Source organism: Ranitomeya variabilis, chromosome 1 (assembly GCF_051348905.1).
Source record: "Ranitomeya variabilis isolate aRanVar5 chromosome 1, aRanVar5.hap1, whole genome shotgun sequence".
In the NCBI taxonomy this organism is placed as follows: Eukaryota; Metazoa; Chordata; class Amphibia; order Anura; family Dendrobatidae; genus Ranitomeya; species Ranitomeya variabilis.
The window spans coordinates 1,024,618,805-1,024,907,162 of record NC_135232.1 but is presented as its reverse complement, the minus strand read 5'-3'; the positions used below and the strand labels follow the sequence as shown (position 1 = coordinate 1,024,907,162).

Genomic DNA, 288,358 nt, shown 5'->3' with positions numbered 1-288,358 from the left:
TCATGAATTTCTTTTGGGGGAGGCGTTTATACCGTTCCAGGTTTGGTAAAATTGATAAAGCAGTTTTATTCTTCGGGTCAGTACGGTTACAGCGATATGTCATTTATATCATTTTTTTATGTTTTGGCGCTTTTATACGATAAAAGCTATTTTATAGAAAAAATAATTATTTTGGCATCGCTTTATTCTGAGGACTATAACTTTTTTATTTTTTTGCTTATGATGCTGTTTGGTGGCTCGCTTTTTGCGGGACAAGATGACGTTTTCAGCGATACCATGGTTATTTAAATCCGTCTTTTTGATCGCGTGTTATTCCACTTTTTGTTCGGCGGCATGATAATAAAGCGTTGTTTTTTTGCCTCGTTTTTTTTTTTTTCCCCTTACGGTGTTCACCGAAGGGGTTAACTAGTGGGACAGTTTTATAGGTTGGGTCGTTACGGACGCGGCGATACTAAATATGTGTACTTTTATTGTTTGTTTTTTTTTTATTTAGATAAAGAAATGTATTTATGGGAATAATTTTTTTTTATTATTTATTTAGGAATTTTTTTTTTTTATTTTTTTTTTTTTTTTACACATGTAGAATTTTTTTTTTTTTACTTTGTCCCAGGGGGGGACATCACAGATCGCTGATCTGACAGTTTGCACAGCACTCTGTCAGATCAGCGATCTGACTTACAGCGCTGCAGGCTTACCAGCGCCTGCTCTGGACCCGGAAGTAATCCCTGCAGGACCCGGATGCAGCCCCGCGGCCATTTTGGACTCGGGGCCTGCAGGGATAGGAGGTAAGAGACGCTCGGAGCAACGCGATCACATCGCGTTGCTCCGAGGTTCTCAGGGAAGCACGCAGGGAGCCCCCTCCCTGCGCGATGCTTCCCTGTACCGCTGGAAAACTGCGATTATGTTTGATCGCAGTGTGCCGGGGGTTAATGTGCCGGGGGCGGTCCGTGACCGCTCCTGGCACATAGTGCCGGATGTCAGCTGCGATAGTCAGCTGACACCCGGCCGCGATCGGCCGCGCTCCCCCCGTGAGCGCGGCCGATCGCTATGACGTACTATCCCGTCGAGGGTCAGATAGGCCCAGGTCACCTCGACGGGATAGTACGTCTAAGGTCAGAGAGGGGTTAAAGCTAGTCAAAAGTAAGAGAAAAATGTTTTTTTTTTTAAATAAATATATAACAGTTTAAATCACCTCCCGAAACAAAATACACATACCGTTTATAAGCCAGGTATGTATTGTCCCCTCATCCCTATTCTCGTATGCATGGCTCCCCATCCCTGTCCTTGTATACATGGCTCCCCATCCCTGTCCTTGTATGCATGGCTCCCCGTCCTTGTATACATGGCTCCCCGTCCTTGTATACATGGCTCCCCGTCCTTGTCCTAGTATGCTTGTTTCCTATTAGTGATGAGCGAGTGTGCTCGTTACTCTAGATTACCAAGCATGGTCTGGTGGTCACCGAGTATTTATGGCATGCTAGGAGATTATGTCTGAGTCGCCGTAGCTGCATGATTTGCGGCTGCTAGACAGCCTGAATACATGTGGGATTCCCTAATAAACAGGCAATCCCCACATGTATTCAGGCTGTCAAGCAGCCACAAATCATGCAGCTGCAGGCTACTCAAACATAATCTCCGAGCATGCCATAAATACTCAGAGACCACCCGAACATACTCGGAAAACCCGAGTAACGGGCACACTCGCTCATCACTAGTTCCTATAAAAAAAAGGCAAAAAACACATCCTACTTACCTTCTCTGCACGCCCTCGCTGCATCTCGTTCCATGCCAGCAGCTTTTCCGGCCGAGGGATCACGTCAGTAGCGTAGCTACTGGGGGGGCAGAGGGTGCGGGCGCCTCAGGCCCTGCGCTCTGAGGGGGCCCACCCGGAGCTACACTATGTAACTGTATCGGCCAGCACATTGTGCCGATACTGTTACATTCTGCAGAAGAGCAGAGAGAATCTCTCTGCACTGCCGCCCGGCTGCTATGGGGCCCCTGAGGAGGCGGTGGGAGGCCCTGTGCCAGCAGTGGGACCCCCGCTCGTCATTACAGGGTTAGCTGTGTCGGCTGGATACCGATCCAGCTGACTGCAGTGATGAGAGAGGAAGCGTTATGCTCCCTCTCCCATCATCTCCGTCAGCGTATGACGTCACCGACACTGAAAGGGGGTCGCAATGATGTCATTACTTGGCGCCCGCTGTACAGAGATGTGCGGGCGCTCGGAGCAGCGTGGGAACAACAAGGAGGAAGAGGTGAGTATTGGATTTATTTTTTCTATCACGGTGCATTATACTGTACTGGCTGCCTAATGGGGATGCATTATACTGTACTGGCTGCCTAATGAGCTGCATTATACTATACAGGCTGCCTAATGGGGGTGCATTACACTATACTGGCTGCCTAATGGGGGTGCATTACACTATACTGGCTGCCTAATGGGGGTGCATTATACTGTACTGACTGCCTAATGGGGTGCATTATACTGTACTGGCTGCCTAATGGGGTGCATTATACTATACAGGCTGCCTATGGGGAGTGCATTATACTATACAGGCTGCCTATGGGGAGTGCATTATACTATACAGGCCTATGAGGAGTGCATTATACTATACAGGCCTATGGGGAGTGCATTATACTATACAGGCCTATGGGGAGTGCATTATACCATACAGGCCTATGGGGAGTGCATTATACCATACAGGCCTATGGGGAATGCATTATACTATACAGGCCTATGGGGAATGCATTATACTATATGGAGGCTTATGGGGAGTGTATTATACTATACAGGCCTGTGGGGAATGCATTATACAATACAGACCTATGGGAAATGCATTATACTATACAGGCTTATATATGCATTATACTATATTGAGGGCTATCTGGCTCATTATACTATATGGAGGCTATCTAGGGGCCCATCATACAGTGTGGGGATTACAGTGAAGGGGCCATCAAGCAGTTTGGGGGCTACTAAGGGGGTCAGTATAATGTGTAGGGGTACATTACAGTGAGGAGGTATCATGTTATATATAAGAGAGCATCATACTGTGTATAAGGGAGCTGTACAGGGGGGAGACTTGGGACATTATTAAATGTAAAGTGGGCACTTATTGTTATAGGGGAACTCAGGTTATTGTGACTTTCAAAGGGGCACACAGGGCATTATTACTTTCTAGGTGGAAAAATGTGGGCAGTTTTCTAGCGCACTTGTACCTGGCATTACTGTATTCTAATTCTACAGAGGTGCTTTAGAATTTAGAGGGCACAGAGAACCACACAGAAGGTGCAGTCATAGGGACACATACGGCAGCAGCATTGGGGTACCAGAAGGATGAGGAGTTTGTGCAGGTTGGGAATAGATGGTGATGGGGCTGGAATGTGAGAAGTGAAATGTGTCTTTGTTGTAATCTCTGCAGACGAGTCCTGGGTGGAAGAAGGTGTCATGTCGGTCTGGGCCAGATGGAAAAGGCCGGAAAAGTGAACAACTCCATTAAAAAGAACGTCAGCGGTAAGTCACCATCTGTAACTGTGCAGTAATCTCTTATATGTTCTGTAGGACTGGTATTTACCACTGACCATATTATGGTAATATCAATCTTGGTCTGTATATAGAGATTATTTTCAGCAACAGCGTGGTCATCTGCTGAGGTTCTCCACTATTAGGGCGTGTCACCGAGTTGTAGTCAAGGTTACCTTGTTAAGGGCCCACTCAGAAGCTTCGCACCCCCTGAACCAAAAACCTAGCTACGCCTCTGGATTACGTGTCCCCACTCATTATGGTAATGAATATTCACTCCACGCCTATGGGAGTGGAGAGAGGTGAATATTCATTGTCTTAAGTAAGTAGGATGTGTGCTGGAAGCCGGCGGCTGTGGCTGACACTGTGTGCGATATAAGAGAAATTAATATTCACTGCCAGCGTAGTGAATATTCATTTCATTTTAGCAGTGGGCACAGGCTTTAGCCGCAGCTGCTGTCTCCTTCCTCTGTGACCCGCTGCTCCCCCTCCCTTGCCATTTTTCTGGTACAATGACTCGTGTATAGGACGAGGGGGGGGCGTTTTCAGCACAAAAAAAGTGCTGGAAAACTTGACTTATACACGAATGTATACGGTATTTGGTATCGCCGAGTTCAGAATCGCCTGATCTATCAATACATAAAAAGATTTAATCCGATCAGTAAATGGCATAACATGAAAAAAAATCAAACCCCAGAATTACGTTTTCTTGGTCGCCGCAACATTGCATTAAAATGCAATAACAGGCAATCAAAATATCATATCCACACCAAAATGGTATCAATAAAAGAATCAGCTCGGCATGCAAAAAGTATGTTCTCACCCAGCCCCAGATCCCGAAAAATGGAAATGCTACAGGTCTCGGAAAATCACGCAATTTTATATTATTTTTTTAACAAACTTTGGATTTCCCCCCCCCCCCCCCACTTAAATAAAAAAGAACCTATACTTGTTTGTTATCTATGAACTTGTAATGTCCTGGAGAAGCATAATGGCATCTCAGTTTTAGCATTTGGTGAACATGGTAAAAAAAAAAAAACAATTGTGGACTTTTTTTGCAATTCCACTGCACTTTGAATTTTTTTTCCCTCTTTCTAGTACATTAAATGGTAACATCAATACTCTTGCAAAAAACAAGCCCTCACATGGCCATATTCAACAAAAAATAAAAAAGTTATGGCTCTGGGAAGAAGAGCAAAAAACAAAAACAGAAACAGAAAATGGCCTGGGGTGAATGGGTTAAAGTAGTTGTCTGACCACAAAATCCAAGTTTTTATTTAAGCTAACCTACTGTATGCTGTATTGCAATATCACCACTGTAAAGTTTAATATTTGTACCTTTCGTTCCTCCTGAATTTCTCATCATAGGCTCCATCCAGTTTGGTTACATGCTGCTCTTCCAGATTAAGTACTGTGGGTTTTTTTCTACCCTCGCAGCCAGTGCTAGACCCATCCTGCCTAAGTTTCCAGCACTGGGAGTGTCACATTTCAGCATTGGAAGTGACAGAGCTAGTGATGGGAAGTCCGGCTCCTTTAGGTGATATGGATCCCTTGGTTCCGCTAACCAAAAAGTCAGCTCCTTTGGATCCTAAATGGATCCCTATTAAATATGCATTCACTATAGGTGAGCACACATTTAAGATTAAATTAATGCAGCCGAAACCTCGCCCACTTGCATCCAGCCAATACAATTGATGGAAGGGTGGGGCATTGTTCTGGTGGGTGTGGTTTTGACCGCCTAACAACATCATTTTATGCCCAGTGACAGCTATTCATAGATTTTAGTGGTTATACCTAGGGCGCTGGTTCCCATTACTCCCAGCAGCGAGCCGCCTCTCTGAATCAGATCAGTCACAAACGTCCTATTACTAGATGGAGCAGTGATCCTGTGGCCTCGTGTAGAAGTGCAGCACCAATCACCTCCACATGGTGATGTACAGTTAGGTCCATATATATTTGGACAGAGACAACATTTTTCTAGTTTTGGTTATAGACAATACCACAATGAATTTTAAACAAAACAATTCAGATGCAGTTGAAGTTCAGACTGTCAGCTTTCATTTGAGGGTATCCACATTAAAATCGGATGAAGGGTTTAAGAGTTTCAGCTCCTTAACATGTGCCACCCTGTTTTTAAAAGGACCAAAAGTAATTGGACAGATTCAATAATTTTAAATAAAATGTTCATTTTTAGTACTTGGTTGAAAACCCTTGGCTGGCAATGACTGCCTGAAGTCTTGAACTCATGGACATCACCAGACGCTGTGTTTCCTCCTTTTTGATGCTCTGCCAGGCCTTCACTGCGGTGGTTTTCAGTTGCTGTTTGTTTGTGGGCCTTTCTGTCTGAAGTTTAGTCTTTAACAAGTGAAATGCATGCTCAATTTGGTTGAGATCAGGTGACTGACTTGGCCATTCAAGAATATTCCACTTCTTTGATTTAATTAACTCCTGGGTTGCTTTGGCTTCATGTTTTGGGTCTTTGTCCAAATGTAGGATGAAACGACGACCAATCAGTTTGGCTGCATTTGTCTGGATCTGAGCACACAGTGTGGCTCTGAATACCTCAGAATTCATTCGGCTGCTTCTGTCCTGTGTCACATCATCAATAAACACTAGTGACCCAGTGCCACTGGCAGCCATGCATGCCCAAGCCATCACACTGCCTCCGCCGTGTTTTGCAGATGATGTGGTATGCTTTGGATCATGAGCTGTACCACGCCTTCGCCATACATTTCTCTTTCCATCATTCTGGTAGAGGTTGATCATGGTTTCATCTGTCCAAAGAATGTTCTTCCAGAACTGTGCTGGCTTTTTTAGATGTTTTATAGCAAAGTCCAGTCTAGCCTTTTTATTCTTGATGCTTATGAGTGGCTTGCACCGTGCAGTGAACACTCTGTATTTACTTTCATGCAGTCTTCTCTTTATGGTAGATTTGGATATTGATACGCCTACCTCCTGGAGAGTGTTGGTCACTTGGTTGGCTGTTGTGAAGGGGTTTCTCTTCACCATGGAGATTATTCTGTTATCATCCACCACTGTTGTCTTCCGTGGGCGCCCAGGTCTTTTTGCATTGATGAGTTCACCAGGGCTTTCTTTCTTTCTCAGGATGTACCAAACTGTAGATTTTGCCACTCCTAATATTGTAGCAATTTCTCGGCTTGTTTTTTTTCTGTTTTCGCAGCTTAAGGATGGCTTGTTTCACCTGCATGGAGAGCTCCTTTGACCGCATGTTTACTTCACAGCAAAACCTTCCAAATGCAAGCACCCCATCTCAAATCAACTCCAGGCCTTTTATCTGCTTAATTGAGAATGACATAACAAAGGGATTGCCCACACCTGTTCATGAAATAGCCTTGGAGTCAATTGTCCAATTACTTTTGGTCCCTTTAAAAACAGGGTCGCACATGTTAAGGAGCTGAAACTCCTAAACCCTTCATCCAATTTTATTGTGGATACCCTCAAATGAAAGCTGAAAGTCTGAACTTCAACTGCATCTGAATTGTTTTGTTTAAAATTCATTGTGGTAATGTCTATAACCAAAATTAGAAAAATGTTGTCTCTGTCCAAATATATATGGACCTAACTGTAACTGTCACATGTCCCCCACATTACCCCCAATAAACATATGAATATTGCGAAGTGAAAACTATATAGTCCAGTGTGTGTAAGAGTATATATGTGTGTGTGTGTATATATATATCTACGGTATATATGCATTTTTAGCTCCCATAAGCACAACACACGAGGTCTACGCTATGCTGGGGCTACACAACATTTTGATTACAGCCAAGGTGAAGCTGCCAAACATCGTGGCGTGATGCAGGGACATTGCGACCCCTGCTGTACTGTGACAAGTTCTGAATTTTTGTAACCTGCTGGTCGCGATACCATGGGGTATCATTGTGATTCTATTCACTTGCTTTCTGATGCTATGTAATGTAGCAGCAGCTTACAGTGATTTTGTGCCGCACAACCTGTACCATGGCCAAAATCCCTATGTGAACCCAGCATTAGCAGTAATATATAATATAGTGTAATGTAGAGATTTATAAAAAGATTTACAGGACTATTGCCCAGCTTCCATGTCAGGACTCCATGGTGATCAGACAAGGGTCATGCAAAATTATGCCGTTGGACAAGAAATTGGTGAGCCCTTGTAAATGCCACATTTATCCAGGATGCTCGCGTTTGAATGCCAGGCGAAGAAAGTTGCTGTCCAGCTGCAGATCGTGCTTGATTGATCAGCTCAAGTATTTATATTACAAACTTAATATATATGAAGACATGTAAAGTAAGAAAAACAAGTATTTGATACACTGCCGATTTCGTACGTTTTCCTATCTACAAAGAATGGAGAGGTCTGTAATTTTTATCGTAGGTACACTTCACGTGTGAGACAGAATCTAAAAAAACCAAAAAAAAACAATCACATTGTATGATTTTACGTAATTAAATAAATGAAATGAAATATTTTATAGAAAAACAAAACTTAACTATTGTGTGCAATTACAGAGTTTAGATGTTTCCTATAGTTCTTAATCATGTTTGCACACACTGCAGCAGGGATTTTGACCCACTCCTCCATAAAGATCTCCAGATCTTTCAGATTTCGGAGCTGTCGCTGGGCAACATTGAGTTTCAGCTCCCTCTAAAGATTTTCTATTGGGTTCAAGTCTGGAGACTGGCTTGGCCACTTCAGGACCTTTAAATGCTTCTTATGCAGACACTCCTTAGTTGTCCTGGCTGTGTGTTTCGGGTCATTGTCATGCTGGAAGACTCAGCCATGACCCATCTTCAATGTGCTTACTGAGGGAAGAAGGTTCATGGCCAAAATATCGCGATACATGACTCCATCCATCCTCCCTTCAATACGGCGCAGTCGTCCTGTCCCCTTTGGAGAAAAGCACCTCCAAAATATGATGTTTCCCTCTCCATGCTTCATGGTTGGGACAGTGTTCTTGGGGATGTACTCATCCTTTTTCCTCCAAACACAGCAAGTGGAGTTGATACCAAAAAGTTCTATTTTGGTCTCATCTGATCACATGACCTTCTCCCATTCATCCTCTGGTTATCCAGATGGCCATTGGCAAACTTCAAACGGGTCTGGACATGTGCTGTCGTGAGCAGGGGACCTTGTGTGCCCTGCAGGATTTTAATCAATTACAGCGTAATGTGTTACTTATGGTAATGTTTGTTACTGTGGTCCCAGCTCTTTTCATGTCATTGACCAGGTCCTCCCCTGTAGTTCTGAGGTGATTCCTGATCTTTCTCAGAATTATCCTTACTACACGAGGCAAGATTTTACATGAAGCCCCAGACTGAGGAAAATTGACAGTCATCTTGTGTTTCTTCCATTTTCTAATAATTGTGCCAATAGTTGTTGCCTTCTCACCAAGCTGTTTTCCTATTGTACTGTAGCTCATCCCAGCCTTGTGCAGGTCTACAATTTTGTTCTTGGTGTCCTTAGCTCTTTGGTCTTGGCCATGGTGGAGAGGTTGGAGTGTGATTAATTGAGGACAGGTGTCTTTTATACAGTTACCAAATTCTACAGTTACCAAATTCAAACAAGTGCAATTAATACAGGTAATGAGTGTTGAGTAGGAGGACTTCTTAAAGAAAAACTAACAGGTGTTTGGTAGCTGGATTTTTTACTGGTTGGTAGGTGATCAAATACTTATTTCATGCAATGAAATGCAAATTAATTATGTAAAAATCATAGAATTATATTTTCTGGTTTTTATTTTTAGATCCTGATTCTCACAGTTGAAGTGTACTACAATAAAAATCACAGACCTCTCCATTCTTTGTAGGTGAGAATACTTGACAGTGTATCAAATACGGTACTTATTTTCCCCACTGTATGCAGTTATTGTTTGACATGTGAAAAATATAAAATGAATAGAGATTGATATACATATAATTTACTTTAATAGCATTCTACATGTGTGTGCATAAATACTTTATATACAGTTGTGTGAAAAAGTGTTTGCTCCCTTCCTTATATCCTATTCTTTTGCATGGTTGTCCCATTTGAATGCTTCACATCACCAAATAAATTTAAATATTAGACAAAGAAAGCACAAGTAAACACAAAATACAGTTTTTAAATTAAGGTTTTTATTATAAAGAGAAAAAAAAATCCAAACCTACAGGGCCCTCTGTGAAAAAAGTGATTGACTACCCCCCACCTTGAAGCATAAATTATCTGTGGTTTATCACATCTTTGGGAAGCCGGGTTAAAATTCCCTAGGCAAACATAGGCCTGATTACTGCCACACCTGTTCTTAATCAAGAAATCACTTAAACAGAACCTGCTTGACAAAGTAAAGAACCTCAAAAGCAAGATATCATACCACAACCCAAATTAATTCTGGAACAAATGAAAGAGAAAGAAATTGAGAGCTATCAGTCTGGAATAGGTTATAAAGCCATTTCTCAAGCTTTGGGACTCCAGCAGACCACAGTGAGAGCCATTATCCACAAATGGTGAAAACATGGAACATTGGTGAACCATCACAGGAGTGGCCAGCCGATCAAAACTACCCCAAGAGCACAGTGACGACTCAGTCAAGAGGTTACAAAAGACCCCACAATAACATCCTTAGAGCTGCCGGCTTCACTTGCCTCAGTTAAGGTCAGTGTTCGTGACTCTACCATAAGAAAAAGACTAGGCAAAAATGGCCTGCATGGCAGAGTTCCAAGATGAAAACCAATGCTGAGCAATAAGAACATAAAAGTTCATCTCAGTTTTGCCAGAAAACATCTTGATGATCCCCAAGACTTTTGGAAGAATAATCTGGGGACTGACGAGTGTTTTGTATGTCCCATTACATCTGATGTAGAAGTAACGCAGCATTTCAAAAAAGGAACATCATACCAACAGTAAAATATGGTTGTGGTAGTGTGATTGTCTGGGGCTGTTTTGCTACTTCAGGACCTGAGTATTTTTCCTTTGCAATTTGTCTGTCCGATACTTCAGGACCTGAAAGACTCCGATTTTATGTTTTTCCCTGAGTACATCTTAGTAAATGTATGACCACAGAAAACATGAAAATTGAATGTGCAAGGAAACAAAAAGCCTGTAAAAGCCAAATAATGTAAAGTATGTTGATGAAACCCAATAGCAAAAATTATTTTTAGCCCTAAATGCATGCATTTAAATAAAAAAAAAGATTAACCAGAAAGTGGACAAACCCTTTAAATGATTGCAACGTTAATGAAATGCATCAGGTTTCTAGCAATTTTCTGGCCAATTATAGCATCAAAAATACTAAAAAGTTTAACTAATTCCCCTATGGAAGTTCATAGCATCAGTGAGAATTTAGCCTAACGCCTTATTCACACGTCAGTATTTGGTCAATATTTGTCATCAGTGTTTACAGTATTGGCCAAAATCAGGAGTGGAACTTACAGAGGAAAACTATTATTGAAAGATTGACACCTGTTCTGTGTTTTGGAGAAACACCTGGTTTTGGCATACAAATACTGATCAAAATGACTGATGTGTGAATGAAGCCTAAATATTATCTATAGGGAGAGAAGGACATTTTAACTCCAGTCTCCTGCACGCCTGAGGACTAAATACTGCTTTACAGTAGTCTGTATTCTGCACTACATTTATTTGGAAGGAAAAACAAACAAATTCTTTTTATGAAGTGGGATAAGGAGCAGCGTGGGGGTCAGTAGTGGCACTCCCATGTGCTTTTTGTATGGTTAGGATTGATCCTAATATCTGGTTGTTTTCTTCAGTTTACATCATAGCTGAGAAGCAACTGAGGAGACTGGCGTATTGTGTGAGGCTTCTCCATCTTTCTTCAAGAAGGAGGTCCGTGATTAAACTGAGGGCAACGTTACTGGCTCTTATTTTACATAGTTGTGTGTTCGGACATTCCTAGTAATCATTCTAATTTAATCTCTTCTCTTCCTAGTGTAAGGAGATTGAGATGTTGCCCACACTCCCCCTTGGAGATATGTGATGTATTATGGTGTTTGGAATGATTAATATTTTACACTGATATAGATAGGTTGTGCTCTGCCCATCGTGTGTAGTTGACAGGGATAGTTAGAGTTAATAGCTGGGACTAGCCCAGAGGGGAGGAGTTAAGTGAGGGCACAACAGAAAGCTTCCTGTCAGAACATCAAGTAGGGACAAGCCTGCAGTAGCAGCTAGTGATGGGCAGTCCGGCTCTTTTTGGTGATCCGGCTCTCATGGCTCCGCTCACCAAAAAGAGCCGGCTCTTTCGGCTCACGAATCGGCTCTTTTTGGATCCCTATTGACTATGTGTTCAGGCGTCTTAAACTCCGCCCACTTCTTAACAGCCAATTAAATTGAAGAGTGGGCGGGGTTTGCTCAGGTGGGCGGAGTTACGCCTCCCAAAGTCCGAGATTTTACGCCCAGTGAGAGCCATTCAGGAATTTTAGTGGCTCTCACTGGTGTGCCGGCTCCCATCGTTCACAGCAGGGAGCCGGCTCTTTGTGTCGGCTCGTTCGTGAACGACACATCACTAGTAGCAGCAGACATCACATCTGGCTGAGTAGCAGAGCTTTTGTAGAAAAAGGGAGATGACAAAGGCAGGTATTAAGTTTCTATGGGAGAAGTGACAACGAAAAGGAGGTGATTAGTGTCCGGAATCGGTCCAGAGCATTAGGGAGAAAAGGAAGAAGTGTCGTGGCACGGGGCAGGAAGCATAGTGGGATGGTATGAGGATGTCTGTCAGTTGGGTAATGGGACGGAAGAAGGATAAGCGAGACAAAGAGGAAATGCCCATGAGGTAGTCCAGAGGCGTCTAAACGGAAAGCTAAGTAGCGGCAAAATTGGCACAAAAAAACTTCTCTAAGAGGAAAAGGACATGGAACCGAGGGTGGATGTATAGGACTCTTGCTTGCAGGACTGTAGTGCCGTTATTGGGGACAAGGAGGCCCCAGGAATAGTGTATGGGGCTGTGTTGAGGCAGAAGAGCTAAGTGAAGTAGAAAGCAAGAGTGACTTCAGAAAAGGGAGAAGAAAGTGCGTGATGATGTTCCATATCATAACAGAAACATTCCTGAAGATGAATACCTACTACCTATTGTACATAGCTCCTCAAAAGATATTGTTCAGTAAAAATATGTTTATTTATGTACTATGGTCTCCCTCACTGAACTCTGTAACTTGGTCCTGAATACAATGGCATTGTGGTCTGCAAGGGCATATCGCCTCCACAACTAAAGTCCACACACCCAGCCAGAACCCCAATTTTCATGTGTTGTGCTGGGAAATGAAGCATGAGTATCACCCATGGCTATCGTCCCGCGCCACAGTACACTAGAACCTGATACTGACCAACCCCAATGCCCAGAGAAGATATGTCATACGGAAAGAAGAACAGTGAGAAAAGGAAAAGTGGAGAAAGACACTAAAACAACTGTGCGTCTACCAGGATGAAGAGGAAGATGAGAAGGAAGAGCCTGGGATCTAAGGGGCACGTTTTCTCCTTATGGAGAGTAACATGCCATGTCTGGCACACTAGTATGAGGAGACTTAAATGCCTTGCATGCTCCTTTTGGGAATTAAATATGCAAATTGTCTCTTCAGAGGAATGGTGTATCCAAATTTCTCATAAAATCAGTTCTTTTACCTCAAACACCACAGGTGACACTTCTGAGATGAAACTCCCCCTCACAGGTCACAGGAGCTGTATTGTGCATCCATCAGAATGTCCCTGCAGACAGCGACATGTAAGGCCTCTTTCACACTTCCGTCTTTTTCCTCCCGTCGAAATCTGTCGAGTTTTAAAACAAGATCCTGCAAATTTTTCTGCAGCATCCTGTTTTTTCCCATAGACTTGTATTAGCGATGGTTTGTGACGGATGGCCATCCGTTTCATCCGTCGTGCACTGGATCCGTCGGTAAATAGCGGTCCGTTGTGCGGAGAAAACGTTCAGAGGAATGTTTTTTCTGCACGTCGGAAAATTGCTCAGCGACGGGTCCTGCGCTGTCCGTCGTTGGCTATAATGGAAGCCTATGGATGCAGGATCCGTCACTGACCGTCAAACACTGTAATCCAGCAACGTATCCCGTTTTTTCATTCTCAGCATGCCCGGAACCATTTTCCAAGTCACGGTAAAAAAATCAACTCTCTCTCTCTCTCTACTCTCTCTCTCTCCAGAATTTTGTACCTTAAAAACCAGTCTGGAACTCGTTCGACGCATCCGTCAAAACACTGGATACGTTACACACGTTTTTCCCTATTTTCACAACATCCGTCGATACATCACTTCACTGCATTAGGACATACCCCAAACAACGGAAGTGTGAGGCTATGTGCACACGTATTTGTGAGGGCTGCGGATTTTTCCGCAGCGGATTTGATAAACCCACAGGGCAAAAACACTGCGTTTTTCCTTGCGATTTACAGCGGATTTACTGCGGTTTTTGTGTGGATTCCACTGCGGTTTTACACCTGCGGTTTTCTATTATGGAGCAGGTGTAAAACCGCTGCGGAATCCGCACAAAGAATTGACATGCTGCGGAATGTAAACCGCTGCGTTTCCGCGTGTTTTTTTCTGCAGCATGGGCACAGCGTTTTCTGTTTCCCATAGGTTTACATTGTACTGTAAGCTCATGGGAAACTGATGCGGACCCGCAGCTGCGGATCCGGAGCAAAATCCGCAACGTGTGCACATAGCCTGAAAGAAGCCTTAGGCTAGGTTCACACTGCGTTAACAGCAGCCCGTTCAACACATACGGTAACGGGCTGCTGTTAACGCAAGTGCCGATGTGTCACATCGCTAGCGCAGATAGAGCTAGCAGATGCTCTATCTGCACTAGCAGTGACGGACCCGGAAACGCTGCAGCCCGCGTTCCAGGGTCCATCACTCAATGACGGCACATGGCTGGCGCACGCCCATTATGGGCGTGCGCTAGCGATGCGTCCGACAGAGAACTTAATGGCGGCATTAACGGACTACGTTACACCACGTTATGCTAACGGACTGCCAAAACGAAATGTGAACCTGGCCTTAGATGGAGCTCATAAGAATATATAACTGCATCACTAACAGCTCCAATATACAGAACACATCTCTAGAGCACAGCGCCCCCCGACATCTCACTGTGCAGCACAGCCACAGCAATAAGAACGTGAAAAAAAAATCACTCATAGATTTCATTACAGTAACACCATTGGTTCCAAGTCCTTAGGAAGAGAAAAGGTAGTTTCACAGTAAAAAAAAAAAAAATCTGAAAAATCAATTGTGCCAGGCAGTATTACTGTAGTACACTGATCAGTAATTTCTGGACTTGGTATTAAAATGACTTGTGCCAGGCAGTGTTACCATAGTATACCGATCAGTAAGTAATGAGCTTGCATGTGAAATTACTTGTGCCTGGCAGTGTTATACTTTATAAATATATAGTAATTACTGATTAGAGTACTATGATAACACTGTCTGGCAAAATCAGTTGTGCCAGGCAGTGTTCTCGTAGTATCCTGATCAGTAATTTCTGGTATTGGGTATTAAAATGACTTGTGACAGGTAGTATTACCAGAGAACAATGATCAGGAATTACTGAGCTTGTGTGCAAGAATTGCGTGTGCCAAGCAGTGTTACTATAGTATATCGGTCAGTAATTATAACAGTGTTATCATAATACATGGATCTATAATTTCTCATCTTGGGCATAAAAATGACTTGTGCCAGGAAATGTTACTGTACTACACCAATTAGTAATTACTATATGTATATCTAGTATAACACTGCCTGGTACAGATCATTTTTACACCCAAGCTCAGTACTGGGTGGTGTACTATGGTAACACTGCCTAGCACTATTAATTTTGACACACAAGCTTAGTAATACGCAGTAACTGTACTACGGTAACACTGGCACAAGTCATTTTTACACCCAGGCTCAGTAATTACTGAGTCTGGTGTACTATGATAACACTACCAGTCACAAATGATTTTTACACGCACCCATAGACTTGTATGGGTGCACGTGATCCAATTTGCACAGCATGCTGTGTTTTATTTTCTCATGACAATTTCGCATGAGAAGAAAAACGCAGATCTGCGCTGCCCCATATTATAACATTTCTCCAAGTGCTATCTGATGTTTTATCGGATAGTCTGATGAAATACGCTCGTGTGAGTGAGCTCTTAGAATTTTTACTGAGTACCAGGACATTGATCTAAAGCTTGCAGTCCTCATTTTATACCAAATCAAAAGCATTTTTTATTATATTCCTTATTTTATGCCAAATCAAAAGCATTTTTTATTACATTTTAGTTTTTGTTGTTGCTCAGTTATTCCAACTGGAAATGTATCAACTAATTGGCTAGTGGAAATGATCATTCTTCTTGTCATTAGCGGTATGTCTAAATAGTCTAAAGCTATCATTTAAAGGGGGTTTAAAAGAAGAACAACAGTCAAAGCTCAAGTATTTAAAAAAAAAAAAAAACTATCATGACTCTGGACAGGATGGTGCCGCCTCCATCCTGGTCAGGTCAGGGTTAATTTTAGTCCGCCTCTCTTTGGTTCTGGGGCGGCTATTTAATGTTGGCAGTTCCTGGATTGTGTGTCGGTGATAATTCCGTATAGTCGGCTTGTGGTTGCTGACCCAGGTTCTCGTCCGTAAACGCTGTGCCTCTGTGCTAGTGTGCCTTGCTGTGTATGACTCGGTTTTGTTCTCTGACTTCCGTCTTTGTGGAGCGGCCCCCAAACGCAGGGCAGCGGGGTACTCGGTACCGGGTCCCTCTGTCTCGGTTCTAGGGGTGTCACGGTGGCCCGACCCGGTCTGTGGCCCTGCTAAGTGGCGCCCAATTAAAGGTGTAGGTGAGAGTTTGTCAAGTGTTCGTGACGCCACCTGTGGTGTTCGGTCAGGGTGACCGACGCTGCTAGGGGTCCGCTGGGGTGATGGAATGGCAGCTAGATGGTGTAACTTACCACAGGTGAAGTATGTCCCCAGGGCTTCCCTTGATGAGTAGATAGTGATGGTGTAGGTCGCAGTAAATGACGAGGACACAGGGTTGCAGTCTCTTTACCTTTTTACTGAAGGCTTCGGCATCCACAATCCAGAGCACTGCTAACAGGGCTGGCTGAGACCGGCCGGTCCGAAGGCACATCCAGAGTTCCCTTTGCAGGTGGAAATCAGTAGCCTTCCTACTAGCGCCTGTGTGTTGTAGTACCTCCCTGCTGAGCACCACGGGATAGTCCTCACAACTGTCGTGTATATTTCTGTTCTCTCTCTCCGTCCCCCAGATGGTTTGGATAGGACGCACCCGTATGACGGGGTAGGCCTGGAGTTATTTTATAGGGACCCTAGAGAGGCCCCTCTCCCACAATTGCCTCCGTTGTCTTCTTTAGGTGTAAAGGTGAGACAGCCAACCTAGAGTTAACTGCCCTGCCTTAGTTCAAAGTAATGCGTAGAGCCTATTACTTCCTCGGCGTTCCGGCCACCGGATATGCTCCTCAGAAGGATGTTGCCGATCTTGGGGCACGACTCCTCCTGGTTCTATCCCCTTTGTGCTGTGATCTCGTTTCTCACTTCTCCACAATCCACTTCGCTTCGTGTCCTTTCTTAGGATGCCGCCGCAATGAGGTGCAGGCGCGGCTCCATAACGATCTGTCTCATGCTAGGCTACTGTCAGGATCCCACCCCTGACAGAGACCTCCCTGAGTCTTCCCAAGCAACGCTCTCCTCTCACTAGATGTTACCTGGGCAAAACCCAGTCAGCTTCTCTCTAACTTCCTATCCAACCCCCAGTTTTACCAGAGTGTGAGGAGTGGCCTAATACATAGAACCTTTTGCTCCCCCTGGTGGCCAGAGTGTGAAGTGTAGTGTGTGACTGTGATACCTGGTCAGATGAACTCCTTTAGTGCCATCAGACGTACCATCACTCCCCCTTGTGGAAGAGCGCCAATACTGCAACGACCAGGACTCTGGGGCGCTGCACTTGCATTCTGCTTTGTACTGCTCTGTCTCTCCTGGTAATCGGACCCCTTGGCTTGTCCCCGTTTACTCTTTGTCTTATCACTAAGGTACTTCACTCCCTCCTGGCTTTGACCCTCGGCTCTATTTGACTACGTTTTCTGTCTGTGCCCTGCACGCTGTGTTCAGTGTCATTCCCTACACTCACGTGCTGAGGCTCTGCCCCCTGGTCACGTGACTGCTCTGTGCCAAGTCCTGTGCTCACTGCATTAGAGTAAGGTCCTTGAGTTCGTGACTTATTACTGCACACACTACATTTATTCGTGCCCCCCTGATAGCGCCCCCTAGGCAGCACCAGTGACACCTTAGTGACAAAAACAAGTCAGAGCAGCTGGTGGATACACTTTTCAGTACATGTGACTGTATTGGTGACACTTGGGAAATACCCTTTAAAATTGTGATCACATTACACTAAGATCAGCTGTCTCTTATGGCATTGTCCGCTATTCCAGACCTTTCTTTAGAATATTACTCATTTCCTATGCTGAGGTTCAAATTATAGAGGGAATGAGTGTGAGAACAGAAATAACTGCAGAGCTTTCACTTCTGATCTGACTGTCTATACTTGCTGCTGCTCTACAGGTTTGTTATGTGTAACGTGATCCCACATGTTGTCTGTCATCTGCATCTGTGTTATTGGCTTGGCTTTTTTTTCACATTTTTCTTCTGCATTTTACAGATGCACAATACTGGGCAAAAGTTTTAGGCAGGGGCAGGAAGAATGCTTTAAAAAAAAAAATAGAGGCGTTAATAGTTTATTTTTTGCAATTAACAAAATGCAAAGGGAATGAGCAAAAGAGAAATCTAAAGCAAAACAATTTTTATAGGAACTCGGCAGGAAGGTTGTTTCAGCCCATCGTTGAATAAACTGCCTTTTGTTACAGCCAAATATTACACACTTCGACTCATCAGTGAAGAGCACAATTTTTCTACACCTCAGTTTCTATGTTTTTGAGCATAGTTGCCCATTTGACCCTGTTTCCATGTCCACGGTATGACTTTTTAGTTGAAATTCTTCTCTACCATGAAGATCACTTCTAGCAGATTTACTGTAACTACCTTTTCTATGGTTGCTGAAGTCTTGTCATGCTGTAGGAACTGTGACATAGAAAGTTTTTCCATAACCTCACCTTTGTAACACAGTTTGGCTGTTCCTCGTCCAGTTTTAAACCTTTTGCACAGCTGTTTTTGCTTCAGTTGATGACTGAACTTTTAACCTACACATGATTTTATGATATGGTTACTCATACAACTGACTATAATCTTATAAAAATCCCTGACTTAGCTTTCAAAAGAGAATCAATTCTTCTAGGTACAACTGCACAAAGACTGGTGACACCAAATATTATTTTTATTCATATATCTCTTTTGTTCATTCACTTTGCAGTTCATTAATTGATAAAATTAAACTATTTACGTTTCTAATTCTGAAAGCAGTATTTTATTTGGACTCCCATGGTGGCACCACGAGAGAGGGGATCCGCCCATTAGGAACAGGAAACCTACAGATACAAAAGGGCGGCACCTCTCCCACACATCAGTTGTTTTACATCCTCATCCAATCAAAGGGAATTATTGGCAGTTGAATTAGCTGTTAAAAAATTTCTCATATATCTGCAGGGCCAGCACGTCAGAATCCTATCGGACAACCGAGTGGCAGTCACTTATATAAACCGTCAAGGGGGAACACGTTCCGACACCTTAATGCAGATCACGGGACGCTTGTTTCAATTGGCAGAGACAAATTTTCGATCTTTGACGGCTCTTCACATCAAAGGGAAAGAAAATGTAACAGCAGATTTCCTCAGCCGCAATGCACTAAAACAAGGAGAATGGTCTCTCAACAAGGACGTTTTCAATCATATCGTCCGCAGATGGGGTCAGCCAGTGGTGGATCTGTTTGCCACCAGACACAACAAAAAGGTGGAAAGTTTCTGCTCACTGAATCCCAGAGAGAATCCCCTGGCGGTGGACGCATTTCTAATAAAGTGGGATTTCCCGCTGGCCTATGCTTTCCCACCGTTGAACCTGCTACCTCTAGTAGTGAGGAAAATCAGGGAAGACCGAGCAAAGGTCATTCTTATCACCCCTTTCTGGCCCAGAAGAACCTGGTTTTCCTGGCTCAGGACAATGTCGGTGTCAGTTCCCTGGGTATTACCGGAGATTCCGGACTTGCTTTCTCAAGGACCGATCTGCCATCCACAAGTGGCAGCACTCCATTTAACGGCTTGGAGTTTGAACGGTCATTATTAGAAGGTAGAGGCTTCTCTCCAAAGTTGGTAGATACACTTCTAAAGAGTAGGAAGCAGGTAACAACGAGAATTTACTCCAGAACCTGGAGGAAGTTCTTATCCGATTCAGATTTTAATATCCAAGAAGGGGTGCCGATACATCAAATCTTAGAGTTTCTACAGAAAGGGCTAGAATTAAATCTCTCTACCAGTACGTTAAGAGTGCAGGTTTCAGCCCTGGGTGCCCTGTTTTCCTGCAATATTGCTAACAACTATTGGGTATCAAGATTTATTAAGGCAGTCCATAGATCTAGACCATTACATAAAGACAGGACGGTTCCGTGGGATCTAAATTTAGTTCTTTCATCTCTAACAAAACCCCCCTTTGAACCCCTACAGGAAGCCTCAATTAAAATGTTGTCTCTCAAGACAGCTTTCCTGGTGGCTATAACATCAGCTCGCAGAATAGGGGACATCCAAGAACTTTCCAGACTGCCCCCATACACGGAAATCTTATCAGACAGAGTAATCCTTAAGGTATCTTCACACATAACGATTTCGTTAACGATATCGTTGCAACGTCACTCTTTTGGTGACGTAGCAACGATCCCGCTTAACGATCTCGTTATGTGTGACAGCGACCAACGATCAGGCCCCTGCTGGGAGAACGTTGGTCGTAGGGAATGATCAGGACCTTTTTTTGGTCGCTGATCACCCGCTGTCATCGCTGGATCGGCGTGTGTGACGCCGATCCAGCGATGTGTTCACTTGTAACCAGGGTAAATATTGGGTTACTAAGCGCAGGGCCGCGCTTAGTAACCCGATATTTACCCTGTTTACCATTGTAAAAGTTAAAAAAAAAAACAGTACATACTCACATTCTGATGTCTGTCACGTCCCCCGGCGTCCACAGGGTTACGCGCTGCTGCTCAGAGCTTCCTGCACTGACTGTGTCAGCGCCGGCCGTAAAGCAGAGCACAGCGGTGACGTCACCGCTGTGCTCTGCTTTACTGCCGGCGCTGACACATTCAGTGCAGGAAGCTCTGAGCAGCAGCACGTAACCCTGTGGACGCCGGGGGACGTGACAGACATCAGAATGTGAGTATGTACTGTTTTTTTTTTTTTACTTTTACAATGGTAACCAGGGTAAATATCGGGTTACTAAGCGCGGCCCTGCGCTTAGTAACCCGATGTTTACCCTGGTTACCCGGGTGCTGCAGGGGGACTTCGGCATCGTTGAAGACAGTTTCAACGATGCCGAAGTCGTTCCCCTGATCATTGGTCGCTGGAGAGAGCTGTCTGTGTGACAGCTCCCCAGCGACCACACAGCGACTTACCAACGATCACGGCCAGGTTGTATCGCTGGTCGTGATCATTGGTAAGTCGTTTAGTGTAACGGTACCTTAACTCTCTCGCTTACACAGCAGGTGGGGTCCGGCTCCGCAGAATCTGAAGGCACATTCTACCCGGGCTATGTCATCATCTTGGGCTGAAAGGTCTGGAGCGTCAGTGGATCAAATATGTAAGGCGGCCACATGGTCATCCCTGTTATGACCCCAATGGCAGGGGGTCTCAGAGACAATAGCGAAGTCTGCAAACATAAAACCCAGCTCATAGGGCAGTGGTAACTGGGCTGACCATATACCTGAACCTAGCACACAAATAACAGCAGCCGGGGAACGTACCTACGTTGATTCTAGACGTCTCGCACCAGCCGGAGAACTAACTAACCCTAACAGGGAAAAGAAAGACCTTTCTTGCCTCCAGAGGAAATACCCCAAAAAGTTGGATACAAGCCCCCAACAAATAATAACGGTGAGGTAAGAAGAAAAGACAAACGCAAGAAATGAACTAGGTTTTAGCAAAGAGAGGCCCGCTAACTAATAGCAGAATATAGGAAGATGACATATGGTCAGCAAAAACCCTCACAAAAACTCCACGCGGAATATTCAAGAACCCCCGAACCGTCTAACGGCACGGGGGGAGAACATCCGCCTCCTAGAGCTTCCAGCAATATAAGGAATCACATTTAGTACAAGCTGGACAAAAATAAGAGCACAGAAAATAACCAAAAACAAGAAAGCAAGACTTAGCTTAATTTTGCAAAGAACCAGGACCAGCAGATAGGAGCAAACAGAAGGATCTGATTACAACGATGCCAGGCACCAGACTGAAAATCCAGGAAGTTCAAATAGCGACACCCCTGGACTAACGAGGCCAGGTGGGTACCAAGCAAGGAAGGAATATCAAAGTGTCATATCACTAGTGACCACAAGAGGGAGCCAAAAAGTCTAATTCACAACAGTACCCCCCCTTAAGGAGGGGTCACCGAACCCTCACCAAGACCACCAGGGCGATCAGGATGAGCAGCGTGAAAGGCACGAACCAAATCGGCCGCATGCACATCAGAGGCGACCACCCAGGAATTATCCTCCTGACCATAGCCCTTCCACTTGACCAGATACTGAAGCCTCCGCCTGGAGAGACGAGAATCCAAGATCTTTTCCACCACGTACTCCAACTCGCCCCCAACCAACACCGGAGCAGGAGGCTCAACAGAAGGAACCACAGGCACAACATACCGCCGCAACAAAGACCTATGGAACACGTTGTGAATGGCAAACGACACAGGAAGTTCCAAGCGAAAGGACACTGGATTAAGAATTTCCAAAATCTTATAAGGACCGATGAAGCGAGGCTTAAATTTAGGAGAGGAGACCTTCATAGGAACAAAGCGAGAAGACAGCCACACCAAATCCCCAACGCGAAGTCGGGGACCCACACCGCGGCGGCGGTTGGCAAAACGCTGAGCCTTCTCCTGTGACAACTTCAAGTTGTCCACCACATGATCCCAAATCCGCTGCAACCTATCCACCACAGAATCCACCCCAGGACAGTCAGACGGCTCCACATGTCCCGAGGAAAAACGAGGATGGAAACCAGAGTTGCAGAGAAATGGCGAAACCAAGGTAGCGGAACTAGCCCGATTATTAAGGGCAAACTCAGCCAACGGCAAGAAGGTCACCCAATCATCCTGATCTGCAGAAACAAAACATCTCAAATAAGCCTCTAGAGTCTGATTTGTTCGCTCAGTTTGGCCATTAGTCTGAGGATGAAAGGCAGATGAAAACGACAAATCAATGCCCATCTTAGCACAAAAGGATCGCCAGAACCTGGAAACAAACTGGAATCCTCTGTCAGACACGATATTCTCAGGAATGCCGTGCAAACGAACCACATTCTGAAAGAATAACGGAACCAGATCAGAAGAGGAAGGCAGCTTAGGCAAGGGCACCAAATGGACCATCTTGGAAAAGCGATCACATACCACCCAGATGACAGACATGCCCCGAGACACTGGAAGATCCGAAATGAAATCCATGGAAATGTGTGTCCAAGGCCTCTTCGGGACAGGCAAGGGCAAAAGCAACCCGCTGGCACGAGAACAGCAAGGCTTAGCCCGAGCACAAGTCCCACAGGACTGCACAAATGACCGCACATCCCGTGACAAGGAAGGCCACCAAAAGGACCTAGCCACCAAATCTCTGGTGCCAAAAATACCCGGATGCCCTGACAACACCGAGGAGTGAACCTCGGAAATGACTCTACTGGTCCATTTATCAGGAACAAACAGTCTGTCAGGTGGACAAGAGTCAGGTCTATCAGCCTGAAATCTCTGCAACACACGTCGCAAATCCAGAGAAATGGCCGACAAGATTACACCCTCTTTAAGAATACCAACTGGCTGTGAGGCTCCAGGAGAGTCAGGCACAAAGCTCCTAGAAAGAGCATCAGCCTTAACATTCTTTGAACCAGGCAGGTACGAGACCACGAAGTCAAAACGGGAGAAAAATAATGACCAACGGGCCTGTCTAGGATTCAGGCGTTTAGCAGACTCGAGATACATCAGATTTTTGTGATCAGTCAAAACCACCACACGATGCTTAGCACCCTCGAGCCAATGACGCCACTCCTCAAATGCCCACTTCATGGCCAACAACTCCCGATTGCCAACATCATAATTCCGCTCAGCAGGCGAAAATTTCCTAGAAAAAAAAGCACATGGTCTCATTACTGAGCAACCAGGGCTTCTCTGCGACAAAACGGCCCCTGCACCGATCTCAGAAGCATCCACTTCAACCTGAAAGGGAAGCGAGACATCAGGCTGACACAAAACAGGCGCCGAAGTAAACCGGCGCTTCAGCTCCTGAAAAGCCTCCACGGCTGCAGGAGCCCAGTTAGCAACATCAGAACCTTTCTTGGTCATATCCGTCAAAGGTTTAACAACGCTAGAAAAATTAGCGATAAAACGACGGTAGAAGTTAGCAAAACCCAAGAACTTCTGAAGACTCTTAACCGACGTGGGCTGAGTCCAATCATGAATAGCTCGGACCTTGACTGGGTCCATCTCCACAGCAGAAGGGGAGAAGATAAAACCCAAAAAGGGAACCTTCTGCACACCAAAGAGACACTTTGAGCCCTTAATAAACAAAGCATTCTCACGCAAAACCTGAAACACCATCCTGACCTGCCTTACATGGGAGTCCCAATCATCAGAAAAAAACAGAATATCATCCAGATAAACAATCATAAATTTATCCAGATCCTTCCGGACGAAGTCATGCATAAAGGACTGAAACACTGAAGGAGCATTAGAGAGCCCAAAAGGCATCACCAAGTACTCAAAATGACCTCGGGCGTATTAAATGCAGTTTTCCATTCATCTCCCTGCTTAATGCGCACAAGGTTGTACGCACCACGAAGGTCTAACTTGGTGAACCACTTGGCACCCTTAATCCGGGCAAACAAGTCCGACAACAGAGGCAAAGGATACTGAAATTTAACAGTGATTTTATTCAGAAGTCGATAGTCTATACAAGGTCTCAAAGATCCGTCCTTCTTGGCCACAAAGAAAAATCCCGCACCAAGAGGGGAAGAGGATGGACGAATATGTCCCTTCTCCAGAGACTCCTTAATATACGAACGCATTGCGGTATGCTCAGGTACAGACAGATTAAATAATCTTCCCTTAGGAAACTTACTACCTGGAATCAAATCTATAGCGCAGTCACAGTCCCTATGAGGAGGAAGAGTGTTGTGAATTTACTTTTTGCTCCCTCTAGTGGTTACTAGTTTTTTGACTCTGGTTTTTCTGTCATTCCTTTTATCCGCACCTGGGTCGTTAGTTAAGGGTGTTGCTATTTAAGCTCCCTGGACCTTCAGTTCTATGCCTGGCAACGTAGTTATCAGAGCTAGTCTGCTGTGCTCTTGTCTACTGATCCTGGTTCCAGTTATATCAGCTAAGTCCGCTTTTTGCTTTTTGCTATTTTGTTTTGGTTTTGTATTTTTGTCCAGCTTGTTCCAAATATATATCCTGACCTTTGCTGGAAGCTCTAGGGGGCTGGTGTTCTCCCCCCGGACCGTTAGACGGTTCGGGGGTTCTTGAATTTCCAGTGTGGATTTTGATAGGGTTTTTGTTGACCATATAAGTTACCTTTCTTTATTCTGCTATCAGTTAGCGGGCCTCTCTGTGCTAAACCTGGTTCATTTCTGTGTTTGTCATTTCCTCTTACCTCACCGTTATTATTTGTGGGGGGCTTCTATCCAGCTTTGGGGTCCCCTTCTCTGGAGGCAAGAAAGGTCTTTTGTTTTCCTCTACTAGGGGTAGCTAGATTCTCCGGCTGGAGCGTGTCATCTAGAATCAACGTAGGAATGATCCCCGGCTACTTCTAGTGTTGGCGTTAGGAGTAGATATATGGTCAACCCAGCTACCACTGCCCTATGAGCTGGATTTTTGTATTCTGCAGACTTCCACGTTCCTCTGAGACCCTCGCCATTGGGGTCATAACAGTTTGCCAGGCCTGTATTAAATGTTTAATGCATTGCAGAAGAGGGATTATAAGAAAGAAGATTCTGAGTTTTTTTTTTTTTTTTTTCTTCTTCCCCTTTACCTCAGAGTGGCTATGCTTGCTGCAGACATGAATGTCCAGACCTTGATTACAAGTGTGGACCAGCTGGCTACTCGTGTGCAGGGCATACAAGACTATGTTATCAGTAATCCTAGGTCAGAACCTAAAATACCGATTCCTGAACTGTTTTCCGGAGACAGGTTTAAGTTTAGGAATTTTGTGAATAATTGTAAATTGTTTTTGTCCCTGAGACCCTGTTCATCTGGAGACTCTGCTCAGCAAGTAAAAATTGTTATTTCGTTCTTACGGGGCGACCCTCAGGATTGGGCTTTTTCGCTGGCGCCAGGAGATCCGGCATTGGCTGATATTAATGCGTTTTTTCTGGCGCTCGGTTTACTTTATGAGGAACCCAATCTTGAGATTCAGGCAGAAAAGGCCTTGCTGGCTATGTCTCAGGGGCAGGACGAGGCTGAGGTGTATTGCCAAAAATTTCGGAAATGGTCCGTGCTGACACATTGGAACGAGTGTGCACTGGCCGCTAATTTTAGAAATGGCCTTTCTGAAGCCATTAAGAATGTTATGGTGGGTTTTCCCATTCCCACAGGTCTGAATGATACTATGGCACTGGCTATTCAAATTGACCGGCGGTTGCGGGAGCGCAAAACCGCAAATTCCCTCATGGTGTTGTCTGAACAGACACCTAATTCGGTGCAATGTGATAGAAAAATCGCAAATTCCCTCATGGTGTTGTCTGAACAGACACCTGATTTAATGCAATGTGATAGAATCCTGACTAGAAATGAGCGGAAAATTCATGGACGCCGGAATGGCTTGTGCTACTACTGTGGTGATTCTACACATATTATCTCAGCATGCTCTAAACGTATAGCTAAGGTTGTTAGTCCTGTCACCGTTGGTAATTTGCAACCTAAATTTATTCTGTCTGTAACTTTGATTTGCTCACTGTCGTCTTTTCCTGTCATGGCGTTTGTAGATTCAGGTGCTGCCCTGAGTCTTATGGATCTGTCATTTGCTAAGCACTGTGGTTTTACTCTTGAACCATTAGAAAATCCTATTCCTCTTAGGGGTATTGATGCTACGCCATTGGCAGCAAATAAACCGCAGTATTGGACACAGGTTACCATGTGCATGACTCCTGAACACCGCGAGGTGATACGTTTCCTGGTTTTACATAAAATGCATGATTTGGTTGTTTTAGGGCTGCCATGGTTACAGACCCATAATCCAGTCCTGGACTGGAAGGCTATGTCAGTCTCAAGTTGGGGCTGTCGTGGTATTCATGGGGATTCCCTGCCTGTGTCTATTGCTTCTTCTACGCCTTCGGAAGTTCCGGAGTATTTGTCTGATTATCAGGATGTCTTCAGTGAGTCTGAGTCCAGTGCACTGCCTCCTCATAGGGACTGTGACTGTGCTATAGATTTGATCCCAGGCAGTAAGTTTCCTAAGGGAAGACTGTTTAATCTGTCGGTACCTGAACATACCGCTATGCGTTCATATATCAAGGAGTCTCTAGAGAAAGGACATATTCGTCCGTCTTCTTCCCCTCTTGGTGCGGGATTCTTTTTTGTGGCAAAAAAGGACGGATCTTTGAGACCTTGTATTGATTATCGGCTTTTAAATAAGATCACTGTCAAATTTCAGTATCCTTTTCCGCTGTTGTCTGACTTGTTTGCCCGGATTAAAGGTGCCAAGTGGTTCACCAAGATAGATCTTCGTGGTGCGTACAACCTTGTGCGCATTAAGCAAGGTGATGAATGGAAAACCGCATTCAATACGCCCGAAGGTCATTTTGAGTACTTGGTGATGCCTTTTGGGCTCTCCAATGCGCCTTCAGTTTTTCAGTCCTTTATGCATGACATTTTCCGGAAGTATCTGGATAAATTTTTGATTGTTTATCTGGATGATATTTTGGTTTTTTCTGATGATTGGGATTCGCATGTGGAGCAGGTCAGGTTGGTCTTTAAAATTTTGCGTGAAAATTCTTTGTTTGTCAAGGGCTCAAAGTGTCTCTTTGGTGTACAGAAGGTTCCCTTTTTGGGGTTCATTTTTTCCCCTTCTGCTGTGGAGATGGACCCAGTCAAGGTCCGAGCTATTCTTGATTGGACTCAGCCCTCGTCAGTTAAGAGTCTACAGAAGTTCTTGGGTTTCGCTAACTTCTACCGTCGTTTTATCGCTAATTTTTCTAGCATTGTGAAACCTTTGACGGATATGACCAAGAAGGGCTCCGATGTAGCTAACTGGGCTCCTGCTGCCGTGGAGGCTTTCCAGGAGTTGAAACGCCGGTTTACTTCGGCGCCTGTTTTGTGCCAGCCCGATGTCTCACTTCCCTTTCAGGTTGAGGTGGATGCTTCAGAGATTGGAGCAGGGGCCGTTTTGTCGCAGAGAGGCCCTGGTTGCTCTGTTATGAAACCTTGTGCCTTTTTCTCTAGGAAGTTTTCGCCTGCCGAGCGAAATTATGATGTGGGCAATCGGGAGTTGTTGGCCATGAAATGGGCATTTGAGGAGTGGCGTCATTGGCTCGAGGGTGCTAAGCATCGTGTGGTGGTCTTGACTGATCACAAAAATCTGATGTATCTCGAGTCTGCTAAACGCCTTAATCCGAGACAGGCCCGCTGGTCATTGTTTTTCTCCCGCTTTGATTTTGTTGTCTCGTATTTACCAGGTTCAAAGAATGTGAAGGCCGATGCTCTTTCTAGGAGCTTTGTGCCTGATGCTCCTGGAGTCGCTGATCCTGTTGGTATTCTTAAAGATGGAGTTATCTTGTCAGCTATTTCTCCGGATCTGCGACGTGTGTTGCAGAGATTTCAGGCTGATAGGCCTGAGTCTTGTCCACCTGACAGACTGTTTGTCCCGGATAAGTGGACCAGCAGAGTCATTTCCGAGGTTCATTCCTCGGTGTTGGCAGGTCACCCGGGAATTTTTGGCACCAGAGATCTGGTGGCCAGGTCCTTTTGGTGGCCTTCCTTGTCAAGGGATGTGCGGTCATTTGTGCAGTCCTGTGGGACTTGTGCTCGAGCTAAGCCTTGCTGTTCTCGTGCCAGCGGTTTGCTCTTGCCCTTGCCTGTCCCGAAGAGACCTTGGACACATATCTCCATGGATTTCATTTCTGATCTTCCGCTATCCCAGGGCATGTCCGTTATCTGGGTGATATGTGATCGCTTCTCAAAGATGGTCCATTTGGTTCCTTGCCTAAACTGCCTTCCTCTTCCGATCTGGTTCCTGTGTTTTTCCAGAACGTGGTTCGTTTGCACGGCATCCCTGAGAATATTGTGTCAGACAGAGGATCCCAGTTCGTTTCCAGATTCTGGCGATCCTTTTGTAGTAGGATGGGCATTGATTTGTCGTTTTCGTCTGCTTTCCATCCTCAGACTAATGGACAGACGGAGCGAACCAATCAGACTTTGGAGGCTTATTTGAGGTGTTTTGTCTCTGCTGATCAGGACGATTGGGTGACATTCTTGCCGTTGGCTGAGTTTGCCCTTAATAATCGGGCTAGTTCCGCCACCTTGGTTTCGCCTTTTTTCTGCAACTCTGGTTTCCATCCTCGCTTTTCTTCGGGTCATGTGGAGCCTTCTGACTGTCCTGGGGTGGATTCTGTGGTGGATAGGTTGCAGCGGATCTGGAATCATGTGGTGGACAACTTGAAGTTGTCACAGGAGAGGGCTCAGCGCTTTGCCAACCGCCGCCGCGGTGTGGGTCCCCGACTACGCGTTGGGGATTTGGTATGGCTTTCTTCCCGCTTTGTTCCTATGAAGGTCTCCTCTCCCAAATTTAAACCTCGTTTTATTGGGCCTTACAAGATATTGGAAATCCTTAATCCTGTATCTTTTCGTCTGGATCTTCCTGTGTCGTTTGCTATTCACAATGTATTTCATAGGTCCTTGTTGCGGCGGTACATTGTGCCTATAGTTCCTTCTGCTGAGCCTCCTGCTCCGGTGTTGGTTGAGGGCGAGTTGGAGTACGTGGTGGAGAAGATCTTGGATTCTCGCCTCTCCAGGCGGAGGCTTCAGTACCTGGTCAAGTGGAAGGGCTATGGTCAGGAGGATAATTCCTGGGTGGTCGCCTCTGATGTTCATGCGGCCGATTTAGTTCGTGCCTTTCATGCCGCTCATCCTGATCGCCCTGGTGGTCGTGGTGAGGGTTCGGTGACCCCTCACTAAGGGGGGGGTACTGTTGTGAATTTACTTTTTGCTCCCTCTAGTGGTTACTAGTTTTTTGACTCTGGTTTTTCTGTCATTCCTTTTATCCGCACCTGGGTCGTTAGTTAAGGGTGTTGCTATTTAAGCTCCCTGGACCTTCAGTTCTATGCCTGGCAACGTAGTTATCAGAGCTAGTCTGCTGTGCTCTTGTCTACTGATCCTGGTTCCAGTTATATCAGCTAAGTCCGCTTTTTGCTTTTTGCTATTTTGTTTTGGTTTTGTATTTTTGTCCAGCTTGTTCCAAATATATATCCTGACCTTTGCTGGAAGCTCTAGGGGGCTGGTGTTCTCCCCCCGGACCGTTAGACGGTTCGGGGGTTCTTGAATTTCCAGTGTGGATTTTGATAGGGTTTTTGTTGACCATATAAGTTACCTTTCTTTATTCTGCTATCAGTTAGCGGGCCTCTCTGTGCTAAACCTGGTTCATTTCTGTGTTTGTCATTTCCTCTTACCTCACCGTTATTATTTGTGGGGGGCTTCTATCCAGCTTTGGGGTCCCCTTCTCTGGAGGCAAGAAAGGTCTTTTGTTTTCCTCTACTAGGGGTAGCTAGATTCTCCGGCTGGAGCGTGTCATCTAGAATCAACGTAGGAATGATCCCCGGCTACTTCTAGTGTTGGCGTTAGGAGTAGATATATGGTCAACCCAGCTACCACTGCCCTATGAGCTGGATTTTTGTATTCTGCAGACTTCCACGTTCCTCTGAGACCCTCGCCATTGGGGTCATAACAGAAGAGCACTGGACCTGGACTCGCTGAATACATCCTGATAATCAGACAAATACTCAGGAACATCCGAAGGAGTAGAGGAAGCAATAGACACCGGCGGGGAATCGCAATGAATTCCCTGACAGCCCCAACTTGACACAGACACAGCCTTCCAATCCAAAACTGGATTGTGAGTTTGTAACCATGGCAGACCCAAAACGACCAAATCATGCATTTTATGCAAAACAAGAAAACGAATCACCTCTCGATGATCAGGAGACATGCACATGGTCACCTGTGTCCAAAACTGCGGCTTATTCTCCGCCAATGGCGTAGCATCAATACCTCTCAGAGGAATAGGATTAACCAAAGGCTCCAGAACAAAACCACAGCCCTTGGCAAACGACAGATCCATAAGACTCAGGGCAGCACCTGAATCCACAAACGCCATAACAGGATAGGAAGACAATGAGCAAATTAAAGTCACAGACAAAATAAATTTAGGTTGCAAATTACCAATGGCGACCGGACTAACCACCTTTGTTAAGCGTTTAGAGCATGCTGATATAACATGTGTAGAATCACCACAGTAGAAACACAACCCATTCTGACGTCTATGATTTTTCCGTTCAATTCTAGTCTGAACTCTATCACATTGCATTAACTCAGGTGTCAGAGGATTAGCGACTTTGCGCTCCCGTAAACGCCGGTCAATTTGAATAGCCAACGCCATGGAATCATTCAGACTTGTAGGAACGGAGAAACCCACCATCACATTCTTAATGGCTTCAGAAAGGCCATTTCTGAAATTTGCGGCCAGAGCACACTCATTCCACTGAGTAAGCACGGACCATTTCCGAAATTTTTGGCAATAAACTTCAGCTTCATCCTGGCCCTGAGAGATAGCCAGCAAAGCTTTTTCTGCCTGAATTTCAAGATTGGGCTCCTCGTATAGCAACCCAAGCGCCAGAAAAAACGCATCAACATCTGCCAAAGCCGGATCGCCTGACGCTAACGAGAAGGCCCAATCCTGAGGGTCGCCCCGTAAGAAAGAGATAACAATTTTTACTTGCTGAGCTGAGTCTCCAGATGAACGAGGTCTCAGAGATAGAAACAATTTACAATTATTCCTGAAATTTCTAAATTTAAATCGGTCTCCAGAAAACAATTCCGGAATAGGTATTTTAGGTTCTGACATAGGACTGCTAGTAACAAAATCTTGAATACTCTGTACACGAGCAGCAAGCTGATCCACACTAGTAATCTAGGTCTGGACATTCATGTCTGCAGCAAGGCTCCAGCCACTCTGAGATAAAGGGGAGGAAAGAAAGAAAAAAAAAAAAAACCAACTCAGAATTTCCTTTCTTATAATCCCACTTCTGCAATGCATTAAATATTCACTTATGGCCTGGCATACTGGTATGACCCCAATGGCAGGGGGTCTCAGAGACAATAGCGAAGTCTGCAAACATAAAACCCAGCTCATAGGGCAGTGGTAACTGGGCTGACCATATACCTGAACCTAGCACACAAATAACAGCAGCCGGGGAACGTACCTACGTTGATTCTAGACGTCTCGCGCCAGCCGGAGAACTAACTAACCCTAACAGGGAAAAGAAAGACCTTTCTTGCCTCCAGAGGAAATACCCCAAAAAGTTGGATACAAGCCCCCAACAAATAATAACGGTGAGGTAAGAAGAAAAGACAAACGCAAGAAATGAACTAGGTTTTAGCAAAGAGAGGCCCGCTAACTAATAGCAGAATATAGGAAGATGACTTATATGGTCAGCAAAAACTCCACGCGGAATATTCAAGAACCCCCGAACCGTCTAACGGCACGGGGGGAGAACATCCGCCCCCTAGAGCTTCCAGCAATATAAGGAATCACATTTAGTACAAGCTGGACAAAAATAAGAGCACAGAAAATAATCAAAAACAAGAAAGCAAGACTTAGCTTAATTTTGCAAAGAACCAGGACCAGCAGATAGGAGCAAACAGAAGGATCTGATTACAACGATGCCAGGCACCAGACTGAAAATCCAGGAAGTTCAAATAGCGACACCCCTGGACTAACGAGGCCAGGTGGGTACCAAGCAAGGAAGGAATATCAAAGTGTCATATCACTAGTGACCACAAGAGGGAGCCAAAAAGTCTAATTCACAACACATCCCCTTCCACCTTTTTTAAACATTATCGGTTGGACTTGGGGTTCTCTTCTGATCTCACTGTCGGACTAAGGGTGCTACAGGCTATAGTCCCTCCCTAAGATGGTTTACGTCTCTGTAAATCTCTCGTGGTGCCGTCATGGGAGTCCGAATAAAGCATTAAGCTACTTACTGGTAGCGGCGTTTTTTGGAGGCCCCCTTAGTCCCCTCCCTATTCACGTGGGGGTTGCACTTCCTTAAAATGTAAAAAAAAAAAAAAAAGATTTTCTCACATATGATATTTGGATTGTATTTTGATTGTATATATTATTTATGTATGCTTGTCATTAACCACAGTAGTCCTATCAGGCTCTGTAAAACAACTGATGTGTGGGAGAGGTGCCGCCCTTTTGTTTCTGTAGGTTTCCTGTTCCTAATGGGCGGATCCCCTCTCTCATGGTGCTGTCATGGGCCTCCAAAAAACGCCGCTACCAGTAAGTAGCTTAATGCTTTTTTCACACATGCCTAAAACTTCTGCCTAAAACTGTAAATTCCAAACTGTGGAATTTAAATCTGATTTCTTAATATAAGTTAATTTCTCTTACGAGACAAAATACAACCAAAATGTGAAATGCTGTTGGAATTGCTGTCCATTCAAAGCTTGAAGAAAGATATTAGAGGAAACAATTCGAAACGGGAGCAGCTTTTCACATCATTAGCCTCCGGGTGTCAGTATTGAATATATGTTTTACACACATGGGCCAAAATTGTTGGTATCCTAGTATTTCTCTTTTTAAATTTACTGAATGTCAACTATTGAAAATCAGACATTGAATTTGAATTGTTGTTCGAAGGAAATCTGTCAGCAGGATTGTGCACAGTAGCCTACAGACAAAAAATGATACCTGGGTTGATGAAATCTGTCTTGCGGTTGTTGTTTAATCTTTATTTTCAGTAAGTGATGTGCTTGTGCTCCGGGGAGGCTCGTGGGGGGTCTTAATGTGGTGCTCTGATTATCTGATTAGGTATTCATCAGTATGACGAATAACAGGTCACTGATCCCTCACTGACTGGCCCCCAAGTTTACATAATGAATATTATATATAGGAAAAAAAAAATCACCTGCAGGAGGCGGTGCCTGCGCTGTGGCATGATCACATCTATAATGTCCATTTAATTATTTTATTTGGTGACATAAATATCTTCAGAAAAAAAATCTCTCTCAAAATGGCGCTAGCCATGCCTGTGCAGCAGCATTTATTGACGATCCGATAAATGCTATTGCGCAGGCGCCAACGGGGACATTTTGCTAGAGGAAAAAATTGTCTCCAAGATGGTGGCGCCTGCACAGTGCCGTTTTGAGACACACACATTATATATATACAGTACAGACCAAAGGTTTGGACACACCTTCTCATTTAAAGATTTCTCTGTATTTTCATGACTATGAAACTTGTACATTCACGCTGAAGGCATCAAAACTATGAATGAACACATGTGGAATTATATACTTAGCAAAAAAGTGTGAAACAACGGAAATTGTGTCTTATATTCGAGGTTCTTCAAAGTAGCCACCTTTTGCTTTGATGACTGCTTTGCACACTCTTAGCATTCTCTTAATGAGCTTCAACAGATAGTCACCAGGAATGGCCTTCCAACAATCTTGAAGGAGTTCCCAGAGATGCTTAGCACTTGTTGGCCCTTTTGCCTTCACTCTGCGGTCCAGTTCACCACAAACCATCTCAATTGGGTTCAGGTCTAGTGACTGTGGAGGACAGGTCATCTGGCGTAGCACCCCATCACTCTCCTTCTTGGTCAAATAGCCCTTACACAGCCTGGAGGTGTGTTTGAGGTCATTGTCCTGTTGAAAAATAAATGATGGTCCAACTAAACACAAACCGGATGGAATAGCATGCCGCTGCAAGATGCTGTGGCAGCCATGCTGGTTCAGTATGCCTTCCATTTTGAATAAATCCCCAACAGTGTCACCAGCAAAGCACCCCCACACCATCACACCTCCTCCTCCATGCTTCACGGTGGGAACCAGGCATGTAGAGTCCATCCGTTCACCTTTTCTTTGTTGCACAAAGACACGGTCGTTGGAACCAAAGATCTCAAATTTGGACTCGTCAGACCAAAGCACAGATTTCCACTGGTCTAATGTCCATTCTTTGTGTTCTTTAGCCCAAACAAGTCTCTTCTGCTTGTTGCCTGTCCTAAGCAGTGGTTTCCTAGCAGCTATTTTACCATGAAGGCCTGCTGCACAACGTCTCCTCTTAACAGTTGTTGTAGAGATGCGTCTGCTGCTAGAACTCTGTGTGGCATTGACCTGGTCTCTAATCTGAGCTGCTGTTAACCTGCGATTTCTGAGGCTGGTGACTCGGATAAACTTATCCTCAGAAGCAGAGGTGACTCTTGGTCTGTCTTCTTTTCCTGGGGCGGTCCTCATGTGAGCCAGTTTCTTTGTAGAGCTTGATGGTTTTTGCCACTGCACTTGGGGACACTTTCAAAGTTTTCCCAATATTTCGGACTGACTGACTTTTATTCTTTAAAGGGCACCTGTCACCCCGTTTTTTTCCGTATGAGATAAAAATACTGTTAAATAGAGCCTGAGCTGTGCATTACAACAGTGTATTTTGTGGACCCCGATTCCCCACCTATGCTGCCGAAATACGTTACCAAAGTAGTCGTTTTCGCCTGTCAATCAGGCTGGTCTTGTCGGATGGGCGTGGTGTCTTCCCCCAGATCTTGCTTAGTTTTCCGTTGGTGGCGTAGTGGTTTGCGCATGCCCAAGGTCCCGAATCCACTGCACAGGGGAGTGAAAACAGCGCGATGTGCGTTATTTCCCTGTTGATCGGTGGGGGCGGCCATATTCCTTTGGCCGCGCGTGCGCAGATGGAGCGCTCTGCTGCCCGCGGCTTCAGGAAAATGGCCACGGGATGCCGCGCGTGCGCAGATGGAGATCGCGGCGGCCATTTTCCTGAAGCCGAGATGCGAATTCTGCTTCAGGAAAATGGCCGCTGCGATCTCCATCTGCGCACGCGCGGCATCCCGCGGCCATTTTCCTGAAGCCACGGGCACCAGAGCGCTGCTTCTGCGCACGCGCAGCCAAAGGAAGATGGCCGCCCCCACGATCAACAGGGAAATAACGCACATCGCGCTGTTTTGTATATTTGTCTGTGTTTTCACATGGCCGATTCATGTACATGTGCTGCTGTGATTTTTTTATATATATATATATATATATATATATATATATATATATATATATATATATATACACACTCACCGGCCACTTTATTAGGTACACCATGCTAGTAACGGGTTGGACCCCCTTTTGCCTTCAGAACTGCCTAAATTCTTCGTGGCATAGATTCAACAAGGTGCTGGAAGCATTCCTCAGAGATTTTGGTCCATATTGACATGATGGCATCACACAGTTGCCGCAAATTTGTTGGCTGCACATCCCAAAGATGCTCCATACAAGGCATTATGGATCCATGCTTTCATGTTGTTTACGCCAAATTCTGACCCTACCATCCGAATGTCGCAGCAGAAATCGAGACTCATCAGACCAAGCAACGTTTTTCCAATCTTCTACTGTCCAATTTCGATGAGCTTGTACAAATTGTAGCCTCAGTTTCCTGTTCTTAGCTGAAAGGAGTGGTACCCGGTGTGGTCTTCTGCTGCTGTAGCCCATCTGCCTCAAAGTTCGACGCACTGTGCGTTCGGAGATGCTCTTAGGCCTACCTTGGTTGTAACGGGTGGCGATTTGAGTCACTGTTGCCTTTCTATCAGCTCGAACCAGTCTGCCCATTCTCCTCTGACCTCTGGCATCAACAAGGCATTTCCGCCCACAGAACTGCCGCTCACTGGATTTTTTTTCTTTTTCGGACCATTCTCTGTAAACCCTAGAGATGGTTGTGCGTGAAAATCCCAGTAGATCAGCAGTTTCTGAAATACTCAGACCAGCCCTTCTGGCACCAACAACCATGCCACGTTCAAAGGCACTCAAATCACCTTTCTTCCCCACACTGATGCTCGGTTTGAACTGCAGGAGATTGTCTTGACCATGTCTACATGCCTAAATGCACTGAGTTGCTGCCATGTGATTGGCTGATTAGAAATTAAGTGTTAACAAGAAGTTGGACAGGTGTACCTAATAAAGTGGCCGGTGAGTGTATATATATATATTCATTATGTAAACTAGAAACTAGGGGGCAGGTCAGTGAGGGATCAGTGACCTGTCAGAAGCCATACTGGTGAATATGTAATCAGAGCACCACATGAAGACCCCCCCACATGTCGCCCCAGAGCACAGGCATATCATTAACTCAAAACTGAAAATAAAGATAAGACAACAACCACAAGACAGATTTCCTCAACCCAGGTATCATTTTATTCAGTATAACGGCGCCAACCTGACACTGTGTGTAGGTTACTGTGCACAATCCTGCTGACAGATTCCCTTTCAACAGAAAAAAAAATAATAAAAATGGTCTGGACAAACATTATGGTACCCTAGAAAAGAGTGAAAATAATTTGACCATAGAGACTTGTTAAACCCTTCACTACCTTGCAATTTTTTTGTTTTTGTGCTTTCGTTTTTTTTGCTCCCTTTCTTCCCAGAGCCATACATTTTAAATTTTTCTGTCAAAATGGCAGTATGAGGGTTTGTTTTTTATGGAACAAATTGTACTTTTGAATAACTATGATTTATTTTACCATGTATAAAGCGGGAAAACATTCCAAATGCAATGAATTTGGGAAAAAAGTGCAATTCCACAATTTTTTTTTATTTACCATGTTCATTAAATGCTACAACTGTCCTGACAATATGATTTCCCAGGTCAGTACGAGTATGTAGATATCAAACATGTATAGGTACTTTTTTAAGTGGTGAAAACAAAATCCAAAGTTTGCAAGCAAAAAAAAAAAATTAGCTTATGTCATCATTTTCCATAACCCCTAGGGTCTCCATTTTTCGCGATCTTGGGCTGATAAGGGCTTATCTTTTGCACGTCGGGCTGACTTTTGTATTGATACAATTTTGGGGTAGATACAATGTATTGATAGCCTGAATTTGTATTTTAGTGTAATGTTATGGCGGCCAATAAAAACAGAATTCTGGGGTTTCTATTTTTTTTTTCTTGTTACGGTGTTTACCGATCTGATTAATTTACTTTAATATTTTGCTAGATCGGACATTTATGAGCGCAGTGATCCCACATATGTGTAATTTTTTATTGTTTTATTGTGAATGGGGCAAAAGGGGGGTGATTTGAACATTTGTGTTTGTTGAAATATTTTTTAAAACTTAAAAAAAAAACTTTTTACTTTTCAATAGTCCACTTAGGGAGAAGGGCTTCAGGAGTGGGATTAAAATACCTGTGGGCAGGTGCAAAAGTCTCAGTGAGAGTTGCAGAAGCCATTTGTGTGCAGTGACTGCCTCAAAATGTTGTGCAACAAAATATTGGTTGTCTGGTCCAAATTGATAAGTCTGCAGTCACTCTGTGTGACTACAGCCTTATAAATCCCCCGGGGATTCGCCGATTTCTGAACCAGGACCGGAGGGTATGTATGCGTTATACATACCCCTGGCCAGAGCCCGTCCAGTTGTTGCAATCTCACTCCATACACTTGTATGGAGACCGTACCCCGACTAGAGACGCAGTCGTCCAGTGGGTGAGGCCGACTAGAGGGTGTGGACGGAACCCACTGGATGGGTTCTGGTTGTGAGTATGTACAACGCAAATATACCTGTCCTGGCTCAGAAATGGCGAATCCCCGCAGGGCACAGTGCGTGTGTTGTGGGGGGAATTCATAAGTTTAATCCTTTGTATGCAATGATGCCCCCCTCCTGGGCCCTGTATATAATAATATCCAGTTCTCCCAAGACCTCCTTCTCTCCTCCACACCAGTAGCGTAGCTACCGGGGGGGCAGAGGGGGCCATCGCCCCGGGCCCCGCGCTCTGAGGGGGCCCACCGGGAGCTACGCTACTGTAAGCTCTGCTGCTATGGGGCTCCTGAGCAGGTGGCGGGGGCCCGGTGCCAGCAGTGGGCCCCCCGCCCTTCATCGCATGGTGAGCTGTATCGGCATCTAGCCAATACAGCTCACCACAGTCATGAGGAACGGAGTGCTGCGCTGCGCTCTTCCCATCATCCCCCACACCGTCTGACAGCGGGCACGATGACGTCACCGCCCAGCGCCCGCTGTCAGATGAGCGTGAGCTGGAAGCACCGCTGGAGCAAGGAGTTAGAGAGGTGAGTATTTACTGTGTTTTTATGTGGGCTGCCTTATTCTACAGTATCTGCCTATAGGAGGGAGTGCTGCCTTATTCTACAGGATCTGCCTATAGGGGAGGGAGTGCTGCCTTATTCTACAGGATCTGCCTACAGGGGGGGAGTGCTACCTTATATGCAGGATCTGCCTATAGGGGGGAGTGCTGCCTTATATACAGGATCTGCCTATAAGGGGGGAGTGCTGCCTTGTATACAGGATCTGCCTATAGGGGAGGGAGTGCTGCCTTATATACAGGATCTGCCTATAGGGGAGGGAGTGCTGCCTTATATACTGGATCTGCCTATAGGGGAGGGAGTGCTGCCTTATATACAGGATCTGCCTGTAGGGGGGAGTGCTGCTTTATTATACAGGATCTGCCTATAGGGGAGGGAGTGCTGCCTTATATACAGTATCTGCCTATAGGGGGGAGTGCTGCTTTATTATACAGGATCTGCCTATAGGGGAGGGAGTGCTGCCTTATTCTACAGGATCTGCCTATGGGGGGAGTGCTGCCTTATTCTACAGGATCTGCCTATAGGGGGGAGTGCTGCCTTATTCTACAGGATCTGCCTATTGGGGAGGGAGTGCTGCCTTATTCTACAGGATCTGCCTATAGGGGGAGTGCTGCCTTATTCTACAGGATCTGCCTATAGGGGAGGGAGTGCTGCCTTATATACAGGATCTTCCTATAGGGGGGGGAGTGCTGCCTTATTCTACAGGATCTGCCTATAGGGGAGGGAGTACTGCCTTATATACAGGATCTGCCTATAGGGGGAGTGCTGCCTTATATACAGGATCTGCCTATAGGGGGGAGTGCTGCCTTATATACAGGATCTGCCTATGGGGCGGGGGAGTGCTGCCTTATATACAGTATCTGCCTATAGGGGGGAGTGCTGCCTTATATACAGGATCTGCCTATGGGGCGGGGGAGTGCTGCCTTATATACAGTATCTGCCTATAGGGGGGAGTGCTGCCTTATATACAGGATCTGCCTATAGGGGGGGAGTGCTGCCTTATTCTACAGGATCTGCCTATAGGGGAGAGAGTGCTGCCTTATATATAGGATCTGCCTATAGGGGGAGTGCTGCCTTATATATAGGATCTGCCTATAGGGGGAGTGCTGCCTTATTCTACAGGATCTGCCTATGGGGGGAGTGCTGCCTTATTCTACAAGATCTGCCTGTGGGGGGTGCTGCCTTATACTACAGGGTCTGCCTATGGGGGGTGCTGCTTTAAACTACAGGGTCTGCCTATAGGGGTGCTGCCTTGTGCTATATTGAGGACTATCTGGCACATTATACTATATGGAGGTTATCTATGGGGCCATCATACAGTGTGGGGATTACAGTGTTGGAGCCATCAAACAGTTTGAATGCTACTAAGGGGTCAGTATGCTGTGTGGGTGGTACTATACAGTTAGGGGGCATTATACTGTGTATAGGGGACCTGTACAGGGGGGGGGGGGGAGACTCGGGACATTATTAAATGTAAAGTGGGCATTTATTGTAATAGGGGAACTCAGGTTACTGTGACTATGAAAGAGGCACGCAGAGGGCATTATTACTTTCTAGGGGGCAAAATGTGGGCTCTGTTTTCTAGGGCACTTGCACCCGGCAATACTATATTATAGAGGGGTGCTTTATAATTTAGAGGGTACAGAGAACCACAGAGGTGCAGTAATAGGGTCACATACAGCAGCAGAGGCTCAGTATCGGGGTATCAGGTACAGTAATGGGGTCACATATGACAGCAGCGGCTCAGTATTGGGGTATCAGGTGCAGTAATAGGGACACATACGGCAGCAGCGGCTCAGTATCGTTGTATCAGGGGCAGTAATAGGGTCACATACGGCAGCAGCGGCTCAGTGTTGTCGGGGTATCATGGGCAGTAATAGGGTCACATACGGCAGCAGCGGCTCAGTATTGGGGTATCAGGTGCAGTAATAGGGACACATACGCCAGCAGCGGCTCAGTGTTGGGGTATCAGGTGTAGTAATAGGGACACATATGGCAGCAGCGGCTCAGTATTGGGGTATCAGCAGTATGAGGGGTTTGTGCAGGTTGGGAATAGATGGTGATGGCTGGAATGTGAGAAGTGAAACGTGTGTCTTTGTTGTTTTCTCTGCAGACGAGTTGTAGCTGGAAGAAGTTGTGTCAGTCTGGGCCAGACGGAAAAGACAGGAAAAGTGGCGATTCCATCATAAAGAACGTCAGCGGTAAGTCATTATCTGTAACTGTGCTGTGATCTCTTATATGTTCTGTAGGGCTGGTATCTACCACTGACCATATGGCGGTAATATCCATATTGGTCGTTATATAGAGATTATCTTCAGTAACAGCGCGGTCACCTGCTGAGGTTCTCCTCCACTATTAGGGGGCGTCATCGAGTTGTAATCAAGGTTACCTGGTTAGGGGCCCACTCAGAAGCTTCGCCCCCCCTGTACCAAAACCCTAGCTACGCCTCTGCTCCACACTTATTCGTTCTTCACCCAGTCGCCTCCAAGACTTATCCTGAATATCCCTCATCCTCTGGAATTCTGTGCCCCAATACATCCGATTAGCCAGCACATTTGGATTTTTCAGATGGAACCTGAAAACACTTCTCATCAATGAACGCTTACAGCCTGAAATAAGCACGCTGCCACATCAACACCACCGGATCCACTGAAACCCATCAACCTACTGTCTCCTTTTCCTCCTCTTCCTGTAGAATGTAAAGCCACAAGGGTAGGGTCATCTCCCCTCTGTATCAGTCTGTCATTGTTAGTTTGCTTACTGTAAGTGATATTTGTATTTTGTATGTAACTCCTCATGTACAGCACCATGGAATAAATGGTGCTGTGTAAATAATATAATAATATTCCCGTCCTGGGCCCACGTATGTAATAATGCCCCTGTTCTGGGCTCCATATCTAATAATGTCCCCATCCTGAGCCCCGTATGTAATAATGTCCCTGTTCTGAGCCTCGTACAGTTAGGTCCATATATATTTGGACAGAGACAACATTTTTCTAATTTTGGTTACAGACATTACCACAATGAATTTTAAACAAAACAATTCAGATGCAGTTGAAGTTCAGACTTTCAGTTTTTATTTGAGGGTATCCACATTAAAATTGGATGAAGGGTTTAGGAGTTTCAGCTCCTTAACATGTGCCACCCTGTTTTTAAAGGGACCAAAAGTAATTGGACAGATTCAATAATTTTAACTAAAATGTTCATTTTTAGTACTTGGTTGAAAACCCTTTGTTGGCAATGACTGCCTGAAGTCTTGAACTCATGTACATCACCAGACGCTGTGTTTCCTCCTTTTTGATGCTATTCCAGGTCTTCACTGCGGTGGTTTTCAGTTGCAATTTGTTTGTGGGCCTTTCTGTCTGAAGTTTAGTCTTTAACAAGTGAAATGCATGCTCAATTGGGTTGAGATCAGGTGACTGACTTGGCCATTCAAGAATAGTCCACTTCTTTGCTTTAATAAACCCCTGGGTTGCTTTGGCTTTATGTTTTGTCATTGTCCATCTGAAGTATGAAACGACTAATCAGTTTTGCTGCATTTGGCTGGATCTGAGCACACAGTATGGCTCTGAATACCTCAGAATTCATTTGGCTGCTTCTGTCCTGTGTCACATCATCAACAAACACTAGTGACCCAGTGCCACTGGCAGCCATGCATGCCCAAGCCATCACACTGCCTCTGCCATGTTTTACAGATGATGTGGTATGCTTTGGATCATTAGCTGTACCACTCCTTCGCCATACTTTTCTCTTTCCATCATTCTGGTAGAGGTTGATCTTGGTTTCATCTGTCCAAAGAATGTTCTTCCAGAACTGTGCTGGCTTTTTTAGATGTTTTTTAGCAAAGTCCAGTTTAGCCTTTTTATTCTTGATGCTTATGAGTGGCTTGCACCATGCAATTTACTGTATTTACTTTCATGCAGTCTTCTCTCTATGGTAGATTTGGATATTGATACGCCTACCTCCTGGAGAGTGTTGTTCACTTGGTTGGCTGTTGTGAAGGGGTTTCTCTTCACCATGGAGATTATTCTGCGATCATCCACCACTGTTGTCTTCTGTGGGCGCCCATGTCTTTTTGCATTGATGAGTTCACCAGTGCTTTCTTTCTTTATCAGGATGTACCAAACTGTAGATTTTGCCACTCCTAATATTGTAGCAATTTCTCAGATGGGTTTTTTCTGTTTTCGCAGCTTAAGGATGGCTTGTTTCACCTGCATGGAGAGCTCCTTTGACCGCATGTTTACTTCACAGCAAAACCTTCCAAATGCAAGCAACACAACTCAAATCAACTCCAGGCCTTTTATCTGCTTAATTGAGAATGACATAACGAAGGGATTGCCCACACCTGTCCATGAAATAGCCTTGGAGTCAATTGTCCAATTACTTTTGGTCCCTTTAAAAGCAGGGTGGCACATGTTAAGGAGCTGAAACTCCTAAACCCTTCATCCAATTTTAATGTGGATACCCTCAAATGAAAGCTGAAAGTGTGAACTTCAACTGCATCTGAATTGTTTTGTTTAAAATTCATTGTGGTAATTTCTATAACCAAAATTAGAAAAATGTTGTCTCTGTCCAAATATATATGGACCTAACTGTATGTAATAATGTCCCCGTCCTGGGCACTGTATGTAATGTCCGCGTCCTTGGCCCCGTATGTAGTAACATACCATCTTGGCACCATATGCAATAACGCCTTCTTCCTGGGCCCCGTATGTAATAATGTCCCTATCCTTGACACTGTATGTTATAATATCTCCTATCCTGGACACTATACACTGTATGTCATAATGTCCCCGTCCTAGTGTTTTCCTCAAGCACATTTAAACACAAAAAAAACAAACAATTCCTCTCACTGTTCCTCACTTCCAATCAGCATCTTCTTTCTTCTTCATAATCGCTGCAGGGGTTGACCAGCAATTTCTCATTTTTACAACACCATTTTTTTTTAGGGACCACATCACATTTGAAGTCATTTTGAGGGGTCTATATGATAGAAAATAACCAAGTGTGACACCATTCTAAAAACTGCACCCCTCAAGGTGCTCAAAACCACATTCAAGAAGTTAATTAACCCTTACGTGCTTCACAGGAACTGAAACAATGTGGAAGGAAAAAATGAACATTTAACTTTTTTTTGCAAACGTTTTAATTCAGAACCATTTTTTTTTATTTTCACAAGTGTAAAAACAGAAATTTAACCATAAATTTTGTTGTGCAATTTCTCCTGAATACGCCGATACCCCATATGTGGGGGTAAACCACTGTTTGGGCTCACCGCAGAGCTTGGAAGTGAAGGAGCGCCGTTTGACTTTTTCAATGCAGAATTGGCTGGAATTGAGATTGGATGCCATGTCACGTTTAGAGAGCCCCTGATGTGCCTAAACAGTGGAAACCCCCAACAAGTGACACCATTTTGGAAACTAGACCCCTTAAGGAACTTATCTAGATGTGTGGTGAGCACTTTGAACTCCCAAATGCTTCACAGAAGTTTATAACGTAGAGCCGTGAAAATAAAAAATCGTATTTGTTTACACAAAAATGATCTTTTCGAACACAAATTTGTATTTTCACAAGGGTAACATGAGAAATTAGACCACAAAAGTTGTTGTCCAATTTGTCCTGAGTACGTCGATACCCCATATGTGGGGATAAACCACTGTTTGGGCGCACCGCAGAGCTTGGAAGATAAGGAGTGTCGTTTTACTTTTTCAATGTAGAATTGGCTGGAATTGAGATCGGACATCATGTCGCGTTTGGAGAGCCCCTGATGTGCCTAAACAGTGGAAACCCCCCACAAGTGACACCATTTTGGAAACTAGACCCCTTAAGGAACTTATCTAGATGTGTGGTGAGCACTTTGAACCCCCAAGTGCTTCACAGAAGTTTATAACGTAGAGCCATGAAAAAAAAAAATCACATTTTTTCTACAAAAATGATCTTTTTGTCCCCAAATTTTTATTTTCACAAGGGTAACAGGAGAAATTAGACCACAAAAGTTGTTGGGCAATTTCTCCTGAGTACGTCGATACCCCATATGTGGGGGTAAACCACTGTTTGGGCGCACCGCAGAGCTTGGAAGAGAAGGAGTGCTGTTTTACTTTTTCAATGTAGAATTGGCTGGAATTGACATCGGACGCCATGTCGCGTTTGGAGAGCCCCTGATGTGCCTAAACAGTGGAAACCCCCCACAAGTGACACCATTTTGGAAACTAGACCCCTTAAGGAACTTATCTAGATGTGTGGTGAGCACTTTAAACCCCCAGGTGTTTCACAGAAGTTTATAACGTAGAGCTGTGAAAATAAAAAATCGCATTTTTTCTACAAAAATTATCTTTTTGCCCCCAAATTTTTATTTTCACAAGGGTAACAGGAGAAATTAGACCACAAAAGTTGTTGGGCAATTTCTCCTGAGTACGTCGATACCCCATATGTGGGGGTAAACCACTGTTTGGGCGCACCGCAGAGCTTGGAAGAGAAGGAGTGCCGTTTTACTTTTTCAATGTAAAATTGGCTGGAATTGAGATCGGACGCCATGTCGCGTTTGGAGAGCCCCTAATGTGCCTAAACAGTGGAAACCCCCCATAAGTGACACCAATTTGGAAACTAGACCCCTTAAGGAACTTATCTAGATGTGTGGTGAGCACTTTAAACCCTCAGGTGTTTCACAGAAGTTTATAACGTAGAGCTGTGAAAATAAAAAATAGCATTTTTTTCTACAAAAATTATCTTTTTGCCCCCAAATTTTTATTTTCACAAGGGTAACAGGAGAAATTAGACCACAAAAGTTGTTGTCCAATTTCTCCTGAGTATGTCGATACCCCATATGTGGGGGTAAACCACTGTTTGGGCGCATCACAGAGCTTGGAAGAGAAGGAGTGCCGTTTTACTTTTTCAATGTAGAATTGGCTGGAATTGAGATCGGACGCCATGTCGCATTTGGAGAGCCCCTGATGTGCCTAAACAGTAGAAATTCCCCACAAGTGACCCCATTTTGGAAACTAGAACCCCCAAGGAACTTATCTAGGTATGTGGTGAGAACTTTGAATGCCCTAGTGCTTCACAGAAGTTTATAATGCAGAGTCGTGAAAATAAAAAATATTTTTTTTTCCACAAAAAATATTTTTTAGCCCCCAATTTTTTATTTTCACAAGGGTAACAAGAGAAATTGGACCCCAAAAGTTGTTGTCCAATTTGTCCTGAGTATGCTGGTACCCCATATGTTGGGGTAAACCACTGTTTGGGCGCACGGCAGAGCTTGGAAGGGAAGGAGCGCCGTTTTGGAATTCAGACTTTGATAGAATGGTCTGCGGGCGTTATGTTGCGTTTGCATAGACCCTGATGTACCTAAACAGTAGAAACCCCCCACAAGTGACCCCATTTTGGAAACTAGACCCCCCAAGGAACTTATCTAGATGTGTGGTGAGAACTTTGAATGCCCAAGAGCTTCACAGAAGTTTATAATGCAGAGTCGTGAAAATAAAAAATATTTTTTTTTCCACAAAAGGTTTTTTAGCCCCCAAGTTTTTATTTTCACAAGGGTAACAGGAGAAATTGAACAACAAAAGTTGTTGTCCAATTTATCCCGAGTACGCTGATGCCCCATATGTGGGGGTAAACCACTGTTTGGGCGCACGGCAGAGCTCAGAAGGGAGGGAGCACCATTTGACTTTTTGAGCGCAAAATTGGCTGTCGTTTTTGGAGACCCCCTGATGTACCTAAACAGTGGAAACACCCCAATTCTAACTCCAACCCTAACCCCAACACACCCCTAACCCTAATCCCAACCCGATCCATAATCCTAATCACAACCCTAAAGATAATCACAACCCTAACCCCAAAACAACCCTAATCTCAACCCTAACCATAACCCTAATCAAAACCCTAAATCCAACACACCCCTAATCCTAATCTCAACCCTAACCTCAAGCCTAACCCTAATCCCAATACACCCCTAATCCCAACCCTAACCTTAACCCTAATCCTAACCCTAATCCCAAACGTAACCCTAATGCCAACCCTAATCCAAACCCTAATCCCAACTCTAACCCTAACTTTAGCCTCAACCCTAGCCCTAACTTTAGCCCCAACCCTAGCCCTAACTTTAGCCCCAACCCTAACTTTAGCCCCAACCCTAGCCCTAACCCTAACTTTAGCCCTAACCCTAAATTTAGCCCCAACCCTAACCCTAAATTTAACCCTAACCCTAGCCCTAACTTTAGCCCCAACCCTAACCCTAGCCCTAAGGCTACTTTCACACTTGCGTCGTGTGGCATCCGTCGCAATCCGTCGTTTTGGACAAAAAACAGATCCTGCAAATGTGCCCGCAGGATGCCTTTTTTGCCCATAGACTTGTATTGCCGACGGATGGCCACATGTCGCGTCCGTCGTGCAGTGGATCCGTTGTGTTTTGGCGGACCGTCTTCACAAAAAAAAAGTTCAATGTAACCTTTTTTTTGTACGTCGCGTCCGCCATTTCCGCTCATGCGTGGCCGTAACTCTGCCCCCTCCTCCCCAGGACATAGACTGGGCAGCGGATGCATTGAAAAACTGCATCTGCTGCCCACTTTGTGCACAATTTTCACAACGTGCGTCGGTACGTCGGGCCGACGCATTGCAACGGCCCCGTACCGACGCAAGTGTGAAAGAAGCCTAACCCTAGCCCTAACCCTAACCCTAAATTTAGCCCCAACCCTAACCCTAAATTAACCCTAACCCTAATTTTAGCCCCAACTCCTCTCTCCTGCCGGCCTGCAGATGGCAGCAGAGAGCTGGCGCACTGCGCATGCACCCGCCATTTTCTTTCCATAGGAAGAAGCCGGCGGGCAGGAGGGGATGCAGGAGGACCCAGGGACACCAGTAAGTATAGCAGGGTCCCCGAATCCCTCTATTTCTCTGTCCTCTGATGTGCGATCACATCAGAGGACAGAGAATTACCGATCGCTTTTTCTTTTTTTTGCGACCGCCGGTAAACAGTTAATTACCGGCGATCGCAAAACAGGGGTCGGTAAGAACCACAAAGATCCTCGGGGTACCGGCCGGCGGGCACACTGCGCATGCGCCCGCCACTTTTTTGCCGGAAGAAGATGGCGGCGCCCATCGGGAGCCACAAGGAGCACCGGGGGAGACAGGTGAGTATCGGGGGGCTATCGGGGACCCCATTTCTCTGTCCTCTGATGTGCGATCACATCGGAGGACAGAGAAATTAAAAGGGAGATCGCGTTTTTGGTTTTTTTTGCGATCGCCGGTAAACGGTTAATTACCGACGATCGCAACTCGGGGGTCAGTAAAAAAACCCCGAATCATGTTCTCTGGGGTCTCGGCTACCCCCGGCAACCGAGACCCCAGAGAAAATCCGACTCTGGGGGCACTATTCACTTTTTCCACAACGCCGTTAATTAACGGCGCTGTGGTTTAAGTACCCTTAGCGGCCTCCGTTAAAAGGCGTATCGGCGGTCGTAAGGTTTAATATTAACATTTATTGGGGATTTTTGTATGTGGGATCAGCCTGAAAAAGACGTCATGTATTCATAACCTTGTGCTGTGAGCCTCAATGAGGACTGACATGTGTGATCTGCACACAGTGCTGCACATTATGTGGCCACTGGGTTAGTATCAGCATGTGTTGAGTATGTGCACACGTTGCAGATTTCCTGCAGATCTGCAGCTGTTTTTTCCACACAGAAACGCTGCAGATCTGCAAGTGATTTACAGCACAATGTAAATCAATGGCAAAAAAAATGCTGTGCTAATGGTGCAGAAAAATCTGCACGGAAAGCGCCGCAGATTCAAAAAAGGACCATGTCAATTCTTTGTGCAAGTCTGCTGCGTTTCTGCACCCATTCCATAATAGAAATCTGCAGGAGTAAAAAAAGGAAGAAATCCGCACAACAATCTGCAACGTGTGCACATACCAAAAAAAATGCAGCAGATTCTGACCTGCGTTTTCTGCCAAGAAATGCAGAATCTGCAAAGAAAATTCCACAGTCAAATCTGCAACGTGTGCACATAGCCTAAATGAATTTCCTAACCCAATCCTGTGAGTAATATGTTAAACCACATTATAGTTGACATACATATGTCGCTATTGCTAGAAAAAAAGAGCCAACTAAATATAAATGGGGTTAGCACTCCCCTATAATCTGACTTTTAACTGTATATGACAGATGCTGGATAGGAAACATTTTCACATTTCTGTTTATTTGCAGATGTGAATTCCTTGGAGAAAAGTGAAAGTAAAAGAAATGAACCATAATACTGCTGCGAAGGAAACGGATAAAACGAAAGCGAAAGAATTATATACATATCTGAAGGCTGAAGTATAAAACCCACACATTAGTACAGTACTACCAGCTAATTTATGACTCAAACCCCATGTAATAGCGGTGGTGCTATGTGCTATGGGACGACATTACAGGAACCCTTAGTTATGATGCCGGAATGTACACTGAATAGCCACGTTATTACAGATACCTACTGTATTTATTAGCACATTGGACCTTCGCTGGCCCTCAGAAAATTCATTGTGGTACAGATTCTATGTGCTCAAATCATTCTGCAGGATTATTGTCCCATGCAGACAGGGTGGCCTCTTGCAGATAATGCAGATTAGATGGAGGTATTTAATATTGTATTAGGGAATAGCACACCAAGAATTGGCACAAAACGGAATGTTTTTGATTGCTTTTAATTTTCTATTCTAATATCCAAAAAAGTCAATAACCGCAAAGTTAAATGTAGCAACGTTTTGGGTAATGTACCCTTCGTCTGGCAATGAATAGGATGAAAAAATGCAGAATATCCACTTGTACCAAGTGGTACAACATGCATTTGATATAGCAGAATGCGGTGTGACATTCCTCTATGTGTGCTATTTTGTTATCCAATATTAATTTTCTGACAAAGTAAGTAGCAATGTGGCCTGTTCCATTGGAATAAGCACCCATTTTATTCAAATTGGCATTTGATCAACCCACCTTTTGTATAGATGAAGGTACTGATCTCTAAAAACCTTGTCCTTGGGATGTTCTATAGCAAGAGTCTCAAATACACAGGCTGCATGCGGCCAATGAGGCTGTTATCTGCAGCCTGTGGGGCCATGAAGTTCTGAGTAACCTTGGGCCAGCAGGCCGAAGGAGGATAGTGCCAATGCCCCTAAATAGCATCACAGCCAGAGCACAGTGTGTCACAGCGCCGTGTGTCAGAGCACAGGCGTCTCTTTCCCACACTGGAGAAGGACATTCGCCATGGTGGTTACTTGAGAGAAGGTACTCTCTAGTTAAACCTATTGGTACCCTGTTGGGTGTCGGTAGTTGCATAACAAACCAAGGCCAAGTAACAGCATCGGGTAAGCCAGCTATGGAGGCCTGCAAGGCCCTGGAATAATCAGGGTCTAACAGGCAAGATGTCAGTGTGAAACTGACAGATCTAATACCCTGCAGTGCAGAAGTATCTGCTACCATGCAAGGAAAAGTTAAAGTTCACAAGAAAGAACTATGGTAAGTAAAAGGAAAAAAAAGAATTGAAAAATAAATTCAAAATAAAGTTTGAAAAATAATTGAAAAATGTTTTGTCTCTAACAATAATGTAAAAGAGAAAAAAGTACACTTTTGGAATTGCTGAAGCGACCCGAGCTATAAAACTATACCATAACCAGTAATAAAAATTAAAAAAACTCACCAAAAATGTGTTATGATACTGACACACAAAAAGAATAAAAAGTAATCAAAAGCCATATAGGAAAAAAATGTAAGCATTGAAATCGTCATCTCATCACATAAGGAACATGAACTGTCAACTTTTTTGCATGGACGGCCCATTTACCCTATAGGGTTAGGGTCTGGGGACAAAGAACGTCAGGGAAGAAAAGAAAAGCTCACTGTCATATTCCTAGACGCTATCCATGACTATAGGACCCTAGGGGCATAGTGTGTTGTCCTGATGAAAGTGTTCTTCTTGCATAGGGTAAACTGCTGCTTTGAGGGGATAAACTAGGCTGGAGTACAATGCTTAGGTACACTATACTGTCCTAACATCCATCCACATGTATCAGAGCATCCAGGGTAGGATTCATTGATTCATGTTGCTTGCACCAATTTCTGTTCCTGCCATCAGTAACGTACAGGTGAAATTTACACTCATCTGACCATGCAATATTTTCTTCATTATTTAGTGATCCAATTATTTTGCTCTTTTGCCCACTGAAGTCTTATTTTTCTGTTTCCCTTAGACTAAGTTCATGCAAGTGTATAAGAAATCATCGGATTTTGATCCAGAAAAAACATCATCTGTATTATCTATTTTTATACATCAACAATTTTTAATATTTATAAGACAACATACAGTTTCCTGTGTTAATAAGTTTATTGTATCAATACAAATTGTATGCATGATGGATGTTTTGTGTAGAATATGACTTTATTTTTCTTTGCACACACAAACTTGAATACAGTGTCTTGAAAATGTATTCATACCCTGTGAACTTTTCCATATTTTTTTTCATGTTGCCCCCAAAATTGTATTTTATTGGGATTTTATGTGATATATCAACGATAAGTAGCAAGTATTTCCGAAGTGTAAAGGAAATGATACATGGTTTTCTAAATCTTTTTAAAAAATATAAAAATTGTGACGTACATTTTGTAAGAGTCATGTAGGCCTGGTAGTCGGGGGCAGGTATATCTCGCCCAGGTATTTGTCCTATGTGAATTAGGCCGCTCAGTATCTTCAGGATACCGAGGGGTTAATAACTGCAGGAATAAAGGCTGACCAGCTGGAGGTTTCAGGTGTCAGCCTGGGGCACACAGAACGCCTGTCTGTGTGAGACAATGTGAGTAAGAGCTGTGCTCATGATCTGTGTTATGTTTGCTGGGTGGGAGTAGCCCCCCCAGTTGTTAGATAGGAACGTATCTGTATAGTTAGCACCGGACAGGCAAGGATTTCTTTTTATGATTTGTTTTCTGTATTTGCTTTCACTTTAATAAATCTGACCCGAGGTCAGTCTACTTGGAAACCTGCTGTCGCCTCAGAGTTTAATGCACAAACCACGTGACCTTTGACCCCAGCAAAGGCGATCCCGGAGTGTTTTGTTACATTGTGGTGGAGAACGCGGGCATTCCGTGGCACAGGCGACAGTATGGAAGACGTGGTGAAAGCCCTAGTACAGTCCACTGCCATACAGCAGCAGGCCACTGCCACACAGCAGGAAGCTAACCGCTTGATGGCCGCACAGCTGAAGGAGTTGGTAGACGTGACGACTGCAGACCGCCAGCTTCTCCAACAGGTGGCGCAGCGCTTGGTGAGCATGCCTGAGGCTAACCCGGAAGCAGAGTCCAGGAGAATCCATGTGAGTCGGTACTGGCAAAAGCTGACTGCAGAAGATGACGTCGAGGCGTACCTGACAACGTTTGAGCGGACAGCGTTGAGAGAGAAGTGGCCGAAGGAACGATGGGCCGATCTAATTGCTCCGTTTCTCTCCGGTGAGGCCCAAAAAGCTTACCATGACTTAGACCCGGAAGTCGCTCAGGACTTTGAGAGGCTGAAAGCTGAGGTCCTGGCCCGGCTGGGTGTGACGACGGCTGTCCGTGCACAGAGGGTACATCAGTGGACCTATCAGCCTGATAAACCGCCGCGATCGCAGATGTTTGACCTGATCTACTTGATAAAGAAATGGCTGCAACCCGAGGTACTGACAACTCCAGAGATAATCCAGCGGATCGTTCTGGACAAGTACCTGAGAGTATTACCACCGGCGCTGAAAAAGTGGGTGAGCCAAGGAAATCCCGCGACAGCGGATCAACTTGTGGAATTGGTGGAGCGTTATTCCGTGGCGGAAGGACTTCCTGACGATACCTCCACCACCCGGTCTGTGCCTCCTCCTCGTGGAACCGGTAAGACTGTTCCAGGGACTGCGGGTGAAGGAAAATTACCTAAAACTGTGGGGGAGGTACCCGGGACTGCTCGCGCTCCGAGACCGAGAGTGTCGGACTATGGTCTCAATAGGGGGCCTGTTAGGTGTTTCCGCTGCCATGAGAAGGGCCATGTTTCTGCGAACTGTCCTGTTACCGCTGAACCCATGCAATGCGATGTTACAGACTCTAAAAAACGCATGTCTTTGGTTACACGGCTAGTGAGTGTGAATGCGGGTCAAAATTATGCAGCGAAACATCTGTGTGAATTATCTGTTGATGGGAAAAGTGTTGTGGCGTTACTAGACTCTGGAAGTGTGGTGACTCTGGTGAAAGCTAGTCTGGTGGCACTTCCGTCTGGTTCGTCTGACAAATTCTCTGTAACGTGTGTGCATGGTGACACCTGCTCGTACCTAACAGCGGTCATACTGATTTCCACTCCCTATGGGTCTGTGCAACACAAAGTGGGACTCGTTCCCGCACTGTTACATGATATAATCCTGGGCAGGGATTTTCCTCATTTCTGGCAGTTGTGGGAGAATCAGTTGCTCCTTCACGGTAGCTGTAACCGTGAATCTTCCCCCATGCCATCTGGAGGTCCCGAGTTCCTAGACGAGACCCCACAGGAAGATGTTGCTGGGGAGGTTATTGAATCTAACCTTCAGTTCCCCTTCTCAGTTATGGCGGGGGAAACTGAGGAAACTGAGGAAACTCAGCGAGAGGCGGAGGCAGACAGTCATCCAGCACCCTGCCTACCCGATTTGGGAGTTCAGTTGGATGACTTCCACAGCGAACAAATGAAAGATCCTACCCTGACTCAGGCTAGGAAAAATGTAAAAGTGATAGATAGCGTACCCGTGGAACCTGACACTAGGCTAGCGTACCCGTACATGGTTCTTGAGAATGATTTACTCTACCAGGTAGAGAAAAAAGGGGAAGACACTGTGCAACAGTTAGTGGTACCCAAACCTTATCGGCGGAAGGTACTGGACCTGGCCCACGGACATATAATGGGGGGACACCTGGGGGTACAAAAAACCATAGAAAGGATATTGCATTGTTTTGTGTGGCCCGGAATACACAATGATGTGCGTAACTATTGTGAGTCCTGTCCAGAGTGCCAAATCTCGGCACCTAAACCTCGGTTCCGTAGCCCTTTGGTACCCCTCCCTGTTATTGGGGTCCCGTTTGAGAGAATTGGGATGGATTTGGTTGGGCCCCTTCCCCGGTCCGCACGTGGGCATCAACATATCCTCGTCATCATGGACTATGCCACTCGTTATCCCGAAGCCATCCCTTTGCGTAACACTGCTACCAAAACGATCGCCAAAGAGTTGGTACACGTGTTTAGTCGGGTGGGAATTCCAAAACAGATACTCACCGACCAGGGGACTCCCTTTATGTCAAGGGTGATGAAGGAGCTCTGCAGGCTCTTACAAATAGACCAGTTGCGTACGTCTGTCTATCACCCTCAAACAGATGGCCTGGTTGAGCGGTTCAATAAAACCTTAAAACAGATGCTCCGGAAGGCGATAGACAAAGATGGGAAGAACTGGGATTGCTTGTTACCCTATTTGCTGTTTGCCATTAGGGAAGTTCCCCAGTCTTCCACAGGATTCTCGCCTTTCGAGCTATTATATGCCCGTCGTCCCCGTGGACTGTTGGACGTCGCAAAAGAAACCTGGGAAGGTCAAGTCACTCCCTTTAAAACGGTAATAGACCATGTAACGCAAATGCAGGACCGGATTGCTGCTGTCATGCCCCTTGTTAGGGAACATATGTTACAGGCCCAGGGAGCCCAGAGGCAAAGTTATGATAGAGGCGCCAAGGTCCGTACGTTTGCACCCAGGGATAGGGTGTTGGTCCTAATCCCTACGGTGGATAGTAAATTTCTGGCAAAATGGCAGGGCCCCTTTGAGGTCATGGAACGAGTTGGAGAAGTGAACTATAAAGTGCACCAGCCTGGTAAGAGAAAACCAGAGCAGATTTATCATGTGAATCTGATAAAACCCTGGAAAGACCGCGCTGCCCTAACAGCGGATCTGCCCCGTCCGGTTTGCTCACCTACCATACCGGAGGTGCAGATTGCCGAGACTCTGTCTGAACGACAAAAATCTGAGGTTAAGCAGTTTTTGTTACAGAACCAACAGTTTTTCTCGGAAAAACCTGGCCAGACTAGGCTAGTGAAACATGAGATTGTCACAGAGCCTGGTATCACAGTTCATGTGAAGCCATACCGGATTCCGGAAGCACGCCGTGAAGCCGTCTCCCGGGAGGTGAAGGCCATGTTGGACTTAGGAGTCATTGAAGAGTCGCACAACGCCTGGTCCAGTCCAATTGTGTTGATACCTAAGCCGGATGGCTCTATACGGTTTTGCAATGACTTTCGGAAACTGAATGCGGTTTCTAAATTTGATGCCTACCCTATGCCCCGGGTCGATGAGTTGATCGATCGGCTGGGTAAAGCCCGATATATTACGCCCCTGGATCTAACAAAGGGGTACTGGCAGATCCCTCTGGCCGAGGCGGCCAGAGAGAAGACGGCATTTGCTACACCGGAAGGGCTGTTCCAGTATATCTACATGCCGTTTGGACTTCACGGAGCACCAGCAACGTTCCAGAGATTGATGGATCGAGTCTTGAGGCCCCACAGGCAGTACGCCTCTGCCTACCTAGACGACATCATAATTTACAGCGTGGACTGGGAAACTCACCTCCGGAAGGTACAGGCGGTGATTGATGACCTGAGAGATGCAGGCTTAACGGCGAATCCCAAGAAATGTCACATCGGCCTTGAAGAAGCCCGATACTTGGGCTATGTGATTGGCAGAGGAGTGGTTAAACCCCAGATCGACAAAATACAGGCAATTCAGGGCTGGCCGCAACCAGTGAACAAGAAACAAGTTCAAGCTTTCCTGGGCATTGCCGGCTATTATCGCCGGTTCATACCCAACTTTGCGGCCATGGCTACCCCCTTGACGGATCTTACCAAAGGGAGGGATTCCGTCATGGTAAAATGGACCTCAGCGGCTGAAGAGGCCTTCCACAGCCTGAAACGGGCTTTGTGCTCTCAGCCCGTACTAGTGACTCCTGATTTCAGCAGCGAGTTTGTGGTGCAAACGGATGCTTCTGATACTGGTGTTGGAGCTGTACTTTCCCAGGTCAGGGACGGAGTCGAACACCCGGTCCTCTACCTCAGTCGGAAACTGAATGTGCATGAGCAGAGGTATGCCGTGGTTGAAAAAGAGTGCCTAGCCATCAAATGGGCTCTCGACTCCCTCAAATATTACCTGGCAGGTAGGAAGTTTAGGCTGGTCACGGACCATGCCCCTCTCAAATGGATGCACCTCCACAAGGACCATAATAGTCGGGTAACCCGGTGGTTCCTTGCCCTGCAGGCTTACTCGTTCACGGTGGAGCACCGCCCCGGGGTACAGATGGGGAATGCTGATGCCCTGTCCCGAGTGCACTGTTTCAGGAGTGTCTTTGCTCGACCGGAGTGGTCTGAGCAGGGGGGGAGGATATGTAAGAGTCATGTAGGCCTGGTAGTCGGGGGCAGGTATATCTCGCCCAGGTATTTGTCCTATGTGAATTAGGCCGCTCAGTATCTTCAGGATACCGAGGGGTTAATGACTGCAGGAATAAAGGCTGACCAGCTGGAGGTTTCAGGTGTCAGCCTGGGGCACACAGAACGCCTGTCTGTGTGAGACAATGTGAGTAAGAGCTGTGCTCATGATCTGTGTTATGTTTGCTGGGTGGGAGTAGCCCCCCCAGTTGTTAGATAGGAACGTATCTGTATAGTTAGCGCCGGACAGGCAAGGATTTCTTTTTATGATTTGTTTTCTGTATTTGCTTTCACTTTAATAAATCTGACCCGAGGTAAGTCTACTTGGAAACCTGCTGTCGCCTCAGAGTTTAATGCACAAACCACGTGACCTTTGACCCCAGCAAAGGCGATCCCGGAGTGTTTTGTTACAATTTGTATAAATGATTTGATTAAATAGTCATCTAAAAAGCTCTACTGAATAATATTGGTCTAAGTCATGTTAGAAATTCTCACAGACAGAACTTGGATCAAAAATAGGGTAGTGTAAAAGTAGCCTTAGACAGAAATGGTATTATTTTAAAAGAAATCTCTAAGTTGGCATGAATTAACCCCCTCTAGAATACGTGATCATTAGGACTCTATAAATGTAGAATGGAAATGTAGTATTATTTTCTCTATTTTAGTTAGATCACATCATACATCTTTCCTAAATGCCATTATTGCATGGGTTAACCTAAGCTGACTGTATGCCAGCTTGTATTTTTGTACAATGTAGATAAAAACACATAGATACTGATTCATTAATGCATTTGCACGTTTTTTGCTTAGTGTTTATTGTTTAGTGTGCGGTGATTGTTACAGCCAATGAACCTCCCTGAAGACTGGAATTGAGCAGTAGCAAGGTGAATAAAACTGTATTTTCGCCCTTTAGTCGCTGCTCCAGTAAGCTCCTAAACGGCACCTATAGCCTGTAGATTACCACTACATCAGCAGATAAATAGTGTTTATATGAGTGACAGGTTTTCTGTAAGGATCCAAGTCAATGTTCTACCAGGTTCTATTCCATAGTGATCACTTATGCTTTTGGACCTTCTACATTATGTGACTCCACAATAGAGTTTTATACTATGCATAGTTACTATCCAGGTTTCTAGAAAATTAGATCAAAACCCCAGACCCTAAAATTTGGAAGCTACAGTGGGTACAGAAAGTATTCAGACCCCTTTAAATTTTTCACTCTTTGTTTCATTGCAGCCATTTGTTAAATTCAAAAAAGTTCATTTTTTTTTTCTCATTACTGTACACTCTGCACCCCATCTTGACAAAAAAAGCAAATGTAGACATTTTTGCAAATTTATTAAAAAAGAAAAACTGAAATATCACATGGTCATAAGTATTCAGACCCTTTGCTCAGTATTGAGTAGAAGCACCCTTTTTGAGCTAGTAAAGCCATGAATCTTCTTGTGAATGATGCAAAAAGTTTTTCACACCTGGATTTGGGGATCCTCTGCCATTATTCCTAGCAGATCCTCTCCAGTTCCGTCAGGTTGGATGGTGAACGTTGGTGGACAGCCATTTTCAGGTCACTCCTGAGATGCCCAATTGGGTTTAGGTCAGGGCTCTGGCTGGGCCAGTCAAGAATGGTGACAGAGTTGTTCTGAAGCCACTCCTTTGTTATTTTAGCGGTGTGCTTAGGGTCATTGTCTTGTTGGAAGGTGAATGTTCGGCCAAGTCTGAGGTCCAGAGCACTCAGGAAGAGGTTTTCATCCAGGATTTCTTTGTACTTGGCCACATTCATGTTTCCTTCAATGGCAACCAGTCATCCTGTCCCTGCAGCTGAAAAGCACCCCATAGCATGATGCTGCCACCACCATGTTTAACTGTTGGGATTGTATTGGGCAGGTGATGAGCAGTCCCTGGTTTTCTCCACACATACCGCTTAGAATTATCATCAAAAAGGTCTATATTCATCTCATCAGACCAGAGAATCTTATTTCTCATAGTCTGGGAGTCCTTCATGTGTTTTTTTAGCAAACTCTATGTGGGCTTTTATATGTCTTGCAGTGAGGAGAGGCTGCCATAAAAGCCCAACTGGTGGAGGGCTGCAGTGATAGTTAACTTTGTGAAACTTTCTCCCCTCTCGCTACTGCATCTCTGGAGCTCAGCCACAGTGATATTGGGGTTCTTCCTTACCTCTCTCATCAAGGCTCTTCTACCATGATTGCTCAGTTTGGCTGGACGGCCAGGTCTAGGAAGACTTATGGTGGTCCCAAACTTCTTCCATTTAAGGATTATGGAGGCCACTGTGATCTTAGGAACTTTGAGTACTGCAGAAATTCTTTTGTAACCCTGGCCAGATCTGTGCCTTGCCACAATTCTGTCTCTGAGCTCCTTGGACAGTTCCTTTGACCTCATGATTCTCATTTGGTCTGACATGCACTGTGAGGTCTTATATAGACAGGTGTGTGCCTTTCCAATCAAGTCTTATCAGTTTAATTAACCACAGCTGGACTCCCATAAAGGAGTGCAACCATCTCAAGGAGGATCACAAGGAAATGGACAGCATGTGACTTAAATATGTGTGAGTGTCTGAGCAAAGGGTCTGAATACTTATGACCATGTGATATTTCAGTTTTCTTTTTTAATAAATATGCAAAATTTTCTACATTTCTGGGGGTTTTTTTCAGTTAAGATGGGGTGCAGCGTGTACATTAATGAGAAAAAATGAACTTTTTCTATGACCTTAACAATCCCAGGATCGAAGCTCTAAAACCCCAAAGGCGCACATGAGCAGTGTCTCCATTCATTGTCCATGGAACTGCCAAGAGATGCGAAGCTCTTTACTCGGCAATCCCATGAACAGTAAGTGAAGTGAAGGTGGAGCATGTCCACTTCTGCTCCATTCAAGACACGGTTTCACAGCTCCATGTGTTCCAGAGTCCTGATCTCAGGATCGCTGTCGTTCTGACTGGTGATGAGCGAATGTGCTCTCATAACATCTTAAATCGAGCATGGTCACGTGTCATCCGAACATCTGGGAGTGCTCGTGTATTATGTTTAAGTCCCTGAAGCTGCATAATTTGCAGTTGTTAGACAGCCTGAACACGTGGGGATTGCGTAACAAACAGGCAATCCCTACGTGTCAAGGCTGTCTAAGGGTATGCACAGACAATCAGGAACTGGCAGCACTTTGCTTTGGACACAATGTATGTTCACTGCGTCCAAAGCGCTGCCTTCTATTGAATGCAGGTGAATTTGTAGGTGTTCAATGAACTGTGCGGATTCACCTTGTTCAATAAATTTCTATTGGTGAAATTTCTCTTATGGAGACTAGAAATTGACATGCTGCAGTCTGGAGAGGCGCGGTGCATGTCAGTCTCCGTGAGTGATCCGCAGACACACATACATGCATAGTGGGCTTGGAATTTCTTGAAATCCCATCCACTATGCGGTAACAGCTGGACGCTGCGGGTTGAACGATGCACAAGTTCGCAACATCCAACCCGCAGCACTTACTGATCGTGGGCACATACCATAACAGCCACAAATCATGCAGCCAGAGTCTCGAACATAATACACGAGCACTCCCAGATGCTCGGATAACACCTGAGTGTGCACGAATAAGACGTTATCCATGCATGTTCGCTCATCACTAGTTCTGACCAATAAGACTTCCAGCGATCCCAAGATCAGGACTATGGAGTCCCGAAAACAGGACTCTGCAGCACCGTCCTGAATGGAGGGGAGGTCTGCATGCAACAGGATATATTCTATCCATATGATAGGGGATAACTTATTTTTTTGGTAATAACTCTTTAATGGGAACCTGTCAGGTCCCCCATGCCTTCCAATCCAGCGGCATATACTTATTTATGAGTAAATGCCCTGCCGAACCAGCCCTATATAACATTTTTTTTGTAAAAATTAGGTTTTAAAAAAAAGCATTTATATTGTCAAAGTTTCCTATGCTAATTAGGGCATAAATCAGCTACAGTTGTGCCCAAAAGTATTGACACCCCTGCAATTCTGTCAGATAATACTCAGTTTCTTCCTGAAAATGATTGCAATCACAAATTCTTTGGTATTATTATCTTCATTTAATTTGTCTTAAATGAAAAAACACAAAAGAGAATGAAGCAAAAAGCAAAACATTGATCATTTCACACAAAACTCCAAAAATGGGCCAGACAAAAGTATTGGTACCCTCAGCCTAATACTTGGTTGCACAACCTTTAGCCAAAATAACTGCGACCAACCGCTTACGGTAACCATCAATGAGTTTCTTACAATGCTCTGCTGGAATTTTAGACCATTCTTCTTTGGCAAACTGCTCCAGGTCCCTGATATTTGAAGGGTGCCTTCTCCAAACTGACATTTTTAGATCTCTCCACAGGTGTTCTATGGGATTCAGGTCTGGACTCATTGCTGGCCACCTTAGAAGTCTCCAGTGCTTTCTCTCAAACCATTTTCTAGTGCTTTTTGAAGTGTGTTTTGGGTCATTGTCCTGCTGGAAGACCCATGACCTCTGAGGGAGACCCAGCTTTCTCACACTGGGCCCTACATTATGCTGCAAAATTTGTTGGTAGTCTTCAGACTTCATAATGCCATGCACACGGTCCAGTAGTCCAGTGCCAGGGGCAGCAAAGCAACCCCAAAACATCAGGGAACCTCCGCCATGTTTGACTGTAGGGACCGTGTTCTTTTCTTTGAATACCTCTTTTTTTCTCCTGTAAACTCTATGTTGATGCCTTTGCCCAAAAAGCTCTACTTTTGTGTCATCTGACCAGAGAACATTCTTCCAAAACGTTTTAGGCTTTTTCAGGTAAGTTTTGGCAAACTCCAGCCTGGCTTTTTTATGTCTCGGGGTAAGAAGTGGGTTCTTCATGGGTCTCCTACCATACAGTCCCTTTTCATTCAGATGCCGACAGATAGTACGGGTTGATACTGTTGTACCCTCGGACTGCAGGGCAGATTGAACTTGTTTGGATGTTAGTCGAGGTTCTTTATCCAACATCCGCACAATCTTGCGTTGAAATCTCTTGTCAATTTTTCTTTTCCGTCCACATCTAGGGAGGTTAGCCACAGTGCCATGGGCTTTAAACTTCTTGATGACACTGCGCACGGTAGACACAGGAACATTCAGGTCTTTGGAGATGGACTTGTAGCCTTGAGATTGCTCATGCTTCCTCACAATTTGGTTTCTCAAGTCCTCAGTTCTTTGGTCTTCTTTCTTTTCTCCATGCTCAATGTGGTACACACAAGGACACAGGACAGAGGTTAAGTCAACTTTAATCCATGTCAACTGGCTGCAAGTGTGATTTAGTTATTGCCAACAACTGTTAGGTGCCACAGGTAAGTTACAGGTGCTGTTAATTACACAAATTAGAGAAGCATCTCATTCAATGCTTCATTATACTGAGCTTTGTTCTCTCAGTCACTGCCTATGCAGAGCGGCCACACACATTCAATGCTTCATTATACTGAGCTTTATCTCAGTCACTGCCTATGCAGAGCGACCACACACATTCAATGCTTCATTATACTGAGCTTTGTTATCTCAGTCACTGCCTATGCAGAGCGACCACACACATTCAATGCTTCATTATACTGAGCTTTCTTATCTGTCACTGCCTATGCAGAGCGGCCACACACATTCAGTGCTTCATTATACTGAGCTTTGTTCTCTCAGTCACTGCCTATGCAGAGCGACCACACACATTCAGTGCTTCATACTGAGCTTTGTTCTCTCAGTCACTGCCTATGCAGAGTGGTCACACACATTCAATGCTTCATTATACTGAGCTTTGTTCTCTCAGTCACTGCCTATGCAGAGTGGTCACACACATTCAATGCTTCATTATACTGAGCTTTGTTCTCTGTCACTGCCTATGCAGAGCGACCACACACATTCAATGCTTCATTATACTGAGCTTTGTTATCTCAGTCACTGCCTATGCAGAGCGGCCACACACATTGAGAACATTATACTGAGCTTTGTTATCTCAGTCACTGCCTATGCAGAGCGGCCACACACATTCAGTACTTCATTACACTGACTTATTATTCTAAGGTTTTGAGTAAATTAAGTATTTTAATAAGTACCGATTGTGCGCATGCGCTTGACATCTAATTCTTCAGCTTTGTTATCTTGGTCGCTACTAATACAAAATGCAGTCGGCGATAAAGTGACCTTGACTGTAGAGCTGTGCATAGGCGTCCACTGAGATAACTGAGACTCAGTCATCTTAACAAAAAGATTCCCAGGACCCAGATGCAGCGGCCATGACTAGTTTGTGGCAGCCACACCAATGTCCTGTGTACCTCTTACTAGCTGCTGGGACTGATGGGCAGGTAAGAGGAGGTTTGCAGGGCTCTGGTCTAGTAGCCACAGACGAGGCTGCTAAATAAGGGTCCTGCAAATGTATCTTGCTCAAATCTAGATCTTTGTATAACGAATCATGTCAGTGAGGCCAGATTACTGTCTGGGGGGGGAGTGGGCGCAGGGTGCCCATTCAGGACCAGCTTAACCATTACCGGGTAGGTGACGCAAAGAACTTGCCTCGTCTCTGGCACGGACAACCCAAGCAACATCACTCTGGTTGACTATATATCTACCCTTCAATAAAAAACATTCTCAGCCATGATTTATAGCAAAGCAACAGACTGGTAGCGCAGACCTCCACAGCTGTACACTAGTGAGGTGCCCACTGCCCCACTCCTCACCAAAGTGGGACTGGTAGATGTGCAGCAGCAGTGACATTAGTGAATACCCGATGCGTTAGAATCAGGCCACCATCTAGTTAGTGATATGGAGCTGCCACTGCCTCTGTACATGGCTGCACCACACACCGCTGACTCCTCCTCCGAACAACCCTCACTGGCTGCTGTGTCACTGAGGAGAAGTTAGATGGCCAATAGGAGATCATAATTCTGTGTGGTGGAATGAGAGGTAGCCAATCACAGCCCATTATGTTACCAAGGGGCCAGACTTGGCAGACTATAAACTATAGCAGATAATGGTGTCTGAATAGAGCTTCTCACAGCTTCACAAAAGGTTCATTATTCTTATTTATATGTAAATAGTGTACAATTCACACCGCAGGCCCTACACAATATATACCACACGTCATACACCACACCTCATACACAATATATACCACACCTCATACACAATATACACCACACGTCATACACCGTACCTCACACAATATACACCACACCTCATACACCGTACCTCACACAATATACACCACACCTCATACACCGTACCTCACACAATATACACCGCACGTCATACACCACACCTCATACACAATATATACCACACCTCATACGCAATATACACCACACCTCATACACCGTACCTCACACAATATACACACCTCATACACCGTACCTCACACAATATACACCGCACGTCATACACAATATACACCACACGTCATACACCGTACCTCACACAATATACACCGTACCTCATACAATATACACCGTACCTCATACACAATACACCACACGTCATACACCGTACCTCATACACAATACACCGCACATCATACACAATACACCACACGTCATACAATATTCACTGCATGTCACACAATATAAACCTCACATCAAACACATGTCACACAATATTCACCATGTCATACAATATACACCACACATCATACAGCACATGTCATACAATATACACCGCACATCATACACAGCACATCACTGTACAAACACCACAACTCATGTCTTATAATATACACCACACCTCACTTCATACACCACACATCACACACAACATGTCATACAATATACACAGCACATCATACACCACACCACACATCATGCAATATAAACCACACGTCACACAATATAAACCGCATGTCATACAATATACACGTCACATCATGCAATTTACATGGTACTGCACATAATACACCACACTTCATAGAAAATACATCTCGTGTCAAACAAGATACATGGCACGTCATTGAATATACATCACACACTTCACACAATATACATGACATATGATACAACATTTGCCACACATCATAAACAGCATAACACCCAACATACAGTACACACCGTACATCATGCAACACACCACACAACATACAAAATATACCACAAAACATTATAGAACATACATTGCATAATATGCACTACATAATACAATATATAGCACAACACAGTATACAGCACACTGCTCGATATATATGACATGATCTACACAACACAACAATAGACAACACTACACTATACCTCACTACAGCAAACCACTACAGTACACAACACCCCATTCATTATAGTACACTACACAAAGACCAGGGGGCACGCATTACAAGTTGAAGAAAAGTGATTGCGGCAGCTAAATAGGAAAGGGTTCTTTACAGTTAGAGCAGACAGACGGTGGAATGTCCTACCACAAGAGGTAGTAATGGCAGACACTATAAGGCCTGTTTCACACGTCAGTGGCTCCGGTACGTGTGGTGACAGTTTTCTCACGTACCGGAGACACTGACTCACGTAGACACATTAAAATCAATGTGTCTCTGCACATGTCAGCATGTTTTCACGGACCGTGTGTCCATGTGCAAAACACGGAAACATGTCAGTGTTCGTGGGAGCGCACGGATCACACGGACCCATTCAATGGGTGCGTGTCAACACGTACTGCACACGGATGCCGTCCATGTGCCAACTGAGGACCACACGGACCGTGCAGGAGACAGCGCTACAGTAAACGCTGCCCCCCCTGCGTGTGGTGCTGAAGCCGCCATTCATTCCTTCTCCCCAGCAGCGTTCGCTGGAGAGAAGGAATGAAAAATCATGTTTTTTTTAATTTTTAAAATAATGATGTGCCACGTGAGCACACGGATAACTCCGGTACCGGAATTATCTGGACGTGTGAGACTGGCCTAACAGCTTTTAAAAATGGGTGGGTGCTTTTCTCAGCACAAATTGCATTGCAGGTTATAGATAATTATACAATTGGAGGCTCCCTTTACCTCCCGGCTGCACAGATTACACTAATGATATGCAGCACATGATGCATCCCACACTATCCATTGCAGAGAATAGTTCACAACACACTTGCATCGTAACACATCACAGCTCACTATAATAATAATAATATTTTTTTTCTATAGCGCCAACATATTCCACAGCACATTACATTTTAGAGGGGCCTTGTACAGACCATAAAAGACATTGCAGCATAACAATAATCACATAAATCAACATATACCAAGAGGAGCGAGGGCCCTGCTGGCAAGCTTACAATCTATGAGGAAATAGATTGCCACACTCTATATATAGAACACTATACAAATCTGCAAAGTACTAGTGTCCTGAGAGTGTCAGAGGGGACACAGAGCCAAACCTATCTCATATAACGCCTACAGCCATAGAAGCCTCCACACCCACTAAACTCTCCTTATTGTACAAGAGAGTTATGCTGCCTCCTGCAGACAAATGCAAGTACTGCTACCACTCCCCACTAAGCTTAGTGTTTGTTTTTATTTTATTGCTGGAGTGGTGCCACTAATGTACGAGTTAAACTGAAAGCCTTTTTTAAAATAAAAATTAGAAACTCTGTTTAAAGCACCATTCCAGCGTCTCTTTTTTTATTTTACAGCTGTAGTGGTGGCACTAATGTACGTTTCCTTCCCCTAGTGTTATACTCACTAGCCGCCGTCTTCATCATGCTCTGGTCGACTTCTGCAGTTTGTGACCTGACGGATCACTCCAGTGTTTGGAGATGTGGAAATCACAATTCAAAGCCTATGAGAGTCAGAACAAGGCTCTCTGAGAGCATTGCAAGCGTGTGACCCGTTACCTCTGACTTCCAGTCAGTCAGAAGCTGCGGTCACAAGATGGCCAATTAGGACTGGAGCGGTGCTGGAAATAGCAGAAGACAGCGGCTGGTGAGAATGAGGCTGGGGTCACACGTATAAAAAAAATTGGTCATATTTTCATCCAGATAAGTGGGACGATTTTCTCTCATTTGTCTTCCATGTGCTGTCAGTGTCTAATCCGTTTTTTACTCAGCAGCTATTAATCATTTACAGGACCATTTACAGTTTCCTATGTTACACAGCATTGCATTGTATCCTTAAACATAATAGGCTATACTGTGGCTCCGTATTGCATCCGATTTTTTTCTTACATCCATCAAATTTTTTTTCTCATGTCGAATATAGCTGACAAAAACCTGCAGATCTGCACCCCCTCATTGAATAATGTTGGTCCAAGTGAATTCACTATTTTATCGTATTAAATAAATAATCTTTATTTTTATATAGCGCTAACATATTCCACAGCGCTTTACAGTTTGCACACATTATCATCACTGTCCCCGATGGGGCTCACAATCTAAAATCCCTATCAGTATGTCTTCGGAATGTGTGAGGAAACCTGAGTACCCGGAGGAAACCCACGCAAATGTAAGGCTACGTTCACATTAGCGGCGGGCGCCGTAGCGGCGCCGCATGCGTCATGCGCCCCTATATTTAACATGGGGGCGCATGGACATGCGTCGCACTTGCGTTTTGCGCCGCATGCGTCGCTGCGGCGCCCGCTTCCGGGCGCAGAGGACGCAGCAAGTTGCATTTTTGCTGCGTCCAAAATCAATTAAAAAAAGGACGCATGCGGCGCAAAACGCAGCGTTGTGCATGTGTTTTGCTGCGTTTTTGTTTGCGTTGTGCGCTGCGGCGCCGACGCTGCGGCGCACAACGCAAATGTGAACGTAGCCTAAGGAGGTTGCTTTCCCTGCTCCTTACCTGGAACCACTTAGTCAGACAGCTGGGTTGTTGGGGGGAGGACTTTCTGCCCTGTACAGAGGAGACCATGTGACTGCTGGGGGCAGAGAGGAAGAGAGAGGAGTGTGGTCAGAAAAGAGCGGGAGAGCAGAGCGCAGGAGACAGAGGGGACAGTGCGCCAGAGAGAAAGAGCGGGCTGCAGCGCCGCGCTCCCCGAAAGAGAGTGCTCCCCGTGAGGGCACTGAGGCTGAGATACCAGCCGTAGTGGAGGCTGGATGTGAGAGTGTGGACTTGGAAGCCTCTGTAATCAGAGAAGACGTATCCCCTAACAGTGACCTGAGCGCGCAGCCCCGGTGACCGCACTGACAAGCCAGGACCCCTGAGTGTGACAAAGTAAACTGCTCAGTGTGTGTGTAGCATTGCTGCTGCAGAGAGAGACTGCCAGCCTAATATACAGAGACTGGCAGCACAGTGGCTGTGTTACTTCCAGCTGCACTGGGAGGAAAGACTGCAAGGACTTAACCCCGGAGTCTCCAGTTCCCAGGAGACAGAGGAGAGACTTAAGGATCTTCAAGCGCTGCTGGTGACTGTACCCATGTTGGAATAAGGACCCTCCAGTCAGGACCGCCCTGGACTGATAAGTTACAAGAACATTCGTTAACCGTTTCGATTACGCTTAACTGTTTACTGTTTGCTTTATCTCTATTAACCCCCTGTTTACTCCCGGCGAGGAGAATCTTACTCCTGATAATAAATTCCCCTCAACAGTTGGTCTGTCTGTTCCGTGGTGACACACTCAGTACCTGCATCCTATTACACAAACACGGGGAGAACATACAATCTCCTTGCAGATTTTGACCTTGGTGGGATTTGAACTTACATTAGCACTGAAATTAAAAAGAAAATGCTGGAGTGGTGCTTCAAACAAATGTACACATTTTTATTGAAAAAGTTTTTCAGTTTAAAATGTTTTTTATGCCCATAGGATTGTGCTAGGTGAAAATATTAAAAATCAGCTATTCTCATCCTCTGCAGGTCCAAAAATCTGTTTCTGCCACTAGTTCCAGGCTTTTATGACAGGCTGCAGCGGTAAGTCACAAGTACAGCTTCATCCAATCATTGTGCTCAGCAGTCATGCTGATGTAGGCCGGTTTCACACGTCAGTGGCTCCGGTACGTGAGGTGACAGTTTCCTCCCGTACCGGAGACACTGACACACGTAGACCCATAAAAATCAATGCATCTGTTCAGATGTCATTGATTTTGTGCGGACCGTGTGCGGACCGTGTCTCCGTGTGCCAAACACGGAGACATGTCAGTGTTCGTGGGAGCGCACGTTTTACACGGACCCAATAGAGTCAATGGGTCCGCGTAAAACACGCACCTCACACGGACATTCTCCGTCTGGGGTCCGTGTGGCGTGCCGGAGACAGCGCTACAGTAAGCGCTGTCCCCCCCACATGGTGCTGAAGCCGCCATTCATATCTTCCCTGTAGCACCGTTTGCTACAGAGAAAATATGAATGATAGTGTTTAAAATAAAGATCCATGTGTCCGCCGCCCCCCCACCCCCTGTGCGCCCCCCCCGCTGGTCAGAAAATACTTATCCGGGTCCCCCGTCGGCAGTCGCTCCTTCCTGGTCTGGCCGCGCCTCCTACTGTATGCGGCCGATTACACTCATGAATATGTGGCTCCACCTCCAATAGGGGCGGAGCCGCCTATTCATGAGTGTAAATGAGCGGCCCCACGTGACCGCATACAGTAAGCCGCGGCCAGACCAGGAAGGAGCGACTGCCGACGGGGCATCCGGGTGAGTATTTTCTGACCAGCGGGGGGGCGCACAGGGGGTGGGGGGGCGGCGGACACATGGATCTTTATTTTAAACACTATTCTTCATATTATCCCTGCAGCAAACGTTGCTGCAGGGATGATATGAATCGCAGCTTCAGCACCATGCAGAGTGGGTACCACACGCTCCGTGTGGTACCCACTCGCCATACGGGCGGCACACGTGTGCCGCAGGTATGGCCTCCGTGAGTTCCCAGGCACACGGACACGGATAACTCCGGTACCGATTTATTCCGGTACCGGAATTATCTGGACGTGTGGGTCAGCCCGTAGACTGCATGAACCGTTGAGCCATTGATTGGCTTCCAGTAAACACATGAAAACAATTTTTCTGTTAACCTCCTTTTTTTAAAAAAAAAAGGGTCTAATATTTAAAAAACATATTTAGCATTACCACATTTGTAAAAATCTAACCTAGTAAAGTATTATATTTTATATTCCACATGTAATAAAAAAAATAGAATTGCTGTGTTTTGATCACTTTGCTTCCAGAAGGTTGGATGACATGGCTTGAAATATCTCCATCATGTTTCCAATACAGGAGTCATCATGAACTTACTCCTTAAAGGGTTTGTCCATAGCTAGATATAATATATCTAACAAGTAATTATATTGCCAAATTGAACAAGGAACATCACTAGCTTGTCCCCTTCATCAGCTCAAACTGTTCAGATGCAACAATGCCTGTACATGTTGGCATTATACACTGTGTGCCGAATTATTAGGCAAGTGAATATTTTGACCATATGCAGATTTCCCAACTCCAAAGTGTATAAACTTGAATGCTTTTTGGATGAAGTGCTTCTCACAAAATTAGAATATCATCAAAAAGTTAATTTCAGTTCTTTAGTACAAATTGTGAAACTCATATTATATAGAGTTATTACAGAGTGATCTATTTCAAGTTTATTTTTTTGTTTATTCCTCTTTATGTTGATGATTATGGCTTACAGCCAGTGAAAACCCAAAAATCATTATCTCAGTAAATTAGAATACTTTATTACACCAGCTTGAAAAATGATTTTAAAATTTGAAATGTTGGGCTACTGAAATGTATGTTAAGTAAATACACTCAATACTTGGTTGGGCTCCTTTTGCATCAATTACTGCATCAATTACTGCATCTGTTGTGAAATTGGATTTTGGGCTCCCCCGGTGGCCACTGGTGGAATTGAACTTGTGTGCATCATCCCCTCTGTTCACCTGTTCCCATCAGGATGTGGGAGTCGCTATTTAACCTTGCTCCTCTGTCACTTCCATGCCGGTCAACATTGTAATCAGAAGCCTTTCTGTGCATGTTCCTGCTACCAGACAACTTCCAGCTAAGTCGGACTTTTGTCCTTGTTTGTTTTTTGCATTTTGTTCCAGTTCACAGCTGCAGTTTTGTTTCTGTGTCTGGAAAGCTCTTGTGATCTGAAATTGCCACTCTGATGTTATGAGTTAATACTAGAGTCTTAAAGTAATTTCAGGATGGTGTATTGATAGGGTTTTCAGCTGACCATGAAAGTACCCTTTCTGTCTTACTGCTATCTAGTAAGCGGACCTCGATTTTGCTAAACCTATTTTCATACTACGTTTGTCATTTTCATCTTAAATCACCGCCAATATATGTGGGGGCCTCTGTCTGCCTTTCGGGGAAATTTCTCTAGAGGTGAGCCAGGACTATATTCTCCTCTGCCAGGATTAGTTAGTCCTCCGGCCGGCGCTGGGCGTCTAGGGATAAAACGCAGGCTACGCTACCCGGCTACTGTTAGTTGTGCGGCAGGTTTAGTTCATGGTCAGTTTAAGTTTCCATCCTTCCAAGAGCTAGTTCCTATGTATGCTGGGCTATGTTCTCTTGCCATTGAGAACCATAACAGTTTGACCGGCCCACAAAGGGTTAAATTAATTGGCAGATAAAGGAGAGAAAAAAGAAGTCTGCTGAAAATTTTTTTTATTTTTTTTTCTCCTTCAGTTCTGAGTGTGCTTTCAATTGAATCACTTGCAAGTCTGCCTATATTGCAGCCTTCCTCTCTCTCTCTCCTTCTAATCCTGGAATGGCTCTGTGTTCACCTGTTTAAAATGGATATTCAGAGTTTAGCTGCAGGTTTGAATAATCTCACCACGAAAGTTCAAAATTTACAAGATTTTGTTGTTCATGTTCCTATATCTGAACCTAGAATTCCTTTGCCTGAATTTTTCTCGGGGAATAGATCTTGCTTTCAAAATTTCAAAAATAATTGCAAGTTGTTTTTGTCCCTGAAATCTCGCTCTGCTGGAGATCCTGCTCAGCAGGTCAGGATTGTGATTTCCTTGCTCCGGGGCGACCCTCAAGATTGGGCTTTTGCATTGGCTCCAGGGGATCCTGCGTTGCTCAATGTGGATGCGTTTTTTCTGGCCTTGGGGTTGCTTTATGAGGAACCTCATTTAGAGCTTCAGGCGGAAAAAGCCTTGATGTCCCTATCTCAGGGGCAAGATGAAGTTGAAATATACTGCCAAAAATTCCGTAAATGGTCTGTGCTTACTCAGTGGAATGAGTGCGCCCTGGCGGCGAATTTCAGAGAGGGTCTCTCTGATGCCGTTAAGGATGTTATGGTGGGGTTCCCTGTGCCTGCGGGTCTGAATGAGTCCATGACAATGGCTATCCAGATCGATAGACGTCTGCGGGAGCGCAAACCTGTGCACCATTTGGCGGTGTCTACTGAGAAGACGCCAGAGAATATGCAATGTGATGGAATTCTGTCCAGAAGCGAACGGCAGAATTTTAGACGAAAAAATGGGTTGTGCTTTTATTGTGGTGATTCAACTCATGTTATATCAGCATGCTCTAAGCGTACTAAGAAGCTTGATAAGTCAGTTTCAATTGGCACTTTACAGTCTAAGTTTATTCTATCTGTGACCCTGATTTGTTCTTTATCATCTATTACCGCGGATGCCTATGTCGACTCTGGCGCCGCTTTGAGTCTTATGGATTGGTCCTTTGCCAAACGCTGTGGGTATGATTTAGAGCCTCTTGAAACTCCTATACCTCTGAAGGGGATTGACTCCACCCCATTGGCTAGTAATAAACCACAATACTGGACACAAGTAACTATGCGAATTAATCCGGATCATCAGGAGATTATTCGCTTTCTTGTGCTGTATAATCTACATGATGTGTTGGTGCTTGGATTGCCATGGCTGCAATCTCATAACCCAGTCCTCGACTGGAACGCTATGTCTGTGTTAAGCTGGGGATGTAAGGGGATGCATGGGGACGTACCTTTGGTTTCCATTTCGTCATCTATTCCCTCTGAGATTCCTGAATTCTTGTCTGACTATCGTGACGTTTTTGAAGAACCTAAGCTTGGTTCATTACCTCCGCACCGGGAGTGCGATTGTGCCATAGATTTGATTCCGGGTAGTAAATACCCTAAGGGTCGTTTATTTAATCTGTCTGTGCCTGAACATGCTGCTATGCGAGAATATATAAAGGAGTCCTTGGAAAAGGGACATATTCGTCCTTCGTCATCTCCCTTAGGAGCCGGTTTTTTCTTTGTGTCTAAGAAAGATGGCTCTTTGAGGCCGTGTATTGATTATCGGCTTTTGAATAAAATCACGGTTAAATATCAATATCCGTTGCCACTGCTGACTGATTTGTTTGCTCGCATAAAGGGGGCCAAGTGGTTCTCTAAGATAGATCTCCGTGGGGCGTATAATTTGGTGCGAATTAAGCAGGGGGATGAGTGGAAAACCGCATTTAATACGCCCGAGGGCCACTTTGAGTATTTGGTGATGCCTTTTGGCCTTTCAAATGCCCCTTCAGTCTTTCAGTCCTTTATGCATGACATTTTCCGTGATTATTTGGATAAATTTATGATCGTGTATCTGGATAATATTCTGATTTTTTCGGATGACTGGGACTCTCATGTCCAGCAGGTCAGGAGGGTTTTTCAGGTTTTGCGGTCTAATTCCTTGTGTGTGAAGGGTTCTAAGTGCGTTTTTGGGGTTCAAAAGATTTCCTTCTTGGGATACATTTTTTCCCCCTCTTCCATCAAGATGGATCCTGTCAAGGTTCGGGCTATTTGTGATTGGACGCAACCCTCTTCTCTTAAGAGTCTTCAGAAATTTTTGGGCTTTGCTAACTTTTATCGTCGATTTATTGCTGGTTTTTCTGATGTTGTTAAACCATTGACTGATTTGACTAAGAAGGGTGCTGATGTTGCTGATTGGTCCCCTGCTGCTGTGGAGGCCTTTCGGGAGCTTAAGCGCCGCTTTTCTTCCGCCCCTGTGTTGCGTCAGCCTGATGTTGCTCTTCCTTTTCAGGTTGAGGTCGACGCTTCTGAAATCGGAGCTGGGGCGGTTTTGTCGCAAAGAAGTTCCGACTGCTCCGTGATGAAACCTTGTGCTTTTTTTTCTCGTAAATTTTCGCCCGCCGAGCGGAATTATGATATTGGGAATCGGGAGCTTTTGGCCATGAAGTGGGCTTTTGAGGAGTGGCGTCATTGGCTTGAGGGGGCTAGACATCAGGTGGTGGTATTGACCGACCACAAAAATTTAATTTATCTTGAGTCCGCCAGACGCCTGAATCCTAGACAGGCGCGCTGGTCGTTGTTTTTCTCTCGGTTTAATTTTGTGGTGTCATACCTACCGGGTTCTAAGAATGTTAAGGCGGATGCCCTTTCTAGGAGTTTTGAGCCTGACTCCCCTGGTAATTCTGAACCTACAGGTATCCTTAAGGATGGAGTGATATTGTCTGCCGTTTCTCCAGACCTGCGGCGGGCCTTGCAGGATTTTCAGGCGGATAGACCTGATCGTTGCCCACCTGGTAGACTGTTTGTTCCTGATGATTGGACCAGTAAAGTCATTTCTGAGGTTCATTCTTCTGCGTTGGCAGGTCATCCTGGAATCTTTGGTACCAGGGATTTGGTGGCAAGGTCCTTCTGGTGGCCTTCCCTGTCACGAGATGTACGAGGCTTTGTGCAGTCTTGTGACGTTTGTGCTCGGGCCAAGCCTTGTTGTTCTCGGGCTAGTGGATTGTTGTTGCCCTTGCCTATCCCGAAGAGGCCTTGGACGCACATCTCGATGGATTTTATTTCGGATCTTCCTGTTTCTCAGAAGATGTCTGTCATCTGGGTGGTGTGTGACCGTTTCTCTAAGATGGTCCATTTGGTTCCCCTGCCTAAGTTGCCTTCTTCTTCCGAGTTGGTTCCTCTGTTTTTTCAAAATGTGGTTCGTTTGCATGGTATTCCGGAGAATATCGTTTCTGACAGAGGATCCCAATTCGTGTCTAGATTTTGGCGGGCATTCTGTGCTAGGATGGGCATAGATTTGTCTTTCTCGTCTGCTTTCCATCCTCAGACTAATGGCCAGACCGAGCGGACAAATCAGACTTTGGAGACATATTTGAGGTGTTTTGTGTCTGCAGATCAGGATGATTGGGTTGCTTTTTTGCCTTTAGCGGAGTTTGCCCTCAATAATCGGGCCAGCTCTGCCACCTTGGTGTCTCCTTTTTTCTGTAATTCGGGGTTTCATCCTCGATTTTCCTCCGGTCAGGTGGAATCTTCGGATTGTCCTGGAGTGGATGCTGTGGTGGAGAGGTTGCATCAGATTTGGGGGCAGGTGGTGGACAATTTGAAGTTGTCCCAGGAGAAGACTCAGCTTTTTGCCAACCGCCGGCGTCGGGTTGGTCCTCGGCTTTGTGTCGGGGACTTGGTGTGGTTGTCTTCTCGTTTTGTCCCTATGAGGGTTTCTTCTCCTAAGTTTAAGCCTCGGTTCATCGGCCCGTACAAGATATTGGAGATTCTTAACCCTGTGTCCTTCCGTTTGGACCTCCCTGCATCTTTTTCTATTCATAATGTTTTTCATCGGTCATTGTTGCGCAGGTATGAGGTACTGGTTGTGCCTTCCGTTGAGCCTCCTGCTCCGGTGTTGGTTGAGGGCGAGTTGGAGTACGTTGTGGAAAAAATCTTGGACTCCCGTGTTTCCAGACGGAAACTCCAGTATCTGGTCAAATGGAAGGGATACGGTCAGGAGGATAATTCTTGGGTGACTGCCTCTGATGTTCATGCCTCCGATCTGGTCCGTGCCTTTCATAGGGCTCATCCTGATCGCCCTGGTGGTTCTGGTGAGGGTTCGGTGCCCCCTCCTTGAGGGGGGGGTACTGTTGTGAAATTGGATTTTGGGCTCCCCCGGTGGCCACTGGTGGAATTGAACTTGTGTGCATCATCCCCTCTGTTCACCTGTTCCCATCAGGATGTGGGATGTCGCTATTTAACCTTGCTCCTCTGTCACTTCCATGCCGGTCAACATTGTAATCAGAAGCCTTTCTGTGCATGTTCCTGCTACCAGACAACTTCCAGCTAAGTCGGACTTTTGTCCTTGTTTGTTTTTTGCATTTTGTTCCAGTTCACAGCTGCAGTTTCGTTTCTGTGTCTGGAAAGCTCTTGTGATCTGAAATTGCCACTCTGATGTTATGAGTTAATACTAGAGTCTTAAAGTAATTTCAGGATGGTGTATTGATAGGGTTTTCAGCTGACCATGAAAGTACCCTTTCTGTCTTCCTGCTATCTAGTAAGCGGACCTCGATTTTGCTAAACCTATTTTCATACTACGTTTGTCATTTTCATCTTAAATCACCGCCAATATATGTGGGGGCCTCTGTCTGCCTTTCGGGGAAATTTCTCTAGAGGTGAGCCAGGACTATATTCTCCTCTGCCAGGATTAGTTAGTCCTCCGGCCGGCGCTGGGCGTCTAGGGATAAAACGCAGGCTACGCTACCCGGCTACTGTTAGTTGTGCGGCAGGTTTAGTTCATGGTCAGTTTAAGTTTCCATCCTTCCAAGAGCTAGTTCCTATGTATGCTGGGCTATGTTCTCTTGCCATTGAGAACCATAACATGCATCAATATGGTGTGGCATGGAAGTAATCAGCCTGTGGCGCTGCTGAGCTGTTATGGAAGCCCAGGTTGCTTTGATAGCAGCTTTCAGCTCACCTGCATTGTTGGGTCTGGTGTCTCTCATCTTCTTATTAACAATACCCCATAGATTCTCTATAGGGTTAAGGTCAGGCGAGTTTGCTGGCCAATCAAGTGCAGTGATACTGTGGTTATTAAACCAGGTATTGGTACTTTGGCAGTGTGGACAGGTGCCAAGTCCTGTTGGAGAATGAAATTTCCATCTCCAAAAAGCTTGTAGGCAGATGCAAGCATGAAGTGCTCTAAAATTTACTGGTAGACGGCTCTGCTGACTTTGGTCTTGATAAAACACAGCAGATGACATGGCTCCCCAAATCATCACTGATTGTGGAAACTTCACACTACATCTCAAGCAGCTTGGATTGTGACCTCTCCACTCTTCCTCCAGACTCTGGGACCTTGATTTCCAAATGAAATGCAAAATTTACTTTCATCTGAAAACAACACCTTGGACCACTGAGCAACACTCCAGTTCTTTTTCTCCTTGGCCCAGGTAAGATGCTTCCGACGTTGTCTATTGGTCATGAGTGGCTTGACACAAGGAATGCAACACTTGTAGCCCATGTCCTGTATGTGTGATAGCTCTTGAAGCAATGACTCCCGCAGAAGTCCACTCCTTGTGAATCTCCCCCAAATTTTTGAATAGCCTTTTCTTAACAATCCTTTTAAGGCTGCAGTTATCCTGGTTGCTTGTGCACCTTTTCCTACCACTGTGCTGTTCCATGTATGTTCTTCAGTTCCATGTATGTTGTTATATTTTACTCTGCTGCCACCCAATGGCCTTTTTCCGTATGGCAGCTTGTTATTCATTTAATTCTTGTGGGCATGTCTTTCACATCCGGTTCAAGGGTCAAGGCTTTTCTTCCTCTGGCAGCCATTTTAGTTTCAGCATACCTCCAAACCGTCCCGGATACAGCGGGACTGTCCTGATTTTGACAGTCAGCCCCGTGATCCCGGGCGGGACATTAGTTGTCCTGCAGTGGTTGGGAGGTGTGCTGCAATATCAGGTGGTCACTGCAGTCAGCCTCTTCCCTGCACCTGCAGAGCTGCCTGAGCACAGCACATATTGGCTGCTTCGTGGCCACAGGACCTGTGATGAGGTCACAGGGGGGAGGAGTCAGGGGTCACATGATCGGGACCTCATGGATTGCAGGACTCGGCTTGCTGGTTGCCAACTTGCCATGCTGCCTGCTGGATGAGGTAAGCTGCCGTGTGTGGGGTCAGGAGGTGTACAGTGTGGATGTAGCGGAGCCGTGTGTACGAGGTGTATGGAGCGGAGCTAAATGTATATGAGGTGTATGGAGCGGAGCTAAATGTATATGAGGTGTATGGAGCGGAGCGCGTGTGTAGGATTAGCTATGTGTGGCCATTATTCGGTACAAAGTATCATGTGTGGTCACTATACAGTATGGAGCATCATGTGTGGCCATTATACAGTATGGAGCATCATGTGTGGCCATTATACAGTATGGAGCATCATGTGTGGCCTTTATACAGTATGGAGCATCATGTGTGGCCACTATACAGTATTGAGCATCATGTGTGGCCATTAAACAGTATGGAGCATCATGTGTGGCCTTTATACAGTATGGAGCATCATGTGTGGCCATTATACAGTATGGAGCATCATGTGTGGCCATTATACAGTATGGAGCATCATGTGCGGCCATTATACAGTATGGAGCATCATGTGTGGCCTTTATACAGTATGGAGCATCATGTGTGGCCACTATACAGTATTGAGCATCATGTGTGGCCATTAAACAGTATGGAGCATCATGTGTGGCCTTTATACAGTATGGAGCATCATGTGTGGCCTTTATACAGTATGGAGCATCATGTGTGGCCATTATACAGTATGGAGCATCATGTGCGGCCATTATACAGTATGGAGCATCATGTGCGGCCATTATACAGTATGGAGCATCATGTGCGGCCATTATACAGTATGGAGCATCATGTGCGGCCATTATACAGTATGGAGCATCATGTGTGGCCATTATACAGTATGGAGCATCATGTGGAGCCATTATACAGTATGGAGCATCATGTGGAGCCATTATACAGTATGGAGCATCATGTGTGGCCATTATACAGTATGGAGCACTGTGTGGCCATATTTTTTTGTTTATAATTATTCTTTATGAAACAGTGTGATCAGCAGTGCTAAATGGGTGTGGTTGGGACTTGGATATGGGTGTGGCTAGTTATGAATGGGTGTGGTCAGAGGCGTGGCCTAAAATTTGCCGCGACGCAAACTTTGTCCCTCTTTCCCATCTTCAAAAGTTGGGAGGTATGGTTTCAGTTACATGCTGTTGTGAGAGGACGCTTTTGATCCAGGCTTAGGAAGGCATCAGTCTTTTAACCACTCTCTCTTGCTGCTCACACTTGGAGTCATACTTGGTGCTACATCTTACTGTACCTTGTCTACACCTGCATTTCTGGAGAAAGTACTGTATTACCAGTTATATGCTGTATATCCAGTTTTCCAAATAAACAAGTCTGGATTGCACAATCCCTGGAGTGCATCATCTCTTCGGATGCTGAGCAGCATTGGTCCTGTCTGCCTCACATCGAGGAAATACGAAGGTACAATTCTCTCTCTCTCTCACAACCCTCATTAGTCAACGACCCCTCCATTCGCCTCATGTGGGGACAGAACAGTCGAAAGACTGCCTTGAAGCCCGGCCAGAATCATCCTTATATCCCTGTCCATGTGCCCACGCTCTGCCTGCTCACATACTGCAGCCCTGCTCTGCTAAGAAATCTGCAGCATCACCTCAGACCACATTGTGCATAAAGACTCTGTATTATACCACATCGCCGCAGATTGTCGGACTGCAGAACCCCACAATTCTCCAAAAACACCTTGGTAATCTTATCAGGGGGTCGCAACTAAGCTGCACCGCGATTTCCAGGCCCCAATTCAAAAGTTCAGTTTCTTAAAGGGACAGCGCACCTTAACCCCTTCATGACCTCGCCGTTTTTTGCAATTCTGACCAGTGTCCCTTTATGAGGTAATAACTCAGGAACGCTTCAACGGATCCTAGCGATTCTGAGATTGTTTTTTCGTGACATAGTGGGCTTCATGTTAGTGGTAAATTTAGGTCGATAATTTCTGAGTTTTTGTGAAAAAAAACAGAAATTTGGCAACAATGTTGAAAATTTTGCAATTTTCACATTTTGAATTTTTATTCTGTTAAACCAGAGAGTTATGTGACACAAAATAGTTAATAAATAACATTTCCCACATGTCTACTTTACATCAGCACAATTTTGGAAACAAATTTTTTTTTTGCTAGGAAGTTATAAGGGTTAAAATTTGACCAGTGATTTCTAATTTTTACAACAAAATTTACAAAACCATTTTTTTTAGGGACCACCTCACATTTGAAGTCAGTTTGAGGGTTCTATATGGCTGAAAATACCCAAAAGTGACACCATTCTAAAAACTGCACCCCTCAAGGTGCTCAAAACCACATTCAAGAAGTTTATTAACCCTTCAGGTGTTTCACAGCAGCAGAAGCAACATGGAAGTAAAAAATGAACATTTAACTTTTTAGTCACAAAAATGATCTTTTAGCAACAATTTTTTATTTTCCCAAGGGTAAAAGGAGAAACTGGACCACGGACGTTGTTGTCCAATTTGTCCTGAGTACGCTGATTGTTGTGAATTTGCTTTTTGCTCCCTCTAGTGGTTACTAGTTTTTTGACTCTGGTTTTTCTGTCATTCCTTTTATCCGCACCTGGGTCGTTAGTTAGGGGTGTTGCTATATAAGCTTCCTGGACCTTCAGTTCTATGCCTGGCAACGTAGTTATCAGAGCTAGTCTGCTGTGCTCTTGTCTACTGATCCTGGTTCCAGTTATATCAGCTAAGTCTGCCTTTTGCTTTTTGCTATTTGTTTTGGTTTTGTATTTTTGTCCAGCTTGTTCCAAATCTATATCCTGACCTTTGCTGGAAGCTCTAGGGGGCTGGTGTTCTCCCCCCGGACCGTTAGACGGTTCGGGGGTTCTTGAATTTCCAGTGTGGATTTTGATAGGGTTTTTGTGGACCATATAAGTTACCTTTCTTTATTCTGCTATCAGTTAGCGGGCCTCTCTGTGCTAAACCTGGTTCATTTCTGTGTTTGTCATTTCCTCTTACCTCACCGTTATTATTTGTGGGGGGCTTCTATCCAGCTTTGGGGTCCCCTTCTCTGGAGGCAAGAAAGGTCTTTTGTTTTCCTCTACTAGGGGTAGCTAGATTCTCCGGCTGGAGCGTGTCATCTAGAATCAACGTAGGAATGATCCCCGGCTACTTCTAGTGTTGGCGTTAGGAGTAGATATATGGTCAACCCAGTTACCACTGCCCTATGAGCTGGATTTTTGTATTCTGCAGACTTCTACGTTCCTCTGAGACCCTCGCCATTGGGGTCATAACAGCTGATACCTCATATGTGGGGGTAAACCACTGTTTGGGCGCACGGCAGGGCTCGGAAGGGAAGGAGCGCCATTTGACTTTTTGAATGAAAAATTGGCTCCAATCTTTAGCGGACACCATGTCGCGTTTGGAGAGCCCCCGTGTGCGTAAACATTGGAGCTCCCCCACAAGTGACCACATTTTGGAAACTAGACCCCCCAAGGAACTTATCTAGAAGCATAGTGAGCACTTTAAACCCCCAGGTGCTTCACAAATTGATCCGTAAAAATGAAAGAGTACTTTTTTTTCACAAAAAAATTATTTTAGCCTCAATTTTTTCATTTTCACATGGGCAACAGGATAAAATGGATCCTAAATTTTGTTGGGCAATTTCTCCTGAGTATGCCGATACCTCATATGTGGGGGTAAACCACTGTTTGGGTGCACGGCAAGGCTCGGAAGGGGAGGCGTGCCATTTGACTTTTTGAACGCAAGATTGGCTGGAATCAATGGTGGCGCCATGTTGCGTTTGGAGACCCCTGATGTGCCTAAACAGTGGAAACCCCTCAATTCTAACTTCAGCACTAACCCCAACACACCCCTAATCCTAATCCCAACTGTAGCCATAACCCTAATCACAACCCTAACCCCAACACACCCCTAACCACAACCCTAACCGCAACACACCCGTAACCCTAATTCCAACCCTAATCCTAACCCTAATCCCAACCCTAACCACAACTGTAACCCCAACACACCCCTAACCCTATCCGTAACCCTAACCACAAGCCTAATCTTAACCCTATTTCAAACCCTAGCCCTAATTCCAACCCTAACTCTAATTCCAACCCTAACCCTAAGGCTATGTGCCCACGTTGCGGATTCGTGTGAGATTTTTCCGCACGATTTTTGAAAAATCTGCAGGTAAAAGGCACTGCGTTTTACCTGCGGATTTACAGCAGATTTCCAGTGTTTTTTTGTGCGGATTTCACCTGCGGATTCCTATTGAGGAACAGGTGTAAAACGCTGCGGAATCCGCACAAAGAATTGACATGCTGCGGAAAATACAACGCAGCGTTTCTGCACGGAATTTTCCGCACCATGGTGTGGATTTGGTTTTCCTTAGGTGTACATGGTACTGTAAGGCCGGCGTCACACTGGCGAGTTTTACGGACGTAAGAGCGCAGAAACTACGTCCGTAAAACTCGCATTACATACGGCACAATTATTCTCAATGGGGCTGCTCCTATTAGCCGTATATTACGGTTCAGTATTATACGGCTTTCTACGGCCGTACAAAATCGCAGCATGCTGCGTTTGTCAGCGTATGGCGCAAATAATACGCCAATGAAAGTCTATGGGGGCGAGAAAAATAGGGATTCCACACGGACCTGCAGTGTGACTTGCGAGAAATACGCAGCGGTGTTGGTGAAAAGTCGGTAATTCAATTGCCGGCTTTTTCCTTCTCCTTCACAAACCCGACATGATATGAGACATGGTTTACATACAGTAAACCATCTCATATCCCCATTTTTTTTGCATATTCCACACTACTAATGTTAGTAGTGTGTGTATGCAAAATTTGGGCGCTGTAGCTGCTAAAATAAAGGGTTAAATGGCGGAAAAAATTGGCGTGGGCTCCCGCGCAATTTTCTCCGCCAGAGTGGTAAAGCCAGTGACTGAGGGCAGATATTAATAGCCAGGAGAGGGTCCATGGTTATTGGCCCCCCCTGGCTACAAACATCTGCCCCCAGCCACCCCAGAAAAGGCACATCTGGAAGATGCGCCTATTCTGGCACTTGGCCACTCTCTTCCCACTCCCTGTAGCGGTGGGATATGGGGTAATGAAGGGTTAATGCCACCTTGCTATTGTAAGGTGACATTAAGCCAGATTAATAATGGAGAGGCGTCAATTATGTCACCTATCCATTATTAATCCAATTGTAGGAAAGGGTTAAAAAACACACACACACACACATGATTAAAAAGGATTTTAATGAAATAAACACAGCGGTTGTTGTAATAATTTATTGTTCTCGCAATCCATTTGCAGACCCTCGCTTGGAAAAATAATAAACGCACAAGATACATACCTTCTGGTGAACTGTCTCGTCCCACGAGGTAATCCATCTGAAGGGGTTAACTAATATTACAGGCAGGAGCCCTGCAAATGCAGCGGTGCTCCGTGCCTGTAATCCCCGGCGAATGAATGAAATGTAGGTCATTGACCTACATTTCCTTCAGTCGCGGTGATGCGCCCCCTGGTGGATGTCCTCATATGACCTGGAGCATGGGAAAAAGTTCCCAGGCTGCAGTTCATGAGAACATCCAGCAGGGGCGCCTCACCGCGACTCAATGTAAGTACAGATCCTGCTTTCCTTTCAGCACCCGGGGATTACAGGCACGAGCGAGTGGTTTATCGCAGCTCTGCCTGTAATATTAGTTAACCCCTTCAGATGGATTACTTCGTGGGACGTGATCTGACATCAGAAGGTATGTATATTGTGCGTTAATTATTTTGCCAAGTGAGGGCCTGCAAATGGATTGCGAGAACAATAAATTATTACAACAACCGCTGTGTTTATTTCATTAAAATCCTTTTTAATCATGTGTGTGTGTGTTTTTTTAACCCTTTCCTACAATTGGATTAATAATGGATAGGTGACATAATTGACGCCTCTCCATTATTAATCTGGCTTAATGTCACCTTCCAATAGCAAGGTGGCATTAACCCTTCATTACCCCATATCCCACCGCTACAGGGAGTGGGAAGAGAGTGGCCAAGTGCCAGAATTGGCGCATCTTCCAGATGTGCCTTTTCTGGGGTGGCTGGGGGCAGATGTTTGTAGCCACGGGGGGGCCAATAACCATGGACCCTCTCCTGGCTATTAATATCTGCCCTCAGTCACTGGCTTTACCATTCTGGCGGAGAAAATTGCGCGGGAGCCCACGCCAATTTTTTCCGCGATTTAACCCTTTATTTTAGCAGCTACAGCGGCCAAATTTTGCACATACACACTACTAACATTAGTAGTGTGGAATATGCAAAAAAAAGGGGGATATGAGATGGTTTACTGTATGTAAACCATGTCTCATATCCTGTCGGGTTTGTGAAGGAGAAATGAAAAGCCGGCAATTGAATTACCGGCTGTTCACAGATATCGCGCTGAATGAAATATAAATACAGAATATATATATATATGTGTCTCAATGACATATATATATATATATATATATATATACATACTGTATATATGTTTTAATGAACATTTGAGCACATAAATCCATTAGATGTCGGTTTTGCAAGCCTGCGCGAAAATCTCGCAGTACGGATGCCATACGGATTACATACGGAGGATGCCATGCGCAAAATACGCTGACACACCCTGACTACGGATCACTATTTTGGGAACATTTCTCCGTATTACGGCCGTAGTACGGACGTATAATACGTGGCGTATTGTCTTACGCCATGTGTGACTCCAGCCTAAACCTGATGGAAAACTGCTTCGAATTCGCAGCGGCCGATCCGCTGCGGATCCGCGGCCGATCCGCTGCGGATCCGCGGCCGATCCGCTGCGGATCCGCGGCCGATCCGCTGCGGATCCGCGGCGGATCCGCGGCCGATCCGCTGCGGATCCGCGGCCGATCCGCTGCGGATCCGCGGCCGATCCGCTGCGGATCCGCGGCCGATCTTCTCTGTGTGCACATGCCATAACCCTACCCCTAACCCTAACCCTACCTGTAACCCTAACCCTACCCCTAACCCTACCCCTAGTTCTAACCCTAGTTCTAACCCTAACCCTAGTGGAAAAAGAAAAAAAAATATTTTCTTTATTTTATTATTGTCCCTACCTATGGGGGTGATAAAGGGGGGGGGGTTTATTTATTATTTTTTTATTTTGATCGCTGTGATAGAACCTACCACAGCGATCAAAATGTACTTTGTAATGAATCTGCCGGCCGGCAGATTCGGCGGGTGCACTGAGCATGCGCCCGCCATTTTGGAAGATGGCGGCGCCCAGCGAGGAGACGGACCGACACCGGGAGCCTCGGTAAGTATAAGGGGGGGGAGATCGGGGCACGGGGGGGGGCGTCGGAGCACCAGGGGGGGGTGACATAGGAGCAGGGGGGGAGCGGGCAGGAGGACGGGGGAGCGGAGCACAGGACGGAGGGGACCGGACCCCATAACGGAGCACTGGGGGGGCGATCGGTGGGGTGGGGGGGTCACTTCAGGTTTTCCAGCCATGGCCGATGGTATTGCAGCATCGGCCATGGCTGGATTGTAATATTTCACCAGTTTTTTTAGGTGAAATATTACAAATCGCTCTGATTGGCAGTTTCACTTTCAACAGCCAATCAGAGCGATCGTAGCCACGGGGGGGTGAAGCCACCCCCCCTGGGCTGAAGTACCACTCCCCCTCTCCCTGCAGATCGGGTAAAATAGGAGTTAACCCCTTCACCCGATCTGCAGGGACGCGATCATTCCATGACGCCACATAGGCGTCATGGGTCGGGAAGGGGTTAAATCAAAATGGCCGAAAAGGACCTTACGCAGTTCCCCAATGCTGAAACAGAGCAAATACAACCCGATACTGTCCATTATGAAGCAGAAGCAGAGCCAGATGCACGACCAGTATGCTCCATCAAGCCAACATTAAAGGTCCTCGAGAATTACCATTCCACAAGGGATGAGTTCAATGACAACCTGGATGACCTATGGGAACGAGTTGCCTCCCTCATGTCAAGCGTCCAACACCACAAAGATGATGCAGTGAGTTTACAGGACACTATAAGACAGCTAGACACGGCCCACAGCAGATACAAGAGACTGTCCGCAAAGTATGCTGCCTTCCTAAAAGACTCTAAAATAGATGAAGCCCTATCAGAGTTAAGCAAGGCAGATTCCACAGACAGAGAAAGGGACGCCGCCGTGCAAGACGCCAAAGATAAAGCGGAGCTTCGTATCGCCCATCTGCAAGAAACTAGATCGCACAGGTCAGCCTCGTCTAAACACTCTGTTCGGTCATACAAATCATCCTGCTCAAGAACTTCAGCCCTCAGCGACAGAATCCTAGAGGCCCGTTTAAATGCAGAGCGGTCCAAACTAAGACGTTCCTACACAGAAAAGAAAGTAGAGAGAGAAGCCAGGAAGGCAGAGGCAGAAGCAAAGAAAGCAGAAGCCAGGAAGGCAGAAGTGAAGAAAGCAGAAGCAGAGGCTCAAGCAAAGATTCTTCAAACCGAAATGGAGGAAGAAATTGCATTAGCCGAAATAAAAATACTCGAGCAAGCATTGAAGCAAAACCTTGACCCGATTTGCCTGCCACCACAGGAAGAAGACGACCCAGCTGTTCGTACCAGAGACTACGTTCAGAAACAGATACATGCAGTGCACACCTTCTCCAGCGACGTTCAACCCAACATTGCAGAAACGTCCAAGTCAGCTCAACCTTTGGTGCCAGTATCGCCCACAGCCCCTACACCCTACAGAGACCCAAGACCAACGCCGTGATGCACCCTCTCAGGAGCAGTCATCACCGCAAGACGACCGCAAGGCACACTCCAGCCTGCCTCCAAGCAGCAGTCATCAGAATCTCCAGAGGTTAAACCACAGCTCAACCCTGCAGCGACATCATTCTACCCGGGAACAATTCACCCTTCCACACCACACAGCTTATACACCCGAGGGCCACCACAAGCTACTACGGTAACAAGGAGTGAAGGATCAGACATGTCCGAGTTTGCCAGGTTCATGGTGAGCAGGGAGCTAATCAGCACTAGCCTCTCAAAATTTGACGACCGTGCAGAGAACTACAGAGCCTGGAAAGCAACCTTCAAGGCCGCCATTGCTGATCTCAACCTATCCGCTGAGCAGGAGCTCGACCTCATGGTAAAATGGTTGGGTCCTGAATCCACAAACCGTATCAAGAGTCTTAGGACTGTCTATGTGGGGCAAGCTGAAGCAGGTCTTGCAGCTGCCTGGCAGAGACTCGAAAGAACCTACGGCAGCGCTGAAGCCATAGAAAAGTCCCTATTCAAGAGACTGCATAATGTTCCAAGGATCAACCTTAAGGAAGCCCACAAGCTTCTGGACTTAAGTGACCTGCTTATGGAGCTGGATCTTGCTAAAAGAGACCCTCATCTGTCTGGACTGTGCTACCTGGACACTGCCCATGGGGTGAACCCAATCGTCTCAAAGCTGCCACATAGTCTGCAAGAGAAGTGGGTAGTGTTCGTCTCCAGGTATAAAAGGTCACATGATGTCACCTTTCCTCCATTCATTCAGTTCTGCAAGTTCATTGACGAACAGGCCCAAATGAGGAACGATCCTAGCCTCAGCTTCCTGGAGTCTAACACTGCAGCTCCAGCAACACCTTCATCAAGGTATGAAAGCATCACACAGACGCAAGGACTCGAGGAACAGTGTAAGCGTCAGAAAGACTAACCTGCCATCACCTGCAGTACCTGCCGATAAGAAATCCTCAGCGAACTTGGGGTATGTTTCAAGTGCTGCGCTTCATCAGATCACATGGCCAAGGACTGTAAATGTCTCATTAAGTGTGAAGAGTGTCACAGCGACAGACACCCATCAGCCTTGCACCCAGCCTCAGCCACCAGCGATACAGCAGTCGCAGTTACCTCTAGTCCCACTACAAGCCATGGCGGGGAGCCACAGAATCATGCCAAGTCCACCACAGCTGTTTCCTGCTCATGCTCAGAGGTATATGGGGAGAATCAAAGTGTTAAATGCTGTGCCAGGATATGCCTAATCAGAGTTTATCCAGAAGGGCAACCAGAGAAGGCAGTAAAAATGTATGCCATCATTGATGATCAGAGTAATCGATCCCTAGCTGGACCTAAGTTCTTTGAAGCCTTTAGAATCAAGGGACCAGCAACGCCCTACACTCTGAATACTTGCCCGGGACGCATAGAGACTAGCGGCAGAAGAGCACAAGGTTTCATTGCTTCGCCTGTCAATGGAGATCTAGAAATACCCCTACCTAGGCTAATCGAATGCGATCAAATACCACACCAAAGGGATGAGATCCCTACCTGTTATGATCCGGTGACCTTGGAACCGCATGAAACTTTCTCTGGAGTAGGTGGAAACTGTACTGACCGCAGATCCTGAACTAACACCGCAACTAGAAGTAGCCGTGGGGTGTGCCTAACATATCCTAGACACCTCGACACAGCCGGAGGACTAAATACCCCTATAGATGGAAATAGGAATACTACCTTGCCTCAGAGCAGAACCCCAAAGGATAGGCAGCCCCCCACGAATATTGACTGAGTAGAAGAAAAGACACACGCAGGCAGAAAACAAGATTTAGCAAAAGAGGCCACTCTAGCTAAATAGGAAAGGATAGGACAGAATACTAAGCGGTCAGTATTAAAACCCTTCAAAAAATATCCACAGCAGATAATACAAAAAGTTCCACAATCTAACTAAAGACATGGAATGTATATCTGCAACCCCAGAGAATCCAACAAGACTGAGAAAATACTGACACAATCTAAGCTGGACAAGAAAACACAAAAGAATAGCACTGAATCATGAAGCACACAGCATGTGTGCCATAGAAACAAAACCAGACACTTATCTTTGCTGATTTGGCAGAAAGGCAGGAGGAACCAGGCAGAGGTCCAACACCTCCCAACAACCCAACAACAATTGACAACTGGCAAGGACTAAAGAATCCTGCACACCTAAATACCCCAGTCAGAACTGCAATCAGCAGAAACACCTGACCAGGACTGAAACCCAGGGACAACTGCATTACCACCACCGGGAACCCAAAAGCAGAATTCACAACACCTACCCCAGAAGCTGCTTTCCACCAACCACACTTACGGCACCTAGCCAGCGTTATCCCACCTTTGGACACAGATGCTGAAATCCTACTTCTGCTCGGCAGAGACAATTTGAGGATACATAAGGTCTGCCAACAGTGTAACGGTCCTGACTACGCCCCCTATGCCCAGAGTCTTGACTTGGGGTGGGTAGTCATAGGAAATGTATGCTTGGACCAAACAGGAGTCCATTCCATTAAGACCTACGTACACCGAGATGGGTGCCCTACTTTCTGCAAACCATGTCCTCATCACTATGAGGTGAAGGAAAAGCTTCCAGATCCTGTACAGCTGCCTCATGTTATCCCTTCTCCCTATGCAGATGACTTGGGAAGATCGGTGTTTCTTACCACTAAGGATGACAACAAAGTAGCCCCATCTATGGAAGACAAGGAATTTGTCAGGATAATGGACAATGAGTTCCTTAAGGACGAGACCAATCACTGGGTTTTTCCCCTACCGTTCCGAGCTACCAGGGTAAGGCTCCCAAACAATCGTGAACAAGCCTTGTCCAGATTCAACTCTCTCCAGCGCACACTAAGCAATAAACCAGAGATGAAAGAACACATTGTCACCTTTATGGGCAAAGTATTCCATAACAACCATGCGGAGCCAGCGCCTCCCTTAAAGGAAAACGAGGAGTGCTGGTACCTACCCTCATTTGGAGTATATCACCCGAAGAAACCTAAGCAAATTAGAGTTGTCTTTGGTTCAAGCGCCAAACATCAGGGCGTAACTCTCAATGATGTCCTCCTCACAGGTCCTAATCTGACAAACAACCTAGTAGGATTGTTGATGAGGTTCAGGAAAGAGCCCATTGCCATCACCACCGACATTGAACAGATGTTCCACTGTTTCATAGTCAGAGAGGACCACAGGAATTTCCTCAGGTTCCTGTGGTATAAGGACAATGACCCCAGCAAAGAGATGGTGGAGTATCGCATGCGGGTGCTCGGGAACAGCCCTTCACCCGCAGTGGCAACATATGGCCTGTGGAGAACCGGACTAGAAGGAGAGTCCGAGTATGGAACAGACGCCAGAGACTTTGTAGAGAAAGACTTCTACGTAGATGATGGACTAAAATCTCTACCCACAGAAGAAGCGGCAATCAACCTACTTAAAAGGACCCAACATATGCTGTACCGAGCTAAGCTTAGACTGCACAAAATTGCTTCAAACAGCCTGGCTGTCATGAGAGCCTTTGAGTCAAGTGACCACGCACCTGGATTCAAGGACATAGACATAGGACCAGACAGTCCGCCTGTGCAGAGAAGCTTAGGCCTGAGGTGGAACCTGTCAGCCGACACCTTCGGTTTCCAAATCAACTGTGCAGACAAACCATTCACTAAACGTGGTGTCCTGTCAGTGGTAAATAACCTATATGACCCACTTGGCTTCGTGGCACCAATTACCATACAAGGTAAATCCTTTCTGAGACAGCTATCCGAAACCGTCAAGGACTGGGATGCCTCACTACCTCCTGATAAGGGATCGAAATGGGAAACCTGGAAGCAGTCTTTGTGTGCTTTGGATGAAATCCATATACCGAGATGGTACGCCGGAATCTCACTTGCTGCTAGCACTAGGATAGAACTCCATGTGTTCTCGGATGCATCCACGGAGGCCATTGCAGCTGTTGCCTACCTGAAGGTGACGGGATCCGACAATCAAGATCAAGTTGGTTTCGTTTTCGGCAAGGCTAAGTTGGCTCCCAACCCTGACCTCACTATTCCCAGGCTGGAACTCTGTGGGGCTGTGCTTGCAGTAGAACTTGCAGACTTTATTCAGCATGAGCTGGACACTCACATAGATGACGTACAATACTACAGTGACAGTAAAGTTGTCTTAGGTTACATCTACAACCAAACAAGGCGCTTCTACGTGTACGTCAGTAACCGCATTGAGAGAATAAGAAGGTCTTCCAAACCTGAACAGTGGCACTATATCCCATCTGAACTTAATCCAGACGACCATGCCACTAGACCTATGTCTATAAATTCCTTTGCTAACTCTTCTTGGCTTTCAGGTCTAAAGTTTCTGCTGGAACAGAAGGGAAGTGAATGTGTCCAGAAAGTCTTCAGCATCCAGGATCCGGATGATGATCCAGAAGTCCGCTACGAGGTCAGTACTCTGGCCACGAACGCTAAACCAACCTCCACCCTCGGTTGCCAGCGCTTCGAACGCTTCTCCAATTGGATGAAACTCATTAAGACTATAGCAAGGTTAGTCCACATTGCGAGATCTTATCTCAACTCCTATGGAGACAAAGACTGTCACGGTTGGCACGTCTGCCAAAAACTACTCTCTATCGAAGACTTTCCGGTAGGATAAACCATGAACAGAACCAGGGCCGTATTTAGAGTTTATGCCACCCTAGGCACTTTTAGTGCTGCCTCCCCCATTGGCATGACTAATGTAGATACTGTCGACAGTGATTTACAGTAAGGTACCTTCACACTAAGCGACTTTACAACGATAACGATAGCGATCCGTGACGTTGCAGCGTCCTGGATAGCGATATCGTTGTGTTTGACACGCAGCAGCGATCTGGATCCCGCTGTGATATCGCTGGTCGGAGCTGAAAGTTCAGAACTTTATTTGGTCGTCAGATCGGCGTGTATCGTTGTGTTTGACAGCAAAAGCAACGATGCCAGCGATGTTTTACAATGGTAACCAGGGTAAATATCGGGTTACTAAGCGCAGGGCCGCGCTTAGTAACCCGATATTTACCCTGGTTACCATTGTAAAAGTAAAAAAAAAAAAACACTACATACTCACCCTCTGATGTCTGTCACGTCCCCCGGTGTCCGCGCTGCTGCTCAGAGCTTCCTGCACTGTGTGTCAGTGCCGGCCGGAAAGCAAAGCACAGCGGTGACGTCACCGCTCTGCTGTTAGGGCCGGCGCTCACACAGAGCAGGGAAGCGGACGCCGGGGGACGCGAATGTGAGTATGTACTGTGTGTTTGTTTTTTTACATTTAACACTGGTAACCAGGGTAAACATCGGGTTACTAAGCGCGGCCCTGCGCTTACCAACCCGATGTTTACCCTGGTTACCCGGGGACTTCGGCATCGTTGGTCGCTGGAGAGCTGTCTGTGTGACAGCTCTCCAGCGACCACACAGCGACGCTGCAGCGATCGGGATTGTTGTCTAGATCGCTGCAGCGTCGCTTAATGTGACGGTACCTTTAGAGTTAAATCAGACTTTTTGGGGGAGGTGGAGAGGCACTAAACTTTATCAACATGCACGAGAGACAACAAAACACAGCAAAGACTGCTTTTTGTAAGCAGCTTAAATGCAGCTTTAAATTTGCATTAAAAAAATGCAACATGTGAACATAGACTAACAGTTCTATACATCCCGTCCCCACTATGTACAGCGCTGCCTAAAAGAAAATAGTGGACAAGTTGCTAAATATCAGAAATGTCACAATAAAAATCAGTCATAAATGCTGACAACCCCACATGTAGGCGCAGACCATATGCCAGGGTAGTGTCATTATGGATGGCAGGGCTCATATTGGACCTGTCTATGACCTTCTAGGGACCACCTAGTATTTTCCCCCATAATGACCCTTAGGCTAAGTGCACACGCTGCGAATTCCATTGTGGAATTTTCCGCAGCGGATTTCCAAAATCCGCAGTGAAAAAACGCTGCGGTTTTTACTGTGGATTTACCGCGGTTTCTTTTGCGGTTTCCTCTGCGAGTTTTCACCTGCAGATTTCTATTGGAGCAGGGGTAAACCTGTAGCGGAATCCGCAGAAAGAATTGACATGCTGCGGAAAATTAACTGCTGCGTTTCTGCGCGTTTTTTTCCGCATGTGCACTGCGGATTTCATTTCCCATTGCTTTACATGGTACTGTAAATGCATGGGAAACTGCTGCAGATCCGCAGCAAAATCCGCAGTGTGTGCACATACCCTTACATGACAGGCGGCTGCAGACCATCTGCTGACGGTACAGTGACATGATGAAGGTGCCAGGACTTGCAGGCATTGGCAACCCCTGGAGGTGCACAGAGCAGTATCAGCCCCCATTCCTCCCCCAAGACGTTTCACACATCATTACCTTTCTCTCCAACACATAGACTCCTTTGATCAGTGCTCCCCGGCTATACCGCCCCCATCACAGAGCAGCCCCGAGCCCCTGCCGTGCACTTACACTATCCACGTCCCGGTAAAGAGAATGCTGGCAGCGTGATGGGCAGGATCACCCAGCCTGGATTCCTGGAGAGAGGCATGCTGGTGCCAGGTCTGTGCTGCCCTGCTGACCGCTGTCCTGGGCTTCAGCACTTCACAGTAAATTGCCGGGATCCAGGTGGAGGCTTCTCCCAACTCCAGAAGTTTCAGCTGCTCTTCTCCTATAGCCCAGGATGGCGCCCCCCACCGCCAGCCGCTCGCAGGTCCTGATGGGCAGAGGGCTTCTGCCTTTCCGATCTCCGGGTGAAGGCACCAGCAGTCCGGCCGGGGTACAGCAGAGGGACGTGATCCAGGATGTGATCCCCAGCAGCCAGGACACTGTGGTGGGCGGGTGCACTGTCAGGCAGCAACTGAATTTTGGCCTGAGCGAGGAGGGGGCGGGCCCTATGATTTGACGTGTTTCCGCTTCTGGCTCCCTGTGCAGTACATTTAACTGCGTGGGATCTGAGACCCGCCGCAGCCAGAAGACGTAGGTGGGTGGAGGCGGAGGGAGCAGGGAGGTGGGCGGAGGTGGGCGGGCAAGCCCCGGACTATTGAAAAAAAAAAAAAAAAACCTTGTTCAGGTGCCGCCCCCCCCCCCGCATCCTGCCGCCCTAGGCACGTGCCCTCAAGTGCCTAGTGGCAAATACGGCCCTGAACAGAACTCTGCTATAGTACTTTGCCCATTAGATTACAGTTGGGTCGGAGATAGTTTGGCCTAGTGCGGCTACTCTGATCCGAAGATGGGTTTTCCTTTGGATTATCTCAGGAACTGACTTAATGTCGTATCTTGTTTAAAGTTGTTATTATTGCATTACATGCATGTTTGGTTTCATTTTCTAGGTTGTTGGACATTATTTCAAGGACATTAATATAGTGAAATCCCTTACGGAATTTCAGACGGGGAGTGTGCTGTTCCATGTATGTTCTTCAGTTCCATGTATGTTGTTATATTTTACTCTGCTGCCACCCAATGGCCTTTTTCCGTATGGCAGCTTGTTATTCATTTAATTCTTGTGGGCATGTCTTTCACATCCGGTTCAAGGGTCAAGGCTTCTCTTCCTCTGGCAGCCATTTCAGTTTCAGTTACATGCTGTTGTGAGAGGATGCTTTTGAACCAGGCTTAGGAAGGCATCAGTCTTTCGACCACTCTCTCTTGCTGCTCACACTTGGAGTCATACTTGGTGCTACATCTTACTGTACTTTGTCTACACCTGCATTTCTGGAGAAAGTACTGTATTACCAGTTATATGCTGTATGTCCAGTTTTCCAAATAAACAAGTCTGGATTGCACAATCCCTGGAGTGCATCATCTCTTCGGATGCTGAGGAGCATTGGTCCTGTCTGCCTCACATCGAGGAAATACGAAGGTACGATTCTCTCTCTCACAACCCTCATTAGTCAACGACATCTCCATTCGCCTCATGTGGGGACAGAACAACCACACTTTTTTCTTTCACTCAACTTACCATTAATATCCTTGGATACAGCACTCTGAACAGCCAGCTTCTTTAGCAATGACCTTTTGTAGCTTACCCTCCTTGTGGAGTGTGTCAGACTGCCTTCTGGACATCTGTCAAGTCAGCAGTCTTTCCCATGATTATGGAGCCTACTGAAACAGACTAAGGGACCTTTATAAACGCTTAGGAAGCCTTTGCAGGTGTTTTTTCTTAATTATTCTAATTTACTGAGATAATGACTTTTGAGTGTTCATTGGCTGTAAGCCATAATCATCAATATTAACAGAAATAACATAGCAACATATTGGTCCATCCAGTTCAGCCTATATTCCGTCAGAATAAATACCCAGATTTATGTCCTTCTAAAGTACCTAATAACTGTAAGATACAATATTGTTACGCTCCTGGAAGACATCCAGGCCTCTCTTGAACCCCTCGACAGAGTTTGCTATCACCACCTCTTCAGGCAAGGAATTCCAGATTCTCACTGCCCTAACAGTAAAGAATCCTCTTCTATGTTGGTGGAAAAACCTTCTCCAGATGCAGAGAATGCCCCCTTGTGACCGTCACCTTCCTTGGTATAACCAGATCCTCGGAGAGATATTTGTATTGTCCTTTTATATACTTATACATGGTTATTAGATCACCCCTCAGTCGTTTTTTTCTAGACTAAATAATCCTAATTTTGCTAATCTCTCTGGGTATTGTAGTTCCCCCATCCCCTTTATTAATTTTCTTGCCCTCCTTTGAACTCGCTCTAGTTCCAAAACTGTACACAGTACGCCATGTGCGGTCTAACCAGGGATTTGTACAGAGGTAGTATAATGCTCTCATCATGTGTATTCAGACCTCTTTTATTGCACCCCATGATCCTATCTGCCTTGGCAGCTGCTGCCTGGCACTGGCTGCTCCAGGTAAGTTTATCAATAACTAGGATCCCCAAGTCCTTCTCCATGTCAGATTTACCCAGTGGTTTCCCATTCAGTGTGTAATGATGATATTGATTCCTTCTTCCCATGTGTATAACCTTACATTTATCATTGTTAAACCGCATCTGCCAGCTCTAGGCCCAAGTTTCCAACTTATCCAGATCCATCTGTAGCAGAATACTATCTTCTCTTGTATTGACTGCTTTAAATAGTTTTCATCTGCAACCAGGGCCGTATTTAGAGTTTCTGCTGCCCTAGGCACTTTTTGTGCTGCCTCCCCCACTGGTGAGTATGACTAATGCAGACACTGTCGGCAGTGACTTGGGCTACTTTCACATCAGCGATTTTTACCATTCGTGGCCGATCCGGCAGTTTTTCCGCATCTGCCACGTAACGCATCACTTACGGCAACACTGCGTTCGGTCTCATTCATTCCCTGTGGGACTTGCGGACATGTGCCGCACTTGCAGTTTTGCCGCGATCTGGTAAATGCGGTACTTGCAGCAACGGAAAAAAACGCTGCTAGCAGTGTTTTTTTGTCTCATCGTAAGTGTAAAACCGCAAGTGCTGCACATGTTCGCAAGTCCCATAGGGAATCAGTAAGGGGTCCAAATCTATGTATATGCCCACGTAGCTCTTTCAAAGACAATTCCAGCAATATTTTTACATGTTCAGTCCATTCATCTGAAATCAGTTTGCATACATATGCAAATGAGGGAGTAGATCTGTTACTCCAGCTCTATACCCCCTCAGTGCTGTATTATATAGTATATAACACAGCCACATAGTATATAGCAGCCACGTAGTATATAGCACAGCCCACACAGTATATAACACAGCCCACGTAGTATATAGCACAGCCCATGCAGTATATATCACTGCCCAAGTAGTATATAGCAGCCAAGCAGTATATAACACAGCCCATGCAGTATATAACACAGCCCACGTAGTATATAACACAGCCAGGCAGTGTATAACACAGCCCACGCAGTATATAACACAGCCCACGAAGTGTATAACACAGCCCACGTAGTGTATAACACAGCCCACGTAGTGTATAACACAGCCCACGTAGTGTATAACACAGCCCACGCAGTGTATAACACAGCCCACGCAGTGTATAACACTGCCCACGCAGTGTATAACACTGCCCACGCAGTATATAACACTGCCCACGCAGTATATAACACTGCCCACGCAGTATATAACACTGCCCACGCAGTATATAACACTGCCCACGCAGTATATAACACTGCCCACGCAGTATATAACACTGCCCACGCAGTATATAACACTGCCCACGCAGTATATAACACTGCCCACGCAGTATATAACACTGCCCACGCAGTATATAACACTGCCCACGTAGAATATAACAGCCCACATAATATATAGCAGTATGGGCACCATATCCCTGTTAAAAAAAGAATTAAAATAAAAAAGTTATATACTCACACCCTCCGGCGTCCACCGAAGCTGTCACGATGCGCGTGATGCTGCCGCCAGCTTCCGTTCCCAGTGATGCATTGCGAAATTACCCAGATGACTTAGCGGAGACCGCCAAGTCATCTGGGTAATTTCGCAATGCATCACTGGGAACGGAAGCTGGCAGGAGCATCGCGCGCATCGGTGGACGGCGGAAGGTGAGAATAGCACAATTTTAAAATTTTTAATTATTTTTAACATTATATCTTTTTACTATTGACGCTGCATAGGCAGCATCAATAGTAAAAAGTTGGTATGGGATGGGGCGACACACTGGCACTGACAGCTCGCACACACGTACAGCTCCACACACACACAGCCCCACACACACATACAGCTCCGCTGCTTGCGCACACACACAGCCCCACACACATACAGCACCGCACAGACACACACAGCACCGCACAGACACACATACAGCTCCCCGCACACACACACATACAGCTCCGCTGCCAGCACACACACATACAGCTCTGCTGCCCGCACACACACATACATACAGCTCCGCTGCCCACACACACACAACTCCACACACACACATACAGCACTGCACAGACACACACATACAGCTCCGCGCACACACATACATACAGCTCCGCGCGCACACACACACACATACAGCACCGCTGCCCGCACACACACATACAGCCCCACACACACATACAGCTCCGCACACACAGAGCTCCACACACACACATACAGCCCCACACACATATAGCTCCACACACACACAGCACCGCACAGACACACGCACACACAGAGCTCCGCACACACACACAGCACCGCACAGACACACCGCACCACACAGACACACATGCATACAGCTCCACACACACAGAGCTCCGCACACATAGACACACACATACAGCTCTGCGCACACAAAGCTCCGCACACACACACACATACAGCACCGCACAGACACACATACATACAGCACCGCACAGACACACATACATACAGTACATACATACATACAGCACCGCACACACACATACATACAGCTCCGCACACACAGACACACACATACAGCTCCGCGCACACAGAGCTCCGCACACACACACATACAGCACCGCACAGACTCACATACATATAGCTCCGCACACACAGAGCTCCGCACACACAGACATACAGCACCGCACAGACACACATACATATAGCTCCGCACACAGAGCTCCGCACACACATACAGCACCGCACAGACACACATACATATAGCTCCGCACAGACACACATACATATAGCTCCGCACACACACACACACGCACACGCACACACACACACACACAGCACCGCACAGACACACATACATACAGCTCCGCACACACAGACACACACATACAGCTCCGCTGCCCGCACACACACACACATACAGCTCTACACACACACACACACACACACACACACACACACACAGCTCTGCACACCAGCAGTGGCAATGTTTGCTCCCAGGACCCAGATAGAGTGAGTGGGGGTGTACTATACCCCACCCCCACCACTCACTCTCTGGGTCCCGCCGCTCCACCTCAGCAGTCACATTCCGGCCGGCACCAGTGAGGCTGTGAGCAGGGGGTCAGTGAGGTCATTGTGTCTCAGCAGGGGGAGTAGGGAGAGTCGGCACCAGCACCATGTGTTCTGTCTGCCGCTCTGCCACCCCTGTCTTCAGGAAGGGACCCACAGGCAGGGCTGCCACTAGAAATTTCGGGGCCCCATACTGGCAAAATTTCCGGGGCCCCCTTGAGACTCCGCCCAGGCTCCACCCCAGCCCCACCTCCACGCCCCACCCCTCAAACTGTCCACAGTCCCACAGCTCTCTCTTGGAAAATCTCCAATTCTCACCTATCACACATTGACAGTTCCCATCACCAGATCACACATATAGCCGGCAGCTTTTGTTTTGGCCAAAAGATTTTTTTAAGCCACCAAAATGACAAGGTAGACACTTTTGGCCGGGCCCTACTCTACTGTAACCTATTAAATATTTGTTAAAATATGCAATACAATTTAGGTATATTTTTATTTATTTTTCAATTTTTAAAATGACCTATAATACCACATACAAGGAGCAAATACCACAGCACCATGACCAGACACCATATTATCACCACAGTGACCTACAATACTATCTACAAGGCACAAATACCGCCACACCATGACCAGATGACATATTACCACCACAGTGATCGAATAATATCAAATACAAGGAACAAATACCACAACATCATGACCAGACCACATATTACCACCACATAGTGATTAAATACTACAATACTGATCAATAATAAAAAAAGACCACAATACTATCACCATAAGTGCCATTATACACAGGAGATCTGTACTTAGTATGCAGTGTCTGTGTACAGGTAATCCAGTGATCACCGGTGACATTATACACAGGACCTCTGTATATAGTATACAGTGCATTGTGTCAGTGTATAGGTAACACACTGACTCACCAGTGACGTCTCTAGGTGAAGTCCTTCATCCCGCACAGACCGCCATCACTTCATCCAACCAGGACTTGTCTCTGCAGGAAATAACACAGTTATCTCGAGTTCCACTTGCAGAACACATTACTTAATTTTCCCAACTTCTACATTACACCACATGAAGAAGGCGACATAGTATCACTCTACACAGTAATAGGACCGCCCCTCCATTTAAAACAGTGTACTGAAAAAATAAAATAAATACATCACTGAAGTAATAATATCCCTTAATTAGCCCCTATAGTAATAATATTCGCCATCCTAGCCCCCGTGTGTCTCATTCCTGGCATCAGCCATATGTTCTCCCATCCTGCCCTAATGAGTATCCATCCTGCCCCATATGATCTCCCCATCCTGCCCCATCTGTCTCCATCGTATGCATCCTGCCCCATCCGTCTCCAATCCTGCCTCCAGTGTCTCCAATCATGCCCATATCACCATTCTGCCCCGTCTCCAATCATGCCCCCAGTGTCTCCAGTCATGCCCCCGTGTGTCCAGCGTTCATCCCCAGTGTGTCCAGCCATTCTGCCCCAGTGTGTCCAGCCGTTCTGCCCCAGTGTGTCCAGCCGTTCTGCCCCAGTGTGTCCAGCCGTTCTGCCCCAGTGTGTCCAGCCGTTCTGCCCCAGTGTGTCCAGCCGTTCTGCCCCAGTGTGTCCAGCCGTTCTGCCCCAGTGTGTCCAGCCGTTCTGCCCCAGTGTGTCCAGCCGTTCTGCCCCAGTGTGTCCAGCCGTTCTGCCCCAGTGTGTCCAGCCGTTCTGCCCCAGTGTGTCCAGCCGTTCTGCCCCAGTGTGTCCAGCCGTTCTGCCCCAGTCTTCTGCCCCAGTGTGTCCAGCCGTTCTGCCCCAGTGTGTCCAGCGTTCTGCCCCAGTCTTCTGCCCCAGTCTTCTGCCCCAGTCTTCTGCCCCAGTGTGTCCAGCCGTTCTGCCCCAGTGTGTCCAGCCGTCCTGCCCCAGTGTGTCCAGCCGTCCTGCCCCAGTGTGTCCAGCCGTCCTGCCCCAGTGTGTCCAGCCGTCCTGCCCCAGTGTGTCCAGCCGTCCTGCCCCAGTGTGTCCAGCCGTCCTGCCCCAGTGTGTCCAGCCGTCCTGCCCCAGTGTGTCCAGCCGTCCTGCCCCAGTGTGTCCAGCCGTCCTGCCCCAGTGTGTCCAGCCGTCCTGCCCCAGTGTGTCCAGCCGTCCTGCCCCAGTGTGTCCAGCCGTCCTGCCCCAGTGTGTCCAGCCGTCCTGCCCCAGTGTGTCCAGCCGTCCTGCCCCAGTGTGTCCAGCCGTCCTGCCCCAGTGTGTCCAGCCGTCCTGCCCCAGTGTGTCCAGCCGTCCTGCCCCAGTGTGTCCAGCCGTCCTGCCCCAGTGTGTCCAGCCGTCCTGCCCCAGTGTGTCCAGCCGTCCTGCCCCAGTGTGTCCAGCCGTTCTGCCCCAGTGTGTCCAGCCGTTCTGCCCCAGTGTGTCCAGCCGTTCTGCCCCAGTGTGTCCAGCCGTTCTGCCCCAGTGTGTCCAGCGATCTGCCCCAGTGTGTCCAGCCGTTCTGCCCCAGTCTTCTGCCCCAGTGTGTCCAGCGTTCTGCCCCAGTCTTCTGCCCCAGTGTGTCCAGCCGTTCTGCCCCAGTGTGTCCAGCCATTCTGCCCCAGTGTGTCCAGCCGTTCTGCCCCAGTGTGTCCAGCCGTTCTGCCCCAGTGTGTCCAGCCGTTCTGCCCCAGTGTGTCCAGCCGTTCTGCCCCAGTGTGTCCAGCCGTTCTGCCCCAGTGTGTCCAGCCGTTCTGCTCCAGTGTGTCCAGCGTTCTGCCCCAGTCTTCTGCCCCAGTGTGTCCAGCCGTTCTGCCCCAGTGTGTCCAGCCGTTCTGCCCCAGTGTGTCCAGCGTCCTGCCCTGGGCCCCCCGGATCGCCGCTCAAAATAAAAAATAAAATAAAAAAACAACAAAAAAAAAACAAACAAGTTCCGCTTACCTGCCGCGCTCCTGCTCTCTCCACGCAGCTGAAGCGTGCACTCGCCGGCGACTGACAATGACGTCAGACGCCGGCGACATGCACGCTGCGGCTGACGTCAGCTGCCAGCCTCAGATTGGCTGGCGGCTGTTAACTATTGACGCGCGGGCCCGCACGTCAATAGCGTTAAACAGCTGCAGCGCCGGCTGCCGCTAAGGGCCCGGTTCAGCCTGCGGCAGCCGGTAGGGGCCCGGTGAGCAGATGAAAGGGGGCCCGATCCGATACCCCACCGGGCCCCATACGCCAGTCACAGCTGTAATGCCCTGATGGCGGCCCTGCCCACAGGAATAGTATTAAAAAAAAAAAAAAAACACTTGCTCAGGTGCCGCCCTCCCCCGCCTGTCCCCGCCCTAGGCACGTGCCCTCAAGTGCCTAGTGGCAAATACGGCCCTGTCTGCAACTATCGATATTTTTACTGTGTAAACCTTCTAGCAGATCGTTAATAAATATGTTGAAGAGAATAGGTCCCAACACCAAACCCTGCGGTACCCTTTTAAAAGGGCCAGTAGTCTACACTACTGGCAGGTGAAGTTGGATTCTTCTTCTGGTCGATCTGTGAACATGTAGCACATGCTGCAGCTCACCATGTAGGTTGTAACATCTGCCATGTTGCTCCTAGATCCTGCTGACTTGCTGTGTGTCTTCCTTCTCGTGTAATCTAATGTGTGCAACCTTCTTGTGTAATCTGCTGTGTTTTTCCCTTCAAGTGTAATCTACTCAATCAGCAAAGCTTTCTTGCAATAATGTCTTAGAGGCAAAAATTCACGGTTTGGCAATGCTTTCCAAGCAGCTGTACCCGGCTGTACCCAACAATCTTCTTGCTGCGGGAGACTCTTTGCTTTTCCCAGAAGGCACCTGGAATATGCAAATTGTCCTCTTCAAGCTTCAATCCCTGGTTTAGCGATGCTTTCCAAGCAGCTGGTCCCGGCTGTACCCAACAATAAACACTTGAAATAGATCACTCTGTAATGACTCTATATAATATGAGTTTCACTTTTTGTATTGAAGAATTGAAATTATTAAAAAGTAAATTTTTCTAATTTTGTGAGAAGCACCTGTAGATCAGGTGACATGTATTTGGGAAATGAGGGAGGATGTGGCCTAAGGATACAACACCCTTTATCACGGTGTGCAGAATTATTAGGCAGCTTGTTTTCCTCACGCAAAATGGGACAAAAAAAGAGACTGAACTGACTCTGAAGTCAAAAATTGTTAAAAGCTTTACAGATGGATGTAGCACTCTGGAAATTGCTAAGATATTCAGGAATGAGCACAGAACAATCAAAAATATTGTTGCAAAATGTCAACAGGGTCAAAAAAGACGTGTTGGGAAAAAATATTTGACAAAAATCAAATAGAAGGAAGCCATTATCCTCCAGTGCTGTCATATTCCAGAGATGGAATATGCACTCCCTGGAGTGCTAAGCACTTAGCACTCCCTGGAGTGCTAAGTACAAGGTGTTCAGTGCTCAGAGATACGGCCAAGGTAAGGAAGACTGAAACCTGACAACCATTGAACAAGACACAGAAGTTGAAATGTCAAAACTGGGCCAAGAAATATCTGAAGACAGATATTCAAAGGTTTTATTGATTGATAAGAAGCCAAATAACTTTTCATGGACCTGATGGAAAGACCTTCGTGTCTGGCTCAGTAATATCTATTACATATCTATTCTTTCTTCAACAATTGTCATATTTGCCAAACAGAAATATATGTTGGAGTGGGAAAGGGATTTGGGCACTAAATTTTCAGCTGACACATGGCAAAAAGCTATAAAAATTTCCCTTTAAAATTCATCCAATGAAAACCTACAAGAATCACATTATAAAACCATGACAAAATGGTATTATACCCCAGCAATACTTCATAGAATATTTCCAAATCAATCTGAAATACATATACACCATGTTCCAAATTATTATGCAAATTGGATTTAAGTGTCATAAAGATTTAATTGTTTTGTTTTTCAAATAAACTTGTGGATGGTATTGTGTCTCAGGGCTCAATGGATCACTGTAATCCATCTTAAACACATGTGATAATTAGTTTTCCAGGTGATTCTAATTAAAGGAAAACTACTTAAAAATGATGTTCCACGTTATTAAGCAGTCCACAGATTTCAAGCAATATGGGAAATAAAAAGGATCTCTCTGCTGCTGAAAAGCATTAAATAGTGCAATGCCTTGGACAAGGTATGAAAACATTAGATATTTCACGAAAACTTAAGAGTGATCATCATACTGTGAAGAGATTTGTGACTGAAACAGAGCACAGAGTTCATGCAGATAAAGTCATAATGAGGAGGGTTTCTGCTAGACAAATTCATTGGATTAAGAGAGCAGCTGCCAAAATACCATTACAAAGCAGCAAAGTTATTTGAAGCTGCTGGTGCCTCTGGAGTCCCTCGAACCTCAAGGTGTAAGATCCTTCAAAGGCTTGCTGTGGTGCATAAACCTACTATTCGGCCACCCCCAATCAGTGTTCACAAGCAGAAATGGTTGCAGTGGGCCCAGACATACATGAAGACTAATTTTCAAACAGTCTTGTTTACTGATGAGTGTCGAGCAACCCTGGATGGTCCAGATGGATAGAGTAGTGGATGGTTGGTGGGTGGCCACCCTGTCCCAACAAGGCTGCGACGTCAGCAAGGAGGTGGAGGAGACATGTTTTGGGACGGAATCATGGGGAAACAGCTGGTAGGGCCCTTTAATGTTCCTAAAGGTGTGAAAATGACCTCTGCAAAGTATATAGAGTTTCTTACTGCCAACTTTCTTCCATGGTATAAAAAGCAGAAACGTGCCTTCAGGAGCAAAATCATCTCATGCATGACAATGCACCATCTCATGTGGCAAAGAATACCTCTGAGTCATTGGCTGCTATGGGCATAAAAGGAGATAAACTCATGGTCTGGCCACCATCTTCCCCTGACCTCAACCCTATAGAAAACCTTTGGAGTATCATCAAGCAAAAGATCTATGAGGGTGGGAGGCAGTTCACATCAAAACAGCAGCTCTGGGAGGCTATTCTGACTTCATGCAAAGAAATACAAGCAGAAACTCTCCATAAACTCACAAGTTCAATGGATGCAAGAATTATGAAGGTGATATCAAAGAAGGGTTCCTATGTTATCATGTAAATTTGCCTGTTAGGATATTTTGGAGTTAGGGCATGTTCACACTTTGCAGATTTTGCTGCGGATTTTTCCGCAGCGGATTTTGAAAAACCGCATTGAAAAACCGCTGCGGTTTTCGCTGCGGATTTTCCTGCGGTTTCTTCTGCGGATTCCTCTGCGGGTTTCCAACAGCACTTTCCTATTGGTGCATGTTGAAAACCGCTGCGGAATCCGCAGAAAGAAGTGACATGCTCCTTCTTTTTTTCCGCAGCAATTCCACGCGGTTTTTAAAGGGATTTTCTGCAAAGTGGGAACAGCGGATTTTGTTTTCCATAGGGTAACATTGTACTGTACCCTGCATGGAAAACTGCTGCGGATCCGCAGCGGATCCGCAGCAAAAACCGCAAAGTGTGAACATAGCCTCAAACAGCTTTTTTGTTCAGTGAATGTGACCTCCTAATGCTGCAAATTCAACAAATGAGCATTTTCAGTTCTTTAAAACATATCAAATGTTTAGAAATTCTACTGTGCCTAATAATTTGGAACAGTGCATTTTGAGTTTTTAATTGATTTTGGAGATTATACTGTTATCATTGGGAGGTTTCTTCAATAAAATTCGATGTAACGGGTGATGACTTTTATTAGACTGACTCATTTGCACGGACCATTTAGGAAAATCCGAGAAAAATGTCATTTGTGTCACGCTGCAGCAATGCAGGTATTTACAGACTCCATGAGGGAGAGTGGGTGAGAGAAAAAGAGGTCACACTTGCCGCACCGCAGCCCAGTGCACGCTGCACTGCTCCACCAGATGGTGACAGAGAATTGTCAAAACGAGCCAAGTCCGTAACGGTCGGTAAGCGTATAGTTTAAAGGGGAAAACAGAACTCGTGGTCAAAATACAAGCCGAGGGTCAGAATCAGCCAGGAGCAAAGGTACCAGAGACGTGAGACAGAGAACGGAGTCAGAGTAAGCCAAAAGGTTAAAAAGCCAAACAGACGTGTGGTAACAAAGACGGAAAACAGGAGACGAAGTCAGAGTTTTAGCCGAGTCACAAACGGAGGGGATACACACCAGAGTCCCACTAGGTCAGGTACAGAAGACAGGTCAAGTACAGGTACGGGAGGTCAGAGGCAAAAGGAACACTGGGGTTTCACAGGTTAGCAGTCCCAGCAAGCCCAAAACTATCACTGACACAAGCTGCCAGCGAAAGCACCAAGAAATAGCCACTCCCAAATCAAAGAGAGGCAGAAATAGTTAACCCCACCATGACCAGGCCAGAGTAGGAGAAACAAAGCAAACTCCAACCCGGATCATGACAATTTGCATAATAATTTGGAACATGGTGTACTATGGGACTGTTCAGTAATCTCTTCTCTTTGGACAGAGGTTTTTGAGTTGATTAATAAAATATGCAACAAAGATATTCCACCTACTCCTCAATTAGCCATCTTATCTCTGGGAATAGATGATTTTCCACTAAAGATACAAATTTTCTTGGTAACAAAGTTGTTATTGATGTCTAAATGCAAACAAGCATAGTCCCTCGGTTACAGACAGAATTATGAACAATAATATGTTTGAATATACTGTACATATGCAATCAGAAATGACTCATTTTCAAGTTACGACTTGAAATGGTCCATATGGAACTCGATATATCCTCATATATAGGAGTCCTTAAACATAAAACACGATCAAAATATGTATAGGGGGAATCTATACCATTTATTTTTGATTGAATAGATTTTAAGTTGTTTTTTTCCTCAAATATTGTATAAGGTGCAAAAGGGTCAGTTGACCCTTTATGTATATGTATTTATTTATGTTCCTGTGTCCCTCCTATCTGCATTCTGTTCCTCCCTGCCCTTTTCCTCTCATTTTTCTTGTTACATATACTATTTCTATGTACAGTATATTCCCTTATGTGTGTATTGTAACTCTTCCCTATAAAAATTAACCCTTTACTGCTATTACGCCAATGGCATTATCCCCTGCTTTGATGTGGGCTCCGGTGGTCAGCGCTCATAGCAAGTCGGCAATTCAACTATATAGAGGTGATGTGAGCATCGCCTCTATGTAGCTGAGCTGATCAAGTTGTGGCAGCTTCTAACCTCCCATGGAGGCTATTGAAGCATGCCAAAAGAAAAAAAAAAAGGTTTTTAAAAATATGAAAAAAAATAAAAGTTAAAATCAACCTCTTTTCGCCCCATACAAACAAAAACAATAAAAAAAAATCAAACCTACACATATTTGGTATCGCCGAGTACAGAATCGCCCGATCTATCAATAAAAAAAGGATTAACCTGATCGCTAAATGGCGCAGCAATAAAAAAGTCAACATGCCAGAATGACTTTTTTTTGTCGTCACGCCATTGCATTAAAATGTAATAACGGGTGATCAAAAGAACGTATCTGCACCAAAATTGTATCATTAAAAATGTCAGCTTATCAGCTTGGCACGCAAAATATAAGCCCTCACCCAACCCCAGATTACGATAAATGGATGCTAAAGGCCCCGTCTCACACAGCGACGCTGCAGCGATACAGACAACGATGCTGATCGCTGCAGCGTCGCTGTGTGGTCGCTGTGTGGTCGCTGGGGAGCTGTCACACAGACAGCTCTCTCCAGCGACCAACGATCAGGGGAACGACTTCGGCATCGTTGAAACTGTCTTCAACGATGCCGAAGTCCCCCTGCAGCACCCGGGTAACCAGGGTAAACATCGGGTTACTAAGCGCAGGGCCGCGCTTAGTAACCCGATGTTTACCCTGGTTACCAAAAAAACCAAACAGTACATACTCACCATCTGATGCCCGTCAGGTCCCTTGCCGTCTGCTTCCTGCTCTGACTGAGCCGCCGTACAGTGAGAGCAGAGCGCAGCGGTGACGTCACCGCTGTGATCTGCTTTCACTTTCACTTTGCGGCGCTCAGTCAGAGCAGGAAGCAGACGCCAAGGGACCTGACGGGCATCAGATGGTGAGTATGTACTGTTTGTTTTTTTTTACTTTTACGATGGTAACCAGGGTAAACATCGGGTTACTAAGCGCGGCCCTGCGCTTAGTAACCCGATGTTTACCCTGGTTACCAGTGAAGACATCGCTGGATCGGTGTCACACACCGATTCAGCGATGTCAGCGGGACCTCAACGACCAAAAAAAGGTCCAGGCCATTCCGACACGACCAGCGATCTCGCAGCAGGGGCCTGATCGCTGGTACGTGTCACACATAGCGAGATCGCTACTGAGGTCGCTGTTGCGTCACAAAACTAGTGACTCAGCAGCGATCTCGCTAGCGATCTCGCTATGTGAGACGGGGCCTTAAGGGTATCGGAAAATTGCGCAAATTTTTTTTCTTTTAGCAAAGTTTAGAATTTTTAGCATTTAGTGAACCTAGCAAAAAAGCCAAACAAAAAAAAAACAAGTGTGGGATTGCACTTTTTTTCCAATTTCACCACACTTGGATTTTTTTTTCCCATTTTCTAGTACATGACATGGTAAAACCAGTGGTGTCATTCAAAAGTACAACTCTTCACAAAAAAAATAAGTCCTCACATGGCTATATTGACGGAAAAATAAAAAAAAGTTATGGCTCTGGGAAGGAGGAAAGCGAGAAACGAAAACGCAAGACAGAAAAAAGCTCCGGTGGTTAAGGGGTTCATATAAATAATTTAAAGGAAAATAAAAATTAAAAAATTGAAACGAAACCCCCAAAAATTTATTTAAAAGGGACAACATTAAAAAATCCAAGGATTAATTAAACTTTTTATTGAGGAAATAACTCAAGACAATGGAATATTTTTTTTTAAAGTTACAAAACAGCTCAGGAGGGGGAAGGTATGCCCTCAAAAATATGGTGGTGATAAATCTTATGATATTATATCATTAATCAACTATGCATGTACATAACGTCATAAATATCAATGTGGTATTTATATTTATCCAAGAATAATTGCATCCATAATTATCCATATATATTTGCAATATCAATTGACATAATTTTTATAATATAACAAGAAGAATGCTTGGACAATTAATGATATCTATCTTCAGCCTGAAATTCCCAATCAGCAATCATTATATAGAAATACCAATGCAGTAATTAATTATACACAATATAAAGTGCAAGTGCCATTGAAAATTTCATTGAGAATTTCACAGACTGAGAAATACATGCATAATATGAGAAAATATGTGCATGATATCAAAATATATCAAGAGATCACCACATGAGGACATACATCAACCCCTTCACACCACTCCAATGCCGTTTCACTCCTGCTTCGTCAGGTGAGGGAGAAATGCAAAACATTAATAGTGTAGTCATAGCTGCACGTAGTAATTACAATGAGAAATGCCATATTATTGGGCACCGTCTGTTGCACATGCACCCTGCAAACACAACCGGGGTGGAGGACAAGGAGCACATCACTGAGAGCATCTCGGTGCACAGCGCTCCCCGCAGCCATTTTATTGTAGGGAAAAAATGCAATAAATACATGAATGAAATGATAAAATTGCATGTCTGGTGTGAATATTTGATATGTAGCAGAAAATTAATGATATTGAGAAAACTACTGTATCGCACATCTAAATGTAGTGAAATTAAAAGTGAAAAATGAACACCAAAATTGTACTACATGAAGCAGTGGAAAAAGTGCCTAATGTCAATGTGACAATCATTGCTGTTGATTGAAGAGTAATTGTATATGAATAAATGCATTTTGAATGAAGTACAAAAATGAGAGTGAAACATGTGAAAAAGAATGCTTTGATGAAAAAAGGTGATGAGTATACAAATAAAAACTAATCAATAAAAAATACAAAATCAAATATAAATTTAAAAAAAATAAAGTAACAATTAAAATAAAATAATAAATATTAATAAAAATTGAAAATACTGAATAAAAAATTTAATCATGAAAAAATGAAAAGATAATAAATAATAAACAAAATTATAAAAAATACAAATATAAAAAACCTGCAAAGAGAATTTGTAATATGAACAAACCAGTCAGTCACATCCGATTTCGTATAAACAAAACGTATGATATAATATTCTCAGATGTAATATGAGAGAAATTGTAATATGAATAAACTAGTCAATCACATCACATGGCAATTGGGCATGGTAAACTACGTCCTAAAGTAAGGTGTGTATATATATATATATATATATATATATATATATATATATATATATATATATATATATATATATATATATATATATATATATATATATATATGTACTTATTGATGATATGTGGCATACCCCAAAAAATTATAAGCTTCTAAGAATCAAGGAATAGTATTAACCAATAGATGCAGCATGATGCAAAAACATCTGTAACACACTTAATCTATAAAAAACTTGTAAAACCCCATTTTTCATTCAAACCTTTAGGTTTCATGCTTCTTAATAATGTGATCTACTTGCATTCCAACTGAGCCAATTTCCTAGTGAGATTCCCTCCTCTATTATCCGGGTAGAGGCGATCAATCCCCCTAAATCTAAAGGTACCTTCACACTAAACGATATCGCTAGCGATCCGTGACGTTGCAGCGTCCTGGATAGCGATATCGTTGTGTTTGACACGCAGCAGCGATCAGGATCCCGCTGTGATATCGCTGGTCGTTGGTTAAAGTTCAGAACTTTATTTGGTCGTCAGATCGCCGTGTATCGTTGTGTTTGACAGCAAAAGCAACGATACCAGCGATGTTTTACAATGGTAACCAGGGTAAATATCGGGTTACTAAGCGCAGGGCCGCGCTTAGTAACCCGATGTTTACCCTGGTTACCAGTGTAAAATGTAAAAAAACAAACAGTACATGCTCACCTTCGCGTCCCCTGGCGTTCGCTTCCTGCACTGACTGAGCGCCGGCCGTAAAGTGAAAGCACAGCACAGCGGTGACGTCACCGCTCTGCTGTTAGGGTCGGCACTCAGTCAGTGCAGGAAGCGGACGCCGGGGGACGCGAAGGTGAGTATGTACTGTTTGTTTTTTTACATTTTACACTGGTAACCAGGGTAAACATCGGGTTACTAAGCGCGGCCCTGCGCTTAGCAACCCGATGTTTACCCTGGTTACCCGGGGACCTCGGCATCGTTGGTCGCTGGAGAGCTGTCTGTGTGACAGCTCTCCAGCGACCAAACAGCGACGCTGCAGCAATCGGCATCGTTGTCTGTATCGCTGCAGCGTCGCTTAGTGTGAAGGTACCTTAAGCAAATGTCCTTGATATGGATGAAATTCTCTAAAGTGTCTAGACAAGGGTTTAAGTTTTGCAATAGTGTCTGATTCATTCAATGAAAGTTTTTCTGCCATTTTAATGTCCTTGATATACTCAAGGACACGAACTTTAAACTCTCCCGTTGTCATGCCGACTAAATACAATCCACAAGGGCAAATAGCCAAATAGATAATAAAAAGAGGTTCTACAATTAATAAAGTGAAGGATTTTATAATGACGTTCGCTTGCTGAATCCGAGAATGTATCTTTCTTTTTTCAGGACGTGATTACATGCCTTGCAATCCCCACAATTCCAACGTCCCCATTTCGGGTCTTTTGCCTTGCAATCCCCACAATTCCAACATCCCCATTTCAGGCCTTTTGACCCAAAAATTTATTAGAAAGAAGCTGATTTATGTTGGCTATGTACTAGCATGTCACGCAATGTTTTTCCTCGTTTAGTTGTAAGATTTAGTTGTTAGATTCGGTTTATCCGATAGAAACAAGGACAACGTTGGGTCCTGCTTCAAGATGGGCCAAAATATAGATAATATTGAAGATAATATTGAAGACATTTCATTCTACCTTGAGTGACAGTTGGTAATGAATCTAGGATTCTTAGTGGATTCTTTATTTCTTTTTGGAATAATAAGAGTCTGTCTATTCAATTGTTTTGCACGTTAATACGCTATATTGATACGTTGCCTCTTATAGCTCCTTTGAATTAAGCTCTGTCTTAGATCATTGGCATGATGTTCAAAGTCCTCTTCCTTATCATAAATACATCTTGCCCTGATTAACTGGCCCATAGGAATAGCCCGAATCATATGTGCAGGGTCAGCAAATCTTTCATGTATGCATTAACACTCGTTTTTTTTATGGTGGATTGTGGAATGTATTCATCCATTGGAATCCACACAAATACCAAGGTCCAAACAGTTGATTGCAATTTGACTAATCTTCAATGTTAATTTGATATTCCATTCATTGTTGTGGAGATATAATAGAAAGTAGTCTAGTTGATCCCTGGAACCCTGCCAAATGAAAAAAATGTCATGGATGAATTGCATCCATGATATAACTGAACCTAAAAAGTTTTCATTACCATTCTGGATGTACTCCCGCAATCCTAAAAAGAGATTGGAGTATGATTGGGCACATGCTGCTAACATTGCCACTCCAATTTTCTGTAAATAAAGTTGATCTTTGAATAAGAAGTGGTTGTGGGAGAAGCTATACTCCATGAATGTTAGAAGCAATTCAGAAAATTGTCCATCCAAGTCACGGCCCTCCAAGAACGAATTTTAAAGCATTGAGCACATGTAGATTTGACGTCACATGTCACCAGAAACAATGGTTCCATGTGAACGCCGTTCAATCTCTGCAACACCTCTGTGGAATCCCTTATGCAAGAGTGTAATTCCATCACAATAGGTTTGAGATAGAAGTCCAAACATTTTGACAGGTTCACATAAACTGTCGTAGCCTGAAAGAGTAGGGTGTTCTGGAGGATTCTATAGGATTTTATGAACCTTTGACAATAGGTATTATGTTGGAATTGAATGTTGGTGTACCTTCAAGCCAACACAGAGATTTTTGATATGATTCATTAAAGAGAGTAGAGGAAAGGAAGTAGATTTCTCTCCTGGAAATGTAGGTGTCTTACCAGCGGGGTGCTTTAATTGTACAGCTAGGAGTTCCTCTAACATTTGTAATGTCGACAATTCTTTTTCTGTGGAGAAAGGATGTTGAGATTGTTTACTGGCATGATATTTCTTAAGTACGGTAATAATTTTCTCGCAAATAGAAAAAAAAAAGTGTTCTTAATGGCCATTAACTGATCAGACTTGGCTGTGGAACTGAAGTCCTGACCTAACGATAGTACAAAGATCTGATCAGAGGTAAGAGCAATATTGGATAGACTGATTACCTTTAATGGTCCATCATCCATATTCTCTCAATGTGGAAACACCTTGCGTTTGCCTGCAATGTTGTGCGTATGATAGCGAGAGAAATCATCTGAAGAGATATTTTAATTTTTATTACCGGATTCACGGGATGTATCATTGGTCAAGGAAGACATAGGTTCAGTTCTTTTGACAAAAATGCTTGTTTCCCATTTGTATACGTTGTTTACCTGCTAATCTTGTACATCCCTTTGGAATTTACCAGTTTTCAATTGCTGAATGATCTTCTCCCATTTAGCAAGCGCAGTCTCTAATTCCTGATCAAATTTATCCATTTGGTCTAAAGTCAGGTTTTGCTTTATCTTTTCCGGGAGATTTTTTATTTTTTTCTTCTAACCGTCAAGGTTTTTCTTATCAACATCTATCAAATTGCTTAAAAATGTGGGGGAGCATGAATCACAATCTTCCCATTTTTAAGGAAATTTTCATCATTAATTGGGAATGATAGGAACATATAAATCCGCAAACCACGGGAATTAGTTTCCGTTGTAAATATTGTTCCAATGTTACTTTATTCCACCAAGTCCTAATCCTTTTATTGAGGAGGTCCTTCAATGTCACTTCATCCGTATTGGTGTCTTCAGATGTATTGACATCCATAGTCGGACTGTCCCACCCAGAGAACCGGAGGATTCTCCGATGGGCCCAGGCACTGACACCTACTGGCCAGCAGCTGCCCGGGGCCCACACTGCTCCAGGGGCCCCCAGCCAGTGAGCATCTGCTATGGGGGACTCCCGGTGCCAGCGGACCAGCAACGGGTGACAGGATGCAGAAGCCGGCTGCTGAGGCTAAAGCCTGTCCCCGCTGCTAAAGAGAAATGATTCACTCTTCCCCACGCCCTCATGGGTGTGGAGAGGAGTGAATATCTATTTCACTTGTGCATAACGACCTCTCTCCCGTTGTCCTATTGAGCGGAACAGTGACAGAAAAAGTCATTAGGACACAAGAGCGCTTTGTTACTAATAGAGTGACAAATAGAGTGCCGCAGTCTGCAGCAGGCAGTGTGTCAACTGTGTTATCTGTGATGCCCGCACTGGTCTCTGACTAACTATGGGAGGAGCTACAAACATGACGTCCTCCCAGTGTGATGTCACTACTCGCAGCTCTGGCGCTCAGAGCTACTCAGAGAGCAGTGCGGTCTTCACGGCTGATATGTTCGGCTGCTGCAGACTGCGGTGCACTATTTGGAAGTAACTGAGCACTTGTGTCCTGATGACTTTTTATGTCACCGCTCTTCCCTGCGATGAACAAGCAGGGATAGTGGAGCAGCTCTTGATAAGGCAAACACTGATTGGCCACAGCACAGCCAATCCGTGTTAGCTTTGTGTCCTCATCTCCCCGGCCGTACAGAACAGCTCAGGTAATGAGCCGCTGTCATCTATAACGCGCGCTCCCCTCCCCACAGTGTAAGCAGCAGAGGGAGATGGAGGACTCCCTGCTACAGCTGCAATGGTTGAACAAGGCCCCTGCCAGCCTAATAGTAAGTGTAAATGGGGGCCTTTGGTCTGGGGTGATAGAGGAGGAGGGACTAAGTTACTTAGGGATGAATGAGGGCCCCATTAAATCATCTTTCCTTTCACTCCTGACTTACTGCACCTCCTCCCACTATATGACCCCTGACAGAGCCCTCTCCCGCTATATGACCCCTGACTGAGCCCTCAACCACTGTGACCCCTGACCCTGACTGAGCCCTCTCCCACTATGTGACCCCTGACTGAGCCCTCTCCCACTATGTGACCCCTGACTGAGCCCTTTCCCACTATGTAACCCCTGACTGAGCCCTCTCCCACTATATGGCCCCTGACTGAGCCCTCTCCCACTATATGACCCCTGACTGAGCCCTCTCCCACTATATGACCCCTGACTGAGCCTTCTCCCACTATATGACCCCTGACTGAGCCCTCTCCCACTATATGACCCTTGACTGAGCCCTCTCCCACTACATGACCCCTGACTGCACCCCCTCCCCCATATCACCCCTCCTGAACTCCCTCACCCCAGAATCACCGTTACTGCGCCACCTCCTCTGTATCATCATGATGGGGCCTCTTTCCCCCTGTATTACCCCCGAATGCACCACTTCCCCCTGTATCACCCCTGACTGACTGTGTCCCCTCCCCCTGTATCATGACTGACTGAGCCCTTCTCCCCCTGTTTTACCCTGACTGTACCACCTCCCCCTGTATCACCCTGACTGTGAAGGCTCCCTCTGTATCATGCCTGATTGAGCCCCTCTCACCCTTTATCACCCCTGACAAACTTTTCTTTCCCTACTACTAACAAAATGAGGTCCTTCATAAAACATTATGGTCTTATAGGTGGCAGAGATATTTCTGTAAAAAGTGTATGGGGGAATGTGAGGGAAAGCTATTTCGCTATTACTCCATTGTCATACATAAGTGATTTAGGACACCCACCACTATAAGAGGGGACATTCACAATAATGTATTTGCTTCAGAAATCAAACAGCAAGTTAACAGCGGACGTATCCACACACACACTTTGTGCAGATATTGCTGCGTTTACTACTATGTAATGACTAGCTGTTTCCAGCCAGCTATCGCTCGGCATGCTCATTTCTATCTAATTAACGCTGCTAGTGATTAAACTAAAGTAAATAATGACAACATTCAATAGTGCTTACGCAGGTGGTAAATTAAGTTAAAATGAAGTTAATAACAATAATAATAATTAAAAATCTGAATAATACTAATACATTTTATTTACAGTGTAAAATCAAAAGTAAACTGGATTCGTGTGGTAATGTGTGGGGACAGAGCCGTGTGTGGTAATGTGTGGGGACGCAGCCTCATGTGGTAATGTGTGAGGACGGAGCCTCGTGTGGTAATGTGTGGGGACGGAGCCTCGTGTGGTAATGTGGAGGGACGGAGCCTCATATGGTAATGTGTGGGGACGGAGCCTCATGTGGTAATGTGTGAGGACGGAGCCTCATATGGTAATGTGTGGGGATGGAGCTTCGTGTGGTAATGTGTGGGTACGAAGCCTCGTGTGGTAATATGGGGGGACGGAGCCTCGTGTGGTAATGTGTGGGGACGGAGCCTCGTGTGGCAATGTGGAGGGGTGGCATTATGTGTGGTAATATGGTGGGGGGCGGGATTATGTGTGGTAATGTGGTGGGGGCGGGATTGTGTGTGGTAATGTGGTGGGGGGCGGGATTATATGTGGTAATGTGGTGAGGGTGGGATTATGTGTGGCAATGTGGGGGGTGGGATTATGTGTGGTAATGTGGTGGGGGGTCGGGATTATGTGTGGTAATGAGGTGGGGGCAGGATTATGTGTGGTAATGTGGTGGGGGCAGAATTATGTATTTTAATGTGGGGGGCGGGATTATGTGTGGTGATGTGGTGGGGGGGCGGGATTGTGTGGTAATATGGTGGGGGCAGGATTATGTGTGGTAATGTGGTGGGGGCGGGATTATGTGTGGTAATGTGGTGGGGGGCGGGATTGTGTGGTAATGTGGTGGGGGGCGGGATTGTGTGTGGTAATGTGGTGGGGGGCGGGATTGTGTGTGGTAATGTGGGGGGGTGGGATTGTGTGTGGTAATGTGGTGGGGGGCGGGATTGTGTGTGGTAATGTGATGGGGCGGGATTGTGTGTGGTAATGTGGTGGGGGCGGGATTGTGTGTGGTAATGTGGTGGGGGGCGGGATTGTGTGTGGTAATGTGATGGGGGCGGGATTGTGTGTAATAATGGGGTGGGGGGCGGGATTATGTGTGGTGATGTGGGGGGGCAGAGCTACTGTGCAGGGGGCGAGATTAGTGAGTAATCACGATGCCTCTTATATATATAGATGAACCTTTACCATTAACCTGATTCTTTGTATTGCAAAGGATGAAATCGGTGGTGAATATCCGCAGCATAAATTGACACCTTGTTCATATTAAATCTGCATCGGTGTTATGATTCCAGTGGTAGAGGATCTCTGATATACCGACAAAATAGCAAAAAACAAAATACTGCTCTAGGGAGGTGGAAACTGGGCTAACCGCATACCTGATCCTAACACACACAACTAAAAGCAGCCGGTGAACGTGCCTACGTTGGTTCTAGACGTCTCGATCCATCCAGAGAACTGACTACCCCTAGAGGGAAAATAAGACCTCACTTGCCTCCAGAGAAATTGAACCCCAAAGAGATAGAAAGCCCCCAACAGATAATAACGGAGAGGCAAGAGGAAAACACAAACGTAGAGATGAACTAGATTCAGCAAAGTGAGGCCCACTAGTCTAGATAGGCAGAAAATAGATAGTGGACTATGCGGTCAGCAGAAAACCCTACAAAAACATCCACGCTGAATATTCAAGAACCCCCACACCGACTGACGGTGCGGGGGGAGAATATCAGCCCCCTAGAGCTTCCAGCGAGCCAGAAAATCAAATGTAAGCAAGCTGGACAAAAATACTGGAAAATGCAAATGATCAAAAGTACAAAACGGACTTAGCTTTTCTTGCATGAGACAGACAGAAAGGAATCCGGAGGAGACCAAATAGGTCTGGATACAACGATGCCAGGCAAGAGACTGAGTCCAGAAGAGAATTAAATAGGGAACACCCGCTGCTTAACGATACAGCTGGAGCTCAGGCCTGCAACAAGACATGCCTAACACAATACCGTTAGTAACCACCAGAGGGAGCCCAGAAACACAGTTCACAACAATCGGTCAATTCATGCTGAGGATTTTCTCAGAGTATAGATGAGATGTCATAAAATCCCCTCCACTACACTGGTACTATAACACATTGGCTTAGTGGTTAATAAACACCAGGGGACATTTATCATTGAGTTTGAACCAAAATGTGGGCGCCAACACCTGCTATATCATTAAGCCGTGTACTACCTTATGGTATGCCCTGATATTAGCGTGTTTTACTGTACAATTGGTGGTCTTGTATTTATTTCTATGTAGCTGCATAGTGGGCCCCAAGGATGATTTTCTCTGGTGGGCCCAAGGTGCTCCAGTCTGGCACTGTTCACATCAATGCTGCAACCATTGACCTTGAAAATGCTACATAATTGTGACAATCAGCTGGTGTCAAGGTTTTTCAAATCCATGTAAGTTTGGTCCTTCTTTATTTTTTCATTATTTATTTCTTATTCATTATTTATCCAATTCATCTTGATTTGTATTATTTTTCACATTTTTTAAAAAACAAAACAAAATTATACTGACACCCCCTCATGACGTTCTGTGTCAGTCATTTGTCATAAAGGAGTTAATATTTTTTAATATGTTAATTTGTAAACACAGGATCAGTGGTGGGGTGTGGTAATACGTGGTGGGAAAAAGGGGCTGTAAAAAACAGACGTGCTGACAGCTGCTTCTCTTTCTGAAGGTCTTTTGCAGTCAAGAGGGGGATTTGATTTGCCTCTCTAGCAATCCTACGAGCACCACTCACAGAAATCTACCTTGGTCTTCCAGACTTTATTTTGACCTCCACTGATCCTGTTAACTGCTATTTCTTAAATACATTTCAAACTGAGGAAAGGGCAACTTGAAAGCACTTTGATATCTTCTTATATCTTTCTCCTGCTTTGTGGGTTTCCACCATTTTCATTTTCAGAGTGCTAGGCAGCTGCTTAGAAAAACCGGTGGCTGCTGTATTTTGGCACAAGATTAGAGGAGGCTGGGTTTTTATAAAGCTGGGAAACTTGCATCACTTAGCCTTTTGTAATGATGATAGTGAACAAGCCATAACCCTAGCAGGCTAATTAAGGTCTGAAACCTTGGTCAAAGTTCTGAGCACACGAATCTCCAAGGGTGAGCAAACTTGTGCATCTGTCCATTTTCCTTTTTGCAATTTTTAATATTAAAAAGACAATATATTTATTTTCTTATTTGCCTAAAATACAAAGCAAATGTATTATCTTTAACTTTAGGCCTTATAGAAATAATTTCATTTTCAACTTGCTTAACTGTTCACAATAACAAAAATTTTGAATATGTGGTTCCCATTGTATACTGTATAGAGCAATATATGGGACCCCATTATGTACTCTAATTAGCAGTATGTGGGGTCCATTATATACTGTATGGAACAATATATGGGGCCTATTAAATACTGTATGGAACAATATATGGGGACCATTATTATGTATGGAGCATTATATGGGGCCAATATACTGTATGGAGCATTATATGGGGCCAATAATACTATATGAAGCAATATACAGTGGGGATCAAAACTATTTAGTCAGCCACCAATTGTGCAAGTTCTCCCACTTAGAAAAATGAGAGGCCTGTAATTGACTGCAACTCTCTTCTAATCGGTCTCCCTCTTACCAAACTTTCTCCTCTCCAATCCATCTTGAATGCTGCAGCCAGAGTCATATTTCTGTCCAGCCGCTTCACCGATGCCTCCATCTTGTGCCAGTCATTACACTGGCTACCCATTTGCTACAGGGTCCAGTATAAACTCATCTCTCTCACCCACAAAGCTCTCCACAGTTCTGCACCGCCTTATATCTCCTTTCTCATCTCTGTCTATCGCCCTACACGTGCCCTCCATTCTACAAACGACCTAAGACTAACATCCCCTGTAATCCGAACCTCACACCTCCGTCTCCAAGACTTCTCTCGTGCTGCGCCAGCTCTCTGGAATGCACTTCCCCAGACGATCAGACTGATACCTAGCCCCGACCTATTCAAGTGCGCTTTGAAAACCCATCTCTTCAAACAAGCCTACCACATCAACTACTCAGTAAACTAACTTTGCCCTGTTCCCTCCTTCCACATATTACTCTGAATCTGCACCCTACTATTCATCTGTCTCCACACCCTCCATGCACACGATAACTGCACTTGATACTTGACTATTGCACTTAAGCAGACGGGCTGATGACCGGATCATGCAGCTTTGTATGAAAATCCCTATGTATTATAATTGCCAGACCTGAAATAACAAGCACTTTTCACCTATTGTCTCCCCCCATTTCCTTGTAGATTGTAAGCTTGCAAGCAGGGACCTCACCCCTAATGTCACTGTTTAAATTGTCTTAACTTGTATTGAATTTATTGTTCGTACATGTCCCCGCTTAATTGTAAAGTGCTGCTGAATATGTTGGCGCTATATAAATAAAAATTATTATTATTATTATTATTATTATTGACATCATAGGTAGACCACAACTATGAGAGTCAAAATTGAGAAAACAAATCACCTTGTCTGATTTGGCAAGACTTATTCTGTAAACTATGGTGGAAAATAAGTATTTGGTCATTAACAAAAGTTAATCTCAATATTTTGTTATATATCCTTTGTTGGCAATGACAGAGGTCAAATGTTTTCTGTAAGTCTTCACAAGGTTGGCACACACTGGTGGTATGTTGGCCCATTCCTCCAGGCAGATCTCCTCTAGAGCAGTGATGGTTTGGGCCTGTAGCTGGGCAACACGGACTTTCAACTCCCTCCAAAGGTTTTCTATGGGATTAAGATCTGGAGACTGGCTAGGCCACTCCAGGATCTTCATATGCTTCTTACGAAGCCACTCCTTCGTTGCCCTGGCGGTGTGCTTGGGATCATTATAATGCTGAAAGACCCATCCACGTTTCATCTTCAGTGCCCTTGCTGATGGAAGGAGGTTTGCACTCAAAATGTCACGATACATGGCCCCATTCATTCTTTCATGTACACGGATCAGTCGTCTTGGTCCCTTTGCAGAGAAACAGCCCCAAAGCATGATGCTGCCACCCCCATGCTTCACAGTAGGTATGGTGTTCTTTGGATGCAACTCAGCATTCTGTCTCCTCCAAACACGACGAGTTTTGTTTCTACCAAACAGTTCTACTTTGGTGTCATCAGACCATATGACATTCTCCCAATACTCTTATGGATAATCCAAATGCTCTCTAGCAAACTTCAGATGGGCCCGAACATGTACTGGCTTAAGCAGGGGGACACGTCTGACACTTCAGGATCTGAGTCATTGGTGGCGTAGTGTGTTACTGATGGTAGCCTTTGTTACAGTGGTCCCAGCTCTATGCAGGTCATTCACTAGGTCCCCCCGTGTGGTTCTGGGATTTTTGCTCACCATTCTTGTGATCATTTTGACCCCACGGGGTAAGATCTTGCATGGAGCCCCAGATCGAGGGAGATTAACAGTGGTCTTGTATGTCTTCCATTTTCTAATTATTGCTCTCATAGTTGATTTCATCACACCAAGCTGCTTGCCTACTGCAGATTCAGTCTTCCCAGCCTGGTGCAGGGCTACAATTTTGCTTCTGGTGACCTTCGACAGCTCTTTGGTCTTCACCATAGTAGAGTTTGGAGTGTGATTGTTATAGGTTGTGGACAGGTGTCTTTTATACTGATAACAAGTTCAAACAGGTGCCATTACTACAGGTAATGAGTGGAGGACAGAGGAGCCTCTTAAAGAAGAAATTACAGGTCTGTGAGAGCCAGAAATCTTGCATGTTTTTAAGTGACCAAATACCTATTTTCCACCATAATATGCAAAATAAATCTTGCCAAATCAGACAAGGTGACTTTCTGGATTTGTTTTCTCAATTTTGACTCTCATAGTTGTGGTCTACCTATGATGTCAATTACAGGCCTCTCATCTTTTTAAGTCGGAGAACGTGCACAATTGGTGGCTGACTAAATACTTTTTTCCCCACTGTATGGGGCCCATAATACTGTAGTGAGGACTATGTGGGGCCCATAATACTGTATGGACTCTATGGGGCCAATAATACTGTATGGAGGACTATGTGGTGCTCATAATACTGTATGTAGTGTAAGGAAGCTAATGGCTGTATAATTGATGGGAAGTATGTGTCACAGAGATGGCTGCTTCCTAATATGCAACCCGGAGTATTTTGCTTTAGTGTACATGAGCACTAAGATGTCATTTAGTGCACATGGGTCCGGGTTGCAGGTAACTATGAGAGAAGGGCGGGTCTGGTTACTCATATACCTCTCCTGTGGGTGTGGTTACAGCCTATATAATGGAGGCTGTTGTTTAGCACATGGTCTGTGGCTGGAGGTGTAGCGACCTCCATTGTGTGCAGAGAGGGAGAAGTCTTCCTGCGTATGTGGCTCCAGACCGAGCCTGAGTGCTGGACATTACCCCAGCCTGTGTGCCCACAGGCCCGAGGGAGCAGAATCCTGCGAGGACCTGTGTGAGGTCAGGGTCATGTGATCTGGCCATGTGAGTTAGTAGTGGCTAGTGTCTTGGGAGCGCAGGAACTCCCACATCGCTCTCAGAGGAGCTAGAGGACTGTGCTATGGACACTGATGCTTTGTTTTGCCTGCTCTAAAGGTTGTTGTTTCTTTCTGTTTGTGCTTCCGGGGTTATGAAGCAAATAAACCCATACTGATTTTTGAAAGGGAACGTGCCTCCTGTCTTCCTTCTGATGCACCTGAGTGAGTACAATCACTAAAGTTGGTGCTAGACTGCGGGCATCGGTCCAGGAGGTACCTGGGAGGACTACAGTAAGTGTTTGCTGTGGATCGGCGGGTCCACGAACTCCAGGCGGCTTGCTGTGGATTGGCGGGACAACGAAATCTGCACTGCTGAGCCGTGCAGAGCCTTGTGGAGCCGTACGGAGCCTGGCAGATCCTCGCCGAGTGGTGCGGAGGCTCGCTGTGAGGAACTGTTGGGGAGGATAGACTGCCGTGCACAGGCGGTGAGGGCCTGAGAGGGCATGGGGAGTCCATGGCGTGCACCCCAAGGAAGGATGGTTGCCTGAAAGGGGGTGGAGTCCCAAAAGGGGGTGGTCACCCAAACAGGGATGGTTGCAGATGTCGATCTGATTCCAAGAAGGAGGATGGAAGTCCATTGCAACCATGGGGTCCCTAGGGATTATTCTGTGATCAGTGTAATAATTGAGGCACCCACGATTCTTACCAGCCATGACGTCCCTGTAGTCCTGGACTTGCCGTACCGTATGGTAGTCGGTCAGGACTTTGAATTGTTTTGGGACTTGTGAGAGGAAAGGGGAGTGTCTTGATTGCTTATAGGAGAGCTGGAATGAACCCACCACAGCAGGCGGCTAAAGGGGTTCCTGTTAATGTGATGCATAAAGAGGAGGAGGTAGCGCCCCCTAAGGTCGAAAGTCCAGAGTTAGGGGTGACCGAAAGAAAGTGTGGGTTTGAGCAACTCTGGCAAAAACAGAGAAAAGCAAATTTGGCACTGCTGCACCACCATGGTCTCTTAACCCCTTTACCCCCAAGGGTGGTTTGCATGTTAATGACTGGGCCAATTTTTACAATTCTGACCACTGTCCCTTTATGAGGTTATAACTCTGGAACGCTTCAATGGATCCTGGTGATTTTGACATTGTTTTCTCGTGACATATTGTACTTCATGATAGTGGTAACATTTATTTGATATTACTTGCGTTTATTTGTGAAAAAAATGGAAATTTGGTGAAAATTTTGAAAATGTCGCAATTTTCCAACTTTGAATTTTCATGCCCTTAAATCACAGAAATATGTTACAGAAAATACTTAATAAGTAACATTTCCCACATGTCTACTTTACATCAGCACAATTTTGAAAGAAAAATTGTTTTTTGTTAGGGTGTTATAAGGGTTAAAAATTGACCAGCGATTTCTCATTTTTACAACACCATTTTTCTTTAGGGACCACATCACATTTGAAGTCACTTTGAGCGGTCTATATGATTGAAAATACCAAAAATTGACAGCATTCTAAAAACGGCACCATACACAAGATGCTCAAAACCACATTTAAGGAGTTTTTTTAACCCTTTAGATGCTTCACAGGAATTTTTGGAATGTTTTTAAAAAAAATGAACGCTTCACTTTTTTTCACAAAAAAATTACTTCAGATCCAATTTGTTTTATTTTACCAAGGATTATAGGAGATATTGGACCCCAAAAGTTGTTGTATAATTTGTCCTGAGTACGGCGATACCCCATATGTGGGGTAAACCACTGTTTGGGTGCATGGCAGAGCTCGGAAGGGAAGGAGCGTCATTTGAGTTTTCAATGCAAAATTGGCTGGAATTGAGATAGGACACCATGTCGCGTTTGGAGAGCCCCTGATGTGCCTAAACAGTGGAAACTCCCCACAAGTGACACCATTTTGGAAAGTAGACCCCCTAAGGAACTTATCTAGATGTGTGGTGAGCACTTTGATCCACCAAGTACTTCACAGAAGTTTATAATATAGAGCCGTAAAAATAAAAAATCCTTTTTTTTCCATAAAATGATATTTTCGCCCCCAATTTTTTATTTTCCCAAGGGTATCCGGAGAAATCGGACCCCAAAAGTTGTTGTGCAACTTGTCCTGAGTACGCTGATAACCCATATGTGAGGGGGAACCACCGTTTGGGTGCATGGCAGAGCAAGGAAAGGAAGGAGACCCGTTTTGGAATGCAGACTTTGATGGAATGGTCTGCGGGCGTCACGTTGCGTTTGCAGAGCCCCTGATGTACCTAAACAGTAGAAACCCCCCACAAGTGACCACCTATTGGAAACTAGACCCCCAAAGGAACTTATCTAGATGTGTTATAAGAACTTTGAACCCCCAAGTGTTTCACTAAAGTTTATAATGCAGAGCCGTGAAAATAAAAAAATATTTTTTTCCCACATAAATTATTTTTTTAGCCCCCAAATTGTTATTTTCCCAAGGGTAACAGGAGAAATTGGACCCGAAAAGTTGTTGTCCAATTTGTTCTGAGTACGCTGATACCCCATATGTGGGTAAACCACTGTTTGGGTGCATGTCGGGGCTCGGAAGGGATGAAGTGGCGTTTTAGAATGCAGACTTTGATGGAATGGTCTGTGGGCGTCACATTGCATTTGCAGAGCCCCTGATGTGCCTAAACAGTGGAAACCCCCCAATTCTAACTTCAACCCTAACCCCAACACACCCTTAATCCTAATCCCAACCCTAACCACACCCCTAACCCCAACACACCCCTAACCCCAACACACCCTAACCATAACCCTTAGCACACCCCTAACCTGAACACATCACTAACCCTAATCCCAACCCCAACACACCCCTAACCTCAACACACCCCTAACCCCTAATCACAACCCTAACCATAACCCTAGATACACCCCTAACCCAACCGTAAACGTAATCCAAACCCTAACCCCAACTCTATCCCCAACCCTAACCCTTAATTTAGCTCCAACCCTAACTTTAGCCCCAACCCTAACCCTAACTTTAGCCCCAACCCTAACCCTAATGGGAAAATGGAAATAAATACGTTTTTTAAATTTTATTATTTTACCCTAACTAAGGCGGTGATAAAGGGGGGTTTGATTTACTATTTATAGCGGGGTTTTATATCGGGTTTTTATGTTTGGCAGATGTCACACACTAAAAGGCGCTTTTTATTGTAAAAAATAGTTTTTGAGTCACCACATTTTGAGAGCTATAATTTTTCCATATTTTGGCCCACAAAGTCATGTGAGGTCTTGTTTTTTGCGGGACGAGTTGACGTTTTTGTTGGTACCATTTTTGGCACATGACATTTTTTGATCGCTTTTTATTCTGATTTTTGTTAGGCAGAATGAACAAAAACCAGCAATTCATGAATTTCTTTTGGGGGGGGGGGTGTTTATGCCGTTCCGCGTTTGGTAAAATTGATAAAGCAGTTTTATTCTTCAGGTTAGTACGATTACACCAATATCTCATATCATTTTTTTATGTTTTGGCGCTTTTATACAATAAAAACTATTTTATATAAAAAATAATTATTTTTGCATCGCTTTATTCTGAAGGCTATATTTTTTTAGCTGATGACACTGTTTGTTGGCTCGTTTTTTGCGGTGCAAGATGATGTTTTCAGCTGTACCATGTTTATTTATATCCATCTTTTTGATCACGTGTTATTCCACTTTTTGTTCGGCGGTAGGATGATAAAGCATTGTTTTTTGCCTAGTTTTTTATTTTTATTTTTTACCGTGTTCACTGAAGGGGTTAACTAATGGGACAGTTTTATAGGTCGGGATGTGGCGATGCTAAATAGGTGTACCTTTATTGTTTTTTTTATTTACATAAAGAAATGTATTTATTGGAACATTTTTTTTTTATTATTATTTAGTTAGGAGGGGTTTTTTTAAATTATTTTTACACCGTGTGATATTTTTTTTTTTTTACTTTTTTACATTGTCCCAGGGTGGGACATTACTATATAGTGTCAGATCGCTGATCTGACACTTTGCACAGCACTATGTCAGATGAGCGATCTGACAGGCAGTGCTGGAGGCGCTCGCAAGCCACCTCCCTGTAGAACCCAGAAGGACCCCTGCAGCCATCTTGGATATGCGGCCTGCAGGGAGGAGAATGGAGGAGACTCTCGGAACAACGCGATCACATCGCGTTGTTCCGAGGGTCTCAGGGAAGCACGTAGGGAGCCCCCTCCCTGCGCGATGCTTCCCTATGCCACCGGAACGCTGCGATCATGTTTGATTGTAGTGTTCCGGGGGTTAATGTGCCGTGACCTCTCCTGGCACATAATGCCAGATCTCAGCTGTGATAATCAGCTGACGATCGGCCGCGCTCCCCCCGTGAGCTCGGCTGATCGCATACGACGTACTATCCCGTCGGTGGTCATACGGGCCCAGGCCACCTCGACGGGATAGTACGTCTAATGTCATAAAGGGGTTAAACACGTCTGCAGAAACCATTCACACACTATATTAACGCCACACACCCCAAGGAACGGGTGCTCAATCCTGTATGAATATAGAGTCCAATGACACAGTAAAAGAAAAAAGGAAGGCACTCACCATTGCCAAAAGTGGAAGTCTTTATTTAATGGATAAAAGAGCATTTGTTCGGGAGCAATGCAGAGAGTGCGGACAACAGCCGTTTCGCGCTCCTGCGCTTCAACGATGACAAGCAGCAGGGAAAAAGTGCCTTTAACCACACACATGTGGGGCACCGCCCCCTGACCGCTGACACTAACCACACTCCTACTTACTAAAGTGAATGCATAGAACATAAAAAACTTCCTTTTTTCTTTTACTGTGCCAACTCTGGGACTTAGCAGAGGTGACCAACAGTGTGACCGTTGAAAACGGGATAGTTCCAGGAAAGGGGTCCAACACCTGTTTAAGTGGGGACTGCTGGTTCCAGGATGACAGACTGAGTAGTGGTGACTCCCATTTAGATGGTGATGCAACGGGAAAAGAGTGCAGTAAGGCTAACCCGAGTACAAATGGCAAGTCATCCTCCCGTTGCAAGGGACACAGCGGCCTCAGAAAGGCAGGTCTGGCTACACCCTCTGAGAAGTCAGATAAAGAATAGACAGGGACAGGTGCCAACAAGGTTAATGTCCTTGATAAAGGGGTCACTTTACCACTGACAAATCCTAGCACAGAGGTAGTTGATGACATACAGAAGATAAAGCTGACACAGAGTGGCGGAAGAGATCCAACAGTGAAAATCGCAGTAGGTGGTGAGAACTCCAGAGAACTGATGGCTGGGGAGAACATTGACTCTTCAGAGAGCCAAGCAGAGACCCTAGAGGCAGTCGAAGGTAATGGAGGGAAGACCCAAGAGAAAGCTGAACCTGCTGATGAAGGAACAGATAGAACTCTGAAGCGGCAGAGAGTGGGTGGGAAAGCTGCCCCATCTGAATATATAATTAAAGAATCTATGGTGCGACACGTGCTAGCCAAAAGGGAACAGGGTCACGAAGGGGAGATGCTTAAAGAGACAGTAAGAGACCATGTCGAGCGAGAAAAGGTCCTGAGACAAGCGGCTGAGCACAGAGTGGATGATCTGAATAAGGAAGTCTCTGAGCTCAGAGGTCACCTGTCAATGTGTCAAACCGTGAACAAGGCCATATTGGAAGATATGGAGGTGCTCAGAGAAGCATTAAGAGGACTTCTACAGGAGAAGGAGATGATGGTTGAAGACTTACAGCGGCAGTGCCAGAGTGGTAAGGAGGCGGAGCTGAAAATGCCCATCTTAGTGAGAGGTCTTGAAGAGTGTGAAGCTCAGGCAGAGCTTGCGCTAGGAGCTGAATAAGATCGGTTGTGGCAGATGACTTGATGGAAAAGTCCAAAGCAAAGCAGAGCCGTCCGTCCATGAAGAGAATGAGGCTTCACTCTTCAAGTGCATAGCTGAGGTACCCGATGACATGCAAGAAGCTTGTGCCAGTGAGGCGGTGCATGAAGATTTTAAGAAGGCGGTGGAAGCATGTAGTGTGAACTGGGCGCCAGAGACTCAGCAGCTGATTATACTGTCAACTAGGGAAGTCACAGTGAATCGGGTGGCTATCCTGAGTGACATGCACCTACACTGTCTTTGCACCAAACGGATGATCCTATTGAGGAATGAGGAAGCCACTCAACATCTGAAGCATGCAAACAACGCTCAAAGTCGGCTGGGACTGGTGGAGGACATTGTTCAAGTACCCAAAAATCTGGTGAGAAAAGTTATTGGGAGACTTGGAAAAGTGATGCAGGAAATCAGATATCCGACTGCTGGGACCTGCACCGATCTACAGAATGTGCAACTTTTATCCCCATTAGTATGGAGCGTCATGTACGACTCGACCACTGATTCATTGCCAGCAACTCCATTTTAAAATGGGGGATAAATGTGCTCTGTCAAAGAGAAATGTTCCCCATTCTTCCGATCATTTGGGGTTCTGATGCTCGAATTCCACAGATTAGTAAGCTATCACCTACCTAACATGATAGCATGTTTTTAAAGAACCCGTTAATGCAAACTACCGTAACTGTGTAATGGTGGCACACAGTAGATGTGCAGGAGCCGCCTGTGTTTTACAGTCGATGCTCCACTATATCGGGGATACAGGTTAACAGATATTTGCATATAGCTGTTGGGTGGGCCCCAAGACTCCATTTCTCCTGTGGGCCCCAGACACCCCAGTCTGACCCTGGGTTAGATGATTACTGTTGATCTGTTGGTATATCCCATTATCCTTTAAAAAGAACCTCAACAAGGAAAAAATACCCTGCGTGACCACAAAGGTTGGCACCCGCCCCAACATCGCCTCTCCCTTCCTTATGCCCTATGTCTATAAAGGGAGAAAAAAAGGGGAGACAAGTTTAGGTTAAAAAAACAAAGTATAGCTGTCTATAGTGACCTAAGGATTGTGACTAGAGATGAGCGAATATTTCAGTGTTCGGTTCGGATTACGATCGCCGAATTTTCAATATTCACCGATTAGTTAATCGAATATTCACCGAACACAACCGAATGCCATTCATCTCAATGGGAGGCAAAAACAAATGCATACACAATACCTTATAACGGCCCAAAATGCTGGCAAAACACATCAAATGAGGGACAGACACCAGGAAAGTGTCCTCAATTCACCCACAGTACAAATTGTAGCATGGCACTGCAGCAATCAGCCAGTCATGAGGTATCTGGGTCTGGGACAGCATTTAGAGCTCTCAATTGAACCTTACAGTAAGACAAGGTGGGTGAGGGATCGGTGTAGGCCTCCTTTGCTGGGAGCTCTGATTCCACGTGCAACACCTTTACCGGCTTTCAAGCTGAGCCACACTCAGGTGGCACAAATATCAGTTTTGTAGACTACCATTGTCAGAAAAATTGAAGGATAATAACACGGGTAGTTGAGTCCAAGGAAGTGGAGGCCTGATGGTCTCGGAGGCCTACTGCTACAGGCAACATGCATGAAGGAGACCCAACCAGGAGTGTTCACATTTCCAAAAATTATTGGCAAACAATGCCAAAGTGGCATCAATTTCACCACAGTAGAAATAGTATAATAGGGACCGACAGGTCTTGCACTACACACAATCCAGCAGATGGACACCCAACCTGGAGTTTTCACATTTTAAAAAATGAGGGCCACCGAAGTGGAATAACTGTCATGAGAGTAGAAATAGTATAATTGGGACTGCCACGTCTTCCACTACAGCTAACCCAGCAGATGTAGACTAACCATTTCCACAAATTTGTGTTAACATCAGCAGCAACAGCCACAGCAGGCACAGAAGCCACACTAAAGATATCACAGAGTGCAGTTACGTGACATTAATGCATCACACTGAAAAAGCAATGTCACCTAGTCTGTACAGTCTGCAATTGGGGTGCAAGAGTCCTTGGAGATCCATGACTTGTTCATCTTGATGAAAGTTAGGTGGTCTACACTTTCAGAGGACATTCGGTTGCGCTTATCTGTCAGGACACCACAAGCAGCGCTGAAGACACGTTCCGAGAGGACGCTGGCTGCCGAGCACGATAAAACCTACAAGGCATGTGAGGCAAGCTCAGGCCACTCATCCATTTTGGAAAACCAAAATGTAAAAGGGTCCAAACCCTCCCTGATTGTATTTATATTCAGTTCTAGATACTCCTGCACCATCCTCTGGTGCTGGCTTACTGCATTGAATTAGGGCCAGTGGTAGCTTTGCTCAAATGGTGTGCACTTGATCTGTTCTCTGTGTTTTTGATCTTTGTTGGCAGACCTTGGACCTTGCCTTTGACCATCTATTTGCCTTGCCCTTTTGTTTAGATCCGGTACCTTCCCAGAATGCTGGCCTCAGACTTTTACCTGACTATGCCTTTGCCTTATCCCTTTGTTTATGATGAGCCCTCTTGGTATCTGACCCTGAACCTCTTTACAACCCAGCCTCACAGCTTGTCCGTGAGTCGTGACTTGTCACACAAACAACTCTGAGCTGATTAAATTCACTTACAAGAATCAGCAAGGGTACGACATCTTCTAATATGAGATTTCTAAACTCAGAAAGGGATCCAAGAAGAATCGTTTCTCCTTGCGCAGAGTGACATGCGGAGTGCTTAACATGTCACTCTCCGCAAGGAGAAATGATACTTCTTGGATCCAGGTCAGATGCCTCTCACACAGCCAAACCAGATTTAAACTTTGCACTGACGAGGGGCAGTACCCCGAAACACAGTGTCTGCAAACTGAGATTCTGGTTTGGCTTTTATCCTAAGGCTACTTTCACACTAGCGTCGTACTCGGCCCGTCGCAGTGCGTCGGGCCGACGTACCGACGCTAGCGTTGTATACGCCGCACAACGGGGGCAGCGGATGCATTTTTCCAGGGCATCCGTCGCCCCATTATGAGGTGCGGGGAGGTGGGGGCGGAGTTCCGGCCGCGCATGCGCGGTCGGAAATAGCGGTCCGTCGGGAGCAAAAAACGTTACATGTAATGTTTTTTGCAGCCGATGGTCCGCCACAACACGGCACAACCGTCGCACGACGGTTGCGACGTGTGGCAATGCGTCGCAAATGCGTCGCTAATGTTAGTCAATGGTGAAAAAACGCATCCTGCAAGCACTTTTGCAGGATGCGTTTTTTCGCCAAAACGACGCATTGCGACTAGTGTTGAGCATTCCGATACTGCAAGTATCGGGTATCGGCCGATACTTGCTGTATCGGAATTCCGATACCGAGATCCGATATTTTTGTGATATCGGGTATCGGTATCGAAACAACATTAATGTAAAAATGTGTAAAAGAGAGAATTAAAATAAAAAATATTGCTATACTCACCTCTCCGACGCAGCCTGCACCTTACCGAGGGAAGCGGCAGCGTTCTTTGTTTAAAATTCGCGCTTTTCTTTCCTTTACGTGAGTCCCGGCTTGTGATTGGTTGCGTGCCGCCCATGTGACCGGGACGCAACCAATCACAGCAAACCGTGACGTAATTTCAGGTCCTTCAGGATTTTAAAATTACGTTCCGGCGTTGTGATTGGTTGCGTCGCAGTCACATGGGCGACGCAACCAATCACAGCAAGCCGTGACGTAATTTCAGGTCCTTAAGGATTTTAAAATTACGTCCCGGCTTTGTGATTGGTTGCGTCGCAGTCACATGGGAGACGCAACCAATCACAAGCCGTGACGTCACGGGAGGCTGGACACGCGCGCATTTTAAAATGGGCGCGTGTCCAGCCTCCCGTGACGTCCCGGCTTGTGATTGGTTGCGCCGCGATCAACCAATCACAAGCCGGGAGGCTGGACACGCGCCCATTTTAAAATTTTAAAATGCGCGTGTCCAACCTCCCGGCTTGTGATTGGTTGACCGCGGCGCAACCAATCACAAGCCGGGACGTCACGGGAGGCTGGACACGCGCCCATTTTAAAATGCGCGCGTGTCCAGCCTCCCGTGACGTCACGGCTTGTGATTGGTTAATGGCGGCCATGTTGCCGGGACGCGGACCAATCACAGCAAGCCGTGACGTAATTTCGTCACGGCTTGCTGTGATTGGTCCGCGTCCCGGCAACATGGCGCCGTGACCAATCATAAGCCGGGACGTCACTGGAGGCTGGACACGCGCGCTTTTTAAAATGGGCGCGTGTCCAGCCTCCCGTGACGTCCCGGCTTGTGATTGGTTAATGGCGGCCATGTTGCCGGGACGCGGACCAATCACAGCAAGCCGTGACGTAATTTCGTCACGGCTTGCTGTGATTGGTCCGCGTCCCGGCAACATGGCCGCCCTGACCAATCACAAGCCGGGACTTCACGTAACCAAGTAAAAGCGCGAATTTTAAACAAACAACGCTGCCGGTTCCCTCGCTGAGGTCCAGGCTGCGTCGGACAGGTGAGTATAGCGATATTTTTTATTTTAATTCTTTCTTTTACACATTTATATGGATCCCAGGGCCTGAAGGAGAGTTTCCTCTCCTTCAGACCCTGGGAACCATCAGGAATACCGTCCGATACTTGAGTCCCATTGACTTGTATTGGTATCGGGTATCGGTATCGGATTGGATCCGATACTTTGCCGGTATCGGCCGATACTTTCCGATGCCGATACTTTCCGATACCGATACTTTCAAGTATCGGACGGTATCGCTCAACACTAATTGCGACGTATTGCAAAAAACGATAGTGTGAAAGTAGCCTAAGTCATGTAGGATTGCTACTTCCAATAGGTGGCACTAGAGTTCTAGTGCTCTTCCTCTCTGAACAGACAATTTGCATAAACTCAGAAAGAAATGTTTCTTGGTTATTATTGGTCACATATAGACTATAAGTATTTATTCTAGAAAACTTCAACCTCATCTACTTTTATCATTTCCCTTGTTTTACAAAATGTGGGTTGTCATATTTTCATGCACCCTTTGCTGTTTGGAGCCATTGAAAGTAAACCAAAGCTAATCCCTACCCTGTTTCTCTGAAGATTAGCTAGATCAAATGTGCTTCTTGCAGTAAGGCAATATTGGTATGTATATTTTTAAGAAGCAAATAATTTCTCTCTTAGCAGGGGTGCAATACTTTTTAGATTCTATATCACAATCTTCATGGATTTAATTTTGTAATTTGCTCCAGTGCCCATGGCCCGCTCCATGGCACCCTCCCCTAGCCCAATATCTCTGGATAGGGTAAGCTAGAGAGAAACCACCACTACTTCTTTAGGTGGTGCTTATTTCTTATGTATTTTAGGATTAAGTAAAACATTATAATACAGCAAAAGAGACAGACAGGCTTCAAAAGTCCAAAACTTAGGTGCTTTCCAGTCTATTAGTGGCAGTGTACATTCAGTACAGGCAACATGTAAACAGGTTGTATGATCCATGACAAAAGATAAGCAAAATCCTCCTCGTCTGAGCACTTATCAATCGGACTTCCCCATCTGCACAGAAAACAGTAGAAACCTGTACCTTTAGATTGTACTCTGCTCCTGCAGTTACCAGAGACAGAGCTCACTTTGTCCAGATAGGGATGTCCCTAGGCCTCAGTATGAGACCTCTGAAAAAGCAGAACTTGTAGTGGGCCAGTAATGAAGGCTTCAGTTCATCCTACCCAGTACACTACAAAGCCTCCAAGTCCAGAATATACTGAGGGACTAAGGCTGGTTTCACACTTGTGTTGCTGTGCGCTGCGGATGGCAGCGTACTTCCTCCTTGCTTCCTCCGTGAAGCCTACGTCTCCCTGCGTACCTATCTTTAACATTGGCAGCATACAGGTGGAGCTTCACGGAGGAAGTACGCTGCCATCCGCAGCGCACAGCAGCACAAGTGTGAAACCAGTCTAAGCTGGAACGTTTCACCATGTTGTACAGGTGAGATACCCAAGCAGAACATATACACCATGTATGGCTTCTGCAGTCATCACCTGACAATACATACGGTATTTTTCATTTTGTCTTTTTCATAGTTTTGTGAACAGTAGAGGACTTTATTAGTCTATGTTCAGAGGTGGTGTTTTTGCTGCCTTTTTTATGCAAATTCAGCTGTGTTTCACAGTACCAGCAAAATCAATGAGATTTCAGAAATCTCATGCACACATCTTGTTTTTTTTCCTGACTGTTTTGTCATCAGCACTTGTTATTTCAAAATGCAGCATGCCACTTCTTTCATCAAAAATCGCAGGTATCAGGTTTTGCTGCATTTTTTTATGCACTAAACTTTATCGGCATGCACAAGACACAAATGTACAGTAACAAATGCAGTAAAATAACGCACCAAAAGCTAGGCTAAAACTTCTTTTGTAAGCAGCTTAAGCGCAGCTTAAACTTGCCATAAAAAAATGCAGCAAAAATTCAACGTGTGAACATAGCCTTAGGCTCACTTCTTGAAGGGGACTCAATAATTTCCAAGTCCAGGTGGGTACATGGACCCCCGGCATTTGCCACAGTTGGCAATGACTTGTGGGGAGCGAGGACGTGGCACACAGGAGTCTTGGGAGTAGAAGGATGGATGAAGTGAATGCAACAGGGATAGAAGCAGCCGGTTAGCGCAATGTGTACAGGAGGTGGAGTATACCAAATTAGAGTCTTCAATCACAATCTGAAGAGAAACATATGTGTCTTAACCCCTTTATGACCAGAGGTATTTTCGTTTTTGCGTTTTCATTTTTTGCTCCCCTTCTTCCCAGAGCCATAACTTTTTTATTTTTTCCGTCAATATGGCCATATGAGGGCTTATTTTTTGCGGGACAAGCTGTACTTTTGAACGACACCATTGGTTTTAACATATCGTGTACTGGAAAACGGGGAAAAAATTCCAAGTGCGGTGAAATTGCAAAAAAAAGTGCAATCCCACAATTTTTTCTTTTTTACTATGTTCACTAAATGCTAAAACTGACCTGCCACTATGATTCTCCAGGTTATTACTAGTTCACAGACACCAAACATGTCTAGGTTCTTTTTTTATAGGTGGTGAAAAAAAAATTCCAAACTTTAAGGGTATGTGTTCAAGTGCAGGAAACGCTGCATGTTTGACGCTGCGCAGAGCTGCAGCGTCAAACACGCAGCGTCCAGATGTTACAGCATAGTGGAGGGGATTTTATGAAATCCCGTCTCCACTATGCGTGGTAACACGCACCCGGCGGCCCTGCGATAACTGACATGCTGCGCGTTTTAAGATCGCAGCATGTCCGTGTACCCTGCGGCGCCGCTGCGCCGCCGCAAGGTATATCTCAGGGCCCTATGTGTGGGGTGCGATGATGTCGGATGTGTGCAATGAACACATGCAGCATCATCGCGTCACAGAAGGGGGCGGGGCTTAGGGCGGAGTGGGTTTGCCGCTCCGTCCAAACCGCCGGCCATCCTGAAAGTGGACACATACCCTAAAAAAAAAAATTGCACCATTTTCTGATAAACGTAGTGTCACCATTTTTGGTGATCGCAGGATGAGTGAGGGCTTATTTTTTGCACCCTGAGCTGACGTTTTTAATGATACCACTTTTGTGCAGATACGTTCTTTTGATCGCCCATTATTGCATTTTAATGCAATGTTGCGGCGACTAAAAAAAATTAATTCTGACGTTGATACTATTTTTCTCGCTACGCCGTTTAGCGATCAGGTTAATCCTTTTTTTTGATAGATTGGGCGATTCTGAATGCGGCTATACCAAATGTGTCTATGTTTGATTTTTTTATTATTGTCTTATTTTGAATGGGGCGAAAAGGGGGTGATTTGAACTTTTACCGTATATATTTTTTATATTTTTAAAAACATTTTTTTTACTTTTGGCATGCTTCAATAGTCTCCATGGGAGACTAGAAGCTGCCATAACAAGATCAGCTCTGCTACATACAGGCGATGATCAGATCACCTGTATGTAGCAGAATCTCATTTGCTATGAGCACCGACCACCAGGCGGTGCTCATAGCACTCCAGCAGTGACAACCATAGAGGTCTCCAGGAGACCTCTGGTTGTCATCAGGGCCGGTGTTAGGGGCAGGCAGACCAGGCAGCTGCCTGGGGCCCGCGCTCATCCGGGGGCCCCCAGCTAGCGACATATCACGCAGCTGCTTTGGGGCCCCTGTGAGGCAGGGGGGCCCGCCTGCCGCCAGCGCCGACTCCCCCACCGCATTGAACTATACCGGCATCTACCGGTACAGTTCCAAGCAATGATGGAGGAGAGAGCGTCAGCTAACGCTCCCTCTCCCATCATTCCCCGCTCTGCCTCTGGCACACTTCGGGTGCGCGCCCACTCACTGTGTGCCAGCCGGCAGTGCAGCCACTGAGACAGAAGCAGGGAGCAGCGCAGGCACGAGGAGAGGTGAGGAGTGTGGTTTTTTTTGTTTGTTTTGTTTTTTTACTGGACTGTGGGGCCATTCTCAGGGGGGGAGGGGAGAGATGCGAGCTGTGTTATATATTACGTAGCTGTGCTGTATACTACGTTGGCTGTGTTATATACTGCGTGGCTGTGCTATACACTACTTGGGCTTGTTATATACAGCGTGGCTGTGCAATATACTATGTGGGCTGTGTGGTATACTACGTGGCTGTGCTATATACTGCATGGGTTGTGCTATATACTACGTGGCTGTGCAATATACTACATGGGCTGTGTTATATACTACTTGGACTGTTAGATGCTACGTGGCTGTGCTATATACTACGTGGCTGTGCTATATACTACGTGGGCTGTGTTATATACTACGTGGCTGTGCTATATACTACGTGGCTGTGCTATATACTACGTGGGCTGTGTTATATGCTACGTGGGCTGTGTTATATGCTACGTGGCTGTGTTATATACTACATGGCTGTTTTATATACTATGTGGCTGCATTATATATTGGGGGGTACATTATACATTATATTCTATGAGGGAGGCTGTGTTATATAATATGGGCGGTATTGTTATGACCCCAATGGCAGAGGGTCTCAGAAATAATTACTAGGTCTGCAAACACAAAAAACCAGCTCATAGGGCAGTGGTAACTGAGCTGACCATATATCTAATCCTAGCACCACAAATAGCAGCAGCCGGGGAACGTGCCTACGTTGGTTCTAGACGTCTCGCGCCAGCCGGAGAACTAACTAACCCTAGAAGGGAAAAGAAAGACCTTTCTTGCCTCCAGAGAAAAGACCCCAAAAGTTGGATACAAGCCCCCAACAAATAATAACGATGAGGTAAGAGGAAAAGACAAACGTAAGAATGAGCTAGGTATTTAGCAAAGAGAGGCCCACTAGCTAATAGCAGAATATAGTAAGATGACTTATATGGTCAGCAAAAACCCTATCAAAATATCCACGCTGGATATTCAAGAACCCCCGAACCGTCTAACGGCCCGGGGGGAGAACACCAGCCCCCTAGAACTTCCAGCAAAGTCAGGAATCACATTTAGTACAAGCTGGACAAAAATAAGAGCAAAGCAAATAACCAAAAAACAAAGCAGGACTTAGCTTAATTATGCACGAACCCGGACCAGCAGACAGGAGCAAACAGAAAGGATCTGAATACAACGATGCCAGGCACTGGACTAAGGATCCAGGAAGTTTATATAGCAACACCCCTGGACTAACGACCCAGGTGGGTGCCAAACTGAGGAAAGACAATCCCAGAGTCATATCACTAGTAACCACAAGAGGGAGCCAAAAAGTCTAATTCACAACAGTACCCCCCCCCTTAAGGAGGGGTCACCGAACCCTCACCAAGACCACCAGGGCGATCAGGATGAGCAGCGTGAAAGGCACGAACTAAATCGGCCGCATGCACATCAGAAGCAACCACCCAGGAATTATCCTCCTGACTATAGCCCTTCCACTTGACCAGATACTGAAGCCTCCGTCTGGAGAGACGAGAATCCAAGATCTTCTCCACCACGTACTCCAACTCGCCCTCAACCAACACCGGAGCAGGAGGCTCAACAGAAGGAACCACAGGCACAACGTACCGCCGCAACAAAGACCTATGGAACACGTTGTGAATGGCAAACGACACCGGAAGATCCAAGCGAAAGGACACAGGATTAAGGATTTCCAATATCTTGTAAGGACCGATGAAGCGAGGCTTAAATTTAGGAGAGGAGACCTTCATAGGAACAAATCGAGAAGACAGCCATACCAAATCCCCAACACGAAGTCGGGGACCCACACCGCGGCGGCGGTTGGCAAAACGCTGAGCCTTCTCCTGTGACAACTTTAAGTTGTCCACCACATGATTCCAGATCTGCTGCAACCTATCCACCACAGAATCTACCCCAGGACAGTCAGAAGGCTCCACATGTCCCGAGGAAAAACGAGGATGGAAACCAGAGTTGCAGAAAAATGGCGAAACCAAAGTAGCGGAACTAGCCCGATTATTAAGGGCAAACTCAGCCAACGGCAAGAAGGTCACCCAATCATCCTGATCTGCCGAAACAAAACACCTCAAATAAGCCTCCAGAGTCTGATTAGTTCGCTCCGTTTGTCCATTAGTCTGAGGATGAAAGGCAGACGAAAACGACAAATCAATGCCCATCCTAGCACAAAAGGATCGCCAGAACCTGGAAACAAACTGGGATCCTCTGTCAGACACAATATTCTCAGGAATGCCGTGCAAACGAACCACATTCTGAAAGAACACAGGAACCAGATCGGAAGAGGAAGGCAGCTTAGGCAAAGGCACCAAATGGACCATTTTAGAAAAGCGATCACATACCACCCAGATGACAGACATGCCCTGAGACACCGGGAGATCTGAAATTAAATCCATGGAAATGTGTGTCCAAGGCCTCTTCGGGACAGGCAAGGGCAAGAGCAACCCGCTGGCACGAGAACAGCAAGGCTTAGCTCGAGCACAAGTCCCACAGGACTGCACAAATGACCGCACATCCCGTGACAAGGAAGGCCACCAAAAGGACCTAGCCACCAGATCTCTGGTGCCAAAAATTCCCGGATGGCCTGCCAACACCGAGGAATGAACCTCGGAAATGACTCTGCTGGTCCACTTATCAGGAACAAACAGTCTGTCAGGTGGACAAGAGTCAGGTCTACCAGCCTGAAATCTCTGCAACACACGTCGCAAATCAGGAGAAATGGCCGACAAGATAACTCCCTCTTTAAGAATACCAACTGGTTCTGCGACTCCAGGAGAGTCAGGCACAAAGCTCCTTGAAAGAGCATCAGCCTTCACATTCTTTGAACCTGGTAAATACGAGACCACAAAGTCAAAACGGGAGAAAAACAATGACCAGCGGGCCTGTCTAGGATTCAGGCGCTTAGCAGACTCGAGATACATCAAATTTTTGTAATCAGTCAAGACCACCACACGATGCTTAGCACCCTCGAGCCAATGACGCCACTCCTCAAATGCCCACTTCATGGCCAGCAACTCCCGATTGCCAACATCATAATTCCGCTCAGCAGGCGAAAACTTCCTAGAGAAGAAAGCACATGGTCTCATTACCGAGCAACCAGGGCCTCTCTGCGACAAAACGGCCCCTGCCCCAATCTCAGAAGCATCCACTTCGACCTGAAAGGGAAGTGAGACATCAGGCTGGCACAAAACAGGCGCCGAAGTAAACCGGCGCTTCAACTCTTGGAACGCCTCCACGGCTGCAGGAGCCCAGTTAGCAACATCAGAACCTTTCTTGGTCATATCCGTCAAAGGTTTAACAACGCTAGAAAAATTAGCGATAAAACGACGGTAGAAGTTAGCAAAACCCAAGAACTTCTGAAGACTCTTAACTGACGTGGGTTGAGTCCAATCATGAATAGCTCGGACCTTGACTGGGTCCATCTCCACAGCAGAAGGGGAAAAAATAAACCCCAAAAAGGGAACCTTCTGTACTCCAAAGAGACACTTTGAGCCCTTAACAAACAAAGCATTCTCACGCAAAACCTGAAACACCATCCTGACCTGCTCCACATGTGAGTCCCAATCTTCAGAGAAAACCAGAATATCATCCAGATAAACAATCATAAATTTATCCAGATACTTCCGGAAAATATCATGCATAAAGGACTGAAACACTGAGGGAGCATTAGAGAGCCCAAAAGGCATCACCAAGTACTCAAAATGACCTTCGGGCGTATTAAATGCTGTCTTCCATTCATCTCCTTGCTTAATGCGCACAAGGTTGTACGCACCACGAAGATCTATCTTGGTGAACCACTTGGCACCTTTAATCCGGGCAAACAAGTCCGACAACAGAGGCAAAGGATACTGAAATTTAACAGTGATTTTATTCAGAAGCCGGTAGTCAATACAAGGTCTCAAAGATCCGTCCTTCTTGGCCACAAAAAAGAATCCCGCACCAAGAGGGGAAGAGGATGGACGGATATGCCCCTTCTCCAGAGACTCCTTGATATACGAACGCATTGCGGCATGCTCAGGTACAGACAGATTAAATAGTCTTCCCTTAGGAAATTTACTACCTGGAATCAAATCTATGGCGCAGTCACAGTCCCTATGAGGAGGCAGAGCACTGGACCTGGACTCGCTGAATACATCCTGATAATAATCAGACAAATACTCAGGAACTTCCGAAGGAGTAGAGGAAGCAATAGACACCGGCGGGGAATCAGCATGAATTCCCTGACAGCCCCAACTTGACACAGACATTGCCTTCCAATCCAAGACTGGATTGTGGGTCTGTAACCATGGCAGACCCAAAACGACCAAATCATGCATTTTATGCAGAACAAGAAAACGAATCACCTCCCGATGTTCAGGAGTCATGCACATGGTTACCTGCGTCCAAAACTGCGGTTTATTTTCCGCCAATGGCGTAGCATCAATACCTCTAAGAGGAATAGGATTTACCAACGGTTCAAGAACAAAACCACAGCGCTTGGCAAATGACAGATCCATAAGACTCAGGGCAGCACCTGAATCCACAAACGCCATAACAGGGTAAGAAGACAATGAGCAAATTAAAGTCACAGACAAAATAAATTTAGGTTGCAAATTACCAATGGCGACAGGACTAACAACCCTTGTTAGGCGTTTAGAGCATGCTGATATAACATGTGTAGAATCACCACAGTAAAAACACAACCCATTCTGACGTCTATGATTTTTCCGCTCATTTCTAGTCTGAATTCTATCACATTGCATTAAATCAGGTGTTTGTTCAGACAACACCACCAGAGGATTAGCGGTTTTGCGCTCCCGCAAACGCCGGTCAATTTGAATAGCCAGCGCCATGGAATCATTCAGACTTGTAGGAATGGGGAAACCCACCATCACATTCTTAATGGCTTCAGAAAGGCCATTTCTGAAATTTGCGGCCAGAGCACACTCATTCCACTGAGTAAGCACGGACCATTTCCGAAATTTTTGGCAATACACTTCAGCTTCATCCTGGCCCTGAGAAATAGCCAGCAAGGCTTTTTCTGCCTGAACTTCAAGATTGGGTTCCTCGTAAAGCAATCCGAGCGCCAGAAAAAACACATCAATATTTGCCAATGCTGGATCCCCTGGCGCTAGCGAGAAAGCCCAATCCTGAGGGTCGCCCCGTAAAAAAGAGATAACAATTTTAACTTGCTGAGCTGAATCTCCAGATGAACGGGGTCTCAGAGATAGAAACAATTTACAATTATTCCTGAAATTCCTAAACTTAAATCGGTCTCCAGAAAACAGTTCAGGAATAGGTATTTTAGGTTCAGACATTGGACTACTGGTAACAAAATCTTGTATGCCCTGCACACGAGCAGCAAGCTGGTCTACACTTGTAATCAAGGTCTGGACATTCATGTTTGCAGCAAGCACAAGCCACTCAGAGGTAAAGGGGAGGAAGAGAGGAAAAAAAAAACAAAAAAAAAACACAGAATTTCCTTTCTTATTATCCCACTTCTGCAATGCATTAAACATTCAATGTTGGCCTGGCATACTGTTATGACCCCAATGGCAGAGGGTCTCAGAAATAATTACTAGGTCTGCAAACACAAAAAACCAGCTCATAGGGCAGTGGTAACTGAGCTGACCATATATCTAATCCTAGCACCACAAATAGCAGCAGCCGGGGAATGTGCCTACGTTGGTTCTAGACATCTCGCGCCAGCCGGAGAACTAACTAACCCTAGAAGGGAAAAGAAAGACCTTTCTTGCCTCCAGAGAAAAGACCCCAAAAGTTGGATACAAGCCCCCAACAAATAATAACGATGAGGTAAGAGGAAAAGACAAACGTAAGAATGAGCTAGGTATTTAGCAAAGAGAGGCCCACTAGCTAATAGCAGAATATAGTAAGATGACTTATATGGTCAGCAAAAACCCTATCAAAATATCCACGCTGGATATTCAAGAACCCCCGAACCGTCTAACGGCCCGGGGGGAGAACACCAGCCCCCTAGAGCTTCCAGCAAAGTCAGGAATCACATTTAGTACAAGCTGGACAAAAATAAGAGCAAAGCAAATAACCAAAAAACAAAGAAGCAGGACTTAGCTTAATTATGCACGAACCCAGACCAGCAGACAGGAGCAAACAGAAAGGATCTGAATACAACGATGCCAGGCACTGGACTAAGGATCCAGGAAGTTTATATAGCAACACCCCTGGACTAACGACCCAGGTGGGTGCCAAACTGAGGAAAGACAATCCCAGAGTCATATCACTAGTAACCACAAGAGGGAGCCAAAAAGTCTAATTCACAACACGGTATATTATATTCTATGGGGAGGCTGTGTTATACTATGTTTCTGTATTATACATTTGAGGGGGTACATTATACATTATATCCTATGAGGGAGGCTGTGTTATATACTATGGGGGTACATTATATTCTATGGGGGAGGCTGTATTATATACTATGGGGGTATATTATATTCTATGGAGGAGGCTGTGTTATATACTATGTGGCTGTGTTATATACTATTGGGGGTATATTATATTCTATGGGGGAGGTGGTGTTATACTATGTGGCTGTGTTATATACTATGGGGTACATTATATTCTATGGGGGAGGCTGTGTTATATACTATGGGGGCTGCATTATATTCTATGGGGGGCTACATTATATACTATGGGAAGGTGGGCTGTATTATATTCTATGGTGGGCTACGTTATATTCTATGGGGGGCTGTATTAGATTTTATGAGGGATTGCATCATACTCTTTGATGGGGCTACATTATATTCTATGTGGAGGTGGGCTGTATTCTATTCTATTCTATTCGGGGCTACATTATATTCTATGTGGGGCTGTATTATATCTATATTCTATGAGGGGTGATTGCATCATACTCTATGAGGGGGCTACATTATACTATATGAGGGGGGCTGCATTATATTCTATGGGGGTTACATTATACTCTGTGAGGTGGCTGCATTATACTCTGTGGGGTGGCTACATTATACTCTGTGGGGTGGTGGCTGCATTATACTATATGTGGGCTGCATTATACTGTATTGAGGACTATGGGGAATACATTATACTATATGAAACTGTAGGGTGCATTATACTATGGGAAATTAATTGTACTACATGGATGACTATGGCGGTGCATTATACTATATGGAGCACTGTGAGGAGTGTATTATGCTATATGGAGGACTATGAGGAGTGTATTATACTATGTGGAGGACAGCAGTGTATTTTAATATATGGAGGACTATGAGGAGTGTATTATACTATATGGAAGACTATGGAAAGTGTATAATACTATATGAAAGACTATGAGGCACATTATAATATGTGGAGGACTATGGGGTGTATTATACTAAACAAGTAAAATGCTGCATATTCATCAAGTGATTGGATTGTTTATGCTGAAACAAAAATCATTGTTCTCAGCAGCACATCGCCGGTGTAAACTGTAGATGTGCTGCTGATAACATGATACTGTATGGTGATCTGTTAGTGATCTACTAGTGATCATTCTGTCCCCATCATTATCCTTTAGCCGGTGTAAAGAGGCCAGGAAACAAGTGTTGAACGACTTCAATATTGTCGATCACACTCATTTAGCGGCCTGAACTCAGCGCACGCAAATACAACAGAAATGCTTCTGTGTGATGTGCAATATGTTAGCATTTGGGGCCCCATTTTAAACTTTGCCTAGGGCCCCACTTGGCCTAAAACCAGCCCTGGTTGTCATGCCAACTCATTGGTGACTCGCGATCACGTGACGGGGACACCAATGGGTGAATTTCTCTCGCGATTGCTGGAAGTGCGTGTTAAATGCCGCTGTCAGCGTTTGACAGACACATTTAATGGGTTAGCAGCCGCTGGAGGATCACGATTCTTTCCACGGCTCTTAGGGGCACATGATTAGATCAGCTGTCATGTATCGAAAAAACGTGCGGGTTCATTGCCGGAGCCCGCACCAAACAGGGGGAGGCGTCCAATAACGAATATATCCATCATTGGTTGTTAAGGGGTTAATGGGCCTTAAAGGGAACCTGTCACCACTTTTCTGTCCTACCAGCTAAAAATATCATTTTATTCAGTGTCAACTATGCAATCCCTAAATTCTTATCACCCATCAAAATCTTTTTTTATTTCCCCCGCCATGTATGCTAATAGAGTTCGTCCATTCCGATGGGTGTGGCTTTGGTTCACTCACTCCACCCCTCTCCTCGGCTGCTGCACGCAGTCCTTGACGTGGATAACGCAGCTGGCTGTGAGATATCGTGCCCGCGCAGTCAAATGGTTTCTCGCACGAATGGAGTAGGCTTTGCCCAACTGCGGACAAAGCCAAAAAGCAGAAGTGCACACGTGTAAGAAACCATTTTACTGCGCAGGAACGATATCTCACAGCCAGCTGCGTCATCCATGTCAAGGACTGCGTGCAGCAGCCGAGGAGAGGGGTGGAGTGAGTGAACCGAAGCCACGACCGGATGGACCCTATTAGCATACATCGCAGGAGAAATATAAAAGGTTTTTATAGGTGACTAGCTGAAGAGCCCGGCGTTGCCTGGGCATAGTAAATATCTGTGGTTAGTTATAGCACCTCACTTCTCTAAGGGTATGTGTCCACGTTCAGGAAACGCTGCGTTTTTGACGCAGCGCTGAGCCGCAGCGTCAAAAACGCAGCGTCCAGATGTTACAGCATAGTGGAGGGGATTTAATGAAATCCCGTCTCCACTGTGCATTAAAAAACGCATGCGTTTTTCCCGCAAAAACGCACATGCGTTGCGTTTTTTAAGAACGCAGCATGTTGCTACAATGAGTAAAACACGCAGGAACACCGCAGGTGACCTGCCAGTGACCTCAGGTGCATTTTTGGTCAGGATTTTACCTGCATAAAATCCTGACCAAAGCCTGAAGCAAACCTGAACGTGGACACATACCCTTATTTTCCCGTCACGCCTCTCATTTTCCCCCTCACATCTCTCATTTTCTCCCTTACACCTCTTATTTTCCCCCTCACTCCTCTCATTCCCCCCAAACACTTGTCATTTCGACCTCACATCTGTCATTTTCTGATCACTCCACTATTTTCCCTCACTCCTTTCATTTTGCACTCACACCTTTTCATTTTCCCCTCAGTATATACATGTTTGTCATCTCCCTTATATATAGTATACACCTGTATGTCATCTCCTGTATATAGTATATACCTGTATGTCATCTCCCCTGTAAATAGTATATACCTGCTGTATGTCATCTCCTCCTGTATATTGTATATACTTATGTGTCATCTCCTCCTGTATATAGTATATACCTGTGTCATCTCTTCTGTATATACTATATACCTGTATGTCATCTCCTCCGAAATATAGAGTATATACCTGTATGTCATCTCCCCTGTATATAGTATATACCTGCTGTATGTCATCTCCTCCTCTATATACCTATGTGTCATCTCCTCTTTTATATAGTATATACCTGTATATCATCTCCTCCTGTATATAGTATATACGTGTGTGCCATCTGCTCCTATATATAGTATATACCTGTGTGTCATCTCCTCCTGTATATAATATGTACCTGTATGTCATCTCCTTCTGTATATAGTATACTAGACTGTGGCCCGATTCTAACGCATCGGGTATTCTAGAATATGCATGTCCCCGTAGTATATGGACAATGATGATTCCAGAATTCGCAGCAGACTGTACCCGTCGCTGATTGGTCGAGGCAACCTTTATGACATCATCGTTGCCATGGCAACCATTATGACATCTACGTCGATACTGTGCCCATCGCTGATTGGTCGAGGCAACCTTTATGACATCATCGTCGCCATGCTGTGCCCGTCGCTGATTGGTCGAGGCCTGGCGGCTTCGACCAATCAGAGACGCGGGATTTCCAGGACAGACAGACAGACAGACTAGACTGTGGCCCGATTCTAATGCATCGGGTATTCTAGAATATGCATGTCCCCGTAGTATATGGACAATGATGATTCCAGAATTCGCAGCAGACTGTGCCCGTCGCTGATTGGTCGAGGCAACCTTTATGACATCATCGTCGCCATGGCAACCATTATGACATCTACGTCGATACTGTGCCCATCGCTGATTGGTCGAGGCAACCTTTATGACATCATCGTCGCCATGCTGTGCCCGTCGCTGATTGGTCGAGGCCTGGCGGCTTCGACCAATCAGAGACGCGGGATTTCCAGGACAGACAGACAGACAGACTAGACTGTGGCCCGATTCTAATGCATCGGGTATTCTAGAATATGCATGTCCCCGTAGTATATGGACAATGATGATTCCAGAATTCGCAGCAGACTGTGCCCGTCGCTGATTGGTCGAGGCAACCTTTATGACATCATCGTCGCCATGGCAACCATTATGACATCTACGTCGATACTGTGCCCGTCGCTGATTGGTCGAGGCCTGGCGGCCTCGACCAATCAGAGACGCGGGATTTCCATTATGACATCATCGTCGCCATGCTGTGCCCGTCGCTGATTGGTCGAGGCCCAGGCGGCCTCGACCAATCAGTGAATGAATAAACGGGACAGACAGACAGACGGAAAAACCCTTAGACAATTATATATATAGATACCTGTGTGTCATCTGCTCCTGTATATAGTATATACCTGTGTGTCATCTCCTCCTGTATATAGTATGTACCTGTATGTCATCTCCTCCTGTATATAGTATATACCTGTGTGTCATCTCCTCCTGTATATAGTATATACCTGTGTCATCTGCTCCTGTATATAGTATACAGTGCCTACAAGTAGTATTCAACCCCCTGCAGATTTAGCAGGTTTACACATTTGGAATTAACTTGGCATTGTGACATTTGGACTGTAGATCAGCCTGGAAGTGTGAAATGCACTGCAGCAAAAAAGAATGTTATTTCTTTGTTTATTTTTTTTTTTAAATTGTGAAAAGTCTTTTCAGAGGGTCATTTATTATTCAACCCCTCAACCCACCAGAATTCTGTTTGGTTCCCCTAAAGTATTAAGAAGTAGTTCAGGCACAAAGAACAATGAGCTTCACATGTTTGGATTAATTATCTCTTTTTCCAGCCTTTTCTGACTATTTAAGACCCTCCCCAAACTTGTGAACAGCACTCATACATGGTCAACATGGGAAAGACAAAGGAGCATTTCAAGGCCATCAGAGACAAGATCGTGGAGGGTCACAAGGCTGGCAAGGGGTACAAAACCCTTTCCAAGGAGTTGGGCCTACCTGTCTCCACTGTTGAGAGCATCATCCGGAAGTGGAAGGCTTATGGAACTGCTGTTAGCCTTCCACGGCCTGGACAGCCTTTGAAAGTTTCCTCCCGTGCCGAGGCCAGGCTTGTCCGAAGAGTCAAGGCTAACCCAAGGACAACAAGGAAGGAGCTCCGGGAAGATCTCATGGCAGTGGGGACATTGGTTTCAGTCAATACCATAAGTAACGTACTCCACCGCAATGGTCTCCGTTCCAGACGAGCCCGTAAGGTACCTTTACTTTCAAAGCGTCATGTCAAGGCTTGTCTACAGTTTGCTCATAATCACTTGGAGGACTCTGAGACTGACTGGTTCAAGGTTCTCTGGCCTGATGAGACCAAGATCGAGATCTTTGGTGCCAACCACACACGTGACGTTTGGAGACTGGATGGCACTGCATACGACCCCAAGAATACCATCCCTACAGTCAAGCATGGTGGTGGCAGCATCATGCTGTGGGGCTGTTTCTCAGCCAAGGGGCCTGGCCATCTGGTCCGCATCCATGGGAAGATGGATAGCACGGCCTACCTGGAGATTTTGGCCAAGAACCTCCGCTCCTCCATCAAGGATCTTAAGATGGGTCGTCATTTCATCTTCCAACAAGACAACGACCCAAAGCACACAGCCAAGAAAACCAAGGCCTGGTTCAAGAGGCAAAAAATCAAGGTGTTGCAGTGGCCTAGTCAGTCTCCTGACCTTAACCCAATTGAAAACTTGTGGAAGGAGCTCAAGATTAAAGTCCAGATGAGACACCCAAAGAACCTAGATAACTTGGAGAAGATCTGCATGGAGGAGTGGGCCAAGATAACTCCAGAGACCTGTGCCGGCCTGATCAGGTCTTATAAAAGTCGATTATTAGCTGTAATTGCAAACAAAGGTTATTCCACAAAATATTAAACCTAGGGACTTCCTTGATGTGCGTATCCATAGGGGCAGTGATGGTCTGCTACAAAGCGATCTGCATCGGAAAGAGACATCGGTTAACAGCTTACTGCATTCTACATCAGCACACCCCAGACATCTCAAGAACAGTATCCCTTATGGACAGTTCCTAAGAGCTAAACGCATCTGCTCCGAGGAAAAAACTTACCAAAAACATGCTGATGATATCTCTAACCGTTTTTTGGACCGTGGCTACTCATCAAGAACAATCCGTAAATGTAAAAGAAGAGCCTCTGGGATTGATCGTGTCAACCTCCTAAAGACAAAAAAGGAATCAAAAACATCCAATCAGGTGAGATTTATAGCCACGTACTCCAACAATTCCACACTAATGAAAGAAGTCTTGGATAAATATTGGCCTATTATTAAGTACGACACAGTACTTTCCAAATGCCTGACTGATACACCCTCTATCACCTACCGAAGAAATAAAAATCTCAGGGATTTGTTAACCCACAGTCACTACAGGGGTTGTGAACCCAAGTATACTTTTGGCTCTAGGGGCCCTAGGTGGGGTTTCTTTCCCTGCCGAGATTGTACGGCATGTAGGAATTTGGAGCGTTGCTTTACTTGCTTATCCAGTGATGGATCCAAGGAATTCCGTATCACCCAGCATATCACGTGCTCCACGGACTATGTGGTGTATTACGCCACATGTCCGTGTGGGCTTATATACGTAGGCCTAACATCACGACAGCTACGTATCAGAATCCTGGAACACATCCGCGACATTAAGGCGGCATCTAATCCACTGGCAGATGAATTTTTGAAGCCCATACCAAGGCACTTCAAAGAAAAACACGAATGTAATAGCCAGCTGCTTCGAGTGCGTGGCATTGATCGTGTCATCATGGATGGACGAGGCGGTGATTTGAAGAAACGTCTTGCCCAGTTGGAAGCCCAATGGATAGTACGCATTGATTGCATTCGTCCTAAGGGTCTCAATGAGGTCCTTAGTTTTGTCCCATTTTTATAGTTTTTTATAGTTCCTTCTGGTTTCTATTTAAAACGGTTTTAGTCTAGTGTTTTTAATCTCTGTTTTATTTCTTGATTTTCATGTCTCTTTTGTTTATTCAACAGATTACATTTTAATATGTCTTTCCTTATTGTTCCATGGAGGCGTATATGGACTTTCCATACTGGAGTGGCCTTCGACTGTTCCTGACTGGGAAATTCTGCTCTGAAAGCGTTGTTATCATTTTTTTCTTGTGTACCTATTTATTGTAGTGGCATTTCTTATTCTTTATCTCTTTACTTTTTCTTATATGTGTATATACATGGGTATTTACACATAGACACTCGTATGTATTTTACTGTTATATACCATACTCACTCATTTTTTGTATTAATTTATTTAGTTGGCATATATATATATTTTTATATATGTGTTCATGTGTATTCACACATGGGCACTCACACGCACTTTATTAGGACATTTTTTGCCCTCATGGGCATCCTATATCTGTACTCTTGTATATACATGGGTACCTACACTTAGACACTTATATGGATTTTATTACTATATATTATATCCTTCATTTTTCCTTTGTATCAATTTTTCGTGTTGGTGTATATGTATATATATATATTCTTTATATGTGCACATATCTATATACTTACGTATACCTACACATGGGGCTCTCTTATGCACTTTATAATTTTCTGGCCCTTATGGGCATCTTATATCTGTATTTTCTTCATTCATTAGATGCACTGCCACTTTTTATGCTTCAGCTGTCAAAATATGCACTCATTTATGATTCGGTTACAGTATATGGATTTTATATCATCACCCGTATTTAATGTTGCATATGTCTCACTACCTTGGATAGGATTGACATTATTTATTATATACCTTTCATTATTATTATCTTTATCACTTGTATGGTCAATTCTTGATGTTTTACTGTTCAGAGTATATATATATATATATATATATATATATATATATATATATATATATGTATATATATTTATTCTTAGTGTACTTTTTTATACGGATATATGTTTTGTTATATCCATCACTTATATTATCTATACTGTAGGGATACATGCTCCATGTTTCATGGGGTATTTCATCGGAGCATTTATTTGTATGCCTCATATTGTATATTTAATTAGCACACCGTTTATTATCTTCTTCTCTTACCACTTCCTCTTTTACCCAGTCAGGTCTGTGTATTTCTCAGCACAGGTTTGCCGTGCCATGGCACTTTTATAGGGCCGCTTCCCTTCCTTTGTCTCCTGCTCTCTGCGGTGTGCGCTGCTTCCGGCCGGCGCTTGTTGGTTGCCATGGAGACGCGTCCTCCCGGCGTCGCTTCTGCGGCTCCTACCACTGGCGCGTCAGTGGGGGGCGCCTGGGAGTGACGTCGGACGCTGATCCGGCCGCTTCCGGCTGGCGCTGGGCGGGACTAACGCCGACATTACCACACCGAGCATTCATTTCATTTGTATATAAAGAGCTTCATTTCCATCATAACACTAGCGCCCCCCGAGGAAGCAATATTCGCGAAACGCGCGTCGGGGCTCCCCTCTTCCGCATACTGCTGCAGGGTGACTCTACGTGTGCATATATATCTCTTCACTTGTAAGTACACTGTGCTTGGAATTTTCCTTACTATATTTACATATTGACACTAGGATTTACCTTCATTATATGCAAGAGGCACTTTATTGTCCTGTATGACTCATGTGCACACCTATTGTCCCCCTGTACCTGCTTCTTATATGTGAACTGTCACGCTATTGTTGCTAGGATATTTGTATCCAAGATAATTGGATCTCACATACTTTAGCAGGATATATATGTATGCGGCACTAGTGTCGCTTTTCTTTTATTTATTATTATCTTGTCTTTATTAATATACTTTATTTGTATGTACTGTTTTTATGGTTCTTCAATAAAATTGTAATTTTTAGCTTGTGGAGTCCATCTTCTTTTTGGTTTACTATTAAACCTAGGGGTTGAATAATTATTGAATCAAACTTTTATGTTTAAAATTTATAAAAATTTAACTGAGCAACAAAACTTTTTGGTTTGTAAGATTTATGCATCTGATAATAAATAAATCTCTTGTTTGAAGTTTGAAGGCTCTAACTTATTTGCATCTTATTAAACCTGCTAAATCTGCAGGGGGTTGAATACTACTTGTAGGCATTGTATATCTGTGTGTCATCTCCTCCTGTATATAGTATATACGTGTGTCATCTCCCCTGTATATAGTATATACAGTGGGGCAAAAAAGTATTTAATCAGTCAGCAATAGTGCAAGTTCCACCACTTAAAAAGATGAGAGGCGTCTGTAATTTACATCATAGGTAGACCTCAACTATGGGAGACAAACTGAGACAAAAAAATCCAGAAAATCACATTGTCTGTTTTTTAATAATTTTATTTGCATATTATGGTGGCAAATAAGTATTTGGTCAGAAACAAACAATCAAGATTTCTGGCTCTCACAGACCTGTAACTTCTTCTTTAAGAGTCTCCTCTTTCCTCCACTCATTACCTGTAGTAATGGCACCTGTTTAAACTTGTTATCAGTATAAAAAGACACCTGTGCACACCCTCAAACAGTCTGACTCCAAACTCCACTATGGTGAAGACCAAAGAGCTGTCAAAGGACACCAGAAACAAAATTGTAGCCCTGCACCAGGCTGGGAAGACTGAATCTGCAATAGCCAACCAGCTTGGAGTGAAGAAATCAACAGTGGGAACAATAATTAGAAAATGGAAGACATTCAAGACCACTGATAATCTCCCTCGATCTGGGGCTCCACGCAAAATCCCACCCCGTGGGGTCAGAATGATCACAAAAACGGTGAGCAAAAATCCCAGAACCACGCGGGGGGACCTAGTGAATGAACTGCAGAGAGCTGGGACCAATGTAACAAGGCCTACCATAAGTAACACACTACGCCACCATGGACTCAGATCCTGCAGTGCCAGACGTGTCCCACTGCTTAAGCCAGTACATGTCCTGGCCCGTCTGAAGTTTGCTAGAGAGCATTTGGATGATCCAGAGGAGTTTTGGGAGAATGTCCTATGGTCTAATGAAACCAAACTGGAACTGTTTGGTAGAAACACAACTTGTCGTGTTTGGAGGAAAAAGAATACTGAGTTGCATCCATCAAACACCATACCTATTGTAAAGCATGGTAGGGGAAACATCATGCTTTGGGGCTGTTTCTCTGCAAAGGGGCCAGGATGACTGATCCGGGTACATGAAAGAATGAATGGGGCCATGTATTGTGAGATTTTGAGTGCAAACCTCCTTCCATCAGCAAGGGCATTGAAGATGAAACGTGGCTGGGTCTTTCAACATGACAATGATCCAAAGCACACCGCCAGGGCAACGAAGGAGTGGCTTCGTAAGAAGCATTTCAAGGTCCTGGAGTGGCCTAGCCAGTCTCCAGATCTCAACCCTATAGAAAACTTTTGGAGTTGAAAGTCCGTGTTGCCAAGCGAAAAGCCAAAAACATCACTGCTCTAGAGGAGATCTGCATGGAGGAATGGGCCAACATACCAACAACAGTGTGTGGCAACCTTGTGAAGACTTACAGAAAACGTTTGACCTCTGTCATTGCCAACAAAGGATATATTACAAAGTATTGAGATGAAATTTTGTTTCTGACCAAATACTTATTTTCCACCATAATATGCAAATAAAATGATAAAAAAACAGACAATGTGATTTTCTGGATTTTTTTGTCTCAGTTTGTCTCCCATAGTTGAGGTCTACCTATGATGTAAATTACAGACGCCTCTCATCTTTTTAAGTGGTGGAACTTGCATTATTGCTGACTGACTAAATACTTTTTTGCCCCACTATAACTGTGTGCCATCTCCCCTGTATAGTATGTACCTGTATGTTATCTCCTCCTGTATATAGTATATACCTGTGTGTCATCTCCTCCTGTATATAGTATATACCTGCGTGTCATCTCCCCTGTATATAGTATATACGTGTGTCATCTCCCCTGTATATAGTATGTACCTGTATGTCATCCCCCTGTATATAGTATATACCAGTGTGTCATCTCCTCCTGTATATAGTATATACCTGTGTGTCATCTCCACCTGTGTATAGTATATACCTGTATGTCATCTCCTCCTGTATATAGTATATACCTGTGTGTCATCTCCCCTGTATATAGTATATATGTGTGTGTAATTTCCTCCTGTATATAGTATATACCTGTATATAGTATACAGGTCCTTCCCAAAAAATTAGCATATAGTGTTAAATTTCATTATTTACCATAATGTAATGATTACAATTAAACTTTCATATATTATAGATTCATTATCCACCAACTGAAATTTGTCAGGTCTTTTATTGTTTTAATACTGATGATTTTGGCATACAACTCCTGATAACCCAAAAAACCTGTCTCAATAAAGTAGCATATTTCACCCGTCCAATCAAATAAAAGTGTTTTTTAATAACAAACAAAAAAACCATAAAATAATAATGTTCAGTTATGCACTCAATACTTGGTCGGGAATCCTTTGGCAGAAATGACTGCTTCAATGCGGCGTGGCATGGAGGCAATCAGCCTGTGACACTGCTGAGATGTTATGGAGGCCCAGGATGCTTCAATAGCGGCCTTAAGCTCATCCAGAGTGTTGGGTCTTGCGTCTCTCAACTTTCTCTTCACAATATCCCACAGATTCTCTATGGGGTTCAGGTCAGGAGAGTTGGCAGGCCAATAGAGCACAGTAATACCATGGTCAGTAAACCATTTACCAGTGGTTTTGGCACTGTGAGCAGGTGCCAGGTCGTGCTGAAAAATGAAATCTTCATCTCCATAAAGCTTTTCTGCCGATGGAAGCATGAAGTGCTCCAAAATCTCCTGATAGCTAGCTGCATTGACCCTGCCCTTGATGAAACACAGTGGACCAAACCAGCAGCTGACATGGCACCCCACACCATCACTGACTGTGGGTACTTGACACTGGACTTCAGGCATTTTGGCATTTCCTTCTCCCCAGTCTTCCTCCAGACTCTGGCACCTTGATTTCCGAATGACATGCAAAATTTGCTTTCATCAGAAAAAAGTACTTGGGACCCCTTGGCAACAGTCCAGTGCTGCTTCTCTGTAGCCCAGGTCAGGCGCTTCTGCCGCTGTTTATGGTTCAAAAGTGGGTTTACCTGGGGAATGCGGCAGCTGTAGCCCATTTCCTGCACACGCCTGTGCACGGTGGCTCTGGATGTTTCCACACCAGACTCAGTCCACTGCTTCCTCAGCAATCTTCCTCAGGGTCCGGTCACCTCTTCTCGTTGTACAGCATTTTCTGCCACATTTTTGCCTTCCAACAGACTTACCATTGAGGTGCCTTGATACAGCACTCTGGGAACAGCCTATTTGTTGAGAAATTTATTTCTGGGTCTTACCCTCTTGCTTGAGGGTGTCAATGATGGCCTTCTTGACATCTGTCAGGTCGCTAGTCTTACCCATGATGGGGGTTTTGAGTAATGAACCAGGCAGGGAGTTTTTAAAAGCCTCAGGTATCTTTTGCATGTGTTTAGAGTTAATTAGTTGATTCAGAAGATTAGGGTAATAGGTCGTTTAGAGAACCTTTTCTTGATATGCTAATTTATTGAGACAGGTTTTTTGGGTTATCAGGAGTTGTATGCCAAAATCATCAGTATTAAAACAATAAAAGACCTGACAAATTTCAGTTGGTGGATAACGAATCTATAATATATGAAAGTTTAATTGTAATCATTACATTATGGTAAATAATGAAATTTAACACTATATGCTAATTTTTTGAGAAGGACCTGTATATCTGTATGTCATCTCCTCCTGTATTTGACCGGGTTCACACGTTATTTGGTCAGTATTTTTACCTCAGTATTTGTAAGCTAAATTAGCAGCCTGATAAATCCCCAGCCAACAGGAAGCCCTCCCCCCTGGCAGTATATATTAGCTCACACATACACATAATAGACAGGTCATGTGACTGACAGCTGCCGTATTTCCTATATGGTACATTTGTTGCTCTTGTAGTTTGTCTGCTTATTAATCAGATTTTTATTTTTGAAGAATAATACCAGACTTGTGTGTGTTTTAGGGCGAGTTTCATGTGTCACGTTGTGTGTGTTGAGTTGCGTGTGGCGACATGCATGTAGTGACTTTTGTGAGATGAGTTTTGTGTGGCGACATGCGTGTAGCAACTTTTTGTGTGTCGAGTTGCATGTGACAGGTTAGTGTAGCAAGTTGTGTGCAGCAAGTTTTGCACATGGCGAGTTTTGCGCATGGCGAGTTTTATGCATGGTGCGTTTTGAGTATGTGCAAGTTTTGTGTGAGGCAACTTTTGCATGTGTTGCAACTTTTGTGCATGTGGCAATTTTTCAGCGTGTGCAAGTTTTGCGTGTGGCGAGTTTTCCATGAGGTGAGTTTTGCACGTGTGGCGAGTTTTGCGTGAGGCTAGTTTTGCATGTGGAGAGTTTTGCGCGTGGCGAGTTTTGAGCGGCGACTTTTGTGTTTCGACTTTTATGTGGCGAGGTTGGTGTATGTGTGGTGAAATGTGTGCTGAGAGTGGTATATGTGTGCCAGCACGTGGTAGTGTGTGGCGCATTTTGTGTGTGTGTTCATATCGCTGTGTGTGGGGAGTATCCCATGTTGGGGCCCCACCTTAGCAACTGTACGGTATATACTCTTTGGCGTCATCGCTCTCATTCTTTAAGTCCCCCTTGTTCACATCTGGCAGCTGTCAATTTGCCTCCAACACTTTTCCTTTCACTTTTCCCCCATTATGTAGATAGGGGCAAAATTGGTGAATTGGAACGCGCGGGGTGAAAATTTCACCTCACAACATAGCCTATGACGCTCTCAGGGTCCAGACGTGTGAGGGTATGTGCACACACTGCGGATTTTGCTGCGGAACCGCAGCGTTTCCGCAGCTGGGGGTCCGCAGCGGTTTCCCGTGAGTTTACAGTACAATGTAAACCTATGGGAAACGAAATCTGCAGTGCACATGCTGCGGAAAAAAACGTGCGGAAACGCAGCGGTTTATATTCCGCAGCATGTCAATTCTTTGTGCGGATTACGCTGCGGGTTTACACTTGCTCCAATAGAAAACTGCAGGTGTAAACCCACAGCGGAAACCGCTATAAATCCGCAGTAAAAACTGCAGCAGTTTTGCACTGCGGATTTATCAAATCCGCTGCGGAAAATTACGCAATGGAATCCGCAGCGTGGGCACATGGCTTGACTGTGCAAAATTTTGTGGCTGTATCTGCGACGGTGCAGATGCCAATCCCGGACATACACACACATTCAGCTTTATATATTAGATACATGGGGAGTCAGGGGGTTACATAAGTATTTAGGGAGCATAGCGGACACTGAATAATATGATATTTTTAGCTGGTAGGACAGAAAAGTGGTGACAGGTTCCCTTTAAATAGGTCTAGGGAAATGATATCACAGATCCACACTGGGCACCCTGCAAAACCCGACGTGAAGCACAACAGGGAGCAGCGGACCCAGGAGAAGGGAGCGAATTCCGAGATACTCTTTTTGCACCATGTTATACTGTTTTAAACTTTATGTTTTGTTGTTGACTGTTTTAGTTTAGTTTTTTTAAACGGCTTAGTTTTAGGTTACCACTTGATATCTCCTTGAAGATGTGATGCAATCTGGAAGTGTTTTTGTATTTACTGATCGTTCGTATTTATAAAAAGCCGTGAAGACGGATCCATGCAGGCGGCATCCTCCGAGGGCCTTCTGCAGCCTCTACGCCGAGCAGTATAGCATCATCATAGCTTCCAGTCTCTGGCTGTGACGTGCTCAGTACATAGGGAAGTGAAAATGAAATTGCCTTTTTCCGAGAATGGCTGAGCTGGGGGGCGGTCTCGCCAATGAGAAAGCTGCAGTAAAGCCAGATCCTCCCCTCCCTGTCCTTGTGCTGAGCAAACATGAAACAAACACATCCTGGGAGGGGGGACTCTTCTGCCTGAGCTCTCTCACTTTCCTCTCCTTGTTTTGCTTTCGATCTGGAGCCGTCACTTTTAGTTTTGATCCTGCGATCATTTACTACTGGTATGTAACTTGCATTTTAGAGCGCACCTCGCCACCTCCGAGCTCTGATCGGCAGCGCCACTTCCATTTGGGAAACCATTAAATACCAACCTGATCTGTTCCAGTTTGCTGCTCCTAGGCTCCCAGCGACGTCCACATTTACTGCAAGCACAGGAAGCGGGCAGTTACCAAATACACTCCTCTAGAGCCAGGCTGTTAGGAAGCTTTAATTTGGGGTGAAGTTTTAATTTCGCTTTTGGATTTAAGCTCGATGATCGTGCCTCTTGCCTGGCAGGCTGCTCTGGCAGATCTTCATATGTGCGGCTGAACATCTCCACAATAGGAAGTATGGACTGGTGCAGGTAATCATTACACTGCTTAGAGAACAGGAAAAATCTGTCTTTGTACCGTGTTGGCTAGTGGATAGAATAATAATAATCAAAATTGAGAGTCCATATGGTTGGATAGATTTTCAATTAGTCATTAAATGGTATTGACTAGTTTTGATTATGTTACTGATTAGATCATTCAGGCTTTGTAGTGAAGGGCAGCAATGTTCCAGTGTGATGGGGCTGCTGGGCAGGATTGTTGGGCAGCAATGTTCCAGTGTGATGGGGCTGCTGGGCAGGATGGTTGGGCAGCAATGTTCCAGTGTGATGGGGCTGCTGGGCAGGATTGTTGGGCAGCAATGTTCCAGTGTGATGGGGCTCCTGGGCTGGATGGTTGGGCAGCAATGTTCCAGTGTGATGGGGCTGCTGGGCAGGATGGTGGGGCAGCAATGGTCGACTGCTGGGCAGGATGGTTGGGCAGCAATGGTCCAGTGTGATGGGGCTGCTGGGCAGGATAGTGGGGCAGCAATGGTCCAGTGTGATGGGGCTGCTGGGCAGGATAGTGGGGCAGCAATGATCCAGTGTGATGGGGCTGCTGGGCAGGATTGTTGGGCAGCAATGATCCAGTGTGATGGGGCTGCTGGGCAGGATGGTTGGGCAGCAATGTTCCAGTGTGATGGGGCTGCTGGGCAGGATGGTGGGGCAGCAATGGTCGACTGCTGGGCAGGATGGTTGGGCAGCAATGGTCCAGTGTGATGGGGCTGCTGGGCAGGATAGTGGGGCAGCAATGATCCAGTGTGATGGGGCTGCTGGGCAGGATAGTGGGGCAGCAATGATCCAGTGTGATGGGGCTGCTGGGCAGGATGGGTGGGCAGCAATGGTCCAGTGTGATGGGGCTGCTGGGCAGGATGGTGGGGCAGCAATGTTCCAGTGTGATGGGGCTGCTGGTCAGGATGGTTGGGCAGCAATGATCCAGTGTGATGGGGCTGCTGGGCGGGATGGTTGGGCAGCAATGATCCAGTGTGATGGGGCTGCTGGGCAGGATAGTTGGGCAGCAATGATCCAGTGTGATGGGGCTGCTGGGCAGGATAGTTGGGCAGCAATGATCCAGTGTGATGGGGCTGCTGGGCAGGATAGTTGGGCAGCAATGATCCAGTGTGATGGGGCTTCAATGATCCAGTGTGATGGGGCAGCTGGGCAGGATAGTTGGGCAGTAATGATCCAGTGTGATGGGGCAGCTGGGCAGGATGGTGGGGCAGCAATGATCCAGTGTGATGGGGCAGCAATTATCCAGTGTGATGGGGCAGCTGGGCAGGATGGTGGGGCAGCAATGATCCAGTGTGATGGGGCAGCAATGGTCCAGAGTGATGGGGCTGCTGGGCAGGATGGTGGGGCAGCAATGTTCCAGTGTGATGGGGCTGCTGGTCAGGATGGTTGGGCAGCAATGATCCAGTGTGATGGGGCTGCTGGGCAGGCTGTTGGGGCAGTATTGATCCAGTGTGACGGGGCAGTAATGGTCCAGTGTGATGGGGCAGCTGGGCTGGATGGTGGGGCAGCAATGTTCCAGTGTGATGGGGCTGCTTGGCAGGATGGTGGGGCAGCAATGATCCAGTGTGATGGGGCAGCAATGTTCCAGTGTGATGGGGCTGCTGGGCAAGATGGTGGGGCAGCAATGTTCCAGTGTGATGGGGCGGCTTGGCATGATGGTGGGGCAGCAGAGCCCAGCTGACAGGCGGCTATTTACAACAGGAGCTAAAAGCTTCCAAAATAGCAGTGATCTCAGCGGGCACACACTGGGAGGACTGCAATGGATGGGGGGACAGATGCACTTGTGTTTTGTATTATGTGCGTGTAAATCATTTTGTAATGTTACTTCTACGTAAAACATAGAGATGATTCATTTCCAGGCAGGGTGCTGTGGCTGCACAAGGTGCTATTGCATTTGTAGCTGCTGAATGTGTAATCCTTCTCTCCATTCTCCATGTTTGCAGTGCTGTGACAGTGTCTTAAATAAATGCTTTAGATTTGGAGCCCCCTATGGGATCCCCAGTAGGGTGACCGCTAATATGCACTTGTCATTACCATAGCTATTTCAGATCTGCTGGATTTGCAGAAAGGTTTGTTGTGGCTTCACCATATTGTTAATTTTCAGCATCTGCAATCTTTCCTGTATATGTGGCATATGGTTGCACTCGTTTATTATGCCCAGCTATGTTTACAAGCAGTAGACATTGGCTCAGGCCTGTGTATTTTGCTCTTAGATTGTCATTGAGGCCTTCTTTCAAGACATTTAGTTATTTTTTCTGTTATTAGTTTATGTCGCCTTTTTCTTTCATGTATGGAGTAAAGCTGTCAGGGACTGAAGTGGTTAATGAGCTCTAAAGCTTCTTCTCTCCTTTCAGTCAAGTAAGTTTGTTGATTGATGTCTGACACAGCCAATTGGATTGCAGGGCTGAGTGCAGATCAGCCAGTCCGGGCACTTGTGACTGTCAGGGGGAGGCCTGTGTGCTGGCAACTGGTAATCAGCTGCGGGGGAAGGGACTTGCAGGCCCAGACTGGCTGACTGTGGCACCACTGCCTCCATCCAATACATGCACAGTGCAGACAAGACTCATTGTCAGCGCTGAACACCCTGAGCAATGAACATATCGCTGCGCACTTCGTCCTTTTACACAGTAGATATAAAACACTGCAATATTTACTAAACTTGGCAACACTATAAAAAACATAAAAAGGTTCTGTAGTGGATGTAAGTGTAAGGTGAAGACCCCCGGCCCCAATGGCAAATCCTTAATAGGGTCTGTGCTCACCATGGGCTATTTATAATACCCCTGCCTCCTTATGGGGCAGAAGGCCTCTCAGACACCAGGGCTTGTGCACAAATATTACCTTTTGTATCCCCTACAGCTGTAGCCACTTTGGTGAACCTTTAGCAAAGCAAAGAATAGAAAGTTAGTTATTTGCCGTGTGATATATACAAACGTTTCTACATTTTTGGTGTCATTTTTATTGCAAGCTCAATATTTTTTTATTTTTTTTTGGGGGGGGGAGGGGGTTGTAATCTTGAGTTGTTGTTTTACAAATTAAGCTTTCAGTTTAATAGTGTTCTTATAAAATGAAAGTGACATTGTGGTTGGTTACTGAAAATGGCATCTGATACAAAACTTTCCATAAGCTATATACTGCATCAGTGATCGAGAAAGGTACAATGCGGCCTCGACACTTAGGTTTACAGGTAGGTTGTGTCATTTTTAAAAAAATATTTTTTTCATGCAACATCATTTAGGCTATGTGCACACGATGCGGATTCGCAGCGGATTTTTCCACGCAGAAACGCTGCGGATCCGCACTGTGATTTACAGTACAATGTAAATCAATGGGGGAAAAAAAGCTGTGCGGAAAAATCCCCGGATTTAAAAGAAGTGCATGTCACTTCTTTTGTGCGGATTTGCAGCGTTTCTGCACCCTTCCATTATAGAAATCTGCAGTGGTAAAAACCGCATCAGTTCCGCATAAAAAACGCACAAATCTGCACCTGCGGTTTCTGCCAGGAGATGCGGATTTTGTGCAGAAAATTCTGCACCCCATTCCGCAACGTGTGCACATAGCCTTAATGAACTGGTCATAAGAAAATGGTTGATCATTCACTTGAGACATTATTTTAATTGGGTGGAGGGAGGATGTAGCCGCAAGACAGCTATGGTGGTATTTATTGCTATTCAGAACCACTTAGAAGCCCCTCAGGTAAAATACTGTGCCTTACTGTCTCTGGTTGATCATTTTGAGCAAAAAGTTTTAACTTCATTTTTTATTTTAAATTTCTGCTTAAAGAAGCACTCTCGCTAACTTTTTTAATTCATTAAATGTGTGTACATGTATTTAATGTAGTGTGTGTATGTTAATATACGGACCTACCCTTTTCCTCCAATGTCCAGTGCATGACCTGGAAGTGGCTTTTACAGTGTAAGTCTATAAACTTACAGTGGGCCCAGGCACTGACACCTGCTGGCATACATGGCCGGCAGCTGCCTAGGGCCCCCGCCGCCCCAGGGGCCCCCAGCCAGTGGCATGTTACTAATAACGGCACACGATGTAGAATCTATAGGGCCTGTGAGTCAGGGGGCCCGCCCGGTGCCAGCAGAGCAGCAGCGGGAGACAGGAGGTAGAAGCCTGTCCCCGCTGCTAAAGAGAAATTAATATTCACTCTTCCCCATGCCCCCATGGGTGTGGAGAGGGGTAAAAATTAATTTCACTGTAATAGCTGGCAGTGGTAGCCGCAAGCTATGGCTAACATACCACATGTGTAGCTGGTGGGGGCCCGGAGGTGGAAGGGGGCCCCTGCAAGCGGCTAACACTAAGGGCAATCTGGCCTGTTTTATCAGGCCCTGAGGCTCCGGGTGGGCCTTGGCCAAATTGCCCTTATGTGCGGCGGGCTGGGAGCGATGCCTACAAGAGATAATGGCAGCAGAGCTGCAGGGATCTGTCCTGCTTCCTGTCCGGCGCTTCCTGTCTGACACAGCAGCGCAGCTGGATGACGTCATTATTATTTTATTATCATTATTTATATAGCACCATTGATTCCATGGTGCTGTATATGAGAAGGGGTTACATACAAATTACAGATAACACAGTAAGCAAACTAACAATTACAGACTGATACAGAGGGGCGAGGACCCTGCTCTTGCGGGCTTACATTCTACAGGATGATGGAGACAATAGGTTGAGGGTTGCAGCATCTCCGGTGTTGGTGAGGCGGTAGCTTCGGTAGTGGTGAGGAGGCAGCAAGGTCAGTGCAGGCTGTAGGCTTTCCTGAAGAGGTGAGTTTTCAGGTTCCGTCTGAAGGATCCGAATGTGGTTGATAGTCGGATGTGTTGGGGCAAGGAATTCCAGAGGATGGGGGATATTCTGGAGAAGTCCTGGAGGCGGTTGGGTGAGGAGCGGATAAGTGTGGAGGAGAGAAGGAGGTCTTGGGAGGACCAGATATTACGTGAGGGAAGATATCGGGAGATTAGTTCAGAGACATATGGAGGAGACAGGTTATGGATGGCCTTGTAGGTCAGTATTAGTAGTTTGAACTGCATACGCTGAGGGAATGAGAGCTAGGGAAGAGATTTGCAGAGGACGGAAGCGGAGGAGTAGCGAGGAGAGAGATGAATTAGACAGGCAGCAGAGTTAAGGATGGACTGGAGAGGTGCAAGGGTGTTAGCAGGGAGGCCACAGAAAAGGATGTTGCATTAGTCAAGGCGGGAGATGATGAGGGCATGCACAAGCATTTTAGTAGATTGACGGTTGAGGAAAGGATGGATTCTGGAGATATTTTTGAGCTGGAGGCGACAGGACGTCATCATTCAAAGCACGGCTCTGCTGGAGAGGATGCTGCTCGGGAACGGACAGAGGTGAGTGGTGCTGTATATGTGTGTGTGTGTCTATCTGCGGGGAAATGTGCAGAGAGGTAGGTGTGTGTGTGTGTGTGGGGGGGGAGAGGGCAATGATGTGGGTGAATGAAAGGACTATGGGGGAGGAGGCGAGATGGGGGTGGTGGGACAGGAAGCAATGATGTGAGTGGTGGGGAAGAAGGCAATGATGGAGGAGATGGAGAGGGCAATGATGGGGGTGGTGGGTGAGAAGGCTATGATGGAGGTGGTGATGAGGACAATGTTAAAGTGGAGGGGGAGAACAATGATGGAGGTGGTAGAGAGGGTTATGAGGAGGACTACATTATACTATGAGGGCTGCATTATATTCCATTAGGGGGCTACTTTATATTCTATGAGGGGGCTACCCCAACCCCTGCTACATAATTAAGACATGTACTACCTTATATTATACCCTGATATTAGCATGTTTGCTACACAATTGGTGGTCTTGTATTTATTTCTATGTAGCTACATAGTGGGCACCGAGAATGATTTTCTCTGGTGGGCCTGAAGTGCTCCTGTCCGATGCTGGTGTTAAGGAGTTGTCCAGCTTTAGCTTTTTTGTTTTTTAAACAGTGACAGTCATTTTAATTTCCTGACTAGCACCAAAGTGATACCATGATGTGTCAAGGAGTTTCTGGGTGCTGTCCTTCTGACACAATCAGAGCTTTTTAGATTTTATCAGTGTAGCAGAGCTGAGAGAGCTAACCCCGCCCCACCAGGCTCTGTATGTAAAATATCCGTAGACAGTGAGCTGCCTATCACAGGAGGGGGCGTGTCTGACTACCTGGCACGCCCTGCTGTGTCCCAGCAATGATAATCTCCTGGTACTAAAACAATCATTACAGGTAAACAAATCCTGAGCTTGGTAAGAGCGGCGACACTGAAATCTGTGTCTTAACCCCGCCATCCTGTTAGAGAAAAAAAAAGTGTCCTCCAACATGGTGCCCCTGACATATTATATCTCAAACATATTATATACACAGTACACATGTGATTATCCTGCGCAGGTGCCACGGCTGCAGAGGTGTTTTTTTTTTGTTTGTTTTTTTTCAATTTGTACATATAATATTCATTATGTAAAGTAGGGGGCAGGTCAGTGAGGGATCAGTGACCTGTCAGCAGTCTTCATTATGAATAGCTAATCAAAGCACCACACGAAGATCCCCCACAGGCCGTTCCGGGGCAAGAACATATCATTAACTCAAAATTAAAATAAAGATTAAACAACAACCACAAGATGGATTTCATCCATCAAGATATCATTTTAATTAGTATAATGGTGCCGACTTCACACTGTCTGTAGGTTACTGTGCAAAATCCTGCTGATAGGTTCCCTTTCCATTTATTTTCTTCCCATACCCCTCGCTTGTCCCCCGTAAAATAATAAAGCTTATACTCCTCTCCCATGCTAGCGCCGTTCCCGTGGTGTCGGCACTCGGTCTCCCTGGCCTTCAGTGCTGTCGTTTTGACACGCTGGTGCCCAGTCACCCAGTCAGTGTTGACGTCGCTGTCCCTGCCTCCTGTCGACTTGAGCAGGAAGAGGAAGTCTGAGATCAGCTGCAGCCCAGACTTCCTCTTCATGTTTGATTTGTCCCAAGTGACGCCAGCACCGGCATCACTTGTTACAACAACGAAAGACCCCGGGAGAGTGAATGCCGACACCCATGCGAAAGGCGCCAGGATGGGTGGTCAGCATAGGATTTATTATTTTATGGGGGTCAAACATTTTGATCTAGAAGGGGTTGTCCGAGTAGAGGACAACTCCTGTTAAGTTTTGACATTTTTTGCTTAGCTGTAATAGATAACGTATGAGTTTTGGATGTGCAGTCAGTCTCGGACTGGCCCACAGGGTAACAGGGGAATCCCCCGGTGGGCCCCTGTGCAGACCTGGGCCCCCAACCTCACTGTATGGGCAGTACTTGGCATAATTCACTTGACTCACTTGATTCACTCTGTACAGAAAAAAAGCAGCATCTCTTCATTCATGAACCAAACTACCCAGTTTATTAATAAATAAAGATATAAGTAAATTTGTGACAAGGGTAGTGTATTATTTGTTTACAGGTGAAAGGTGAGCCCCCCAAAGTCAATGTTACTGGTGGGCCCTTGGCACCACAGTCCGACACTGTGTGTAGTCCATGTCTTTTTTTTTTTGCTAATTATAAGCAAAGGAGTAGTAAGAACAGAAGTTGATTGAGAAGCAGGATAAGGATAGATTGGAGAGATGCTAGAGTGTTTAGTGGGAGTCCACAAAGTAGAATTTGCAGTAGTTGAGATGGGAAATGAGACCATGTACTGACTTTTTTTTATTATTTGGGTTTAGGAAATGTTTCTGGAAATGTTTTTGAGTTGGAGGCAGCATGAGGTGGTAAGGGCTTGGATGTGTGGTTTAAATTACAGAGAAGAGGTAAGGGCTACAGGCGAGTGTGTGAAGTCATTTACTGTGATAGATCAGATAAGGAGGTTGATTGAGATGGCGGAAAGATGATGAGAAAAGGATATGGCTGATAGTAACTCTGAGATTCTGGGCAACAGAAAGATGAGATCTGAGCCAGAGATGTAGATGAAGTGTCATCAGCATATAGGTGGGACTGGAAGCCAAGGGATAGATGGAGAAAAGTGGGAGTCCCAGGCAGAGCCTTGAGGGACACCAACAGACAGAGGGTGGGATAAGGAGGTAGCCTGAGATATACATAATGTGGGGTATGTGAATATCCAGGAAAGGTCAAGATCTTTGATGCCAGGAGATAAAATTATTATTAGTAGGAAGGAATGGTTGACTGTGTCAAAGATGAAGCATTGGTCAAGGAGTATAGAGTATTGATGTTGCCTTTGGTAGTTAGCAGGTAATTTGTGGCCGTTTCAATAGAATGGTAACAATATACGCGCCTTCTTTCCACTGCCCCAACCTGTGTACCCAGTGTAGGTCAACTCCAATGGCTTGTGCTGGCTCTGGAAAATTGTGATTGACTGCAGTAGTCGGGTGTCTGTGTCATTAGAGAAACATTCAATAATGAAGCGCTCACCTCTTCTTCACTGACGTGGGTAAATCAGGGGGGAAAACCTGCAAGAAATTGGCAACAGACTGAGCGGGCTGCAAATATGCAAATGCAGAATGTCTGGAAATAGTCTACAGCACGTGAATGATACAGTACCATTTTTGGACTGATGTGTTGAAGGGCTTAAAAATTGTCAGACTATGGGATATTTACTACACTAATAATCCACATTTATATGAATTCTGGAGTAATTTCTTTGCTGGTCCTTAAAGGGTATATCTGGGCCTTTAATAAAAACAAAAAAAAAAGTTATGTAAATAAGAACTCTAGATGTTTTTGGTTTTTTTTCCGCCTTTTCTTACAGTGATTTCTGATTATAAAGGAGTTTGGGACTAGAGAGATTTTTGGACCACTAGAATCTTAATACCTCCTTATGTCAGTCTGGTTAAATACAGTGCTACGATATACATGATGTATGGCAGGTTCTCAGATTATTTCAAACATCATTGTTGTGCAACTCCTCAGAACAAAACCACCTGAAGCACTTGCTCTACTGGCTGACACATTATTTCTACATACATTTTTACTTTCATCTCACATCAGTTTATTTATTTTGGACTGTTGCCCATGTTGATACCATCACCTTTATAGATAAATGCCAGTGTCTATAAGTATGACTTATATGTGATCTCAGATCCAGATCAGAGTGGAGAATATTTTTAAGGCTACTGTCTAGGAAGAAGCTCAGAATTCTGATTAGTTGTCAAGAGATAATTATTTATTTTCTCCAATTCATGCAGCTTGATTGTTCTTTAGCTCAGCTCCATTAAGGCCCCGTCTCACATAGCGAGATCGCTAGCGAGATCGCTGCTGAGTCACAAGTTTTGTGACGCAACAGCGACCTCAGTAGCGATCTCGCTATGTTTGACACGTAGCAGCGACCAGGCCCCTGCTGTGAGATCGCTGGTCGTGTCGGAATGGCCTGGACCTTTTTTTGATCGTTGAGGTCCCGCTGACATCGCTGAATCGGTGTGTGTGACACGGATTCAGCGATGTCTTCACTGGTAACCAGGGTAAACATCGGGTTACTAAGCGCAGGGCCGCGCTTAGTAACCCGATGTTTACCCTGGTTACCATTGTAAATGTAAAAAAAAAAAAACAGTACATACTCACATTCCGGTGTCCGTCAGGTCCCTTGCCGTCTGCTTCCCGCACTGACTGACTGCCGGCCGTAAAGTGAAAGCACAGCGGTGACGTCACCGCTCTGCTGTTAGGGCCGGCGCTCAGTCAGTGCAGGAAGCGGACGCCGGGGGACGCGAAGGTGAGTATGTAGTGTTTGTTTTTTTACATTTTACACTGGTAACCAGGGTAAACATCGGGTTACTAAGCGCGGCCCTGCACTTAGCAACCCGATGTTTACCCTGGTTACCCGGGGACCTCGGCATCGTTGGTCGCTGGAGAGCTGTCTGTGTGACAGCGATCAAACAGCGACTAAACAGCGACGCTGCAGCGATCGGCATCGTTGTCTGTATCGCTGCAGTGTCGCTAAGTGTGACGGGGCCTTTAGATTTGACCTGTGATCAGTGACTACAGTGTAAAGGGAATCTGTCTGCAGGTTTTTGATATGTAATCTGAATACAGCAGGAGATAGAGGCTGAGACACAGATTTAAGGGGTATGTCACTTGTCTTGTTTACTAACTGTGAATGATTTATCACTAAGAGATTAACATTGCTGGACTAGTCCAGCAACTAAGCACCTCACTGTCGATGTACATTGTATACAGAGAGCCTGGTGGGGATGGGGTTAGCTTTCTCAGCTCTGCTTCATCCTAAATCTAAAAGCCCTGATTGTATCAGAATGGCTGCACCCAGTAATCTAAGTGATACATCGTTGGATCCAGCTTCTCTTTCCCTACATAACGCTGCTTTCAGATGAGGCAGCAAAAACCTGCTTAGATTCCCTTTAAGTACAGTGTCACAAAGAATCTTAAGCAGTCTGAGACACACCTCCTTTCTGTTTCAAATGTATCTAAGTTTTAAAATTAAAAAGGGGTGAATAAAGGGTATGAAGGGTTACATGTGAGGGGGAGGGAAACTGGGTGGGTAAGGGGAAGGTAATAAATTTTAGAGAACTCAAATTTTAGAGAGCAAGTAATGTGACATTAAACCCTTTCCTACATCGGGTGTACATTTACGCCGGTGAGCCCACATCTTTCCTTGTACGTCAGCTGTTTTGAACAGCTGACATGTGCCCGGAATAGCCTCGGGTGGAATTGCAATCCACCCGCGGCTATTAACCCGTTAAATGCCGCTATGAAACGCTGACATCAGCATTTAACTCGCGCTTCCGCCCATCGGGCCGGAAACCTGCCCAGCGGTGACCCCCGTCATGTGATTGCGGGTCGTTGATTCATTGGCATGATAAACAGAGGTCTCATGGAGACCTCTATGGTTGTCGCCGGTGGATTGCTGTGAGCGCCGCCCAGTGGTCAGCGCTCATAGCAAGTAATTCTACTACTTAAAGGTGATCTGATAATCGCCTCTATGTAGTGGAGCTGATCGGGTTGTGGCAGCTTCTGGTCTCCCATGGAAACTGTTGAAGCATGCCAAAAGTAAAATAATTTTTTTTTCTAAAAATAGAGACGTTCAAATCACCCCCCTTTCGCCCCATTCAAAATAAAACAATAAAAATAAAATCAGACATACACATATTTGGTGTCGCTGCATTCAAAATCGCCTGATTTATCAATAATAATAAAAAAAAAGATTAACCTGATTGCTAGACAGCATAGCGAGGAGAAAAAAAAAGTCAAACCGCCAGAATTAAATTTTTTTTCTTTTTTTTTTTTTTTTGGTCTTCGCGACATTACATTAAAATGCAATAACGGTCGATCAAAAGATTGTATCTGCGCCAAAATGGTATAATTAACCCCTTAACCCAGGGAGCTTTTTTCAGTTTTGCGTTTTTGTTTTTCACTCTTCTATCCCAGAGCTATAACTTTATTTTTCCGTTACTATGGCCATGTGAGGGCTTATTTTTTGCGGAACGATTTGTACTTTTAAATGACACCATTGGTTTTACCATTTCTTGTACTAGAAAACGGGAAAAATATTTCAAGTGCGGTGAAATTGCAAAAGAAGTGCAATCCCACACTAGTTTTTTGTTTGCCATTTTTGCTAGGTTCACTAAATGCTAAAACTGACCTACCATTATGATTCTCCAGGTCATTACAAGTTCATAGACACCAAACATGTATAGGTTCTTTTTTTATGTAAGTGGTGGGAAAAAAAAATTCCAAACTTCGCTTAAAAAAAATAATAAATTGCGCAATTTTCTGATACCTGGAGCGTCTCCATTTTTCGTGATCTGGGGTTGAGTGAGGCTTATTTTTTGCATGCCAAGCTGACATTTTTAATGATAGAATTTTGGTGCCTCTATGTAGTAGAATTACAGCCTTGCTATGAGAGCTGACCACAAAGTGTCACTCATAGCAATCCGGCATCAACAACCATAGAGGTCTCAAGAAGACCTCTGATTGTCATGCCGAGGCACCGATGACCCCCGATCATGTTACAGGGGTCACCGGTGCGCGCATTTCTGGCCGGATGGGCGGAAGCGCTTGTTAAATGCCGCTGTCAGAGTTTGACAGCGGCATTTAACTAGTTAATAGGCGCTGGTGGATCATGATTCCACCTGCGCCTATTGCGGGCACCGATGGAGCCCACATCAAAGCAGGGTACTGCCATCAGACATACTATTCCATCCAATGGCAGAAAGGGGTTAAAAACGTCAGCTCGGCCCACAAAAAATAAGCCCTCACCCAACCCGAGATCACGAAAAATGGAGACGCTACAGGTATCGGAAAATGGCGCAAATTTTTTATTTTTATTTTTTTTTTTAACAAAGTTTTGAATTTTTTTCACCACTTAGATAAAAAACTTAGACATGTTTGGTGTCTATGAATTTGTAATGGATAATCATAATGGCAGGTCAGTTTTAGGATTTAGGGAACCTAGTAAAAAAGCCAAACAAAAAATGTGTGGGATTGCACTTTTTTTGCAATTTCTCCGCACTTGGAATTTCTTTCCCGTTTTCTAGTAAACGACATGGTAAAACCAATGAAAGTACAACTTGTCCCGCAAAAAACAAGCCCTCACATGGCCATATTGACGGAAAAATAAAAAAGCTCTGGGAAGAAGGGTAGCAAAAAAACAATAACGCAAAACCAAAAATACCTGCGGGGTTAAGGGGTTAATAAACACTTTAAGGTGATATATATATATATATATATATATATATATATATATATATATATATATATATATATATGTATATATATATATATATATATATATATATATATATATATATATATATATATATATATATATATATATATATATATATATATATATATATATATATATACTGTATTTTCTGGCGTATAAGACTACTTTTTAACCCCTGAAAATCTTCTTAAAAGTCGGGGGTCGTCTTATACGCCGGGTGCCGTCTTGTACGCCGAGTGCAGACACCAATGTGTATATGGTGGGTGGGGGGGGGGAGTGGTCCCGATGACGAAGAGGGGGCGTCTCACAGGAAAGTGTGAGTGGAGTATCCCCCATTACCTCATTGTAGCTGCAGCATGGGGTCTCTGTGCTGGGGAGAGGCGGCAGCTGCTGCTCCTCTTTGTGCCGCATGGGTGCTGTGCTGTGGGGCGGTGGCCGGCACTGCTCCCCAGCACCCCACACTGCAGCTACAATGAGGTAATGGGGGATACTCCACTCACACTTTCCTGTGAGATGCCCCCTCTTCGTCATCAGGACCACTCCCCCCCAAAAGGCACATTAGTCACCGGCCCTATAAGACGACATACGGCGTATAAGAAGACCCCTGACTTTTAAGAAGATTTTATATTTTAACTGGAAAAGTTGGGGGGTCGTCTTATACGCCCAGTCGTCTTATATGCCGGAAAATACGTATATATATATATATATATATATATATATATATATATATATATATATATATATATATATATATATATATATATATATATATATATATATATATATATATTATTTTTTTTTTTTTTTCACAAAAATAGGCAGCACTCCATGGTCTTTGAGACAATATGTAGGTATTTATTGAACCCACATCTCCATGCAACGTTTCGGCTAACTGAGCCTTTCTCAAGCAGTGAACAAACCCTTTTCCAACATATATGTAGGGACATATCCCTTTCATCCTCTTAGTATAGCCAATCCGTGAATTCCATCAATTTACATATAATAACATCTCATCATAGTGTGCCAGCAGTGTACTGTTAAAAATTACATTAAATGACTCATTTATACAGTGACCCGTCATACCTTAGGAGAGACATATCAGTAATGGAGGGGCAGCATGTTATCGGCGTACCAGGGCCGCTAATGCGCATGTCAGAGCGCTTCTATGTACGTAATCATCACATGTTTGATGGGAGGCCAATAGGGAACGCTGGGTTCCATATGACGTCACGCGCCTGCGCAGTAGCGCTCAGAATCTCCATGTTCATTAGGGAATCAAATACCTTCACTGGCGCACTGCGCATGCGCCATAAGTTACGGTCTTATTATAGATCATATAATGATCTTAATAGCATTACAATGGGAGCGGTATATGCAGTCACGAGCGCCATTATATTCATAGCATCATGCTGCTCATTTTAGGATGTGGCACATTAACCGCTACCAGTGGTAATATATATCATGAAACACAGGGCATTCTGTACTAGTTTATACACAGCATGGTGTTATCAGTAAACCACCTTAGCGTTCTCAGAAGCAACACCGCTCCTTCTATGCCATATTGACTATTGAAAATGTGCGTAGTCCTGCTCTGAGCTACCAGGGAGTGTCTTATTCAGACCATCACCTAGCACTCATGCAGTGTCTAGATGGTGCCTCTCACCCCTCCAGGCAAGCTGCTTCCATACATGACTTCTGCCTAGCAGTAGCACAGTAGTCCTGGCTGCTATGAACATATGTGGTTTAATACACCTGTGTACCTATTGCACCTAGCCCTTTTTGGCCATAGCATCAATAATAAATAAATAATTATATAAAAAAAGCAAGTATTTTTAAATAATTTATTAATTGGCCTCCCACCATCCATGTGAATAGTATAACATATTTTCAAGCAATACGTATGTATATATATATATATATATATATATATATATATATATATATATATATATATATATATATATATATATATATATATATATATACATACATACAGTTAGGTCCGTATATATTTGGACAGAGACAACATTTTTCTAATTTTGGTTATTGAGATTACCACAATGAATTTTAAACAAAACAATTCAGATGCAGTTAAAGTTCAGACTTTCAGCTTTCATTTGAGGGTATCCATATTAAAATTGGATGAATGGTTTAGGAGTTTCAGCTCCTTAGCATGTGCCACCCTGTTTTGAAAGGGACCAAAAGTAATTGGACAATTGACTCCAAGGCTATTTCATGGACAGGTGTGGGCAATCCCTTCGTTACGTCATTCTCAATTAAGCAGATAAAAGGCCTGGAGTTAATTTTAGGTGTGGTGCTTGCATTTGGAAGGTTTTGCTGTGAAGTAAACATGAGGTCAAAGGAGCTCTCCATGCAGGTGAAACAAGCCATCCTTAAGCTGTGAAAACACAAAAAACCCATCCGAGAAATTGCTACAATATTAGGAGTGGCAAAATCAACAGTTTGGTGCATCCTGAGAAAGAAAGAAAGCACTGGTGAACTCATCCATGCAAAAAGACCTGGGCGCCCAAGGAAGACAACAGTGGTGGATGATCACAGAATAATCTCCATGGTGAAGAGAAACCCCTTCACAACAGCCAACCAAGTGAACAACACTCTCCCGGAGGTCGGCGTATCAATATCCAAATCTACCATAAAGAGAAGACTGCATGAAAGTAAATACAGAGGGTTCACTGCACGGTGCAAGCCACTCATAAGTGTCAAGAATAAAAAGGCTAGACTGGACTTTGCTATAAAACATCTAAAAAAGCCAGCACAGTTCAGGAAGAACATTCTTTGGACAGATGAAACCAAGATCAACCTCTACCAGAATGATGGAAAGAGAAAAGTATGGCGAAGGCGTGGTACAGCTCATGATCCAAAGCATACCACATCATCTGTAAAACACGGCGGAGGCAGTGTGATGGCTTGGGCATGCATGGCTGCCAGTGGCACTGGGTCACTAGTGTTTATTGATGATGTGACACAGGACAGAAGCAGCTGAATGAATCCTGAGGTATTCAGAGACATACTGTGTGCTCAGATCCAGCCAAATGCAGCCAAACTGATTGGTTGTCGTTTCATACTACAGATGGACAATGACCCAAAACATAAAGCCAAAGCAACCCAGGAGTTTATTAAAGCAAAGAAGTGGAATATTCTTGAATGGCCAAGTCAGTCACCTGATCTCAACCCAATTGAGCAGCATTTCACTTGTTATAGACTAAACTTCAGACAGAAAGGCCACAAACAAACAGCAACTGAAAACCACCGCAGTGAAGGCCTGGCAGAGCATCAAAAAGGAGGAAACACAGTGTCTGGTGATGTCCATGAGTTCAAGACTTCAGGCAGTCATTGCCAACAAATGGTTTTCAACCAAGTACTAAAAATGAACATTTTATTTAAAATTATTGAATCTGTCCAATTACTTTTGGTCCCTTTAAAAACAGGGTGGCACATGTTAAGGAGCTGAAACTCCTAAACCCTTCATCCAATTTTAATGTGGATACCCTCAAATGAAAGCTGAAAGTCTGAACTTCAACTGCATATGAATTGTTTTGTTTAAAATTCATTGTGGTAATGTCTATAACCAAAATTAGAAAAATGTTGTCTCTGTCCAAATATATATGGACCTAACTGTATATATATATATCAAAATATATGTATTCCTAAATATACAAAGGTTTTTTTTGAATTCCTCCTCCAAACAGTATGTCTCTCCAGTCAAGGTCTTCCATCTTATTTGACAGCAACAATACCTAGACAAAAGTGTAAACAGAATAAAATTAGGAACATACTCATACAAAGTATTCCCAAATGTAAAATCCCAAACTTCTAACTATACATTTCCAATGCAGGAACGCTCTCTTATATAACTGTATGTAATTTAAAATCTACATTAAGGCCCATGGGCCTAAGTGTATTGAGTTTATAGATCCACATAAGTTCTTTTTTACGGATGGTCAGCTCTCTGTCTCCCCCCCCTCCTATTGACCGGCACCCTATCAATAATTTTACATTTTAAATCCTTTTCTGAATGGTTATATTCCACAAAATGTTTAGGGACCGGGAGATCCGTCCTCTTTTTTTCTGATAGAATATCGATGTTGGTTCATACGTACTTTAAATTCGCACGTCGTTTCTCCGACGTACCACAACTTACAAGGACACATCAAGAGGTACACTACGTAATCCGAGCTGCATGTTAAATAATGTTTTATATCATACATTTTCCCTGTTATCGGATGTTCAAACGTATCCCCCTTCACCATGTAAGTACAATTCACACAGCTTAGACATGGGAAACAACCAGTTTTCCATGAGCCTGTTAGTGATAATTGTCTGCTCCTTTTTTTCTTGGACCAATATCAGATTTGATTAAATAATCTTTTAAATTTTTATTGCATCTATAAGAGTATAGCGGCGGTAATTATAGTTCCTTTATGCCTGGCAAGCATCTGCCAAGCATCCCCCAATGTTTAGTAATCACATTAGCGACCTCCCTACTCTCCTCGCTATATGTAGTAACAAATGGAACTCTTTTTTTGTATCTTCTCGCGTCTATTATTTATCTTTTTATGGATAAGTTTCACCCTGTTCTCCTGTAACACCTTGTTCTTAGTTGTTTCTAATAATCTCATAGGGTATCCTCTATCCAAAAATTTCTTAACCAATAAATCCACCACTGTATATATATCATTTTCTTCTTTAACAATCCGCCTGACCCTAAGTAATTGGCTCAGTGGGATGGACCTCACCATAGACCGCGGATGTTGGCTATCATATAGTAAAAGGTTGTTTCTATCTGTGTTTTTCACAAAAAGTGTGGTACTTAGTTTCCCCTCCTTTAGACTTACAAGGACATCCAAAAATTGAATTTCCTTTTTTGACATAACAAGTGTGAATTTGATTGTGTTATCAATGGTGTTTAAAGGTACCTTCACACTAAACGATATCGCTAGCGATCCGTGACGTTGCAGCGTCCTGGCTAGCGATATAGTTGAGTTTGACAGGCAGCAGCGATCAGGATCCTGCTGTGATATCGCTGGTCGTTGGTTAAAGTTCAGAACTTTATTTGGTCGTCAGATCGCCGTGTATCGTTGTGTTTGACAGCAAAAGCAACGATACCAGCGATGTTTTACAATGGTAACCAGGGTAAATATCGGGTTACTAAGCGCAGGGCCGCGCTTAGTAACCCGATGTTTACCCTGGTTACCAGTGTAAAATGTAAAAAAAACAAACCGTACATACTCACCTTCACGTCCCCCGGCGTCCGCTTCCTGCACTGACTGAGCGCCGGCCGTAAAGTGAAAGCACAGCACAGCGGTGACGTCACCGCTCTGCTGTTAGGGCCGGCGCTCAGTCAGTGCAGGAAGCGGACGCCGGGGGACGCGAAGGTGAGTATGTACTGTTTGTTTTTTTACATTTTACACTGGTAACCAGGGTAAACATCGGGTTACTAAGCGCGGCCCTGCACTTAGCAACCCGATGTTTACCCTGGTTACCCGGGGACCTCGGCATCATTGGTCGCTGGAGAGCTGTCTGTGTGACAGCTCTCCAGCGACCAAACAGCGACGCTGCAGCGATCGGCATCGTTGTCTGTATCGCTGCAGCGTCGCTTAGTGTGAAGGTACCTTAAGTAGTGGAAGAATTCTTCCAACTCATCCTGAGTACCCGTCCGAAGGAGGAAGACGTCATCTATGTACCTCCACCACGTCAGGACATGCCTGAAGTGGTGGGATACATAGACGAAGTCCTCCTCCAAGGCCTCCATAACCAAATTAGCATAAGCGGGGGCCATATTGGCCCCCATGGCTGTTCCTCACTTTTGCGTGTAAAACGCGTCACCGAACAAAAATAATTTTGTTTTAGAATAATTTCTAACATTTTCAATAGGAAGGCTCTGCCTTCAGGTGTGCACCTACTCGGATTTAATTTATTACCTATTGCCTTTAACCCCTGTTCGTGGTCTATTGAGGTATACAGAGATACCACATCGAAGGATGCTAAAATAACATCCCCCTCTAACTGTAGTGCCTCCAATTTACTTAAAAAATCCGTCGTATCTCTAATATATGACTTACATTCTCTGGCAATCGGGTTCAATATCCTATCCAAGAAGATGCCCATCTTGTTGAAAATTGACCCTACCCCGAGACTATAGGACGTCCCGGGGGATTAATTAGGGTTTTGTGTATCTTCGGTGTTATGTATAGCACCGGAGTGCATGGGTTCTCTTCTAATAGGAAATCATACACATCCTGATCAATCACACCCGAATCTAGTGCCTCCCTAAAACAAGCCTTAACATCTTTCATAATGGCAAATTTAGGGTCACCATCCATTCTCAAATATACATCTTCATCCATTAATTGCCTTAGTACTTCAGCAACATACAGTTCCTTGTCCATGACGACGACTGCTCCCCCTTTATCAGCGGGTTTCACCACTATATCGCCGTCATGGACAAGTTCCTGCAATGCCTCAAATTCCTCTTTACGGATGTTTGGATGTGAATACTCTTGTATTGCCTTACTTCTCAACTGTTCGATATCACCTCTAACCGCCCGCTCAAAGGCCTCAATTACAGCTGGACTTAAGGCCCCGTCTCACATAGCGAGATCGCTAGCGAGATCGCTGCTGAGTCACAAGTTTTGTGACGCAACAGCGACCTCCATAGCGATCTCGCTATGTGTGACACGTACCAGCGATCAGGCCCCTGCTGCGAGATCGCTGGTCGTGTCGGAATGGCCTGGACCTTTTTTTGGTCGTTGAGGCCCCGCTGACATCGCTGAATCGGTGTGTGTGACACCGATCCAGCGATGTCTTCACTGGTAACCAGGGTAAACATCGGGTTACTAAGCGCAGGGCCGCGCTTAGTAACCCGATGTTTACCCTGGTTACCAAAAAAAACAAACAGTACATACTCGCCTTTCGGTGTCCAGGTCCCTTGCCGTCTGCTTCCTGCTCTGACTGAGCCGCCGTACAGTGAGAAGTGAGAGCACAGCGGTGACGTCACTGCTGCTCTCACTTCTCACTGTACGGCCGGATCTCAGTCAGAGCAGGAAGCAGACGGCAAGGGACCTGGACACCCTTTCGGTTTCGCCTTTCGCGAGTATGTACTGTTTGTTTTTTTTTGGTAACCAGGGTAAACATCGGGTTACTAAGCGCGGCCCTGCGCTTAGTAACCCGATGTTTACCCTGGTTACCCGGGTGCTGCAGGGGGACTTCGGCATCGTTGAAGACAGTTTCAACGATGCCGAAGTCGTTCCCCTGATCGTTGGTCGCTGGAGAGAGCTGTCTGTGTGACAGCTCCCCAGCGACCACACAGCGACTTACCAACGATCACGGCCAGGTCGTATCGCTGGTCGTGATCGTTGGTAAATCGCTTAGTGAGACGGGGCCTTTACTGGTGGTATGAAGTTACTCACTTTTCTCAACTCTACACCTTTCAAATCAAATTCACTTTTTTTGACTTTCTTATTCCTATCTTTATCATTAAACCATTCTCTAAGTTTAATCTGCTAAAGAACCGTTCAAGATCTAATTGTAGTTCAAACCAGTCTATATGGGAGCATGGGCTAACAGGGAATCAAATACCTGATGGGATTCACGGATTGGCTATACTAAGAGGATGAAAGGGATATGTCCCTATATATATGTTGGAAAAGGGTTTGTTCACTGCTTGAGAAAGGCTCAGTTGAGCCGAAACGTTGCATGGAGATGTGGGTTCAATAAATACCTACATATTGTCTCAAAGACCATGGAGTGCTGCCTACTTTTGTGAAAAATATTGACAGGAAACAACCAAGGACGGGTTGTCTGGGCCTTGCACCCGAAGATAAGTAGTGGATTTGTGCTGTTCCAATTTTTTTCTTTAATATATATATATATATACATACATACATACATACATACATACATACATACATACATACATACATACATACATACATACACACACATATATATATATATATATATATATATATATATATATATTATAATAAACATTATAATACTGAATGTCACAAAAATGTCCCGACCAAACTTAAAACCATATGTTTAGCGTTATAGTAGAATAAATCATTGAAAAAGCACCTTTCTCATCATTGGTTCATCATGCTGCTCTCCCACTTTTCCTCCTTTGATTGGCTGCTATGTGAAGGCACAAATCTATCACTGGCTTAGGCTACTTTCACACTAGTGTCGGTAAGGGGCCGTCGCCATGCGTCGGCCCAAAGTACCGATGCACATTGTGAAATAAATGCACAACGGGGGCAGAGGATGCAGTTTTTCAACGCATCCGCTGCCCCATTGTAATGTCCGGGGAGGAGGGGGCGGAGTGTCCGCGCATGCACGGTTGAAAATGGCGGACACGACGCACAAAAAACGTTACATGGAACGTTTTTTGTGCCAACGGTCCGCCAAAACACGACGCATCCGTCGCAAGACGGATGCAACGTGTGGCAATGCGTCGCTAATGCAAGTGTATGGAGAAAAAAACGCATCCTGCTGGCAACTTTGCAGGATGCATTTTTTCTCCAAAACGACGCATTGCGACGTGCGTCACACGACGCAAGTGTGAAAGTAGCCTAACTAGGAAGTTAATGCACGTCCGCTGCCCATTGTAAAGTCCCGGGGAGGAGGGGGCGGAGTTTTGGCCACACATGCGCGGTAGGAAATGGCAGACCCGACGTACGAAAAAACGTTCCCTTGAACTTTTTTTCGTGACGGCGGTCCGCCAAAACACGACGCATCCAGTGCACGACGGACGCGACGTATGGCCATAAGCCGCGATCCGTCGGCAATACAAGTCTATGGGGAAAAAACGCATCCTGCGGGCACATTTGCAGGATGCGTTTTTTCCCAAAGCGACGGATTCAAAAAAACGCTAGTGTGAAAGTAGCCTTAGTGAAGGGGGAGTCTGGAAGGTTGTCTTAATTGTCTTTATAGCACACAAGTTATGGCCAATATAGTCTAAAGTTCATAACATGCTTCTGTTGCATCAGCATACCCCTCCTTATCTAATCAGTGTGTAAATATGTAATAGGACTTTTTTTTTCCTGTGCTATGGATATAGCTTTATCAATGCCTCAACTCTCATGAAGCCTCTTGAAACTCTCAGATTAAAGGGTTGAGAGAACTGACACACCCCTGTCAGCAAGAAAGCCTCAAGAATGTGCTCCTGAATGGGTTACTGTTGAGCTAGGCTATCTTGGAAAACAGGTCTGACAACTCCGAGTCCTAAGTGTATAATTTCACATGGGTCTAACAGCAGCTCTGTCTTTATTCCCATTACTAAAAGCATTGTGAGTATATAGGCGTTACTCCTGTGTAGTAGTCAGTCTGTAGGGCTGGAAACAGTCATTAGACTCCCTTATAATAAAACAAGAGGTGATCTTTACTGTATGATACATGTGACCATGATCTGTTCATCCACATACAGAGGGTACACATGACACAGTAGTGATGTGTACTAAGGCTGGGTCAGTACCTTGTCATGTTGGAGTTTTTTGACCTTATCCTTTGCACTACTGTGTGGGCGCACAAGTTTGTCATAGTGCTTCATCATTAACCTTACCAGTAAACTACTAATTTTTTCCCACCAGTTGTATGCATTTATTGATTCTTGTTATTACTACTTTATTTTTTAAATATTACCCTTTTTGCTTTATACTATGTATGCACACAATGTCTTCTTCAGGTGCGTGCACTCCAAAACCTTCCTGAAAAAGTGTCCAGAAAACTCTCGAAAGAATAAACACATGCATTTTCTATGTAAAAAGGCATTGCTATGCATATGTTCAGTTTTTTGAGCATGTTTTAAACCCTTTAGGTTTCCAAAGTTGCCAAGCGAACCATTCTTCTGGCGTTTTCTGATTTGTAGACACTCTATACTGCACAATACAAGTCAATGGGAAGGCCCGGAAGAAGCCTTAGATGTCTTTTTGAGTGTTTTGCCCATGTTTATGCCTTTAAAACCACCAGCAGGTTCTTCATTACTGAACAGAGTTAAAAAAAAAAAAAAAAAAAATGACCAAAATGCGACAGTAAAAAAAAGACGCCACAAAAAACACTAAAATAATAACTGGTAATAAAAACATTGGGAAAAAAACGATCAGGAAATAACTGAAAATACGTTTCAGGGAAAAAAAACCTGACATTTCTTGACTGTATGTTTGCCGCATAAAGAAAAGAAGAAAAAACAAAGGTTGTGCTCATACCCAAATTGTCCCATTCACTTGTCCCTTGCACACTGGTCTAGTGAATCTCAGTGGAAGGCCTCCATTCATGAGGGTGCAGCCTGTTCCAACCCCAATCCTAATTAACACCTAAAAGAATATAGTCTAGGCAGGAGAGCACACAGTTGATTTTCCAAAGCAAAATGTATCGGCAGAAAATTTCACTTTTTGGTGAGGTAGAGGAGAAAATTGGATGGCCATTCACATTTGACAGTTGTCCTGTGATCGGTTGCTCAGCTGACGGCTATCACTCCTGAGTTGCCCATACACCAGAACGCTCGGCATGGCAGACCATTCTTTTTGTTCTACAGTGGGTACGGAAAGTATTCAGACCCCTCTAAATTTTTCACTTTGTTTCATTGCAGCCATTTGGTAAATTCAAAAAAATTCCTTTTTTTTCTCATTAATGTACACCCCATCTTGACTGAAAAAACAGAAATGTAGTAATTTTTGCAAATTTATTAAGAAAAGAAAAACTGAAATATCACATGGTCATAAGTATTCAGCCCCTTTGTCCACCAATGCTCACCATCCAACTTTACGGATCTGGAGAGAATCTGCAAGGAAGAATGGCAGACGATCCCCAAATCCAGGTGTGAGAAACTTGTTGCATCATTGCCAAGAAGAGTCATGGCTGTAATAGCTCAAAAGGATGCTTCTACTCAATACTGAGCAAAGGGTCTGAATACTTATGACCATGTGATGTTTCAGTTTTTTTCGTTTTTAATTTACCAACATTTCGACATTTCTGGGTTTTTTCAGTCAAGATGGGTGCAGAGTGTAGATTAATGAGGGAAAAATGAACTTTGAATTTACCAAATGGCTGCAATGAAACAAAGAGATAAAAATTTAAAGGGGTCTGAATACTTTCTGTACCCAATATATGTGAGAGAACCACTGCAAGACACATCTGGCAGCTGCTTATTACCCCGATGGAGAAAAAAGTATTGGGAGTTAGGAAGCTCTCATACACATTAAATGGTGGACCAATCCCGCCAAAATCGGTGGGTTATGACCACTTTTGTTGAATGTGTCTGGGAGTTTTTATATGTGCAGTCAGCATTCTCTGCTGTGTGCACAACACAGAACTGGTCGGTTTTGGATGGAGCATTTGAGGCTGCTGCCTTGGTACATCCTTTGTATATATGGGGATTTTTCCTCTGCTTTGCATTGGTTTGTAGCAGTGGTTTGATGGTTTTGCACAGGGCTTTTACAGTACTGTACATTATTCCTGTTACTTTGCATATGCACCTGTGGGAGCATCTGCATATTTCTCTTGCTGCACAGTCTTCATCTTTAATTTTTATACTGTTAGCGTGTTATGGTTTTACAGACTATAATATTATATATTGGATATTTTATTTCTAGCAGTTATGTCTTATTCACTGTTTTGTACTTTTTTTTTCAAAACAGAAGATTATGGGTCTATTGTTAGAATCTGAAACAGGAAGTACAGGAAGGAAGGAACTTACAGAACGAGTTTTTTTTGTTTTACCTTTTTTTTAATGGATTTTTATACATTTCTTACAATACATTTATAGTTTGATATTTAAATACAGAATGTTACTATAATTATGTAATTTATAGTTTGATATTTAAATACAGAATGTTACTATAATTATGTAATTTTCAATAACACAACAAGAGATGACACTAAAAACAAGAACTGAGTACTGATTTCCAGATTTTTAGCACTGATAATACGCTTATATAATCCTCATTTTACTATGTCCTATCAACTTAAGGATTTGTTATAAATGTTAGATCTAAAATTAACACCTCCTTATGATTGATATATTCAATATATGTATAACTTCAACTATATAATTGTCTAAGGGTCACTTCCGTCTGTCTCTGTCTGTCTGTCACGGATATTCATTGGTTGCGGCCTCTGTTATGGAAATCCAAGTCGCTGATTGGTCTCGCCAGCTGCCTGTCATGGCTGACGCGACCAATCAGCGACGGCCACAGTCCGATTAGTCCCTCCCTACTCCCCTGCAGTCAGTGCCCGGCGCCCGCTCCATACTCCCTGCAGTCAGTGCCCGCTCCATACTCCCCTCCAGTCACCGCTAACACAGGGTTAATGCCAGCGGTAACGGACCGCGTTATGCCGCGGGTAACTCACTCTGTAACCGCCATTAACCCTGTGTGACCAAGACCGCTAAGTGATCTGGGTAATTTCACAATGCATCCTGGGAACGAAAGATGGCGGCTACCGCGCGCGCATCGCCATAGGTTCGCTGGATCCCGGCTGGTGAGTATATAACAATTTTTTTTTTTTTTTTAACAGGGATATGGTGCCCACACTGCTAAATTCTACGTGGGCTGTGTTAGATACCGCGTGGCTGCTATATACTACCTGGCCAGTGTTAGATACTATGTGGGCTGTGTTCTATACTGCGTGGGCTGCGTTATATACTACATGGCTGCTATATACTACGTGGGCAGTGTTATATACTACGTGGCTGTGTTCTATACTGCGTGCTATATACTACGTGGCCACTGTTAGATACTATGTGGGCTGTGCTATATATTACGTGGGCTGTGTTATACATTACGTGGCCAGTGTTACATACTACGTGGGCTGTGTTATATACTGCGTGGCTGCTATATACTGTGTGGGCTGTGTTATATACTACGTGGGCTGTGTTATTTACTGCGTGGCCTATATTAACGCATCGGGTATTCTACAATATGTATGTATATAGCAGCCACATGGTATATACCACAGGCCACGTAGTACTCCTATAATCTACGTGGCCTGTGCTATATACTATGTGGCTGCTATATACGTACATACATATTCTAGAATACCCGATGCATTAGAATCGGGCCACCATCTAGTTTATTTATAAAAGAAAGGGGCGGTTCCAGGTTTTTGTGGGCCCGAGACAAAAGTCTCAGTACGCCCCTTTAATACATACCACGATTTATAATGTACAATTAAAGGGAACCTGTCAGTAGGATTGTGCTCAGTAACCTACAGACACTGTCAGGTTGGTACTGTAATACTGATTAAAATGATACCTGGGTTGATGAAATCCATTGTTGTTTAATCTTTATTTTCAGTTTTGAGTCAATGATATGCTCGTGCTTCGGGGGGCGTGTGTGTGTGTGTGTGTGTGTGTGTGTGTGTGTGTGTGTGTTGTGCTCTGACTAGGTATTCATCAGTATGGCTTCTGACAGGTCACTGATAACTCACTGACTTTCCCCCTAGTTTACATAATGAATATTGTATGTATTGAAAAAAAAAATCAACTGCAGCATGATCACATGTGTAATGTGCATTTAATTCTTTTATTTGAGGCTATAAATAAATCCCTAAAAAAATAAGTCTGTTTGAAAATGGCACCCGTCTTGCTTGTGCAGTAGCAGCTATCGGCAATCACAGATAGAAGCTACAGCACAGGCGGTGCCATCTTGCTAGAGAAAAAAAATTATCTCCACTAAGATCGTCATCATGGAGGAGGCTTTTTTTTTTCTCTAGGAAGATGGCGCTGCCGGTGTTATTTTCAGACAGATTAATTTTTTCTCAATTAATTATAGCATCAAATAAAATAATTAAATCCACATTATAATTGCGATCATGTTGCAATGTAGGCTATTTGTTTATTTTTTCAATATATATAATATTCATTATGTAAAATAGGGGGCAGGACACTGAGGGATCAGTGACCTGCCAGAAGCCATACTGATGAATACCTAATCAGAGTACCACATGAAGCCCAGCCGACGGATTTCACCAACCAAGGTATCAGTTTAATCAGTATAACACCACCGACCTGACAGTATCTGTAGGTTACTCAGCGCGATCTTGCTGACAGGTTCCCTTTTAGAAATATAGGCATAGTGCAATGCCAAATATTCCACTTCTTACATTACATGAATGATATCTATTGTAAATTCTACAATAGCTCAGAAACAGTCGAATCCTCGCAGTGCTCAGTACATGCCCTGGGGGGATTTGAAAGTCTGCAGTCACACAGAACGACTGCAGAATTTTCATTTTAGACAGGACAGTTTAGTCTTCCATACAGTTTTATGGTCACCACATAATCCTCCATACAGTATTTTTGGCACCACATAATTCTCCATACAGCATTATGGGCACCAAATAGTCCTTCATACAATGTTATAGCCACTGTAAAGTCCTCCATACACGATTATGGGCCACATATATTGCTCCATACACTTGTGGGCCCCATATAATGCTCCATACAAAATAATGGGCCCCATATAATGCTCCATACAGAATAATGGACCCCACATATTGTTCCTCTCAGTACAATGGGCCCCACATAGTGCTCCATGCAGTATAATGGGACCCATAAAATGCTCCATACAGAATAATGGACCCTACATATTCTTCCTTACAGTGTAATGGGCCCCACATAGTGCTCCATACAGAGATTTCACATCGTAAAATGGGGTGGTGGAAAAAGCAGAGGCGGCCGAGGCACAGTCCAGGAAACAGGGTTAACAATTTGTTTGTGTCACTGCGCTATGCTCCAATATATGGTGCCCATAATACTGTATGGAAGACTATGCGGTGGCTGTAATACTGTGTAGAGGACTATGCGGTGGCTATAATACTGTGTCGAGGACTATATGGTGCCCATACAGTATATAATGGCCCCATATATTGCTCCATAAAGTATATAATGCTCTATACAGTGTAATGGGCCTCATATAGTGCTACATACAGTGTAATGGGCCCACATAGTGCTCCATAAAGAGATTTCACAGCGTACAATGGGGCAGTGGAAAAAGCAGAGAGGCGGCCGAGGCACAGTCCAGGAAACAGGATTAACAATCTGTTTCCGTGTCACTGCGCTATGCTCAACTATATGGTGCCCATAATACTGTTTGGAGGACTATGTGGTGCCCATAATATTGTATGTAGGACTATGCTGTGGCTACCATACTGTTTGGAGGACTATGCGGTGGCTATAATACTGTGTGGAGGACTATATGGTGCCCATACAGTATATATTGGCCCCATATATTGCTCCATAAAGTATATAATGGCCCCATATAATGCTCTATACAGTGTAATGGGCCCCATATAGTGCTATATACAGTATAATGGGTGCTATATAATGCTCCATACAGTATAATGGGCCCTATATATTGCTCCATACAGTATGTAATGACCCCATACAATGCTCCATACAGTATAATGGCCCCATATAATTCTCTATATAGTATAATGGCCCTATATATTGCTCCACACTGTATAATGGCCCCATATATTGCTACATACATAAAAATAATCAAATACTCACCTCTCGTTCCCTGCTGGTCTCAGCATCTTCTCTCTGCAATGCTCAGCCGAAAGTGTGCTGTAGAGACTTCATCGCGCCCTCTGCCCTGAGATGTCAAAGAAAGTCAAAAGACGCTGAAGAGACCGGAGCAGCGTGGAACGGGGAGAGGTGATGAGTGCTAGCGAAGGGCCAGCGCTGGCATCGGGCTCCCCCGACTCACAGGCCCCATAGCATGCTGGTGTCCCCAACAGCTAGTAGGGCCCCCACTTTTCGTCCAGGGCCCTGGCACTTGGTGATGTCGGCCCTGATACTTGGTGATGTCGGCCCTGATAAACTGTTATTTACAGTATATAAACAAAATGCCTTTCTTGATGAGTCTAACAGTAATTATTAGTGATGGCAAAAGGGGATCTGCCATCTTCTTTTAACCACTTCAGGCTTCCAAAGTGGCAAGGTGGTTAAAAATAAGTGACTTGACCATTCTTTTGGCTACATACAATTAAAAAAAAAAAAAAAAAAGTTGGAAAAGACTTACAAAAAAAAATGTTTCAGGAAAAACATTTGTATAGTGTTTATCAAGTGTCTTATGCAGGAAAAACATTTCCAACATACCAACAAGCCAACATTTTCTAAATCGGGTGAATTTGTCTTAGACTCATTCCTGGCATATATGATTACTGGAAATGAAGTGTGAAAAGATCCTACATGTACTAATCTGCAGGTTTTGTCTTTGTTTAATATCAGTACACAATGGTTCCCTTTGGAACATATGACCAGCTGCTGTTTAAAAACAGATGTACTATATAGAGTTTCCATTTCAATTCATTCCAAGATGAAACAAGGCAAATTTTTTGGTTGAGTTGATGAAAATGAAACTGAAGTTATTTTCAGACTTGGGGCCCATGTGACAGGAAAGGGTTAAAATAGCAGTTTCAGGATCTCTTCTGTTTCGATGTGTGTTCGGACTTGATATTTTTTATGTGTTTTATGAGAAGATTGCAAGTCCTAACAGAATTGGGAGAAGCTTGAGTAGAAGCAGGAACAGTGGGGTATGTCTGTAGAAATAAATTGCAATATTTTCTGAAAGCAAAAAACCCTCAAGTTTCAATTTCAAGTTTTTGAGTAGTGTTGAACATAACATTTTTTTTAGCCATGGTCTCTTATCTGTGTTTCTCAAACCCAGAGCGCCCTGAGAGCTGTATCTTCGCTGGTAGCACAAGGCCTCAGACACAACTTTGCTTCAGTGTGCACAACTTAGAAATGGTCTTTGGTTTTTAGTTTGGGCTCATGCAGATGTCTTTGGATCTTGATTCGATCACGGACCGTAATGCACGGACCAGCCACTGGTCTCCTGACTGGAGCGTGACCGCTTCATATTTTTCTATCAGGCTGTCATGCTCGGGTCAGGATATCCACAGCCAGTCTGTGAATTGCGATCCGTGTTCCAATTGTATGTAGAACAAGAACTCAACATTAAAGGTGTGGTCCGCAACCTAAAATATATTTTCTAACTATGTATCCTTACATCCTAACCACTTTTGTAATTTGCTTTATTACACAATACCCTAAACTTCTCTCGGTCTCATACGTGCTATCATAGGCGGCTGTGTCTGCTCTCACTCCATGCAGCGTCCATGACCGCTCCTGGAACAGAACATCATGGGGGGCAGCGCTGAAGTTACTCACTAGTTTCTTGCATCGCCACTCCCTCTGAAGTCATCTTGGATTCAGGTTGATGGACGCTTATAGAAATGTGAGTGCAGGGCTGGCTATTTCTATCTCTGTTGCCATAGCTTCTGTGAAAGAAGATGTTGTCAAGGGACAGACAACAGACATAGAAGCAGTGAGTGACACCAGTGCCAGCCCGCAGCTTCTAGCGCTGCCCTTAAACAAATCATTATCAGGAGGCAGAGCTGTCACTCACTGCTTCTAGCACCGCCCCTGACAACTCATTTGACGGGGTTGAGGATCCAGAATGTCTTCAACGGGGGCAGCAATGCAAGAAACTAGTGAATATAGGATATTTAGAAAACAAATTTTAGGTGTCAGGGCCACTTATGTGAGTTTCACTATCTTATATGCAATTGTTAAAGGGAACCTGTCACCCCCAAAATCGAAGATGAGGTAAGCCCCCCGGCATCAGGGGCTTATCTACAGCATTCTGTAATGCTGTAGATAAGCCTCCAATGTATCCTGAAAGATAAGAAAAAGAGGTTAGATTATACTCACCCAGGGGCGGTCCCGCTGCAATCCGGTCCGATGGGCGTCACGGTCCGGTCCGGGGCCTCCCATCTTCATAGGATGACGTCCTCTTCTGGTCTTCAAGCTGCGGCTCTGGCGCAGGCGTACTTTGCCCTGTTGAGGGCAGAGCAAAGTACTGCAGTGCGCAGGCGCTGGGCCTCTCTGACCTTTCCTGGCGCCTGCGCACTGCAGTACTTTGCTCTGCTGTCATGAGTCCCAATGGCTAGGGATAGCAAGGGACAAGCAAAGTAATACAAAATATCGGACGAGCTCTAGGGTGATGGAACCTGGGCTGACCGCTGCCCTACGCCTGACAAACGCAACTAGAGATAGCCAGGGAGCGTGCCTACGTTGGTTCTAGACGCCACGCACCAGCCTAAGAGCTAACTAGTACTGCAGAGAAAATAAAGACCTCACTTGCCTCCAGAGGAATGAACCCCAAAAGGTATAGTTGCCCCCCACATGTATTGACGGTGAAATGAGAGGAAGGCACACACATAGAGATGATATATATAGGTTCAGCAAATTGAGGCCCGCTGTAAACTAGAAAGCAGAACGATACAAAAGGGGTCTGAGCGGTCAGCAAAAAACCCTAATCAAAAAACCATCCTGAGATTACAAGAACCCATGTGCCAACTCATGGCACATGGGGAGAACCTCAGTCCACTAGAGCTACCAGCTAGCATAGAGACATAATAAGCAAGCTGGACAAAAAAAACAACAACTGAAAATCAGCACTTAGCTTATCCTGAAAGATCTGGGAGCAGGTAGGCAGGAACCAAACAGAGCACATCTGAATACATTGATAGCCGGCAAGGGAATGACAGAAAGGCCAGATAAAATAGGAAACACCCAGCCTCTGATGGACAGGTGGAAACCAAAGGCCGCAACCCACCAAAGTCACCCAGTACCAGCAGTAACCACCAGAGGGAGCCCACAAACAGAATCCACAACACTCTGCCCTCAACAGGGCAGACAAAGTACGCCTGCGCCAGAGCCGCAGCGTGAAGACAAGAATAGAACGTCATCATAAGAAGATAGGAGGCCCCGAACCGCGACGCCCATCGCAGTGGGACTGCCCCTGGGTGAGTATAATCTAACCTCTTTTTCTCATCTTTCAGGATACATCGGGGGGGCCTATCCATAGCATTACAGAATGCTGTAGATAAGCCCATGATGATGGGTACTGATTTGCCTCTCTAGCAATGCTAGGAGCAGCTCTCATTGAAATTTTTTGCTTGGTCTTCCAGACCTTTTCTTAATTACATTTCAAATTGAGGAAAGGGCAACTTGAAAATGCTAGGCTATCTTCTTCTAGACTTCTGCTTTGTGGGCCTCCACCATTTTATTTTCAGAGTGCTAGGCAGCTGCATAGAAGAACCCATGTCTGCTGTTTTTTGGAACAAGATTACAGGAGACTGACTTTTTATAAAGCTGGGAAATCTGCATGACCTGACCTTTCTTAATGATGATAGTGAAGAAGTCATAACTCTAACAGGCTAATTAATGTATGACGTTTTGGTCAAAGTTATGAGTTCACAAATCTCCAAGGGTGCCCAAACATTTGCGTCGGATCATTCTCATTTTTGTAATTTTTTTTTTTTTTAAAATCTGATCATATTTATTGACTTGATTTATAAACAATTGCATACATTATACATCATAGTGCAAACACAATAAACTTAATAAACAAGTTAACCCTTCGTTTATATAGTCCTATACCTGCCAAGATAGTCCATGCCAGAGACTGCCAGAAATAGCTGACTTTTTCCATACAAAATGAGTGGAGGTAGAGAATTTGCACTTGTGACACTCAATATGGGGCTCTGAAGTTCTTGGGTTCACTGGGTGTCCAAGCCATTAGAGCCCTAAGTTATCCCACATCCTGCATATTATTTAGAAAGAAGGCTAGTCAAACATATAGAATAGTTAACAGATGAATGCTCCCAGCCATCTCAGCCAACGCTCCCATACACGGAAGTGCTCCCTCCTGTGTTCTCTATGAGAAAGCTGCTGACTGATACATCAGATAGTGGTGTGAGAGAACAATGCAATTGGCAGTCCAAAATGGGACATTCACAATTAATCTGTCTCCCAACCATCAGTCGTCCATACAAATTAGACAGTTAGCTGAACCCATTGATAGCCTACATTAGCCTAATGTGTATGAGGGAACAATCTCTTCAAAGGGGTTATCCAGGACTGTATTAATTTTTTACTGTGGGCTGCAGAAATTATAGGCAGTTACTGACTACCTTCCTTTTCTGCCCAACACAGATGTCTGCCAATACAGAGTTGTCACAGAACGCTCCTGCCAGTGATTCAGCGGACTGCTCTCGTGTCACATTGACAGAGCAGCTCCTCCTCTTCTGCTTTGCTGACAGGGCATGATTGCCCATGTCATGCTGATTGACATCTGGCTCCCTGCTGCCTAACTGTGGGAAACCTTTGTTAATCAGCATGATGTCGGCACTCACGCCCCATCGACAGAGCAGAAGAAGAGCTGCTCTGTTGATGTGGAGCAGCTGAATCTCCAACAGTAGCAGTCAGTGATGGAGCATTCAGCTAGATGGTAAGGAGTTTTTGGCTCATAGTAAAAGATAAGCCCTTTAAGTAATTTTTATTACTTTCTTTCTTGTGAATTTTTCACGCTTTAGCCATCTTTGGTTTACATTGTGCAATCTCTGGCCTGATATAAACCTTCATGACTTAGTGATTACATTACTGACCTTATCAATATGTGTTGAAAGGAAACAATGACTCTTGGTTAGCAATCCGTGTGGGAGCAATAGTCACATGCTCATGTGTGACATGAAATCATTGAGCAACTTCTGTAAGATATGTAGTACAGTATGCTGCATTATTTTCTGCAGTACTATTTTGCAATAAACTTTTCTTTACTGCAGTCTGTAAAAAATGTGAAGCACTACTCAGGTATCAGGTCATTTAAAGTTTCATAATTCCTGTATTCAGAATCCCTTTGGCCATCTTTACCCAGCACAGTTGCAGGCACAACTCATCCAAACAATGTAACGATTGACCACAGAATATAGCTATATACCTGCAGAGTACAGCTGAGAGAATATTTCAATGTTCGGTTCGGCTCACGATTGTCGATTTTGCAATATTGGCCGATTTAATTGTCGATTAGATCTCCGAATATGGCCAAACATACACCGCACATAAGCCGGTGTTTCCCTCGCTGTGTGAGCCGGGGAAACTCTGGCGTAGCTCTTCTGATCGGCGATGAAATCATCTCCATCGGTCAGAGAGCCATGGTTCCCACGCTGAGAGAAGACAGCATGAGCGCTCATCTATGATCAGAGGTAAAAAGTTTACCTCCGGTCACTAGTGTCAGCTAATGGGACTGCAGCTCCCATCATCCAGCACCTGCTGCCGCTAATAACTGAGCGCCGGAGCGGCAGATGGGAGTATTCATCAGCTGCTCCTGCGCTGTAAATAAATAATTTTCAAAAACTCTGCGTGGGTTCCCCTGTATTTTTGATAACTAGCCAGGCATATCTCACAGCTGGGGCTGCAACCCTCAGCTACAGCAAGGTTGATTATCAAGAATAAAGGAATAAAGGGCTTTGGTGGAATTAGGCAAGGTTGTAAGTATGGTTTAATTAAGATTATTAACCCCTTCATGACCCAGCCTATTTTGACCTTAATGACCTGGCCGTTTTTTGCAATTCTGACCAGTGTCCCTTTATGAGGTAATAACTCAGGAACGCTTCAACGGATCCTAGCGGTTCTGAGATTGTTTTTTCGTGACATATTGGGATTCATGTTAGTGGTAAATTTAGGTCGATAATTTCTGAGTTTATTTGTGAAAAAAAAGGAAATTTGGCGAAAATTTAGAAAATTTCGCAATTTTCACATTTTGAATTTTTATTCTGTTAAACCAGAGAGTTATGTGACACAAAATAGATAATAAATAACATTTCCCACATGTCTAGTTTACATCAGCACAATTTTGGAAACAACATTTTTTTTTGCTAGGAAGTTACAAGGGTTAAAATTTGACCAGTGATTTCTCATTTTTACAACAAAATTTACAAAACCATTTTTTTTAGGGACCACCTCACATTTGAAGTCAGTTTGAGGGTTCTATATGGCTGAAAATACCCAAAAGTGACACCATTCTAAAAACTGCACCCCTCAAGGTGCTCAAAACCACATTCAAGAAGTTTATTAACCCTTCAGGTGTTTCCCAGCAGCAGAAGCAACATGGAAGGAAAAAATGAACATTTAACTTTTTAGTCACAAAAATGATGTTTTAGCTACAATATTTTTATTTTCCCAAGGGTAAAAGGAGAAACTGGACCACGACCGTTGTTGTCCAATTTGTCCTGAGTACGCTGATACCTCATATGTGGGGGTAAACCACTGTTTGGGCGCACGGCAGGGCTCAGAAGGGAAGGAGCGCCGTTTGACTTTTTGAATGGAAAATTATCTCCATCGTTAGCGGACACTATGTCGCCTTTGGAAAGCCCCTGTGTGCCTAAACATTGGAGCTCCCCCACAAGTGACCCCATTTTGGAAACTAGACCCCCCAAGGAACTTATCTAGATGCATAGTGAGCACTTTAAACCCTCAGGTGCTTCACAAATTGATCCGTAAAAATGAAAAAGTACTTTTTTTCACACAAAAATTCTTTTAGCCTCAATTTTTTCATTTTCACATGGGAAACAGGATAAAATGGATCCTAAAATTTGTTGGGCAATTTCTCCTGAGTACGCCGATACCTCATATGTGGAGGTAAACCACTGTTTGGGTGCACGGCAAGGCTCGGAAGGGAAGGCGCGCCATTTGACTTTTTGAATGGAAAATTAGCTCCAATCGTTAGCGGACACCATGTCGCGTTTGGTGAGCCCGTGTGCCTAAACATTGGAGCTCCCCTACAAGTGACCCCATTTTGGAAACTAGACCCCCCAAGGAACTTATCTAGATGCATAGTGAGCACTTTGAACCCCCAAGTGCTTCACAGAAGTTTATAACGCAGAGCCATGAAAATAAAAAAAAATTTTTCTTTTCTCAAAAATGATTTTTTAGCCCACAATTTTTTATTTTCCCAAGGGTAACAGGAGAAACTGGACCCCAAAAGTTGTTGCCCAGTTTGTCCTGAGTACACTGATACCCCATATGTTGGGGTAAACTACTGCTTGGGCACACGTCGGGGCTCGGAAAGGAAGTAGTGACGTTTTGAAATGTAGACTTTGATGGAATGGTCTGCGGGCACCACGTTGCGTTTGCGGAGCCCCTGATGTGCCTAAGCAGTAGAAACCCCCCAAAAGTGACCCCATTTTGGAAACTAGACCCCCCCCAAGGAACTTATCTAGATGTGTGGTGAGCACTTTGAACCCCCAAGTGCTTCACAGAAGTTTATAACGCAGAGCCGTGAAAATAAAAAATCATTTTTCTTTCCTCAAAAATTATGTATTAGCAAGCAATTTTTTATTTTTGCAAGGGTAACAGGAGAAATTGGACCCCAATAGTTGTTGCCCAGTTTGTCCTGAGTATGCTGGTACCCCATATGTGGGGGTAAACCACTGTTTGGGCGCACGTCAGGGCTCGGAAGGGAGGGAGCACCATTTGACTTTTTTGAACGCAAGATTGGCTGGAATCAATGGTGGCGCCATGTTGCGTTTGGAGACCCCTGATATGCCTAAACAGTTTAAACCCCTCAATTCTAACTCCAACACTAACCCCAACACACCCCTAACCCCAATCCCAACTCTAGCCATAACCCCAATCACAACCCTAACCCCAACACACTCCTAACCACAACCCTAATCCTAACCCTAATCCCAACCCTAACCCCAGCCCTAACCACAACTTTAACCCCAACACACCCCTAACCATAACCCTAACGACAAGCCTATTCTTAACCCTATTTCCAGCCCTAGCCCTAATTCCAACCCTAACTCTAATTCCAACCCTAAGGCTATGTGCCCACGTTGCGGATTCGTGTGAGATTTTTCCGCACCGTTTTTGAAAAATCCGCAGGTAAAAGGCACTGCGTTTTACCTGCGGATTTACCGCGGATTTCCAGTGTTTTTTATGCAGATTTCACCTGCGGATTCCTATTGAGGAACAGGTGTAAAACGCTGCAGAATCCGCACAAAGAATTAACAGGCCATTAAGCGGCCATTTTCCTGAAGCCGAGCTGCGAACTCGGCTTCAGAAAAATGTCCGCCGCGATCTCCATCTGCGGATGCGCGGCATCCCGCGGCCATTTTCCTGAAGCCCCGGGCAGCAGAGCGCTCCATCTGCGCACGCGCGGCCTCAGGAAGATGGCCGCCCCCACCGATCGCCAGGGGAATAGCGCAGATCGTGCTCTTTTTCCTCACCTGTGCAGTGGATTCGGCAGTTGGGCATGCGCAAACCACTACGCCATCAACGGAAAAATAAGCAAGATCTGAGGGAAGAAACAGCGATGTCACCATGCCCATTTGACCAGACTAGCCTGATTGACAGGCGAAAACGGCGACTTTGGTAACGTATTTCGGCAGCATAGGTGGGGAATCAGGGTACACAAAATACACTATTGTAACGCACAGCTCAGGCCCTATTTAACGGTATTTTTATCTCATACGGAAAACACGGGGTGACAGGTTCCCTTTAATAGCCAGTAAAGGCTAAGTTTACAGCTGTGAGCTGATATTAATAGCCTGGAAAGCTCCATTTGTATTACTCCCTTCCCAAGCTATAAACATCAGCCCCTAGCCATCTGCTTTCCCTCTGCTAGTTACGAAAATTACTTGGGAGCCCACTCCATTTTTTCAGAAAAATAATCTTTTATTAATTATATACATGTACAGTAAGCTGCACACACTGTACTAATTGTATTGGTCACTGACATCTTTATACCTATTCTATTTGTATTTACTGTATGTAATCCATCTCTTCTATCCTGTCGGCTCCTGCTGTGATTTTACACTACCGTGGCTGCTGAATTGCCGGCTTTTCTTCTACCTATCTATGTAATACAGCTCTGGCAAAAATTAAGAGACCACTGCAAAATTTTCAGTTTGTCTGATTTTTCTCTTTATAGGTATATTTTTGAGTAAAATGTAAATGATTCTTTTATTCTATAATATAAACTACTGACAACATGTCTCCGAAGTTCCAAGCAATAAGTTTTGTATTTATTTTCGGAAAATGAGAAATGGTCAAAATAACAAAAAATGCATTGCTTGCAGACCTCAAATAATGCAAAAAAAAAAAAAAGTTAATAATCATTTTGATTATAACAATACTAATGTTTTAACTCGGGAAGAGTTCAGAAATCAATATTTTGTGGAATAACCATGATTTTTAATCACCGCTTTCATGCGTCTTGGCATGCTTTCCACCAGTCGTTCACACTGCTCTTGGGTGACCTTATGCCACTCCTGGTACAAAAATGTAAGCAGTTCTTCTTTGATGGCTTTTGACGATCCATCTTCCTCTTGATTACATTCCAGAGGTTTTCAATGGGGTTCAGGTCTGAAGATTGGGCTGGCCATAACAGGCATTTGATGTTGTGGTCCTTCATCCACACCTTGATTGACCTAGCTGTGTGGCATGGCGCATTGTCCTGCTGGAAAAAAACAGTCCTCAGAGTTGGGGAACATTGCCTAAGCAGAAGAGAAAAATCAGACAAACTGAAAATTTTTTAGTGGTCTCTTAATTTTTGCCAGAGCTGTGTATTTCTCTTTTCTATTGTAACCTGTCAGTGTGATTTTACTGAACGCCGCACATGAATTACCGGCTTTTATTCTGTCTCTTACCGAATGTTACCGACTTTTTCCTATTTTAAGAAAAATGCTCGTGTTGCCTATCATGAATCCGAATGTACCATATTCGTGACGAATTTATATTTGGTGATTGTTTTCCGAACATATTCGCTCATCTCTACTGCAGAGCCAGCATCATGTGATTATATCACTAGACCCTATTCCTAGATTAAATAACACACCGTGATACAGTAGGAGGTATATCTTTAACCCCTTAACGACCGCCGATACGCCTTTTAACGGCGGCCGCTAAGGGTACTTAAACCACAGCGCCGTTAATTAACGGCGCTGTGGAAAAAGTGTATAGCGCCCCCCACAGTCCGATTTTCTCCGGGGTCTCGGCTGCCGGGGGTAGCCGAGACCCCAGAGAACATGATTCGGGTCGGATTTTACCGACCCCGCTTTTGCGATCGCCGGTAATTAACCGTTTACCGGCGATCGCAAAAAAAAAAAAAATCCGGTCTTGCGTTTTCTTTTTCTCCCCTCTAATGTGATCGCACATTAGAGGGGAGTGAAATAGGGTCCCCCGAGCCCCCCACGGTACCTTATGTACCGACAAAGCTCCCCATCCGGTCCCCGACCCTCCTCCTCCTTCCTAGGGCTCCAAAATGGCGGGCGCATGGGCAGATGCGTCCGCCACAACATAGCTTCCCCCGCAGTGTATTGGGGTCGGTTTTTGCCGACCCCTGGAGCGATCGCAATCCCGGGGGTCTTTACAGACCCCCGGGGTTGCGATCGCTGCATATAGTTTGTAAAAAAAAAAAAAAAAAAGTTTTGCTTTGCATTTCTCTCCCCTCTGATGTGATCGCACATCAGAAGGGAGAGAAATAGAGTCCCCCGAGCCCCCCACCATACCGCCTGTTGTGTCCCCCTGTCCCCGGTCCAAGGTCCCCGGTCTTCAGCCCACAGCTCCCGGCCCCCCTTCTTCTCTGCTGGAAGAAAATGGCAGGCGCATGCGCAGTGCGCTTGCCATGATCTGCCAGCAGAGACCCAGCAACCTGTGAGAATTTTCTCATAGGCTGCTGGGTTTTGATTACTGTAATATGTTCTATCACAGTGATCAAAACCCCAAATGTTTGATAAACATGGCAGCACTTGGGATGTACCTCTCTCTTCTCTCCTTGTAGTTGTTCTGGGAGAGAAGAGAGAGAGACTACATTTCAAGCGCTGCCCTGTCAGTGTTAAAAAAAAACATTTCTATATCCGCCAGCATCGAATTTACCCACCCCCGTTCTCCGTAATCCCTGCATCATAAGCAGAGGATTATAAAAAACAAACAAAAAAAACTATAATTTTTTTAAAAAATTTTTGTTGGGGTTGGAAATAAATAAAATGGCCCGCAGAACTTACAGCGCGGAGCAAGCTTACAGCCTGCTTTGCTCCGGCAGCTCCGGCAGTGAAACGGAATCTGCCTCTGAAGCTGAGCAGCTTTCTGACAGTGATGACGACTCTTTGTCCATGGGATCCCCCGGCCCGATGGTAGCGGAGTCGGTCGTCACTGCTGAAGCTTCAGAGGCAGGACCAAGTACCGCAGTCCCCCCACCGCTGTGGTATAATGACTCCTCATTTTCCCCTCAAATTCCCCCTTTTTCTGCAGTCCCTGGAATAAAAGTAGATGTCGCCAATTTTACCCCCATTGATTTTTTTGAAATTTTCATTAGCCCCGAAGTCCTGCAATTAATCGTCCACCAAACTAACCTATATGCCCGGCAGTATATTTCCCAAAAACCCAATGCCTTTCATTCCCGTTCCTGGATCCCCACAAATGTCCCCGAAATCGAAAAATTCTTAGGCCTCACCCTGAATATGGGTATAGTAAAAAAACCCACTCTCCGCTCTTACTGGGCAACAAAAGCTGTCCACAGCACCCCTGTATTTGCAGCCGTCATGACCCGAGTCCGTTACGAAGCCCTGATGAGATTCCTCCACTTTAGTGACAATTCCCAAGCCCTCCCAAGAACTGACCCCAACTACAATCGGCTAAATAAATTAAGACCCCTAATTTCCCTCCTAAAAACCTCCTTTCTAAATTCCTATACCCCAGAGCAAAATGTGGCAGTCGACGAGTCCTTGATGAGCTACAAGGGCCGTCTGTCATTCCGCCAATTTATTCCCTCCAAGAGAGCCAAATACGGCGTAAAATTATACAAAGCATGCGAGAGCTCATCAGGGTACACGTCCACCTTTTTAATTTATGAAGGTAGGGACCGCCAAATAAACCCCCCAAACTGCCCCCAGACAATTGGTATCCCAGGCAAAATTGTCTGGGAGCTAATGACGCCCTTTCTCAATCAAGGGTACCACGTGTATACGGACAACTATTACACGAGCATCCCCCTATACAAATCCCTCCATGCTGCAAAGGGGCCTGTGGGACAGTGAGGAAAAACAGAGTGGGGTTTCTGTCACAGTTGGTGTCCAGACGCTTGGAGAGGGGGGCGTCATTCTCACTTGCAAGCGACCAACTTCTTGCAGTGAAGTGGAAAGACAGGAAGGACGTCTACATGCTTTCCACACTGCATACGGACACCACTGTGACGGTCAGAGAGAGGGGTGCCACCAGGGACAAAGAAAAACCTGTCTGCGTCACAGACTACAACAAACACATGGGTGGCGTAGACCTGTCAGACCAGGTTCTGCAACCATACCTGGTCAAGAGGAAGACCAGGGCGTGGTATAAAAAGGTGGCAATCTATCTAATTCAAACTGCCACATATAACAGTTTTGTCCTATATAAAAAATCACAAGGACCACTTACGTTCCTGCACTTTCAGGAAAAAGTTGTAGAGAGTCTCATATTTGAGTCCATGGCACCGGGGGAAGCCTTCGACTCTGAGGATTCCCGGAGACTTTCAGAACGCCATTTTCCTCACCCTGTCCCTGTCACTCCCACCCAAAGGTATCCTCAAAAAAGGTGCCGAGTCTGCAGAAAGCATGGCAGACGGAGTGATTCCCGATTCTATTGCCCCACATGCCCATCCCAACCAGGACTTTGTATCTCCCCCTGTTTTGAGACCTACCACACCACCTACAATTATTAGTTTGTTTTTTTTTCAATAATTTTTATTTTCTGCTTAGTGGCCCAAGTAGTACAATTTGGAACAATTGATAAATATTATTTTAATTAGTAGATCCCATTTTACCCCATTTCATAATTAATTCCAGAACTTGATCAATCCCATACCAAACTACTATCCCAACAAATTCTCATCCACGTACCCACGTCTGTACGCTCTAGAGTGTGGACCCCCAAATGTTCTTGCAAAGTCAGGTCATCTGAAAATTCTAGGACTTGATCAATCCCATGCCAAACTACTATTCCAACAAATTCTCATCCACGTACCCACGTCTGTACGCTCTAGAGTGTGGACCCCCCAAATGTTCTTGCAAAGTCAGGTCATCTGAAAATTCTAGGACTTGATCAATCCCATGCCAAACTACTATTCCAACAAATTCTCATCCACGTACCCATGTCATTAAGCGTTAGAATGTGGACCCCAGAAATGATCTTGAAAAGTGAGATCATCTGAAAATGAATTCTAGGACTTGATTACTCACAAACATTATTGACCATTTATCTAACTTTGACTGTTTTTATGACTGTCTTGCTACACAAAACTTTGGCTTCCATTTATATTACTTATATTTATGTTGATGATACGGGCATGATCATTTTATTGTAGGATTTCTAAAAAAATTAGGAAGTTCCGTACTTACACACTATGGGCTTTACTTTATGGTTCTTGCCGAACCTCTGGTACCAGACAATACTTTCTATAGAGAACTGGTTGTTTTGTGCATATAGCGGTTCTGACCTTGGCGGGTGGGAGCTTGCTATGGTGTACCACGTCTATTGGCACATTTGTCCCCATATAGGGATTGATGGAGCTAAAAGGACGTTGTACGACCAGTCTCTGAAAGTGTCTGCCATTCTAGCCCTGATGGTGTTCTTTCATCTTTGGAACAAACTCTGCTTTGCCACATAGTTGGCTGCATTTTCCTACACATTTTGCCCTTCATTCCAGTACAGTTTATTCTTCCTGCTACAATATACGCAAATGCGGGACAACTGTTTTGTTTGCAAGACCAATTTTATAGTCAGCCAATGTGTTTTAGGAGCATGCCTCCCTCTGTGAGTAATAATTCCTGGAAGGATTTTCTTTTTTGCTCAATGTCTCTAGAAGCTTTGAATAGGTCCTGGATCTTCAATTTCAAATAAAGCCAAATTTGTCACATTGTGCCCCTTTCTGTCCAAGCCCTGCCATTTGTCCAAACAGAACTTTTTGACTACATATGGGATATCGCTACGCTCATAATAAAGTGGGTAACGAATTGTGGGGTCCACTTTTTGATGTTATTTCTGAAAAAGTGAGACATTCAGGTCTAAAACAAGATTCTCGTGGAAAAAAATGATTTTTTTCAATATGACGACCTAATGTTATCAAACTCTGTGTTGTACATGTGGGTACAAATTGCTCAATATACCCCTGACTAAAATCTTTGAGGGGTGTAGTTTCCAAAACGGGGTCAGTTGTGGGGGGTTTCTGCTGTTAGGCACATCTACAAACCCAAAATGGCGTCCACTCTCACAATTAAGAGATTAAAAAGTCAAACGGCGCTCCTTTCCTTCCAAGCTCCGCAGTGCGCCCAAACAGAGGTTTACCCCCACATACGGGGTATCGACATACTCAGGACAAATTGCACAACAACTTTTGGGGTCCAATTTCTCTTGCTACCCTTGGGAAAATAAAAAATTGGGGGTGAAAAGATCATTTTTGTGAAAAAAAAAATGATTTTTAATTTTTTCCGCTCTACGTTATAAACTTGTGTGAAGCACTTGGGGGTTCAAAGTGTTGACCACATACCTAGATAAGTTCCTTAGGGGGTCTAGTTTCCAAAATGGGGTCACTTGTGGGGGGTTTCCACTGTTTAGGCACATCAGCGGCTCTCCAAATGCGACATGGTGTCCGATCTCAATTCCAGGGAATTCTATGTTGAAAAAGCCAAATGGCGCTCCTTCCCTTCGGAGCTCTACTGTGCACCCAAACAGAGGTTTACCCCCACATATGGGGTATCGGCATTCTCCGGACAAATTGCACAACAAATTATGTGGTTCATTTTCTTTTTTTACACTTGTGAAAAGAAAAAAAATTCGTTCTGAATAAAATGTTTGTGAAAAAAAGTAAAATGTTCATTTTTTCCTTCCACATTGCTTCAGTTCCTGTGCAGCAACTGAAGGGTTAATAAACTTCTTGAATGTGGTTTTGCGCACCTTGAGGGTTGCAGTTTTTAGAATGGTGTCACTTTTGGGCATTTTCTGCCACATAGACCCCTCAAACTGACTTCAAATGTGAGGTGGTCCCTAAAAAAAATGGTTTTGTAAATTGTGCTGTAAAAATAAGAAGTTGCTGGTCAAATTTTAACCCTTATAACTCCCTAATAAAAAAAAAAAAAATTCTTCCAAAATTGTGCTGATGTAAAGTAGACATATGGGAAATGTTATTTATTGACCATTTTGTGTGACATATCTCTCTGATGTAAGGGAATAAAAATTCTAATTTTGAAAATTGCAAAATTTTCAAAATTTTCTCCATATTTCCGTTTTTTTTAATAAATAAATGCAAGTAATATCGAAGAAATGTTACCACTATCATGAAGTACAATATGTCACGAAAAAACAATCTCAGAATCAGCGGGATCCATTGAAGCGTTCCAGAGTTATAACCTCATAAAGTGACAGTGGTCAGAATTGTAAAAATTGGCTCGGTCATTAAGTACCAAATTGGCTCTGTCACTAAGGGGTTAAGGAACTAAAGGACTCGGATGCAAGACTTGAGATTTACACTGTTAATAGAATGTAATTAACTCTGGATTTTCATCATATATCGTGGAAATATGATGTCATCATTGACTAGGTTAAGGGCTCAGGTAAATTATCTTATCTTGTCAACCACCAGCCAATTATTTTACAAATAAATTAGAAAAACCAAAGTTGATTGGTAGAGGTTTTAAAGGGAACCTGTCACCCCAAAATGGAAGTTGAGCTGCTGCCACCGGCATCATGGGCTTATCTACAGCATTCTGTAGTGCTGTAGATAAGCCCCCGATGTATCCTGAAAGATGAGAAAAAGAGGTTAGATTATACTCACCCAGGAGCGGTCCCGCTGCGGTCCGGTCCGATGGGTGTCGCAGTCTGTTAAATTTTTGAAGGATTGCATCCAGAGTATATTTTTTTTTTTTTTTTATTGCTATGGTGGTATTGTAATTAAAGCCGATCTATCACCAGATTACATAATACAAACTGCATACATATGTGTGTGTACTAACTGGTGTACTAACATTGAAAATCCATGTCAGTATGTCTGCATAATCTAAATATTAAAATGATCATTTTATGAGTCTGGCTATAAAAGAGGTCATGTGTTCAAATATGTTCAATTCTGCCAAAAGTGTTGGCAGCCTTGAAACTGTTCCAGAAAATGAAGTATTTCTCCCAGAAAATTATTGCAATTACACATGTTTTGTTATACACATGTTTATTTCCTTTGTGTGTATTGGAGCAGCACAAAAAGAGAACTAAAGGATAATTTTCCACTGAAAACTCCAAAAATGATCCGGACAATTGTTGGCACCTTTCCAAAATTATGGGTAAACAACTTTGTTTCAAGTATGTGATTCTTGTTCAAACTTGCCTATGGCAAGTAACAGGTGTTGGCAATATGAAAAGCACCTGAAACCAGATAAAAAAGAGCAGTTGACTCAGTCTTTGCATTGTGTGTACCACACAGCATGGAGAAAAAAGAGAAGAGAATTGTCGACGGACTTGAGAACTAAAATTGTTTAACAATATCAAAAGCTTAAGGTTACAAGTCCATCTCCAGAGATTTTTATGTTCTTTTGTTCATGGTGTACAACATAATCAAGAAGTTTACAACCCATGGCACTGTACATAATCTCCATGGATGTGGACAGCAGAGAAAAATTAATGAAAGGATGTAACAGAGGACAGTCCAGATGGTGGATAAGCAGACTGAATCAAGTTCCAAAGAAATTCAAGCTGTCCTGCAGGTTCAGGATGCATCAGTGTCAGTGCCAATTATACATCGACATTTGAATGAAATGGAACGCTTTGGCAGGAGACCCAAGAGGACTCGACTGCTGACACATGAAATATCTAGACTGCAGGTTGCCAAAATCCTTATGAGAAAGAGTCTTGCGGACAGATGAGACCAAGATAGAGCTTTATGGTAAAGCACATCATTCTGTTTGCCGAAAACAGAATAAGGCCTGCAAAGAAAAGAACACGGTAACTACAGTCAAATATGGTGGAGGTTCAAAGATGTTTTGGGGTTGTTTTTCTGGCACTGGGTGCCTTGACTGTGTGCAAGGCATCTTGAAATCTGAACAATACCAAAGGATTTTGGGTGCAATGTACTGCCCAGTGTCAGAATGCTGGGTTTGCATCCTAGGTCATGGGTCTTCCAGCAGGACAATGACCCCAAATATACTTCAAGAAGCACCCAGAAATGTATGGAGACAAAGCGCTGTAGCACACGTAGATGGAACCTCTGCGGATTTTTCCGCACCTGTTTTGAGAAACAGCACTGTGTTTTACCTGCGGATTTACCGCGGATTTTATGTGGTTTTTGTGCGGATTCCACCTGCGGTTTTACATCTGCGGATTCGTATAATGGAGCAGGTGTAAACCGCTGCGGAATCCGCAGAAAGAATGAACATGCTGCGGAATAAACAAAGCAGAGTTTCCGCGCGTTTTTTTCCATGTGCATGTGCGCTGCGGATTTTGTTTTCCATAGGTTTACATGGTACTGTAAACTCAGGGAAAACAGCTCGAATCCGCAGCAAAATCCGCAACGTGTGCACATACCCTAAAATTGCTGTATGGAGAAGGCACCTTTGAAATATGAGGGACCTGGAGCAGTTTGCAAAAGAAGAGTGGTCCAAAATTCCATTTGAGAGGTATAAGAAGCTTGTTGATGGTTATAGGAAGCGATTGATTGCAGTTACTTATTCCAAAGTTGAGGTTGCCAACAATTTTGTCCAGCCCATTTTTGGGGGTTTTGTGTGACATTATGTCCAATTTGTCTTTTTCTGTCCTTTTTTGTTGTTCCAATAAACACACAAAGGAAATAAACGTGTATAACAAAACATGGGTAATTGCAATATTTTATGGGAGAAATACTTCATTTTCTGAACAATTTCAAGGGTGCCACTGCCAACACTTTTGCCTATGGCTACTTTCACACTAGCGTTAACTGCAATCCGCCACAATGCGTCGTTTTGCCGAAAAAACGCATCCTGCAAAAGTGCTTGCAGGATGCGTTTTTTCCCCATAGACTTACATTAAGCGACAGATTGTTGTGGCGGACCGTCGGGACCAAAAAACGCTACATGTAACGTTTTTTGCTCACGGCGGTCCGCTTTTTCCGACCGCGCATGCGCGGCCGGAACTCCGCCCCCACCTCCCCGCACTTCCCCGCACCTCACAATGGGGCAGCGGATGCGCTGGAAAAATGCATCCGCTGCCCCCGTTGTGCGGCGGAGACAACGCTAGCGTCCGGATCCTCAGCCCGACGCTAGTGTGAAAGTAGCCTATGACTGTGTAAGAAGGTGACTGAGATTGTTATATACTTCTCCGTTGATTAGAAAAACGGTTATAATCTGTGTATATGAAAGTGTTTTACATTGCATAGAACTTTATATTCACCAAGGTGCACGATTAATGTAGTGCTATAATATGTGGATGATTCAAGGTGTTCTGATAAATGCATTAGATATAGGGAAAGGATAAGATTAGTACATAGGACATACCGTAGTTAAAGGGAACCTGTCACACCCCCCCCCCCCCCCAGGCATTTTTAACTAAAAGAGCCACCTTGTGCAGCAGTAATGCTGCATTCTGACAAGGTGGCTCTTTTAGTTCTGGGTGCTGTAACTGCCGAAATAATCAGTTTTGTAATTTGTCCTAAATACCTTTTAGGTGTCCTCATATGCAGTCTAGCTGACTGCGCCTGTGCGGCCTGGGGGGGGGGGGTGACAGGTTCCCTTGAAGATTTAGTTATAAAATAGGATTGGATGTTATGCAGTGGTGGGCACAAGTTCAGGAAGTAGACAGGTTTCTGATAGAAACAGTTAGTGTTCAGGAACACTTCTGGGTTAGTGGAGTGAGAGTAAAATTAGATAGAGCAGTAGTTGGAGGTCTGAGGGTGCGAGGAGCATGGGCTGTTCAGCGGCAAGAGAACGTGAGCCATAAACTCAGAGCGGACATTACTGGAACGTCCGCATCTATGGTCCAACTGAGGCACTGAGAAGTGCCTCAATATATTCCTAGGAGAGGAAGTTGGACGGGGAATCTCATAAGAGAGTTGAGATGGGACTCATGAAAGCTGCAGAGCCGGACGGAGTATCCCTGGAGTCAGATGCCAGGGAAGAAAGGGATAGCTCAGGGCGAGTGAACAGTGAACATTAGAATGTGCTGTGCTGTGCTGTGCTATGGACTATTGAAAAGTTTGTGCCCAAATAAATACTGTGTGTTTCAATATGATGAAAATCGACAAGTAAACGTCTTTATTATAAAACGAATTTGATGTCCCCCAATGTGTGTGCGAGGGTTCCTGTAGTTAAAGAACCAGAGATAGCAGAGGCCCGCGACCAAAACGTGAGTGTTACGTACCACACACATGGCACAGGAGATTCAGGACACCATCTATTTGTAGGGAGCCAGGTTGTGGGAATAGTCCCATGACTATTACCCTGTGCACCTTACAACTGTATATGGAATATTTATGATATATCCTGTGAGTACATCATGAATGATTGCGATGGAATAATAGTAAATTGTTTTTGTAATGATCCATTTAATATTGCTTAAGTATGGCATGTTCACACGTCCTGTTTATTAAATGTTGCTATTAGTGATGAGCGAGTGTGCTCGTTACTCGAGTTTTCCGAGCATGCTCGGTTCTTCGAGTATTTTGGGCATGCTCATAGATTGTTTGAGTCCCCGCAGATGCATGATTTGCGGCTGCTAGCCAGCCTGAACAAATGCAGGGATTGCCTCTTTGTTAAGGAATCCCCACATGTATTCAGGTTGTCTAGCAGCTGCAAATCATGCAGTTGCAGGGACTAAAACATAATTTACGAGCGCGCCCAAAATACTCGGAGAACACCCGAGCATGCTCAGAAAACTCGAGTAACGAGCACACTCGCTCATCACCAGTTACTACCTGTTAGGCTATGTGCACATGTTGCGGATTTAGATGCGGATCCACAGCGTTTTTGGATGCGCAGAATTGCATCAAATCTGCAGTGTTGTGCAAAAGCAATGTTAGTCAATGGGAAATTGAGAATTTTTGTGCACATGCGTTTTATTTTCCGCAGCATGTCAATTCTTTGTGCGGATCTGCAGCGTTTCTGCACCCATTGACTTCTATTGTGTCAGGCCAATCCGCAGGTTTAAAAAAGATCTGCGGTTTTGCTGCGGGTGTGCCTGCGAGAAACGCTGCAGATCGGGAGGGGGAAGAGTGTGTGGGCGGATACTGTGATTGTGGGCGGAGACTGTGCAGAGAAGATGTGCGGGGCTGTGTGTGTCTGTATGTAGGCAGGCATCGTTCGATGGGACTACTACTCCCACCCGGCTATATAATAACAGAAATCCCACATACATGCTTAAAGACCGGAAGGGTGACACAAGTTGTCCACTACCCCTAGCCAAACTAAATCGGCTCCAAACAATATCAAAAGACAATAGGAGAAAAGGGAGCAAAACGATGACATCTGATAAAAATCAATACGTCAATTTTATTAATTCATTTGGTAAAAAAATGTACATATAAACATCACGGCAATACGTAACGTGTCGGAATTTGTGAGGGTGGGAACTTAGCTATCTGAATTATATTGGTGTGTTATGTATTGCCGTGATGTTTATATGTACATTTTTTTTACCCAATGAATTAATAAAATTGACGTATTGATCACATCAGATGTCATCGTTTTGCTCCCTTTTCTCCTATTGTCTTTTCCCATCCGGCTATGCCTGCTACAGTGACAGCTAGCCGGATGATGGCACAGTAGTAGTCCCATCATCCAGTTACTGTGTTCAAATGTAAAAAAAAACACAAACACATATACAGTACCTACATATAGACATACAGTATATAATCCCCAAAGCCCTCGATCACCTGTAAAAAAAAAAAAAAAAAAAATTAAAAATAATAAACCAACAGTATACTCCCGATCCGATGTAATCCATTTAATAACGAGTGTCCCACGACGATCTCCCTTGGAGAGCTGTCACATCAGCAGATGCGACCTCTCTCCAGGGGCTCCGATGATACAGTGACGGAAGGTATCCTTCCCCACTGTATCCCTCCGCCATCAGAGGTCGCTGTCACTTGTGGCACTGCTGCATGGGAAAATTCTTATGCAGCAGTAAAGTGAGAGGCCATTGAACCCTCAGTAATGACACTGCAGGAGCCATTTTCTCCTGTCAGTGTGTCACTGGAGGCCTATAGAGCTGTCACATGTCATGATGTGACAGCTCTATAGGGGCGATCGTCGTGGGACACTCATTATTAAATGGACTGCGTCGGACCAGGGAGTATTTGTGTTGGTTTATTATTTTTTCTTTTTTTTCCAGGAGATCGAGGGCGCCGCATGGATTTGCAGAACAATAAAGATGGCAAAACTGTGTGGTGTTTTATTTCATTAAAATACTTTATTCTGCATGTGTGTGTTTATTTAACCCATTAACTATAGGATTAGTAGGTGTCTTATTGACGCCTCTACATTACTAAGTGGGCTTGATATCACTTTACAATTCAAAGGTGACATTAAACCCCTATTACCCCATATGCCACCACTACAGAGCAGTGGGAAAAGAGAGGCTAAGAGCCGCAATTAGATGTGCCATTTCTGGGGCAGCTGTGTGCTGGTGTTTGAAGCTGGCGGGGGCAATATCCATGGTCCCTTCCTAGGCTATGAATATCAGCCTGCAGCTGTCTGCATAACCTTTTCTGGCTATTAATTATAGGGGGACGCCACGTCTTTTGTTGGGGGGTCCCATTATTTTAATAGCCAGTAAAGGCTAAATATACAGCTGCGGGCTGATATTCATAGCCTGGGAAGATCCATGGCTATTAACCCCTTCCCTGGCTATAAACATAGGCCCCTAGTCACTGGCTTTCCCTCTCTGGTGCAGAAAATTGTGCGGAAGCCCATGCCATTTTTTTTCCCAATTTTTTTTTTATAAATATATTGCGTTTAAGGCTGGGGTCACACTTGTGAGAAACTCGCACGAGACTCTCGCATCAGCACCCGGCACTCAGGACCGAAGTGTGTGGCTGCATGTATTTCTATGTAGCTGAATGCTCCAATCCCGAGTGCCAGCGGCAGTGCCGGGTCCTGAGACTCGTGCGAGTTTCTTGCAAGTGTGACCACGGCCTAACGCAGATTTTGTGAGTGAGTGTGTCTTTATTTAACTCTTTATGTACCATTTTATTTTGTTTATTACTAAACATCGGGCTTGGTATTATCTATCAATAGATATATTTATCCATCTATTTATCTATCTTTCTGTGTGTGTAAACATTTATTCTTCAGTGGAGTATGTAAATGAAGAGGTTGGACAAGAAATGACATCACAATTTTTTTTTTTTTGTTGTTCAATTATAGATCTTTATTTAGCTTTCAAAAACGCATGAAAATCCACATGAAAAAAAAAAAACACATGAAAATCCACATAAAAAATCATCAAATCCACGCGGATTTTTACCTGTGTTTTCTGCCAAGAGATGCCGAATCTGCGGAGAAAATTCCACAGGCAAATCTGCCTGTGCACATACAGTACCCTTAAGAGATTAGTTCAAGCCTTCTCATATTGACATTGGTGGATGTTGTGAATACCAACAGAACTTTACAGGGTTATAACTAAACTTCTGGAAATTGTGCAAAAGTTTGTTTGCTTTTTGATATGAGCTCCATGAGGAACTGCATAAGCATTTACACACTCTTTGTGTTTCCCAGTTATACTTGTTTGATTAACGCTTTCCCATTCTGGGTCACTAACTTTGGGCTCATATGGAGAACAGCACCTGTTTCCCATGTGGACACAGCAAATAGAAATGATGGTACTTGTACTATTTTAATGATGATGTAACTTTAGTGAATATCTTGTCACACCAAGGACCCTGAAATTGAATTAGAGTGGGCTTCAATACATTACTGTCAGATGCTTGTTTAGACTGTTTACACCTGTCGGATTCCGCACATAAGTTGAAATCGAAGGTTCAACATCAGAATCTGTCACCAAGTCTTTGGTGCATTCGCACACCTGTGTGAATGTCTGAGCTACCCAATTTTTTATTTTTTTTTGCCAGACAGAGTACATCCTATTCTAATCCTCAACATTATATCAGCTCTGGTTTTTTTCTCAGATCCGTGATTATCATGGATGTGTGAATGGACACTTTCTGGGTCCAAGTGCTGTCCAATAAAAATCAGATGGCAGTCTGACATTACACATGCATGTATAAATGCAGCCTTAGGGTATGTTTCCACGGTCAGGAAACGCTGTGGATTGGATGCTGTGTACAGCCGCAGCGTGCAGTCCGCAGCAGCCAGATGTTACAGCATAGTGGAGCAGCATATGTTTTCAAAGACGCATGTGGCAAACCTGTGTATACGCACATGCGGTGCGTCTTTATAGGCTGCAGCATGTCTATCTTGTGGAGATGCTCAGTCTCCGCAAGATAAACTACACAGTCTATGTATAGGATGCGGTTATTCAATGAACACATGCGGAATCCCCGCGCGTACAAAAGCTGGCAGCGTTTTGGGCGGACCTGCGTCCAAAGCGCTGCATATATGGAACGTGGAAACATACCCTTAGGGCAGATTCAAACATGGCGTTTTTGCAGCAATTTATTTTCTGCACCAATAGCCACAGTGGTGATAGGAATACAATACGTACATTTGTCAGTTTTTTTTTTCTGTGTGTTTTTGCATAATTTTTACTTGTGCTTTTCACTCATTCATTTGACTAGGTGAAATAAGCTGCAGAAACGTTGAAAATGCAGCAGGACACAAAATATGCTTGGGAAAGAAAAAACACAGCGGGTGTGTATTAGATTTAAAAAAAAAAAAAAAAACCTCACCTATTTATGTGGTACTGTAAAATGCTGTGTACTTTATGCACCAAATATGCTTTGTAAAATATGCAGCAAAAGCACCTCATGTGAACACACGCTTACTGTTTCATAGTCCTCTCAACCACCTTGTGACCGCACCTCTGACTGGCTGCAAGTCACTGGTGGTCACCATCTCCTTTTTTTGGGGGGGGGCTCGCTTACATGACCATAGATTCTCTCATCCGAGAGAACTGGGTCGATTATGCTAGTGACACACTGATCAGAACTTGATCCAAGTTTCAGCTGAGCGTGATCTGATCCTTTCCGATGACAGAATCGGAGCACATTGTGAGGAGAAGATGGAGTACAACATTGGTTCAAATTTTATCAGGTAAAAAAAATCTGCTAGCACTCGTCCAATGTGTACGCTTGTGTGAGCGAGCCCTGTGTGTATGTCTATGAGAACCATGTTCTGAATCTTATAAACTTACATTGAGAAATGACTCCCGATTCACCCAGAAATCACTGAAAACAGACACCGAACAGTTCCACTCCGCTCATGTGATGCAGAACCGGACTGGAGCGCTGCTGGGAACTGCAGAAATTGTCAACCGGTACATAGTTTACTATACACAGGGAACATACACTGCTCAAAAAAATAAAGGGAACACTTAACAGAATATAACTCCAAGTAAATCAAACTTCTGTGAAATCAAACTGTCCACTTAGGAAGTAACACTGACAATCGATTTTCACATGCTGTTGTGCAAATGGAATAGACAACAGATGGAAATTATTGGCAATTATCAAGACACACTCAATAAAGGAGTAGTTCTGCAGGTGGGGACCACAGACCACATCTCAGTACCAATGCTTTGTGGCTGATGTTTTGGTCACTTTTGAATGTTGGTTGTGCTTTCACACTCATGGTAGCATGAGATGGACTCTACAACCCAAACAAGTGGCTCAGGTAGTGCAGCTCATCCAGGATGGCACATCAATGTGAGCTGTGGCAAGAAGGTTTGCTGTGTCTGTCAGTGTATTGTCCAGAGGCTGGAGGCGCTACCAGGAGACAGGCCAGTACGCCAGGAGACGTGGAGGCGGTTGTAGGAGGGCAACAACCCAGCAGCAGGACCGCTACCTCAGCCTTTGTGCAAGGAGGAACAAGATAAGCACTGCCAGAGCCCTGCAAAATGACCTCCAGCAGGCCACAAATGTGCATGTGTGTGCACAATCGGTTAGAAACCAATTTCAAGAGGATGGTCTGAGTGCCCAACGTCCACAGATGGGGTTGTGCTCACAGCCCAACACCGCGCTGGACGCTTGCCATTTGCCACAGAACACCAGGATTGGCAAATTCGCCACTGGAGCCCTGTGCTATTCACAGATGAAAGCAGGTTCACACTGAGCACATGTGACAGAGTCTGAAGATGCCATGGAGAGCGATCAGCTGCCTGGAACATCCTTCAGCATGACCGGTTTGGCAGTGGGTCAGTAATGGTGTGGGGTGGCATTTCTTTGGAGGGCCGCACAGCCCTCCATGAGCTCGCCAGAGGTAGCCTGACTGCCATTAGGTACCGAGATGAGATCCTCAGAACCCTTGTGAGACCATATGCTGGTGCGGTTGGCCCTGGGTTCCTCCTAATGCAGGACAATGACAGACCTCATGTGGCTGTAGTGTGTCAGCAGTTCCTGCAAGATGAAGGCATTGAAGCTTTGGACTGGCCCGCTCGTTCCCCAGACCTGAATCCGATTGAACACATCTGGGACATCATGTCTCGCACCATCCACCAATGTCACATTGCACCACAGACTGTCCAGGAGTTGGCGGATGCTTTAGTCCAGGTCTGGGAGGAGATCCCTCAGGAGACTATCCGCCGCCTCATCAGGAGCATGCCCAGGCATTGTAGGGAGGTCATACAGGCACGTGGAGGCCACACACACTACTGAGCATCATTTCCTTGCCTTGAGGCATTTCCACTGAAGTTGGATCAGCCTGTAACTTCATTTTCCACTTTGATTTTTGATCATCATTCCAACGCCAGACCTCCATGGGATATTAGTTGTGATTTTTGTTGATAAATTTTAAGTTTTATTGTTCTCAACACATTTCACTATGTAATAAATAAAGATTTACAACTGGAATATTTCAGTGATATCTAGGATGTAGGATTTTAGTGATCCCTTTATTTTTTTGAGCAGTGTACACTACAGATACCTAGCCAATGGTTACATTATAAAAGTAACCTCCAGAGTGGTACTTTTAAAGTTTCCTGCAGTGGCAGTACTTGTGCTTACATTACACGGTGGTCATTTAAAATAATGAGAGGTCGGACTCGTGCAGGACAGTACAGATCCTCCTAAGAGCTATGTGCTCAGGAGAGTAAGTATAGATGTAGCAGCCATAGTCGCTGCTATGTGGACTGTGAGTGCAGAAGGGTCTGAAATGTCAGACGGAGAGAGAGAGCTGCACACATCTCGCTCTTCCTGCCTGATGTTAAAGGAGAAAAGAAGAAGCTGAATAGGATCTGCAAAGTTCTAATCTGTAGGACCTTCCAGAGTGTCAAGGCACCAAAGGGCAGTGTAGTAGTGATGTGTGTTTGTAGCTGAGTAGCAGAGGTGTGCGTATGTGCATGTATGGAACACTTGTGTTTGTGCGCCAGGGCCAGACTGGCCATCGGGCTCTTCTGGCAAATGCCAGAAGGGCCGGTGGCAGTAGTGGGCCGCTGCACGCCTACTCACCCCCCCACCAGCGCTGCCGCCGCATTCATCTATACCGGCGTCTATGACGCCGGTATAGTTGAATGCAATGATGGAGGAGAGAGTGTCTGCTGATGCCCCCTCTCCCATCATTCCCCGCTCTGCCTCTGCGTGTGTGCGCACTCACTGTGTACCAGGCAGTGCAGCAGCAGCCGCCGAGACAGGAGCAGGGAGCAACGCGGGCACGAGGAGAGGTGAGGAGTGTGTTTTTTGTTGTTTTTTTTACTGGACTGTGGGGCCATTCTTGGGGGGGGGGGGGGAGGAGAGATGCGGGCTGTGCTGTATACTACTATGTGGGCTGTGCTGTATACTGCTAAGTGGGCTGTGCTGTATACTGCTACGTGGGCTGTGCTGTATACTGCTACGTGGGCTGTGCTGTATACTGCTACGTGGGCTGTGCTGTATACTGCTAAGTGGGCTGTGCTGTATACTGCTACGTGGGCTGTGCTGTATACTGCTACGTGGGCTGTGCTGTATACGGCTACGTGGGCTGTGCTGTATACTGCTACGTGGACTGTGCTGTATACTGCTAAGTGGGCTGTGCTGTATACTGCTACGTGGGCTGTGCTGTATACGGCTACGTGGGCTGTGCTGTATACTGCTACGTGGGCTGTGCTGTATACTGCTACGTGGGCTGTGCTGTATACTGCTACGTGGGCTGTGCTGTATACTGCTACGTGGGCTGTGCTGTATACTGCTACGTGGGCTGTGCTGTATACTGCTACGTGGGCTGTGCTGTATACTGCTACGTGGGCTGTGCTGTATACTGCTACGTGGGCTGTGCTGTATACTGCTACGTGGGCTGTGCTGTATACTGCTACGTGGGCTGTGCTGTATACTGCTACGTGGACTGTGCTGTATACTGCTACGTGGGCTGTGCTGCATACTGCTACGTGGGCTGTGCTGCATACTGCTACGTGGGCTGTGCTGCATACTGCTACGTGGGCTGTGCTGTATACAGCTACGTGGGCTGTGCTGTATACTGCTACGTGGGCTGTGCTGTATACTACTGTGTGGGCTGTGTTATCTGCTATGCTGGTTGTGCTATATACTATGCGGGCTTTGCTATGTACTATGGGGGTATATATTGTATGGGGGAGGCTGTGTTCTATACTATGGGGGGTATATTATATTCTATGGGGGAGGCTGTGTTATATACTATGGGGGGTATATTATATTCTATGGGGGAGGCTGTGTAAGGCTACATTCACATTTGCGTTGTGCGCCGCAGCGCACAATGCAAACAAAAACGCGGCAAAACGCACGCTAAAACGCTGCGTTTTGCGCCGCATGCGTCCTTTTTGGCCGAAAGTTGGACGCAAAAAAAATGCAACTTGAAGCGTTTCTTGTGTCCAACGCTTGCGGCCATGCGGCGCAAAACGCAGCACAACGCATGTCCATGCGCCCCCATGTTAAATATAGGGGCGCATGACGCATGCGGCGACGCTGCGGCGCTGACCGCAAATGTGAACGTAGCCTTATATACTATGGGGGGTATATTATATTCTATAGGGGAGGCTGTGTTATACTATGGGTGGGCTGCATTATATTCTATGGGGGCTACATTATATATTATGGGGAGGTGGGCTGTATTATATTCTATGGGTGGCTGTATTAAATTTTATGAGGGATGATTGCATCATACTCTTTGATGGGGCTGCATTATATTCTGTGGGGAGGTGGGCTGTATTATATTCTATTCGGGGCTACATTATATTCTATGGGGGGCTGTATTATATTTATATCCTTTGAGGGGTGATTGCATTAAACTATGAGGTGGGCTGCATTATATTCTATGGGGTGGCTGCATTATACTCTGGGGTCGCTGCATTATATTCTGTAGGGTGGTGGCTGCATTATACTCTGTGGGCTGCATTATACTGTATTGAGGACTATGGGGTGCATTATACTATGGGAAGTGAATTGTACTACATGGATGACTATGGCGGTGCATTATACTATATGGAGCACTATGAGGAGTGTATTATGCTATATGGAGGACTGAGCTGTGTATTTTAATATATGGAGGACTATAGGGAGTATATTATACTATATGGAGGACTGTGGTGCACATTATAATATATGGAGGACTATGGGGTGTATTTTACTAAACAAGTAAAATGCTGCATATTCAAATTGTTTTTGCTGGAACAAAAATCATTGTTCTCAGCAGCACATCGCCGTTGTAAACAGTAGATGTGCTGCTGATAACATGATACTGTATGGTGATCTGTTAATGATCTATTAGTGATCGTTCTGTCCCATCATTCCTCAGTTGGTGGAGAGAGGCCAGGAAACAAGTGTTGAACAACTTCAGTATTGTCGATCAAACTCATTTAGCGGCCTGAACTCAGCACTTGTAAATACAACCAAAATGCTTTTGTGTGATGTGCAATATGTTAGCATTTGGGACCCCATTTTAAACTTTGCCTAGGAGTAGGGCCCCACTTTGCCTAAAACCGGCCCTGCCTACAAGTGTACAAAGATATTATACAGTCACCATGTGACAAGTGGGCCTGTGTAACTTCAAATGCCAGGGCTGAATTTTAGTCCCAGTCCGGCCCTGGTGTGCGCATGTGTACCAGGGTTGCTAACTTGACTTTTTATTTTTTGTAGAGAGCTTATGAAAAAAAAATAAATCAGACAGACAATTTTTTTTTTTATGGACACATTGGAAAACAATAGTAAATCTTTGAAAAAGATTGTAAGGTATACATGTCTGCAGGCCAGAATTCTGATATGGAGACATTAGCTTCATTCACTCAAAACTGTAAAATGATAATTACAGTCAAAATAATCTGTACAAGTTTCTCAAGCTTCAAGTAAATCATGGACGCTTTCATTTTTTTATGGATGGGCAAAAAAGTGCCCTATATTTACAGACTGTGCTGAAATTTCTGGATGATTAGCAGCCCTGATGTCTTCTGTTTGGGCAACAGAACTGTCTGTGTGTGCAGAAGTGATGTGTGAACATATTGTGGATGCTGCAGAGCTGTGTGTATAATGTACTTGTTGCATAGAAACACTAATAGGTGCATACTGTTAACTATTACCTCCCTATTGTAGTAAGATTAATGGCATTGACTAGAGTTGAGCGAATTTTTCTAAATTTGGTTCCGATTATGATCAGCAGCGAATATTGTTTTTGCAATATTTGCCGAACACAGCCAAACGCTATTGGAGTCAATGAAAGTAGAAATTGTGAAGCTAGTCACAACCCACGGACAGGCCGTGAGTCAGCGACATCAGATGTTCCTGGGTCAATACTAAAAAAGCAGTCCTAAGTCAGGTCACATGCCAGGGTCAGAATACCAGAGAAATAGCAGATAAGCAAAGGGTCAATAACAAGCGGATAGTCAGAACACGGTCTAAAGGTCAGCAGAAAATCAGATGCAAAGGGGCAATAACAAGTATGTAGTCAGAACACGGTCTAAAGGTCAGCAGCAGAATATTAGATGCAAAGGGGCAATAACAAACGGGTAGTCTGAACACTGTCCAAAGGTCAGCAGCAGAATATCAGATGCCAAGGGCAATAGCAAACGGGTAGTCAGAACTCGGTCCAAAGGTCAGCAGCAAAAGATCGGAACTTACAGCTCAGGGAACAGGCGAACACATACCAGGGAGCACAAGCTTAGAACAAGCTTTTGACTGGCAGTGATCTGGGCCAGACAGCTCACCTAAATAGCAGGGCAATTACCAAGAACGGGGAGCACGTGTGGATATCTCTGCACCTTCCAGTCTCAGATAGGTCAACCGAGCTGTCAATCAAAGCACTGACAGCTCAGCACGCCCCAGCACAGGATAGGATGACAGAGCTGTCCATCACTGAGCCCCAAACACTCTGAGCAGAGGAATCATGACGAAAATGACCGAATGTGTTTGAAACTGATCATCAAACATAAATTCGGCACAAATAGGGTACCAATCTGGTACAAATAAGGCAAATTAAGATTCAGCGACCGATTCCAAACATATTCGCTCAAATCTAGTATTGACCCATCCATTTATTTTTACCACCAGGGAAGTTTTAATTAGTAGTTAACATGTATTTCCTCTTTCTCAATATCTAAACTTATAGGCGAAAAATATGGTATATGTCCCGTCTGGTCCTACTTCAGGACAGGATGTCACTTGGGGGAAAGAGGGATATTTAAAAGTTTGCAATGGAGCCCTGGCTATCGCCCCTGAATGTGTCCTACAAGCGTTCTGACCTTAAGATTAGCATTCTGAACAGGGACGGCCCTATTAGAGTTAATTAATAGGGTACATGAAAATGGGTTTTCTAAACCAGACTATTCTAATTTTTTTTTTTTTACTGATTAGCCTGGAAAAATTATGAAAATAGTGTCTTTCTTTTTTGTACAAAAATGATCAAATCTGTTTATATAGGGCTTCTACTTGTTCCTAAATGAAGCAGCCAGAAATGTTATATTGGATAAAGTATTAAAGTATAGTGGCAGCTCTCTGTCCACAAAATGTAAATAATGAATTGGCTTGGATAATGGTGTGTTATTTCCTATACTGTTTTTAAATGTGCACTTTCTTCTTAGAGTAAGTCATCTCGTGTTGTAAATGTAAGCCACTCACCATGCCGTGATAAAAGGGGATGAACGCTCTATAAATACACAGACCTGAGCGAGGAGAACAGTTGTGGCATGCCATAATAAAACACATCAGCTTCCATCACGTTTACTACTGGAGTGATCTTTGTTTTTTGTCCATATTTACAGTAATCCTTTTTTGCACTAAACGGCTCATTATTTAGCAATAAAAACAATAATAATTAAAACTAAAATTTTCTTCCAGGTTCCAGCTTTCATTCCTGGAAATATGCCTGTGGAACGGATGCGTATGCGGCCCTGGTTAGAAGAACAGATAAATAGGGACTGTATTCCAGGCTTGAAATGGTTAAACAAGGTACTTGTATATTGATTATTTTATCATATACATGCATACATTCTTATTTTTCGATATCAACCGCTGCATTTGCTACCATTCTGCAATGAAAGGTGAGTTTGCTTTGCTGTTCCAAGATTTGATGTACAGAATTGAAGGGGTTATCTGGGATTATTTGATATTTTTTTCTGTGCTATGGGCCTAAGAACTAACAGATAGGTAGTTGCTAACTACCTGCTTGTTCTGCCTACCACTAATCTCTGCTGGCTCAGAGCGGTCATAGACTGCTCCTGCCAGCGATTCTGTGTAACTGCGGGGAGAAGGCTGTCAATCAGCATGATGCCGGCAGTGATGCTCCACCGACAGAGCAGCCTGGAAGAAGAAGAGTCAGCGCTGGGTAGAACAGATAGGTAGTTAGCAACTACTAGCCTGTTAGTTCCTAGGCCCATAGTGAAAAAAAAATCAAATAGTCCCAGAAAACCCCTTAATTATTAAGTAAGTAATTCACAGGCACAATATATCTTATCTTTTCCAAAATACAGGACCCAAGTCTCCCATTCCCCCACTTAATTCCAACCCTTCCTAGCTGCAGTGCTGGGGGTGGCGGATATAGAATACCAGGGTCCCCTTTATGTAGAACGGATCTAGCATTTATCACCCATACAGTGAATAAATTATATATATGGTTCTGATCACAATACATCCCATCTTTAATGGATTTCAATGTGGCTGTGCTTACTAATATATGTAAATATATCGTTATGTGCAAATGATCATATGTTTCATATTGGACCAGGTTCTCCTGTAAAAGTTAATATTTTGAGTGGTATAAGTTGCAAGCTGGGGCATCAGAGGATTGGTTTTGTTTTTCCAGCATATCACAGAAATGTGTATCTGGGTTGAGATCGTGAAAATTTTAAAGTCAATTTGATATGTTAAGCTGTCACGTTCCTCAAACCAGTTTTGATATTGTTTTACAGTGTGGCAGGGCACATTATGCTGCTGCCATGAGGAAGTGTAACACACAGCCTAGTAAGTGACACATCCCTGCAATCGGGGTCTCTGCCCCTACATCATGCTGATCTCAGACTAGATAGCAAAAACCTGCTGACAGATTCCCTTTAATGTTGGAATGCAATCTTTCCCAACAGGACATTGTCCAGGGCATCACACTGCATTGACTGATTTGTCTTTTTCCCCATAGTACATCCTAGTGCCATCTCTTCCCCAAATAAGTGATATACACCTACCAGGCAATCCACGTGATGTAAAACACAACTCCTCTTCCATGGTTATATACTGCGTGGGCTGTGTTATATACTGCGTGGGCTGTGCTATATATATTATGTGGGCTGTGCTATATATTACGTGGGCTGTGTTATATACTTTCTGGCTGCTATACACTGTGTGCAGAATTATTAGGCAAGTTGTATTTTAGAGGATTATTTTTATTATTGATCAACAACTATGTTCTTAATCAACTCAAAAGACTCATATATATCAAAGCTTAATATTTTTGGAAGTTGGAGTGGTTTTTTTTTTATTTTTTTTTTATTTGGCTATCTTAGGAGGATATCTGTTTGTGCAGGTAACTATTACTGTGCAGAATTATTAGGCAGCTTAATAAAAAAACAAATATAATCCCATCTCACTTGTTTATTTTCACCAGGTAAACTACTATAACTGCACAAAAATTAGAAATAAACATTTCTGACATGCAAAAACAAAACCCAAAAAAATTAGTGACCAATATAGCCACCTTTCTTTATGATGACACTCAACAGCCTTCCATCCATAGATTCTGTCAGTTGCTTGATCTGTTTAGGATCAACATTGCGTGCAGCAGCCACCACAGCCTCCCAGACACTGTTCCGAGAGGTGGACTGTTTTTCCTCCTTGTAGATCTCACATTTTATGAGGGACCACAGGTTCTCTATGGGGCTCAGATCAGGTGAACAAGGGGGCCATGTCATTATTTTTTCTTCTTTGAGACCTCTACTGGCCAGCCACGCTGTGGAGTAGTTGGAGGCATGTGATGGAGCATTGTCCTGCATGAAAATCATGTTTTTCTTGAACGATACCGACTTCTTCCTTTACCACTGCTTGAAGAAGTTGTCTTCCAGAAACTGGCAGTAGGTCTGGGAGTTGAGCTTCACTCCATCCTCAACCCGAAAAGGTCCCACAAGTTCATCTTTGATGATACCAGCCCAAACCAGTACCCCACCTCCACCTTGCTGGCGTCTGAGTCGGAGTGGAGCTCTCTGCCCTTTACTGATCCAGCCTCTGGCCCATCAAGTGTCACTCTCATTTCATCAGTCCATAAAACCTTTGAAAAGTCAGTCTTAAGATATTTCTTGGCCCAGTGTTGACTTTTTATCTTGTGCTTTTTGATACTCCAGTAACGTTGCAGCTCTGAAATATGGCGAAACTGGTGACAAATGGAATCTTGGCAGCTTCACGCTTGATTCTCCTCAATTCATGGGCAGTTATTTTGCGCCTTTTTTGCCCAACATGCTTCTTGCGACCCTGTTGGCTATTTGCCATGAATCGCTTGATTGTTCGGTGATCACACTTCAAAAGTTTGGCAATTTCAACACTGCTGCATCCCTCTGCAAGACATCTCACAATTTTGGACTTTTCAGAGCCCGTCAAATCTCTCTTCTGACCCATTTTGCCAAAGGAAAGAAAGTTGCCTAATACTTAAGCACACCTTATATAGGGTTTTGATGTCATTACACAACACCCCTCCTCATTACAGAGATGCACATCACCTGATTTACTTAATTGGTAGTTGGCTCTCAAGCCTGAACAGCTTGGAGTAGGACAACATGTATAAAAAGTGTCATGTGATCCAAAAAACAACTTGCCTAATAATTCTGCACGCAGTGTATACTACATGGGCTGTTATATATTGCGTGGGCTGTGTTATATACTACATGGCCTGTGTTATATACTGCGTTGGGCTGTGCTCTATATTACATTGGCTGTGCTATATATTATGTGGGCTGTGTTATATACTATGTGGCTGCTATATACTATGTGGCTGTGCTATATACTATGTGGCTGTGCTATATACTATGTGGCTGCCTGTGTTACGTGGGCTGTGCTTTATACTATGTGGCTGCTATATACTATGTGGCATACATACATACATACATACATACATACATACATACATACATACATACATACAATCTCTATTACCCTGATGTGATGCCTATGAACTCCACAATAACAAAAGGAACTATTAGCTGCCAACCCAATTTGTTTATACAGGCCTATTGGACACCCGTTAGAGGTAGCATATGGCTTCAAGGGTGCAGTTTACAGAGCAATAGTAATGGATCTATTACATTTTATATGTTTAGTCCGGAAAAGTAGGCAGTGTTTATAAAAAAAATATCCAAAGATGTAGCAAAATGGGAACAAAATAATATGGTATATACTGCCACGTAAGATAAAAGGGATAACAAAAAAAAGTGCTAAACCTGTGTCACAGACATGGCTCAGAGCTTAGCGGAGGGAAGTACTCCTTAGACAACTCCTTAGAGCAGGGGACAGAGCCACAGACTACTGTGTCTTGCAGACTTGACAAATGACAAAAACTCTTTATTTTGATTAGATCAAGATTATGCTCACATACCTTCCCTTGGTGAGCTCTTATGGGGCGCTGGTTGTGGGATGTGCTAGGTCTTTAGAAGATTGAGATCCCCCCAACATTCAGGATATCTTTGCCCCTAGAGGTCCCAGACGGGAGATATTGTCATGTTTCCTATCATGATTTTACCTTTTTATACAGATGAAACATGGCATGATTCCTTTGATCAATATTAAGTTGGAAATATTAGGCCAGCCTTACGGTGATTTGAGTGAATGTGTTATGTTCCTCTCTTCACTACAACGCCAAAAATATATCTCTCATAAATATTTGATCAGTGCAAACCCCAATATTCATCACTGACCACTGGCACCAAAGTGTCTGAGATAATTAATTTGAATAGAGGAAGCCCCAGCCTCTGGAATTGTACTTCTCCGCCTTGGAGTATAAGAATCCTGGACTTTGTAATTACTTGTTCTTGGCAGAAGGTCCTACTTCAATTTAGGTTGAAGTGTCAGCCCTTTCTCATTTCTCCAGTTATAGATTAATCCCATATGTTCAATATTAGGGTGATATTTCCTCTCTCCGGAGATGTCTTTATGAAAACTGCAATTTATCTCTATGAAATACTGCAAAATAGTATCAATAAAAACATCTGCTCAAGGCGCAAAAAAAATAAGCCATCACCTAGCCCCAGATCCCGAAAAAATGCAAAATTCGGAGTTTGTTTTCACCACTTAAAGAAAAAATAAACTATACATGTTTGGGATCTGCATACTCATACTACTACTGTCCTGGGGAGTCATAATATTACCAGGTCAGTTTTACGATATAGTGAGCATGGTAAATAAAAAAAGAAACAATTGTGGAATTGCATTTTTTTTTTGCAATTTCACCACACTTGAAATTGTTTTCCAGTACACTACACAGTAAAATTAATGGTGTCATTCAAACGTACAACTCATCCTGCAAAGAACAAGCACATCTATGGCTATAATGACAGAAAAATAAAAAAGTTATGGATATTGGGAGCATGGGAGACCATACATAAATGAAAAAAAAAAAAAAAGGAAAATGGTCATGACATGAAGGGGTTAAAGAACAGAGTGTTCTCTTGATGTATCCCACCCGATAAATAGTGCGTGCAGTTGTCATGAGACGTTATTCACATTACTTGTCACAGGGTTAACGCGACAGAGAGGAGCAAGAAGACCGCAGCTTCTGATTGCTCCGACTCCTGCGCTGAAAAGAAGCGCTTCACCTTTTTTTTTAAATGGTGTAAATTTCTTTTGGGTTTATCAGCCATGTTGGGAGCTCTGGGAGTTAGGGCTCTCAGCTGAGCACGGTTTTTCCACTCCTATCCCCTATATAATCTGGGTCCTGACTGACACACATTGTCAGAGAGAGCTTATGCTGCATGGCTGGGAGGATAGAAGTTAGTGGTTATATGATAAGGCGTTTGGTGGGTTTATCTGTGACTGTTGCTTGGTTTAGTAAGTGTGATAATTTCCTTTACTTCTCCAACTTTGGTTTTGCCCCATCCTCCACTCCCCGGTGCATTCCTCTGTTATATGTTATATTTGTATGCCTGGTATTTTCCTTTTCCCTGTTCTTGTTCGTCTGGTTGGTGTACTATGGTGCACTGCTACTCCCCCCTTCCCGGGTGGGGGAAGGGTACAGACGGAGGGCAGATTCAGTAGATAAGGCAAGGTACGTGGCCCTGGCATCTTCACCCTCAGAAGTAACCCGGGGAACAGGGTGAGCTAGGGCACCCCCCTAGTGTTGGGGATGGGGAAGGAGCCCCTGTCCTAGGTCATCCGACAACCGAGTTGTGACATTACTAGTTAGTGGTTTTAATGCTTAATGTGGCTCATTTGTGTATACATAACAATAATATTTATTTTAAATACTTTAGTTTGACAGTTATAGTTCTATTAAAAAGTGGCATAATGCTCACAGCACTGATAACTAAGGAGAAAGCAGTTTCTTCATAGTCTCCTTAGGCAAAAGCTACACTAAAAAATTTTTGTAGTCCTGCTGATTGATCTTTAACTAAACTACAGGTGCAGTCCAAAGGAGCACTTTTAGTTGCATGTTATGCTGTGAACTGTAGCTGTCTGTTCATAGTTATAAATCAATCAGCAGTGCTGCAAAAAATATGGGTGTTGCAATAGACGTATTGTCTTATTTTCCAGAGCAGCAAGAATTCTTTTGATTGTTTTCCTAGCTTTCTTTTAGAACACGTATTTACAAACTTTATTGGTTATCCACAACAATTCAAATATTTTGTGTAAGTTTTTTCTGATGACCATCTGTTGAAAATCACTGTCTACAATCAAAGATCTTCTGGGTGTCATATTCTGCAAAACTACATTACAGAGTAACTGATTAAGAAGTGAGGATTCTGATGACAAGAGCTTACAATCTTGACTCTTGTTGTCATCAATGCCTGGCCATGCCCAAATGAGTGTTAGGCTATGTTCTCACGATGAGTATTTGATGATCCAGCATTTCTGGATCTATTATTATGTTTCTTGAGTTTTTATTGTGTTTCTGGTATTTATTTATACAGTCGTGTTTATTGCACATGTTTTTAGTGTGTTTCAGTTTACATAGCGTAAAAAAACCTGTAAGATGCTGTGTTTATTGCACAGCGAAAGATGCAGTATAAAAGCAAAGCAGGTTTATATAAAATGTGATATAGCACAAAGAGACTTCAGCGTAATAAATGAAATAGAAAAGCAAATCCAGAAAATCCCGTTGTTGGAACTTAACCTCTTCGGGATTGCAAACAACCATGCAGTTAAAAATAAGTACCGTAATTGAACTATTCTTCAGGTATTTTCCACTATGAAGTCACCATGGTTAAAGGGAACTTGTCACCCCCCCAGGGCGTTTTTATGTAAAAGAGCCACCTTCAGCAGCACTAAGGCTGCATTTTGTGAATTATGTTTCTGATCCCTAGTAACACTAAAATATTGACTTATATAAATTGCGCCCCATACCTGTATTGAGTCCCAGAGGTATGGTGTCTCCCTCTGTTTCAGCTGCCTCACAGCCGTCCATCTTCCACCTCTTGCGTCTGTGCGCCGCCTCCTGTGTTGCTGTTACATGCCCGGCGACTGCGCTGTACCAACAGTTCTCGGGCATGCGCAGTGTGTTATGATGTACTCACACTGCAGGGCTGGAAATCTGCCGCCTGCGCAGTGGAGCTGGTCACCGTGCTCCATTGAAGATGGTGCCAAAGTCTCGCGAGTCATCGGCTTATACAAGTCATTGTCCAGAAAGCCGATGGGGGAGCGGGGGAGCAGCGGCAGGCGCTGGCGGCTGTGGCACAGTGACAGCTGCAGCCGCCGGCTAACAGAAGACATCATACTCACCCTCTTCGCGCCGTTGCTGCATCTCCGTTGCTACATTTCCGTCCCAGCATTTTTCCCCATTCAATAGGGTTTGTGCAGGCAGCCAATTGAGTCGTATGTATGCTACCCGTGGTTTTGATGGACAGCAGTTGCACTCATTATTCCATGGGGCTGTGCATGTGTTCGATTTTTTTTCCATCGGATGAGTGGTCCAAGGAAAACCTTTTCATCGTGCACGATTTGCCTCTGAAAATTGGATGTCACTCATTCCAATGACACACACGAGTTCAAGGGATAAGTCGGACCGCACTCACATGATATCTGATTGTGATCCGCTTTTCATGGACTGACCTTATAGAGAAGGTGGAGAGACTTTTTTTTTTTTCTCTCCGCCTCAAAAAAAAAAAATCATATCCCACTCACCAAAAACTCTGATGAAAGTGTGATTAGCATAATCGGACTGATTCTCTTGGATGTGGAGACAAATGTCATCTATACCTACACTTAGAACGAGTGAGTGAAAAATGCTGCCAAAACGCTGAATGAATTGACTGCACTGCAAATCTGAAACTTCGTCAAATCTGCAAGGAAAAATAAGCTGTGTGTCGAAGATTTCGGAAATCTCAATCATTTTGCTAAAACAGTAAAACGCTGAATTTTGTTATGCGTAAAAAATTAATTTAAAAAGTGTGGAAAAAAATTTGGCAAGAACGCAATAATTAGAGCGGATTGTTATTGCGTATTTTGGTGCAGATGCCGGCCTAAAAAAATCAGCAGAGTAAAAGAACGGTTTTGCCCCTGGTGACATGTCTATAATAAAGAAAAACCGTTTATTTTGATAAATTTGTGTGAACTTGGCTTTACATGAATTCTCTATGCAAATACATGTTCTCTTGTATTGTCAGACTGTACATAGCACTTCCTTGATGGATCATTCATTAAATGTACAATAGACAAGTACAATAGTTTTGTCTTTACTGTGCGGCGCTCACATGGAAGAATTGCACAATATTTTATGATTAATCTTAAGGAAGTTATAATTTTTTTCATGTTAATTTGTATCTCGTGTTTCCTGTGTACCTCTGATGACAGGTGAGTGCTTCTCTGGTTGTTACAGCTGTTAGTACATCTCAGCAAGTACATGCAGGTAAATCATTACCAATACCAATTCCCTAGCTGTTTATCAAGGACTGGGCTAAGCTGGGCGGAAACACACTTCATGACTTATCTGAGTGTTGTGGATGGGGTGGCAAGCCATGACATGAACTAATGGGAGTCAATATAGGAATCATGAGGCACAGGAATCAGCAGATTTGTGACATGTAGGATTATTGGATCACTTTTAGAGTAATTTTCACAAATTTTTACAGTAACAGATCAAGGATGAGGAGTTCAACTAAAGGGCCTGCAATCACACAGGCAATTGTTGTTGCATTTTTTTTTTTTTAAAGTGAACCTTTCATATAAAAACCATGGGCAGCATGAATCTCACCCTGGTTGCACGACTGCGGCCAGGTATATTTTTCTCTGTAACACTCTGGCAGAGAAAATCTACTTTAAAGATCTGGCCTGGGACCATAGATGGAGACAAGAATAGTCTGGTGCAACCCCTGGGTGGCTTTTACTGGCACTGTTAGAAGAGATTGACTGGTCCCTCCTATAGTGAGAGAGAGATCTGTCAATAAACTACAGTGGGGCTAGGAAAAGCCTGCCAGCATGAATCGGGTGACAGATTTCCTTTAAAGGAGTTACCCGGGACTATTTTATATTTTTTTTCTACTATGGGCCTAAGTACTATTAGGCAGGTAGTTCTGACAACCTGCTTGTTCTGCCCACAGCCATTTTCTGTCAGCTCAGAATGGTCACAGACTGCCCCAGCCGGTGACTCTGCGGCGTCCACTGACATCACACCAACAATGCAGCTGTTTCTATCTTGTGCAGCTCTGTTGACGGAGTGTGACTGCTAACGTCATGCTGATTGATAGGCAGCGGGGAGCCGGCTGTCAATCAGTAAGACATCAGCAATCACGCCTCATTGATGGAGCAGAGCGGAAGAGGAGAGCTGCTCTGCTGACATGGAGCCGAAGATTTGCTGGCAGGAGCTGGCAGTGTGACTTGGTACATTCAGATACACTACCGTTCAAAAGTTTAGGGTCACTTAGAAATGTCCTTATTTTTGAAAGAAAAGCACAGTTTTTTTTCAATGAAGCTAACATTAAATGATTCAGAAATACATTCTATACATTGTTAATGTGGTAAATGACTATTATGCTTCATTGCAGTTGAATTGAAGATAATAGTGAGAAGATATGTTTGGGCTCGTTTTAATACCATGCAGGGCTGGCGTTAGGGCATTACATCCCTTACTGTTGTATGGGGCCAGTGAGCAAAAGGAAAGAGAGGGGGCCCGGACACTGACACTATATACAGAGCTCCTGTGTGTAATGTCACTGGTGATCCCTGTATTACCTGTACACTGACACTATATGCAGAGCTTCTGTGTATAATGTCACTGGTGATCCCTGTATTACCTGTACACTGACACTACTGTTATGATCTGGTGGCCTAAGAGCAGCATGAGACGTACTCTGGAGAAGGTGGTACCTGTACTGACCGCAGACCCTGAACTTAACACCGCAACTAGAAGTAGCCGTGGAATGTACCTAGCGCTCCCTAGACATCTCGACACAGCCGGAGGACTAATTACCCCTAGAGATAGTTTTCCCTTTTCTATCTTGCCTCAGAGAAAATCCCCAAAAGATAGGCAGCCCCCCACAAATATTGACTGTGAGAGGAGAGGGAAAAAACATACACAGACTGAAATGAGAATTTAGCAAAGGAGGCCACTTCTAGCTAAATAGAAAGGATAAGACAGAGTACTATGCGGTCAGTATTAAAACACTAGAAAATATCCACCACAGAAAATACAAAATCTCCACAGCTAACTAAAGATATGGAGGGTATATCTGCATCTCCAGACATACCAGCTTGGCTAAACAAATCCTTATACAGACCAAGCTGGACAAGACAAAAACATGAAAAAGAACTGAACAATAAGGCCACAACATGTGGACAGCAAAAATCAAGGCCAGAACTTATCTTTGTTGAAATGAACTGCAAAGCAGAAGAGACCAGGCAGGGATGTGAATCCTCCAGGAACAATGGACAACTGGCACTGATTAAAGGGTGAAGCAAGACTAAATAGCCCAGTCAAAATTGCAAAAAGTGAACACACCTGATAAATGCTGTGATTCAGAGACAGCAGCGCTACCACTTACAACCACCGGAGGGAGCCCAAGAGCAGAATTCACAACACACTACAGGTCCTTCTCAAAAAATTAGCATATAGTGTTAAATTTCATTATTTACCATAATGTAATGATTACAATTAAACTTTCATATATTATAGATTCATTATCCACCAACTGAAATTTGTCAGGTCTTTTATTGTTTTAATACTGATGATTTTGGCATACAACTCCTGATAACCCAAAAAACCTGTCTCAATAAATTAGCATATCAAGAAAAGGTTCTCTAAATGACCTATTACCCTAATCTTCTGAATCAACTAATTAACTCTAAACACATGCAAACGATACCTGAGGCTTTTAAAAACTCCCTGCCTGGTTCATTACTCAAAACCCCCATCATGGGTAAAACTAGCGACCTGACAGATGTCAAGAAGGCCATCATTGACACCCTCAAGCAAGAGGGTAAGACCCAGAAAGAAATTTCTCAACAAATAGGCGGTTCCCAGAGTGCTGTATCAAGGCACCTCAATGGTAAGTCTGTTGGAAGGAAACAATGTGGCAGAAAACGCTGTACAACGAGAAGAGGTGACCGGACCCTGAGGAAGATTGTGGAGAAGGACCGATTCCAGACCTTGGGGAACCTGAGGAAGCAGTGGACTGAGTCTGGTGTGGAAACATCCAGAGCCACCGTGCACAGGCGTGTGCAGGAAATGGGCTACAGGTGCCGCATTCCCCAGGTAAAGCCACTTTTGAACCATAAACAGCGGCAGAAGCGCCTGACCTGGGCTACAGAGAAGCAGCACTGGACTGTTGCTAAGTGGTCCCAAGTACTTTTTTCTGATGAAAGCAAATTTTGCATGTCATTCGGAAATCAAGGTGCCAGAGTCTGGAGGAAGACTGGGGAGAAGGAAATGCCAAAATGCCTGAAGTCCAGTGTCAAGTACCCACAGTCAGTGATGGTGTGGGGTGCCATGTCAGCTGCTGGTGTTGGTCCACTGTGTTTCATCAAGGGCAGGGTCAATGCAGCTAGCTATCAGGAGATTTTGGAGCACTTCATGCTTCCATCGGCTGAAATGCTTTATGGAGATGAAGATTTCATTTTTCAGCACGACCTGGCACCTGCTCACAGTGCCAAAACCACTGGTAAATGGTTTACTGACCATGGTATTACTGTGCTCAATTGGCCTGCCAACTCTCCTGACCTGAACCCCATAGAGAATCTGTGGGATATTGTGAAGAGAAAGTTGAGAGACGCAAGACCCAACACTCTGGATGAGCTTAAGGCCGCTATTGAAGCATCCTGGGCCTCCATAACATCTCAGCAGTGTCACAGGCTGATTGCCTCCATGCCACGCCGCATTGAAGCAGTCATTTCTGCCAAAGGATTCCCGACCAAGTATTGAGTGCATAACTGAACATTATTATTTTATGGTTTTTTTGTTTGGTATTAAAAAACACTTTTATTTGATTGGTCGGGTGAAATATGCTAATTTATTGAGACAGGTTTTTTGGGTTATCAGGAGTTGTATGCCAAAATCATCAGTATTAAAACAATAAAAGACCTGACAAATTTCAGTTGGTGGATAATGAATCTATAATATATGAAAGTTTAATTGTAATCATTACATTATGGTAAATAATGAAATTTAACACTATATGCTAATTTTTTGAGAAGGACCTGTATATGCAGAGCTTCTGTGTATAATATCACTGGTGATCCCTGTATTACCTGTACACTGACACTATATACAGAGCTCCTGTGTGTAATGTCACTGGTGATTACTATATCACCTGTGCACTGACACTATATACAGAACTCCTGTATTTAATGTCACTGGTAATCACTGTATCACCTGTACACTAGATACAGGGCTCCTGTGTATAATGTTACTGGTGATCACTGTATTACCTGTACACTGACACTATATACAGAACTACTGTATTTAATGTCACTGGTAATCACTGTATTACCTGTACACTAGATACAGAGCTCCTGTGTATAACGGCACTTGTGGGAATAGTTGTATTATTTTTTTATAGGGTGATAATATGTGGTCTATCGGGTATCTGCGAGAGCGGGGACGTTAACGCGACCCCTAAACGCGGCCCCGAAAAAAACATTGCGTTAGCGCAATCCGCTAGCGCTAAACAGATTGCCCTAACGCAATGTGAACCTAGCCTTATTATTATTATTATTATTATTGTTTTATTTTGAAAGGGGGGTGATTTTAACTTTTTTTTGCATTTTTTTTTTTTTTTTTTTTTACTTTTTTGTTATATTTTTAAAACTATTTTTCTTGAAGTTTTGGCATGCTTCAATAGCCTCCATGGGAGGCTAGAAGCTGTCACAACTTGATCGGCTCTGCTAAATAGAGGCGTTGCTCAGATCGCCTCTGTGTAGCAGAATTACTGCATTACTATGAGCGCCGACCACTGGGTGGCGCTCAAAGCAATCTGGCATCAGTTTGGCAGTGGCAATTAACTAGTTAATAGGCCCGAGCAGATCGCGATTCCACCCGCGCCTGTTGCGGGCACATGTCAGCTGTTCAAAACAGCTGACATGTCCCGGCTTTGATGCGGGCTCACCGCTGGAGCCCACATCAAAGGGGGGGGGACTGACCTCGTACTATCCCGTCCAATGGCAGTAAGGGGTTAATATGTGATTGGTGAGGACATGGTGCAGAAGTGAAGTTTTTCCAAGAGTGGGTGGTGAGACTGTGGAAGGTTCGTGGGGTGGAGGATGGGTGGAGCCTAGGCGGAGTCTCAAGTGGGCCCAAAATTGTTGCCAGTATGGGACCCTCAAATTCCTTGTGGCAGCACTGAACCCATGTATTTCCCAGAGTGAAAATGTAGTATTATCTATGAATCAAAGGTATTAATTAGATATAATAATTAGATATGAGCGCTTATCTTATTTGGCAGGTCATAACCGAGCTCTGTACTGCACTGTTGTTTCAGCCAAGTGTTTACTTTCAAAGCCATATCGGGTTATGCTGGCTTAGCATAAAGTGGTCAGATTTGAAGTTTTGCTTTCAGATTGCCAGATAAGCAAAGTTCAGCAGAACACACAGGAGAGAAATTATCACACCACTTTTGTAGAGTTTAAAGGAGTCAGAAAAAGTTCGCACAAGTCACATTTGCCCAAAAATGTTGTGAATATTCTTGTGAATTCACATTTGCCCACACTTTTCACACCTGATGGCAGGAGGGCATAGGACCTCCCATTCTACAACTGAATATAATTTAATCCTGGAATGGGTGTAATTTACAGTGTAAATATACAAGGATGTGCCAGATATGTGCCTCTTAATTAAATGGGCTCTTCTTACTCCAAGATAAGAGTGGAAGACTGACACATGAAAAGTCAGAATATGTAAAATTTTCTTGTAATGTGTAAGGAGCAAATGATAAGATGTTGAATTAATTATACAAAAATATATTCATTTGTATTGAGGACTTTACAGGGGTTGAAAGCAAGCTGATAGGTGAGTGACAGCTGGAAACAGCACCGATCATCAAAATGGGGAATTTATCCCAGTCAAAAAATGGATCAGCATGTTGGATGCCCAATTGCTGCTGCATTCACACTCTATGGCGCTGCCGAAAAAAGATGAATGCATCACTCAGCAGCCTCATAGTAAATTAAAGGGGTAGTCCAGGTTTTTCATTAAAGTCTGCAGTCATTCCATTTCACTGCAGATTTGTGAATCCTCACGTTTCATGCAGTGCGGTGAATCCAACTGGTCATCTGACCACAAGTATGCAATATGCATACGTCTGGCCACATTCTCACTAAACGTGCATGGCCTTTCTCAATAAGATGTGAATTGAGTGAGGCCGGGCACATCTAGTCGAAATGTGGCCCAGAATATTTAGATTGCATACTTGTGGTCACATGACCGCTTGGTCTCGCCAAAGGCACCAGAGAATCCTCACAGCAAGCAGAGTGCATGATGTGAGGATATAAACAAGTGTGCAGACTTTTGTGACAAACATGGAGAACCCCTTTAATTGGGTTGTACATTGCCACTCTATTCTAAGAGGGATAAAAGTGACTTGATCTGTCGAGTGTAGGGAGTTGGTGGATAGATTCCGCGCTACTGACAAAGTTGAGACATATATCCCAGTGATGTAAAATAAAGAGGTGGTTTATTTCAATGCGTTTCAAAGTATACAGTGGGGCAAAAAAGTATTTAGTCAGTCAGCAATAGTGCAAGTTCCATCACTTCAAAAGATGAGAGGCGTCTGTAATTTACATCATAGGTAGACCTCAACTACGGGAGACAAACTGAGAAAAAAAAATCCAGAAAATCACATTGTCTGTTTTTTTATCATTTTATTTGCATATTATGGTGGAAAATAAGTATTTGGTCAGAAACAAACAATCAAGATTTCTGGCTCTCACAGACCTGTAACTTATTCTTTAAGAGTCTCCTCTTTCCTCCACTCATTACCTGTAGTAATGGCACCTGTTTAAACTTGTTATCAGTATAAAAAGACACCTGTGCACACCCTCAAACAGTCTGACTCCAAACTCCACTATGGTGAAGACCAAAGAGCTGTCAAAGGACACCAGAAACAAAATTGTAGCCCTGCACCAGGCTGGGAAGACTGAATCTGCAATAGCCAACCAGCTTGGAGTGAAGAAATCAACAGTGGGAGCAATAATTAGAAAATGGAAGACATTCAAGACCACTGATAATCTCCCTCGATCTGGGGCTCCACGCAAAACCCACCCCGTGGGGTCAGAATGATCACAAGAACGGTGAGCAAAAATCTCAGAACCACGCAAGGGGACCTAGTGAATGAACTGCAGAGAGCTGGGACCAATGTAACAAGGCCTACCATAGTAACACACTACGCCACCATGGACTCAGATCCTGCAGTGCCAGACGTGTCCCACTGCTTAAGCCAGTACATGTCCGGGCCCGTCTGAAGTTTGCTAGAGAGCATTTGGATGATCCAGAGGAGTTTTGGGAGAATGTCCTATGGTCTGATGAAACCAAACTGGAACTGTTTGGTGGAAACACAACTTGTCGTGTTTGGAGGAAAAAGAATACTGAGTTGCATCCATCAAACACCATACCTACTGTAAAGCATGGTGGTGGAAACATCATGCTTTGGGGCTGTTTCTCTGCAAAGGGGCCAGGACGACTGATCCGGGTACATGAAAGAATGAATGGGGCCATGTATCGTGAGATTTTGAGTGCAAACCTCCTTCCATCAGCAAGGGCATTGAAGATGAAACGTGGCTGGGTCTTTCAACATGACAATGATCCAAAGCACACCGCCAGGGCAACGAAGGAGTGGCTTCCTAAGAAGCATTTCAAGGTCCTGGAGTGGCCTAGCCAGTCTCCAGATCTCAACCCTATAGAAAACCTTTGGAGGGAGTTGAAAGTCCGTGTTGCCAAGCGAAAAGCCAAAAACATCACTGCTCTAGAGGAGATCTGCATGGAGGAATGGGCCAACATACCAACAACAGTGTGTGGCAACCTTGTGAAGACTTACAGAAAACGTTTGACCTCTGTCATTGCCAACAAAGGATATATTACAAAGTATTGAGATGAAATTTTGTTTCTGACCAAATACTTATTTTCCACCAGAATATGCAAATAAAATGATAAAAAAACAGACAATGTGATTTTCTGGATTTTTTTTTTTCTCAGTTTGTCTCCCATAGTTGAGGTCTACCTATGATGTAAATTACAGACGCCTCCCATCTTTTTAAGTGGTGGAACTTGCACTATTGCTGACTGACTAAATACTTTTTTGCCCCACTGTATGGTTGCTTCTTCAGGAAAAACCACAAGTAGAAGTAACCATATACTTCAAAACGCATTGAAATAAACCACCTCCTTATTTTGCATCACTGGGAATCTATCCACCAACTCTCTACACTTTTGATGTCTGAAGGTCACGTGCTGACCCTTGGATCTGCTGCAGCAGACTTCTTCATTTTATATGCCCTTTTAAATGGCTTAAACAGGTGAGTTCAATCTGAGCCTAATAATTTACTACATTCTCAGATAAGACCCTATTTACGCTGATCTCTCCTACAGCTCTTTGATCAGTCAAGTGCAAGTCCAAGCAGTCAGACCACTCATCGATCCACAACTTATTAGAGGTGATAACTTGTTTCACCATACAAAGCCTCTTAGAAAATAAGCGAAAATGGACAAACAGCTGGCAACAAGTATGCAGTAACTAACTGCCTATCTTGGTTACCGGTATGTCTGCTCTGTACATCCCTCTTCCCTATAATATATATAAATATATATATATATATATATATATATATATATATATATATATATATATATATATATATATATATATATATATTTAATTGTTTTGTTTTTCAAATAAACTCGTGGATGGTATTGTGTCTCAGGGCTCAATGAATCACTGAAATCAATCTTAAACACATGTGATAATTAGTTTTCCAGGTGATTCTAATTAGAGGAAAACTACTCAAAAATGATGTTCCACATTATTATGCAGGTCACAGGTTTCAAGCAATATAGGAAATAAAAAGGATCTCTCTGCTGCTGAAAAGCGTTAAATAGTGCAATGCCTTGGACAAGGTATGAAAAAAATTAGATATTTCATGAAAACTTAAGAGTGATCATCATACTCTGATGAGATTTGTGACTGAAACAGAGCACAGACAGAGTTCATGCAAATAAAGGCATAATGAGGAAGTTTTCTGGCAGATAAATTCATTGGATTAAGAGAGCAGCTGCCAAAATACCATTACAAAGCAGCAAACAGTTATTTGAAGCTGCTGATGCGTCTGGAGTCCCTCGAACCTCAAGGTGTAGGATCCTTCAAAGGCTTGCTGTGGTGCATAAACCTACTATTCGGCCACTCCTAAACAGTGTTCACAAGCAGAAACGGTTGCAGTGGGCCCAGACATACATGAAGACTAATTTTCAAACAGTCTTGTTTACTGATGAGTGTCAAGCAACTCTGGACGGTCCAGATGGATGGAGTAGTGGATGGTTGGTGGATGGCCACCATGTCCCAACAAGGCTGCGACGTCAGCAAGGAGGTGGAGGAGTCATGTTTTGGTCTGGAATCATGGGGAACCAGCTGGTAGGGCCCTTTAAGGTTCCTGAAGGTGTGAAAATGACCTCAGCAAAGTAAATAGTTTCTGACTGACAACTTTCTTCCATGGTATAAAAAGCAGAAACGTGCCTTCAGGAACAAAATCATCTTCATGCTGACAATGCACCATCTCATGCTGCAAAGAATACCTCTGAGTCATTGGCTGCTATGGGCATAAAAGGAGATAAACTCATGGTGTGGCCACCATCTTCCCCTGACCTCAACCCTATAGAGAACCTTTAGAGAATCATCAAGCAAAAGATCTATGAGGGTGGAAGGCAGTTCACATCCAAACAGCAGCTCTGGGAGGCTATTCTGACTTCATGCAAAGAAATACAAGCAGAAACTCTCCATAAACTCACAAGTTCAATGGATGCAAGAATTGTGAAGGTGATATCAATGAAGGGCTCCTATATTAACATGTAACTTGCCTGTTAGGATGTTTTGGAGTTAAATAGCTTTTTGCTCAGTGAATGTGACCTCCTAATGCTGCAAATTCCACAAATGAGCATTTTCAGTTCTTTAAAACATATCAAATGTTTAGAAATACTACTGTGCCTAATAATTTGGAACAGTGCATTTTGAGTTTTTATTCATTTTGGAGATTATACTGATATCACTGGGAGGTTTCTTCAATAAAATTCGATGTATACTCTAACGGGTGATGACTTTTATTAGACTGACTGTCATTTGCACTGACCATTTAGGAAAATCCGAGAAAAATGTCATTTGCATAATAATTTGGAGAACATAGTGTGTATGTATATATGTATATATATATATATATATATATATATATATATATATATATATATATATATATATATATATATCCACTGTACATGACTGATCCTATTAATTTCTTTAGGACTCACACTGATAAATGAGTGTCCAAAATTTCATCAGTTCCATTGGGATAGCTTTTATTTACAGTATATTCTGTTGCGATACAATAAACTAAACATTAAAGGGAACCTGTCACCAGTTTTGGCCGATATAAGATACGGCCACCGCCTTTCAGGGCTTATCTACGGCATTCTATAATGCTGTTTTTAAGCCCCCGATACGACCTGAAAGATAAGTTTTATTATACATTATACTCACCCGGGGGGGGGGGAGGGGGCGGTCCGATGGGCGTCGCAGGTCAGGGTCCGGCGCCTCCCATCTTCTTATGGTCGCTGCCCTCCCGCTTGCGTCATGGATCCCCGGCATTGCTCTCCTGTGCAGGCGTCCTTAGGTATTGCAGTGCTCAGGAGCTGGGCCTCTCTCACTTTTCCCGGCGCCTGCGCACTGCAGTACTTTGCTCTGCTCTCAACAGGGCCGACAAAGTACGCCTGCATCGGAGCGCAATGCCGGGGAGCGATGTAGCAGGCAGGAGGGCGGCATCGCAAGAAGATGGGAGGCGCCGGACCTGGACCTGCGACACCCATCAGACCGGACCACCCTGCAGGTGAGTATATCAGACAAAACTGCTGACAGGTTCGCTTTAAGCTTTGTGATGTGGGCAGTCTGTTAACACTATTTTCTCTATATTACCTATCTTCTAGGCTTCTCTACATTAATAGGTAATGGATTCCATAACTAATACCAAGTGCATCTCTTCTACAGTACTGTAACATTATTGCTTTAATACAATATCATTCTTGACCTCAAATGTAATAGAAACGACATAACGCTCCCTGGCCAACCTCCTCCATCATTACACTTCACGTCTCTGTACATGGGTGCCCCAATTCTGCATAACAACTGGTATTTACATAAGAATAGAAATACGAGCAATGTAGTAACTTTTTTTTCATATAACATCTATGACCACCTAAGGCCTCATTCACACGTCGTTTTTGTTCCTGTACATAAAAATAAATGTCAATGTGTTGGATCAGATATTCATCTGTCTTTGGTATGTATGTCCACTTTTGCTATCAGTTTATATGTTTTTCTCATATGAAAAGAGAAACTGGTTTAGGTTTCCTAATCTTTGAGTCTTTAAAGTGCAACCATTGAAGATGTTAACATTTTAATTCAATTCGTCAAGTTTTTATTGGATTACAATGATATTTTGCAGTAACTTTCTATGTATGCGATTGCCAAGTGAAATCTTATGATAGAGATTCACCAATGTATTTTAGGCAGGAGCATTCATTCTTCTGGTTGTCTTGTTGTGTAGCGTTTGATAGGGAAGGGTATAGTCGTATCGAGGGGTAGTCATTATCAGATATTGTCTTTGAGTGAAATAAAGCACAGTTTCAAATGTCCAGACCATTAACAAATGTGTATTGTTTCCATATTAAGGAGAAGAAAATATTTCAAATTCCATGGATGCATGCAGCTCGGCATGGATGGGATGTGGAAAAAGATGCTCCGCTATTTAAAAATTGGGCAGTTCATACAGGTATTGAGCATGAAAATCACACAATCACGCTGTACACTGCATTCCAAATTACTATGTAAATTGGATTTAAGTGTCATAAATATGTAATTTTCTGTCTTTCAAATAAACTCCTGGATAGTTTTGTGTCTCAGGGCTTTATGGATAACGGAAATCAATCTCAAACACCTGTGATAATTAGTTTGCCAGGTGAGCCAAAGTAAAGGAAAACTATGTAAGAAGGACGTTCCCCATGATTAAGCAGGTCACAGGTTTCAAGCAATATGGGAAAGAAAAATTATTTCTCTGCTGCCGAAAAGTGTCAAATAGTGCAATGCTTTGGATAAGGTATGAAAACATTAGTAAACAGTGAAGGAGGCGGGAGGAGTAAATTCGAGCACTGCCATCCAGGTAATGTAAAACTTAGATTTATTAGGTTAACAAACCAATAAAAAGCTTTAAAAACAAAACCTGGCGTATTTCTGGCCCTGTGTGTCTGCATAAATTAACCTAATCATAAATTACCTTGTGATTGGATTTCATTGTATATTGTGGTAGTTTGGTTCACTCGGCTGCACACTGAGGTAGACACGATTTTACTGCGGCTTTAAGAAATTCCTTTGGTTTATTATAGGCTGCATAAACCAAAGTGTAGTAAAGCAAATACAGCCCTCTGGGCAAAAATAGAAAACAAGACAAAATGTGGCAGAAAAAAACAGTCCTTCTGAGAGCGGGGTTCCTCCTGCTCACTGCTAGCAGGGCACACACTCTGTTCTGATTTTATCCTACCACACAGGCACCAGCGCTTACCTGGAGTGCTTCCTCTCCCAGCACACTGAACACTGTGGCCTTTGAAAGCCAGCTACTTAAGCCCCAGACCATGTGACTCCTACATCATGTGACTAATCACATGACTGTGACATCACACAGGTCCTGTCAGGACACGGTGGTGTCGACTCTGCAGGTGGAGATAAGGTGGACACCCTCCCACGCACTCTATGGATGCCCACTTAAAACCAGCTCATGCATGCAACTTTAGCTTAAGCCTCACAACACTTTATTGTGCTGGAGGAAAATACTCTGGATTTATCACTGACGCCATTAAGCGTAGTGACACATATCTCCCCTCCAGTACTTTACCAGTGACTTTGTCACAATATATATACCCTTACTGATCTTCCACTATATACCTTATGACTAAGGGCACTGACGTGAAAGAAACGCATCAGGTTTTTTTTTAATGCTTTGTTAACCTAATAAATCTAAGTTTTACGTTACCTGGATGGCAGTGCTGGAATTTACTCCTCCACCCTCCTTCACCTGCAGGATCAGCACCCTTCCAGGAAGATGCCAACTGGGACTCCACACTACAGCACAGCGGTCTGGTAAGCTGTCTTCACTCCCCCATTTGTCTTCACTATTATGAAAACATTAGATGTTTCACAAAAGCATGATCATCATACTGTGCAGAGATTTGTGGCTGATACAGAGAACAGACGGGTTTTATGCAGATAAAAGCATAATGATGAAGGTTTCTGCCAGATAAATTTATCATGTTAAATGAGCAGCTGCCAAAATTCCATTACATAGCTGCAAACAGGTATTTGAAGCTGCTGGTGCCTCTGGATCCTCCTGAGACTTGCAGTTGTAAATAAACCTACTATTTAGCCACCCCCTACACAGTGCTCATGTGCTGAAATGGTTGCAGTGGGCCCAGACAAACATGAAGACTAATTCTAAGTCTTTTTTACTGATGAGTGCCGTGCAATCTTGGATGGTCCAGATGGATGAAGTAGTGGTTAATGAACGGCCATCATGTCCTAACAAACCTGCAACATCAGCAAGGAGGTGGGGAAGTCATGTTTTGAGTCAGAATCATGGGGCCCCTTAGGGTACCTGAATTTTTTGAAAATGACCTATTGAAAATTTATGGAGTTTCTGACGGATCACTTTCTGCAATGGTACAAAAAGAACTGTGCCATCCATAGCAAAATCATCCTCATGCATGCAATCTCATGATGCAAAGAATACCTCTGAGTCATTGGCTGCTATGGGCATTATGGGAGAGAAATTCATGTGCTGGCCACCATCCTCCCCTGACCTCAACCCTATTGAGAACCTTTGGAGTATCATCAAGAAAAAGATCTATGAGGGTGGGAGGCAGTTCACAGCAGCTCTGGGAGGCTAATCTGGTGACCTGCTAAAAAGTTCAAGAGGAAACTATCCAAAACACCACAAGTTCAACGTATACAATGTTTGTTAAGGCTACTTTCACACTGGCGTTTACTGCAATACGTCGCAATGCGTCGTTTTGCCGAAAAAAACGCATCCTGCAAAAGTGCTTACAGGATGCGTTTTTTTTGGCATTGACTTACATTAGCGCCGCATTTGCGATGCATTGCCACACGTCGCAACCGTCGTGTTGTGGCGGACCGTCGGGACCAACGTTTTTTGCTCCCGACGGTCCACTTTTTCCGACCGCGCGTGCGCGGCCGAAACTCCGCCCCCACCTCCACGCACTTCCCCGCACCTCACAATGGGGCAGCGGATGCGCTGGAAAAATGCATCCGCTGCCCCCGTTGTGCGGCGGAGACAACTCTAGCGTCGAGGACCTCGGCCCGACGCACTGCGACGGACCGAGCCCGACGCTAGTGTGAAAACAGCCTAAGATGAAATAAAATAAGGGTCCTATGTTAACATGTAACTTGGCCTGTTAAGATGTTTTTGATTGAAAAAGCTTTTAATTTCAGTAAATCTGACCTCCTAATTCTGCAAATTCAACAATTGACTATTTTCGGTTATCTTCAAGCTATTAAATGTTTAAATAATCTGTTGTGCATAATAATGTGAAACGGCATTTTTTTTAGTTTGTTCAGTGTTGAAAAAAGTTCTGTTATTAGAGGTCTTTCCAATAAAATGTGATTTATCCTCTAATGGCCGATTATTTGAACATTATACTGATTAATTTGCATCGACCATTTAAGAAAATCGTAGCAAAATGGCATTTGCATAATAATTTGGAATGGGGTTTAGACTGCAAACTTGTAAGGATCAGTAGACCACTTGTGTGTTTTCTGATGTCAATGTCTTACTGCGATTATAGGAAAATATCAACCTGGAGTAGATAAACCAGATCCAAAGACATGGAAAGCAAACTTCAGATGTGCGATGAATTCATTGCCTGATATAGAAGAAGTGAAGGATAAAAGTATAAAGAAAGGAAACAATGCCTTCAGAGTGTACAGGATGATACCAGTTGCAGAGAGACCATCAAAAAGAGGTTTGGTTTTATTTTAACACCATCTTGTAATAATTTATCTAGGTTGCAACTTGTTCCCTGTGTCGCCAGATTCACACATCTGGGTCTTGCAGTCTTGAGAATGGACCAGTTGTGGGTTTCCTCACCTGAATTACAGTACTATGCAAAGTATTATGCAGGTGTGGAAAAATTGCTGCAAAAGTAAGAGCTTTTAAAATTAGAAGTATTAATAGTTTATATTTATCAATTAACAAAATGCAAAGTGAATGAACAAAGGAGAAATCTAAATCAAATCAATATTTGGAGGGACAGCCCTTTTGTCTTCAAAACAGCATTGAAGCATCATATCTTCTAGGTACATTTGCACATAGTTTTTTAAAAAAAACTTGGCAGCGAATTTGTTCCAAACATCTTGGAAAACTAACCTTAGATTTGGATGTAGAATTGTGCAAACCTTCTTTCTCTTCATGTAATCCCAGTCAGACTTGGCGAAGTTGAGATCAGGGCTCTGAGGGAGCCATATCCTCAATTCCAGGACTAGAAATACATGGATGGCTTCAATAGTTTCATCAATCCATCTAGAACTGTCATCCAGGACTTGTTCCTTCCACATTATCCACTTTACTGCCACAAATAATATCTACCGTATATACTCGAGTATAAGCCGAGATTTTCAGCCCACTTTTTTGGGCTGAAATTGCCCCTCTCGGCTTATACTCGAGTCATACCGGGGGTCGGCAGGGGAGGGGGAGCGGGGGCTGTCTAAAAATACTCACCTAGTCCAGGCGCGGTCCCTGCTTCCCCGGCGCCGGCAGCAGCAGCTTCAGCTTCTTCCTGTACTCAGCGGTCACATGGTCCCGCTCATTACAGTAAATGAATATTCGGCTCCACCTCCCATAGGGGTGGAGCCGCCGCCTATTCATTACTGTAATCAGTGGGACCATGTGACCGCTGAGTACAGGATGAAGCGCTGCGGCGTCGGGGAAGCAGGATCTACACAGCGGCAGGACCAGGTGAGTATACGGGGAGGGGAGCGCAGCGCTGCGCGATAGTCACCTGCTCCTCGTTCCGGGCGCCGATCTGTCTCCAGCAGTGACGCTGAGGTCAGGGCGCGGTGACGTGGTCAGTGCGTTCCCTCTGCTGAACGTCAGTGCTGGAGACAGATCGGCGCCCGGAACGAGGAGAGGTGACTATTGAAAGTGCCCGGGGCCTGATCGACGGAGAGGTGAGTATGTGATTTATTTTTTTTATCGCAGAAAATGGGGCAAGTGTCTGTATGGAGCATCTATGTGGCCATAACGTTCCTGCAGCACTATATGGGGCCATAACGTTCCTGCAGCACTATATGGGGCCATAACATTCCTGCGGCTTTATATGGGAGCCATAACGTTCCTGCAGCACTATATAGGGCCATAACGTTCCTGCAGCTCTATATGGGGCCGTAACGTTCCTGCAGCACTATATGGGGCCATAACGTTCCCGCAGCACTATATGGGGCCATAACGTTCCTGCAGCACTATATGGGGCCATAACGTTCCTGCAGCACTATATGGGGCCATAACATTCCTGCAGCACTATATGGGGGCCATAACGTTCCTGCAGCACTATATGGGGCCATAACATTCCTGCGGCACTATATGGGGGCCATAACGTTCCTGCGGCACTATATGGGGCCATAACATTCCTGCGGCACTATATGGGGCCATAACATTCCTGCGGCACTATATGGGGGCCATAACATTCCTGCAGCACTATATGGGGGCCATAACGTTCCTGCGGCACTATATGGGGCCATAACATTCCTGCGGCACTATATGGGGCCATAACATTCCTGCGGCACTATATGGGGGCCATAACATTCCTGCAGCACTATATGGGGGCCATAACGTTCCTGCGGCACTATATGGGGCCATAACATTCCTGCGGCACTATATGGGGCCATAACATTCCTGCAGCACTATATGGGGCCATAACATTCCTGCGGCACTATATGGGGGCCATAACATTCCTGCAGCACTATATGGGGCCATAACGTTTCTGGAGCACTATATGGGGCCATAACGTTCCTGCAGCACTATATGGGGCCATAACGTTCCTGCGGCACTATATGGGGGCCATAACGTTCCTGCGGCACTATATGGGGGCCATAACGTTCCTGCAGCACTATATGGGGCCACAACATTCCTGCGGCACTATATGGGGGCCATAACGTTCCTGCGGCACTATATGGGGCCATAACGTTCCTGCGGCACTATATGGGGGCCATAACATTCCTGCGGCACTATATGGGGGCCATAACGTTCCTGCAGCACTATATGGGGCCATAACATTCTTGCGGCACTATATGGGGGCCATAACATTCCTGCAGCACTATATGGGGGCCATAACGTTCCTGCAGCACTATATGGGGCCATAACGTTCCTGCAGCACTATATGGGGCCATAACGTTCCTGCAGCACTATATGGGGCCATAACGTTCCTGCAGCACTATATGGGGCCATAACATTCCTGCAGCACTATATGGGGGCCATAACGTTCCTGCAGCACTATATGGGGCCATAACATTCCTGCGGCACTATATGGGGGCCATAACGTTCCTGCGGCACTATATGGGGCCATAACATTCCTGCGGCACTATATGGGGGCCATAACATTCCTGCAGCACTATATGGGGGCCATAACGTTCCTGCAGCACTATATGGGGCCATAACATTCCTGCGGCACTATATGGGGGCCATAACATTCCTGCAGCACTATATGGGGGCCATAACGTTCCTGCAGCACTATATGGGCCATAACATTCCTGCGGCACTATATGGGGGCCATAACATTCCTGCAGCACTATATGGGGCCATAACGTTTCTGGAGCACTATATGGGGCCATAACGTTTCTGCAGCACTATATGGGGCCATAACGTTTCTGCAGCACTATATAGGGGCATAATGTTTGTGCAGCACTATATGGGGCAAGTGTCTGTATGGGGCCATAATTAACGTTTGTAGGGCACTACGGCATATGGGGCAAGTGTCTGTATGGAGCATCTTATAGGGCCATAACGTTTGTGCAGCACTATAAGGGGCAAATATCTTTATAGAGCATCTTATGGGGCCATAATCAGCATTTGTGCAGCATTATATTGGGCAAATGTGTCTATGGAGCATCTTATGGGGCCTTTATTAACCTTTATGCAGGATTATATGGGGCATATTTTAATATGGAACATCTTATGGGGTCATAATGAACAGTATGGAGCATTATATGGGGCTCCTGATTCAATATGGATATTCAAAGACACTTAACCTACTGATGTCTCAATTAATTTTACTTTTATTGGTATCTATTATTACTTTTGACATTTACCGGTAGCTGCTGCATTTTCCCCCCTACGCTTATACTCGAGTGTCCCAGTTTTCTAAGTTTTCCCAGTTTTTTGTGGCAAAATTAGGGGGGTCAGCTTATACTCGGGTCGGCTTATACTCGAGTATATACGGTATATATAATACTCCTATGTTACATTGTTTGGTTCCTGTTGATCACCGTGTTACAGTTTCTGATTGACATAAAGAGCTGCGTACTCCAGGCTCTGAACACCAAATTGATGTAGGTACATGTGTCTTTACAACAGTACAATAGAGAATATTTTATTATAGGATCTCCTCTTACAATTTGCTGATTTTACAAATTTATACTTTTAGGCCCTGTTTGCACAAAAAGAGGTCAAAACATTCTCCTTTTAACCTGTATAAGGTCAACATGTATTTTTTTTGCTGTATGGAAAAGTATTGTATACACTACATCAATCCTGTTCTGTACAGTATTTATTATTTTAGGGGTTAAACTTTTTGAAGACCGACAATGGTTAAAACTTTCTTTTTTAGCAATGCTTTGTTTCCTTTCAAACTTAAATGCTGGGCTATTACTTGTGCCCGGACAGCTGATTACAAGTTGTGCTCAGCTCTGGTTACTCTGGCCAAATAAAAAAATCCCCCATAGGACCAGTCTGCACTGGGAACGAAAATTATGGGTTCACTTGTGGCCCTCAGTTCCCCTCCTTACGAGATAGAGTGTGAAAAGCATAGAGAGAATGAATGTCACGATCACTAAAATCCCCAGAAATAAATATCAATTTGTTTTATATTATTGGATTTTTCTAGGAAGCTAAAGGCTGTACAAGTGCGCCTTTGACATAACTTCGCTCTTGCTTGTCTTATAGTGCTTTATTCTTGTTACTTCCCCTTAAGGTTTATACGGGACCATTTGTAAAAAAAATCATTTTCATAATCTCTTTTTCACTTCCTTATATATGTAGTGTTCCTTCTCTAACATCTAGCTATGTAATCCTAATTCCTTAATTTGTAACAATGCCAACCACTTATTACATGCAAACAGAGAGGGCTTATATGACACATTTCGGACTCGGTTCTTGATTGGACAGTTTAAAGGGAACCTCTGATGTAAAAAAAAATGCTGATAATCTGCAGGTTATTGGTGTTCTGAAGCCTTATGGCCGCTGCACTGAAAGCCTGGCAGCCTTTATTTCTCCTGACAGCCTCTGGCTTTCAGCCATAGCGGTGCGGCCAGCGCAGCTTCAGTCAGCGCTTAGTACATAGTGAGCGGCAGCTGTAACTGCGCCCCAGCACTGACTGACAGCCGCCTCAGTAGTGCCTCAACACAGAGCCGGAGGCTACCAAGAGGAATAGAGTTTTTCTCCATGTACCCTTTCTGACACTGCGGCAGCCTCACGGCTATTAAGCTGTAAATTAACCCAATATCTGCAGATTAATAGCACTTTAAGACACGATGGATTCCTTTTAAGTCAACAGAAAAAAGTAATGAAAATTAAAAGTGGTACATATGATGCAGAAACATACAAGTAACATGAAAGTATAGAAGTGTATATAATGTTTGTATTTATGACATAAAAGAAACCTATAATTAGTGATGAGCGAGTGTACACGTTGCTCAGGTTTTCCAGAGCACGCTCGGGGGTCTCAGAGTATTTGTGACTGCTCGGAGATTTCGTTTTTGTTGACTCGGCTGCATGATTTACGGCTGCTAGCCAGCCTGAGTACATGTGGGGGTTGCCTGGTTGCTAGGGAATCCCCACGTGTATTCAAGCTATCCAGCATCTGCAAATCATGCAGCTGAGGTGACGAAAACTGCAGTCAAAATACTTGGAGATCACCCGAGCGTGCTCGGGAAAACCCGAGCAACGAGTATACTCGCTCATCACTACCTATAATGTTTGCACTTATTTTTATATTGAATACACTGGTTTTATTCTTTTTGGCTTAATTTTTATTGTTCAAAGTCGTATACAAAACCTGATTCCAGGTTACCTTCATCAGACTAAGGCTGGGTTCACATTGCGTTAATGGCAATCCGCTGACGGCGTCCGTTACATAGCGGCACTAACGCTATGTAACGGATGCGTTAGCGCACCCATTAGCTGCCATTATGTAGCGCACAGCTAACGCATGTCATAATCTGCATGCGTTAGCGATGTGCCGTCATTCTGTGACGGACCCTCAGACGCGGGCTGCAGCGTTTTCGGGTCCGTCACCGCTAGCACAGATGAAGCATCTGCGCTAGCATAACGCGATCTTTAAAAGGCACTTGCGTTGTGTTGTCCGTTTCACGCATGCGTTAAACGGACTGCACTAACGCAATGTGAACCTAGCCTAATGCATCTACATTATTAGAACAATCACAATTTTTGACTGATAGGAACGGATTGTAAAAAACTGTAGAGTAACACCTGTGTTAGGAAGCCCTTAGTCATGCTATGCAAAAGCGTAAGCTGTAATAATACAGGTAACACCAAAGTCTAATAAAATAAGTCTCATTGTTTGTCTATATAGTGTGTACTTGGATGTATCAATGGATGGATAGATAAATAGTGATACTATTAAAAATGTGAAAAACTGAAATATTGTTTTCATTTTTGTTTTAGGAAAAAGAGCAAAAGCAGAAAAAGAAGAAAAAATAAAACAAGAGAAGGTGTGTATCTCCTTACTTTTCTAAAAGCTTCTTAAAAGATATGTCTAATAACATGGGTAGCATAAAAGCGGCACCAGTGACTGTATGGCAGAGGCATAACCACTGTGGTAGGGCCTGTGATGATGAGCGGTCCTCCGACACCAACAAACTTCAGACGCACATCCAGTTGAAGTGCATTGTGGCTGGTCCGTGTATGACAGTACACATTGCCCTGCCTTCACCTGACTGGGGGCACATTGAAGTGACATCATGAGCTCCTGTCATTTGCACGTTGAAGTTAGCTGGCGGCTTCAGAAAGGGACGGCGCACAGTGGGGGAGTGGATGGGAGGCGAGTATGATGGTTTATTTTTTTTCTATACATTAAAGAACAGTGGCAGAACTGGTGACATATACCAGGATAGCAGATATATAGCAGGATGGGGCCCAGGATAAGCCTGGAGTCACACTGCCGTATAACACGGCCAAGTGTGTAGGGATAAAACATCATATAGCACTCGGCCCAGTATTATACTATCGGGCAACTTGCATGTGCAATCATTTTCTCATGCCGACTTGTCATGCAAGAACAATCACAGCATGCTGAGATGGGCAGCAAAACTTGGCCCACTCAAGTCTGTGTGTGAACCATCGGACTGCACTCGGATGGCATCCCAGTTCACTTCAATAAACACAGAGTCAGACCATGGAGGAGATGGAGAAATTACTTTCTTGTCTCCTCCACACCATGCGAGAGAATTGGGGCACAGTAGTATGACATTCAGCAGAGCTGGGGCCGTGTGTCATTAACATGTCGCATCGCTCTTGCATCGAATGCCATACACTAGTCTGTTTCCAGCCTAAGGAACATTCACCAGGATAAGGGACGTATACACTAGATGGTCAGAAGAAGAACACATTGGTGGGGGATGGACAAAATATATTTATATTGTTTTAGAGTATAAGTGATAAGTATAAGACATGTACAGAGTATAAGGAAGTGTGGAGTAAAGCAGAGCACTGCAGTCTGGATATTATTCTTGGATAATTGACAGAAGTCCACAAGATATCATCTGTGTTGTGTAAGAAGGGAATTGGTGATAGCTTACTACATAAGGAAGTTTTGTCTGTCACAGAAACGTGACACGTGAATATCAACCTTGGTGTAATACTGGTTATACACATGGATATAATACAATGGATGAATGAAACTTATATAAAGATGAGGAGTTTCACTATTTTTCAGTGCGGAAGGTTTTATTATTTTTCATATAGGATACTTTTATGTAAAAAAATAAACATATTTATACACTTTTTGGGGCATTAACTAAAATCATCCCAACAGTCAGAACATTTTGTGTCTTGCCGGCCATGAATGTTACATCTATCTTTTCTGTAAAAATGGAAGTGAATAGCAATCCTGCCACATAGCCACTTGTCTCTACATGATGAAGATGAGGTTTGTGTATCAGGAGTATTATTTTCACATCCCAATTGAAAATGAAAAAAGAGACACGGGTGTTTCAGTCCTACAATATATGCAAAAAACGTCTTGCGATGAGACTGTTTATAACAGGTGTCAGAAATTTAAAAAAATGTAAAAAATGTCTGACATCACTTAATAATATTAACCTTGTTAGACCACCTTAAAAATTAGTTTCAAGCAGCATTTTGACTTTTAAGACTAATGACAATGGCAAAAAAGTATTTATGTACTCTATGTGGCCATACATGGAGTCCTATTCACATTACAGACCTGTGGTCAACCCATAGTGCCTCTGTAATGCTTCTAGGAGAAGATGGCTCTATGATGTGGCTTGTATGCGTAAGGAGATGGACATATTGCCTTGTTCCTCCTTGATGACATCAGTGCTGTGTACAATGTAAAGAGTAATGTGTATAATGTCAAGCGTTATTGTGAGGGTGATGTGTAATGCTAATTGTGGTTGCATTGTAGTGTTCTGCACTGTACTGTTAGGAAGCGGAGTTCTGTCCAGCAATAGACAGTGAGTAGGGTAAGACATGGTTAAGTGTTGGGACAAGCCCAGGAAGGGAGGGGCTATGTAGCAGGATCAGAGAGGACTTCTTGGTAGAAACTCAGACAAGGCCTAGCTTGCAGCTAGAGCAGATGATTGGTTGGAGTGCTCATCAAGGCTGCATGCAGTGGGTAAAATAAACAAATACCCAGCTGTAAATAAATAAGTAAAAGCAATAGTGCATATAAATAACAATAACCAATAATATGAGGTTTTCTTCTTTTTTATGTCAAATATCATACTGCTATTTTGTAAGTATAAACTAATGAAGGTACTTAGCACACAATTTGGCCAATAAAAATGAACCCACCAGCCACAACAAGGTGTTCCTTTCTTCGATGGGACCCTAAATCTACCAAATATACCTCACCCATTTAGGGTCCTATCAGAGAAAGGTTGCCTTATCATGGCTGGTGGGCTCTCATGAATTGGTCAATTTGTGCGATAAGTATCTTAATTTTTTAAGCCTCGCCTATATAGCAGTAATTCTGCCCAAACGTTATGTATGCAATGTTCGTATTCTCCATAGTGCTTACATGGTATAATTAGACACAGCTTATGATAGGACTAATTGGTGGATATGACATACACAGATACACCTTCCTGCTGTTCTTTACATATATTAATATCAAATTCACTGGTCTAAAATACTTGGAGGAAAAGCATCACATATCACCAAATCTGTTTAAGAATGCAGAGTTATATTAGACAGACTTTTTCCTGCTTTGTTTGGAGAAGTGATCTACAGAAAACGGGTAGCAACATCCTATTGTGTTTTTCTCTAGTAGCTACAGTGAAAACTGCAATATTTTAAGATTTTTTTTATGTGTAAAACCACCAAACATACAAACATATTAACAAAATGTTTAATAAAAACCTGATTTAAGTTTTGGTTAATTTTCTTTTTTGATGATGCATTCCCTTCAAGAAGAATGTCTCTGTTCAAAATTAAATATTTTTGTCATTTTTATTTAGCGAAAAATCTGCCCAAATTTGTTGTTATGTTGTAAATAGTATTATATAGTCGACCTAAGTAGAGTCAATTATTTTTTTTAATTTTGTGTTTTAATACAGGATGAACTGGGCCAGACAGCGATGCCACCAATGAATGGGGCCTGTACGTTTACCTCTCCGTATAGATTCATGACTTCACCAATAAAAGAAGAAGTGGACAGTACGATAAATATTGTAGGTAGGTATCCCACATATCATTATGTTGGTGGAGATGTCGTGACCAGAAGTTTTGAGCAACACAGGCACTGTCCATCAACTGACTAAAGATGGCTGGAACCTGTAGAGCTCACCAGTCTGGCAGTGTGTGTGCTGTCAGCTGTAGTCATCAGCTTCCTTCTTTGGCCGTTTGGACATCACCACACCCTACGAAAGTAAAGCTGCCAGTTATATCTCTTCTTGCCTAGCTCAGACCTTGTTATTCTGCTCCTGGTGGATTTTTCATGTTTATGACCACAGTTTGTTTACTAACCATTCTTTCTTCTGACATATTTGTACTTTGTCTACCATCCTGGTTCTGACCCAACTACTTGATCATTCCTGCCAGCCTGAACCACTGAAAAGCAGCCGACTCTATGGCCTCAAATCAGGAGTTCCTGTGTAAGTTCAGATGCCTGTAGAGGAGCTAAAGGGTGAAGGCCAGGGCAACCCCTGAGATATGGTAAATGGAGCCCGGAGCCATTTTTAGAGCTGTCAGGTGGCTATGAACTGTGGCTCCCTTTACAGTTCTTAATCATAACCTCGAATTAAAAACAGGGGGACATTAGAAGTGTTTTTATTCTATTTTGTTTTTATTATATTTTTAAGCTTTCTCATACAACCACTTTAAGTTTTATCATGAGTTGCAGGTATGTAATATTGACTGCTGTGCTATTCACTTTTCAAGTAAGAATTTCTATTTATTAGCACAAGAGGTGATTTTTCATGGTTCTTGCAACATAGCACTGCATCCATGCTTCCAACAGAAAGTGACAATTAGATTCCCCTGGTAACTGACAACTACACATTAATGACTCGGTGGGGAAGTTGTCGCTTTTAAAAACAGCAGTTATTTATCAGGAATTTTATGGCAGTTTTAATAAAGTCGTTTTAGTGTTAAATGATACAAAGTTTAGAAAATCTTATTGAATTTATATTGTTACACCATGTACAACCTCAGTTCAAGAAAACTTTGAATGCTTTGTAAAATGTACATAAATAAGAATACAATGATTTGGAAATCTCGTATGGCCATATTTTATTCACAACAGAACATAGAGCACGAATCAAAAGGTTTTTTAATCGTATGAACATATATTTAAACATCATATAAGAATAAATAAACAATAAACAGTGATTGAAAAGAACAAAGGAACAGAAATCAGAATTGGATATCGAGATTTTCTATGTATGCTGTCATGATTCTCAATGGCGAGAGAACATAGCCCAGCATATATAAGAACTAGCTCTTGGAAGATGGAATCTAAACTGACCATGAACTAAACCTGCCGCACAATTAACAGTGGCCGGGTAGCGTGCCTACGTTTTATCCCTAGACGCCCAGCGCCAGCCGGAGGACTAACTAATCCTAGCAGAGGAAAATACAGTCCTGGCTCACCTCTAGAGAAATTTCCCCAAAAGGCAGACAGAGGCCCCCACATATATTGGCGGTGATTTTAGATGAAATGACAAACGTAGTATGAAAATAGGTTTAGCAAAATCGAGGTCCGCTTACTAGATAGCAGGAAGACAGAAAGGGCACTTTCATGGTCAGCTGAAAACCCTATCAAAACACCATCCAGAAATTACTTTAAGACTCTAGTATTAACTCATAACACCAGAGTGGCAATTTCAGATCACAAGAGCTTTCCAGACACAGTAACGAAACAGCAGCTGTGAACTGGAACAAAATGCAAAAACAAACAAGGACGAAAGTCCAACTTAGCTGGGAGTTGTCTAGTAGCAGGAACATGCAAAGAAAGGCTTCTGATTACATTGTTGACCGGCATGAAACTGACAGAGGAGCAAGGTTATATAGAGACTCCCACATCCTGATGGGAACAGGTGAACAGAGAGGATGATGCACACAAGTTCAATTCCACCAGTGGCCACCGGGGGAGCCCAGAATCCAATTTCACAACAGTATGCAATAACATTGTCATTTCCAGTGTAGAAATCATTCTTGTCACCAGTATAAGATCTGAGGGGACATTCCTCGACAATGTGCTGAATTGTTTGATGGTCAGCTCCACAGTCACAGGCAGGAGAATCAGATTTTCCCCACTTATGCATAAGATCTGCACAGACACCAAAGTTTGTTCTGATACGATTCAAAATGACCCAGGTTTTCCTTGAAGCCTGGTGGTGGATTTTGAAAGTGAGGAAACGTTTGAGGCTCACCGTCTACTGCACTGACCCAAGGTTCACGCCATTTCTCCTCTAAATTGAAATAATTTTCATACAGGGTAATTGCGGTTCAGATGGGTGGATGTCTTGATTTCAGTCGCTGTATTTGAACATCTTGGATATTGATGTATTGGGAGATTTTCATTATTCACTACTTTGGAGCTTTTGTATTCTCAGATTTGCAGGTGCGATATGGCTCAAGACAGGGAAACAGTGGACGAGCGTAGGTCTGATAGCACCAGAAATTATGCGCATAGAGTTGTTCAACTGATTGTCGATTGCATTCACATGACAACTATTCAGTTTCTGTGCTGTCTTTTCCAAGTGAGATTTGAAGGTTAGGCTTCTATAAAGGATTACGCCTAAATACTTGGGAATGAAGTTGTTTGACAAGTTGACCTTCAAAACGTACTTTGAGTTCAGTCTTAGCACTTGTGTTGTGTAAATGAAAGCAACATACTTCCGTTTTTGATGGATTGGGCTTTAGCCTCCATTGTCGAAAATACTTTCCCATTACACTAAGATCTTCTGTTAGAACCTCCTCTGCTTCCTCCATTGTTTTGCTCACTGTAGCAAGTGCCCAGTCATCGGCGTATCCAAATTTCCGTAATATTGTGTCAGGAATGTCAGCTAGGTACAAAGCAAACAGGAGAGGTGCCAGCACTGATTCCTGGGCCTAACCATTGTTTAAGGTTTTCTTACAACTGGTTGAATCACCCATGATGAGTTGAAAGGTTCGATTTGCAATCATATTATTCAAGAGGTACAACATTTTCTTACATGGAATCACCTTCAGAAACGTACAGTGGGGCAAAAAAGTATTTAGTCAGTCAGCAATAGTGCAAGTTCCACCACTTAAAAAGATGAGAGGCGTCTGTAATTTACATCATAGGTAGACCTCAACTATGGGAGACAAACTGAGAAAAAAAAATCCAGAAAATCACATTGTCTGTTTTTTTAACATTTTATTTGCATATTATGGTGGAAAATAAGTATTTGGTCAGAAACAAAATTTAATCTCAATACTTTGTAATATATCCTTTGTTGGCAATGACAGAGGTCAAACGTTTTCTGTAAGTCTTCACAAGGTTGCCACACACTGTTGTTGGTATGTTGGCCCATTCCTCCATGCAGATCTCCTCTAGAGCAGTGATGTTTTTGGCTTTTTGCTTGGCAACACGGACTTTCAACTCCCTCCAAAGGTTTTCTATAGGGTTGAGATCTGGAGACTGGCTAGGCCACTCCAGGACCTTGAAATGCTTCTTACGAAGCCACTCCTTCGTTGCCCTGGCGGTGTGCTTTGGATCATTGTCATGTTGAAAGACCCTGCCACGTTTCATCTTCAATGCCCTTGCTGATGGAAGGAGGTTTGCACTCAAAATCTCACGATACATGGCCCCATTCATTCTTTCATGTACCCGGATCAGTCGTCCTGGCCCCTTTGCAGAGAAACAGCCCCAAAGCATGATGTTTCCACCACCATGCTTTACAGTAGGTATGGTGTTTGATGGATGCAACTCAGTATTCTTTTTCCTCCAAACATGACAAGTTGTGTTTCTACCAAACCGTTCCAGTTTGGTTTCATCAGACCATAGGACATTCTCCCAAAACTCCTCTGGATCATCCAAATGCTCTCTAGCAAACTTCAGATGGGCCCGGACATGTACTGGCTTAAGCAGTAGGACACGTCTGGCACTGCAGGATCTGAGTCCATGGTGGCGTAGTGTGCTACTTATGGTAGGCCTTGTTACATTGGTCCCAGCTCTCTGCAGTTCATTAACTAGGTCCCCCCGCGTGGTTCTGGGATTTTTGCTCACCGTTCTTGTGATCATTCTGACCCCACGGGGTGGGATTTTGCGTGGAGCCCCAGATCGAGGGAGATTATCAGTGGTCTTGAATGTCTTCCATTTTCTAATTATTGCTCCCACTGTTGATTTCTTCACTCCAAGCTGGTTGGCTATTGCTGATTCAGTCTTCCCAGCCTGGTGCAGGGCTACAATTTTGTTTCTGGTGTCCTTTGACAGCTCTTTGGTCTTCACCATAGTGGAGTTTGGAGTCAGACTGTTTGAGGGTGTGCACAGGTGTCTTTTTATACTGATAACAAGTTTAAACAGGTGCCATTACTACAGGTAATGAGTGGAGGAAAGAGGAGACTCTTAAAGAAGAAGTTACAGGTCTGTGAGAGCCAGAAATCTTGATTGTTTGTTTCTGACCAAATACTTATTTTCCACCATAATATGCAAATAAAATGTTAAAAAAACAGACAATGTGATTTTCTGGATTTTTTTTTCTCAGTTTGTCTCCCATAGTTGAGGTCTACCTATGATGTAAATTACAGACGCCTCTCATCTTTTTAAGTGGTGGAACTTGCACTATTGCTGACTGACTAAATACTTTTTTGCCCCACTGTATATAGAAGTCCTTCCCTCCACATACTGTCATGTGCGGCAGACAGATCGATGAACGCCACTGAAATCTTCTTGTTCTTTTGAAATTCAGCTTCAATTAAAGTTGTCAAGGCTAAAACTTGGTCACTGCAGTTTCGAGCAGGTCTAAAGCTGGCTTGCTCTATAGGTATTGAGTCAAAAATCTTTAAATTGATCTTATTGTAATCAGAAGGTGAACATTAGACAATTTTCCATTTCATAAAAAAAAAAAAAACTGATGACAGCAACAAATCTAAATAAAAAAGTTGGTACATGGTCATGTCCACCATTGTGTAGCATCCCCTATTCTTTCTACAACAATCCTTAAACGTCTGGGAAGTGAGGAGACCAATTCCTGGTGTTTTGAGATACCATTCTTCTCTGATGCAGGATTCTTGCTACCCCACAGTCCAGTGTCTTTGGCGGATTTTTAGTTTCATAATATCCCAAATGTTTCCTATTGGTGAAAGGTCTGGACTGCAGGCAGTGAGTTATCACCCGAACTCTTTTACTGTGAAGCCATCATGTTGTGATGGGCTTACTGAAGTATGTGGTTTAGCCTTGTCCTGTTGAAACATGCAAGGCTTTCCATAAAATAGACGTTGTCTGGATGGCAGCACATGTTATTCTAAAATCTCAATATAAAGCTCAGCATTGAGAGTGCCTTTCAAGATGTGTAATATGCCCGTGCCAAAGGCACTAATTCAACCCCATACATCAGACATACAGTATTTTGAAATGTGCACTGATAACAAGCTGGATGGTCCTTGTCTTGAGTCTGGAGGACCCAGCAACTGTGGCTTTCACTGAAGAACTTTTGATTTATCTGACCACAGAACATTTTTCATTTTACCTCGGTCCATTTTAACTGAGTTTTGGTCCAGAGAATACAGCAACATTTCTGGATTGTGTTGATATATGTTGACTTCTTTGCATGCTAGAGGTTTGATGTGTATTTGCATGGATCTATGAATTGTTTGATGCTATTATGCACTGTAAATGGTAGGATATTCTTTCTCATTTTACATTAAGAATTTTTCTGAAATTGTTTCACACTTTTTAGACACAGTTGTTCAAAGACTGGTAAACCTCTGACCATCTTTACTTCTGAGAGACTCTGCCTCTCTAACATGGTCTTTTTACACACTATCATGTGACTTAGTTGGAAATTAATCCTCCAGCTGTTTTTCATTAGTGCCACTTTTTGTGCTTTTGTTATCCCTGTCAAAACTTTGTTGCTGTCATCAATTTCTAAAAACGACCTATCATTCAACTTCTCATCTGTGTCCTGTATACTATTATGAATTAAATATGTTTTCCAATCATTGCATTGTTATTTCTGTACATATTATACAGCATCCCAAGATTTTTTGGAATTGGTGTTGTATGTGTTCTACTGTGAATAAAATATGGCCATAAAAGATTTCCAATCATTGTATTCTGTTTTCTTTACATTTTACACAGCATCGCAACATTTTGGGGAATTGAGGTTGTAATTATAAAGAGTAATAATAATATGGTGAAAAATTCTCAATGCTTACAAGTCCGTCTATACTTCTATGAAGTTAATAAGTGGTGAATAGTGATGAGCGAGTATGCTCGTTACTCGAGTTTCTCTGAGCATGCTCGGGTGGTCTCCAAGTATTTTGGTGTGCTCGGAGATTTAGTTTGTCCCCGCAGCTGCATGATTTGTGGCTGCTAGACAGCTTAAATACATGTGAGGATTGCCTAACAAACAGTCATTCACCACATGTATTCAAGCTGTCTAGCAGCCACAAATCATGCAGCTGCGTCGACAAAAACGAAATCTCCATGCACGCCGAAATACTTGGAGATCATCCGAGCATGCTCGGAGAAACTCGAGCAACGAGCATACTCGCTCATCACTAGTGATGAACCTTCCTTTTTGGATACAAGAAAGGTGCACCCAAACTTAACATGTCCTATGAGATTGATGGTGTAAAACAGGGGTGGGTAGCCTTTTTTTGTGCCAAGGGCCATTTGAATATTTAAACCATCCTTTGGGGAGCCATATAAATTGTGAGCTAACTCCACCCACAAAGTACGTCTTGACGCTGACACTAGTGTCAGAACGTAATCTTTCATTGCACGTGCCTCAGCATTCAATAGTGAACACAGTGTGCACGTGCTCATAGAGCAAGGAGAAATTGCCAGTGGTCATCAAAACACATCTACCGACCTCAGCACTATGGTCCACCGTAATCTGCTCGGGGACAGGAGAAAAGGTCATCGCGGGCCGTAAATGGCACTCAGGCCTGAGGTTTCTCACCCATGTTCTAAAGCAGTGTTCCCCAACTCCAGTCCTCAAGAGCCACCAACAGGTCATGTTTTCAGGATTTCCTTAGTATTGCACAGGTGATGGACTTGTTGCCTGTGCAGATTCTACAATTATCAAATGATTAATACAAAGGAAATCCTGAAAACCTGACCTGTTGGTGGCTCTTGAAGACTGTAGTTGGGGAACACAGTACTGTTCTAAAGAATTACACATGCAATGTACTCAGTGTATGAAAAATCCTGTAAATAAAATGAATTATGTACAGTTTGTCCCATGGTAATAATCACTGACACGATGCTTTAAAAAGCTACTCATGGTTCATAATGAGGTCGATATTTTAAGCATCATATATTTTATATGATTATTTAAGGAATCGTGTCATTAGAAACTAAGTTATTTGAATCAGGTTTTCAAATCACTGTCTTCAATATACAAAACTTATTGTTCATCTACTAATTACTTATGGAAAGCAACTGACCCTGTATGTATAGAAGATGATTGTGAAGGGAGATGGAGGAGGTCAGGTGTGACGTCACCTGTTGTGAATTGTGGATCCTGTGTTATCTACCACCTTTCATTTTAGTCCTGTCTGTGATGATAGTAGAACTGCTGAAAAGTCCTTTGTACAGTTCTAATCTTTACTTTTTTTTTTTACAGTAGTTGATGGACCGATGTTTAACACTTACAGCACTAATATGGTGGAAGATTTGATTGTTACCAATCCCCCCGATGTTTGCCAGGTTGTTGAAGTAATGACAGAAAGTGACGAGCAGCCGACTCTTCGGGCACAGCATTACCCTCTACAAATATCGCCAGTTTCTTCATGTGCAGGTGGGATTTATTTCTATACAATGTAATTAACTAAAGAGAAACACTGGAAGATGAATATAGCAGAAGTATACACTATGTACCAGCATTCATAAATCTACTTCTGCAGGGTTACCCTCTGTTCACACCTGCGTTCTGTAATCCCATTTCTATGTTCTCTAGGAACAGAGCAATGTAATTAATGGAGGTGACATCTGTTATAATAATGGATGTGAACCGCACTCGAACCATTGACTAATATTGAGTTTGTCTAGTTTCCATAGCGGTAAATGTTTTATAGGTAAAAAAACAAAAACGCAGCAAATCGAAAATGTAAACAGGCCCCATACACATTAGACTAAAGTTAGCTGGCCATTTAATGTTGATGTATATGGGCACCTCCCGACTCAACAGATGATGTTGAGGGAGAGAAGGAACTAGCACATAACCTTTCCAAGGTTCGGTCCTTTTGTTCTGCAGGAGATAAGCCACCGCTAGAGGAGACTGACAGTGGCTCTACCCTCGAGATCACAGGAGCACTTGGCAGAGCTGAGCGCTCTTGTGCATGTTTATCCTACTTCTATATGTAGTAGGATAAACACAAATTCAATATTCTCTATGTTCGGTTTTAGTGTTTTGCTAAGTTGGTGCTGCTCTGAGAATAGGGAGAAAAAAAACCCATTGCACATGCCTGTTCTATCCGTATTTTTCATGGATTTAATACATACAGTCTGTGCTGCTATTCACAGATCTGTCTTTTTTCTGTTCACCGTGTGTCCGTGCAAATGTCACAGACACTTGTTATAAGTAGGTATGTATAATATACGTTTGTGTGTGTATATATATGTATCTCTCTCTCTCTCTCTCGCTCTCTCTCTCTGTATATATATAATATATTTTCTCTTTAGTACTTATAGGACTGAAAGGGGTTAATCGACCATGACAGGTTGATCATGAGCAGCTGAAGAGTTGGGCAGGACAGCTGCTCACCATATCTCCAACCCTGGTGTGGTTCACTTTGTGCTGATACCGCTTGAATGGCGCTGGCACCTAAGTGTCATTATTTTACTTAGGGAAACCTAGGTACTCAGAAGGGGTTGTCCGAGTAGTAGCGCCTTAATTATTTTGGCACATCTTTTAGCTGATATGTGCTATAGCAAGAAATGTATTCCAGTGATAGACTAGCATACAATTCTGTCATAATTTGTCGACCACCGCGCTAGGCCGGGCAACCTCTCAGATATTCCAAGCTCCCTTTTCAAAATGTTGGTGGAGCTGGCCAAGACTACTGCAAGAATCCAAAAACTTGCATTACGTTTTTCCACAAAAATTAGTGGACAACCTCTTTAATGAATTTGGTTCATCTTACTGCTGTGCACTGTATTGTGTACAAAAAGGCGTTTTGATGACCTGTTCTTGATGACCAGGGCCTGAGTGCCAAAATGCACTGTTGAACTATTCTTCTGCTGCATAAAACATGAAAAAGAGGATTAGCCTTTGTTTACAGCATGTTTGGGTATGCCCAATAAATGGATATGTCGTCACTGGATGAAATACAGATTAGAGTACAAGTCTCTAGAGTCCTCATCCAAAGTCCATCAGAAAAGCAAAAATAGAGAGATTAAAACTAGCATTGTAGAGTGAAAATCATTTGCAGCATTTGTGAACAACACTTATGGTTCAACTCTACAGTGTAATATCAGGATGTCCTTATAGTAACATGAAAAGTTACAGATTCAGTGTCATTTACTGATAGAAAGCTAGGGACAAAAGAGATTTAGCTTTAGGTGCCGTTGTAGAATTGTACAGTGATGGGCAACAACCACAATTTTGTCTACCTGTAGTCATTGTCACTTTTGGGCATCCATCTTTTAGCACCCACACAAGAGAGCAACTCGGGAACTCTTTTAGAGAGAGATGCTCCTTAGTTTTCGCATTGGGACCCAAAAGATCCCCTGTCATGCATGGTGTAAATGATGCATCACTGGGTGGCGGGGGTTTAAAGCATTCAGGCTATCTTCTGGTACTGTTTTCTTTGTCCTAAGATTTATGTAGTTGTTTAACAAGGATTTCTCCTCTTCTTCCATAGTAACCAACTGAGCATCTGTCATTTTACATTAGGCCTCCAAGAGCACAATTTGATTTATCTAGGTGATGATCAGCCCATCATTATGATCACTTCTATGTTAGTAGCCTTGTTTTATTGAAAGATAAGAGTAAAAAATTCCCAAAAATGACACTTGCCACCAGAATGTCATTTGCAAGTAATATACTGTATCTGTGGTTTAACCCAAAGCAGAACACTGATGGAAGCGTAATAGAGCAAGATTTTACAGATGTAGCAGAACTGAATGTTATCTTTTTAACTTGCTGATATACGGTATTCTGATGATGCAGTCCGAACTGTTACCTGCAGTCCTATGTAAAAATAAAACCAGATCACAGTGTACAGCATGATGAGTTATCCCTAATGTCCGCCTACTCATGATGTTCAGTAAATGGATAAATTATGGCTAAATATTTCAGAATGAATTCATCAAAATGTGCAAGAATTTGTCACTTTTTGAGCGTTGTGTATGGGCAGCTTTGCCCTATCTGTTAATCCTTAATTATGTTTGTATTTTAGCATTGTGAATAACCTGACGTGTCATAAAGTGCAGCACCTTGTGCAGGAAGTAATGCCATGCCTTGTTTTAATTTCATTTTCTCTTTTCATTTGGCAGAAAGTGAAACGGACAGTGTGCCCAGTGATGAAGAGGGCTCGGTGAGTGTGCTTCATATGATCATAGCTATATGTGATGTGTTTGGTTAACAGAGGCCAAGGATACTGAAAATAATAGAGATGATCTGTCCTCCTAAAGCTTCAAAATGAGGATTGAGAGATTTTAACAGTAGTCTAATCAGTCAGATGCTCCTTTTTGGCCAGTAATTTATTTCTTTTAAATAGGCTTTTTTAATAGTTTTTTTTTTTTTTATATATAGTTTCTTGATTATACCTTGGAGGTGGTGTTTTAGGGGGTGATATTGCACCCTCTAAGCTAGCGCTGGTATGGCACATTATCTCTCTTATGACTTTACATTTTATGCACATCAGGTAGGATAAGGCTATTAATCTTCAGATATAGGGTTAATCTGCAGATAAAAGCGTTATGAATGTGCCCGGCAGCTGTACTGAAAGTGCGGCACCCGGGAGAAAATTAACTTTATTCCTCCTGGGAGCTGCCTGCTTTCAGTGATAGAGGCGTGATGGTGCCCTACAGTCGCTGCCTACAACACTTTGGCTGAACAGGCTGCTCAGCAGTGCAACAGTGCAGAGAGGCTGCCAGGCAAAGTTCCTGGGCCGCTGCTCACAGTATGACTGAAATCTCGCCGACACACATGCACGACTGAAAAGCAGCAGCTCCAGGGAGAAATAAAGTTGATTTTCTTCCGGTTGCCGCACTTTCATTATAGCAGATGGTACATCCATAACGCTATTAACGTATGGACACTACTAACGTATTAAGGCCTCAAAGTAAAGATATGTGCATGAAGCCTGCATGATGGAAACATGGAGTCCTTGTGCTCCCATATTAGGAGGCAGTGGACTCTGCTGCCAGTGGTGCCTTCATATGGTGCCTCTGTACCATATTCTCTTCTAGAAGCCATACCTCCATAATGCAGCATGAAGTGAAATGTGCCGCTTTTTTTTTTTGTGTGCAAAATTATGTTATAATTAGTGATGAGCGAATATACTCGTTACTCAAGATTTCCCGAGCACGCTCGGGTGTCCTCCGAGTATTTTTTAGTGCTCGGAGATTTAGTTTTCATCGCCGCAGCTGAATGATTTACATCTGTTAGCCAGCATAAGTACATGTGGGGGTTGCCTGGTTACTAGGGAATCCCCACATGTAATCAAGCTGGCTAAGAGATGTAAATCATTCAGCTGCGGTGATAAAAACTAAATCTCCGAGCACTAAAAAATACTCGGAGGTCACCCGAGCGTGCTCGGGAAATCTCGAGTAAAGAGTATATTCGCTCATCACTAGTTATAATGTTGCATATGTAGCAGTGTATATATGTCAGGTTACAGATCTCTATAGCACATTCAGTTGTTTACGGCCTTAAGATCACACATTTTTCTTACCTTCCAATAATAATTTAAAAACTTTATTTGAAAAACTTTGCAAAACCCTATTTTAATTATAGAAGTTGTAGTATAATGAAGTCACATACTTGTATCTGTTATAAATGAATGGATCCGCATCAGGTTTGTGGCACGCTTGAGATGCTGGGGAGGTTAATGTCCCAGCTCAGTGTTTCTTGGCAGGAATGTTTGCTTTGGGAGGAGCCCTTTCATGAAGGAAAGCAGGACAGAAATTGAATGCAGGTGACTTAGTTACAGATTGTACTGCCTAACCTTGTACAATTAGCACATGCATTCACAGGGCTTCCAAGGGATAGTCACGCTTCATGGGAGGTCAAAAAAATTATTCACGATGCTGCATGTGGAAATAAAACCTCTCATTAACATGTTAACGGAGTAGTCAATACCTTTCCAGTAAAATGCAATTTTACTGGATGTTTCATGGAGGTCAGTCATAGGAAAATCTATTGACTGTGAAAAATGATTCATCACTTATCCAGTGCTTGATGATAATGTAAAGGATGAAGGCAAAAACTCACAATGACGTCTACCAAAAACAAATGATCATGGTGCAGACATTCTGTGGCACCCAGAAGGTAGACCTAGAAGGATTTTGGTGGTCAATCTAACGTCTGCTATTAAAAAGCATACAGTGCGGTCTGCCTTTTTTCTATAATCTGTTGATGACTATCTAAAGTTTACGGCCAGCATTAGTTATCCTCACATTATAGAAGAAAATTCCTTTGCCAGGTTGTTAACATAATGCGTCTCTACAAGCTTTGTATTGGGCCTTGGTCTCAAAGTTATTCCACCGACCATGTCACCAGCATCAAATATCCTACCGTAGTGCCCTGTAAGGCAGGGTTCATATTGCATTGCTGCAGATGCTCCATCTGCGCTATCGGTGACGGACCCGGAAACGCTGCAGCCCGCTTCTGAGGGTCCATCACAGAATGACGGCACATCGCTAACGCATGCCGATAATGACATGCGTTAGTGATGCGCTACATAGTGGCAGTCAATGGGTGCGCTAACGCATCCGTTACATAGCTTTATTGCCGCTGTGTAATGGATGCCGTCAGCGCATTGTCATTGACGCAATGTGAACCTGGCCTAATAATTCAGTGCAGAGGAAAGTTGCAACTTCTAGTAGCGCTACTTGAAAACCACAGCAGGTGCAAAGATCAGGTACATGAAGAGCCCAGTACTGCTACCCTTATGTGTAATGTTGCGTAAACATCTTTGTCACTGATGGGTTTTGGAGCGGCGTCTTTAGAACTTTCCAGTTTCCGCTTCCCTAAATCTTCACTCAGCCATATGGCATACTGAAGGTATAACTGTTGTATTTATTAATATTATGTAATTTAGCGTTGAGGAAAAAAAACAACCGTATTTTTGCTGTGGGACAGGGCTGTATTATTCCCGTTTGGGCATCCATACTAACACACCATAATTTTTTTTTAAGAGTCGATTGCAGAGTCACAAGGCTGTTGAAAATAAAGAATGTGTACGGACAACAAGTCCAAGAGGTTTCTGCAATCTCCCTGGCATGGCAACATTTGTAACGTCCAATATACCAGACCTCCAGGTCACGATAAAAGAAGAGACATATCCTATGCCCTATAATTCATCATGGCCAGTTTTTCCAGAAGGCAACCCCTGCACACAGGCAGGCAGCATCTCGACAATAACCACCACTCGAAAAGACCATGAAACCAGAGCTACCGTCATTAAGAAGACATCAGATGTTACTCAGCCAAGACTCAAGACATTCTAACAAGGACTTGTGTTGTGAATAGTTTTTTTACTTTTGTCTTTGTCTGAGAGAGAAGCAACATGTTGTGTTATAGTATTTAATTCACAGTTATCTGCCTTTGGGTGCTGTTAAAAGACCATCAGTGAGTGAGGAAAGTGAATGTGGATACCTATGGTTTTCTCAGGAGTAAGGCCTTGCTAAAAAGGTCGAAAAGATAAACCGAAAACAGGACCAAGACTGCCAGTCCACATAAAAATGGCCTTAGATTGGACTGGGGGAATGTAATATGGATAGAATATGCTCATTTTCTTAAGGAAACTTAAATCTAGATTGTAAATATGTACATTATTTGCCGCAGTTTTAGCACATTGGCATTTTGCTTGTGCACCTTAAAAAAACAAACAAGTACTTACTGAAACATGGCTGTCTATAGCACTGCTGTAAGTTCTAGTTAGGCTACAGCCTATCGATAAAGGGGTTGTCCACTACTCGGACATCGCCTTTTCAATGATTATATTTCCCCATGTAAAATAAAAATAACCTGCATTCGCCTCCGGTGCCTGCACCATTCCAGCGATGTCGGTGCTGGGCCTCCCATGGCTCGTGTGACATTGGCTGCAGGGATCACATGAAATAATAATGACCGCTAATGGGTCATGTGACTCTCTCCTACGTCTGACAAGACTAAAATCCTGAAAGAGCTAAAATTATTATTGCTCCAGATGTCCATTTTGTCCGAAGGAAGTGAGAGTGAAGCAGTCCATTACCAGCCGCTTACTTATTGGCTGCTGGGCTTGGGTTGCACAAAAAAGGCCTTGTGAGGCCCGGTAGGACCAACACTGAAAATACTTGGACTGTGCTGGCACAAAAGGTGCGTACAGGCTGTTTTTATTTTATGTGGGGGAATATAGTAATTGAGAAGGGGTTGTTTAAGTAGTGAGCAACCTCTTTATTCTTGGGTAAGAAGACTAGTGCAATCAAAATGTGAAAGTATTCACTATAGCAATCAATCAAATTCTAGTAGCCATAAGAAATTAAAACAAAATAAGTCACCTTATTGGTTGCTTTGGGTAATACCTATATTTTTTGTCTGCATTTGATTTCATACGCAAGACTTGATAATCATTCACAAAGCAAACAAGATACCCGACTGCTACAACAGTGAATGGTTTATGTACTGTAAATGAAGATTACAGTTTTTATGATAAATTAAATATTAAAAATATAGCTTATTTTATAAATTTTCTCATACGTGAGGTACAATAGGAATTTAGGTCTCTTCACAGTTCTTATATCCTCTTCATAATATTCTTATGCAAATTAGAAAAATATAACTAATATTTCCCAAAGTTTTTTTTTTATTGTTTTATACAGGGAATATTTAATTTTAAATCTAAACTGAATATAATTGCTGTTTTGGGTTTTTTTTTGTGTTTTTTTTTACTTTTTATACAACAGATTTATTTTATGATTCAGTTTCCTGTTTGCTAACAGAATGGCACATTACCTAATTTTTTAACACGAAACTGAATATTGATTTATTATGTAGAATGCAACTTATCCTGTGGATTGAAAAATAAATATTGATTGCAGTTCTATTTGTTGATGTCTTGAATCTTTAGTTTTTTTTAGATTTATTATATTGCTACACTAACTGTTCCTACTCTTTGTTCATCAGAAATGATCACACACAGTAAAGGAAAACTTTGAAGTGTCATGTATGATGCGTTTCTGGGTAGCACACCCCCTTCATCAAATCCAGGACCAAGCTGGAATTGAAGTTCAGGCCTGACACTTGATAGCACACAGGCTAATTGCTGTGTGGTGAATGTAAAATTCTTCTTCTTCTTCTCCCTTCTTCTTTCTTCTTCTTCCCTAGCGTAAGTAAATGATAAACCTGTAAAAAACATAGGGTACTTGGTTAACTTTTTTTTTTATCAGAAAAGCGTAAAATATGTAAGCTCCAGAAAACGCAAGGAAAGCAGTTTTTTTGGGGAATTTTGATAACCCGAGTATCTATTACGATGCTATCTTCACAGAACACGAGGTATATGCATCAGCTTCTTAATACAGCATAACAGGAAGTCTGAAAACCCTTTTACCAGAGAGTGAAGCCAGAGTACAACAAATATATGCATTACATTCAACTAAGCATATAACAGTAACAACATCGCCATCTACTGTCAGAAAAGTGTAAACTCCTCCTGCACACAAATAAGTCTGTCTGTATCTGTTCCATATCTGCCAACAATAGAAGCCTGCCCTAGAGGAAGACAAGAGAAGACGGTGGAGCTAGGTGACCTCCTGAATGAGCAGAGAGGAAGGGGAGAAGCCACAGAAGCATGAGAAGCCTGCCTTAGAGGAAGACCAGAGAAGACAGTGGAGCTAAGTGACCTCCTGAGTGATCCACAGCTGGCACTGGTCCATGTATTTCCAGATGGGGAAATCCAGCTGAGGTCTCATTCAGTTCAACATTGAATAAGTATTATAAATAGAACAGGTACAGTGCAAATACAGCTCTGGCAAAAATTAAGAGACCACTGCAAAACTTTCAGTTTGTCTGATTTTTCTGTTTATAGGTATATTTTTGAGTAAAATGTAAATTGTTCTTTTTATTCTATAAACTTCTGACAACACGTCTCTGAATTTCCAAGCAATAAATTTTGTTGTTTTTTTTCTGAAAAGGAGAAATAGTCCAAATTAAAAAAAAAAACAAAACCGTGATTTCAGACCTCAAATAATGCAAAGAAAACAAGTTCATAATAATTTAGAAACAAAAATACTAATGTTTTAACTCAGGAAGAGTTCAGAAATCAATATTTTGTGGAATAACCATGATTTTTAATCACAGCTTTCATGCGTCTTGGCATGCTTTCCACCACTCTTTCACAAGCAGTTCATCTTTGTTTGATGGCTTGTGACTATTAGTGATGAGCGAGGTTCACGGGCTGCGCAGTGGGCCGCAAGGGGACATCAGCGGTTTCTAGTGTCTCCCATGGCCTCTCGCATTCAATGTGGCTACACACCCGTCCGGGTGGTCGTGATGGAGGGGAGTCTATGTCGACAAGCAGGAGTTCCTCGGCCACCCGGGCCGGGTCAATGGCGCCGTCCGCCTCCGCGGTATCTCCGGCGTCAGCCTCCTCCTCCACAGATTGCGGTACCAGCGCTTGGGGATGACTTGGCCCCTCACTGGCAGCGGCTTTACGCCGACACAGACTCTGGAGTTGGCATAGCTCTTCCACTTCCGCCCCGAGGATTTCTTGGTCCTCGCAACCTAGTGAGAGCTTGCTTGACTCCCATTGGCTGGGACTGGTGCGGGCCTTCTCCCCCTCTTCCGGGCTACCTCCGCTCGCCATGTTGCCAATCCGACTCCGTCTCGCGTCGTCCAGGGCTTCTGGCTTTTCCCCGTTCGGAGGGCGGTTCCTCTTCCCGCCACCGTCCCAGACTAGGAGGCGGACCTCCCTCGTTGATGGGCATATCTCCCGAACACAGTAGTACCTGTGAGGGGCTGGCTCAACCTTCGCGCCATTCTTCCAAGCTACTCCCATGAGGACACGCCCCACTCTTCCTGCACGCCACGTGGTGTCGCAATCAGGGTGGATTGATTTAAATCACGCCGATTTAAATCATGATTTAAATCACAATTTAAATCAAAAGATTTTTTTCTATTTAAATCGGATCGATTTAAATCATGATTTTAATCATGATTTAAATCACTGATTTAAATCAAAAGGTTTTTTTTAATATAAATCACGATTAAAATGAGAAGTGAGAGCAGTGCGCATGTGCACCCATAGTTACACGGACGAAACTAGGGGCAACGATCTAACGCCAGGGTGAGGGGGGGACCCCAAAGTAAGTAAAAATCTTTTTTGTTTTACTATATGGCAATAGGTAGGTGTTTAAAAGCAGCATGTCTTAATTGTATAAACTATTAATAGCCTCCACATTTTGTTCATACTGCCCCTTTAATTCCACACTTCTAGCTTGGTTTCACTTTTGGTTTAGTTTCTTTTTCCATTCAGTTGACATGCCCAAACTTGTTGGATAGTCAGCATCCTACAGAAACCTCTGGAAGAGCATGGCATTGTGAATGTTACACATATACAGCCTTTATTCTACTGAGTTAAACAACTCAGCTTTATCTCATGATGGAAGAACCTTTGGATGGTAAAATATTTTCCTCAAAAAGCAGTTTATTGAAAAAAATCCGATTTAAATCAAAAAAATCCGATTTAAATCAAAAAAATCCGATTTTTTTGATTTTTTTAAAAAAACATTGATTTTTATCCACCCTGACTCGCAATGGTGGCGGTTTTGGCGGCAAGAGCAATACACAGTCTTTGCAATAAGTCACAGTCCAAGCACAATAAATCACAGTTCCAAGGCACACATGACCTGATTCTTCAGGCTTAAGTAGATCCTGTTCGTGACGCCAAGTTGGAGCGCCCCCACTGCCGCAGGGCCGAGGGGCACCCGGTACCGGGCCTCTGTCTCGGTTCTGGGGTTGTCACGGTGGCTAGGCCCGGTCCGTGACCCTGCTGAGGGGCGTCCAGTGAAAGTTGCCAATGTGCGGATGGTGTGGTGTGGTGTGGTGTAGGTCGCGGTGAATAACGAAGACACCAGGTTGCAGTCTCTTTACCTCTTTACTGAAGGCTTCAGGATCCTCAGTCCGGAATACGGTCAACCGGGCTACCTGAGTCCGGCCGGTCCGATGGCACCTCCAGAGTTCCCTTTGCAGGAGGAAATCTGTGCCTACCTTCTAGCGCTTGTGTGTTGCAGTCCTTCCCTGCTGTGCTTACGGGATAGTCCTCACAACTGTTGTCTGTATCTGAAGTTCCCTCACAACTCGATTATGATGTTCTTCTTCGTCCCCCAGATGATATGGCTAGGACGCACCCGTATGACGGGTAGGCTCGGAGGTCTTCCGGGACCCTAGAGTCGCCCCTCTCCAATTGTTGCCCCCTGTGTCTGCTTAGGTGATGTTGGGTGAGACAGCCCGCCTATAACTGACTGTCCTGCCGTAGGTTTGAAGTAAGGCCTGGAGCTCAATACTTCCTCGGCGTTTCCGGCCACCGGCTGGGCGCCTCAGTAGGATGTTGCCTCGTCTTACAGCACGACTCCTACTGGTGTTTCTCCTTGTTGCGTTGATCTCGTTTCTCACTCAGCACAATAAACCTCGCTTCTTGTCCTTTCTTGGGGTACCGCCGTAATGAAGTGCAGGCGCGGTCCCTTAACGTTCTTTCTGTTCGCTAGGCCTCTGTCAGGATCCTACCCCTGACAGGGACCCCCCTGAATCTTCCCCTGCAACACCCTCTGCCACAGGATGTTGCCTGGTTCCAACCCAGTCAGCTTCTCTCTAACTTCCTATCTAACCCCCAGTTTTACCAGTCTGTGAGGAGTGGCCTAATACAGGGTGGAGCGCGGTATTTTGCTGATTTGGGAATGAAATAAAAAAATTATGATCATTAGAAAAATTTATTTTATATTTTAATTATACTGAACAGTAATGGAATTTTTAAATTACATGGTTTTAAATAGTGTATCTGGCAAATGTCGACCTTCGCTATCCACACACTGCTGCATACGTTTTCTGAAGTTTTCATGAACTCTAACAAGCATCTCCACTGGTATTCTGCCAATTTCAGCTTCAATATTGTTCCTTAGGTCTTCCAAGGTGTTGGGACGGTTGATATACACCTTAGACTTCAGGTAACCCCAAAGGAAAAAATCGCATGGGGCTAAATCTGGTGAGCGTGCTGGCCAGTTCACATCTCCCCTCAAAGAGATAAGCCGTCCAGGAAACATTTGCCTCAAACAATTCATGGTAACCCTCGCTGTGTGTGCAGTGGCACCATCCTGTTGGAACCATGTATCCTCTAGTTCCATTGCCTCAAGAGCCGGCTGAAAATAATCCTGTATCATAGACAAGTACCGTTCGGAGTTCACAGTTATGGCACGACCGTTATCCTGAAAAAAGTAAAGACCAATGATGCCTACTCGTGATATGGCGCACCACACAGTGACGCGGTCCGAATGCAGAGGTCTCTCGTGAACTTCTCTGGGGTTTGTTTCACTCCAGTAACGCATATTTTGTTTGTTTACACACCCACTGAGGTGAAAATGTGCCTCATCAGAAAAAAACAAAATTGCGTCACGGGGTATCGTTGCTAACATGTCTTCACAAGAGGTCCGCCGTGTCAAATAGTCCCGTGCTGACAATTGTTGGACCACGCACATTTTATACGGGTGAAAATTCAGTTCATCATGAAGAATCCGGTGGAGAGAACGTCTTGAAATGCCAAGAGCAAATGATTGCCTCCGAGCAGAGCGTTTCGGAGATTGCAGTACTGCTGCTCTAACTCTCTCGATGTTTTGTGGTGTTGTAATCCTTCTCTCAGGTCCCCTTCGTACACATGACACATTCCCTGCTGTTCTGAATGCATTCACCCAATTTACAATTGATTGCCGTCCAGGAACACGTCCGCGTGGAGGAACAGCGAATTGTAAACGAAAAGCACGCTGCACTGCAATGATCGAGTGGGCATTTGAAAAATACGCTTCAACACAAAATGACCTCTCCTCACATGTCCACTGCATGATGGCAACTGAAAGGCGGAGGAATACAAATCTCCCATCAGCCACTGTAAGCCACACCCACTCTCCCCTCTCTTCGACCGACAGTGCCGCCACAGCATGCAGTGCAAAAAAGCAAATTACCGCGCTCCACCCTGTACATAGCACCCTTAGCTCCCCCTGGAGGCCAGACCGTGAAGTGTATTGGTGTCTGTGATACCTGGTCAGGTGAACTCCTTCAGTGCCATCAGACGTACCATAGCCCCCCTTAGCGGCGGAGCATCAGTACTGCAACGACCAGGACTCTGGGGCGCTGCAGTAGACATATAGAAGAGGTGGCTGTGAAAATGTGGCTTTCTCAATTCACTTCTGCTGTAAGTTCTGAAAACAACAGTTACAAGTATGTTCAGTAAGTTTTGGAACTACCATAGAAATTAATGGAGATAACAATGCATTTATCAGCCATTTATGGCATATTCTGTGGATGTGTCATAAATATCTCAGATGGTAGTACTCTTTACATTTCTCTGGGCATCTTTCCCTCTTTTTCAGCAAATGACCAAAAATGAACATTTGTTGTCCCAGATACAGAAGCAGTCTAGTAAGTAACTTGAGCCCTTAACCTGCTCAGAACATTAAAACCAAACCTGGGAAATTCCCCACTCGTGCATTCCTCTGAGAGTGTAATTACGGTAAAACTACAGCTTAAGTGTTCAAACAATGTGAATTGTGCAATCCGTGTTACATAAAAACAGAACCATATTTGTACAGCATGGGTTTAACATAAATCTTATCTGACTTGCATAAATCAATTAAACCATAAAGGTTTTCTTTCAAAATAATATGGTGAAGAATATTATTTATTACACAAGGTATGAGGAGAAGCGGAATTGTTTTATTAAAATAATGCAAGCACAGTTTATATTGAGTTATGTACATTCTGTATACTGCATTCTCTTGAGTCTAACGACACTGGCGCTGTGCCACTCTGCCAGCCCGTGCACAGTTTACTACTGAAGATATGGCGTTGTGATGTTTTTTTGGTTGCATAACTTTTACATGTGAAAGAAGTTAACCTGTACAAGGCCAAAAAGTTTTGTTTAATCTAGGAGTCAAAAAACAGAATACTTTAAAGGAGGAACTGAGTCTGAAATACAGCTCTGACAAAAAAATTAAAAGACCACCACATCAAAACCCTATCATGGGCAGCCCAATCTTCAGACCTGAACCCCATTGAAAACCTCTGGAATGTAATCAAGAGGATGATGGATAGTCACAAGCCATCAAACAAAGAAGAACTGCATACATTTTTGCGCCATAAGCAGTGTGAAAAACTGGTGGAAAGCATGCCAAGACGTATGAAAGCTGTGATTAAAAATCATGGTTATTCCACAAAATATTGATTTCTGAACTCTTCCTGAGTTAAAACAGTATTGTTGTTTCGATTATGAACTTGTTTTCTTTGTATTATTTGAGGTATGAAAGAACCGTTTTTTTGTTGACCATTTTTCTTTGTCAGAAAAAAAAAAAAATGTATTGCTAGGAAATTCTGAGACGTTGTCAGAAGTTTATAGAATAAAATAAAAAATTAAATTTTACTCAAAAAATATACCTATAAATAAAAATTTAGACAAACTGAACATTTTTCAGTGGTCTCTTAAATTTTTGCCAGAGCTGTATGTATAATGTAGCTTTGTCGCCATAAAAGGAGGTGGCCCAGACACATTTCTTGCACAGTGGCCCCAAGCTGTCAGTGTCCACCCCTGACCCATACACAATATGTGTAGGACTGGCCATCTGGCAAATGCCAGAAGGGCCTGTCTGGTCATGGGCTGCCTTGTCTGCTACAGTTGTGGCCAAAAGTATTGACACCCCTGCAATTCTGTCAGATAATACTCAGTTTCTTCCTGAAAATGATTGCAATCACAAATTCTTTGGTATTATTATCTTCATTTAATTTGTCTTAAATGAAAAAACACAAAAGAGAATGAAGCAAAAAGCAAAACATTGATCATTTCACACAAAACTCCAAAAATGGGCCAGACAAAAGTATTGGCACCCTCAGCCTAATACTTGGTTGCACAACCTTTAGCCAAAATAACTGCGACCAACCGCTTCCGGTAACCATCAATGAGTTTCTTACAATGCTCTGCTGGAATTTTAGACCATTCTTCTTTGGCAAACTGCTCCAGGCCCCTGATATTTGAAGGGTGCCTTCTCCAAACTACCATTTTTAGATCTCTCTACAGGTGTTCTATGGGATTCAGGTCTGGACTCATTGCTGGCCACCTTAGAAGTCTCCAGTGCTTTCTCTCAAACCATTTTCTAGTGCTTTTTGAAGTGTGTTTTGGGTCATTGTCCTGCTGGAAGACCCATGACCTCTGAGGGAGACCCAGCTTTCTCACACTGGGCCCTACATTATGCTGCAAAATTTGTTGGTAGTCTTCAGACTTCATAAGCCATGCACACGGTCAAGGAGTCCAGTGCCAGAGGCAGCAAAGCAACCCCAAAACATCAGGGAACCTCCGCCATGTTTGACTGTAGGGACCGTGTTCTTTTCTTTGAATGCCTCTTTTTTTTCTCCTGTAAACTCTATGTTGATGCCTTTGCCCAAAAAGCTCTACTTTTGTCTCATCTGACCAGAGAACATTCTTCCAAAACGTTTTAGGCTTTTTCAGGTAAGTTTTGGCAAACTCTAGCCTGGCTTTTTTATGTCTCGGGGGAAGAAGTGGGGTCTTCCTCGGTCTTCTACCATACAGTCCCTTTGTATTCAGACGCCGACGGATAGTACGGATTGACACTGTTGTACCCTCGGACTACAGGGCAGCTTGAACTTGTTTGGATGTTAGTCGAGGTTCTTTATCCAACATCCGCACAATCTTGCGTTGAAATCTCTTGTCAATTTTTCTTTTCCGTCCACATCTAGGGAGGTAAGCCACAGTGCCATGGGCTTTAAACATCTTGATGACACTGCGCACTGTAGACACAGGAATATTCAGGTCTTTGGAGATGGACTTGTAGCCTTGAGATTGCTCATGCTTCCTCACAATTTGGTTTCTCAAGTCCTCAAACAGTTCTTTGGTCTTCTTTCTTTTCTCCATGCTCAATGTGGTACACACAAGGACACAGGACAGAGGTTGAGTCAACTTTAATCCATGTCAACTGGCTGCAAGTATGATTTAGTTATTGCCAACACCTGTTAGGTGCCACAGGTAAGTTACAGGTGCTGTTAATTACACAAATTAGAGAAGCATCACATGATTTTTCGAACAGTGCCAATACTTTTGTCCACCCCCTTTTTTATGTTTGGTGTGGAATTATATCCAATTTGGCTTTAGGACAATTCTTTTTGTGTTTTTTCATTTAAGACAAATTAAATGAAGATAATAATAACAAATAATTTGTGTTTGCAATCATTTTCAGGAAGAAACTGAGTATTATCTGACAGAATTGCAGGGGTGTCAATACTTTTGGCCACAACTGTACGTTATCCGAATCTGTGTTCTCAAGATACCCATACTGTTAAAGGGAATCTGTCACCACTTTTTTGGGCTACCAGGTAAAAATACCAAATCAGTGCCCCCTACGCATTACACAAGTACATCTGATACCCCCTGACTCCCCACATATGATCCATAAATACCTATTTTATTCCTCCCATGCTGTATGTTAATATGGTCAGTCCGGTCCGATGGGCGGGGCTTAGTGTCCGTTTCTCCCCCTCGCTTGCATCTACGCAATCCTTGGGGTGAATTTCGGCAATTGCGTAGTTTTCACGTGTGCGCGTTCTAAAGGCATCTCGCGTGTGTGCATTATGCTTTGCCCAACAGTGGGCAAAGCAGAAAAGCTGAATCGCGCATGTGCCGGCATACGCGATTGCTTTCTATGGCCCGGAACACAGAAATGGCAGCAAAATACTTCCGGTACATAGAAAGCAATCGCGTATGCCGGCGCATGCGCAATACAGCTTTTCTGCTTTGCCCACTGCTGGGCAAAGCATACTGCACACGTGCGAGATGCCTTAGGAATGCGCAAAAACTACGCAATCGCTGAAATTCACCGCAAGGAATGCGTAGAAGCAAGCGAGGAGGGGGAGGGAGAGACGGACACTAAGCCCCGCCCATCGGACCGGACCGACCATATTAACATACAGTGCAGGAGGAATAAAAAAGGTATTTATGGATCATATGTGGGGAGTCAGGGGGTATCAGAAGTACTTGTGTAAAGCATAGGGAACACTGAATTGAATGGTACTTTTACCTGGCAGCCCAAAAAACTGGTGACAGATTCCCTTTAAGAGTTGTGATGAAGCACAAAGTCGCTCACTCTGTCACTTACCCCAGCAGGCCACAGGTATCATTAGAACTATTGGTCTTGTAGAAAATCTCCTTTTCCTCCATTCAGGGTAATATTAGTAATATATCCCATCTGGTTCATGGGGACGGGACATCATGGGCCTGTTTGAATTCAAATGCGAGGACTGAATTTCAGCCCCAGTCCGTACCTGGCTGTCAGTCAGCGGCATCACCCAAAGTGATATGTGCCCCAGTACAAAATTTGGACCTGGGCCCCCATCAGCATGTTGGCCACATGTACGGGCCTTATTTCTACACTGTGCCAGATGAAGAAAATTCCATTAGTACTGCTCTGGAGCCCTACATAGTAACAGTACCTCCTTTTGTTCCCCCCCATAATAACAGAAACTGTAAAAGTAAAATATATTACAGTAGCAGCGGGAGATTAAGCTGAAAGAGGAGAACCTTGGCATCAGTAACAGACTTAGTTTCCCTGCCCGGTCAACTTTGAAGCAGTCCGTGATCATAAACCAGCTAAAAGGAGCTCAGAAAAAGACCGATAAGTTACAAACTCTCTTGTCAGATTAGAACAAGCTCACCTACTGTATCCTCACCCATCCCTTGTAGATTGTGAGCCTTCGCGGGCAGGGTCCTCTCTCCTCCTGTACCAGTTATGACTTGTATTGTTTAAGATTATTGTACTTGTTTTTATTATGTATACCCCTCCTCACATGTAAAGCGCCATGGAATAAATGGCGCTATAACAATAAATAATAATAAAAGTGATGTCTCCTTTTGTTACACTCTTACAGTAGAAATGCCCCTCTTTGTAGCCCTCATATATTATTAATGTATATGTCCCCTTTTGTGACCCCCTTGCAATACTAAAATTCTTCTTTGAAGCCCCGTGCAGTAGTAATGTTTGTCATCGTGCTCAAATACAACAGTAATGACCCCTCCCCAGTGGCAACAATATAGTAGTAACGTACACTATTTTTGACCCCATACAGTAATAGGATCCATCTTTTATGCCTCAATACAGTTGGAACATCTTATATTGTCTTCATAAATTAATAATGTGTTGTCCACAATGGGGACTATTATTGATGTCCCAATACAGTAATAATGTTCCCCAATTGTCCCCATACAATAGTAATGTCTCTCTGATATTCCTATACAGTAATTATGTGCCACACTTGCTCAAATTTAATAAGGTGTTCCTCATTCTGGCCCCCATACAGTATTTATATCACCCATCACTATGGTTTGGCTTATTGGGTTTCCAGCTATCTCTCAGACTCCTCCATACACAGGAGTGCTTACTACTTTCTCTGAGAGAGCCGTTGCCAGACTCCTAAGGCCAGGGCTGGTGTGAGCACCTGGCGCATCCGGGCAAGTGCTGGGGCCCTGAGCAGGCGTTGAGGCCCACTTGCCTTCGTGGGTACCGGTGCACTATGGAGGTCCAGAGCCCACAAGTGGGTCCCCCACCGCTTGCTACGGGCCCCGGTACTTGTGATACTAACCTATCCCTGTTCCACTGCTGCAGCGTCTTCTGACTGTGACGTTCAGGTCAGAGGGCACAATGACGTCAGTATTGTGCACACTCTGCCTGAGCAGTCATAGTGTAGAGAGCCGGAAGATGGTGACACTGAGGAGAAGGGGCCAGTGAGGATAGGTGAGTATTTCATATTTTTTTCTTATGTTTGGAGCATCTTATGGGGCCAATTGCATATGGAGCATCTTATGGGGCCAATTACATATGGAGCATCTTATGGGGCCAATTATATGTGGAACATCTCATGGGGCCAATTATATATAGAGCATTATATGGGGCCCATCATATACTGTATGGAGCATTATATGGGGTCTATTCTGTATGGGGAATTATATATTGTCTATTCTGTGTGGAGCATTATATGGGTCTCATTATTCTGTATGGAGCATTATATGGGGTCCTTTATTCTCTATGGAGCAATAGATGGGGCCCATTATTCTGAATGGAGCACTATGTGGTACCCATAATACTGTATGGAGCAATATATAGAGCTCATTATACTGTATGGAGCAATATATGCAACTATTTACACTTTATGGAGTTAAATGTGGTGCCCATAATACTGTATGGAGCAATAGATGGGGCTCATTATTCTGTATGGAGCACTATGTGGTGCCCGTAATACTGTATGGAGGACTATTCTGTCCGGTTTCTGAGCTATTAATATCACTCATGTAATGTAAGAAGTAAGTGAAATCTTTGGCATTGTGCTATACCTATATTTCTCTGCTGTATCTGTGCATCATGAATTGTGGTATGTGTTAAAGGGGCCCACTGAGACTCTTTAGCTCGCCGCCCACAAAAACCTGGAGCCAGCTCTGCCTCTGATGCTGACTTATCTAGCTGACAACAAAAGGATGTGGATATCACCACCCTACTAACCAGAATCCCTCAATGTCTGTCCACTGTTTCATCCTTCTTCTCCGCTAGATTTCTGAAACTTAACATGGACAAAGCAGAATTCATCATCTTTCCCCCATATCACGCGACCCCCCCAACGAACCTATCCATTACTGTAAACGGCTGCCCACTCTCCCCAGTCCCACAAGCTCACTGCCTTGGCGTAATCCCTGACACTGATCATTCCTTCAAACCACATATCCAAGCCATTTCCACTTCCTGCCGATTTCAACTCAAAAATATTTTACGGATCAGTACATTCCTCAACCAAGAATCTGCAAAAACCCTAGTCCATGCCCTCATCATCTCTCGCCTTGACTACTGCAACCTCCTACTCTGTGACCACCCCTGGAACACTCTCGCACCCATTCAATCTATTCTAAACTCTGCTGCCTGACTAATCCACCTGTCCCCCCGCTATTTCCTGGTCTCTCCCCTCTGTCAATCCCTTCACTGGCTCCCCATTGCCCAGAGACTCCAGTACAAAACCCTTACCATGACATACAAAGCCATCCACAACCTGTCTCCTCCATACATCTGTTACCTCGTCTCCCGGTTCTTACCTGCACGCAACCGCCGATCCTCACAAGATCTCCTTCTCTACTCCCCTCTTATCTCCTCTTCCCACAATCGTATACAAGATTTCTCTCGCACATCACCCCTACTCTGGAACTCTCTACCACAACACATCAGACTCTCGCCTACCATCGAAACCTTCAAAAAGAACCTAAAGACCCACCTCTTCCGACAAGCCTACAACCTGCAGTAACCACCGATCAACCAAACCGCTGCATGACCAGCTCTATCCTCACCTACTGTATCCTCAACCATCCCTTGTAGATTGTGAGCCTTCGCGGGCAGGGTCCTCTCTCCTCCTGTACCAGTTGTGAGTCTGAGTTGTATTGTTTAAGATTATTGTACTTGTTTTTATTATGTATACCCCTCCTCACATGTAAAGTGCCATGGAATAAATGGCGCTATAATAACATAAAATAATAATAATAATATGGAGTCCTAATTCGGACATGCAGGATCATTATCTCCCTTAAAGGGAATCTGTCAGCAGATTTTTGCTCCCTCATCTTAGAGCAGCCTGACGTAGGCAAAGAGAAGCTGAATCCAATGATGTATCAGTTAGATGATTGGGTGCAGCCATAATCACACAGAGTTTTTAGTTTTAGAGTGAAACAGAGCTGAGAGAGCTAACCCCGCCCCCATCAGGCTCTCTGTGTGCAAAGTCCATAGACAGTGAGGTGTTTAGTTGTCAGACTAGTCCAGCAATGTTAGGCCGGTTTCACACGTCAGTGGCTCCGGTATGTGAGGTGACAGTTTCCTCACGTACCGGAGCCACTGACACACGTAGACACATTGAAATCAATGCATCTGTGCAGATGTCATTGATTTTTTGCGGACCGTGTCTCCGTGTGCCAAACACGGAGACATGTCAGTGTTCGTGGGAGCGCACGTATTACACGGACCCATTAAAGTCAATGGGTCCGTGTAAAACACGTACCGCACACAGACGTTCTCCGTGTGCCGTGCAGGAGACAGCGCTCCAGTAAGCGCTGTCCCCCCCACATGGTGCTGAAGCCGCGATTCATATCTTCTGTGCAGCAGCGTTTGCTGTAAAGAAGATATGAATAATCCATTTTTTTAGTGGTATTTCGTGTTTAAAATAAAGCTCAATGTCCCCACCCCCTGTGCGCCCCCCCCCCCCCCCCCCCCCCGCTGTTCTGAAAATACCCGGCTCCCTCGTTGGCTGTCGCTGCTTCCTGTCCTGGCCGCACCTTCTACTGTATGCGGTCACGTGGGGCCGCCGATTACAGTCATGAATATGCGGCTCCACCTCCCATAGGGAAGCAGCGACAGCCAACGAGGGAGCCGGGTTAGTATTTTCAGAACAGCGGGGGGTGGCGCACAGGGGGTGGGGACATGGAGCTTTATTTTAAACACGAAAAAAACACTAAAAAAATGGATTATTCATATCTTCTTTACAGCAAACGCTGCTGCACAGAAGATATGAATCGCGGCTTCAGCACGATGCAGGGGACAGCGCAAAACTTGTCTCCTGCACGGTGCGTGTGGTACCCAGTGGGCACACGGGAGGCACACGTGTGCCACACTGATGTGCCACAGAAACGCAGGGGCACACGGACACGGATAATTCCGGTACCGTTTTTTTCCGGTACCGGAATTATCTGGACGTGTGGGAACAGGCCTTAATCTCTTTTTACTTAAGGTACCGTCACACTCAGCGACGCTGCAGCGATATAGACAACGAGCCGATCGCTGCAGCGTCGCTGTTTAGGTTGCTGGGGAGCTGTCACACAGACAGCTCTCTCCAGCGACCAACGATCAGGGGAACGACTTCGGCATCGTTGAAACTGTCTTCAACGATGCCGAAGTCCCCCTGCAGCACCCGGGTAACCAGGGTAAACATCGGGTTACTAAGTGCAGGGCCGCGCTTAGTAACCCGATATTTACCCTGGTTACCATTGTAAAAGTAAAAAAAAACAGTACATACTCACATTCTGATGTCTGTCACGTCCCCCGCTGGCGTCCACAGGGTTAAAACTGCTTTCGGCAGGAGCGCTTGCTAATGCTGCGCTGCTGCCGAGAGCTTCCCTGCACTGAATGTGTCAGCGCCGGCACCCGGCAGTAACAGCGGTGATGTCACCGCTGTGCTCTGCTTTACGGCCGGCACTGACAGTCAGTGCAGGGAAGCTCTCGGCAGCGGCGCAGCATTAGCAAGCGCTCCTGCCGAAAGCAGTTTTAACCCTGTGGACGCCGGCGGGGGACGTGACAGACATCAGAATGTGAGTATGTACAATTTTTTTTTTACTTTTACAATGGTAACCAGGGTAAATATCGGGTTACTAAGCGCAGCCCTGCGCTTAGTAACCCGATATTTACCCTGGTTACCATTGTAAAACATTGCAGGCATCGTTGCTTTTGCTGTCAAACACAATGATACACACCGATCTGACGACCAAATAAAGTTCTGGACTTCTAGCTCCGACCAGCGATATCACAGCAGGATCCAGATCGCTGCTGCGTGTCAAACACAACGAGATCGCTATCCAGGACGCTGCATCGTCACGGATCACTGTCGTTCTCGTTGTAAAGTCGCTCAGTGTGAAGGTACCCTAAATCCTTCACAGTTAGTAAACAACAGTACATACTTTGACAAGTGACACATCCTTGAAATCTGGACCTCAGTCTCTATCTCCAGCTGTCTTCAGATTACATAGCAAAAACCTGTTGAAAGATTCCCTTTAAGATAGCCTAAAAAATCATAATTTTCGGCAGCATATCGTTCTGTGTAAAAAGCCAAGAACAATGACAACCTGTATAGTCCAGTCAAAATACAGTTTGACCCGGAACAAATTCCAAGAAAGCGTTTTATGATTTTTTTTATTACGATTATATGTGGGGAACAACATATTAAAAGTTTTCCAAAAATTGATCACCACAAAGGTCCTAACTATGACGTCATAATACGATGACAGCCATCGCACTAAAAATAACGAATATTTCCCAATTTCAAAGCTTTAGGTTACAGAAGAGTTTGCATTTTGTATAATATATTTTCATATAACAATTTTTATACAAAGTTTTATACTAACTACATGGACAGGCGAGGTCATGACGTCATCAACATATACGGTATGTACATTTCTAGAAATTATAGAATTAATACACAGTGCATTTTAAGACCTACTTCATCACTGAATAAGCGTGTCAGGTCAATAGTCACTATTTTCATCATCAGACACTGCTTCCTCACTCATTGTCACAATGCCCTTCTTGACATGGTCCGCATACCCGTGAACAGGTAAGTCCATGTCTTTTGGAAGTGCACCAAAGTGTACTACAACCATGAGAACAAATGCAGTGAATTATTTTCAGAAGTGTTTCTGGCACGGGTGAAGTATCCAGGGGGTCTATAGCGGGGTCTATTGTTTTGTCCTTAGCAACGTCAATAGCCTCATTGGATGCCAGGGTCTTGGCTTTCATTGACCGCTTGTACTTAACTGAAAACAGTGATTGACCCTCCATTGTTGCCACTATTTCTCTGCCAATGGTGAACAGGTTATGGACATTCACATCCTTATTTGCACTGACACCGGTGATAATGTTGCGAAGAGACACTTCATCAGAGAAAGGTGAAAAGGTCTTGAGTTTATCTGCAATTTTCTCCATGTCTTCACGATCTCTTCTCATCCTTGATGTTCTTGCCTCCTTGTGTTGTTCACTGGTGACAAAGCTCTGGCGAGTGAAACCCTGCATTGCATCACTGTAGGAAGAGGACACTGGCACAGACAGCGTCCACAAGGCCCTCTGATGTTCGAACATTCCACTTCCTCTGGTGAGTCCTCCTGCAGTTTTTAGGGAGCGCATCAGAGCTTGCTCGATGACTAGGTCGCAACCCAGGCCTGCCCAGTACTGATCAGTCCGCCTTACAACATGCAAGCCATTCATAAATCTATGGAAGACTGATGGCATATCATCTTCCAGAGTGGTCATAAACTGGAGGTAAAGGTAGGCGGCCTTCACATAGTTCCCATGCCCAGCAGCTGCAAGAATGGGCAAATGTTCGGCTACATCATGAAGGTGCATCAGCCAGGATCCTGTACTATCGGCCTCGATAAGCTCCCTTTCAATTCCAACCATCTGTTGGTAATTCAGCCATAGTTTACTGGAGCGAGAGTGAGCAGATAATCCATTTCTTTTGGTGGACAGGAGGTGGAAAATTTCACTAAGGTAGAAGTGATGACCGAATTCAAGTCACTCTCCCCTGTCAGTGTCCAAGCATATAACTGCTCAAGTTCTTGCAACAGGCCTGCAAAACCAGGATGGTCGCAAAGTACTTTGTCTGCAACTTGCTGAGTAAGACACTGATCAAGGAGGAGATGGCCATGAACTGCACGCTGAACTGCCTTTCCAGTCATGATGTGTTGCACAGCATTGTCACCGTAAATTGTTCCCAAGATCTTTGATTCCACTCCCATCCATCAACGTTCCTATGGCACCCATAAGATTCATCAATGTGTGGAAGCTCCCGAGCATCAGGACAACATCTTGAAAGGGCTGTCTTCAAGCACCTCGTGTTTGATTTCTGACGCTTTCCAGTAGAGTGGCTGATTGAATGTAACAACTGCAGCGGATCGGTGTTTATCAGCAAGGTTGCACAGATACTCAAGAGTAGGGAAGATGCATGACTTGTCTCCGGAATACATGTCAATGATGGGCAGGAAGATTACCGAAGACGACCCCGGATGATCACAGTCTTTATGTAGCATGTGCATCATTCCATTCCAGCTCGGTGCAGGCTGTTTGAAGCGTAAAGACATCTCCCACAATACATCAACACGATGGTCAATGGCGTCAAGAAATGGCAAGGGCTTGAATTTTATGTTTCGGCGAGTGTGTTTTGCGAAACGGTATTCCCTTACATCAACTCTGCTTTGTTCATCTCCAAGTCCGCAGTCTTCCATCTGAGAACAGTGCGACTGACCTTCCTTCCTGGAGTCACAGTAGCTAACATCCCCATGCCGTGGAAAGTCCCCTTCCCATCTAACTTGATGATATTATGATCGACGTTGTCCACAGCGAACAGCAGTGCCGTATCCAGTCTGTCTATGGTACCACCGAGTACATCCTGGCCAACAGAAGCGGCAGCGTTTTCCTCGAATCGCTGAACTTCCGAATATGATGAACAATATCCCATGGCTGAGAGACTGTCTACAAGAAATTGAGACCTGAAATGATGATGATGGAGCTGGACTGCTAACCAAAGCTGCAATGGAGCTACTACAGCCCTGGGACGTACAGCCTGAACAACTGATTGTCCAATGCTTGCAACTTTCCTGTAAATGTCCTTTCCAATGAAGAGGGTTTCAAGCAAGCAAAGCAAACTCGGGGAGATAATCTAAGGCAGACTGACATTCAAGCGAAGAAGTCTTCGGATATTCATCGGTTGAAGATGGGATCTTAGACTTGATATTGCTCTTGATTAGTTGGCCGCAGTCTCTAATGTCTCTCTTCTGGGCTTCTTCATCCGTTTCCTGACTACGGAAATAGTCCCTCAGGATTGTTCTGGTCTTTTCACGGAACGTTACAATGTTAGGCAACCCTTCACACTCTGCTATGAATAGCGAATCGCCATACCTCTCCTCCAGCCTATACCTCAGCCATTTATTACTATAGGCAGCACTGTCTCCTTCGACAAGATACTCCATCATTTTCTTTGCAAGATCTGTGACAGTCAGTTGCTCTTCATCGTTGTCCTCGAGAAATGCACACATTCTCAAGAACGCTTGCTCTTGGTCCATGTTCATCGGCCTCCCTACCTTCCGCGGTTTCTTTGTAGTAGATCCACAACCATGACGCATAGGAATTCTGTAATTTGTCTGAAAGTTAATGTCACATGAACGATGATACAGACAGTCTGCAGCATGTAAGTCCTTCCCAAAGTACGCAATTCTCCCTTGAATGGTGATTGCCCAGTCATCATTATGCTGTTTGCAATGTGACATGATGGACCTTACAAATCCATCCATTTTAACAAAGCTATAGTCATCGAAATCACTGCTAGATCTTGTCTTCACCACTTCATGTCCACAGAACAAACACTGCGTCGTGCTATCATAGGATCCAGTAGACACCCGTGTACCTCTCTTGGCAGGTGAACGATGAACGGAAGTAGCTTTCTTATGCAAGTCTATTTGCTTCTTGTTTATGTAGTTCATGCGACATCTCTTGTGCACCACTGCTCCAGCAGCTACCACAGTGCTAACGCCCCTCTCAATACTGGCTTTATTGATCCCTTCAGCTCCTTTCGCACCAATCACCACTCTTTCTCCGTCATCTTCTACTTCATGGCTGCATAAGGGGCAAGTTTCTTGACTTTCCATCATTCTCAACTCTGTAAAAGAAGATAAATAAATCGTTAAATAATAAATATAATAATAGTAGTAATTGTAAAAGAAATATGATAGACACTGAAAGGCGAGTTGCATTTAACATTTTACAGCTTTGGCGGCCATATTCTTTGACGTCACATTTGGACCCTTTGTGGTAACCCTATCTTGGTAAACTTTTAGTATGTTTTTCCCTACATGTAATACTACAAAAAAAACCTATAAAACGCTTTCTTGGAATTTGTTCAGGGTTAAGTATTTTTTTTTCGTATTTTGACTGGACTAATACACATTGAATGATCTATCAGCAATCGTTCACCATAGCTGCCTATACGTGGTTAGAGAGAGAAATCGCTTTCTTCCCCTGGAGGAGAGCTATTTTGCATAGTTGGTACATTGCAGTGCTACTTCTGAGACTCCTCTTTCACCTGTAGATTAATACACACAAGTTTATTGTTAATCAGTAGCAAAAAAACTAGACTTTGACCTCAACTCAAGTTGTAAAGTAAAAATGTAGCCCAGGCAATGTTGTGCACAGCAGGTTTGGACTTTAACCCTTAAAGCTGCAGTTGTCGTCCTGATGTAACATGGAAATGCCAATTCTTCTTAAATTACTGTGATAATCTACTTTTATAATATCCCACACTAGTCAAAAATGAACCGACATTAGTGGTAAATACCTTATTTGTGCTGAATGGAGTTGAGCTGATTCCATGTAATCCAATTACTTTGTGTTAGGCTGCATTCACACGTTGCAGCTGAAATTGAGTTTATTTGCTAAGATGATGGAAGAATTCCTACATTTTTGCTGGAACTTTAAAAATTGCTGCAAAATAATGCATTTTTTTTTTACAAATAGTGCAACATGTAAACTCAGTATTAGGCCTCATTCATACGTTCGTATTACACATACTGTATTCTATCATGGAAATAACACGTACCCATAATAGTCTATGGGGTTTTTCATGTCTGTGTGTCCATCAAAAACTCAAGGAGACATTTTTTCCCGGGAGCACAGATGACAAATGTCAATACAAATCTATGGGTCTGTGACAACACAGGGATGGCATCAGTGTACATTATGTGTACTGTCCATGATTAACACTGTAAAGGATAGGAGAAGCTTTGTAATTTATTTATCCATATGTGAAAAACACTGATGTCACACTGATCCAAAACACTGACCACACACTGATCCAAGACACTGACCGCACACCAGAGGCAGCTGAGGGTTTTGCTTGGGTGTGTCGCTAAACAAGTGTGTCGCTAAACAAGTAACCCTGATTACATCTTCGGTGGCGCACCCTAAGGCCGGCGTCACACTCAGCGTAGGGAAATAGGTTGTTTTTTACAGGCGTAATACGCAGAAATGAACCCAAAACAGTGATCCGTATGTCATCCGTAGGCAGGGTGTGGCTGCGTATTTTACGCATGTCATCCTCTGTATGTAATCCGCATGGCATCCGTACTGCGTTTATTTCTCGCAACCTTGCAAAATGGACATATAATGGATCCATGGGCTCAAATATTCCTGAAAACATATATACAGTATATATATATATATATATATGTATATACACAGTCTATATATATATATATATATATATATATATATATATATATATATATATATATATATATATATATGTCAGTGAGACATATATATATATTTATATTTCATACAGCGCTAGATAGCATAAAAGCCGGTAATTCAATTGCTGGCTTTTGCTATCCCCTTATCAAACCCGACAGGATATGAGACATGGTTTACATACAGTAAACCATTTCATATCCTTTTTTTTGGGGGGGGGCATATTCCTCACTAATAATGTTAGTAGAGTGTGTGTGCAAAATTTGGGGGCTCTAGCTGTTAAAATAAAGGGTTAAATCGCGGAAAAAACTGGCGTGGGCTCCCGAGCAATTTTATCCGCCAGAGTGGGAAAGCCAGTGACTGAGGGCAGATATTAACCCCTTTACCCCCAAGGGTGGTTTGCACGTTAATGACCAGGCCAATTTTTACAATTCTGACCACTGTCCATTTATGAGGTTATAACTCTGGAACCCTTCAACGGATCCCGGTGATTCTGACATTGTTTTCTCGTGACATATTGTACTTCATGATAGTGGTAAAATTTCTTTGATATTACCTGCGTTTATTTGTGAAAAAAACGGAAATTTGGCGAAAATTTATGAAAATTTCGCAATTTTCCAACTTTGAATTTTTATGCAATTAAATCACAGTGATATGTCACACAAAATACTTAACATTAAGTAACATTTTCCACATGTCTACTTTACATCAGCACAATTTTGGAACCAAAATTTTTTTTTGTTAGGGAGTTATAAGGGTTAAAAGTTGACCATCAATTTCTCATTTTTACAACACCATTTTTTTTAGGGACCACATCTCATTTGAAGTCATTTTGAGGGGTCTATATGATAGAAAATACCCAAGTGTGACACCATTCTAAAAACTGCACCCCTCAAGGTGCTCAAAACCACATTCAAGAAGTTTATTAACCCTTCAGGTGTTTCACAGGAATTTTTGGAATGTTTAAATAAAAATGAACATTTAACTTTTTTTCACAAAAAATTTACTTCAGCTCCAATTTGTTTTATTTTACCAAGGGTAACAGGAGAAAATTGACCCCAAAAGTTGTTGTACAATTTGTCCTGAGTACGCCGATACCCCATATGTGGGGTTAAACCACTGTTTGGGCGCATGGCAGAGCTCGGAAGCGAAGGAGCGCCATTTGACTTTTTAATGCAAAATTGACAGGAATTGAGATGGCACGCCATGTTGCGTTTGGAGAGCCACTGATGTGCCTAAACATTGAAACCCCCCACAAGTGACACCATTTTGGAAAGGAGACCCCCTAAGGAACTTATCTAGATGTGTGGTGAGCACTTTGACCCATTAAGTGATTCACAGAAGTTTATAATGCAGAGCCGTAAAAATAAAAAATCATATTTTTTCACAAAAATTATCTTTTCGCCCCCAATTTTTTATTTTCCCAAGGGTAAGAGAAGAAATTGGACCCCAAAAGTTGTTGTACAATTTGTCCTGAGTACGCTGATACCCAATATGTTGGGGTAAACCACTGTTTGGGCGCATGGGAGAACACGGAAGGGAAGGAGCGCCGTTTGACTTTTCAATGCAAAATTGACAGGAATTGAGATGGGACGCCATGTTGCGTTTGAAGAGCCCCTGATGTGCCTAAACATTCAAACCCCCCAATTATAACTGAAACCCTAATCCAAACAAATCCCTAACCCTAATCCCAACGGTAACCCTAACCACACCCCTAACCCTGACACACCCCTAACCTTAATCCCAACCCTATTCCCAACCGAAAATGTAATCCAAACCCTAACCCTAACTTTAGCCCCAACCCTAACTGTAGCCTTAACCCTAGCCCCAAACCCTAACCCTAGCCCTAACCCTTGCCCTAGCTCTAACCCTTGCCCTAGCCCTAACCCTTGCCGTAACCCACCCTAGCCCTAACCCTAGCCCTAACCCTAACCCTAATGGGAAAATGGAAATAAATAACTAAGCGGGTGATGAAGGGGGGTTTGATTTACTTTTATAGTGGGTTTTTTAGCCGATTTTTATGATGGGAAGCCGTCACACACTGAAAGACGCTTTTTATTGCAAAAAATATTTTTTACGTTACCACATTTTGAGAGCTATAATTTTTCCATATTTTGGTCCACAGAGTCATGTGAGGTCTTGTTTTTTTGTGGGACGAGTTGACGTTTTTATTGGTAACATTTTCAGGCACATGACATTTTTTGATCGCTTTTTATTCTGATTTTTGTGAGGCAGAATGACCAAAAACCAGCTATTCATGAATTTCTTTTGGGGGAGGCGTTTATACCGTTCCACGTTTGCTAAAATGGATAAAGCCGATTTATTCTTCGGGTCAGTACGATTACAGTGATACCTCATTTATATCATTTTTTTATGTTTTGGCGCTTTTATACGATAAAAACTATTTTATAGAAAAAATAATTATTTTTACATCGCTTTATTCTGAGGACTATAACTTATTTATTTTTTCTTTGATGACGCTGTATAGCAGCTCGTTTTTTGCGGGACAAGATGACGTTTTCAGCGATACCATGGTTATTTATATCTGTCTTTTTGATCCCGTGTTATTCCACTTTTTGTTTGGCGGTATGATAATAAAGCGTTTTTTGCCTCTTTTTTTTTTTTACAGTGTTCACTGAAGGGGTTAACTAGTGGGACAGTTTTATAGGTCGGGCCGTTACAGACGCGGCGATACTAAATATGTGTACTTTTATTGTTTGTTTTTTTATTTAGATAAATAAATGTACTTATAGGAACAATATTTTTTTTTTTTTAGGGAATTTTTTTTAATTTTTTTTACACATGTGAATATTTTTTTTTTACACTATAACATTGCCCCGGGGGGGGGGGGCATCATGTTATAGTGTAAGATCGCTGATCTGACACTTTGCTGTGCACTGTGTCAGATCGGCGATCTGACGTGCACAGCTCCAGGCCTCCGGGCGCCTGCTCTGAGCAGGCGCTGTGAAGCCACCTCCCTGCAGGACCCGGATGCCGTGGCCATTTTGGATCCGGGCCTGCTGCAGCGAGGAGGAGGTAAGAGACCCTCGGAGCAACGCGATCACATCGCGTTGCTCCGGGGGTCTCAGGGAAGCCCGCAGGGAGCCCCACTGGCGTAGCTAGAGCTTTTGCCGCCCGGGGCTGTTCCCGAGTTTGGCGCACCCCCCCATTGCCATCACTCAACGCTGGGCACCGCCCCCTCAGCGCTGTTTACCCATGAAATCCGGCGCCTGCGCTGTGTATCGCTGTTTGGTGCAGCTCTGGCCGTCTGACGTCACAGCCAGGCTTGCAGACTGCGCCTGTGCGGCGAGTGCGGCCACCCACCTTGGTAATCCCAGCCCCGCAGTGTGTTATGCATTATGCAGAGTGCGGGGCTGGGATTCACAAGCAGGACGGCCGCACAGGCGCAGTGTCCAGCATTGCCCCAGTGTGTCCAGCAATCTGCCCCAGTGTTCAGCATTGCCCCAGTGTGTCCAGCAATCTGCCCCAGTGTCCAGCATTGCCCCCAGTGTGTCCAGCAATCTGCCCCAGTGTCCAGCATTGCCCCCAGTGTGTCCAGCAATCTGCCCCAGTGTCCAGCATTGCCCCCAGTGTGTCCAGCAATCTGCCCCAGTGTCCAGCATTGCCCCCAGTGTGTCC

The 288,358-nt window shown here is 44.2% G+C and overlaps 1 protein-coding gene and 1 long non-coding RNA gene across 5 annotated transcripts; both read left to right on the top strand.

The window, feature by feature from the left end:
- Positions 1-9,174: 9,174 nt before the first annotated feature.
- On the top strand, positions 9,175-49,238 carry LOC143793028 (uncharacterized). The gene is made up of 4 exons (XR_013220032.1): positions 9,175-9,333; positions 33,126-33,197; positions 41,114-41,201; positions 49,206-49,238. It is a non-coding gene; the product is annotated as an uncharacterized LOC143793028 (long non-coding RNA).
- A 19,016-nt stretch (positions 49,239-68,254) lies between these two features.
- On the top strand, positions 68,255-264,477 carry IRF2 (interferon regulatory factor 2). Of its 4 annotated transcripts, none has more exons than XM_077279594.1 (9): positions 68,255-68,297; positions 217,024-217,134; positions 236,721-236,820; positions 239,900-240,076; positions 246,010-246,056; positions 249,144-249,261; positions 256,848-257,021; positions 259,721-259,761; positions 262,589-264,477. In XM_077279594.1, exons 2-9 carry the CDS (start codon positions 217,048-217,050, stop codon positions 262,898-262,900), a joined length of 1,056 nt encoding a protein of 351 aa, XP_077135709.1. In that variant the 5' UTR covers positions 68,255-68,297; positions 217,024-217,047; the 3' UTR covers positions 262,901-264,477. The 4 variants fall into 4 exon arrangements, with proteins under 4 accessions (XP_077135709.1, XP_077135707.1, XP_077135708.1 ...); XM_077279592.1 differs by lacking the exon at positions 68,255-68,297 and adding an exon at positions 156,610-156,762; XM_077279593.1 differs by lacking the exon at positions 68,255-68,297 and adding an exon at positions 156,631-157,103.
- Positions 264,478-288,358: the final 23,881 nt, after the last annotated feature.

Excerpts from the sequence above, each read along its gene's own strand:
- IRF2 (XM_077279594.1), top strand. The coding sequence starts at position 217,048 with ATGCCTGTGGAACGGATGCGTATGCGGCCCTGGTTAGAAGAACAGATA. Across the intron at positions 236,821-239,899 it reads AAATTGGGCAGTTCATACAG|GAAAATATCAACCTGGAGTA; the intron begins GTATTGAGCATG and ends CTGCGATTATAG. Across the intron at positions 246,057-249,143 it reads AAAAAATAAAACAAGAGAAG|GATGAACTGGGCCAGACAGC; the intron begins GTGTGTATCTCC and ends GTTTTAATACAG.